This window comes from Pavona decussata, unplaced genomic scaffold, assembly GCF_977016875.1.
Source record: "Pavona decussata unplaced genomic scaffold, jaPavDecu1.1 SCAFFOLD_366, whole genome shotgun sequence".
Taxonomy (NCBI): domain Eukaryota; kingdom Metazoa; phylum Cnidaria; class Anthozoa; order Scleractinia; family Agariciidae; genus Pavona; species Pavona decussata.
The window spans coordinates 1,924,890-2,206,185 of NW_028145742.1; the positions used below are offsets into that span (position 1 = coordinate 1,924,890).

The 281,296-nt window shown below is 38.7% G+C and overlaps 24 protein-coding genes, 2 long non-coding RNA genes and 5 other non-coding genes across 42 annotated transcripts in view; 15 read left to right on the forward strand and 16 right to left on the reverse strand.

Annotated features, from left to right (window-relative positions):
* Positions 1-1,531: 1,531 nt before the first annotated feature.
* LOC146452708 (NIF3-like protein 1) lies at positions 1,532-4,437 on the reverse strand. Its single transcript, XM_085097410.1, has 3 exons — positions 3,773-4,437; positions 2,786-2,915; positions 1,532-2,326 (listed from the first exon to the last, which is right to left on the reverse strand). The coding sequence occupies exons 1-3, from the start codon at positions 4,381-4,383 to the stop codon at positions 1,901-1,903; spliced, it is 1,167 nt and encodes a 388-aa protein (XP_084953536.1). The 5' UTR covers positions 4,384-4,437; the 3' UTR covers positions 1,532-1,900.
* A 63-nt stretch (positions 4,438-4,500) lies between these two features.
* LOC146452709 (RUS family member 1-like) lies at positions 4,501-10,652 on the forward strand. Its single transcript, XM_085097509.1, has 14 exons — positions 4,501-4,668; positions 4,912-4,989; positions 5,104-5,218; positions 5,336-5,381; positions 5,658-5,690; positions 5,911-6,016; positions 6,676-6,777; positions 6,997-7,067; positions 7,365-7,549; positions 7,870-7,933; positions 8,364-8,449; positions 8,757-8,869; positions 9,299-9,362; positions 10,304-10,652. The coding sequence occupies exons 1-14, from the start codon at positions 4,501-4,503 to the stop codon at positions 10,492-10,494; spliced, it is 1,422 nt and encodes a 473-aa protein (XP_084953635.1). The 3' UTR covers positions 10,495-10,652.
* Positions 10,653-14,311: 3,659 nt separating this feature from the next.
* On the reverse strand, positions 14,312-29,096 carry LOC146452710 (uncharacterized). Its single transcript, XM_085097421.1, has 9 exons — positions 28,674-29,096; positions 28,463-28,547; positions 28,108-28,246; positions 26,168-26,360; positions 19,207-19,315; positions 18,731-18,768; positions 17,723-17,900; positions 17,038-17,130; positions 14,312-16,721 (listed from the first exon to the last, which is right to left on the reverse strand). Exons 1-9 carry the CDS (start codon positions 28,787-28,789, stop codon positions 16,599-16,601), a joined length of 1,074 nt encoding a protein of 357 aa, XP_084953547.1. The 5' UTR covers positions 28,790-29,096; the 3' UTR covers positions 14,312-16,598.
* Positions 19,423-24,067, forward strand: LOC146452711 (uncharacterized). The gene is made up of 2 exons (XM_085097731.1): positions 19,423-20,242; positions 21,140-24,067. The coding sequence occupies exons 1-2, from the start codon at positions 19,886-19,888 to the stop codon at positions 24,065-24,067; spliced, it is 3,285 nt and encodes a 1,094-aa protein (XP_084953857.1). The 5' UTR covers positions 19,423-19,885.
* A 1,482-nt stretch (positions 29,097-30,578) lies between the features above and the next one.
* Positions 30,579-34,017, reverse strand: LOC146452712 (neuromedin-K receptor-like). The gene is made up of 3 exons (XM_085097594.1): positions 33,796-34,017; positions 32,596-32,702; positions 30,579-32,211 (listed from the first exon to the last, which is right to left on the reverse strand). The coding sequence occupies exon 3, from the start codon at positions 32,200-32,202 to the stop codon at positions 31,201-31,203; it is 1,002 nt and encodes a 333-aa protein (XP_084953720.1). The 5' UTR covers positions 32,203-32,211; positions 32,596-32,702; positions 33,796-34,017; the 3' UTR covers positions 30,579-31,200.
* Positions 34,018-35,427: 1,410 nt separating this feature from the next.
* On the forward strand, positions 35,428-39,112 carry LOC146452713 (galanin receptor 2a-like). Its single transcript, XM_085097652.1, has 3 exons — positions 35,428-35,522; positions 36,404-36,624; positions 37,869-39,112. Exons 2-3 carry the CDS (start codon positions 36,405-36,407, stop codon positions 38,660-38,662), a joined length of 1,014 nt encoding a protein of 337 aa, XP_084953778.1. The 5' UTR covers positions 35,428-35,522; position 36,404; the 3' UTR covers positions 38,663-39,112.
* Positions 37,150-37,222, forward strand: Trnak-uuu (transfer RNA lysine (anticodon UUU)). Its single transcript has one exon. It is a non-coding gene; the product is annotated as a tRNA-Lys (tRNA).
* A 450-nt stretch (positions 39,113-39,562) lies between the features above and the next one.
* Positions 39,563-50,907, reverse strand: LOC146452715 (microprocessor complex subunit DGCR8-like). Its single transcript, XM_085097288.1, has 9 exons — positions 50,341-50,907; positions 49,385-49,527; positions 45,038-46,018; positions 44,412-44,512; positions 44,195-44,294; positions 43,437-43,493; positions 42,590-42,667; positions 42,354-42,470; positions 39,563-41,836 (listed from the first exon to the last, which is right to left on the reverse strand). The coding sequence occupies exons 1-9, from the start codon at positions 50,528-50,530 to the stop codon at positions 41,771-41,773; spliced, it is 1,833 nt and encodes a 610-aa protein (XP_084953414.1). The 5' UTR covers positions 50,531-50,907; the 3' UTR covers positions 39,563-41,770.
* A 4,894-nt stretch (positions 50,908-55,801) lies between these two features.
* LOC146452716 (uncharacterized) lies at positions 55,802-62,356 on the reverse strand. Its single transcript, XR_014859691.1, has 4 exons — positions 62,223-62,356; positions 62,048-62,123; positions 60,448-60,785; positions 55,802-57,503 (listed from the first exon to the last, which is right to left on the reverse strand). It is a non-coding gene; the product is annotated as an uncharacterized LOC146452716 (long non-coding RNA).
* Positions 62,357-62,437: 81 nt separating this feature from the next.
* LOC146452717 (guanine nucleotide-binding protein subunit beta-like protein 1) lies at positions 62,438-72,129 on the forward strand. Its single transcript, XM_085097305.1, has 9 exons — positions 62,438-62,634; positions 65,720-65,842; positions 66,342-66,457; positions 66,763-66,809; positions 67,323-67,392; positions 67,645-67,788; positions 68,032-68,120; positions 68,729-68,835; positions 71,931-72,129. The coding sequence occupies exons 1-9, from the start codon at positions 62,519-62,521 to the stop codon at positions 72,127-72,129; spliced, it is 1,011 nt and encodes a 336-aa protein (XP_084953431.1). The 5' UTR covers positions 62,438-62,518.
* Positions 72,130-77,166: 5,037 nt separating this feature from the next.
* On the forward strand, positions 77,167-80,365 carry LOC146452718 (carbohydrate sulfotransferase 6-like). Its single transcript, XM_085097302.1, has one exon. The coding sequence runs from the start codon at positions 77,167-77,169 to the stop codon at positions 78,421-78,423; it is 1,257 nt and encodes a 418-aa protein (XP_084953428.1). The 3' UTR covers positions 78,424-80,365.
* A 13-nt stretch (positions 80,366-80,378) lies between these two features.
* LOC146452719 (uncharacterized) lies at positions 80,379-81,819 on the reverse strand. Its single transcript, XM_085097311.1, has 2 exons — positions 81,658-81,819; positions 80,379-80,939 (listed from the first exon to the last, which is right to left on the reverse strand). The coding sequence occupies exon 2, from the start codon at positions 80,892-80,894 to the stop codon at positions 80,379-80,381; it is 516 nt and encodes a 171-aa protein (XP_084953437.1). The 5' UTR covers positions 80,895-80,939; positions 81,658-81,819.
* A 4,464-nt stretch (positions 81,820-86,283) lies between these two features.
* LOC146452720 (small G protein signaling modulator 1-like) lies at positions 86,284-115,423 on the forward strand. 2 transcript variants are annotated; one of them, XM_085097313.1, is made up of 21 exons: positions 86,284-86,771; positions 89,410-89,453; positions 89,692-89,767; positions 94,489-94,668; positions 95,887-96,067; positions 96,483-96,550; positions 100,400-100,683; positions 101,547-101,727; positions 102,290-102,583; positions 104,253-104,388; positions 105,366-105,430; positions 106,985-107,133; positions 108,115-108,183; positions 108,316-108,933; positions 109,463-109,587; positions 110,322-110,404; positions 110,484-110,593; positions 110,979-111,075; positions 111,787-111,898; positions 112,366-112,421; positions 113,123-115,423. In XM_085097313.1, exons 1-21 carry the CDS (start codon positions 86,669-86,671, stop codon positions 113,209-113,211), a joined length of 3,120 nt encoding a protein of 1,039 aa, XP_084953439.1. In that variant the 5' UTR covers positions 86,284-86,668; the 3' UTR covers positions 113,212-115,423. The 2 variants fall into 2 exon arrangements, with proteins under 2 accessions (XP_084953439.1, XP_084953440.1); XM_085097314.1 differs by lacking the exon at positions 86,284-86,771 and adding an exon at positions 89,262-89,309.
* Positions 115,424-116,022: 599 nt separating this feature from the next.
* On the forward strand, positions 116,023-120,967 carry LOC146452721 (uncharacterized). The gene is made up of 5 exons (XM_085097348.1): positions 116,023-116,193; positions 117,247-117,282; positions 117,946-117,980; positions 118,586-118,664; positions 119,718-120,967. The coding sequence occupies exons 4-5, from the start codon at positions 118,629-118,631 to the stop codon at positions 119,973-119,975; spliced, it is 294 nt and encodes a 97-aa protein (XP_084953474.1). The 5' UTR covers positions 116,023-116,193; positions 117,247-117,282; positions 117,946-117,980; positions 118,586-118,628; the 3' UTR covers positions 119,976-120,967.
* A 731-nt stretch (positions 120,968-121,698) lies between these two features.
* LOC146452722 (sn-1-specific diacylglycerol lipase ABHD11-like) lies at positions 121,699-126,625 on the reverse strand. The gene is made up of 5 exons (XM_085097347.1): positions 126,031-126,625; positions 125,690-125,837; positions 123,904-124,236; positions 123,198-123,385; positions 121,699-122,802 (listed from the first exon to the last, which is right to left on the reverse strand). Exons 1-5 carry the CDS (start codon positions 126,147-126,149, stop codon positions 122,631-122,633), a joined length of 960 nt encoding a protein of 319 aa, XP_084953473.1. The 5' UTR covers positions 126,150-126,625; the 3' UTR covers positions 121,699-122,630.
* Positions 126,626-127,568: 943 nt separating this feature from the next.
* Positions 127,569-136,228, reverse strand: LOC146452723 (sn-1-specific diacylglycerol lipase ABHD11-like). The gene is made up of 5 exons (XM_085097346.1): positions 136,079-136,228; positions 131,772-131,919; positions 130,500-130,841; positions 129,216-129,403; positions 127,569-128,217 (listed from the first exon to the last, which is right to left on the reverse strand). Exons 1-5 carry the CDS (start codon positions 136,192-136,194, stop codon positions 128,052-128,054), a joined length of 960 nt encoding a protein of 319 aa, XP_084953472.1. The 5' UTR covers positions 136,195-136,228; the 3' UTR covers positions 127,569-128,051.
* A 117-nt stretch (positions 136,229-136,345) lies between these two features.
* LOC146452724 (ras-related protein Rab-35-like) lies at positions 136,346-143,987 on the forward strand. Its single transcript, XM_085097308.1, has 6 exons — positions 136,346-136,502; positions 137,453-137,503; positions 139,119-139,242; positions 140,887-141,011; positions 141,642-141,766; positions 142,201-143,987. The coding sequence occupies exons 1-6, from the start codon at positions 136,448-136,450 to the stop codon at positions 142,324-142,326; spliced, it is 606 nt and encodes a 201-aa protein (XP_084953434.1). The 5' UTR covers positions 136,346-136,447; the 3' UTR covers positions 142,327-143,987.
* A 25-nt stretch (positions 143,988-144,012) lies between these two features.
* LOC146452725 (uncharacterized) lies at positions 144,013-163,097 on the reverse strand. 3 transcript variants are annotated; one of them, XM_085097281.1, is made up of 12 exons: positions 161,078-163,097; positions 157,358-160,350; positions 156,636-156,809; positions 155,778-156,032; positions 154,936-155,169; positions 153,245-153,400; positions 149,631-149,822; positions 148,932-149,015; positions 148,632-148,703; positions 147,350-147,523; positions 145,770-145,943; positions 144,013-145,008 (listed from the first exon to the last, which is right to left on the reverse strand). In XM_085097281.1, exons 2-12 carry the CDS (start codon positions 160,344-160,346, stop codon positions 144,821-144,823), a joined length of 4,692 nt encoding a protein of 1,563 aa, XP_084953407.1. In that variant the 5' UTR covers positions 160,347-160,350; positions 161,078-163,097; the 3' UTR covers positions 144,013-144,820. The 3 variants fall into 3 exon arrangements, with proteins under 3 accessions (XP_084953407.1, XP_084953408.1, XP_084953405.1); XM_085097282.1 differs by lacking the exon at positions 148,632-148,703; XM_085097279.1 differs by lacking the exons at positions 144,013-145,008; positions 145,770-145,943; positions 147,350-147,523; ... (1 more) ...; positions 148,932-149,015; positions 149,631-149,822 and having other exon boundaries at positions 152,112-153,400.
* LOC146452726 (uncharacterized) lies at positions 146,330-166,107 on the forward strand. 2 transcript variants are annotated; one of them, XM_085097303.1, is made up of 4 exons: positions 146,330-146,430; positions 148,079-148,158; positions 163,694-163,797; positions 164,680-166,107. In XM_085097303.1, the coding sequence occupies exons 2-4, from the start codon at positions 148,082-148,084 to the stop codon at positions 165,687-165,689; spliced, it is 1,191 nt and encodes a 396-aa protein (XP_084953429.1). In that variant the 5' UTR covers positions 146,330-146,430; positions 148,079-148,081; the 3' UTR covers positions 165,690-166,107. The 2 variants fall into 2 exon arrangements, with proteins under 2 accessions (XP_084953429.1, XP_084953430.1); XM_085097304.1 differs by lacking the exons at positions 146,330-146,430; positions 148,079-148,158 and adding an exon at positions 163,233-163,356.
* Trnastop-uca (transfer RNA opal suppressor (anticodon UCA)) lies at positions 153,764-153,850 on the forward strand. Its single transcript has one exon. It is a non-coding gene; the product is annotated as a tRNA-Sec (tRNA).
* A 4,909-nt stretch (positions 166,108-171,016) lies between the features above and the next one.
* Positions 171,017-176,746, reverse strand: LOC146452728 (LON peptidase N-terminal domain and RING finger protein 3-like). The gene is made up of 2 exons (XM_085097283.1): positions 174,015-176,746; positions 171,017-172,049 (listed from the first exon to the last, which is right to left on the reverse strand). Exons 1-2 carry the CDS (start codon positions 175,550-175,552, stop codon positions 171,410-171,412), a joined length of 2,178 nt encoding a protein of 725 aa, XP_084953409.1. The 5' UTR covers positions 175,553-176,746; the 3' UTR covers positions 171,017-171,409.
* Positions 176,747-177,673: 927 nt separating this feature from the next.
* Positions 177,674-243,015, forward strand: LOC146452729 (uncharacterized). 2 transcript variants are annotated; one of them, XR_014859638.1, is made up of 5 exons: positions 177,674-177,955; positions 178,640-178,810; positions 194,150-194,268; positions 198,688-198,769; positions 242,901-243,015. It is a non-coding gene; the product is annotated as an uncharacterized LOC146452729 (long non-coding RNA). The 2 variants fall into 2 exon arrangements; XR_014859637.1 differs by lacking the exon at positions 242,901-243,015 and having other exon boundaries at positions 198,688-199,054.
* LOC146452730 (uncharacterized) lies at positions 179,105-189,960 on the reverse strand. The gene is made up of 8 exons (XM_085097428.1): positions 189,775-189,960; positions 185,722-188,835; positions 184,041-184,229; positions 183,659-183,817; positions 182,780-182,941; positions 181,306-181,456; positions 180,109-180,170; positions 179,105-179,545 (listed from the first exon to the last, which is right to left on the reverse strand). The coding sequence occupies exons 1-8, from the start codon at positions 189,881-189,883 to the stop codon at positions 179,391-179,393; spliced, it is 4,101 nt and encodes a 1,366-aa protein (XP_084953554.1). The 5' UTR covers positions 189,884-189,960; the 3' UTR covers positions 179,105-179,390.
* On the reverse strand, positions 191,220-200,450 carry LOC146452731 (uncharacterized). Of its 4 annotated transcripts, none has more exons than XM_085097286.1 (10): positions 199,521-200,450; positions 199,062-199,217; positions 198,433-198,516; positions 197,501-197,728; positions 196,752-196,925; positions 195,622-195,792; positions 194,928-195,089; positions 194,124-194,282; positions 192,849-193,001; positions 191,220-192,686 (listed from the first exon to the last, which is right to left on the reverse strand). In XM_085097286.1, exons 2-10 carry the CDS (start codon positions 199,177-199,179, stop codon positions 192,022-192,024), a joined length of 1,914 nt encoding a protein of 637 aa, XP_084953412.1. In that variant the 5' UTR covers positions 199,180-199,217; positions 199,521-200,450; the 3' UTR covers positions 191,220-192,021. The 4 variants fall into 4 exon arrangements, with proteins under 4 accessions (XP_084953412.1, XP_084953410.1, XP_084953413.1 ...); XM_085097284.1 differs by having other exon boundaries at positions 199,062-199,220; XM_085097287.1 differs by lacking the exon at positions 198,433-198,516 and having other exon boundaries at positions 199,062-199,220.
* On the forward strand, positions 193,410-193,482 carry Trnak-cuu (transfer RNA lysine (anticodon CUU)). Its single transcript has one exon. It is a non-coding gene; the product is annotated as a tRNA-Lys (tRNA).
* Positions 194,692-194,764, forward strand: Trnak-cuu (transfer RNA lysine (anticodon CUU)). Its single transcript has one exon. It is a non-coding gene; the product is annotated as a tRNA-Lys (tRNA).
* On the reverse strand, positions 198,062-198,134 carry Trnak-cuu (transfer RNA lysine (anticodon CUU)). Its single transcript has one exon. It is a non-coding gene; the product is annotated as a tRNA-Lys (tRNA).
* On the reverse strand, positions 200,581-208,118 carry LOC146452735 (organic cation transporter protein-like). Of its 2 annotated transcripts, XR_014859634.1 has the most exons (10): positions 207,430-208,118; positions 206,741-206,887; positions 205,889-206,169; positions 204,820-205,059; positions 204,284-204,418; positions 203,499-203,584; positions 203,014-203,122; positions 202,463-202,535; positions 201,287-201,720; positions 200,581-201,190 (listed from the first exon to the last, which is right to left on the reverse strand). XR_014859634.1 is itself a non-coding variant. In XM_085097301.1 (9 exons), exons 1-9 carry the CDS (start codon positions 207,736-207,738, stop codon positions 201,478-201,480), a joined length of 1,623 nt encoding a protein of 540 aa, XP_084953427.1. In that variant the 5' UTR covers positions 207,739-208,118; the 3' UTR covers positions 200,581-201,477. The 2 variants fall into 2 exon arrangements, 1 of the variants encoding a protein (XP_084953427.1); XM_085097301.1 differs by having other exon boundaries at positions 200,581-201,720.
* On the reverse strand, positions 210,197-242,868 carry LOC146452736 (uncharacterized). The gene is made up of 28 exons (XM_085097732.1): positions 241,988-242,868; positions 240,617-240,761; positions 239,518-240,129; positions 238,255-238,497; positions 237,623-237,662; positions 236,608-236,891; positions 236,209-236,241; positions 235,494-235,919; positions 234,965-234,988; positions 234,439-234,641; positions 227,006-227,387; positions 226,716-226,742; positions 226,533-226,574; positions 225,761-226,125; positions 224,565-224,769; positions 223,959-224,264; positions 223,131-223,306; positions 222,413-222,794; positions 221,558-221,584; positions 221,179-221,217; positions 220,388-220,752; positions 218,449-218,641; positions 217,755-217,790; positions 216,365-216,540; positions 215,485-215,866; positions 215,116-215,151; positions 214,002-214,457; positions 210,197-211,765 (listed from the first exon to the last, which is right to left on the reverse strand). The coding sequence occupies exons 1-28, from the start codon at positions 241,988-241,990 to the stop codon at positions 211,122-211,124; spliced, it is 6,252 nt and encodes a 2,083-aa protein (XP_084953858.1). The 5' UTR covers positions 241,991-242,868; the 3' UTR covers positions 210,197-211,121.
* Positions 243,016-244,825: 1,810 nt separating the features above from the next.
* Positions 244,826-276,880, forward strand: LOC146452737 (organic cation transporter protein-like). The gene is made up of 11 exons (XM_085097293.1): positions 244,826-244,940; positions 246,890-247,163; positions 248,429-248,575; positions 252,365-252,645; positions 253,183-253,425; positions 254,222-254,356; positions 255,212-255,291; positions 255,940-256,048; positions 256,995-257,067; positions 274,562-274,764; positions 274,898-276,880. The coding sequence occupies exons 1-11, from the start codon at positions 244,837-244,839 to the stop codon at positions 274,977-274,979; spliced, it is 1,731 nt and encodes a 576-aa protein (XP_084953419.1). The 5' UTR covers positions 244,826-244,836; the 3' UTR covers positions 274,980-276,880.
* Positions 276,881-277,588: 708 nt separating this feature from the next.
* LOC146452738 (organic cation transporter protein-like) overlaps positions 277,589-281,296 on the reverse strand; it is a 10,411-nt gene continuing 6,703 nt past the window's right edge. For 2 of the 3 annotated variants that reach the window (XM_085097291.1, XM_085097289.1), the window contains 6 exons: positions 281,263-281,296; positions 280,781-280,860; positions 280,471-280,579; positions 279,571-279,643; positions 278,607-278,812; positions 277,589-277,827 (listed from right to left, as the gene is read on the reverse strand). The exon at positions 281,263-281,296 is cut by the window's right edge and continues 104 nt beyond it. In XM_085097291.1, coding sequence (XP_084953417.1) covers positions 277,716-277,827; positions 278,607-278,812; positions 279,571-279,643; positions 280,471-280,579; positions 280,781-280,860; positions 281,263-281,296 — 614 coding nt within the window. In that variant the 3' untranslated portion in view covers positions 277,589-277,715. The remainder of the gene's footprint in view (positions 277,828-278,606; positions 278,813-279,570; positions 279,644-280,470; positions 280,580-280,780; positions 280,861-281,262) is intronic. The other variant, XM_085097290.1, reaches the window with a different exon arrangement.

Below are 281,296 nucleotides of genomic sequence, written 5' to 3' on the forward strand. Positions count from 1 at the left end.
GGTTTCTCGTCCAACCAATCTTCTCAACCAACCTTCTCAGCCAATGCCCGATGTCTCAGGGAGGTGTGCATCTTTGAGGAAAATTCAGGTAGCTGCTCAAAGAGCTAGGGGGCGACTCTACATGTCCGCCTTAAAGTTGTCCGTTTTATGAACAAGACGAGTGTTCACTTGTTATCATAATAAAGTAGAAACTAACTTTGGAAATCCTAACAGAGAACTGACAACAGATAAATTTGAATCCCTGGCCAATGTCATGGCCAGCTTCAAAGTACCCCAGACGAACTGTTTTTCTTTTTACAATCGATTAGCCGGTTGACCGTAAACAACATCTACACATATGCACAAATAAATGATTGTGTGATTTGAAAAACAACCTGCCTTTCATCTAAGTACTACCACGTTGCCTCGTGCTCAGTATAACAATACATGGTGAAAGGTGAAATGGCACATTGCCAAGCAACTTCGTTCCCTCGAGTCCCTCATCCATAGAGGGAGAAAGAGAGAGGGCCCTGGCCACGAGATTATTACGAGAGGTTACTTGCCAAGCATGGTGAGGGCTGCGTGATTCATAAACCATATAAAACATGAGCTTTTTACAGTCTTTCCAGTTTTCTTTGCCCTTAAACGAAAGGAGAAGGGGGGGGGGGGGGGGGGCGGGGGAGATAGTTTCGAAATTAACTGTGCTGTTGTGTCTGTGGGGAAGTAAAAACGAATTTTTTGTCATCAAGTGGTTTGATTCGAACGCTAGCCCTTCTTCATACACTCTGACCGAGGGCTGACGCAAAAAACCTCAGCTTTTGCATCTTTTTACAATAGCGAATTTATTTTTTCAACTCAGCTAAAGAAACTAAACTATATTTGTTACTGAAACAAAAGGGTTGGTGTGTTGCTATTTAGCTCGAGTCCTGACAGTCTTACTTCTTGTACGAAACCGAAGAATTGAACTGAGAAGGAAAGCTAACAGAACCCGTGCCGCGCTTGAGGAGTAATGTTGAGTTGAGAAATTGACCGTTCACAACGCCACAAAATGCACCACCTCAAGTTAAATCGGATGTAAAGGTTATTGCGGCCCTTTACGCTATCCTCCTTGCTTTATTTTGTCTATTTTACTCCTAGACTCTTTGCACTAATTAATCCAACTGACCAAATTAAGCCACGAAGTCGAGTGAACTCACGTCAATCTCCCCGGCTCTTTCAACTGATCTGGAATCTAAGTAGCGTTTGAAGTAAGCATTTCCGAAGCAGGTTTTGAACATTTTTCGCTTTTTGACAACGTGGATATTGAGCCAAGGGCGAAAGAAACGGAGGAGGGGGGGGGAGGAAAGAGAGGAAACGCTTACTCGCAAACTGCGCGAATTTGAAAAACCCCGTTTCCCCCCCCCCCCCCCCCCCCGACCGAGCGCGCGTTCAAACAGCGCAAAACGCAGGCTAGCGTACAAGTTGATGTATGTATAATGAAGTTCTGGACATTTTAGCAAGTGTTTTTAAAAAAGGACCTGTTTCCCGCTTTTAAATACATCAGCACAAGCACTCTTGGTGAAATGGACAACCTTTGCTGGTTGCTTGTATTATTTAAAGTTTCAGCTCTTTTAACCCAAGGAAAACTATCTTAGTTTGTAGCAAATCTGACTGATGGGAATGTGTTTTCCCGGGTTTCAAAAACATCATTTGACATTGCATCTCCTTGTCTCCTTATTCAAATATGTTCTAGCATAAGAAGGAGAACACAAAATCCAGAAGAAAAAGATTAAATAAAAAAGAAAGTTGACGATTTCTAGAATTTCTATCTCACTGCCATATGTCTCGTTTGATGAAAAGAAAATTGCACTTGTCTGTAGTCCCCAAAATAATGGGCTCACATTAACATAAGTATGAATGGAACTTTGTTCCTCGACCACATCTATATAATCTGAAGAGGATCTGCATCATGCAAAGAAACCAAAATGTTGACCTTTTCTTCTAACAAAAATTCCAACTCTCTTTTAAAACCTGTAAGAAAACCACGTTCTGTGTTGCTGTGTTCGCATAAAATCACATGTACCCCATGTGACACCGCATCCAGTACTTCATGATGAGACATTTCACCTGTTAGGTACACATCAGCTTTTTTCCCACGCAGCACACTAGCTCCTGAACCAGCGCACAATGCAATAGTTTGGACTTGACTTTGAAGTGGGTTCTCTGGTTGAGAGACATCAGAGTGTGCAACAGCTAGACGGACATGCTTGAGATTAAGGTGGCTTTTGATGCGGCGAATCAACTCGGACAAAGTAACTGATAGATGCAGGGTGCAAAGACGACCCTGGCCAGTTCCAAGGAGTGGAATCTAAAACAGAAAAATTTGTAATAGTTCAGAGATAAGCTATTTTGAAACCAACAGCACCTGAAAAATGCATCAATAATTTTGTATCGTTTTTGCATGTTGCCCAGCTTACATTCTCAACCTAGATTGTTCTAAGGAAAACGTGGTAGAATTTTGAGGGTGGGGGTGTCCAAGGGTCATTTTTTATGAAGTAGAATCCCATGGAGGGGAGGGGAGGGGGGGGACTATAGCCAAGCTCTAGTTGCTCCTCTCTCACATTAAATCCCCCCCCCCCACCCCTTTACAAGGAGACCTAAGGTAATTTGGAAGGAGAATCTAGCAGTTTATCAGAAGTCACTTTGGGATATTTTCCAGGCACCACTTCAATTATTAAAATTATTTTGAGCCATTATACCTAAACAGTTGTCACCAAGGAAAAAACCCAAGCCTAATTTGTTCTACATATTATCTTGTAAGACTCACCTGTGCCAAAGGAATTACTTCTGTTTTACCAGCAGCTTCAGGAAGTAGAGATGTTAGCACCTGAAGGGTGATAACAAGTCCACTCTCAGAACAGTGCATTGATATCTGTTTTTCAGCAAAGCCATTTGGCCTAAAGAGCGAAAGACAAATCACAATCTTACTATTGGCAAGTAGGCAACAGGGAAGCTGTACTGTCATTTATCTTTAGGTTGGCCAGCTTGACAATGTAACTAGCCAATTATATCACTAGTTACATTGTATTCTGTATTTTCAGTGTATTTCCAAAGGGGTAGGGGGGTTAAAAAATACCTCAAAAATGGAAAATCCTGGGGGGTGGGGGGTCCTATGTGAAATTCCCTCCGTGGTGGGGGTATGGATATTTTCTGGAACCACACATTAGCCAGAATTTTTTTTTTCAGACTTTCTTTTCGCAACTGCTTAAGTTGAGTAGTAGCTGCAAGGATCTTTTTTCTTTTTGACAATTATAATTTAATAAACTAAAAGAAATTGTGCCATGCCTGAAGTGTTTTAGCCAGTTATCTTTACTATAGTTGCTGTTTGCCATAGCAGATGGTTACCACCAAGCAGGGGAAGAGGGGGGTAATTCTCATAAATTTTGGCAGGCGGCTTGGTTCAGACCAAAAAATTATGTGATTATCCGGTCCGGTTTTCAGACTTTTAGACAAAAATTTTTAAAATCTATACCCTATTTCAGACCAAAATCACTAAAAGAAACAAACCATTTGTGCTGCACATACCTATATAGCTTACATAGAGGAGTACCTACATTGGTGAGAACTTTGTAAAAGGTGGTGGCCCATGGGTGGGTAGGTGGAGAGTGGAAATATTTCAGAAGGTTAATGAAAAAGTGGGGCAGGCCCCTCCTCTTGATCTGTCACTCCTTCAAGATGCCTGTCACGGGTTTGGCCGCACGTTTAGTTTTAATGCCGATACATCCACATTTACCACTATTAAAATATTACTAACCTTGTCAAGGTTTCTACCACTATCCTTTCCACTCCATCAACCTCTCTTAGACTGTCTTGAAGTTTTGTTATCTGATCTGGCTCCTGATTGGACAATATACTTGTCACTAATTTATACTGACTGGAACTCTCCTCTTTTGAATACTCTAATGGCTCCACAAGCCCAATTCCCAGGCCTGAAGCAAGCCAGTCGTTGACACCGTTTTTCACGGCATCAAATGCTGTGTGTGGAGAATACACCGCTATTCTGTTTTCTATCATTTTCACAATGATTCTTTCCTTAAAAGTCTGGGAAGTGAGGCGTTTTAATGGAACAAATATTGGAGGGTGATATGATATCACCATGCTGACTTTTTTGTCGATGGCTTCTTGCGCAATACTCTCAGTAAGATCGTTCGTTAGGAGAATAGATTTGACAGCATGAGGAGGCGATGGTTCCACCAGCAAGCCCACATTGTCCCATTTCTCTGCAAGGTGCAAAGGCGCAAATTCCTTGAGCTTTTTTGTAACTTCTTTAAGATCCATTGCAGTATGATAAGCAGCTCTTGACAAGCAAAAATTCTTAAGCACTCTACCAGCGATTACAGATGACCTACAGACGTAAAAATACATGTGTTTGAGGGCCAATTTAATATCTAATGAATGACAAGAGCGAAATCCGCCATATTGAATAATGATGTAGTGGACTGGATCCAAGACTGGATCGAGCTCACTAATTGTCAGCGGTAGATGCCATTGCACCGTGGCAAGATGGCGGACGAGTTTGTTGTTGCTGCAGAGAAATACGGGTCAGGGAGTTTAGAGAGGAAATATAGGTTCTCTGCAGAAAGTGGAGATATAGAAAGAATAGGAAGGAAAAGGGAAACTATTGCTGCATCCTTAAAGCAATTTTTCAAGGTAATCCAATGGCAAGACGTGGATGCAAGGCTTGCTGTATTGTTGTTGACGTATTGGGTTTTTGAGGCTAGGCTGTCTAAGAATTACTTAACAAGCTTAGTCTAGAGCACTTCAATCAAGCCATTTCTGTCTTGTACTTTTTTGTTGTTTTTCTACCTTCATGCCCAACAGCCGTCTGCAAGTCTTTCTCTTTTAACACTCGTCTTTGCTCAGCTGACTTAGCTTTTGTTCTATCTTTTGCAGTCTGCCTTCCTTCCACAAGGTTACCCTGAAAGTGTTAGCAAAGACTACTTAGAATATCAAATATGGGATACCATGCAGGTAACAGTGACATGAACCTTTCCACTCCTCCCTTGAGTTCTCAAGACCCCCCCCCCCCTCCTCCACCCCTCCTCCAATCAGCATCCAGTAAAATTACTTGGCTTTATCTCTCAGGCATTTTGTTCATCTATAACTGGTACACTTGCAACCCAAGCTATGTTAAAGGGTTATGGTGTTGGAGATGAGAAAGCTACTGCTCTTGCTGCAACTATGACATGGATTTTAAAAAGTAAGATGTTTTATTCAGAGAATTACTGCTTGAGACCACAATGACAGGAAAAACAATAATTATAATGATGACTGTTTTTGCAGTTTCTTCTTACTCATTTGATTTTTTGTTTTCTAGGTGGTACTGGTATGGTAGGAAGTATTCTTTTTGCTTGGATACAAGGGTATGGAGAACTTTAAAAATTGTTTTCAGAAATAGCAGATTGAATTAGCAGTGAATTTTTAAGTTTCATTAAAAATAAAAACAGCCTTACCTACTGTGAAATTGCTATGCATAGAGTTTGTTTAAGATATTTTGAAAAGGTAGCATATAAAAAATTAATTGTATACACTGTACACTGTAGGTGAAACTTATATTAATCTCAGTGACTGTTTAACTGAGTGTTTTTTGCCTGATGTATGATAAATATTCATATTTTTTAATTTTGTTTTTCTACCAGGAGTAATTTGGATTGTAATGCAAAGAAATGGAGGTGAGTTAACTTTGTAAACAGTAATTAAACAAAGGAAGAGAAACTTGACGTCAAAATAATAAGTTCTCACAATATTTTGTTTGTTTCAACATAATTTTCTGTAAAAAATTTGAAGATACCATATGTGAAGGCTTTCCACTGCTTCAATGAAACTAATTTTGTATGTTGTCATAATTCTTGTTTTCTGATTTTTGTTTTTTTTGTTTTTTTGTTTTTTCAGGTTGTTTGCTGACATTTTAAATGATGCATCCATACTTGTTGAGATGTTGTCTCCACTTTTCAAAGCTTACTTTACCTTTCTGGCTTGTCTGTCTAGTATTTCAAAGGTTTGTATATTGTTACAAAATTGTTGCAAATTTAAGGATTTGATAGTTTCAGCTTTAATGTCTGTTCCCCGTCTTCCCCTGTACCTACTACATTGACTAAGGTGTCATTGAGGCCCAATCGTTGGGGAGGTAAGATTGTGTGACGAGAACGTCTGCGAGGGAGGCTAAAACACATGAGACAACATAACTTGTTACATAACACATAATGAAATACCAGTAGAAGCATCTGTGAAATACTTTAGTTTGAAATTCATGATTCTCCTTCATGTTCTTGATAATCCAAAATTATTTTGCTGTTTAGTTATGTGGGTGAACTCTTTATGCCTGTGAATACACCTTTCTCAGACTCATCACTGTTATCGTACCCCTTAAAGTGTTCACATGAGGGAAAAATGCCCCTGGAGGCTAGGAGCAATAAGAGACTACTGTATTTGGATACTGGGACATATTGAGCCTTCTACACAGACATTCTCTGGCTTGTCACATCATGTGGGGGGGGGGGGGGGGAGGGGGGGAATGTGTGAGGTGATTAGCCAAGGAATGTCTGCATAAGAGACCAGGACACATGAGGTAGTTTGAAATTTAGTTAGTCTTGTGCAGAAGTTTGCACCATGTGATCAGGCTTTGACTGACTTATGTGTGCTTTTGGGGGAACATAGTCCATAGTGGGTGTTGCTGGGGGAGCCACAAGAGCTGCCATGACACAGCACCAGGCCAGGAGGGACAATATGGCTGATGTAGCTGCTAAAGATGGAAGCCAGGTCAGATATTCAAATGCTATATTTTGTTCAAGGTTCTGTGCTAAAGGCAACCTTAAAAATCATGTTAGAGCCACATTTTGTCCATTGTTCCTATTTCTCAACCACAAACTCTATGTTTGATGCCTTCAGTTTGATTTTAAGTTGTAGTTTGATGAGTGAAAACACAGAACTTTGCAACCAGCTTCTCATGTTTTATCCCTTGAATTTGTCTTTTAAAAGGAAACTTTAGTAAACCTGATGGCTCTTGTTGCTGGTTTGGTGATAACACCACTTGTGTCAGGAAATCCTCAGTAAGTATGAATTGATGATTGGCTTAAATGCAAAGAATGGACTGGTATACCAGTAACAGACAATAATTATTAAGCAGCTCTCTATTACTAGTAGCCCCTATTCTACTATGCCCCCCCCCCCCCTCCCTTTGAAAAAGTGATTTTCTGAAAGGCCCCCCCCCTCCCCTTTTCTCTATTATTTTATCCCCACCCTCATCAGTACCCTGAATTTAGAATTCTGCTTTGATTATTTGATTATTCAATGTTGGTCTTTTGATTTATCACAGTTATTCTATGTTTTGGTTTCTTCCCTCTCAGCCTGACGTGGACCTTGTTTTTCATCTTCACATTCCTCCATCTTTACGCAAATTTCCGTGCCGTATCATCTGTTATCATGGAAACTGTCAACATACCTCGCCTTCATATACTTATCACTGAATTTCTGACGTCAGGACACATTATGACTCCACAAGAAGTCGGCACTAGAGAACCTGTCATATTTGGTAAGATTTCCCATTGATTATTGCTTGGAAATATTTCGCTGAAAGCATAAATGGCATAAATCTGCCTGAAAACTTAAACAGAACTTCCTTTAACACACGCCAGATTCAATAATATCATTAATGAAAGTAGGGAGTAGCTCTCTGAGTCCCCAGAAAATAGGCATCCAGGTCTTCTGTAAAGGGCCACTACTAGGTATTCTAAAGCAGGTTACACTTCATTTTACTGATATAATTATTGATATGTTATTTTTGGGCTTTGGTGGAGTTTATACAAAGCATTTTCACTGTTGTTATTGTTGTTGTTGTTTTTACAATTTTAGGCTTCAGTGTGGGGGAATGTCTTAAAATTCATTTAGGAGCAGAGTTTACTACTGTGGTGAAAAGGTATGAAAATCTAGGCTATCAAGTACAAGACTGTTGCCTGACAGAAGCCTGGTATCCTGTGGCACCCAAGAAAATGCTCTGGGCGCCTAACTGTTTTGTAGCAGCACCCAACACTTCACATGTTGGGCGCCTTACTTTTTAACGGCTTTTGGCCTTGTGGGCTCTTTGGAATTGTTCTTAGGCAGCAGCCTTGAAGTAAGTATGTGGAAATATCATTCAAAGTTTATTAGGTAAATGTTATAATGAAGTTATGATCGATTATGATAACACCATAAACAGACTTGCAAACACAACAAAAAAAAGCCTGAATTTTACTTGGAAATGAGAGGCCATTCTCTTTTGAAAACTTCAACATTCTTTAAAGCTGAGGTACTCTATAACTTTATAACTGGTTTCTGTTCATGAACAAAATGATGATCTCCGTTTTCAGTGTCAGCGACTTTGATGCAGCATTACCAAACTCAAAGGAAAGCCAATATATTATGAAATTAAAATTCCTTCGAGGAAGAAATTCAGGTAAATGTAAATGTGATTTCTGTATTCTCCCTTGTATGACACATGACATCACCCATTTTAGTCATTTTGTAACATCTCTGGACAGCTGATTTTCGCAGGCTGTTTGCAAGATGGCAACCATTGATGACTTTCTTTGAAATCCTTATTTTCTCTTTCTATAATATATGTGTTTATAGTAAATTCCATTGAACAGTAGTTTGTAAAAATCAATGACATTTGTGAAAGGAAATAGTTGACCGGCATGTTTTGTTTTAGTGTTAATGATGACGCAAAATGTTACCCTCTCTCTCCTCTCCCATCAACACAGGTTCTATTCATGTCATGTTACATGAAGATTCTACTGCACTAGACCATCTACAGAGTTGTTTTCAGGCTTGCGTTCTAGACTATGTGATACGCACCAGACCGAACGTAAGAAAGGTAACTAGCGACTAGCTGGGCTTTAATTTACTGAGTGCTAAATCATACTTCAAATCACTTTGGGATCAGAACTCAGGAGTTCCGTTCCGTTTCCATCCTGGTCCCCACTTTTTCTCTTTTTCTCACGCGAGTTTTAAGCGCGGGGCTCAGTGATCCTGAGAAAGTACTTAGCCTGCCTACTTGAGAACGATGGCGAGTCACTGACATTATGCGTTTGTGCCAAAACGTAGGTGAGCGAGAAGGAAGGGTTGCTGGTTAGATTCCCCGTCGATTTTTTTCTCTCTTTATTCAATAATCGTGACATATTGAATACTACATCTTTCTTATTACCATCTTTGTTTGTTTGTTTGTTTCTTTCTTTATCACCAAATGGTTATTAACATGCTGTCGAAGAGTAAGACGAGAGCTTGATCAAATTCTTCTTTTCAGGTTTTGTTTGATTCAGATGGCAGTCAAAGAGCATTGGAGGCTTTGCATAACTTTTGGTGGTACGGTAAGTTGGGTCTTCCGGGTCTCCCGCCGCTTTATCGGCTCCTTTTCCCGCGCTTACCAATGATCACGCGTTTTTACTTTGATTTATGATTGGTTGATGACGTGGTTTGGCGCTCACCGTTCAGTTTAACCTCATTCCCAGGACCCTTTCTCTTCGTCCCCTGGGAACGAGGTTGTGTTCGGCTCTGGTGTGCGTTTCTCAAAACTCCTAAAACACCCAAAAAGCTAAGTTCCGTGTGCAATTTTCATTACCAAAAATTTGATTTTAAATAAATTTTGAACGATAGAACGTTGAAAAGTTTGCAAGATCAAGAAACACATTGGGCTAGTTTCAAAGAAACACCACCAGTCGATAGAAGACAAGGTTAACAAAAACGGAGATTTGACTTCTCGGCCCGAAGGAAACGGACCCCTTAATTTTCTTGGTAGTTTTCAATGTTATTATGCATATGGTCATTAGTCAATATAAAACGCCTTATCCACCAGGATTTGATAAGGTAATAAACAGGTTACACATTTCCCTTTGTTTCTCGAAGTTTTTGAAGTATTTACGATCCCGTCCAAACGTTTGACTTTTCAGCCGAAGGTGCAAATTTGTCGTCTCCATTAAGAAATTCAAAGGATTTTAGCTATATTTCGATTTCAAACCCATGCAAATAACATTTTCCCAGTCCATATGTTGATGAAAATCCCCTTTTCCAAATATAAGCATTTTGGAATTTTATGGCGGAAAAAAGAAGCCTGCATGTCGCTGTTTTCCACAGTCTTCGTCTAAAAGAAGTGAGAAAATTAATTCATTCCCTGGGTTTTGAGGGACGAAGTTGCACATTCTCTCCTTTTACGAATGGAAACGTTCTCGGGCAAAAGCATTTGTTGTTTTCACAGGCTACTAATATCATACAACTGACATCGAAACGTGATGGAAAATTCTTTGTATTGCAGAAAAAAGCCAGCCATTGGACTGCTCATGGGATTTAGTGGCCTTGGCCCATAATTTCACTCTTCAGGCTTTCCCAGCATTCGTCAAGGGCCTTGAAGAAACTGGCTGGGTAACCTCGCGAACACATCTGGGCCCCGATGAGTGGCGCGCGGTTTGGAACGTAAAGGGACTAGAAATCAAGAAAAGCATTTAAATGGAGGCAAAGCGAAAGATAACTTATAACTTATACTGACCTTGTAAAGGCGGATTAGAAAGGAGTTTGAGAGAGAATATTTTATCTATAAAAACAAGAAAGAATTAAATAAAAGCATCTTTTAGTGGAAATAAACGGTATTCACTTGCAAAACAGAAGCTTGTGCATGTTAAAGTTATCAAGAAAATAACACGACGTTTTATGTACGTGCCAAAATACTCCTCCAGTTTGGGTCTTTAACTCGAAAATGGTTACCTACAAGCCAAAAATATCTATCATTCCCCAGTGAAGCTCTGAGGAAGATTAGTTGTACTTTTTGAAAGTATTGGCTATTGAAATTTCCATTTTGCTGCAGTGATCCTTATAACCAGTTTTGTTTATATTCAATTCAATTTTATTCACACTTATTACAACGAAATGCAATATATTTTATAGGAAGAAGAAAATTAAACGTGCAGTCAGAGCAATTTATTTAGTGATTTTACATTCTACGGAAGAAGTGCGTAGTGGCCAAAGGAGCAAGGCTTTCGTGTTGGCCACTACCTCAGCGCAGTTAAATAAAATAGGGGGAAATAGAATTTGTAATACTGGTTGAAGAGCTCTGCTAGTTAAATTAGGCTTAGGAGAGGAAAATACAACAGTCAGGAAAAAAGTGTTTACAGCGAATATATAAGTATATAGTATACGTTAATTTTTTTTACGTTTATATTGGACTTCAGTTTTCCCCCAACTGTATTTCTTGGTCCCGCCAACAGTATTTCTCAACCCAAGTAGTACCCTGTAGTACCAGACACAGTGTCTGCAAATATTACCAACTCCCGTGTAACGGTTACGCCTATTGCACCGATTTGCACGTCTTTTTTCCCAAGAAACATAAGGACATGGAACTTACTGCCTAGCAATGTGGTGATGGATCCCACTCTAAAGGCTTTCAAGACGGCCGCCCTTCCTGCAGTTACATCCTTGCAGGCTCCTGGCCACCTACGCAGACATGCTACAAAACCTGTTGCCGCCTGAATATGAATTAGCTCAAGCTATCCTGAGACTTTCCAAGTAAGACTTCGTACATAAAGCTGCATAACGTAGCTTGAATTTTAGTGTTCCCTCTATAGAAAGCAATAAAGGAGACGTCTAACTATCTTAAATTTTTTTGTATAGTTTTTTTTTTTTTTTAATTTTAGCTTTACCCCACAGGGAGTCCACAAAAGTTGTGAAAAATAAATAAATTAATAAATTATCGACCTACGTTGTTCGTTTCTTGTGGTTTTCTATAGTGCTCATTTGCATACAATTTACGCGACAGCACTAATGTCGTGTACTGAGTTGTGCGCGAGCGGATCAATCTCGTTCCCAGAGCCCACGTGTCTTTTGGTCAGCGCCAAGACACGGAGTCTTGGCGCTGACCAAAAGACACGTGGGCTCTGGGAACGAGATTGCTGGCTATACTATATATAAGTATTGACAAGGGAGGCAACTTTTTCGCGAAACAATTTGAACACACTCAGCAAATGCAAATTGTTTTGCGAAAAAGTTGCCTCCCTTGTCAATATTTATATGTAGTATAGTCAGCAGAGCTCAGATCCGCTCGCGCACAACTCAGTACACGACACTAGTGCTGTTGCGTAAATTGTATGCAAATGAGCATTTATTAATTTATTTATTTTTCACAACTTTTGTGGACTCCCTGTGTTTACCCTTTTAAATGCTTTTATTTTTTGTATACGGCTTTCACACGGGTTGGAGAGATTTTTTTACGCGCGGGCCTGGTGTAGAAGATGTGTTGCTAGTTCCAGTCCACTTCGAAACGCGTTTACATTCCTTTGTTTTGAAAACAAAATGGCGGTTAGAAAGTATCTTTTTGGCAACATTCAGTTAACAGTTAATCGTCCAATTACCCTTTTAGGAGTGTGATATACTTAAAGGATGAACTACTACTTTCAGGTGTAAAAAAGAGAAGGAAATTACAAGGTAGGGTGGAGATCTGATAAAAAAAAATGAGTACACGCTCAGGGGGTGTCAGGAAACGCAAAGGAACAAGTATGGCGAAATGCCGAATATTAACAAGGAACAGATCAAAGGTGGAAAGACTACGAGAGTCTTTAAATGATCTCAATCTGGAAGAGAAAACAGCTTCAGTTACAGGGAGCAAGACGTGGAAATATCCTTCAAGTTTCCACGTTTCGTTACATGATTTCCGGTATGGAAATCGAATAAGTGATCAAGGAAGTAGTGCTGGAATCTCAGTTCCGACTTACAAAGATATTCCTTTAGGAGGTACGATTTTAGAGAGACACAGTTGTGGAACGCATTCAAGAGCGAGATCAGATATGAAGAAAGTGACCTTTGACATTTCACACGAATTTGGAATGGAGAAATCCCCATGGGACACCTCTAGGGAATTGTTTCAAAGTGACAATGAAAAGTCAATGACTGCTGGTGTTAAAAGTCCTTCAGGCACGCCCCCTTGGAATACTGGAAGTGGAAATGACTTTTTCTCATCTATATCAACAGGCCGAAAATGTGACAAGGAGCTTTTTTATCATGCTTTTGAACCCTTAAAAAGTTTCAAGGGAACAGAAGACCACGGCAATGATGATGATGATGACAGGGATAAGGACAAAGTTAAGGACTCACCCTCCCTACCCAATAGCCCACTGTATGACATGCCCCCACCCTCTACCCTTGCACAGAAGCAGGAGAGAAGGGCAAAGAGAAATCTCCAACTTGAAAGATGGCAAAAATATGAAGCCTCGAAATCTCGTCAGGAGAGGTATGACAGAAGGCAACAAGGGACATCTAAAACAGCAGTTAGATCTGTGTTGGACTCAAGGCATGTTCAGTGGAGTAATATCCTGGTACAGACTGTTTACATTGATGATGTAAATGAATGAGGAAAAACTACAAGCTACTGAGCCACTGCTACTGAAGGCATTTGTCAACCATATCATTACTTCATATTCTTTGGCTAAAGTGTCAGCTGTCACCAAACGTTGAGTGACCTCTGGGCGTCAAGGACTGCAAGCATCATACCCTGTTTTTACTAGAAATTTTAGCAACATCAAATTTTTGATTTTTTGTAGAAATGTCCAAATTTGGTGTTGTGACAAAAGTTTATTATTTTGTTGCACTCCGTAAGAACATTTCAACAATGCAGTGCACAAAATAAAATGTCATCACTCCAAAAATTTCCTGTAATAAGGCAAATGCAATCCAGTTGTGTGTCTTGCACAGAGGAAAGCTAAATACTTGATCACATTTGACACTTCTTAATATTCATTAATACTGTTGTTGTTGTTTTTGTGTATATTTGTCTTGATGGCCAATATTTCCATTTACTCCCCAGTGGCAGACCTGCTAACCTTATTTTGTTTGCATGTGAAATACCGATAGATCTATTTTAATGTCAAAGGCTGTGTACCAACCCTTGCTTTTAATCATGAGTTGTATGACTGGTTTTGATTACTAATCCAAGCAAATACCGGAATGCAAGTCAATTGAAAATGGGTAAGAATCCTGTAATCCACTTGAGGAATTCTGTTTCTGTCAAGAATGAGGACAAGATTTGCTTCTTTTAGTCTTGAAATCCAGGCTTTAGTACAAAAGAGTTCAGATTCCTGTACAGTCATTTTTGAGTTTCCCAATAAAGAGTTGTTTATTAGTTTCCATCTTGTGTATAGAAATGGTTGAAGGTGTGGCACTTTTTACTTGTACCATGTCAGGCCACAAGTCTAGAAATAGCTGGCGTTCAAATTCTGTTTCATGTCACAAATTTACCTCAAGCTCTGAGTCTTCGTAAATAGTCTTTGTATAAGGTGTATGGCACAAGTAAAGGCTAGCTCTAGCCTCTTGTTTATTCCAAGAATGGGAACATCATTGAAGCTTAGGGTTAATACCCAGGGTTTGATGATTATTCAAAAAGTCATTAATAATATCAACCATTTGATAAGTCAATGGGCTTATGAATTATTATTCATAGGCCCATTGACCATCAAATGGTTGATAATGCATCACGTGCAGTGACTTTTTATCGATAAACCTCCTCTTAATTAGCATGTGGTGTTTTATCAGCTGATAAAACACTCCTCATTAGTATGCAGTGTTTTTCTCGTATGCTTATTTCCCTGAACGTTCACAAAAGCATAATTGTTATGAACTCTATAGATACCGGCTTTTCCAGGAATGTTTTTGAAGCCGTTCAAAAAACTTGCAGCACGTGTTGTATCGGATCTAAAACCACTCGGCTGCGCCTCATGGTTTTAAACCCAATGAAACACTCCTGCCCATTTTTTAAACATTACCTAACCTATTTGAGGCATTCAGAAAGTGGGGAGCAGCACCAAGAACATTGTGATGCAGATGGATAATAAAAACAAGGAGAGAGAGAAGGCGAGAGAAGCATCTCTCCAGTATCTAACATTTTTTCACTCTCCTCACCTATATTATTTGTGTACATCGCAATTTACTTTGCATTATTGCTCCCCACTTTCTGTATGCCTGGAACAGGCTAACAATTTACGGAACATCTAAACACGATGCAGTTATAATATTACAGTCAATCCAGGTCACGCGTAAACAGTATTTCCAAGAATGAAATGAACATTCGAATTTCTCTTTGTAATGTCCGACGTATGAATGGAATGTTGGACATTTCTCTGGAAATCGTTCCGAGAAAGACGTATTAACTGAAAAAAAGATTCAAAATACTTGGGAAACAATTGTTATTCTTGAAATATTCAATTTTGCAATGTAAAGAAAAATTCATAGCTTTATACCGTCAATAAGCTAGGGAAATTTATAAGGGAACTCTGAAATCTCGTTGGCGATTTTCAAAACTGACATGTAAATTTCAAAACTGCGTTGAAATTTCAAAAATATCGTTCACACGTGACCTGGGTTGACTGTAAAATATAAAAAAATTAGAAAATGCATACAAATCACAGTGGCAAGGGAAATGTTTTACTACTGACAACAATCAGCTCCCATTTAAATTAGCTTTTCAAGCTTCATTAGGTCAAAATCACTTCTCGTAAACAAGTCCTTCAAAGATGGAATATATTATTACAGTCAATCAATAAACTCTTCAATATCACTTTTAACTCAAATAACTGGGATTGTTTAAGCCCCTGCAAACAAAGAAACATTGTTACAGATGAAATATTTTCAAATTTCTGTGTTTAACTTAATATTTCCCCATTTATTGTGGAAGAAAAATTTAGTTTCAGAATGTTTCTAGAAACCAGCTTCCAAAGCAAATACCACATGTGCACAAACAGGGAAAGTTGGGGAAATAATGGTGCCACAACAATCTTTCCTCATTTGTGGGGCACCTTTAAAACTGGCTACTTTTATCTTCAATGGTTTCTTTAATTTACATAGCTGTCAATCCCAGTCAAAATCTTATCCCTTCAACAGTGTTGAAGTTCAGAGAGGTATGGCAGCAAAAATATTTTAAGATTTATTAGAATTCTTCCCTTCAACACTTAAAACAGGGAAAGCAAAGCTAGAATTTGCATATTTCAATAAGCTATGCAAACTGTCCTTACCTTTTGGCTAGAAGTGAGGTATGGGCCTGACACAACTGTTCAGTCATGATACATGGTACATGGTACAAATGTAGGATTTTACTTAATGTTTCGAATGATCAGGCCCTGTTGATAAATACTTTAATTCCTATTTACAGTAAAGCAGAAACATTTTTTTTCTACATGGTATAGTACAATATGTCCTTTTTCTGCTTTTTTCAGTAATGAGGTTCGGGGTTGTTATGTGCCCCTTAATTATGACAAAGATCAGCTTCTTCTTGCATGCAACAGAATCAGCTTAATTAAAAATAAAATGACTTAGGGGCAGCCAGCAGTTTTTTTTGGTGAATATCTGTTTGGGAGGTCCTAATCGCCTCAGAAAAACTCTTGTAACATTTTCAAAAGGACAAAATAACGTTTCGAGATGAAAATAAGGTCAGCTAGGATTTTCAGAAAGCTAGAGGCATCTTGTTAATTCAGGGGAAAGGGAGTTCGGTGCCCTAAAATGTTCTGCAACTTTTCTCACTGGTTGCCCCTGCTCAGTGAACACTACAAAAGACAACAGAACTACAACAAGCCATATCATGTCCTCTTAACAAGATAAACAAAGTTGGAAGTTCCTGCAGCAATAACTGGATGTTGGGAACGTCTGTCATAATCAACAGTGTACACAGCACGCGGCAGATCCACAAGCCTCCCAGTTGTCTGCAGAAGAAACAAAATTACACACAACAGTTCAGTACACCACCACTTTAGAACAGCAGAAAGCAATTCCATTAAATTGCAAGAATGCATATCCGTATTCATTCTGCGTTTGATTTTTTTAGTATCTGCTCAAGATCAGAGGCTAGCAAAGTAGTATAGCGTGAAAACAAGCAAGCACAGTGACTCAAATGAAAGCCAAATTATGCAGTTCTTTCCTGTGATGATGTCATCTCGCAGTTCATTTTAATTTTAGTTATTTATTATTTTGTATTTATTTGTTTTGTCAAATAACAGACAAGAAAGCTGAAGGACTTACATGATAAGTTCCTTGGTCGACACATCTCATCATATTGTTATCGCTGCCTCCTGCTATGATGCTATCAGGACCCTGCCACTGAACACAGTAAAGCTACAAACAAACAGACATCGCTGTTAGGCTGGACATCAATTTGAGAAACAATAAAGCATAATAAATTTATTATTGTCGGGCTGATCTAGCAGTGTCTTAGAATTGTACTTTTATAGCGAAGCGTCTCTTCAAAGTGACCACCTATGTTGCGAGGAATTTTTACACGCAAGGTAAAAACATTAGTACATCACATATTACTCCCGTACATCATTTTAAGTTTGATTGGCATGCAGTTACCAGGAGTTGCCCACTTGATTTGGGGACAGTTGTACTTAAGACACAGTACATTGTACATGTTATAGCAAGAAGTTTATCAAACAACAACCAATAGCTTTTATTGTTTATCTTTCTCCTACAGGAGCATTATTGACCTTAATGTGGGTTCATGTGAACATTGGTTACTAAAACCCTCAACCACTTCCCACTCATGATATGTGTGCCATGTGACCTTCAGAATTTTTTCTGGGATTAAAGGAGATGATTCATGAAATTCACACAAGGTTATTTTGCTACACATTCATATCTCAAAATAATCTATATCTAGGACATTTTCTTTCTGTACATATGACAAATTAAATAATTTTGTATATACCATGCTGCCATTATAATCAGAAGGTACATCCTTCAAGAGTTTGCCTGAGCCATAATCCCAGATCTGAAGAGTTTTATCTTTCCGCCATGAGCCTGTGAGTATTTGTCGGCTTGAACCAGACATACTCAGAGACTGGATGTCAAGAGCATCACCACAAATGTGAGGTCCAAAGATCTTTCTAGTTGAGAAAATATACAACAATTATCAAAATCTAATAGGTAGCCAAACTTAAGTTCAAATCAGTTTGGGGAAGGATATATAGTCGTAGAAATAACTACTTCAACAACTCTAGATCCACATACTGAGAAGCCCCAGGGGTCTCCTTGGAATTTTTGGAAAGGTGTACAGCTCAGTTCTCCAAAATAACTAATATGTAACTTTCCGGTACAGTCGAACCTTGATTATCCGGACCTCGATTATTCGGATTATTCGATTATCCGAACTTTTTTCTCTGGTCCCAATTTTTTCATGAATATTAATTAGTTGTGATCTTGAACACTCAAAGTCGCAAAAAGCCCAATAATCCTTTCAAAAGACTGTTGAAACAGTCTATTATCCTTTGCGCTTTTCAAAATTCGCAAGTGCGACGAGACAAAGAAATATTCTGATGCGTTCAGCTGATATCTGATTGGCTCATTTGTTACAGGCTGTGTAGATTTCACAATTAAAATAATGTTTTCTTTGCTGTAACCTTTTGTTTACATTTCCACTTATTAATATTCATATATTTGATTATCCGGACTCTCAATTATCCGGACTATTTACCGAGGTACCGTTGAGTTCAGATAATCGAGGTTCGACTGTACACATTTTCAGACCTGATCTCTATATATCCATACCCGTTTCCGTAAAATTCACAACCATTTTCAGACTTTTAGGTCAATGAAGTCAAAATCGTTACCCCATTTTAGGCCAAAACAGCTCAAAAACCATGCCCTTATAACTTGTATAGGGGAGCATCCCCCCTCCCTTCCAGGCTGACAAGATGCAATAGTAAATACTACATACCTGACAGAGTGCTTGGGATCAACTCTTGTGTCCCAAAACTGTGAAACAGTTAGACAAAGCACACAATTTAATTTAAAAAATGTACACTTTTTGACAACTACCATCTTAATCAACAAAAATAATATTAATCTTTATTACAAGACTTCGTCAAAATTGTGATTTATCACACAGGATTTCAATTCTCCATTATTCAAAGTGGCAAGCAAATTACCTTGAAAATCCAATTTTTTTATACATAATGTCTATACCATATCATTAGGCTAATTTCTCTTCCAACACCTTTAAATCTTTGACAACCAGGTTTAAAATCATGAAACAGGAGAATTACTATAGTTTTGTGAATAATTGAAATAAAAACTAAATCTAATTTCTATAAAATAAAATTTGAGAATTTAATGGGTTTTAAATGGATCCTCTTGGGTGTGACAAGGATGGACTGTTCTAATAACTTCTTGCAAACATAATTTTAGAAATACCTGCACTGTGTCATCCCATCCCCCTGAGAGAAATTCATGATCCTGTCCAGGGGTGAACTGTACACTGAAAACACGACTCATATGACCATCCATCACAAGGTGTGACGAGCTGCCAATTGATAACAAGCCATCCATGATGAAACTAGACAAACAACTTCTAATGGGAATAAACTCAAAATGTATTTCTTTGTAATAATTACAGGGCTTCTGATATTTCGCGCGGTCGCGGACCCGCGAAATTCAGGTATATCCGCGAAATCCCGCGTAATTCACAAAAACACGCGTAATACCGCGAAATTCGCTAGAAATCCTACCAAATACAAGTTGGTTCAACATATTTGAAACTTATCTTGGCTCCTGGGGCTGTTTACGTGCCATACACTTGCAAATTTATCTTGAAATTTCGTCACTGCCACGAGTAAACAACATACCAACTACCAGGCGTTCTTAGATTAATGTTGCGAAATACTGGGCAGCGGCCACAATGTAACAAGCTTTCCCATTGGCGCATTTCTCCAGCGTATTGTTGTTGAAATAGCAAATGATTATCTCTGTTTAAAAAGAACCTCGTGGTCAGACAAATAGCAAAGTAGTATTCCTTTCTTGGCAAGTAGGATAGTCCCGAAACAAGTTGCACAACTGTAGATCATTTTTTTAGAAGGACGTGAATCAAACTTACATGTACCATATTTCCTTTCTGTATTTGAGTTTTGGTGCCTCTCTACTGCTTGCCGCATGCTGCGGCTTGCACACTTTGCAAATTATGGAAAAGTTTTTAACTAAGCCGAAAGACGCCCACACTGCCGTGAAAACAACTGCACGAGATCGTTTGCAGAATTATCCAAAAGGAACCCTACATGAAGACGATGGTCGATTGTTCTGCTCTACATGCAACGTTGTATTGGACCACACAAGAAAGTCAACAATTGATAAACATCTGGAATCAGCAACGCACGTCCAGAAGTCCAGAAATTCTGAAACCACGGGCAAGCAGCAAACCCTGAAAACGTCTCTTAACTGCAAAACAGCGGCGAAGGTATTTCTTTGTGTGCATTATGTATGTCTACATAACCCTGTTTTATTTTTTGGATTTAAAGATTCCATTGTTTTATTTATAAAAGGTGTGGGGAAAAAGCCAGGTAGCCCACACCGTTACTTTTCTCTTTTCTCTTCTTGGTTTTTAATTTCCAAGCTTGAATCTCTTACAAACTTCCCTCAAAGAAATTGCTGTTTCATCTGCTTGTGCTTTGTATGATGCACCTATTGAAGACGCCAATCCCTATTTTCTGTTTTGCCCGAGCTAAAACTTATCTTTACAATCAATTCTACAAATATGTTTGCGTCACATCTTCAGACAAAAGAATAACAATCCTTCATAGTTTATCAGTTGAGGGGACGAAACGAGACATTTGATTTCCGGACCAAATTATTGTATCAATAGAGAGAGATCTGTGCTATTCATCCAATATCCGACAAAGGTATAATGTTTTTCGCATGATTATAAAGGCTAGACAATGAAGTGAAGTAAGTTATAAGACCTTACGCCTTTTCACGTCCAAAGAAATTTTTACGAAAAATAGACGGCAAAGGTCTAACATGAAATGGACAACAGTAGAGGATATGGGAGGAGAAAGCTGTCTGACAGAATTCACTTATCTACGCATTCCGTAAACCTCCAGGAAACGACTTTCGCAACAACTGACAAGTGATACAAAGTGATCACCAAAGGGATCTTTCTTTCGTGAGTGAAACGTTAGAAAAGAGGGGAAAAAACCCTGGCTTTCCTAGGATGGGCGCTTGGCATCTTATACATAACAATAATAGTAATAAATTGTGGGCTTTTTTTATTTGAAGGACTCCTTGTACCGCAGTGTATTTGAATTTTTAAATGATTTTACTACTTAATATTTAAGTGCATTTTATCACATTGTAGGCAGAAAAGATCAAGGTATGCCAGGAATGGATCAAGGCCTGCTGTGCGGCAAATATTCCACTGCACAAATCTGACAACACGGAAATGAGGAAATTCCTCCAATCTCGAGTTGAAAATGGAGGCACAATCCCCAAGTGTTCCCAATTGCGAGATTATTACCTTTTCGACGTCTATGAAGTCGAGAAAGCAGATTTAAAAGAGCGCATAAGAGGAAAAAATGTCGCCCTGATCGTTGACGAACTCAGTGATGACGAGGGAAGATATGTCCTCGATATAATGGCCGTTGTTCTTGACTTTGATCATTTATCCCCGAGTGGAAGATCTGTCGCATATCTGCTTGACACGCATTTTTTGAACGAAACAAACAATAAAACAGTTTCTCAAGCGGTAGTGCGAACCGTCCACGAGTTTAACATAGATTTTGACAGTGTTCGCGTCTTCAATAGCGACAATGTTTCTTATATGAAGAAAGCATTTAATGACACGTTAACTAACCTTTTTCCATTAGCTGTTTTCATCCCATGCAACAGTCATATTATTAATCTTGTTGCCTCGGACTTTAAGAAAACCTTTGTCGAGCTCAATGAGTTCATGAAATGTTTCCGGAACTTGTTTTATGTTCCAAGTGGCAGGAAAAGTAGGCTGTTGAACTTTCTGGAAAGCCGAATTGCCAAAAAAGCGAGGATGCCGCCAAACCCCACTACAAAAAGCTGGAGTGCGTGGTTCGACTCCGCGATTTACTACGCAGATTTTTTTCTTGTTCTAAGTGATTTCATTAAACAAGAAGTCGGGCGTGGGCGTAGCACTGCGAGTAACTCCCTCCTCAGCCTAGAAGAGATGTACGCCAATAAAGAGCTTGTCACGAAGATACACGCCCAACTGCAATTGGTGAAAGATAAGGCTCCTACCTTATTAAGCTGCCTCAACTACTTCCAGGAGAGGATACCACATGCGACAGCCGTTCACGAAGTGATGCAACGTCTTTTGCACTATCTTCAAGTTAATGCCAACGCTAAGGAGGATGATTTCTCATTCTGTTTTGAGGATAGTCCATACAGCGTTTCCAGTGATGTAAGAGCAGATGTAATCGACTCAGCAAAGTCCGCCTTCAAAGCTGCCTACGCGAAATTGTCGAAGTACGTTGTCGACGGGGCGCAACCAGCCATGCCATTTTTCGAGCAAATGAGAGTTTTTGATCCCGGTAATATTGTTGACTGCAATTGCAAATATAACAGTATCGACAGCATTCCGGGAATCGAATCCGTCTCAAAAGACGAGTGGGAACTTTATGTCAAGCATATAGCCCCTCAAGCTGTCAAGAATTTAAGTGATGGTGAGGAAATAGACTTAAAGCTCTTTTGGAAATCGAAGGCAGCCAGTTTACCCGCATTGTACCAGCTTGCGTCGTGCTACTGCACTACTACCATCGGCTCCTACGACGTGGAGAGGTCGTTTTCTGCGTATAATGCAATGCTTGACAACAAAAGAAGATCACTGGACACAAATTCCATCAAGGCATTCCACTTTCTAAATTGGAATTTGCGAATTAAATCTGCATTGGAGGAGGAGCTAAGTCTGGAGGAGGAAACTGTTAAAATGCAGGACAAGCCAAAGAAACGACCTGTCCCCGATGTTTTCAAGCTACCCAAACCAAATAAAGAAATGAATGTGGAAACTGAGCTAAATCAAAACCCAACGAGTGAAATCGACAACAAGCATGATTCTAGCCCAGCACCAAAGAGGTGTAAACTAACAAAGAACAATCCTACCGAAAGAGTGGGAAAGGGTACAGATGGAAAAAAATTCCGGTCTTCTATCAAGGCCTTCATGTCTAACACAGCATCCAAGACAGCAGACTCCTGCACTCCAGTAAATGCCCATGTCGCTAAAGAACCACAACCAACGGTGAATTTGGGACTTGATGACAAGTCAATTTCGAACATTCAGAGAACCGAGACCATCTTCAGCTTTCCCGAACACAAGGAGCCATTGCTAAACTGCCTATTAGACGGGTCAGTTAAATTATCGAGCAGTAGCAGTATAATTGATACGGAAGATCTTGAAGGCCTTCTAGGTGGCAAACCTCAGGACAAAGATAATTATCTGAACAACTTCGTAATAGATACTTATCTCCATCTCCTGAAAGAAAAATCAACTGCAACTGTGGAGGTTATTGAATGGGAGAAATTTGAAACTTGCATTGGGAACAAGCCAGCAAAGCAAGTGCTGAAAGACAAGGCTCCGATTCTGGAACAAGATGTCGTCTTGGTGCCCTGCAATCCAGGAAGAAGTGAACATTGGTTTCTCTTGGTGGTTCTTCCAAAAGAACAAAAAATTGTTGCTCTCGATAGTATGGCAAGGTCTTTCGTTAAGCCCACTATTGAGAGTGCTATTAGGAAGATGTGGGGTCTCCTAAAGGAACTAAGTCCCCAAGATCTACCCATGAATGAATGGCACTTTTCCTGCAACACATCTCGTGATATCGCACAACAAGATAATGGCTTTGATTGTGGGGTATTTGTTTGTCTCTACGCTCGATGCCTCCTTCTAGCATCTCCATCTGTAGCCAAACAAAGCATCACAGCATTCAGGAAAGTGATGATCGTGGAGCTGCACGAGCAACAAATATACGACCTTTGCAGTGCTACAATTGTCGAAGGGAGGTATTATGCAGTAGACTACAAGCGTCTCTTTTACTTCGGAAGGGCCATCAAGTGTGAGGGCTCTCAAGTTACTTTTAAGTTTTTGTACTCTGTCAGCGCCAGCTCATTCGACTGGCCAAAGCGTGATGACATTTACACCTGTCCTCAGTCGTCCGTCTTCTATGGGCCTGTCACCATTGTTGGCGTTGGCCCCTTTACTGTCCCTCAACATGCTGAAGTAGGGCTCGTGCACCGCTACTTCAAAAAAAGTAGGAAGACAACTTGAGGAAAGGCGAGAGAGATAACGAGACATGTTCCTGGCTCTAAATAACACTTTTACAGATACTGAACTATGTACATAAATTGGGCTGTTTGTTACGGCATTAAAAGTCTTCAGACGGAATCTTTGAAGAACTTTTATTGAAAACGTTTTGTTCTTTCCATTTGTGAACTGCTGATCTAAACTGAAAAAAAAAATCAAAATTAATAAACGTTTAATATGTAAAAGTTGTCTGAACTAGATTGTCGTTTTCCAAATGTATTGCAAAGCAAGCAGGGAACTTTTTATCCTCTTTTATTGTAAGAATTTACCAGACAATCTTCTCTTCTTTTCTCTTTCGTTTCATAGACAATACATACCGGGCAATATAGGGTAATAAAGCACAAGAAATGAGAGGACTTTTCGTTGACACTATACGGAGTGTGAAAGGAAACTGCTGTCTGTAGTAATGCAGGCACATGTCTAATCGTACGTGCAGCCGTGCAGGACACGATCAAATTGAATTCACCTTCGATCACGAACAATCTTGCCTTGTAAACTGCAAAGCAGCACAACAGAGCGAGGAGAGCAAAGAAATTTATTGCGTTGCTGTGTCCGGCTCTAAATTGCAGCTGAAAAAAGAGGTTAACCGGCCGGGCGTTTCGGTAAAGCTATGTTTTAGTTTTCGCTCGAAACAAGTACAATTGCCTTGAGAACTGTGTTGGATGAACTTTTGGGATTTCTTTCTTGCCCTAAATTTGACATCCTTCCAAGTTATTTATTTCTGGAATCTTTTTTCTTTGCTTTTCGGCGAAAATTTGCTCCGAAAATTCCCGCGAAATTCCCGCGAAATCGGCCGTTTTCTCCGCGAAATTGTCTCTGAAAATCCCGCGAAATTTGCCTTTTTTTTCCGCGAAATTTCAGAAGCCCTGTAATTAGGAGCAAGCACAACAGTTGTTCTTACAGCTAAATAAATTCTCAATGAAACTTTTTTGTCAAAGAAGGGGGAATTACATGGTCTTGAATCCAGGTTAAACAGTTATGCTTATAGCACAGTTGTAAGCTTTAATTAAAAGTACAACTTGCGTTAGGTGAGTGAAACAGACTCTGAAGTTGGTTCACATGCCGAACCGTTACAGTCATGCGCGCCGAATCGTAGCCACCCAAGTAAGTTTTTTACATCTTTTGACAAGTTTTTGAATAGTTTGATGGCTTCCGGTTTGAACGGACCAATCAGATTTGCAGAACAATTTCTCGGGCAATTGTCGTGAACAGTTGCACAGGTAGAAATTATGGCTGCCGATCAAAACATTAGTAAGTTCCTATTTTTGAGGTTGTTGTAAGTGCTGTGACTGCTTATTTCAGCTATTTCTTGCAATATCCGCAAAACTGAGACCACCTTCGTGTCAACTTGCAACTGGGCCTCTATTAGAAAGTGAGAATCTTGCATCAACTTTGCACTCAAGTAAGGTTTAATAACCCTTTTACCTTTAAGCCCAAATACTGACAAGCACGCAACTTCTCCTCACAATATCACAACCTGATGAGGCATTCAGCTTACAAGAAAAAAGGAAAATGATCACCAAAGACAAAAGGTCTAAATGTTTTAACAAATACTCCTAATTAGTTCCATAAGAAAAATAAAGAGAACAGTGACAGGAATATGTATGTTGACATTGGGGCTAAAAGGGTTAACTCAAATCATGACACAGACTTGTAAGTGAAGAGAAGTGTACCCAGCTTTGAATTTAAAGAGATCTTTAATAATTTGACTCTTTGCTGCTGGCAATAGGTGTTATTTGTGATTCCTAGAATGCTATTGTGCAGTTCCAGAGAATATCCATACCCAACCCATGGAAGGTCATCGGAAATTCCTAGGGGGAGGGGAGTCTTAAAGGTCTAAATTTTAGAAGCAAAGTATGAAGCTAACCTGGAATCTCCTATGGGGAGGGGGGTGCAAAGCAAAAAAACCTTCTGTAGGGGGGGTATGGATATTTTCTGGAACTGCACATTAAGGAATGAGACTTGCAGCATTTTGACTTCCATGAAACAACTTAAAATAATTGTTGGGTCAACATATTCTCCTGAATACACAATGAACATTATTTTGCAATATTTTTTATTTACCTAGGCTGAAGTGTGTACAAAACCTGTTTGGTTCTCTCATCGTATACAGTCAGCTTTGAGTCTGATCCTGTCGTGACAAACCTATCTCCTGAAGAATTGTATGCACATGCTAAAATCTGCTTGATTGGTTCTGCTAATGTTCCTATACAGGAGCTGGTTGAAACATGCCATATCTTTGTTTTACCATCAGCATCTGCAAAGGATAATAAGAACTCTAAGATGGATATGAAGCAGCCCTTGTACCCAGTCCCTTATTCCCAAATAAAAAGATGTATTGGTGTATGTTAAAATTTAACGATTCTTGCAGATTTAGTGAAATAATTATTAATGTAGGCATAATTGAAATCTCTGCCCTCTTAATTTATTATTTACAATGTGCACTGGTGTCAGATTAAAAACAGATACTGTACTCATAATCTTGTTCACAGATATTTGTCTTTGGAGAAAACACCTGGGAAAATTGATCATGTTCTCCAAGCTGATTGGTCAATGAAAATGGCCTGATGCAAGTTGCGTCGACCATTTTCCCAACTTTTGAAATCTTTGCTTTGCATGCGCACAGACGCAAGAGTTACAAAAAACTATCTTGACACTTCTGTTCATCTGTGAAAGTGGTTTCTCGTATCGATTAAAACTTAACATTTCATTTAACTGTGACAAGTTCTTATACAATTTTTATGGTCAAGTTGTCTGTGTGACAATTTTTGCTTTGAAATCTGGCACGTACAACTAACTTGTACACCTAATACAAAATGCGCACTTTGGATACCATTGTCAATAAATATTTAGCGGAGGCTTTCTTCTTTCCCAGAAACTTGAAATCATTGATGTAATATATCAAACACTCGAAAGTGTGTTTCATCAGATATCCAAACACTGAGAAGTAGGTTGAAAAAAAGAGGCACAGTCAAGTTTTTTTAAACGACTTTGAGGTGTTTGGATATCTGATGAAACACACTTTCGAGTGTTCGATATGGCTTCTGAATTAATCAATAATTCTTGGTGAAATTCAATGTTGAAGTTGGAAAAATTTTATGGTAATTAGGAGCACATATCCAAACCACGGTCACAGTAGTGATTTTCTTTGTTTTCTCTTGATGAGTTGTTAAAGAATTTGAGAATTTCTTTTCAACAAGATGCCTATACTGGCATTTAGGTGTGATGCTGTGACTGATTCATTTATTCCAACTGTATGCTTCGCAGATTGATAAAACTATCCTTGCTAATGGAATAGTTTGAGTCACGAAGATCGCGTTACGTTGTTTCCCTTGTGTTACGCTACTTAGGGTTTCACCCGAAATTTCGGAAATTCCATTACGATAACGTAAGCTTCTCAATGACCTTTTTTCATTCTGCCATCGTGGTCTAAGACTGCCAAACAAAGCACGATTCCTTCACCAGGAGTTCAATGAAGAAATTAATGTGCAGATTTGTAGCTACTACAAAGAAAAAAAAAAGAAATCATCCCGTTTTTAGACACGGTATGCCCCTCAGGGCATCCCACGTAATAATTGACTAGCCTGTGAACAGGCTCCCAAGTGGGGTATAGGGCGAGAAGAAAAATCAGCGAGCCGGGTGAGCGGAGCGCGGTATGGGGCCCCACCCCCGCTCCAAGCTTGAATTTTGTCTTTGCCCCATACCCCACCCCCCCCCCCCCCTGGGAGCCTGTTCACAGCAGCTGGACAAAACAAATAAGCTTAATTATTTCTATTGTTAATACCAAGTACCAGTTGCACGATATTCTTTTGTAGATTAACATAAGCATAGCTAGTCCTCTAATCATAACCTTAATTTTTTATTTAATAAATTTCACTTTTATACTATATGCTAGAAGGCAAATACACGAGCCAATTTAAGCAGAAATCCCAATAATTTATTGAAAGAAAACAAGGGACTTAAACTTAAGCTAAAATAAAAGAAAAAACCTTTGTTAAACTTACAGGTTGCTAACAATACATTCCCGTAACTGTCTGTTTCTAATACCGGCTTCCACCGAAGACATGTCACCGGCAAATGGCTTTTGAAGGTGTCCTGATCAGAAAGGCTGTAAACACAGTGCCCATTCTCGGTGGCATAAACCTGGAACAAGAAAAATAACATATTTTAAGTCTTAAGCATTTAAGCAAATTTGACTTTCCCGCGCCAAAATATCTTAACTTAAATCACCAACACTAGGTTACCCAGGCGATTATGCAGAGCTAATGTTAGCCGAGGTGAAAATTGCTTGAAAAACGTAATTAATACAATACTAAAAACCAAAATAAATTCAGAAATATCGAAGTTAACGTAGTTTACCTTAGTTACGCCGTTAGCAAGGCCTGCAGCCAGCAAACTGCCTTCAGGGTTGAACCGACAACACATCACCTCTGAATTTGTCTCTCTGTTTTAAATGAGAATCATTATATTTTTTGAATACAGAACAATACACTGATATAAAGATAAGGGCTTCGGCTGTTACCACCAGCTTTATAAAAAGAAGCAATAAAAATGACAAAACAACGCTTACAAAATGTTCAGGATCTTGAGATTGCCTTCTGCAGCGGGGACCATGGCGGGCGCAGGATCGATCACCGCTTCGCGAGGTGTTGAAGTCGTAGACGGCAGTGCTTGAACCAAGTGCATGGTGAGGAAATTATCTATTATGATATGTTAGTCCAGGTGTCCGAGTTATCTAGAATCCCATTGGAACAGGAATTAAAATAACTATAACTTACGTCCGAGCTGCCGTTCAACAAAATAAATAATCGGACCGCGCGTGCGCACAAGTGGGAAGCGCCGTGTTACTATGACAATGAAGTGAAAAGTGTCTAAAAAGAGGATCCTGAATTTTAAATTCAATTTTTAAATTCTCGGAAAATACTACAACAGTGACAATAGCTGGCTATGACATAAATGATTTTCTAATTACGCAAACACCTGTCCTTATTCGTAAAAGTTCCGCTTTCACAGAAACATCATCTATTTTCTCCGAACTATCGAGTCGATGTAGTCGGATATCCCCCGGTGCACCACCAAAAACGCCGAAATGGAAGTTAACCGGCTTTGTTACATAAAAATACCAAATTTTCTGGATTACTCTGGAACGCGTTATCAACCTTTATAAGTCAACAATTAAAATTAAATTTCTTATATTTATTCATCAGTCTTCGGGTATATTACGAACTCACAAATTTACCAGTTGGCTTGATAGAGGTTGATAGACCTTGGGCCCAGTTGCTCGAAGCATGGTTAGCGCTAACCCAGGTTAAACACCATGACAACCTATAGGTTTTAATACCTCTTAACCAATGGTTAGCGCTAACCATGCTACGAGTAACTCAGCCTTTCAGTAGATCGCCGCATCGGTATTGCGAAGGTAATGGATTCAATTTCCGTTCAGGTTTTTTTTTTTTTTTTTTTGCAGCTGATTACGTTGCGTGTATAACTTCGAAGCTCTTTCATCTATTAAATAGAAGTAACAGCTGATAGATTGTAAAAAGAGTTCATGGTGCTCATCAGTCTTTTCAAAATTCGCTGATACCACGAACCGAGAGAAAATAAGGGGACAGAGCGTGGGCTCCAGTCGTTTCTCCAATACACTCTTTTCATTTTTATTTTTTAAATAAGAACGTCTAATTTTGGGGCTGAAGCTGAACGTTCTCATCTTTTGGCAACTTTAGCCTGAAAAAGTTCTCAAGATGTTCTTTATTTCAATAAATCTGTGTGGACGTGACCAAGTCACCTATCAAGAGATTAAAAATATTGAAATTAAACTGAAAATGACAGTTGTCGGAACATGTCTTTGAAAATCAAAACTGTCGTCGTTTTTCTTAACTATTTGAACATGTTAAATATTCAATCAAGTTTTAGCACACACTCACCAGTTTTAATTTAAATATCATAGTGAAAATTTGATTACAATGATACATGTAAGGTATATAAAAATGATTTATACTGTATGAAAAATTCAATAAAACTCAGGGTGTGTCTGCCGTTAAAATTATATAGCGCAGAGTTGAGGTTAAAGTTCTCAAAAGGCGTTTGATATGGCTTGCTGTCGTGTCTCTAAATTTTTTCTTACTTTTTTCCCGTCGGCTGATCTAGCTCTATAATTTACAACAACAACAACAACAACAACAATTCATTTATTTACTTACAGATTCAGATTATATAAAGGGATTGTCCCGCAAATAGCCACAAAGCTAGTCGAGGCGGGACAAGACGAGCACGAGAAAATAATGGGAAAAAAATTACACTAAATTACAAACACGCTGGAAAACGGAAAACTTAACTTTACATAATAACGCAGATTTAGATAAGGCTATACATCAAAATCAAAGTAAATTATATGTAATTTTTTATTATCATTATATTACAATAGAAGAGATGAAAAGGGAAAAGGAAAATCAGATTATACTGGCAAAGAGAAGGACATGGATGATCAGTTTTTCATTTGGTCAATTATCGTTTCCACTTCAAAATAGGAGTCTGCAGTTTCAAGTATATCAAATAACTTTCCTTTTAGGGATTCTTAAAAAGATTTAAAACTTTTGGATGCAGGGGACCACACGACGCAAAACAAACTGTTCTGCATACGTTCCGTTGCCTTATCTCTCAGTGTAGCAGAAGTGCACGTGCCAGACGTGTTTTTACGTTTTCTACTTCTTTACATGTATCCTAAGGACCGTTATATAGGCCGTATTATTAGTTATATGTGCTCTAACCTTTCGTTTACCATTTCTGTCTACGTTCAAATTAAAACTTTTTGTAGCCGTTATTTTTTACCTATATGCATTTTATGTACTGTTACATACGCTACGTCGGTCATGTACACTAGTTAACCATTAACCGTTTATGTTTACGTTCTAATTTAACCTTTTAAGAGCCGTTAGTTTTTCTCATTGTAACTCTGGCCCTGAAGAAGACTAGTTGTACTAGTTGAAATATTGGCCCAAATAATTAAGCCCTTTGCCGTAGTGTCAGCCGTGTAATCAGTTTGGTCTATGGTATACCTGCAGAAAGGGATGAAATCCTTTTTTGTCTTCTTTATATTCTTATCTATCATCTAAAGACTTACTATTAGTTAATTCACAACTGTTTTCAGATGTTTTGACTAACTTTCTAAAGCAGAATAACTTCTTGTATTCACTGCGAAATGTTTGATTGAGGGCGCCATATATAATGGGGTTCAGAGAGGAACTTGTTAGTCCTATATTAGTGTAGAAGACGTAGGTCCCTCGCGATTGGGACCATCCTCCAAGCCCCATATCTACGAAGTCAATGATAAGAATAGGCGTCCAGCAAATGAAATATCCAAGAACAGTTGCAAATAAAGTACGCGTTAGTTTAATTTCTTCTGCGGAGAATCTTTTGACGGGCTCAGTGGCAAATTCCGCCCGTAAATTTTTAACACGTTTTGTGTTTAATCTCAAATGTCTGAAAACATTGAAATAGCAAAACGTGAGGACAATCAGCGAGAAGGAAATGTAGATGTAGACTACATCGGACGCAAGAGAAGACTTTTCTTCGTGAAAACAAAAAAACTTTCCGGGATGGAAAATGTACACTTTGCCACTACCAAGATAAGGGATTGGGGTGGTTAAAGCTATGACCCAGACTGCCGCTGTCATGAACTGCGTGCGCGGCATGGTGAAGAAGATTCGATGCTTTATCGGTCGAACAACGCGAAAAAATCGATCCACGGACATGAGAGCCATGGTAAGTAGAGAAGCGCTAACGGTTGTCATGACTACAAAGCCTTGAAACTGGCACCCAGCGAAGCCAGATATCCAACGTCCTCTGATAAGTGACGCCAGGGAGGGAGGGGTCCCCAGGCATGCCATACCGACATCTGACAGTGCGAGCGATGAGACGAGGAGGCCTGGGACGGTATGTAGTCTCGGTGTTTTGTACACAATGTAAAGAACGAGAAGATTTCCAAGAAGTGCAGTAGTGGCTATAGAACCATAGATCATGAATTCCAGAACAACTTGAAACGTGCTTCGCGAATGAAACATTTTTGCAAGTTGAAGAGGGTAATTCTCGGAGGCATTCATGTTCGATTTCTGTTAAAATAAAACGATTACTGGATACGTTCATTATCTTCCATTAATACTTAATTACTTAAGTAAGGGACGACAGGAAGTTACCATTAATATGACAACTTTACTTCTTACTTAACTCTTCAGTTTAGTACATTCGAGAACTATACAGTATTTTGCCTGTTCTGAATTGCCATAATGTTTTCTAAGTAATTGAATTCCTTTCTCGGCGAGGGGAAACTATCTGCTAAAAAAGCAGCTACTCAAATAATCGGTCACTGCTCTTAAAAATGTAACTAAGAAATTTTAAGGCCTTACACAAGAGAAGCCCATTTCTTAGCAATATAAAGTGGTGAAAATCATGGCATCATGTTCATTTGATAAGGTTCAAGAGTTGAAACTTTTTACCTTCAGTGAATTTCCAGTGCTTTTTTTTTTATTTGCGTTCCTTTCGCGTTGTTCTTCGGCTGATGATAATGTTTCTTTCCCACTGAATCTCTACAATAAATCACTGGCTGACACAAAACAAGATGAAGAAGCAATTACAGTGGTTGACAGTACAGGGCAACTGTGTAACTAAAAGTAAATGAACTGTCAAAACTTCAGATAGTCGCTTTTGTCCAAATTTAGTATTTTTGCTGAATTAGAACCAAATCTGCATAAAGTCTTCGCCTATTGATTTTATCGTCGTTTCCTTTGACAGTGTATTCTCTTTTTAACTTTTATGAAACTGGTGTTAAAATTTGTGTCTTTTGTGATGGTAAATACGGTTGAATATTCCACCTGTATCGGTAGAGAACAAGAAAATTTTAATAAACTTGATTAAACACGATGACATGAATTAAATTTCAAATTAAAAGTTGGAGCTATAGATGTAATAAACAAGCCGTTTTTGTTTAGAAATAGACTGTCTATACTCTCTGAATAGCTAGGGAAAGAATCTAGATGATTTTCTAACTTCAGGAAGCTTTTCTAACTTCAGGAAGCTTAATTCAAAGATCGGAGCAATTGGTGGACGTGACAGTAACGTCTAGTTATACAATTTGTTATCACACGCGATTGAAACTTATTTGTATAAACTTTGTGCATCATATTTTGCAGAATTTTCGACTTATTTTACGGCCAATGCCGGTCAAAGGGAATTACGTTTTTTTTAATTAAAACTATGTAAAAAGTGTGAACGTAACTATTCTAAAAACGGCTCAGTGAAGCATGGCTGCCACCCTCGCACTGTTTCTGGGCTTTCAGAGCTGTTTAGTTTAAATATTTTATGTATTTCTCTCTTCAGTGAAATTGGGATAAGAAAACAAATAAAAATGTTGTCTTTGGACGAGACTTTTAAAGCTAGCTTCTGCGTGATAAATCAGACAAGTTTTTTCCCCCTTAAAGAAAAAAGCAATTAAAATTGGACTCTGAGTTTTATGATTTGCTTAAAATAAGTTCTGTGATCAACAGCGAGTAATTAAGCGAGAAATATACCACAGGGAAATAATTTTCAATTTACCTTAAGAGCTGACAAATACTGTTTCGATTCTATTTTTGAAAAATCCCCGATCTTTACCTACGTAACTATCTTGATTTGAGCAACAAAATACTTTCCATACTTACGATTTATTGCAATCGGCGAAAATGAAAGGCCACTGAGATAATTGTTGGAAGTGGATTCAACTTCACAGTAACTTGGAGCCTATCTCGATACCGCGGTGGTTTTAGTTACGCCACTTGTTATACGTTAACATGCGTAAAATAACGAGAAAATAACAGTTATATAAATCAGAGTTGTTCCGGCACGGAACGGCTCAAAACTGCAGCGAGTGAAATAAAACTCTCCAGTTTGTTAAATTTGCAATAAAAAGACGTAAGCGTAAGTGATTAATCATGTGATTGTGGACAGCAAGCAGATAGACGATATGAAATGAAAAACAAAACTTGGTAATGTTCAAATAAGAATGGCATTGCAACTGGCACGGCCTTTAAATGAAACAAAATCATTTGAGGCCATCGAAATAAAACTGTTCGTGACTCAAATTCATGCAAAATAGCAGTTTGTAAATTGAAATGTCTCTTAATCCATCATCTGTTTTGATGGCCCACAGATTTGATGCCTAGCGCTCCAATTTGTGTCACAGAACCTTCGTTTCTTTTTGATTAGTTCAACAAGAATCGAAAGAAAGAAAGAAAGAAAGAAAGACAGAGAGAAAGAAAGAAAAAAAGGCATAAAAGCATAGGAAACATCATGGAGTTTCCATGAAAATTGGAGAGGCTCAATGACTGTCAGCTGGGCTCTAGTCACGTGTTCAGATGACGTCATATTCTTATTCTTCACCCACAATGACCAAAAGAGGACAGATCTGTTTTCAGTGTACATGTGTTATGCGCATGACTGTACATGTGAAAATTCCCAGAGGTCCCAGAGGCAATTCGTAAGGGCATGTTTTGAAAGGGCCCCGCGAGCCTCCCATGAAATCGTTTTTAGGAGAGTCATATTACCCTCTTCCTGTCCACACGTTTACGTTTTCGTTGATTTTCGTTTAAAAAACGCATTCACTTCAATGCGTTTTTGCCTTGCGTCCACACAAGTACTATAGCCTTGGGCAAAATACGTGCAGGTGGAAAATCCCAACCAATTAACAAGCGTATGTTTATTTTCATTCTGGCGTTTGCAAACATTCGTCACCATGCCATGACGTACACTGTCCATAAACATTTGAATAAATACATAAGTTCCAGTTTTTCGTGATATAGTAGCTTAAACGACGAAACATTTCATTAATGCTCTGTTACTCTTCAGGTCGATTTCCTCGTGGCATTGGATTTTCCGAAAGTTGCAGGTGCAACAAGGACTACTTACTTAAAGCTAACCCAAAAACCACGCTAAACGCTGGCGGAAAGATAGGTTATAAAATTGAGGTCTATGCCATCCGGTATTTTTTACTTCGAAGGGTATGACGAAAAAGAAAGTTCGTGATTTGAGTTACTAGTGCAAATAAGTATAGATGGGTTGGATTCAATTACAAGTTCACTTTCCTCCTTAATTGGATTTACGTCAAATGTGACATTGCTTGGATCAACTTTAACAGAGTCAGCGGAAATATCTTTCGCAATTACATTATGTTAGCCAATCAGATCACAGAGTTTCAAGGACCAGCTAGTTCACATATGATTACTGTTGGCGTTAACATATTTTGTTATAAACCTCAGCAATTAACGCAACATTGAAGAAAAAGCCTCAGTTGGATATCTACTTCACGAAGGACAAAACCAGAAATGATTGCTGAAAAAACACGAGACAATTTGAGAATTCATTTCCACTGAAATTCGTAAGGACTACCAGGGTATGCACGTATTGTGTAAAGTTTTAAAGGTGTGAATTATTTACAAATTTTGATTGCTTCAGCTCAAGGCTCAGTTTCAGCTTAAAGGCTGAAAACTGTGATTGTTGATGATAGCTTTCAGGGCTCGACAAAATCTAGAATATCTAGAACTGTGTCTTTTCAGTGGAAACCGAGATGAACATGAATTCAGCACAGTTTATTTAGATGCTAATGTGGACAGGGAAACCTAGTCCTAATTTCACCACACTTTAAACTTTTTATTCGCAGAATCTAACCTGTGACTCGTACCTCTTTTTGAGACTGAGTTATGCTCCATTTAAACAAAGTGTTTTCAACTGCAAAGCAATCACAGATCTATCTTTTAGATTCTGTCTAAGGATTTATATTTACCAAAGGGTATTTTCAGTGGCCTAGGTATCGTCAGCTTGAAATCTGTGTAAACACTAGTTAATGCTAATCGCTGCCTTTTTTGTGGTTTGCAAGTTTAGATATTTTACCTGGCCTGGAAACGACTTTATCCATATTTAATGAATTTGTTTTTAAGAGTACACAACTCGCACTGAGCGTCTTTGACTGCTTATATGTTCAAAAATATGCAAGCATCATTTCCGAAAAAAAAAAAAAATGGGATCTTGGCATTTACAATATCGCATAAGTTAAAATCTTCTTAGACAAAATGGCTGCCGTATTACGGGCGCAACGGGTAGCTCCACAAACTGTTTAAAAGTGATTCACTCTCAAAAGATCCTATCATTGACACCAAATGTAACGAACGGTTGATGCTAATGCACTATGTAGCGTTCTCATTTCATTTCACTCGAGTGTTTCACCTCCTTTGTCAACTTAATCACGTGACTGATCATTAAATTTGTTGTTATTAGAATGGCTTCCGTTCCCGACATCCTCCTGTCGGTCCTGTTCTTTGTGCTGATAGTGATTGACGTGTCCGGAAATGTGTTGGTTTGCCTGACTGTATATCGCAACAAACAGATGCGAAAACCAATGAACTATCTGCTGGTGAATCTTGCTGTAGCAGACATTGTGATTGGTGTATTTATGTTGCCGAGACATGTGTTTCACCTGTCATTTAAACACCCAACAGGTTGGTATACAGTATAGCAAACAACAGCTCTATCGCGTAGTTTTCTTAGATTTTGTCTGGATTTTGTATATAGAAAGTCAAGTTGATTAGAAGAAAACAGCAGAATTATAATAAGCTAGTGAGTAATGAGAAACAGATTATTAAAAATCAGTTTTCTCAAAGGCTCAAATCAAATCAAAACCAGAGTTAACTCGTTTCACTAAATAGCCAAATTTAGATATATTATATATCTCAACTTTAAAACAAATTCTAGGCAAAATTGTGAACCACGGTATTGAACCTGCCGCAAACTGAAATTATCACCGGTCCAAAGAGCGAAAACCCTCATAAACTAAGTCGGAATTTGTTTCGGTTTTAATCCCCTCTTTTAACAGAACTGTTTTAATCATAAAAATAAAAACATACACACTCACAAAAAACAAAACACTGGGATAGATAATAAACGGCCAGCGGATAGATGAGAAACGACGAAAAAGACAAATAACAATAGTAAGGTGTTTAATTTACAATGATAATTCTGCGTGAGCCCGGTTAGCTCAGTCGGTAGAGCATCAGACTTTTAATCTGAGGGTCATGGGTTCAAGTCCCCTATCGGGCGAGCATACTTTTTTTTTTATTTCATTTTATTTTTTTTCTTTATTTATTTGCAGTGTAATATCTTAGGTTTTTAACGACTGTAGTAGTAATGTTGATTTTTTTTTTTAGCTCAATGATTAAGTCTTAAAGAGGACCCTTATCGAACCCTTATGTAAATCGCTATTTTTCAGTTACACTGAAGTTGGCATCCTCATTAAAGATTATCATCATTCATTCATTTTTATATTTGCGTTATTCCAGCTCTTCAGTACTTAGTGTATAGTTCGTGAGCAGTCTGGTTTTCAGCTAAGTGCAATACATGCCTAACCCTACTTATCTGACATAGTAAGGATAGTAGAGATGACGTCAGACTGTTTACATGGTCATTAAAAAAAGTTATTACTCCGGCCAATCAAAACAGACGCAACGGACACAATCAATCAAGGCGCGTGGCCTGACCAATCAGAACTTAAGCAAATACATGACTTGAAATGCGTCGAACGTAGGAAAATGGGTTGGAGCATTGACAGCATTTTTGTTTGAGAAATTGGCACAAGTTCTCTTAGCCAATGACACAACTTAGTAAAGCAAAACCAAAAATCTCTATTTTTTTCGACACTCAAATGAAAAATGCTCTAGAACTAATCAAAGTGTGTTTGTCAATTTAGGTACATCCGGGAACTATCTGTGCAAGTTCATCACGGGTGGTGTGTTCATATGGCTGAGTGCTGCATCATCCGGGATATTACTAATTGCAATCGCCATTGCTCGCTATTTCGCAGTAGTGCATCCGCTGAGAAGAAATTTCCGCTTAACCAATAAGCACGTGCTGTGGATAATGGCTGTATCGTGGGGCTTTGCTTTGTTATTGACGGCACCAAGTATGTCCGCCATCGTCTACGACCCACAAAAAGATTTCTGCGTAGAGGACTGGGTTGAATGGTATCCAGAGAGAGGCCATGTTGCGTCTGTTTTCACCGTGAACTGCGCGCTCCCTATAGTATCCATGTCACTTTTGTATTCGAGAATCATTTACAAACTTTGGTGCAACCACGAACAGGTGACAAGTTCAGTTCAGTATGCCAGACTCAAAGCTCGAAAGCGCGTTACAGTCATGCTGATTATAGTAACACTTGTCCACACCCTGTGCTGGTCTCCAAACTATGTCCTGTACCTACTGATTTTCTATGCGCCTGGATTTTTTTACGGCTCAACCGCTTACACTACAACTGTGTTGTTGGTTCTTCTGAACGCAGCCGCTGACCCAATGTTGTACACGTGGTACATGGATGGTTTCAAGAGAGGCATGCGGAGCGTGCTCTGTTGTTGCCATAGGAACAGAGTGCAAGTTACGGTAGACACGCAGTCTGGTGGAAAAATTGCCCTAACACCTGTTCAACTTCATTTCTCTGTCACATTGCAACCGAACAACAACGACGGCATGGAAACAAGCAACTTTTGAGTCGGTTGACAAGAGAGTGAACTACATCGGCACCCTTACAAGAGGACTGGTGGGCCATTGCTGGGACGAGCCCCTTTAAACGCGAAAAGAATACCCAACATCGCTTTTTCGTACCAAGTTTAAGTGTCTTAACTTCAGAGGAATGATAGTCCTACACGAATCTGGAGGCTCCTAAAGTTAGGGCGGGCATCCATTCCACGTTGAACTCAAATTGCTTGGATGCTTTGTGACTACACGAGACGTCATAATATCCGCGGATTACTTTTCGAAATGACAAGTGAACTGTATTGTCCAAGGCAAGTTGGAGACTCAAAAGTGACATTCGAGAGAATTTATAGAAGAGGGATCCGTAGCTTTCTTATTATAATGTTCAGTCAGAAGCGCCGAGTGTTGCCCTCGGTACCTGAAGCATCTCTCGCACGAATGATGGATCACAAATGATTCGCTGCAGTGTATATCAAAGTGTTATATGAACCAGGAATGGTTCCCTGCTAGCAGAGGTCTCTCACGGCATAGCAAAAATGATACGAGGGAGAGAGGTCCCTCTCCCTCGTATCATTTTTGCCATGCCGTGAGAGATCTCTGCTAGCAGGGAACAGGAATAGGAGACTGCACGAGACAACGAAAGAAACTTTGACCACCTCTAAAAACTTCGTTATTGATTAAATCCGACTTCAACAGCAATTCTAACTCTTTCTCGCTAACCCCCAAAATTTGCTGAGAAAGTCGGCGACATAAGAGACTAGTTTTACATGCTGCCAATAGTTTGCGAACTGTTGTTGCTGCGTTCACACAGATTAACCTATATTTCCGAACTCGGCTTTGCAGACTTAAGTTTGCAGTGTGAATGCGCCTTAGCCGGACAAAAAGTTTGCCCGAGGAGTTGCAGAAGGTTGAAACTGTACTTATGGTATTTTTATTAGTTTTCAACAGAGAATTGTACGTTTACAAAATATGATTAACTTACAAGTTTTGCTAAAACGCATAAAAAAGAAAGAGCATAAAACGACAAGAACTGGGTTCTTGTCATAGACATAAATACGCATTCACTTTTGATTTACCTGAAATCATTACTTGCTGTATTTTCAGTGATTCGTGGAAAAGGCAATTTTCAAGATGGCGTCATTTACTACAACTACCAGAATCCTTCCGTTTGTTTTCTCTTGCAAATAAGGGATATTGTTATCTAAACCTCACTGGAATTACAAAATTTAAACAAGAAAGGAAAAAAACGGAGAATATTCTGGTAGTTGTAGTAAAATAAGGTCATAGTGAAAATCGCCTATTTAATAGCTCTATTGTTGAAAAATATTTGTTTTAAGTTTCCTAACTGCTGCGCATTTTAATGAATATTCATTTTCCTGGATAGCAAACAAATAAAAGGTTTATAGCTTACAAATTCACTGTTAAAAATACTTGATTCTACTCATGCCCCTTTTAAAAATTAGAAAACTTTTTTTTCATAAGATTAGCTACCAAATTGAATTGAAAGTCTGGGGCATGAACGTCCTTTGCTTAATGTTAGTTTTTTTCCCCCGTTCCTTCCGATTGCCCTCATTTTTGTCATACGGTTTATGAAAGTTCATTCGTGAAACCTAGCTCGATTTTTCCCGGGAATGGTCTCAGATTTGATAAAAACCAAAAATTAACAACAATTTCAATATAGGTCCTTAACTCCCCCCAGTCTTCCATATCCAGAAGTCTTGGAAAAGAATTAGAAAACCTTTTGATTGCATAAACGTTCTACTAGTCAGGAAACATTTAAAATAGGGTGAGTGTAGTCCTAAGAAGGACTGTCTGAGATGACATTGACTGACATTTAAACAACCCGAGCAGAAGTCATCAGCAGAGTCAAGCCACACACTTGACTCTGAAGATAACTTCCAGTCAAGTTGTCAAAGATTCAGTCAACTCAATCCTTCCGAGGACTACACTGACAAGAATGATCATAAGTTGCCTACTTTTTATGACACAAATCCTGGGTTTAAACCATTCACAGTTTTGTGTAAAGATCTTAGACACTGGTTTTAATTTTAATAAATCATTGATTGGTTTGAAAAAGTGGAAAAAACAAAAGAGAAAAGCTGTAGTCATACGCAGGTAAGAAAAAGAAATATAAGTGAAAAGATAATTTTTTACACAGAAAACCACCGTTTTCCATGACCCTTTTTTTAAGTTTGCCCTGGGAGTCCTAATTTTTATAGGGGATGATAAGTTTTCACAAAACATACCATGACCTAAGCCCCTTTAATTCATTGAAAACATTGATGTTACACAAACTGCAAGACTGTTAGCGTCCTTCGCAAGACATTATATCTAGAACGCAATATTCTAAAGGAATTCTATTTTGATATCTTTTCTAACTATGTAACAGATAGGCCTTTCTGAAAAATACTATTGATAATATTCTGTGATGTGCAGGGATAACCTTACATTCAGAAAGTGTGCATAAATTTCACAAGAATTTTACTTGTTCTCACTCATGATATGTGAAAGAAAATTATGCAAGAAAGAGTGTGCATGCATTAGCATTAATTAATTGCACAACTTGTTCTGTAAAGGATACAAGGAAATCAGGGTTTGTATCAAAATTCTTAAATGTAAGGAGATGTGATTGTTAACACAAGCACAGAAATGACATTCAGAGAATGTCACCGAGGTTTTCCATGGCTTTTTATCTGTTTTTATTCATGTTAGTTTAAAGACATACAAATAGCCCACTTTAATTATGTGTGCTTAGTGCCCTGGCCTTTGATTGGAAGCGAGGCTGGGGGTGGCTTTGTTTTGATACAAACCGCACTGCTTTTCATATGTAAATGCAAACTAGTTAGGGTAAGAACAGCATGACCTACATATGAAAAGCAGTGAGGTTTGCATCAAAACAGAGTCATCCCCAGCCTTGTTTCCAGTCAAAGACCATGTCACTAAGTACACAACTGCAAAATGGGTTATTAAGAGTAGAATGCAGATGCCAGTGCCAGCTGTATAAATTTCCTTTGTGCCAATAACAAAGCACAACTCTTGAATGCAAGGCTTTATCTGCTTGTTGAATATTATTAATGGTATTTTTCAAAAAGGCCTAATTATTGAGGCACATTGGAGTAATCTTTAGATAGCTACAGTAAAAACTGGCTCAGGGGAGCTATATCTATCTTCTCTTCTCTCCTTCTTTGCCTGGAAACAGAGAGCAAAAATAATCCATTGAGATATAACACAATAACAGCAACAAGTATTGAATGAAGCTGAAAGGAGAGTTGTTTATCCCTGTTTTTTTTGTACTCTTCATTTTCAAAAGGTTATGGCCACCAATCCATGAGAAGGTAGACTGCCCTTTCCATCACGATGTTTTTAAACCACCTTTTTATACACCTCTATTTATACATTTAACAATTAATTATTATAATTTTATTACAATTATTACTATTATTATTTTATTACCACTAACCGATTTGTAAGAATCATCAATTTTGATGGAGGCAAATTAATGGTAGATAGATAGATAAAGTATTTTCAATGTGAATATTCCTCAAAGAATGCAAAAACCAGGCTCAGAACACAAAGAACATCTATGTTGTTTTAGTGTAGGAAACTTGTGTGGGCTGCCTGTGTAGTTCCATGTTGGTGGCCTGTGGTCTGGGCTGGCCTGTGTGATGCCTGTGGTTCCGAGGGAAGAAATAACAAACTAACAAACCTCCAAATGAAGTTTTCTCATTTCTTCTTTGAGACGTTCCAGCAACCTGTTGCTCTTCTGTGTACCGCCACTATTCACTTCTTTCTCATTGATGAATTCATTGTCATCTTTCTTGTACTATAAAACAAAAGACAATTTTAACAGTTATCTCACTGGTGCATTAGGAAAACAAAAGTAAAGTAAACACAAAGAGAAACGTTCTTTTTACATCACCAGAAAACAGCACAACTGCTTACCTTTTTAATTGCACCTGAAGGTCTGTCACAGTAGATTCGAATCAGCGCACCCCATTTCTCTAGATGAGGGTGAAGTTTCTACATGATAATAATAATAATAGTTTATAATAATACTAGTTTATTGGGATCCCTCTCGCAGCCTAAAAGGCTGAATTACAAGGATGGTCAGTTACAATAGTACAAGACACTACGGTATAAAGACATTCAGATAAATAATTATATGAATATGATTAAAGCACAAACAACAGAGAAAACATAACAGAGAAAAGGATTACAACTGGTCTTGATACTTAATGGTGCAGAAATCTGCGAACCGCTTTGTCTTGGGGACAAAGCGCACCGGAACACGTTCGCCTGATCGGAGGCAGTACGGCCTGTCAATTGACACGCGAGGAATTAATGGCTTAAGGACAGGAGACGACAGGCAATCACGCTTGATAAAATTTATGCAAGCTTCTTCCCTTCTCTGGGAAAGGGCAGTGATGTCAGATTGAATTAGGGCTGATGAGTGAAAACAAAATGTCAATAGACACTATTCGTATTCTTGTTATTGAACTGAAACTAGTTTGTACATGAGGCTAAAGAGGGTGAACCTGGATCTTCATATGCAAATATTTTTAATATATATTCATCCGCGAAAGCATTCGTTGTAAGCTTGATCCACTTCAGCACCAGAATATAAATTATGGTCTATTTTTTTTGGGGGGGGGAGGAAACTGAACAGAAAAAAAATCATAACAAAGTTAAAAATAAATAAATAAATAAATAAATATATAAAAGATTGAGTGTCAATTGCAGGAAGAGTAGAGGGGGGGGGGGGGGAAGGCAGTAGCAATTAAGTTTGTACCTTCAGTATTTGTTGTGAGGCCAGCTGCTTTCCAATTCGTTTGTTTTTACAAGGACCCTGTAAAATTGATACATTGCTTGAGCATCATGATTCATCACGTGCACTTAAAATGTAGTTTAACAAGGTAAGTTATGCACTGAGCGTATTTCTGACTGGAGCATAGAATTGAATCAAAGTTTACTTTGAAAAAATGTGACAATTTGATCTGCAGTAATGAGGTAAAGAAAATTGTGGGTGTAACACACTCAGTTTTGATTGAGGGGAAAATACATTTTTACCACAATTGTTTCTAATCTTGCAATCTGATTGGCTAATTTTCTGTTATCGATAAGAGTCTAGACAACGCTGCTCGTGTCAATCAGCGCGCGGAAATTTTGACAGTTAGAGTAAAAATTTTCTTTGACGTTGATATTGTGGTAAAAAGCAAACGGAATGTGGTTTAGCGTTGTCTGCACTCTTATCGACAACGATATTCGTCATCACAGTGGTCAAAATTTGTTGTGGACTCACTCGGCGTCCACAACATTTTGACCACTGTGATGATGAATATTGTTGTCGATAAGAGTGCAGACAAGGCTAAACCACATTCGATTTGTTAAATCTTGGTAAATTTGGTACATGTTAAAATTTTAAATGCATTTTCAAATAATAACAATAATATATAAATAACAATAATCATGATAACAATGTTATGATAACTGCGCTGTCAAACAAAAGAAAGATAAAAAGTGTACTGTCTGCTCAATAAAGAAACGTACCGTTGCTACATGCTTGCCACAAGTTATTTTAAATGACAGATTTCTATCTTGTCCACACAGCGTTGTGAACTGAATTGGTGTTGAACAAATGCCTTGGTTTCTGAGAGAAAATAATAAAAAAATGTTTAGCTTGTGAGAGTTTAAAGGAGAGAATGTTTGCTTTAATTCACTCTGGATTTTGAGAATAATTCCCAATCAACACCTTATACGAGCTCACCTTTTTAAACATTCCTCGAGGATTTGTGAGGGGTTAGGAAGGGTTGTCTTGGAACAGAACTCTGGTAGACGAGGATCCACAATGTCTACTTTATCAAAAAACTACAAGCAAACAATACTATTAATCATTATTGAAAAATTAAACAATTATTTAATTAATTATTAGAAAATTAATAGGTGAAAGTGATTCACAGGTTCAACTTTAGATTAATAGGAAGTGATCATCAAAGGGCTTAGCTACGTCTATCAAAAACTATGATAAAATGTATGAAGTTTGTCAATACCAGGACATGGAATACCCTGACTTTATGTCATTATCTGATATTGCCTGCATGGAATTCAGTTAAATACATGAGGTTTAGTGACAGATGTCAGTCATGTAAGAAGGTCATGGAACAAGACTTACGTTAAGGCTCATAAACATGGTGCAGTGTAATGTGCAATATTTATGAATTCAGGTATAATTTCCATATTTTTCATGCATCCACTATAAAAGTAGTTGCACTTTTGAACACAGTTTGTGTGCAATGTTGGATGCAAGTTGCATTCAACCGCACATCATGTGCGAGCAAAAATGATGGACACACCCTGCAATTTTGTTTGTAGGTTGTTGCATTATGTGCCTACCTCTAATTCGGCTTCTGAAATCTGGTAATCACGTACTTTGCTGAACACTCCAGGAAGCAAAACCTCCAAGGCAGACTCGGCAGCAATCTGTTTAGCCACTTTCTTGTTGGCCCCTATTCCTGATCCATATTTAATACCATCTATCTGAACTTCTGCCATAAATGGTGTATCAGGATTCACACATTCACTGCTCAGATAAAGTGGTTTTGTCTTGAGAGCTCGCTGACAGTACTCATGTAAGATTGCCACAGGGGTTTTCCCACCAGCATTCAGAACAAGATCCTTGCCTGACTGCTTTCCATTTTTAGTTCCTTTTACTGCATATGGCTGACATTCTAGTGACGGTGGCAGTTGAAGGTCATCTAAAACCTGTGGCTGGAAAATCACAGCATTCTTCTCTTGGTCTGAAGTGAGAGGCTGAAATTCCCAAATATTTGACAAGTAAACACCTAGTTCTTTAGCACCAACGGATTCTAAGAGTGGCGGATTGCTTGAATGACTTCCTTCTACAAAAGACTTTTCAAATTCTGAAGAAGTCTGCTTTCCTGAACTATCTTGTTTTCCAGAAGAATTTGAATTCTCTGTATCCTCTGGTTGTTGTGTTACACCACCTGAATCTGTCACTCTATTATTTTCTGGCAAAACCTCTGTCTGGGTGTCAAGATTAATCACTTGTACACCACCTGTTACTGTCATGCCAATTCTGTGTGTCACACCAGACGTGTCAGCCAAACTCATGACTACATCTAGTCCATTTCTTTCATGCTCCTTATCAACAGAAATGTGCTCTGTATTACAACCATCATTTGGAGTTCCTTCATCAGTGTTCATATCACTCATATTCAGTGTATTTAAAATTGAAGCTCCATTGTTTGAAGGAGTGTTTTTTTCTGCATTCAAGCTTTCCGCTTGAGCATGTTCTCTTGCTAATCCATTTTTCTGGTGAAGGCATGGAATGGCTGCCAGTGGTACATCGTGTTTCTGAAATATTGACAAAAAATATTTTCATAGGCACTAGTAAAACTCTGGACTAATGTTTTTTATTTTAATTTTTTGTCCCCATTCTTTAATAAAAGCTGGGACTTCCTTTGTTCAAATTAGCCAACTTTTAAGTGCAATAACTTCAAAACAACGCCTTCTGGTGAAAAATAAGAAAGCAGAACAACTTTTTCTACACAAAAATGAGTGTGCATGTTAAAATATGCTAATTGGGTGCAACCTTTTTTCAGACAACTCCTTCTTAAGGGCGATTTAGATGGTACGATTTTGCCTACGATTTGTCGCATGCAACACGCTTACGCCATGCCCACAACACGAATCGCGTCATGTAAATCAATCTACAACATCCTTACGACAGACGCACACAACACGAAAAATGTCGTAGGATTTTAAAACATGTTTTAAAATCCTACGACAATCGTAGGTAAAGGCAATGTTGAGTGGCGAGAGTTGTGTACGATTTTTACATGACGCAAGCAGCGCGCGCTCTAGAAATCGCATGTGACAGTCGTAAGAGAAAATCGTACCGTCTAAATCGGCCTTTAAGGATGGTGCTTACTTTTGTCACTGCGCATACGTTCTGCGCATCTCGAGATATTGGGTTTCCTTTGGGTGGTGCCTACTAACAAAGGGATATTTTTGCACGGTTTAAAACTATGTGGAGAAAGCAGAACCTAGCTAGTGTTTTTGGTATGGGGGTAGCCATGCATTTTTTAGACATAATAAAGCTTCAATTTGGAAAAAAAACGCCATAAGTTGCTTTGTATTTTACTGCTTTTTAGAATAATTGTTGCTTATTTATCTCTGAAAATGCATGGTTACCCCAAATTTTCTTTTTGGATTTCAATAGCCCTTCCTAAGATCTGCTTTTTCCACATAGTCATAAACCAAACAAAAATACTTTGGTATTAGTGGGCACTGTCCTTAACATAATTTTTGACCAAGCCCTTCAACTAGTTTTTCTATTATAAACAGCCGTTATTGATCAAGTGCAAGGCCCAGATGCAGTTGATACAATGACTGAGTTCTTTTCTCTGTGCACTTGTGGACTGAGTTAGAGAAAAGACAGAAACCAAATAGCCTCCCCCTTGTTCTACCCATCCACCTCTGCCCAATGATTTCATGCCAAGAATCTTATATGCAATAATAGTTCTTTTGTTTTGCTGTTTGCTCATGTACATGTAGCTTAAGGGCAAAGGAAAAAGGTAAAATAACGGTTATTTTTTTGACTTGGAACTGCAAAGGAAACATCTACTCTCTCAATGCAGTTACAGCTAAACATATTAGAAAGATTAAGAATTACGATTACAGCAAACAGCAGAAATTACCATGTTAACCAACATTTGCCCCTCGCCATTTTCAGTTCTCAGTAAAATTCCGATCAGTAGTTTTGCTTTAGCAATCATGCAATCTGATTGGGAACTGGCAGAATTTTTCAATCTTGTCTGCAAACCTAGGCAGATTTGTTGTGTGACCTGTTGCAATACCTGAGCCTTATTTTCTTGTGTAAAAAATAAAAATGCTATTCACCGACTTAGGTCGGTCCATTTTGGGAAAAAACCGTCTCCTCTGTCTTGAGTATGGCACAATGCTGCACTCAAGACCTCGGGAACAGTTTTTCCAAATACGGACCTCCTGGCTGGTGAATAACATATATTATTTATAACCAATATTTTCTGATATGGACTTCAATTTTTATTCAGTAACACACATGTGGTACTACACTGGCCCGAGATGGGATGCTAGCTAGTTATACAGTCATGTAGGTGGCATGCCTACCTCCTATGCTTCAAAGTAAATAACTTATAAAGCAATGCGGTAATATATCATAATCTTACTCAAAATGTGATCATAGCAGTGATCATAAGCATAATGATTAATCTCCTTAATAACAAAAACAAAGAGGACAGAAAAGTGACATGTACAGTTACAGAAAATATAGCTAATGTTCATGGAATTTTCACTGAAATAACAGCTGAACTTGGAAATAATAGAAGGTAGTGTTTTTATGAGTTGTAGGTGTCATAGGTTAAAATGATTTCAACCTAGGATGATTTCTATTTTCTTTAGTTGAGGTTGAGTACCGGTAATTTACATCTGAAACAAAGGAAAATAGAAATCAACCTAGGTTGGAGTCATTTTAACCCGGGATTCATTTTAACCTACAACATGGACCACTTGGCAAGAATGATGTAATTATGAATCTCCCTATGCCCCCCTTTTATACCACTAGCCATCTATATTACTACAAGATATGATACTGTCTTGCCTTAGTGCCCTTATTGAACACACTCAAACATCTCCACTTCACTTCAAATTTGCTCCTTGCATGTGACTAAAAGTGCCTCCCGTAAGCATTAAAGACCTACCAGTGGCAGTTTTAAGGCAAGCGCAAGTTGCAGGGAAGTGAAAGGTGGGCCGCTATTATAGGACAATCTAATCATACATGTACATGTAACTCCCCAACAGATTTGTCAGGTTGCCCTGAAAATCATAAGCAGTGAACAACACATCCGTAGGTAAATAGAGTCACCGTAAGAGTACAGCATTTTGTCACAAATTACTAGGACAAACTTGTTGTTATGAAAGGACTTACAGGCAGCAGTGAAGTTGCAATTAAACAAATTAAAGAAAAGTTATCAACCTGCCTATCATACCGTACAGTGTTGCTATATAAAAGTGGATATAGCTTTTGAGTCTTTGAATGAAATTCTAAAGTGCGACCATTCAAATGAAAGCTACAAAGCAGTCCTTCCTGTGACCAGTGCTGTTTATTATTCTGTATAAAGTGGTTCTTTCTTTTGAGTGTGTGGATGAAATGAATCCTCACATGTGGCCATTCAAACAAAATCTGTTGAAGGAATACTTTGATGTGCCTTCGTTTGCTTCTTCATATCTTGTAAAATGAAGTTTAGAGTCTGTTTTTTTTCCCAAACTTATGAACTGGAGTGTCACTCTTGGGAATAAAAAGGTTTTAGAGCTAAAAATGACAGAGAGCTTTTGCTAAGGGAAATAAACGGATTGCAGATTTAGGGTTAGGCTGCAATGATACCCTCTCTTTTCCACATCAAAGTCACCAGAAGTGGAGATGGAAGAAAGGAATATCTTCCTCTTTCAGCTGTTGCTTGATAATACAGCAAGTTAAGTGTTTGTTTATGTAGTACTCCCGATATGTCACAGGGCTACACAAAGCTGATCTAACAGCTTTTGGTAACAAGAGCTTAAAAATCTCTCAGAGGGCAAGGATCAACAATGACTTCCAGAAAATGTGCATGGAAAAGTCATTTATATTTTTAACTTCTCAACTTCCAACTGTTTAAAATAACTAACAAGAAGATTAAAAGTTACCCTAACACTTCCACCTCCAATGTAATAAGGACGGGACCATGTGCACACTCTTGTTGCTTTATGAAGATAAATGATTCCACCACTGCGATGGTTTAGTGCTATCCAGCCGTGTGGTAAAGCCAACTTTGGGAGATTTCCTTTCACTGAAGGAAAAAGCTTTCTTATATTAGAAAAAAAGGTTTTTTCCACTGACTAACTTGTTACTTTTTTGACTAGTGTTGTAATTTAGTCACAATTTTACTCATTTGTAATTTCTTCTTCTTCTTCCCCTGCCTCAATTAGCTAGCTACATGCGGGTTAAAGAATTTTTGTATAAATTTAAGTGTCTTGCAATAAAGTTTTGTTGTTGTTGATAAATGCAATGCATCAAAACTAGAGTGGCCATTAACTATTTTGGTATTGATGTCACAGTTTCTAATTAAAATTAAATTGTAGACAACCCCAATTTTTGGCTTTCAATTAGCCTGTGAACAGACTATATAGTGTGGTATACTGTTTTGCTGTTTGTGCATAAAGATCACATAGTTTTATATCTTGTTCCACAAAAAGTTACGGCACATTCCAATGAGATGTTCAGGAGTTTGGAAATTTTCTGTCCGGGTAACAAATGGGTGACCTTTGGAGATACTTCACTCTTTCAAATCCAACCGGTTGGAAAAGAAATAATTATTACAGTTCATTTGCATAAATTTTGCATTTCTACTTTGTGATCTTCTTGTGCCATCATTGCACCATCATATATGTTTTTTGATCTACCAATTAATGAGTTTGCAAGTTTGGAACGACTGGAGAAAAGCCTTTCCACTTGGCATGGAAAGTTTCCGAAATTTCTGACTGAAAATTTTCGCTAAATGGAAAACGCCCCTGGCGTTGCTTAAAAATCCTCTGAATCATGAAACATTAATAGCTTAAAATATGACAAAAGAGAGCAGTTGATGAGAAAAGTTTATACATACTAATTATAACCCTGCGTTCTTCTTCCATAACCAAACTCTCCTCTGTTTCTCGTCGGCGCTTCTGGTCGATTATACTCAAGTCTTCATCTGACTTCCTTTTCACGGGTTGTCTTCCTTCGGGTAGTGTTAACGTCTCAATTGATTCAGCAGTTGTGGAATCGGGAGCGGACAAGGGTGGTGTCTTTGCCATTTCACGGGAAGTAGGACGGCGTCCGATTGCGGTTATCTAACGAAAACTTCTGTACTGGGCGAAAGAATCTCTCCCAGTAAACTTAACTGACTAGTTTGCCAACTCATGAACAAAAACAACAGCTGCTGATGCAGACGATTACAGACGCGGTAACGCGAATTATACATTCAAATTTGAATTTGTTTGCACGCGAAGTTAAAACGCACGAGTAATCGAACATGTACGTCATAACTGACAACAGAAATTAAAAAAAAATCATTGAGATTTCAGCACAGAGAAATCCATTTACATTTAAACTTACAGAAACGCACATTTTTCTAAAACAAAGGAAACTGGACCCACCGAAGACCGAAGACCCACCTGCAACCCTAAGCCGCCATTTTCACCCGATTCACTCGACCCCAATGGGTAACAGCCGCTGAAAGTGCACCATCGTACGCGGCTATCAGCCGTGTATCGTACGACCATAGTATATTACCCATAACGCACTGCACAACGCCACATACGATGACCGGGTAAATTTGTATTGGCTACGCTGGACTGAGAAGCCGTTTCACGAGGTTGCAAAATTTGATCAATTTTATGTCAAAAATAAACGTAGTGCTGCTTACGATCAAAACTAAATCATTTTAGCCCTTATTTTGCTCCGCAAACCATCTCTAAATATATTCCCGCAAGCCATCGTATACGATGACCGGGTAAATTTGTATTGGCTAGGCTGGACTGAGAAGCCGTTTCACGAAGTTGCGAAATTTGATCAATTTTACGTCGGAAATAAACGTAGTGCTGCTTACGATCAAAACTAAATCATTTTAGCCCTTATTTTGCTCCGCAAACCATCAATAAATATATTCCCGCGAGCCATCGTATACGATGACCGGGTAAATTTGTATTGGCTAGGCTGGACTGAGAAGCCGTTTCACGAAGTTGCGAAATTTGATCAATTTTACGTCGGAAATAAACGTAGTGCTGCTTACGATCAAAACTAAATCATTTTAGCCCTTATTTTGCTCCGCAAACCATCAATAAATATAATCCCGTAACCCATCGTATACGATGACCGGGTAAATTTGTATTGGCTACGCTGGACTGAGGAGCCGTTTCACGAAGTTGCGAAATTTGATCAATTTTTCGTCGGAGATAAACGTAGTGCTGCTTACGATCAAAACTAAATCATTTTAGCCCTTATTTTGTTCCGCAAACCATCTCTAAATATATTCCCGCGAGCCATCGTATACGATGACCGGGTAAATTTGTATTGGCTAGGCTGGACTGAGAAGCCGTTTCACGAAGTTGCGAAATTTGATCAATTTTACGTCGGAAATAAACGTAGTGCTGCTTACGATCAAAACTAAATCATTTTAGCCCTTATTTATCTCCGCAAACCATCAATAAATATATTCCCGCGAGCCATCGTATACGATGACCGGGTAAATTTGTATTGTCTACGCTGGACTGAGAAGCCGTTTCACGAGGTTGCGAAATTTGATCAATTTTTCGTCGGAGATAAACGTAGTGCTGCTTACGATCAAAACTAAATCATTTTAGCCCTTATTTTGCTCCGCAAACCATCTCTAAATATATTCCCGCGAGCCATCGTATACGATGACCGGGTAAATTTGTATTGGCTAGGCTGGACTGAGAAGCCGTTTCACGAAGTTGCGAAATTTGATCAATTTTACGTCGGAAATAAACGTAGTGCTGCTTACGATCAATAATGAATCATTTTAGCCCTTAATTTGTGTGGAACGCTTTACTAGACAACACCTACATAATCGCGGACCCGATACGCAAAACATCTCCAGTGCCTGGATGGCCCACAACATACCGTAACTTTCCGATACCCTCCGAAAATAACGACCCCCCGAAAGTAACGTCAAAACTTTGTGGCTTCTAATAAATTTTTTAAAGTTATATCCAATTTGTTTTACTTTTTTTAAATAAACAATTTTTTAATTTTTTGACTTGCATGTGCTCCTGTAATTGTGGGGAACCGCCTTCTCTGTAAGTTTGGTCGTGAACTGTAGGTTACTCACAGGCCGGAAGTTCTTGTTTATCAATTGCAGACCAGATGTTTTGAGCAGGGGATGCACTAATGCCTTTTTCCATTCGTCAGCGAAGTAACCATGCTCTAATGATATGTTCCGGCCATCCTACTAATCACATGAAGTAACTCCTCAATACAAAGCAACAAGACGGATGACGGGAAGGGTTCCAGGGCACACCCATCTCATTTGCGAGAACAGAGGCGTTGGTACTGATGAGTTGGAAGAGACTTGTCCGCTAGAAGATTTAATAGACTCTTACTAGCCCGGAACAGCTTTGATTGGTCCGAACTATTTTTATTAATAAATTGCCTGTAATAAGGACATCTAGCTTCGTTCATCAGATGTATAACATAATTCCTCTTAACTTTAAACTGACTACTAGATCCGATGGGAGTCCACTTGTCTTTCATCTTCTCTCGCCTTCCTCCTGGCCCTTCGAGCCTAAATTATATCATCATTAAACCACGGGTACAAAACTAATATCTTCATGCATTGACAAAATGATCACGATAAGGCACTTTAAAACAAGGGAAAGCCTTAAGCCATCATTCGTCGTTGACATCAGTTCACTTATCGATGGCGCAATGTGATAACTTAACTGGTAAAATTTCGCGTTAACAACAGGAATGTTTCTTCAAATTAAAAGTCAAAACTCTATATACTGCAGTATAAAACGCATTGATATGTCACGGACTAAAAGCACTGAGTTTAGCTTTCCTCCCCTAAGTCAGAGAAGAATTCGGTTTCCTCTACATCGGATGATTCATTCATGCGGTAGTCCGGTAGACCATCGATGTTAATTTCACTGTCCCTACTACCATGACCACATTTCACAAATGAACGGATAACGCTGTCTTTCAGCCGACACGAGATCCCATTTCGTGAAAAGCACACCGATCACCAGCGCTTATTTTTTCGCTCATAAATAGCTCTGGACCTTGCGAACAAATGTTCCGTAGTGAGTCTGTCAACATTCTTCTTAAATTCAGCATTGAATGCAACATCCAGTGGTTGAATCTTGCTCGTTGCACCTACAGTTGCAAGCCCAAATGTCGTCTGGCACGCTTGCGTCAGAATGGTCTTTATTCTGTCTGTTGTTTGCGCCCTGTAAGAATCATATTATTTTTAGTTTCGGAAAAAAAAAGCTAGCGCTAGCTTTGCTTTCTGGTTTTTGTTCCCCGAAAGTAACGACTCCCCGAAAAGTAACGAGCCCAAAGGCTGCTAATACCGAAAGTAACGGGGGTCGCTACTATCGGAACTTTACGGTACAAGTCTAAGGGCTTTGGACCACATCTAATTATTTTATTTTTATTTTTTATTTTTTTATTTTTTCATATATGTCACGTTTGCTATCGCCAAAGAGAAAACGATGAAGACGACGATTTATTGATTATTTTTCATTCATTTATTTATTTATTTTTTGTTAAAATGCAATAGTATAAGTTTTGAGTTATCCCGACCCATTCCGTCTATAGAAAAAGGACCCCAGAGGGAGTTGGTACACTATAGTGTTAAATCTGGGTCATTTTTGTTTAGTTACTGTTAACACATCCACGAGCATTTCTGTTATTTGAAATATTAACAAATCCCCGTGACGGTGCCTTTTTAAGCACAGATATGATACCATGGCCAATCCAAGAGATGTGGAGCAATTCTCCTGTAAAACAACTATTTTTTCAGATGCAAAGCGAGATAATTGTTTTCAATAAAAGAGAGACCCCTCATCCAAGATATATGGACAATTGTGCATAAAACGGACATTTTGAGGGTGATGTAAAGTGGGTTTAGCAATAAGTCAAACACACCCCGCGAATGCCGTGAATTCACCCCTCATCCAAGATATATGGACAATTGTGCATAAAACGGACATTTTGGGGGTGATGTAAAGTGGGTTTAGCAAAAAGTCAAACTCACCCCGCGAATGCCGTGAATTTACCCCTCATCCACGATATATGGACAATTGTGCATAAAACGGGCATTTAGAGTGATGTAAAGTGGGTTAAGTAATAAATGAAACACACCCCGCGAATGCCATGAATTCACCCCTCATCCAAGATATATGGTCAATTTTGCGTAAAACGGACATTTTGGGGGTGATGTGAAGTGGGTTAAGTAATAAGTGAAACTCACCCCGCGAATGCTGTGAATTCTCCCCTCATCCAAGAAATATGGACAATTGTGCACAAAACGGGCATTTTGGGGTGATGTAAAGTGGGTTAAGTAATAAGTGAAACTCACCCCGCGTATGCTGTGAATTCACCCCTCATCCAAGAAATATGGACAATTGTGCACAAAACGGGCATTTTGGGGTGATGTAAAGTGGGTTAAGTAATAAGTGAAACTCACCCCGCGTATGCTGTGAATCACACTTCTCATCCACGATATATGGACAATTGTGCGTAAAACGGGCATTTTGGGGTGATGTAAAGTGGGTTAAGTAATAAGTGAAACTCACCCCGCGTATGCTGTGAATCACACCTCTCATCCACGATATATGGTCAATTTTGCGAAAAACGGGCATTTTAGGGTGATGTAAAGTGGGTTAAGTAATAAGTCAAACTCACCGTGAATTCACCCCACGACAAAAATATATTGAGAATTTGAATAAAACGGATATTTTAGGTGATGTAAAGCGCGGAAAGTAATAAGTCAAACTCACATCGGAATGCCATAAATTCACCTCTCATCCAAGATTTATGGTCAATTTTGGATAAAAGGGGCATTTTGGGGCGATGTTAAGTGGGTTTAGTAATAAGTGAAACTCACCCCGCGAATGCCGTGAATTTACCCCTCATCCAAGACATATGGTCGATTTTGCATAAAACGGGCATTTTGGGGTGTTGTAAAGTGCGGAAAGTAATAAGTCCGCGAAGGCCGTGAATTCATCCCTCATTCAATTTACGTGGGATCAGCAGAAGGTTGGAAGTTCCCCCATTTAATTTGGAGCGTATGCATCGATCTTTTACCTTTTTGGTCAGTAATCTTTGGAATGCGCTACCTCCAATGGTTAGAGAAACTGAAAACATTGTATCTTTTAGGCGGGGTCTTAAAGTTCATATGACTTGAAGCGTGGAGAATTGAAAATTTTTGAAGTTTGTAAATTTTTTATATATATATTAATTACTAGTTAGTATTTCGGTAGTGTTTATTGATTAACTGATTAATCTTATTCTTTTACATTCGTACAATTTTATTACTTTATATTTGTACACACGTGCATGCCTTAACAAGCACTGAGGAGCTCCTTGGTGTCACGTGTGTAAATAAAGTATTATCATTAAGTATTATTTAAGTATAAGATATACATCTGTATGGACAATTGTGCTTAAAAGGGGAATTTAGGGTAGCCTGTGTCCAACATACAATCCATTATGAATGTGATATTGTACCTGGGGTTGTGATGTAAAACCTTGAACGTACCAGATTTTTTGGGGTACAATTTTCTGCTCGGAAGCTTGTATTGCGTGGTCTTTACCTGGGGTTAGGGTTCGAAGAATGTTGATGTGCCAACAATTTTTTTGAAAGTTGAATATTTTCGTAATTTTAAGAGGTTTCTTATGTGTTCTGTTCCATTTTTTTTCGTTATGGGAATCATATTTATATTGGTGTGCAAGCTCATAAGAAAAATTTTCACATTTTAAAATTTCTTCTTTCTTTTGGCGGCCATCTTGTATTTTTCTATTCATTTGTTTTTTTTTTATGTATTGCTTTATTGTTAATAAAGATTTTCATGGTATTTGCGTGTGCGATGTTCTACCCCTGACCTTCATAGGCATTGTCACATAATTAAGATTTCATGTATTTTTCCTGAGGTTTTGGCTTTTAACCACAATGCTTTTTGGGGGGTTAGGGTTGGGTTAGGTCAAATGCCTGTCAATCAAAGAGATTAAGATTTACGAAGGTCTTACTTGAAGATGGCATGGCAAGGACCTACATGTATATTGTGAGGGTGGCAGCAGGGTAAGGTATGGTGATAGGTGGCAAAACTGGCTGTTATTATATAACAGTCATTTTTGTTGATGGCCCGACTGTTTTCGTCCTTTTTGAAGAACTTCAAAGATATGCGTGGGTTAGATAAAAAAGAAGGTATTTATAGAAAGGAAATACTTATTGTTATATTGTTATTGTCTGGAATAAATAAAAAGTGCAAGAGACTAGGAAAAAATTAGTAAAGAAGTAAAGTGACTACATTTATTCATAGGTTAACCCCTTTAGAAATATTCCAAGATTGCCACCATAGGGAGAGTTGTGTGGTAGACTTGGGTTTGAGGATGTGTGGAGATGGGATTGGTTTCCTGGTCCCCCCTTTAACTTTCATTTAGTCAAAGGTATTAGCCTGTTAAACAGGGGGTATCATCGGGTAACCACCCCGACTCATTGTTGCCAGGATAAATGCTGAAGACTGCAAGGAACGGAGGAAAATTTCTTACTTCATAGTTCACTGGAGGGGCATTTGAGAGGCTAGAGTAGCAACGATGAAGACTGCCAGGAACAGTGGGAAATGTGTTGCTTGATAGTTCACTAGAGGAGTATTTGGGTTGCTTGAGTTTTGACTGTTTTAAACAGTCTTGAAATGTCTTGCTTGATAGTTCACTGAAGGAGCATTTCAGAGGCTGGACTGGCCAGGATGAAGACCGTAAGGAACAGTGGGAAATGTACTGCTTGATGGTTCACTGCCAAGTTTAACCATTTGCAGATTTCTGCGAGGATTCGTTATTGTTGTGGGACTTCAAGATTCCAAAAATTTCGCCTGTATAAGGATTCATCATACTTCCGGTACAGTTCTGCCACTTTTTGATGGATATTGTTCCACAAAGTTCAACAGTTTTCTCAACGCCAGAAAGGATAGCACCCAAAGGAGGACTTCTTATGCTCTTTCCAGCAGATATTTTACAGCCAAATAGCGCATCCATGGACTCAAGTTCCTATAGGAAGAATACAAACAATAATCAACTGAGATATGTAAAATGGTTTGACATTGGTTTAAAAAACGTTAAAAAGCAAACATTTTGTAAAAAAAAAAAAAAAAAAACCCTGAAAGACGTTTTCGCGTAAGAGCTTAGGTATTCATTGTCTATGATGGAGTGAAAAAGTGTAACAGTCCAAAATTATGAAAATGTGAAGACAGCAAATTAGTAAAGGGAAGCACAAATGTCTATGTGGTCATTCTCTGCATTGGGGTCTCTTTGGAAATACTACTTAACACTTCCATTAAACTAGAGTGCAGATGAAGATACTTGATGACAAAAAACATTTCATGATTTCCCACAGTTTTACAGTACAGTGCAGTCATGAAAATTTTTTTATTTCCCTCTTTGTGGCAATAATAATTATTGTGAGTTTGCTGGTACACATGCACTCCCATATGTCATGGGTAACTATACAAACAAACTTAATTTGGAACAAAAACTTTGAAGAACTTGAGTTGCAGAAAATTAACTACACCAATATTTCACAAAAAGGATGGGACACAAGAAATTCATACTGTAGTCCAGTAATTCAGATCCCAAACAATAGAAAAGAATTATAACAAAAAAATTGGAAAATTCATTTTAAGAGTGCATTAGTTCCCTGCACCTTTATTTCCATGCCAATGGGCATATCCTCATCTCTTTGTAAACACAATAAAAATGTATTTAGGAAAATACTGCCTGTAAATAAATATTTCAGGGTAACATGACAACTAATGCACATTGTTATATACCTAGACTTTTACTCAATAAAACAAGCACTGTGATTGGTTGATTCTTGGTCCCATGCCGCTGATCAAATACAAATGTATCCCAACAGGGATACAATTCCGCAGTTGTTGCCCTCTCAGTTGTTTGTTTTGCTATGATTGTCAAAGGGAAAGTCTAAATATATAACAAAGCACTTAATGTATGGTCCCTCGGGAAACTACTTAGTTTTGTTTTCCCTCGGGACCATACATTAAGTGTATAATATGTTACTGTCAAGTGACAATGCACTAGATTAAGAATTAAATCATATGCCTACGTAAAGTTCTCCAGGGTGAGGTGAAATGTAATTAAGACCAACCCTCACAAATATAAAGCAACTTGCAGTTGAAAAGTACATGTACAGCCTGAAAAAAGGACCTGACCAAAGACCTGACCTTTGAATGTCAAGACAAATAGTCTACTAATCAGCCATGGAGAAATAATGACTGTAGTTCCACCAGTTTTATGTAGTACTTATTACATGGAACTAAGAAGTTCATTACTAACCATTCATTGACAATCTAACTTTTCAGCAGTGGACTCCATTGGAACATTTATGATTTGGGGGGTTAAGTGAATTTTGTAATCAAAGGCTTCCTGGAGGTCAGAAATTTGACCTTCACAAGGCACGGGTGGGGAATCTGAAAGTTTACATGTAGCCTAATTCCAGCACTTGCATCTGGCAAAATCTGGCAAGAGTGCGCTGCTTAAATTACACAATTTCAAAGGACAAAACTGTGCATTTGTTTGTGAGTGGCTGTAAAACAAAATAAGAGCCAGAAACAAAGAAACAAGAGATAGCGGTCAAGAAACACACCTAAAAAAAGTATTCAAAAGAGAAATTTGAAGGCTTCTCTTGATATTTTGGCAATGAAAATGACTATACTGAAATTTATCCTGTAACAGTTGTAAGTCTGGCTCGCCTAGATTATTAGCACTGGCTACTTGCCGGCCAGTCTAATTCCTTGTTTTTCTTGGTTGGATTTTTGAATAATATTGAACTTGAACTTGAAACTAAAAGAAGAGATCTGGTGAAATGAGCAACACCAAATTTCATGTAAAAAGCACTGGTACACTGTACTAATTAATCACAAAATGAAGAGGTCAAATGCGATCTAAGGTTTTGTTATCAAAATTTGTTACATTTCTATGGTTACCAAATAAAAGCTATATTGCATACACCGAACTGCCTGCTGATCGAGGAACAAGTTATATTCATTGCTGCAAACAACAGTATGTCATCAGACAATGTTTGGTTCAAATTCGCTCATGACGTCTCTGGTGAAAACTTGCTAGTGGTTTGACATCATGTCTGGACAAATTGAATAAGAGATTATTTCAAAAAAATGTTTAATGCCATTGTTAGAACCATGTTCATGTTTGTGCAATTATTAAAGAAGGAGAAACTCAAATTAAACATGACAGAGTTGGATGACATCCCTGTTTTGTCCAACCAAAATGGTGACTTGGTTGTCAAGGAAGAAAGATTATTAATTTTGCAGTTCTGTATAGAAGGATGCTACAAACAATGGTTGAAAAAAATATGGTCGCACATAAAGCACCTAAAATGTACTTTTGATGGGGCATTTTTGGGGGTGGGGAGGATTGAAGTTGAATTTGAGTGCATGGCTCATAGTAAGAAAAGGACACAATGGGCCACCATCCCATTTAATATCTGCAGCCCCCCCCCATTGAAAGACTGAGAAATCTGAGGGGGGGGGGGGTCTTTAAAAACTTGTAATTTCTGAGCTGAGGGGGCATGTATGTTGGTATCTTTAAACTCTTTCTTTTTTCCTAAGGGGGAATGTGTCGGCACTTTGATCTTAATTTCTGAAGGGGTCTTCAAAAGCAATAGATATTTTTAATAGGGGTAGACACAGAAGCCTTCAATGGGGGGGGGGGGGTGCAAATAATAAATGAAATGGCCCAATACAAACAATAATATCGCACGTTTTACTAAGCATTCGAATGAGGGGAAAGATTTCTGCACAGATCATGCATAACATGCACTTATACATGCAACACTGTACTGACCAACCCTCTTGTAAATAACCAACATGAAGAAAATTTGAGTTTCAAAATCTGTACACATAAATAATAAATCTATGGGGCTGTGCGGAAGTCTTGCCAAAAACATGTAATTTCTCACCTTCAAAATTTCAACATGGTGGAAGATGATATGCCCTGTGTTTGTTTACTGCACAAGACTCACAAGAGCTCATTAAAGAGCTGCAGTTAATCAAGGCAACGAGAACAAGCGACTGAGGAACAGAAAAAACACCTTTCTCCAAACAGGGAACCTTTGATTTGAAGAGTGGTTAAAAGTGCGGTCTTCTGCACCTTTGAGCAAGCATCTCTTCAGCTCTTCGAAGTCTCTAACATCATCCGTTGGGCGAGATGAAGCTGCACTGTAGTCCTTGTTACAACGTCGTACCATACGGTGATACACTGACTTGCACTTTCAACCGTTTCCCCTTTCGTATGGGCCTAGCGCACGAGTGAAAAAGAAACGATCCACTTCAAAACTTCAAACAAATAATTACAAGCCTTTAAAGGGACACGGTCACCTTTGTGACCGCGCTGACCTGGACGCTAGTTTTTGTCAATTTTGAAAAGCGTCCACCTCAACCCGAAATCAAAAGTACGCGTCGGCATCTAGAAATCCGCTTCAATCTTCCCAGTGTTTTATTGGATTTTGAATCTTTTACTGGAAACCTGTTTCTGAGTATGCTTTTGCTCATCCTATGATATTATTTTATCATATTTGGTTAAAAACAGTGTGGATCGCGTCTCCAACGGAACATCAGTGAAAAGAAGAGGTGGGAAACGTGAAGGCGCCGGGCGGAGGAAATCGCCTGCGTTGACTAAAATAACGAGAGAAATCAATCAAAAAGATTGGAAAACAAATCACCATTATAATATTTGGAAAATTTCATTTTCTCAACCTGGCGAAAGGTTCGTGCAGTGGGAATCTTCGTAAACGATTCTAACTACGCGTCATGGCTGCTTAGTTTGGAGCTCAGACGAAGACAAGCTTCGGTACACAGTCGAGTATCTCCTCGACAAAGAAAACCTCCTGTAGAGGCTTTTTTTCTACGGGTCGAGCAAGCGTTCTTGCAACGACATGGGTTTGGTTGCTAAATTTAGATAACGGAGAAGTTGTAGAAACGAAATTGTAAAAGCAAAATATATGATTGAAAGCAGAAATAAAGCTTACCGGTAGTTTCGCTACACTGCAGCTCATGATCAGTCAATTCGCACGTTAAAATTGACACACTCCTTAATATTTGAACTCAATTTGCTTCTCATGCAAACACTGTGAAACGTAGAAACAGCTAAGATAATTTTTCACACGACCGGATACCGAAATAAACGATTAAATGATTCTTCGACAATTCGACTTCAGCGGTATTCGTTGACGTTTGACTTTCCCTGGACAAGTCCATCAGTAAATTCTCCATGGTATCAAGAAAATGAGTGTTCTAAAATGACATTAGGTCTAAAATCACTATAATAATTTTGACTGGCAAATACTTCAACTCGACAAGGTTTGTTTACATTTTTTCAAAGGATGCGCTTCTCAGCGCGAGACTTGTGATGAAGTGTGATATGCAAATCAGCTAAGAAATGGTATCTAATGCGCATGTGCACCAGGTGACTGTGTCCCTTTAAAAACGGCCAAGATTGCCAGTTTTGAATATTACGGTATATAAATCTCGAACAAGCAAACTTATAGCAAAAACACTTACCGACCCATAACCGAAGAAAACATTGTATTCGGAGGTTCAACGAGCTTATGACATAACCAGAAGACCTACCGAACTCCTGTAGGAATCATCGAAGCAAAAAACAGTCGTAAAAATAAAACCTATACTGTATCATAAGCAAACGCGATCTCAAAACAGTAAAACGAAATCATCTTACACTTCGCCAATATGGCGTCCCCTGAATGCTATACGAATCTCAAACAAGTCGTACTATAGTATACGATCACCGGCTGATAGCCGGTACGATGGGTATCATTTTTGCGGCTGTTAGCTAGTGCTGTCCGAGTGAATCGGGTGCCATTTTTTAATGTGCCTGCAATAGAAGAATAGACACAGCGGTTTTATCTTCTAGTTTCCAGTCTCCTTTGTTTTGGAAAGTGACGCCTGGTGAAAAAATAGCTTTTCGAACAGAAATCCATAGTTAAACTTTTGCGACAGCAATGTGCCAAGTTCATGGCAAACAGAACCCCTCCGGACCCAATTTATGTTTTCCGTGGTGTTGGGGCACCTATTAATGTACTCAAGTTTGCACCGAAGTCTGCGAGAGATGAGGGTGTTTTGCTCTCCGGGTAAGGTTGCGAACACTTTAGTTACGGAACCGTTTCCTTTGTTTTAGTAGATTTTGAGATTGTTTTGGTAGCCATTTTTTCATAAAGAAGGATGTGAAAAATTAGAATACAAGAAATTCCTGCTTCCCAGTTTATAAATTGGTTGTAATACAGAACTCAATAATATAATAAAGCTGTGGTAAGTTAGTACACCCCGGGGAGGGGTGGGGGGGGGGGTGGACTACCCTAGACACACTATACAGGTATGTGCAGCGCCAAAAGGTATGGTTTTAGAGCCGTGTTGGTCTGAAAGAGGGTACAGATTTTAACCATTTTGATCTGAAAGTCTGGAAATGTGTCTGGAAATGCTGAACTGGAATTTTCAGTATAAATAATGTATATAAATAAATGTGTACTGCTTTTAGAAACCACATGCTCAGTCATAAATTTCTTTTCCCCTCTCCCCTTCAATGTTGAATTTTTTTAAGCAAGCTTGTTGGAAACAGGGTTAATTTGTATTGTTATTCTTGTTAATGTGCAGTTCCAGAAAATATCCATACCCCCCCCCCCCACGGATGGTTTTTTTTATTTTAACCCCCCCACCCCTCTGAAATTTCTGGGTTTTTAAAACCCTTCTCCCTGAACCCCTTAGAAGTTCAAAATCCATTTAGACTAAGAAAATTGATGACGCACACTATTACGATCAATTTTTTTTATTATTGAAGCAACGTTGACTACACTAGTTCAGCTATTTACAACACTTCGCTATTTTACTTGTTTAATCCTTTTGCTAAAATTATATCCGGAAAAATTGGAAAAAACTCTAAATGGTCGATTTTTTACGTCAATAAACACGGCTTAATTCTTTGTTGTTGCGTAGTTAACGTTTATAACTTTATCGAGCGCTTAAGAAGTCATATCTCTATCACGTTACAACGTTTCTTTTTCACCTAAAAGCGACCGGCCTTTGCAAATTCCATTTTCGTTATGACCTCCACAGAGAAACATTTGCTATTTTAATACCGCGAGGAAACCACTACGAATATAAGTTGCACATTAAATATACGATGCTGGATTTTAATTTATCGAGTAGAATTTTGAAGAACTTTGAAAACCCAGCCAAAAACTGGCTGCATGCACAAGAATTGAAAGCCGCCTTTGTGAACAGTTTCAAAAGGTTCTCGGTTCTCCTTTCAAAACTTCAAAATTAATTAGTCCATGAATTCACATGCATCTCAGCACTGAGATCGTGAGTGAAATGAATACTAGAAAGAAAAGAAGTTTGTGTTTTCAATGTTTTATGTCAGGTTTTTATAACATAAACATCGCTGTCTCACGTCCAACAGAATAGGCCATTTTACAGTTCTGTGCTTAGTGACTTGGCCTTGGATTGGAAGCAAGGCTGGGGGTGACCTTGTATTGATACAAACCTCACTGCTTTTCATATGTAGATCATGCTGTTCCTATGCTAACTAGTGTGCATTTACATATGAAAAGCAGTGAGGTTTGTATCAATGCAAGGTCACCCCCAGCCTCGCTTCCAATCCAAGGCCAGGTCACTAAACACACAACTGTAAAATGGCCTATTCAATCTTGAGCAAAATTTGCATACATCGGGAAAGTTTCGCATTTGGTGCCATGGGATCAAATTTCAACCCCAATGTTCATCTCTGCAGAATCTTTTCCCTTTCTTCCAGAAATCTTTTTTGTGAAAGATTGCATTGGAGAAATTACACATTTTGTGGCTGCAGTAAAATAATTTTCCATGGGAAATAAATTTATTGAACACGACAGCGCTCACAGCACACCGTTGTACATTTCGTCGTGTCAGAAATGTCACTGGAAATAGATTTCAACCGCAAACTAGCCTGTGGAACTACGAGAAGGCCATGCTCATCAAAATAGTTGCTTTGTTCAGAAACCTTTTAATCTCCTCATTTGATGCTACAATACGAGTAAAGAGGGCTTTTATTTGATTCAAAACTCGAACTTCAAACGATTGTGAAGTCACAGCCATGCACGGCATGATATGAGGCTGATTGATTGCGCCGCGAAGTCGAACTTCACAGAAAAATACCTGTCACGCATTACTTTCGCTTATCAAAAGGATTAACCAGACAACACTTCTACCAAAATGTATTTTTGCAGAATGATTCATCGTTTGCGGCGCTTTTTTGCTGGATTATAATTATTTTTCCGTAGTGGCGACTGAAAATTCTTGTCAGCCAACTTTGTGCGTCGCTTACGATTTTTTCGTGAATTTCCTTACCCTCTGGAGAAATTCTTCATGGAACACCCCCCAACCCCTCGGAAATTTCCGTCCATTAACCTCCCATCCCCTTCCGAATTTCCATTGACATATCCATGGGGGGGGGGGGGGGTATGGATATTTTCTGGAACTGCACAATTCCATTGCAAGGAAACAGATTTCACACCTATGTAGCCTTTGTCTGTTAGGAACAAAACAAGTTAACCGCATGTTATCACGAAATGCTTAATTAGTTCCTGTAATTCGTCCATCAGCAAATATATATTTCTGCCAATCACATCATGTTAAACCTAAGGCATGCCGCAGTGATAAGAGTCCTTTATTTTTCTCCATTTTGTTGTTCTGCGGGTATAAAATTTGTATATTTAGTGAGTCAACAAATCTTCTCCATTAAACTGCATTAAGTGAAACTGTGAAGGTGTGGGCTATGAATGCTATTTTCCTCACAAGTTGAAGTGAAAGATACACTGTAAATGCAACACTGAATGAGGGAGGAGCGGGAGTATGTGCTGTGTAGGTGAGATGTGATTTATCTGTGGTCTCAGTGGAGTGTTCCAACAAAATATGTCTGCAGTTGTAGGTCTGAAAAAGGGAACTGAAAAATTACATATTTTGGTCTGAAATAGGTTCAGGGTTTGGGGAACCGAGCCATACACTGGCCCTACCAAAATTCTGTGGAGTAACCCTCCCCCCCTCCTCCCTAGGTAGTAGGCATGGAAGAGTTGAACTCTGACCATGGCGTGGATGCGCTATGTGATATGAACTAAGGAGTGAAAGAGATAAATGACAAATTGCTAAATGAAAACTTCTTTTTAATAATATTGTTCTTTTTGACAGGTCTGCTAAAGGAATTATTAATTTATGGAATCTTAAAACTAAAAGAACGGAGCTAACGTTGGATGGTCATGATGGACATGCGATTCTTGCAGCTGATTTTCTTCCTGCTGGAACAGTTATCAGGTTAGCAGATAAATGCTCTTTTAGCCTCCAGTCTGCAACCATCTAAGCTGCCATTTTTTTATAGTGCCTGCAATAGACTAGACACAGCTCTTTTATCCTTTAGTTTTCAGTCTCCCTTGTTTTGGAAAGTAGCGCCTGGTGGAAAATAGCTTTTCGAACTGTAATCCAGAGTTAAACTTTCGCTACAGCATATTATTATGTAACAAGAACATGGCAAACAGAACCCCTCCGAACCCATTTTTTTTTTCTCGTGATGTTGAGGCATCTATTAATGTACAAGTTTGCACAAAGTCTGCAAGAAATGAGAGGGTTTTTCTGTCTGGGTAAGGTTGCAAACACTTCTGTCTTGCACTTCATTTACGGAACTGTTTTGTTTATATTTATTTAATAGATTTTGAGATTGTTTTGGTAGCCTTTTTTATAAAGAAGGGAGTGAAAAATTGGAAATTCAGGAAATTCCTGCTGGTTTAAAGCATTGATTGTAACTGTTTAACAACAGTCATGGCCGAGATGGGCATTTAAACACATGGCAGTGCTGTGAAGGAAGATCTGAAGTAGTGAACAGTTTACCAGCACCCTTCCTTGGGTTTTGCCAGTTCTGTATTTTACCAAGAGGTAAGTGAAATAATTGCTTTACTGTAGTGAATGAGTGAGGCTTATAGTGAGGCTTTTCATGCAGATGGATCATTGTCTCCAAATATTTGAAATCACTTAAAGCAATTCCAGTAGGTTAAATTACCAGCCGATGTCTGGTGGCAGAAATCTCCTTCTTCAAGAAACAAAACGAAAAAATTATTACAATGTTTTGTTCCTTGGAAACAAATGATCATGAACAAATGAACAAAAATTAGTGAACACATTAGTGGTGATTAGTGTATAACTGCAGTGCATGTTTAATTGCTGCATTTTATACTTGCTAGGACACAAGTCAAACTGGATTGCTTTGCCATCATCTAAACAATCCCAGGTAACAAAAAGTTATGATTAGTTTCCCTAATGGTAATACATTTTCATAACATTTTTGGGTCCAGACAGACATTTTAGAGAAGTGGATGTCTGGCTTGCTCTGTAGAATTTTTTTTATCTAATTAATTTGCATATTTAGTGGTATTTTGGAGCAGGGATGGCCCAGTTTTGACAGCATTTGCCTCCCACCAATGTGGCCCAGGTTTGATTCCCAGACTTGGCATCATATGTGGGTTGATTTTGTCGTTGGTTCTTGTCCTTGCTCTGAGAGGTTTTTCTCTGGGTGCTCTGGTTTTCCCCTCTCAAAAACTAACATTTCCAAATTCCAATTCAATCTGGAGAGTGTCTCCATACTGTAATGCACATCTGATGAAAATGTACAAATTTACAAAATTTATGATTTAAATCTATTTTATTTATAAATTTATATACAATGAAAATATAAGCCAGATTTCGATATTTCACTGGGCAATATTAAGATTTAGTTACTAATTAATTATAATTAAATTTTCAGGTTAATGTTCTTGACCTGGAGTCCAACAAAATCCTTTTTTCTGTAAAACCTGAAAATGAAAAGTCAACTGGTAAGAATTAAAAAATGCTTAATGTTATGCATTTCATTTGAAGTTGTTAAAAGCTACCGGGTATTTTGGTTGGACAACTTTAAAATAATTATTGTCTTGATAATATAAATTATATTCAGATATCAGTATGGTTGAACTGTATGTTTGCTTACAAGTCCACGAGGGTTCAGAAAATATGCATCTGCAGGCTTGCCAGATCTTGTGACTAGCCACTGAAAAAGTTAAGTAAGTTCCTTTCTGTTTGTTTTGAAGGTATGTGTATGTGTTTGTCCCTGTTCAACCATCCCAAAACAGACAGGCCTCTGTTGGTCACAGGATTTGAAAATGGCCAAGTTATACTGTGGGATGTTATGGAGGAAAAAATGCTGAGCAGAAGTACTGTACACACAGAATCAAGTACGTAATCAGTAAATAATTTATTGTTACTGATTAAGCTTGGGGGCTAGATGAAGAAATACATCAAAGAAGAGAAAGAGCACAGTGTAACCAAATCTGGCCTGAACTGTGGTTAGGGGGAGGAGGGGGTGGAGCTTGGGTGTGTGTGTTGTGGGGGGAGGGGAGAGTAGTTTCCTGATAATAAAACGTGTCTGTCTGAAGAATGAATCTAATGTTGTTTTTGTATTGTTTATTTCTGATCAGTTCTATGTCTGGATGTAGACAAAGAAACTCTGCAAATAATATCAGGCTCGGCAGACAACAAATTATGCGTCTCATCCGTAACACCACAGGTGAGAAGGTTGGGGAATTCTAAAGTTCCCATGCTAAGCACAACTTCTGGTAATTTGTACTTTAGGCTAAGAGGCCTGGTACACTTAATCACACCCAAATTTTTGGCTTTCTGTTATTTTGCTATTTATGCCTTCTTTTGTCAGGCCTTTCAGATATGCTGATATACCACTAATGTGTGAGAACTGAGGGAAGTGGTGAAAACTACTACACTCAAACAGGACCCACCAAACCTCAAAATAGATGGTGGTCTCTGCACCCCCCCCCCCCCTTCCTCAATCTCAAAAGATGGTGTCTTTATTGCATAGCCACCCCTATATCCATCAGTAAAAAATGACAATGAGATTCAAACCTCACTTTCCTTGTTTATCTACCAATGCTGACTCTTGCTAGATAAATATACATGTATCTGTGTCAACTGAAATTGTAACGCCAATGAAATTTTGTTGGTAATGTTCATGAAACAGGTAGTGTCTTTGCTCCCCCCCCCCCCCCCCGCCACCCAAGACAAGGCGGGTCCTCTGTGAACAATCTTGTTATAACCAGTTCCCTAAGGCAATTAGATGAAAGAGAAACTAAACTTATAGTTTGTCTACCTTTTTTGTCTCAGTGCACCTTGTTAGCGGATAAACAAATTGACCTTAAGAATCCTGGGATTGCTTCAGTCAAAATCCGAAAAGACTGCAAAATACTGGCCACTGGTGGATGGGATGGCAGGTAGGCAGCCGTGTCCTCGCGTGAAGCGAAATTAACTCATTTAACAATAATAAACCGACTTGGATGTACACAAAATTACTAAATGGAATAAATGTAAACATTTCCCAGACAAGGTGTGTCATTGCTAAAGCAATGAACTAGTATGTGGTAAGAATCTGTGTGTTTTGAACTTTTCATGATTGTCATGGCTTAAATAGTTGGCTCAATACACGTACGACCCACGTACGGTGCCAAGAACTGAAGAAGGTGAGATTATCCAAACAAAGGAAGTAAACACTTCATCGCTAAATTGCTAAATAGGACATAATTCTGTTAAGAAATTTAAGATATAAAAATGGTGCATACAGTTTCAAGATTCTTGACGCATAAATAGCTACCTCTCTGACTTTACCTTCCCTTTTTTCTTCCCTTGAAAGCAACCAAAAAAATAGCCTGTGAACAGGCTCCTAAGTGGGGTATAGCTAGGGCGAAAAGAAAAATCGGCGAGCCGGGCGATTTTTGTCTTCGCCCTAGACCCCACTTGGGAGTCTGTTCACAGGCTACCAAAAAAAGTTCTCATTAACCGAAAGTAACGAGTCTCGATATTTTGGATTTTTTTTTATTATTATTCATTGTATTTGTAATAGGCTAAATAGAGTGAAGTGTGACGTTACAGAAACTTGAATTGGTGAAAATATGGCATTTGATCAAAGTGTTTGCAAAAGAGTATTGTCAGGGCCGTACCTAGCGCGGGGGCAGAGGGGGCAGCTGCCCCCGCCAGGAAAACTCAATTTGTTTCTAACATCACACTGATCACAAGAAAATCGACTAATTGACTGAAAAAATATTCCTTCAATGTGAATTCCAAATAATTATTTTGGAAAATCTTTTGAAGCAAAAGCCAGTACCGGTTTTCTTATGAAAATAATGATTTTGTCAGTTTGTGCTGCCTATGGTTTAGAATTTGGTGTGTAAATGAAGACTGACAAGCCTACGCCACTTTCTGGCGCGTGTTTTAGTCTTTTTAAATCTAGGTTATACAAGTATATTTTTTTCAGAGATAAATTGGTTTTAAAAGCCTGCCCTGCTCGCAAGTATTTGTAGCGGGTTTGGATTTAACCATCACATGTTCATCATCCGACAGCTCATTTGCGCCTAATGATTTTTGAGTTTCCTCTTTTGAATTCTGTAGCCGCTTAATTACACTCAGCTCTCTACTTTGTCACTTTATTCGAAAACTTCACCATTCCAAACACATCCCGACGGTAAACAAATCCGTACCAGAACGGTTCTTGAAATACAAAGATTAAATAAAAGATGTTAAAAAATACTACAAGTAACGACATGGAATAAGCAAGTGAGAAACAATTGATTACGAACGACCAACAAAAAAACGGCGAAACACAACTTTACAACACTGAAAATGGCGCGCACACTAAAAACTTATGCAAAGAAAACTGGCTTAAAAGGGTAAAAGGAGTGACAGAAAGGCTATTTACATACATAATGATCTATAAAGGTGTGGGGGCGAAAGGTATGAAAGACGTAGCACAAACAAATACAACAAAAGTAGGTGTAAATTAGGCGCGCAGAAAAAGCTATAACTCGCTGTAACAAATTCTCTTCCTTTTGAATATGATCTCTTATTCCGCGTGTTCAACGACGGTGTTTTTATGCCACATAGGGCATTTCAGCTCGGTTTGGCTTGGCTCTTTTAAGTGCTTGATAGTTTTAACTGCCTTTCTTGTTGAGATTTGTGTAATGTTAGGACAGAAATTAATCATTGCCTGTATCATGCAATGAGCTTCATTCTGTAATTGTTGCAATGCCGGGCCCGACTATTAGTGTTTGTCACAAAGAGTTGTGTTTCTTGGCACGGCTATTTGGTTTTTTGGTTCTCTAGTAATCGTTGTAGCGTGTTATAGAGCTATGCAACGTGTCACAGTAATACTGAAAAGGCTTGAATTGTATTTAAATAACGACTGTGTTTGTGCAAATGCTTCGCTCCACTGATATAGTGCGTTTGTATAGTGGAAGCTCAGTGATTTTCTCCCTTTGTTTACAGCAGTGTATCGACTGTGTTTTAAAATGAGAAACAATGTTTGCTTCAAGCTAAACAAGATGTTAACTCCATAAGAAGTCATGGCAATTTAAAACAAAAAGCTTCGGTGTGTTTTTTTTTTCTCTAAACGTCGTAGAGGCAACTTTCTGTGTAGGAGTGAAAACAAAATTAATGTTCAACTAGAAACCCTGTCTACATACGGTAGACCCCTATGAGGGGTGTGCCGAGTTTGCCCCCACAGACAAAAAATCCTAGGTACGGCCCTGATTGTTGGAAACGTCCACTCACCAAAAATTAGCTCCTTGGTGCAGCTCGCAGCGAAGATTACGGACGGTGCCTACTAATACCGAAGTATTTTTGGGCGGTTTATGACTACGCGGGAAAAGCAGATCTCAAAAAGGGCTATTGAAATCCAAAAGAAAATTGGGGGTTACCGCGCATATTTCAGAGATAATTAAGCAACAATATTTCTAAAAAGCGCCAAAATTTAAAGCAATGTATTGCAGTTTTTCCTAAATTGAAGCTTAAATATTTATCTCTGAAAAATGCATGGTTACCCCCAATTTTCTTTTGGGATCCAAAAGCACTTGTTAAGTTCTGCTTTCTCCGTATGGTTTTAAACCGCGCAAAAATATTAAAGAGATTCGTATGGGGAAAATGCAGCTTAAAAACTTTAAAAGTGTTGATATCCCAGCTGCAAACTGCAGTAGGTGGCGAAGTGCCAAATTCTATTTAAAATAAAAATAAATAAATAAATGACTTTATTCAGGTTAAGTGTCAAAGTATTCAGCACTGTGATGCTAATTGGGGACGCTATAAATCATTGAAATAAATTTGCAAACTGAACTAAAAATCTAAAAATCCCAAACCGGTGGGAGGCAAACTGGTTGACTATTTACAAAGCGTGGCCTTGGATTTGAAAACGGGGCTACCGTGAAACAAATCCAAGTGATCACAGCGGAACTTGAACCCGCGGCCTCCGGATTACAAATCCAGCGCACCTAACCACTAGGCCACCTCCCTGAAATATTATATTAACATATCACTTTTCCAGGTTACGAATCTACAACTGGAAAAAGCTTACACCCTTGGCCTATCTTAGTTACCATACGGATACAATCAACGCTGTGGAGTTTTCTGATGACATGCGTGATTGTGGTCAGCTATTGGCCGCCGGTGGAAAAGACGCCAGGATAAGTTTGTGGTCTTTGTACAACGACAAAGGACAAAGTGCTCAAGAACATGTACGATGATGGCTTGTTAGTGCTAAGCTGAAAAGGTAAAACACTGTTTATCGTCTTTGTGTCCTCGTACGATTCACGCCAAAGTACTTTTTCACAGGACAAATTTCCGAGTAAAAATCGCGACTGAAATTTGTTATAAAACGTTTTCCTGTGACACGTACTTTGGCACGCAAAAGGGGTTATATTTAATCTCCGCAAATTAGAAAATTTGTTCAACTGCCCTTCTAAACAGGAAATAATAAACGACTTTCTTTTATCATGCAACCAAGTTTTCGCGACTTTTAAAAATGTCGCAAAAAAGCCTGAAAATTTTACTGTAACAAGATACAACTTTGACTATCTCCTAAAAAGTTCCTCTCGAGAGAAATCCGCTTGATAAGACTTCTACATCTTCATCTACATTGGTAATTGGCAAAGGTTGCTAATCTCGCCAATAGTGCAGGTGTTTGTGCAAAGTATAAAAATTAATGAACAGGCAACGGCCTTAAAATACGGTGTGTTGCACGGTGACATTACATGTGAAAATCAATGAATCAATAATCAACAATCCAGTCGCCAAGTCAAGTCACCTCATGAGGAGCTTTTCTTAAGTTATTCTTAGGATTTGCACAGTGGAGGGACCAATAATGTTAGAACAACATGTGTTTTTTCCCACGCGGTTTGAAAATGATAAAAGAGGGCTGTTTATATGCGAGAAACAAATCAGTCTTAACTAAGCTGCATTGTGAAAAACTCGCATATTAAATGATTTACAGTCGAGTCACACGACGTAAATATTAAAAAAAGCGTTCGAGCTGTTCTTTGCGAAACTGTGAATTAAATGAGACATGGGCCATGGTGTGATTTTTTACTTATTTTAAATCGTACCGTTTAAGTTGGCATTTCGGTCGCGAATGGTGGCTAGCGCCGGGTGATCGTATCATCCGTTTGTTATCGGACCAGAATCTCTACAGAGTGTAAAATGGCTTTTTTAATTGCTTTTACTTTGGCTGCAGCTTTCCTGTAGATGGATCAAACCTTTATCTTAATTGCAATCAAGCCATCTTCTTCTCGGAGATCGGAAAAAAAATGGTTAATTTTTTTTCAACCATGCACGTGTCCCAATTTTTATTACAGTTTTATAGCCTTGTAATTATAGTAAATGACGATTACAACGCCAGAAATGCACGTTTGCCGCAAAGAAAAGTCAACGAGATGCGCAAGTTTCATAATATACTTAAATACAAGAAAAACCGCCAGTTGTCCGAACGGAATAAGCAAAATCATGAGAAGAAAGTGCGATATTGCCATTTCTTTTTCATAACGCGGGCTTTCCAAATAAGGCAGTAATTGTAGTACGTAATACCTTTTGTAAGGAACCAGTCAAATTGCTGTAAAATATGATACCCTGTGTTGAGTGTACATTACTATAAAAGGTAGTGTTTTTTTATGATTTTTCAACCTCGTCCGCAGGGTATTTGATCTCCTCACCCCTGAAGGAGTGAGAACGAGGCTGGGGTTATGATATTTTAAGTCGACTGTTCGAAGAATGCGTTTTCAAATGGTGATTTTTTACACGGAATGCCCGCAGGGCATGACGTGTCTAGATTTCGGTCGGGTATCTTTTTCTTCATCGGTGTCATAAATGTGCACATTAATTTATGCATTAAACTCTGTCCTCCCCTAGTAAGGATATATTGTTCTGATTGTCTTCAACAGAAGCGGCCCAATCAAAATCTATTTTTCAGGCACATATCACGAGAGAGGGGACCCACTCATCACTTCTGTGTGACGTCAAATCATCACTTGATTTATTCATTAAAACTAGATTAAATTCTTCCCTCTCCCAGAAGGGCTCTATTGTTTTGATTGTCTTGAACAAAAGCGGCCCAATCAAACTCCATTATCTGCGCGTATATCACGAGGGAGGGGACCCACTCATCTCTACTTGTGTGACGTCAAAGCAAATCATCATTTGGAAAAGTTGTTTTCGTTCAATGGCGGCCACATGTCTGAATTTAAGACTCCGGATCTGCCGTTTTCAGAGAGAAAACCAACCTTTTTCAAGCATTAAATCGAAATAATAACTTCTAGGTAGTACTCGACAGTTGAAACGGCGGAAATTGGGAGAGTTCACAGCAAAGAAAATCCGCTTTAAAAAACAGATCGAATGATCAACGCGAAGGATTAGAGCTAGAGGAGGCCAGACCAGTTCAGCGGGGTCATGACGTTATTGCATAGTTATTTCTGGTATGATTCCTAGTAACACAACGATAAGTATCACGCAATATATCTGAATAAAACCATTCAGACAATTATTTCAATGGCCAAGGGAGGATATTTTTTAAATATCTGCGAAACAAACAATGGGGAATAATTGGGGCTACATTAAGCATTCCGTGTAATGCCATTAGAGGGGCATCTTGTTTGTTCAAGATTTATGACGTCGTTTTGAGTGCGTTGTGAGTAGCTATGATTGACAAATGAAGTAAATTAATATTTCAGTGATCAATGGCGTAGTTAATAAAAGGCAATTGTTATGAACAGAAGCCTGACAAACGTTTTTGTTATATATTTTTGTTAGCATTTTTGGCCTTGACCCTGCACAAACCACATTAGATTTTGAAATGTGTTGGAACAACTGGCCAATAGAAACATTCCTGTTGAGATAATTCAACTGTGGTGTGAAGGTTAAAAAAAAAGTATTGTGCACGGTCGCGGCCCTTCCAACATAAATTACAGCACCAATGTTACATGGCAAGGTTTCATCACCAGTCTCTCAATTACTAAGTGATGGTTACAGTTGAATTTGTCAGTTTCATTTTCAGACGGCTTAACATCTCTCCCGCAATGCTTAGAGAAGAGTTAAATCTCCACTGCTTAAAAAAAAAGTTAATTCGAAGCTGTTCTTGATCGTATATACTCGGTTATAAACAAATGATCAAGAACTCAAGCCCAGATAAAGCTTTCGTGTCATTTCATTGCTCGTATAAATTCAGAAAATTAAAAATACATTTTATGTTAATGATCCAAAGATCCAATTTACTGCTCAGCCAGGGATGCTAAATTTCTCCAATAACTTTTTAGCTCAGTTCCTCAGCAAGAAGGCGCAATTTTTTCGCGGCGTGAATAAAGCCATTTGCCGGTAGGTGCAATGCTGTTATTGGTCAAAAGAAATGCGTGCATAAACGACTCACCGCATGCTTTTTATACTGAACTAGCCAATCAGATGTCCGCTGCTGTGATGATACTAATTCAGAGCATTTGGACATTATTTGTGCAAGATTTCATTTTACCAGGAAACCTTTTGCGATCGTTAATAACAAAATTTATTTATACACGATGATAATGACAGCAAAGCTGACGTAGTCGTGTGTTATTACGACAAGAAAATCCTTGCAACTACACCTGCCCTTTGCAAGCAGTGAGCTTCGTGATTTTTTTCTCACTGAGAGCAAGATGTGAGTGGCAGTTTTGTTTTGTTTTTGTAAATATTCAATCTACGTGTAGTCTGTTAAGGGAGCTTTTTCAACGACCTGTCGCCTTAAAGCTTTTTTTTTTTTTAGGTCAAAGATGATTCTCCATCCACTTTAAACAAGCTCAACTTTTCAAATGTTTCTGAGCCAAAAGGACACTAGCGCTTTGTCAAGTATAATATGTTTTTTTTCTTTGTGTTAAAGTGAGCTATTCAAACTTAACTTTGCAACCATGAGGAGATAACGGGGGATACAAAATGCTGGTTTGTTTTCTCGATGAAGTTTGCAAAGTTGTATTTCAACCGAAATGAGCTCGACCAATTTTTATTATTTTATTTCGGTATCATTTACATCACTAACTGAGAACTTGTTTAAAGCAGAATTTTTAATAATAAAAACATTCAGGGAAATACCACGGAAAAACAAATCCCAGTAAATAGATTCAGTCGATAATTGCGATCTTTTAACGTTGAGAATTTCTGTTGATATTTCTTTCATGAGATGACAATTGTTATCCCTCGCAAAGCAAACAAATCTAGTAAGGTATTGTTGGAAACAAGCGGTATGAATAACGCGTCTTTGAAGAATTACAAACAGCCATTAAATCACTTTTCCATGTTTTAAGTAGGCTGACAAATTAAACACTCTTAAATTTGCGTTGTCCTATGAAATATGTTATATGAAATAATCTTCTCTTCTTTGACCGTGTCGCTTAATTTCCGTATTTTCTTCTGACAGAATTCTAGTTACAGACGCATTTCAAAGTGATGTACATTTGTTTTTAATTTAGCCCGCAGTAGTAATGAGCGCAGCGCAGTAAATAGGATTTTGAAAGTTTTAAATCCATTTGGTAATAAGCCAAGTTCAGTGTTATTAATACGAGGTAGTTACTGTACTCTGTTTTACTTATTTAACCGTAAGTTTCTTTTCAAATGAAAACATAACATCTGAGACAATAGAGGCCCACAACTGCTTGAGTAAACGTAGGTCTGAAATTATAACAGGATGCAATTATCAGTATACTTTGTCGTTTGATACCAGTGTGGTTTTTTAAGAAAAAGGGAAAGTGTCGTCTTTTTTTTAAAACTCACGTAAATGAAACTGATGTTGATAGAACGACCAACTGCGTCAATATCATCGGCTAGAACTGAGTCACATTCTTACGAAACAGCGTAAATATAAGGTAAGTTAGGTTTTAAACCACCTGGTGGTGTATTTGAAGGCATATTCAGTTTATGAGGCCTTGGAAACTAAGATAAATAGAAAACTGTTGTCAAGTAACGGTTACTCCTTCGAACGAATTCATCTCCGCGCTTTATTTGCTAATTACGTAGGCGAACTATTGAAGCTGTGTAATGTAGCCGGTTGCAATTGGTTGAGAAGGGCTTTGTTAATTTAAGTTTGCACCGGTTGGAATTTTAAATTAGTCGTTATTACCTTTGCAAAGAAACAGTTTAACTAAAGGCGAGTCTAAATGCAAATTTCTTTTATTTGCTGTTTGAGTTAAATCCATCAAGTTACAAACTTGGGTATATTTTTTTTGTCTCCTTCAAGGATTTAAACAGAGGGACACCAGCCAAGTGAATCCAAGATGGTTAGAAATGGAACACTGAAGTATTTATTCAGCTTGCTGTTGACTATCGCTCTCGTATCAGTAGGTTTACTTTTTGCTTTCGTCGAAAGATCTCCTCAAGCCTTTGTCAAAATGCAAAACTCATTTCGCGCATCGGGGGAAGACCTCTTAACGGTCTCAACAACAACTTTGACGCCTCCAGTTGGGAATAGTGAAAATGATCACTTTTTAACAGAGAAAATCCTACAGACTTCGAATAAACGACAAGTTTTGTTTATTGTGGCTCACGGAAGATCTGGCTCGACTTTTCTTGCGGACATTTTTAACCAACATCCCCGAGTCTTCTACGTATTTGAACCTTTACACGGGTTGATTGCAAACCAAGGTAAAGGTTACGACCAGTATGCGTTGAATTTTTTACACCGCATTTTTCAGTGTGACTTTAGCGTGGGAAATGCAACACGAGATTTTGGGCGATTCTTTCGGTTTTACAGTCGAGCCTTGAGTTCACCTCCGTTTTGCAAATACGAACCAACAGACGCCAGGTGGCAACCTAAATATTGTATTCCTATCAAACAGGATGATCTTGAAAATTCATGCAGAAAACATCACGATACTGTTGTTTATAAGCTGATTTTGGATAGAATTCCGGGTCGGTCAATTGAGAGTCTTTTTGGAGTGTGCGAAAGGGCTGGACTAACTTGTAAAGTGATCCACCTAATTCGTGATATAAGACCAGTTGTAATGTCCTCGAAGAAAGTGGCGTTTTTTAGGGAGATAAATCTCAAATCAAAACCATCTCTGCGACAGTACGTTTATTCTCATTGTGAAGTTACCGAAAGTAATCTTCGGTTCGCCAAAACGCTTTATCCTTCTCTTCGCGATCGATACATGGTTGTTCGGTATGAAGATCTCGCTGTACAGCCTTTGAAGCTTCTAGAGTACCTGTACAACTTTGCGGGACTTCAGGTCTCGGAGCGTATTAGGCAGTGGCTTGTGAACACAACCCAACCTAGCGATAACAAACTAAAGGAACAAGCACTGAACCCTGTTTCGGTTGTAAGGAACTCTTTGGAAATATTGAACAAATGGCGGCTTGTAGCAGATACATGCGACGTAAATATAATTGAACGCTACTGCCGAGATATGATGAAATCAATGGGGTACATACAAATTCAAGGGTCGGACGAGCTGCTTCGAAATCTCAGTACTCCTCTATTTAATGAGGCCTACCCAGCGCAAGAACTGAACAGTGGATATAAAAACCTAACTTAAAGCCCATTTACGAGGTGCCGCTTTTGTTTCATACTGTTTCGCGTGCAAATTATTCTCGTCAAGCTTACAAGATTCATCACTAACTGCCGCGTGCTAAATTGCTTACGAATTTGTTGTTGGATTTTAAACTGAACACGTTTAAAAACTGGCGTCGCGTTAATCCTGGCCGTTTTATGCAGCAGTTGGAAGCGATTGGACTGGGCCAACTGAAGTACGCATGCGTTATGAAATTCATTCGTTTTTAGAAAGCAGAGACGATGTCTTGACCTCAGACTCTTTGGATGTGCGCAACAGCGTAAGGATCTGGTTGGAGAATAGCGTCAACTACTGAATAATACTCTGCGCGTGTTCGTTGCGTTACAGGAGACACAAGGGAGCTATAGCAACGACGGCGGCGACGAGAACGTGAAAAAAGCAATAGGCTTAATAAGCAAAACAACAACTCTGCACGTGCATTGGACCTTTGGTACATTTCTTTGCCGTCACTGCACGACTTGGACGTGAAATTTCCTGGGGGACGTTTTATGGAGGACGTAAACACACGACGACGAATTTTTCTTTCTCTCTCTACAATTGGGTGCAGTCTTCAACAAATCAACTCCAGGAAATTTCATCTTCATTTGGCATTTAAGCGAGTTAGAAGGACGTTTGAAAAAAGGCAAAGTCATTTTAATAGTGACGTTTTCGCTGCCGTCGCCGTCGTCGTTGCTAAAGCCTCGTACTGTTTACTAGCAACCTTTTTCGCAGGGTCCTCTCTCTTCCTCCCTCCTGAACGAGGTTGCTTTACAAAAGTTTTGAGAATTATTTTTCTAATAGGTACAGGCAGAGCGAAAGTTTGTTTTGTGTTACTTTCCTCTTTATTCACCCTTGCAACGCAATTATCAAATAAAGAAACTCTTTTTGTTTGGAGCGGTTTTCAATTGAATGTCGAAAGTAATTACGCGTTTGCTTTGGTTTTAATTTACTACGTTTGCAAAACTCGCGCCACTTTCTCAACCAATCAGAAGCAAAACCAAAACCAGTCGCACGCGTCAGTTTCCCGCGCTTGGCGCCGGATGCATGCATTTGCCGTGAGTTCTGATTGGTTCGCTGCGCTCTTTACGTTTGTTGTGAATGTCCAAATGAATTGTAAAATTTGTTTTTGGTTTTACGACGCTCAAATGAAAACCGCTCTATTAATGGTAACTTAAGCCCGGACATACAGTGCAGTATTGCACGAAGCTTCTAGATTTCATCCATGTGTCCAACCGATACACTGAGCTTCCATGTTGAAGGCAGCAGCATATTACAGTGAAACCGCTCCTTACGGACACCTCTTTAATACGGACACCTCTCTATTACGGACAGTTCACTTGCTCCCTGAGAGACCGAAATCCATATAAAGCGTACCTCTCTAAAACGGACACCTCTATAATGCGGACACTTATCCCTGTCCCCTTGGTGTCCGTAATAAAGGGGTTCGACTGTATCAGAGTTACACACACGATGCATCTTTATTTGGTGCAATTCTTCACCGTATGTTGAGCCTTAAGCCGTGGCGGAGAACTGGAAATACCGTAAAATGCCGGTTATAACCCCTCCCCGCTCCCGCCCCGCTTGTAAGCTTTCTCGTATACACTCCCATTTGCTTGTAAACGAAAATTTTGTTCCGGATATAGGTCCCTCCTTTCCGCTTATAGAGCAATCTTTATGTAAACACCGCCCCCTCCGCCCCTAAAAAAGGGAACGGTTATTCCTTTATAAGCATTCCCCTCATAAGCTCCGGCCCCCCCCCCCCCCCCCCCCACACACACACACACACCTTCTTTGTAAACCCGACCTGTTTTAAAGACTCAAAATCCTTTCCAGCAATATGCAATTGTTAAATACTCCTTTTGAAAAAAATGTAGGGATTATTTTGGGGAATTTTATGTTTCTTAATAAACCGAAACTATTATTACGATATTGAAGGCTTGTTATATGTCTGATTTTTCCAAAAATCGGTGCCTCAGCTTACAAATTGCGAACAAAATAAGCTGCATTATGAACTGCGTGCAAGCAAACAGAAAGGCAAAGAGAACGACAAACTTTGCAGGAGTGGTGCCATACTGTACTCCATCATAAATCTCTTTGTTTCCTTTGTGGTTAACCCCCTCAAGAAGCCAGAAGATTATGGTGAACGTCATGTAACATCCCGTGAAGATGAACGGGTAAATCACATGGGACACGAACACAGGGATCCCACTAATGACGGTTTCGAGGAGGAGAAAGATGGTCGTGAAAAGGTGCTTGGTCATGTCGTTCAACCCGCCATCTTCTGTGTTTTCTGTGAAGTGAAAGTATGTCCAGTAGAACAGAGTGATCGCAAAGGAGACATTAGCCGCTATGTAGTAAATGGCCCAGAATGCCTTGTGATGCCAAGCCAAGGCGTCAAGGTCGTGCAAGTCCTCGGTGTCTTGGTTACGGTGTTCATCGCCTTGTCGCTTGTACATTGATATTGGCAGCGAGCGCTGCTCTTGTGTTGGGTTTCTGTATTGCTGTGGAGTATAAACAAATGCCTGTTGGCTAGCCGCTTCACTAACATCCGGGTAAGTGGTGAGAGCACTCGCCTCCCACCAATGTGGCCTGGGTTCGATTTCCGAACTCGGCATCATATGTGGGTTAAGTTTGTCGTTGGTTCTCGTCCTTGCTCCGAGAAGTTTTTCACCGGGTTCGGCAGTTTCTCCCTCTATTTAAAAACCAACTCTTCCGAATTCCAATTCGTTCTGGATTATTGTCAGGCACTTTATCATAAGCCTCTGGCTTGGGAGATTGCGAAAGCACTCCCCAAGTTGTTGACATTAAATAAATTACTTTACTTGATTTTTTACGTTTTTAGCCCTTTGACAAAGGAATAGCGTGGGAAACGTCAGCTCTCGAATCTCGTTACTGTTTTTAATTCAGTTAATTAAACCAGATATTCGTTCCCACTCCCTCACCGGTACAGCACCACAGATTCTTTAGACGTTAACCCCCTTACTTCAGGTGGAATTTCACGGATGAAATTAAAACTAAGAACAGCATCTTTTCTCGTGCTCGGACTGCTCCTAGAGCGACATTTGGAAGATATCGAGTGATTTTGTATTTGCGAGAACAGACCATAATTAGTTTTTAACAATTTTCCCAGACATGCCAATTTTTGGCACAATTGTTTGGGAATATTTCCAAGACCCTCGAGAATGGAGCCTTGACCGTATCCGTTATTATAGCTCGTACCTGTACCCATTGAACGACTGACAGGGCAGCTCCAATGAGGAAGAAGATTGTAGACGCTGTGAAGGTCCAGTGCGTGAGAAAAATGAAAAACGATCCATTCGGAAACCAAACCAAGTTAAGTATCAACCACACGAAGCAGTAAACACCCACACCAAGTCGCCAGGCTGCAAGAATTGGGACTGGGATAACCTAACCGTAAACAAATGTTGGTTATTCAAAGGTATTTATTGGCGCCTTTGTGTCCTAACTTTGAACAAAGGTTTGGTTCACGTTCTCACCAACCATTTTGCGTTTCCACGGAGTCCCTGCAGCACACAACTTGCAAACACTACCGCGTTCTTTGAGGGAGCCTCTGGGTTGACTTGGCTATCAGAACATCCTGATGAGCCCTACCCAGGACGAAACAGCTGTGTATGGCTCAGCTGTAGAGGATTAGGCTTGGATAAATTGTGCTCATAAATTGGCGTATTCTACCTGCTGGCAATGCTCATAAAGATTGAGTATTATACTCAAAATTCTTCTCGGGCAGAGAAATTCAGCTCGAATTCTGATCGGGACAAGGCTGGTTAATGATACTTGCCAAATTATGGCATTCTAATCTTCAAAAACTTAAAAATTCCCTTGACTGGTTGACGAATTGAGGGTCGGGGCGGGGGGTGGTGGGGTTAATATCCCACCTTCCCCTACTATATGATCTAGTTTCCACCCCCCCCCCCCCCCTCTTGCTGATTCCCTGCTCTGTGCTTTTATCTTTTTTTATTAAAAAAAATATTGTTCAAAACAATTGCTTTCTTTTTTCTCCGAATCTCATACTTAAAAATACAGAAAATGGATAAATACCCAATGAATATATGAATTCAAGAAATATTTACTTACTGAGTCTATTTCTCGTCCGTTCAATCGTCAGTGAATAGTGGCCTTCGGATCTGACTACCAGTACGAGATTGAGTACGATTACGACCGTTTACAAATCTAATTTGCTTGGTTTATTTAACCACTTGCCACGCCAATCTTGTTTCTAGGGTCTCCTTATCTGCTGGTAAATAACGGAAAGGAGCGAGAGTTCTGGGGATGTGACAGATTTGAAATTTGAAAGTCGTACTCGTGCTCAATTTTGTTCTCGTACTCCGATCTGGAGGTTCCTATTTTCTTTATTCTTACCGCGAAGAATCCGCGCGCGACTTTTTAGCGCTCAAAACAAAACCAAAAGCAACAAAAGAACTGAATTCAGCTACAAAATATAGGCTTCAACATTTCATTCATATTCTCAAATCTTTAGTCACTGAAGAGCAACGTTATAGGACGCCAGGGTTTTTTTTACTCCACAGAGAAAGGATTAAGGGTAAATTGACTTCTCAATCAAGTTCCTACCTTTGAACCAGTGAAGGCCTCGCTGGAGTTGTGCTTGAGAGCAAACTTAAGATCGCAAACATTTGGATTATTCCCGCACATTTGTTGTCTTCTGTCAAGGAACAAAGCAGTGGACGCTTTATTTCAGGGAGGGCTAAAAGAAGATTTAAAGATGTCTGTATTTTCGCCAAGAGATCGTTGAGGTAAAGCTGTTCAAATGTCTTCCTGACTACGCTAAGATGGTCTAAGATGCTGTTCGGAATTCCAATCAGTGCCACGTTGTTGATAGAATGTTTTCACACTTTAGATGTTTTTAAAAAACACACTTATGTAGCTGACTAATAAATGGAGTTGTCAGAAAAGTAATTATAACTGACTGAGCTTTTGTGTAGGCCAGGAAGTTGTCACAGGCGACGAGATACTGCCGTAAAATATGCAAAAGACAACAATTGGATAGAAACATAGAATATATTTGTAATTGCTTGAAAGTTCGACCTTTCCTTTTGATTTTTAGTCGGCGAGGAATGAGAGCGAAGTTTTAATATCCTGCTGTACCGTAATTATTTCATGTTTCCCTGTCATTTTTACGAAAAATCTCTCCAGATTTGCGGGGGAATTTCCTGTAAAACAGGCCCTTGATCTTGGGGACCTGAGGATTGCAAGCCGCGGGCCCTTTGCGTAAATGTATTTATCGATTTTATATTTTTCATGGGAACGTATTTAATGTGCAGAATTGGCTTAAAGACTATGAATGGTACACAATACCGGTCGACAACTTGACAAGGACATGACCAGGGATATGAATGAAACGCTTCATTCCCTACGATGTCTTCGGGCGACTTGCTAGCCTTAATATCAAAATGGCTGAAAAAGAAAGAAAAATACAGCCGACAACGGTACCTCTGGACACTTTGCCGGAGCGTTGTACCATGACGATGCACCACGAGATTTCGGCCCGCGGTTCGCTTATGCCAGCTGGAGATGGTTCCGGGATGCTTTCCGATACCTTGTCCCCGACAAGACAGTGAGGGAGAGAAAAGTCGGCCCCTAGACCATATGAGACAGATCCCTTTCGTTGGCACCTCAGTTCCATCTTACTGACTTAAACTGAGATTCAGCCATGTATATATATGACAATGTAGTCGTTTTGTCTTCCATGTGGTACGTTTTGGGGTGTGAGCATGCGCACGGGCTAAAATGATATAGTGACAGAAGGATGACTCGTGGTCAAACGACCTGTAGTCTTGGAGGTACCGCTACCGATTGCTACCGATCGCTACCGATTGCTCCTTTGATGGATTGTTGACTTTGTTAAGGGAATCAGGTCGTCACTCGAAGAGCTCTGTGAAAGCCGTTGCTATTTTTCTTTTTTGCCGGGCTATTAAGTCAACACTTATTACTGTGCCATTTAATGAAAATGTGCCACGTTTGTTACTACAACAACTCAGATGCTACCTTTCCCCTCTTGATGTCCGGTGACATCAATCCTAAACCTACCGGTTTCTGCTTCGACTGCTGGTAAGATCAATTGCCTCGTGATGAACGCCAGAAGCTTAAAAAGTTATCACAAAGACAGCACAACAAACTGGCAATTCGCTTCCAGGACCTGGTGTACGCTAAAAACTCTGGCATTCTGGCTTTACAATATTTAGGAGAGATCGGTCTGATCGAGGTGGTGGTGGAGTTCTTATCGCTATCAAAACAGCCTCCTTCAAAGCTGTCAAAGAATTTAAACCTGAATAGGAAGCCGAGCTGCAACAGCTTAAGATCATTTTTGCCGAAATTACAACGCTTACTGGTCAAAGAATTTTATTCTGTTTTTTTCTATAAGCCACCCAATGAAGACCCAAGTTGGATGGATATATTCGATAATTTTCTGCATAAAGTTTGCTGCCCAGTTCGACAATTTGGTAATTTCGGGTGACTTTAATTTGCCAGACATCCTCTGGGACCATTGAAAGCGCATCGGGTGTTAACGAACTAGCCTTTATTGAAGCCCTTCACGACCACCTCTTGACACAACTCAAGAAAAAACCCACTCGTGGCAACTACATACTTGACCTTGTAATCACGAGCGTGCCGAACCTTGTCAATGTAACCTGACAAATTGTCTCCAAAAGATACGAGTTTTTTTACAGACCATAGCGTCATTATTTTCCAGTTTAACGCTTTTATAAAAACCCCGCCAAAAACCCTGAGATTTGTTTACGAAAGTTAAATAGTAAGCAAGATTGACGTAGGGACACTCAGCTTGTGTTTAGTGCAACTGATACGATTAATTTTCTCTAAAAGGGTCGTTGGGTACTCCTGTAGTCACCATGCTTTATATTTTATAGAATAGTGTCAAACTTACAAACGCTCTGCTATACAATATCGCTGGCTATTTTGGTAGCAGCAACGTGATATTTTCCGGGATGAAAATTACAACGACCTTTTTGCACTTTTATTTTGAAGCAATCTAAGTCACGTGACAACTGTTGACTGATGAAGGTTACCTTGCCTCCGCCTATTGCGTCTACTGCCATGTTTACAAGGCATATATTACCTGTGTGTTAGGGTTACGCGACACCTAAACACCTAAAGTAGGCGTAACTCGCCTAACCGGGACAAGGTTTCGCTGGTTCCCAAAATCAAAATGTGACTTTTTGACTAAAGCGGCTGAAAAGTAAATCTCGACGTTAAATAATTGAGATCGAAATTTTCTTTTGATAGCAGTGTATTTGGGTCAAATTCTGTTGCAAAAGGCCTTGGTATAAACAGTTATTTTCTAAGTTGACCGCCGCAAGCCTTTGAAATTGTTTTAAAAAAGCTACTCTACTGAAATGCGTTATTTATTTAGCGGGTGAACTAAAGAGTGGCTCTCGATTTGTCTCGGTTACTAGGGTTACCCTACCTTAAAAATTTGCCTTTAAAGTTGGGGCAACTTTACCTCGGCTGCTAGGCGGAAACTATAGTACTCTTATAGATGGAAAACAAACTTTCCAGTAACTTGAGTCCTTAGGATATCGGACAAAAGTCACAAAACTACCATAATATACTGCAAGCGCGTTTCAGGGACATAAGGGAGGGAATTGGGCATTCCAAGCTTGTTAGCAAGCGGGAAATATCCAGACGGTTGTCCGAGATATGAAAAGCAAAGCATGTATACAAAACAAAGCTTTACTGGTACCAGAAACCATGATTTTTCTCGCCCCAGTGTTTGCTGAAAACTCAATAAATTATTGAAAACACTATAGTAAAAACGCCGGAAACTGATAACTTTGAAGAAATCTCACCAAAGATTTTCCGCGCATAGCCGCGCATGGAAGGGTTACCAGAACCGAAATACAATTACAAAGGTGAACTGGTATACTGCTAAAAACGATGGACAAAAGGATGCAACTAGATAAGGAGAAGATTTGTTTGGTGGGAAGCTATCTTGACAAGCTGTATATTGTGAAATATCGCGTCACACAAACGCTGTCACCGAGTTTATAACAATGGTGTTTCATCGAGGAATTACTTCATTTGAAGCAGAAAAATTAAAGATCCCAGTGCGTTCATTCATCCAGGAAGCATTGGGTAACATTTTATTTGCCGGCGGAGTGGCCACACAAATTGTACTGATCGTTGTTGATAATTGGACAGGAGTTCATCGTCCCAGGTCTTTTGGCTTTGCACGATGAACGCTGTTTTATTCCAGTTTATCGAACAAAGGAAAATACCATGGAACGCCGCAAGAAGAAATAACACACAAATGGAAAAGGAGAAAACTGGAGATGCAGGTATTAAACACGCTTGTTTTGATAGAAAACAAGCGTTACTTTTCTCGACGTTTCTTTGACTACCCTCCGAGTGGATTGTTATGTCTTCCCGTCAGGGGTGGGGAGGTTCACAGTTAAGGTAAGAATACACTCCAGAAAACGTCTTCCACCCCCAGTCAGCCGAGCTCTTTGTCTGTTTACATCATGTTTACACACTTAATGTACCGTTCTGCCTTAAATCTGTTGCCTTTACTGTGGGAGGCAATAGTCACTGTCTTTTCATCTCACAGGGAGTGGGGAGGGGGAGATGACAGGCCCTGGGATTCAGCATGAGCGTACATATGGTGATTTGCTTCCAGCTTGTGTACGCGGAGAGGGGGGAAGAGGGGAGGGGGGCCAAATTTTGCTTCTTGTGTGATGTTTGACTTTGAGTGGGACTACATGAATGATCGTCTCGTACACGCTTTGCGCTAAGCCCGTCAAGATTTTCCTTCCGGTCCGTGTAAAAATACTCTCCTCGGCTGCTGATCAATTCAGTTTTGTTTTCAGTAAAACAATAGTCTTTCATTTTAACTTTTGAAAAGTGTTTAATTTTTAGAATTCATAACTGGGCTCCTGACCTTGGTACCGATCTTTTGTTGCCGGCAGCAAAGATTGCAACATTGCAGGCGTCGCGTCACTGTATCTAACGTCACTGCCGCTGATGTTAGTGGCAAGTAAAATCCGTAGTTAAGACGAAGCAGAGAGAAGCTATGGGCACTTTGCATAAAAGGATTGCTTTAACAGAATGGCACTTCTGATATTTGCAGTTTAAAATATCGCTTTCATCTACCCAGTATAGCTCGAAATTTTGGCTGATCGCCGACCATTTGAATTGACCATTTGACGAACAGACTGATGCTATTGGCTAACGAGTCCGCGTCCGGTTGTCTTTGGTTATGTCACGAGTTTTCACTCAGCACACATTAATAGAATCACTCAGGGATCACTCAAACTATCACAACAGTTGACAGCAAGGCATTGCTTTGTTTTATCCCGTTGCCAAACCACAAAAGTGTTTTTAAGCCATCCACTTATGCATTTGTATCTGGGGTTAGTCAATATTGGCCCTGTGGTGTCATCAGTTTCCGAATTAAACTGAGACGAAGGATCTCGAATTCAGGCAAGCAATTAAACCATTGCTTGAATGTTTGATATTGATTAGTTGAATAGTCAAAACTGTTTAGAATTTACAAAATCAGATCAAGAAAATATAAAGCTGTCGACCGTCTGGCGCAAATTAATCTACGCTCTATAATGTGCAAAAATCGGCAGCTGCCTGTCAAAATTGGCTGTAGTTATTTTAAAACTCGGTGAAGCCCTCAGGGGGCAATGATATATAAATTTGTTATTTCTGAATCAGCCATAGTCACATTCATTCGCTTGTATCTTGATATGCTAATTATATCCACTGGATTTCATGTTCGCTAAGCAAAAGGTACAACTTTTAAAGATCAATAAAATGGCTCATTAACTGAATATTCTAAGGAGTCATTTAAAATGTAACTCATCACCGATATATAAACAAATTTACCGGATTTTGCGAATCTTAAATTAGTCTCAACTAAAATATGTTAATGTTATGTGAAATCTTTTTCCTTGGAACTGTTTCACCGGTCATTTTATGGGTTTAAATTGAACAAAATGTCATCCTTTTAATTTTCAGAACACACAATTTTTCACTGCTGTTTAGGTGTTTAATAGTTTATTTAGTGAGGTTTTGTTTTTAACTACCGAAGCGAAAAGTTATGTTAAATCGTATTGAAATTAAAATTACTCAATTGAGAACAAAAGAAATATTTTGTACGTCGATAACCCATTGTCGGTCTTGCCTTTTATACATGTTAATTATATCCTTGCACAGTGAATAAGCCGGATAAAGCATTCCTTTGAGTTTACTTACTAACGATACCATTCGCAGTTTTACAAAGAAAGCTTCTCTTACGGTAACTCAGTAGAGTTTATGAGGAATAAGCTACTTCACGATAAACAATGACCCGACTGCTTTGTACACGTAAATTGAAATGTAAGGATGGTGTCTGTTCCGAAATTGTGACTTAATTAGTTATTCAAAACAACATGAATTTGCCGTGTATGTTACCGATTGATTCGCAAAAAAATAATAAATAAAAAAATAATAATAATGAATTGAAAAAAGCCATAACTTTCCTGAAGCGATATTTATAAGATTGTTTAAAATTATTATTTTGTAATTTTTGTGCTTGATGCAAGCGTAACTTTTGTTGTCGGTGTCGAAAGTCGGTGTCGGTTCCTGACAGATGTTCAAGGACGACAGTGTACGCGCAGGAAAAACAAACAACGCAAAAACCAAATAAATGTAATAAGATCGAGATAGTGAACATTACTCACTTTCTGCGCCAATAGGAATTCCACAAAAATCAAAAATTTTACGGCCCCTCTAATATATTCAGTTAGTCTCGAGCTCTGATTGGTTGAGCTTGATTGAATATTCATGTTTGACTGAGGTTGTCCGGAAGACCAAGATGGCTCCTACGAGAGGTAAAAATAGGCGAAGAACGAATGATTTTGTGCACGTTGAAGGCTTTGTATTTGACGAAGGATGCAAGCTAATATCTGCGCTACTTTTTTTGGCTTTCAGATGAGGAGGTGCGAAAGAAATTGCTGGAAAATCTCAAGAAAGAGGTGAATGAAATATATTTCTCGTCGCTTCGCGGGATTAACGCTGATCGAGAATTGATCGATAGTTGATTTTTTTTGTCTTGGTTTCTTGGGCTATTGCTAGCTGATGTGTAGTTTTTTGTATTCTTTCTGTAAACCAACCTGCTCGAAAAACGATGTAGTTGTGTTTCGTAGACGATTGTCATTTGAATTTTTGGGAGTGCGGTGCCTTTTAAATCATCATTTGCTGTTCGGTTTCCAGGTCAAGCAGCTCATGGAAGAAGCTGTCACGAAGAAGTTTATCCATGCAGACAGCTCGAGTATAACCTCCCTCTGCGGTAAGAATTATTTAACTTGTATCTTAGGTTGTTTTTTGTTTACATCGTGATTTTTCGAGAGCAATTCTGTTCGTATTGAGAGATTTTTTAGGCTGCGTCTTTGATTGGGCATATTTATCAAACATTGACGTCGCTCGGCGAAGCATTGCAAATTGCAGACATATATTCGTGAAAAAACAGGGCAGAAAAGCGGAAACGAATTTGGCCTCCCGTAGAATTTATCATCATTCATTTGGAGGTTGTTGTGTTAGCTCAATAGAGTTTTTCTCGCTCATATTTGTGAAGCATCTAGACATACGGAAGTGAGCGTTCTTCCATTATTTTGTATGATCGCGGCGACCTCTGAGGTCTTTTGCAGCTAAAATTGTGTGCATAAATCGCGTAATACAAACAAACTAGCCTTGTGTTTTGATGGGGATTTTCCTGAAAGCCAGCTTTACATTTAAATTAAGATATTTTTAATAACACAAAAATTACAAAAAGTACTAAGACTCGATTCGCTTGCCCAAGCCATTCTCACATCAAGCTTATATTATATCGCAAGATTTTTTCCGATTTAATATTTTATAGATTGCTAAATTGAATCCGTAGGATGATAGCTGCGTATTCATTCTTTCAAGCTAATTTATAATATTATGTTATTTCTTCTTCACGAAATTGCATAGGTAAAAGTTTTTAAGCGCCTATTTGGTGATAAAATTACTTGTGTCGTGCGGTCAAGTATGCATATCGTTTAATTCAATGCAAAGATGTCATCTACTAGCACGGAAGTCTACGGCAAGCTTTCAGGCATGTTATTAAAATCATTGCAGCTGTAGTTTGCGCTGTGTTGAACGGAGTTAGTTTGATGTGAAAGTAACTATTAGTGTTCCATTAGTATTTTTGTGAAAGCTCTCTGTGGCTGCTAATTAATACAATGTAAATGAATAATTTCTCTGATCCTTTTTTTTTATACAATCATGTATTTACACAAGTGATCCCCCTTTTCCAGGGTGTGTGCACGCAATTTTTTGCAGATCTTTTTTGTATTTTGTTGTTGATGTAATGACTATCAGCTGAGAGCTAATTTTTGAGGAGGGGTACTATGCATGCATACATTCAACATGTATAATTATTTATATTTGGGGTAAAAAGTGGTTCATGATTAAGGTCGGCAAATGATTTTCTTTCTTTAAAGGACATGTTTCCGACTAAGGCCCAGTTCAAATGCCGCACATCTGCTCTGTCAAATTTAATTCAGCTGAGTTTGTCAGAAGTTATGCAGAAGATCTACTACTGATTTAGATGTCAAATTTAGTTGTATTTTGCATACATTTGTCCTTTATATTGCGTACTGTTGCATGCATACTAATAAAAATTATAGTGGTTGCCAAAAATGCAACCTATCGCCTTCAAAGGAGTTGATAAAGTTGCATTTTGGTTGACATCAATCAAAGAAAAGCCATTGAAATTATTTTGAATTCTGACGAGATTCCAATGCAACCCAGCAAGAAACTGAGCCTTGCTAAGAGAAGGTAAAACTTGATATAAATTGATTTCTGAGCCAGATCAAGCAAAAAGAAAAGGTATTGTTGAATTAAAAATTTTAAATTTCATTGCATGTGATAATATGCTAACTCGCACGCATTGCTGATTTTGCAAATTATCACGTTAAGAGGTTTAAAATTGTTCCTCCAAACAATGCCCTTTCTTTTAGATTAACTGGCTTAGAATCAACATTGATAAAGTTTAGCATATGTCAGCAGATAAAACTGTCAATTTCTTGGCTCTGTTGCCTTGAAATATTGTCAGAATTCAAATAATTTCAATAGCTTTTCTTTGATTGACGTCCACCAAAATGCAACTTTATCTGACCCTTTTGCTCTTGGTAACTGTTGTAATGCATATAAAAAAGAGAAAATTATGTTTATGTTAGATTTGTTAAGGGAAGCAGAAATTTGATGTTTTTATCCATGCCGTATTTCAGTCGGGTTATGAAACACAACCAGCTGAACTTCTAGCATAAGCTTAACAGGTGATTGAGACAGACATCAAACTTTTTCTGTGTTGAACTTAATTCAATTCAATTTGACTTAGCAGAAGCATGACGTTTAAACACTAGCTGAGTCGATCATCATTTTGCTTGGACAAAATGTTATTATGCTTAAGGCATATTTTTATTCATTTACAAAATGGCAGTCAGGCACCAGTATTGATCAGGCACGTGTCCAGACATATGTCTGATGAAAAGTGGAATTTTGATTGGATATTGTATGGTGTCTGGTGGCAGACCAATATTTGAACATAGATTTCCATAGCTATCTGTCTAAAAGTTTGCTTTGTGGTTTAATGGTTTAATGGTTGAATAGAGGACCGGGAACTACCGTAATGAGTTTGAGTTTGCTTTAGTTGGGATTTGAGTCTCAAACTATTAGAAATATTTTTGTACCGGGAAAAAACCTCTCTGTTAGCTTTTGTGCAGGGGTGGGGTTGCTCCTTATCATCATTCTGTAACTTGACTTGGACTTTACTTTACCTCAAACTCATGGTTTTCTTAGATGGTTAAAGGGACTATGTCAGCAGGGGGATATGCGCAGTAGAGTCTGTGTGTTGATAGAACCACTTTGAAATCATTGGCCCAACTTTTTCAAATACTGTCAGAGAGTTCAGAAAGCTGAAGCTCTTTACATTTATTTTAGATTCTGCCTGAATTGCGTTTATCTTCGGAAAGGTAGTTAAATTTTTTATTTACAAACATTCCTCAGTAATTACAGAAGCTGTTTGTTGCAATATTTCTGAAATCGTTTGCTCTTGGAGGTCTATTAATGTGGATTTGCAATTTCCACTCGCTGCGGCCGAAAAGCAAGATACGACAACAACGGCACAAAACACAAAGTTTGGAATCAAGGACATCGAAGGATTTGCCTGCTGGATAGTTATTAGTGTCATTAGACCTCGCTTGACATCGATATTGCTTTGAATGCATTGACATATGATGAGTGTAAATCAGACATGAATACAAATACCACTTTAATTGTTTTGACAAGCCTACTCTTTCTTCGTGCCACAATTAAATAATTAAATCAGTTACCTGCAGTGTACTTTCGCAGTTTTGTGGTGACAACCGTGGGTTTTGGCTGAGTTTTTCGAGCACAAATAGTTTTGCAATTGCGAGGATAATTTGGCATATAAACAAAAGGAACTCAAAGTTATCAATGTATTGGCAAAGGAAAGCTGACCGATAATTTACATCAGACAGTACATATTAAATGCGAATCAAGCGGTTAAACTTAACTCATGTGATACACTTTCAATGACAGCACAGTCTGTTTCCATAAGCTTGGCAAAGCAGGCATGTTAAAATGTATCTTTGTGGGTGAGAAGGTGCGATCGACACGTCACGGAGACAGAATGGCGGACAAATAATAATACCTAGACAAGTTATATGCAAATTAGTCTCAACCTGACGCTACTGCGCATGTCCCCCAGCTGACATATTCCCTTTAAAATTTATACCTACTGTACATGTCAGACCAAATATATGCCCATTGAGTGGATTGGAAATTCTAAATTCTTACAGACTCTGTTTACTCAGGGAACACAGGTTTTAGAACACTTATAACACTTTCCTGTTATGAGGTTGTTTTTATTCTTTTGACAACAATGTACAGATAATCATTTGCACCCCCACCCCCCTCCCCCATTCTGCCTGCTTACTACCCTGATACTGCCTGGGACAATTACGGGGTGGTTTTTTGCAGCAGGGCATTATTCTATCAGCAGTGTTTTTACTTGCCCAGCATTAGTGAAGTGGCTGATGTTGGCAATTTTAAGTTCTCTTGGAAATCAAGTTGTGATCAATTAAATCTAGTCCAGATTTTGTTTCAATCACATTGTTCGCAAGAGAAACTAGTATCAGTTTGGCCTCAAGGTAAAACTTTTCCATTGGAATCGCAATGATATTGTGTGGTGGTGTTAACTTTTTGATGTCAGCTGAAATTTCATGGCAACTGGTTGCATAAGTTTTTTCAAGTGGTTTGGCTGGGATGAATATTCCAGGCTGGTTACCTCAAAGTGGGCTGGAATTTTCAGCCTGGTTTCAATCTTTGTCCACATAAATGCAGATTCATTTTTTTAGCAGAATTTCTTCATGAAGTCGTCTGAGATCACAGCCTTCTTAAACAGGCAGGGTCTGAGATGTTTCCTGTTTAACATTAATGGTGATTGTAGATAGATCTGAGATACAGCGATAGAGATTTTTATTTCTTATTTTGCAGTCTAAATAGATTAGGGCATATCATTGGAAATCTTTGTACACACATCTAGGAGACATGTATACACCTGCAAGATACCCATTTAATTTTGCAGACAAACCCACGGGATACCTACATGTACTTTAATGCCACACCCACAGGAACACCATTTTCAGAGTCTAGAAGGATGCCCACATCTAGTATACTAGTATTAATCAAAGATTAAGAAGTGCGTTTGATGATCTCAATCCCAGCCTTTCTCTCCTTTGGCAAGTTGGTGATGATGTCATCTGCCCCTGCAAATTCTGCGGGGGATGCCAGATACGCGTCCCAAGATCCATTCATTTGTTGATTGGCCCATACAATCTCAGCTCCAAACACAAAATTTTTAGGAGTTTGTTCTTTCTACATTGAACGCAATTAACGCATACGGGACACCTACTGGCTAAAACTCTTCACAGTGAGTTATTTGTGTTTTTTTTTTTTCAGGGGCCGTAGAGGCAGGCATTGCCCATGGTCTAAGGAAGAGAGCAGCCGGTCTTCTTCCAGCTCAGGACACGCAGTCAGTTCTTGTGAAACTCGCCAAGCTATCAGAGCCTGCTGCTGAACTGGTTAAAAAACTCTCAGGTGATGACGGCACCAACAAGAATGGCAAGAGTACATCGCCAGGTAAACTCAAGTCAAGTCTGACGTCGTTATGCAAGCAGGTTGGCCTTTCAGCACTAGGCTGGCATCACTAAGGTCCCTGCGTAATGTTTGACTATTACAAAATAAAAAAGCTTAATTATCACAAATAAGTGCAATAAAAAGCAAAAAGGAACTAAAAATATTTAAACAACACACATGATTAAAAACATTCTCATAAATACTGAAATATTATTTAAAAACTAAGAAATAAGTTACATACAAGTGTATGGAATATGTACATGATTTGAATTTGGTTTATACCAGGAATCTCTTTGCATAGGTCTGGTAAAAGCACCTTAAGGATGGTGCCTACTAATACCGAAGTATTTTTGGCCAGCTTATGACTATGCGGGAAAAGCAGATCTTAGCAAGGGTTATTGAAATCGGGTTCTTGAGTATCTCAAGATGTGCAGAACGTATGTGCAGTAACAAAAGTAGGAACCGTCCTTAAGGCTAACTTACCTGTGCCGTGGGCCAGTTTATATTTTCTTTTAATCATTGGTGTAGTGTGTGATAAAAATTGGCCCCATTAAAAAATTCTATACATAGTACTGCTACAGATTGTCATAAATCAGGCTGATTTTCATCAGGAATCCAGCTTCTCTGGGATTTTGATCTGAGATTCCTTTGTCACCATGTTTTGAGTTGGGAGGATTTGTTGAAAGATTAAGACATATTAATGCATTATTTATAATTTCCTATATTTTCATGACCTGTGTGCTCGATCAAGTAGTGATATACATGTATTGCAAGGAGAAATTAGATGGGTGGCACAAAAGGGGCCAGAAGACTTATTTGATCTCTTTTTAATGAAACATCTGTAAGATGTTGGCCAAATTTGCTTCCAAAGAAGCATTAATTATACTTGTAAATGACCAATTTTTTCAGTATAATTTTTCCTGTCGTGTGGTTTCTATTTTTGTTTTCTCTCTTTTGTAGTTTTAAGAGGGCCAATTACTGAGCTACCAGTAAATTTAATGCCCACCCTAATTAATCAAAGACTGTCTCTTTTGTCATGAAACCAATTTGGAACATGTCACTCATACTACATGCAGATTTTGTTATGTAAAAAACCATTTCATGCAAGCTGGATGTATTTTGTACTTTGCACTGTGTTTTCAAGTAAACTTCTAGACACTTTTGTTGTATAAAATGGTATGCTGTTCATAATCTTCTTTGATAATATATTTTGTTAAACAGGTCCTGCTGAGAGTCCCATATTGAAAATGAATTTTAACTTCTCTGCACTAAACAGCAGCGTAAATAAGAAACTCAATGGCTATAACATCAGTGGACACTGTGGAAAGTTTCTTTGGATAAGAATAGCTCTGCTAGAAAAACTACTACGTAAGATTGTGGAGGATCTTCAGACCAATGCAAGGTGAATATATTTAATATATAACTAGATTTTAGCCTGCTAGAATTCAGTATGAGAACCTTTGGTGTTTTGGGGTCTTCTTAGATGTACTGAGATCAAAGCATGGATTCTCATGATATAATGACATGTAGTCAATGGAAAGTAATTTGATCCTGATGTTCTGCTGGATTAGCTCCACGTGGCAATTTATATAGGGGGGCGCTACCCTCTATTGATTAAATCTCACCGTAAAATTTTTATACTCAGTGAAAGGCAAAAACAAATTATTTGAAATCGATTTGTAAAAAGATATTACTTTATGGCAGGATTGCATGAGGTCTTAGTAAAGAAATTTGTACCTCAAGACAGAAAGTTTTCAGATTATCAATTACCTTCCAGACAGAAATATTTACTTTCTTGCATTTATTTGTGTTTGCAGCCAATTCTATGAGCCTGAAGCACTTCTACGTGATCCAGCGGATGGGAGAATATTTATTGAACTTTTAGGTGAGTAGTTACTGAGAACTTAACTGCTCAATATTTAACTGTGGGTCATTTAACAGTTGTGAACCATTTTTTTCCATGATTGCTTAAAATTTTAAACAGGAGATCTGCATACATGTATAAGGATAACTTTTTCAATGATTATTTCTACTTTAGAATAAAATTCTAATATTGATTACAGCAGCTACAGGAAGTTTTACTCAACCTGGTTTCGTGTGTTTGTATTTGGTGATATTATTGCTTGTATGTAATGCTTTGCCTCTCTCTCTCTCTCTTTGTGTGATCTTTGCTGGTTTTGGATGCGATAGACTAATACAAACTTAGTTGTGGTATCAAGTGTTTCTTTCACTAATATTACTGGGTGTAGCGAAGTGTAAGGTACTGGCAAATTTTACAATACTGCCATCAGACCCTTCCAGTATACAGCTGCAGTTGAACAAGTGAGCTTCAAAGGGGAGCAAGCAAGTAAAATACTAGAAGAAGAACCTTTATTGATTTATAACGCTCAGGGTAGCCGTTCAAATGCAAAAAGCTGTCTGTTACTAATTATATATGCTTCAGCTTCACAGTCTGTAGGGGGTCTGCTGGCAGTTTAGGATTTTCACCTGCAAAGGAAACCATTTGACAATCTATAAGGAGACATTGTGTCTATAGCTTCATTATGAATAACTGCTTTTTTAAAAATTTTTTCGGGCTTATTCCTCTCTTTTTTTTTAACACAAGTGATAGCTATTTTGGTATATGCTGAAAATATAATAATAATATTAAAATATAGTAATTATTACTATATTATTGTTGCTAGACAGTGTGACTTTATTTACATCATCTTAGGAATGCATTGTTTAATGTTTGTAAATTTAGATCAAATTAAGGTTACCGTATACCTTTAGAGGTGTCTTGTGTCCAAGCAATGTAGGGCATCTGGTTTAAACTGTAGATATCTAAACTCCTATATCAAATTGCAGCTTATCGAGCTGGCTATCAAACTATACCGAGAATTTTGAAATAAAATGAATTGTTGAATTTTTCACGACCTCTAAATGCGAGTGTCCAAATCACCTTTTGAAAGCTACAAGTCAAAGTGAATTTGTTTTTAATTATTTTAATTTGCTCCTCAGTTTCTGGACCCAAAGTGCTAAACAAACATGTCGGCGTTTTTAAATATTTAATTGCAGTGAAAAGTTACAGAACATTTTCGAAATAGGATTGAAAAAATGTGGAGTGATCGTACAAAAATTGTCTCCAAGAAAAAATATTTCGAAAGAAAAAATTTGCAGACAAGTTTTTGCTGTTTATATGTTAAACTAGCTGCTGTCCAAATTTGAAGGCAAACAAAGAAATTGAGTTTTAGCTCTTTAAAGTATCCCCTTCGAGTGAAAAAACTGATTTGAGAAAAGAGCACTAAAAATTTGACAATTCATTTTATTTTAAAGTTCTTGGTATAGATTGCTAGCCAGCTTTGTAAGCTTTAATTTGATATGGGGTTTAGGTATCTACAGTTTAAAGCGTAGGCGCTACGTCGCTTGGACGTGAGACACCTCTAAAGGTATATTGTAACCTTAAACCAATGTTGACGTTGAAGAAAAAATGAATAAATAAATAAATAAATAAATAAATAAATAAATAAATAAATAAAATTATTTACAATATCTGGATGTTAATCCCTATTACTTTACTTTTTGGTACTAATAATGGGAGCATATTCAACTTTTTAACGGTTGAGTTCCTCTTGGTGGATACCAACACTTACAAACAGTCGTTCTCACCTTCTCCTAAGATTAACATTGGCTAGGTTTGTTTTGAGTGACACATTGTATCCAAGTTGTATTAACTTAAAAACAACCTTCTTCTCCATTAGCAGTCCTTTCAGATTCTAGGTCTAACATTATTGCTTTTATTATTGTCCAGAATGTTTTATAAAATGTTATTACACACCCCCATCATGCTGATCTTAACCTTCTCTTAGAAATTAGGTCTTTCTATTTGGTTTCATAGCTCCAATGTTGATATGTTTATCAATGATAAATTGCACATGACTGTAATTTTTCCTGAAGAAGAAAAAAAGCAAAAACAGAAAAGAAATTTGGTGTTTTTCACGTACAATTTGTTCACATTTATCAAACGAACATTTTGTTTTTTCAGGTTTGAAAATGCATTTCATTTAAGACATTGACAGTGAACAAATGCATGTCTAAGAGTTTTCTTGTTAGTTAATGGCTTCCAGTGTAGAATATTAACTAGACATGCAAATTTCAGGCCTGAAATTTTAACTAATTTTACTTGTCAGTAGAAGAGAATCAAACCAGAAGTATTAAGAAGTTTTGATTTGAGTCTATGTAAAATTATTGTTTTTTTAAGATATCAAGTGATATCAGGGATTAAAGTTGGATCTCATTAACAGCTACAATTTTGTATTTTTATGAAAATTTGTATGTGGATGATTTATTTGTCCTGCATATTCAAGATTTTAATTTGAATTTACTATCATTCATTATTCCTTAGACAGAACCATCAGCCAGATAAATTGATGCTTGTAACTTTTGTGATTTAAATTATTTTTTTTTCCAAGACAACTGATTTCATTTCTCTGAAATCCTGAGTTGTTGATTATTGAAAATGATTTTTTCTAAATACATCTGTTTTTTTCAAGAAGGGCATACTGGCTACAGAGAAATTGTTTTAATTACCAGTATCAATATTTTGTCTTTTTCTGAGAAATTTTATGTTGTAGTTATAGTTGAGTTTATGCCTATTTTCAAGAGTTGTACATTTCCTGACATCAAAAATTACCCGAGTTCAGTTGTATCTTCTGTATATTGCAATCAGCTCAAAAATAACAATTTTCAACAATTAATAATATTCATTATAATGACTATTCTTAACATTCAGTGTTGACAACTGTGGTGTTTCAGTAAGAAATTCACAGCACTAAATGTAGTTTCATGTACCACACAAGCAAACCAATGTAAAAACATTGAAAATAAGTGAAACTGGTTAACAACTGTATGTCATGGATTTTTTGGTAATTTGAGGTTTATTTTTGTGATGAAAGTAATTAGATATCCATTTATTATTGCTAAGCATTCAGAGTGTTAGTCAGTACAGGCAAAACATCAAACATAATATGCAGAAGCACTTGGTGTTCGTGCTGCTCCTGAAGCTTTCTGTAAGTGCGCATGATAGCATGCATTTTGATCCGCAGAAGCAGTCCTGTATATATCTGGACTGAGGTGTTTAGTTTGTCAAACAAAGCCTGTTGTGTTTTTCAAATTCAAGATTCCCTTTTTGAATGAATTTATAAAGCAACAAAGAGGCATTAACACAGATGTTGAACATTTCATGTCCTTTTCATTCCCAAAGCTAAACCTTCTCTCATCTGAGACTGTATTTAGTCAAGGCTGTGGCTGCAAGATTGTTGTTTGTCCACTGAAGTGAAAGCTACTGAGCAGAACTTCCATATGGTGCTGTTTATTATGCTGTGTGAGGTGGTTCTACCTTTTCAGTCCCTGGATGAAATACTAATTAATATTTTGGGATTGTTTAAGTGAAAGCCATTGAGGAGTAGGTTCTTTCGTAGGTATCATTAATTTTGTTACGCTGTACAACATAGTTCTTACTTTTTGCATTTCTGGATGAAATTTCAGTGTGTGACTGTTAAGATGAAAAAAACAACTCTAAACTCTCCTCTGATTAATAGTTGTTTACTGTGCAAGTCATTATTCAAATGAATGCTGCTGAGTAGTACTTTCCTTTGGTGCTGTTTTCATTATCCAGACCATTTTTTTGCAAAATGTTGTAAATTTAGGAATTTTTAGGAGTTAAAGCCTAACATTACTTGATACATTTACACAGATGGACCCTGTGCTCTGGATTTCTCAAAGATGAAGACTCCCGACAGCTATTGGACTGATCCTTCAGCAGATGAGCTGGTTCAAAGACACAGAATACACAGTGGTTTTCAGCAGACGCCTGTTATGACGACATCAACATCACGGCCGCAGCTTGGAGCCAAGATGCCATCTTACGATGAAAACTTAGCCGTGGCACCATTGTTGGCCAGAGAGCATATAGAGTCACTCCATCAAAACTCACATGCTGCTCTGTTGTACGGCAAAAATAATGTCTACCTTGAACCAGTGAGTTTTATTCTTTATACTGTTGGTACAGTAGGGTCTTACTAGGTTTTTGTACAGAGTTGCTGCTTTATTTTAATACATAGCTAGATCTATTTACTGTACAGTATTCAAAATTACGCCACATAGACCCTTGACCCTTGACGGCCGGCCATCACCACTAGTTTGAAGTATGGCAAACATGTTGCAAAATACAATGTTTTATGGAACTTGATGGCAAATGATTTCCTTGAAAATAATTACTTCTTATATGTTTTGAATTGTACGCTGAAGTCTGTGGTTGGCTGTTCAATAGGCCATTTTCATGATGGCATCATTTGACTACAACTACCAGAATTCGTTGTGTTTTCCTTTTCAAATTCAAATTTTGTAATCCCAGTGGAGAGCAAAGAATAATATCTCTAATTAGCATGAGAAAACAAAAAACTGAAGGATTCTGGTAGTTGTTGTCAAATGACGGCATAGTGAAAATGTCCTATTTTCTTTATCTGTGTGAGAGGTTATTATTATTATGCGCAGTAAAACTATATGTATGCACAGTATAAGAAGCACCACAGGGCGCGTAGCGTAACTTGTGAGCCAAGCGAAACTTAAAATAGCACATGAATAAATCAATAAAATATATATACATATATAAAAAAATATAAAATATATAAAAATATATAAAAGCCATAGTCTAAAAATATAAAAATATCTAAAAGTCATAGTTTATATAAAAATGTATAAAAGTCATAGCTGTCAATCTTGGTATAAAAAAAACATCATGTTACTTCTTTGAAAGGTCTTGCAATTATTATTATTACTATTATTATTATTATTATTATTATTATTGTTATTATTATTAATGCTCAAATCCTTGTCTGTAGCATGAGGAACACCCCATTGCAGGATACTTGTCACTGCATAAGAGCAATGAGAGTCTGCTGCTGAAGTGGACGCCAAATAAATTGATGAGTGGATCATGTGAGCGCGAAAAGAGCCAGTTTTGGGATTATGCCCTTACAGTCAACTTACATGATGTTGTGTACATCCACTGTCACCAGCATGGTAAGATCACTTAACAAAGAAACATCCTGAGGGTAACCCCCCTCCAGGAAAGTGTATTATTTTGTAAATGCATTAATTTTCAAGTTATGAAGAGACCCCAATATTGCACTCCACCTCCACCCTATTTCCACCCCTGCCCCACCTGCCTATCCTGTGTTTACCTCCCCAAGGTATGTCACTTTAGAATCCAGTAAGATTTTTTGTGCATTTGACTTTTGCATAAACATTTACATCTGCTGTGAATGAGAAATTAGTTTATAGACATGTTTTCGATGAGTTTAATTTGTAATTTGTCAGCTACAGTTGAGTATGAAAGCTTATGAAAAGGCTTTTCATGTTTGATGCTGTTTTCTTTCTGTGTGTTTATGCTTATTACAACCTAATGGTACTTCATAAACAAATTGTATGTAGTTGTAATTTGTCTGTTCTTGTCTGAGGACCTCCCTGAAAACCACTGAATGTGACTGGAGGTTCATCCCTAAAGATTTTTCTTATTTTTTTGGTTATTTATTTTATTTTATTGTTAATAGAATAAGAGATTAATGCTCTGGTTATTTTTCAGGTGCTTATGGTGTGGTTATTCTGATTGGACAAGACGGTGTGCAGCGTCCACCAATTCGTTTCCCGACCACTGGGTCCCTGTTGTCGTTTTTAAACTGCCTTGAGAATGGTCTCCACCCCCATGGGGAGCTTGATCCTCCCCTGTTTAACCCGCGTTCCAAAGGTATCGGCCTACCACGACTCAAGAGACCTACTTTAGGAGACAATATGCCGTTGAACACACTCTCAAAGGGGGAAAATACAAACCAAGATTATGTGTTTAGACTGGTATCTGGAACAAAGCCTGAGGACGTGGGTATGCATTTTATTAATCTTTTAAGTTCTGTTTTTAAAATATGCATCCCCTTCCCTATCCCATGGCAGGTCTCTGGAAATTCTCAGTGTTGGAGGGGGGGGGGGGGGGGCACTCAAAAGCCAAAAAATATTTATGGGGAAGTATGAAGCTGATCTGGAATTTCCAGAGGGGTGGAAAAAGCAAACCAAACATGGTGGCTATAGATATTTTTTCTGGAAGAACACAGCTGAAATGCTTCAGTGTACCCGGACTTTTTCAAGACTACATGTGCTTGAACTATAGTTGTTCTTAGTGCATGTCTTTAGCTTTTTTAACTCGTGAATGCGCGCATGCGCAATGAACGAGTTATAGCGATAGCTGACTCTCGACTTGGTCGATCAGTCGATCAGTCGATCAGTCGGTTTTGTCGTTAACTTTCGGGCGTGCGCAGTGTATGAGTTTTAAATTCAATTAGTGGAAAAAAACACGCGAACATTTGTTGTTCATGGCGCATCAGGAAATTCTTATTCAATATGTAGAGAATAATTTGACGATCATTTAGTGCAAGAATGGCGATTTTTCGTTCAATCTGAGCAAAGTTTCAAGTTTTTTCAGTTTTTCAGAAAGTCCGGGGTCGTAAACTCAATTAGTGAAAAAAAAAAAACGGGAAAATTTGTTTCACGACGCGTCAGAATTCTCTCATTCATTCTGTAGAGAATAATTTGACAATCATTTTAGTGTAAGAATGGGGATTTTTCGTTGAATCTGAGCAAAGTTATAGGATTTTTTCGTTTTTTTCTACGAAGTGCGGTTTCTTTCAAGAATTAAAAATAATTTAATTTAAAAATAATTTAATTAAAAAATAATTTAATTTGTCAGTTTTCACGCGAAAGCGGAACATGCCATGTCACGCATCATTGACGTCGTAAACAAAATTATGCAAATTTCTGGTGAAATGAACACTTTTAAGATCTTGTCAGCTTTCATAGAGGTTTCAAAGGGAAAAAATGTTTCATTTTCGAAATTTACAACTGGTAATTTATGGGAAAGCAAAAGGACGCGGTCGATAAATAATTCTTATTTAGCAAGAGCTTGTCATAGTTCATTATTTTTACTTGAGGATTGCGTGGACTGAACTCCAAAGGAAAATTTCACGCATTTATGTCGGGCATGAATCGTAATGCGATACTTTGTTGAACATATTTCCCTTTGTGAGATCGGCTTGCCCTACAGTAATTTTGTAATTTTAATTCCCAAAAAAACTTCACTTGCCCATCGGGCAAGTGATGGTTAGAATCCACTAGCCCGATCGCGAAATCCAGTAGCCGCGGACTATCACACGAATTTGCATGACGTAGCTGCACATGGCGTGCTCCTATAAACTTTGAATAAAAAAAACACGTGATATTTTTTAATCGGCGCATCAGAATAATCGGCTTATTCAATCTGTACAGAATAATTTGACAATCATTTTAATAGTACAAGAATGGTCATTTTTCGTTACATAATCGGGCAAAGATATAATTTCTTTTAGCTTTTGAGGAAGCTTCCGTAGCCGTCTAAATTGCAATTACTATGTGTCATCTGCATTCACGAGTTGGCTCACAGGAGCCTTTGATTCTTTTAGTAAGTATCGATTTTGTTTTATGTCACACTTGTGGTATTGAAAATTCTTTTTGCTTCATTTTAGTGAATCGAGAAATGGATCGATTTTCTCAAAAATCTTTCAAGAAGTATTCTGGATTGCCATGGAAACGACACGACCTGAGCTCGCGACTGCAATCCAGTTTCAAAAGGAATCAAAAGCAGTCTTCTCCACACACCATGTGAGTTTGACCCTTCCATTGCTGCAAGGACATACTGAGTACGTCCTGTATCAGATTACTTATATGCTATGAGGACGTACTCTAAGTTACAGTGCTTGTATAAGTACTACCTCACATATATGGTAAAAACAATCAAACCGCATATAAATAAACTTATGAGGGCCTGGTAAAGACTCGTACATTTGGTGACAGATACATGACCAAAAAACCTACAAGATTTGTTTTTCTTGTCAAGTGCAATTTATCTGCCATCTTGGATTTTTCATGTTTGTGTTTTTGGGTGAATTGTGTGATTACCTCATCCTTTTTTTACTTGAAACTTACAAGCAATGAGTGGATACACAGCTGACGATGTTCTAGAGAGAGTTTGGAACGATTCTGCCGATTAGGAAGACATTTTTGGCAATGAATTCGATGGCAAAAGTGATGAAGGTTATCGCAACGAGTCTGGTCCGCACAGGGTTAAAAAAAATGTCCCACAGTGAATGGGTTAATAGTTATTCACCTTTACTGTGCAGATCACTAAAGGCTGGCCTTGCAGTTATTTTATTGAATGTGATTGTTTTTTCTTAGCAACACCAACATTCCAGAAATAGACCTACAATATTATTAGTTGCAAAATTGATGAGAAACTTTCACCAAAAACTCGCACATCAGTATTAAAAATTGGCTCGACTCACAATGCAAGGCTATATTTCCTGAAAAATCCCCCTCCCTCATTCAATGTTGTTGCAGTGGCTAGGCAACATTGTATGGTGTGGAAGGGGGTGGAGTGACTAAGTGCAGGATGCAAAATATTGTATGTGTGCAAAAGAATGTCCCAAACATTTTTGCAACTCTTTTTTTTCATTGAGGCTTTTTAATGCATTGTTTGGAGCATATTTGATTATGGTTTTTTTTCTGGTTCTGATTTCTTAATGTTACTTCCTCTTCCATTCCATATCCCTTCATTCACCTGTCTCACTTGGCTTTCTCAGGGAATGTCTCACCACTGTCTGTGAAACCATGAGAAGACAAATCACTCTACGAGCCTTTAATGGATGTAAGTACACAATTTTGTCTTCATATACAGTTCTAGTAATTAGTAATTTGCATCTATCAAATTAACAAGGTTTGGTTGTAAATTTCATAATTTTTCATAACTTAGCCAAAATATTTAGTGGGGGAAAGTTGTTTCTATGTATAGAGATAATCTCTTGATTTCCACTTCTCAAACTCATTAATAATTCAAAAGCCAAAAACAAAGGAAATCATGCACCGTGACGTGTTTGGATATCTGATGAAAAACTCCTCGTTTTTACATCCTTAATTTCCCCTTCAAAATCAGTTTGTTTGAGAAGTTATATTCAAACACTTGTCACAGTGTTTCATCACAATATCAGAAACCTCGAAGTTTGTCAAAAATACTCCGCTACACGATGTATTTTCAACTCTGTTCTCTGTGTTTGATATGTGATGAAACACTGTCGCATGTTTGATATATTACTTCCATTGCTTCCTGAATAAACTGTTATGCCCGAGTCATGTCACGTCATGTCATGTCATCAAGCATAGCAGTCGATTTGAACAGTACCCTGTCTTAAGGATAAGCTGAAAATAATTACTGTTTATTGCCAAGACCTGCATCCTTCCATCACTTCATTTTTATTGGATATTTTCCAAATTTGGTCATTTGACTGCAATCTTGGCTTTTTCCTGTGATGCAAACCATTAGCAGAAATGATTCACATAGACATAGACATATAGACAAAGACAGAGACTGACATAAACAGACAGACAGACATAGACAGAGACTGACATAAACAGACAGACAGACATAGACATATACAGACATAGACAGACACCGACATGAACAGACAGACAGACATAGACATATACAGACGTAGACAGAGACCGATAGAACAGACAGACAGACATAGACATATACAGACATAGACAGAGACCGACATGAACAGACAGACAGACATAGACATATACAAACATAGACAGAGAACGACATGAACAGACAGACAGACATAGACATATACAGACATAGACAGAGACTGACATGAACAGACAGACAGACAGACAGACAGACATACATATACAGACATAGACAGAGACTGACATAAACAGACAGACAGACAGACATAGACAGACATAGACAGAGACTGACATAAACAGACAGACAGACATACACAGACATAGACAGAGACCGACATGAACAGACAGACAGACATATACAGACATAGACAGAGACTGACATAAACAGACAGACAGACATATACAGACATAGACAGAGACCGACATGAACAGACAGACAGACATATACAGACATAGACAGAGACTGACATAAACAGACAGACAGACATAGACATATACAGACATGAACAGAGACTGACATAAACAGACAGACAGACATAGACAGAGAGAGACAGACAGACACATAGACAGAGACTGACATAAACAGACAGACAGAGACACAGACAGACATAGACGTTGACATAGACATGTTAATCAGTTAATCACATACATGTAGGAGATTTGGTCCAACCAACTGATTTCCAACTTTGTAAGGTTTCATGTATTACTAACAGTATTGTCATGTTGTCAACAGGGCTATCATATGTGCGGCATCTGAAGACTGTAAGAACACACCTGCTCTGGCTTGTCCATCACAGCAAAGTCAGTTCAGAGGAGACTGGAGTTGATTATAGTCAGGGCTTGACAGAGCAAGTATGGAGAAACATGTACCACAAAGGACAGGTCAGTATAACCACAAACTGCATCTTGTTGATGATCATCAATGCTTTGTGATAAACATTTTTAAGGTTTCTGACCCAATTTCGTTTGGGGTGGGGGCGGGGGAGGAACACCTTTGAAATTATAGGAAAAATATGGGATTTTGGCGGAATTCCAGCAGCTGTATATGTTGTGGTTCAAAATTTTATTAATTTTATGGTTTAAAAATGTTCAAACCAGTTTGATTTTCCCTGTCTCAGATTATGGTAATGAATACTGCACAATGGAAAATAAATACTGATTAAACTGGTTTTGAAAAAATTTAAACAACAACAAAAAAAATCTACTCCATCCTGGAGTAGAATTCCTGACCTGCAGCCATGCACACTACACGTATTTTAGGGAACTGGTGATAACAAGTTTGTTCAAAGAGGAACCACCTTGTCTGGGGTAGGGGGGTTATTGAAGACACCACCTATCTCATGAACATTACTGGCAATTTTATTGGCTTAAAAATTTGAGTTGACAGAAGTATTCTCCTAGAAAGAGTCAGCATCGCTTGATAAACGAGGAAAGTGAGGTTCTTGAATCTCATTGTCATATTTTACTGCTGGATAGACGGTAGCGTGGCTATGCAATAAAGACACAATCTTTTGAGGTTGAGAAAGGAAGGGGGGGGGGGGGGGTGCAGGCAGAGACCGCCATCTATTTTGTGGTTTGGTTGGTCCTGTTCGAGTGTAGCATACTTCCCTAACACCCTTTCAACTGAACTTAGCATCCTGGAGGCTTATAACCCTTGACATATCAAGTCTTCACCCCTTTGGCAGGCATTGGTAAACAGAATTCAAACCAAAAGCACCATTTACCGAGGCCATCAGGAACTGTGCACTAAACGGGCTGTAAAATATCGAAAACGAGGCTTTCCACTGCGCGCTTTCTTTCGCGCGCATTTCTGCCGTTTAGGGTAAGGGTTCGATCTTACGAGTCTAACTCTTTGTTTACCAGGTCAGAGACGAAGAAGCTGTCAAGAAGTACGTGTATTTTGGTGGAATAGAACACTCCATCAGAAAAGAGGTAACAGCTATTAACATTTGAATATTTTAAAGTAAATGTCAACATGGTTTTACATGAAGTGGAAGCACGTTTGGCTCTTTGCTGTGTAAAGATGACAGTTAATGTGCTTTAATGTGCGCGTCTTTTTTTAAGGTGTGGCCATATTTGCTTGGACACTACAAGTTTGGAAGTACTCCAAGAGATCGGCAAGAGACCGACAGAGCAGCTCAAGACGAGTTTCGTGCCATTATGGAGCAGTGGAAAGATGTGGAGAATGTCATCCAACAACAGGAGAAAGAACATGAGATGGACGGCATCTCCATGGACAGTACTGGAAGCAGAGATGAAGTTTATGAACAGTTAGAAATGATCCACAACGGGCTGGATAAATCCGAGGCCTTCACTCACCAGAGAGTGAGTATTGAAGAGCCCGAGATAGAAGGGCTTGATGAAGATGCAAAGGCAAGGCTAATGAGTGGTCAGCTTGGTATTCCTCATCAAAATGGCGATGATGCCGAGAGTGGCTGTTGTAGCGATTATGGCGAAGAAAATAGTAAGGAGATTTCGACGTCGAGAACTTGCCAGAGATTGGTGGAAGTGAACGGCAGTGGAACAAGCCATATTCCAAATGGGCATGTACCAAGGGACAGGGAAGCAAAAGGTGAGAAGGAATCAAAAGCGAAGAGTGATGATGGAGACAACGAGGGGTCGTTGTATTGTAAACAGTGCAGCCAGGAGAGCACTGGATCGAGAACGTCATGTCCGTACTCGGTGAGTGTCTAAGGAAACTGCTCTTTTGAAAGAAATTTTGATTGAGTAATAAACTTAAAGAAAACGAGTAAGGATATAAAGGAAGCGCTTTCAGAAATAACGTCTGACGAAAGTGTACCGGTATTTAATTGATAAACTGTTTTCTGAATGGGTAAGGGGATTTGTTTCTAAAGAAACTGCGGCGCAGCGTCGGTGGGGAGTAGAAAGAAAGCGGAGGTTTGGTTTATCAATAGAGCTGATAACTAAAGATAAATTGCAACCGTAAAGAGATTCGAGTGCTGACGTTTCGAGCGTTAGCCCTTCGTCAGAGGTAATCGTTCGAAACGTCAGCATTCGAATCTCTTTACAGTGGCCAATTTACCTTTAGTTATCAACTCTGTTGATAAACCAAACATTCGTGTTTACTGAATGGTCTGAGATTATATTAAAAACTGAATGTGAAGCTATTTGCAAAATCAGTTAAGTCCTAGATACACGTAACGATTCTTTCAAAAGCTTGTGTTAACTGTCTTGTATCACTTTTTTCTAGGCTGAACTTCTCGATGACTTTGGTTTAAATCTCCATCGAATTGAGAAAGACGTGTTAAGATGTGACCGAAACTATCCATACTTCACGCACGAAAATCTCAATAAACTACGGAACGTCATCAGCAGGTAATAAGCGCTGTAAACGTTGAGTGTGATTTTTCAGTAAGTTTTACTATTTGGGAAATCGTAGCAAAACGCTCGGAATAACTTTGCCATCAGACTTGCATCCCAACCTGATGGGGGGTGGGGGAAAGAGGTACTAATGCTCTCGATTGGAAGAATGGGATCCTCAAATTAGCACTGGTGAGCCCTTTGGTTCATTCACTCTGTTGAATTGAACACAGGCCTACCACCTAGCGTTCATTGTTATGCCACTTAAAGGGGAAGTGTCCAACATGGGGTTTTGACCACTTTTGTTAAAAATGGTGAAACAAGACCGTCACCTTACAAAATAATTCTAGAACAACGAGAGGAAAGAAATCAACTCAATTTTTGAAAGGAACAACTCGTGATCTGTTCTAGCGCATTTTGGAAACAAAAATGTGAGAACTTAGACAACGTTAGCCTAACATTTTTCAAGTCGTTCCTATCCATTCCGACCTACTGTCTCTGGCCAGAGGCACTAATCAACAGTTTTATTGCACTTGGGTGATAATTTATAACAAAACAAGACAATTTCTTTTTTTTGTTTTTGTTTTGTTTCTGTTGACAGAAAAACATTTTTGGGTTTTGAAATGACATCAAATTTGTGTGATACTTCCCCCTTAAATTTATCCGCTGACCTCACCTGGGAGGGATTTTCTATATCGGTAAACTGAACTGTTGAAGTGTAACTCCTGCAAATTTGTTTTATGTTGTAGTTACGTGTGGAAGACCCTGCATGTTGGTTATGTTCAGGGCATGTGCGATCTTGTGGCGCCTCTTCTTGTCATTTTTGATAACGGTAAGTCTCCTGTACAATTCTCATCACAGTCACGGTTCATATTCACCTCACTCTAATGTTGTTATTGTTTTGTTTACAGAGGCCATTACCTACAGCTGTTTTGTGGATCTCATGCAAAGAATGAACAACAATTTCCCACACGGGGGAGCCATGGATACCCATTTTGCAAACATGAGATCGCTGATCCAGGTACGTCACCTTCTTTATTCACTAAAAGTGGTGTAACATAAGCAACGTTCTTTCAACTTGTCTCGGAACAAAACTGTAGCATGCAATGTAACGGGAAAATCTCGCATTTGTAGTGCCCGCAATAGTTTCTCGCCATGATTGTGACAACGTACCCTGCCGGTTGTACCAGAAGCGCACCAGTTTGAAATTACGCCTTTTAAATGTAATATTTAACTCTAATTTGTGTGCGTGATCCCCAGATTATTTATTACCCCTGTAAAATGGACAGAATAAGGGAGTTAAGTTGTTGTATTCCACTGCGCTTATCACTACAGTACAGTATCTGTAAATATATGAAACATATGCAGTGTTTGCAAGGTTCCTTTTTGTTTTTATCATCGATCAGATCCTGGACCCGGAAATGTTTGAACATCTTCAACAAAATGGAGACTTGACGCATTTCTACTTCTGCTACAGATGGTTTCTTCTCGACTTCAAAAGAGGTACCTACAAACAGACACCATGCAAGGAACAAAAATACAATGAAAAACAATACGATACGATACGATACGATTAGCCTGCATAACAGGTGCTTATTGTGCCTAGCGGGAAGAGAGAGACATTAAGCACGAAGTGCGACTCGCGAGCGCGGAGCGCGAGACGAGGGGGAGGGAGGGGGTTATTTTTCTCTCCCCCTCGTCTCGCGCTCCGCTCTCGCGAGTCACGCTTCGCGCTTAATGTCTCTCTCTTCCCGCTAGGCTCAATAAGTGCTTGTTATGCAGGCTACGATACGATATGATACAATAGCTACTACTATCCTGCGTTTGCAGTGTTGTTGTTTAGAATACAGACACCGTGGTTTCATTTTTTCTTGCGTTGTTTTACCATCGTAAAAACTGACGAATTTTAATATTTCCTTTTTCTTAATTCATCTCTTATTGAAAATAAAATAATTTCTGAACTAGAAGCTTAGTCCTTTTTTCAGGTTTTGTAAGCAACTCATTGAATATCGCGAATATTTTGCTGGATAATTTTTTTTCCAGCCAGAGTCAAAATAGGCTGGCAGGGTGGCACGACTTCTGCAAAGTCCATACTCTGCGTAGGTAAATGGAATTAGAGTATATTGCACCAAAGAGGATTATGTTCATTTGTCAGTGTTGCCCTCCGTGGCAATTTCTTGTGACAATTTTTACTTTGCGTGTTTTTCATTTCAGAGCTTGTTTATGATGACGTGTTTGTAGTATGGGAATCCATCTGGGTTGCTAGGCACTGCACCTCAGAACACTTCGTTCTCTTCATCGCCCTCGCGCTGCTTCAGTTTTACAGGTAATTATTAATGATAGCTATGAGAACGATTTCCAGTGGAGGGTCAAAGTAATTCTCGTTTTCTTTGGTTTTGCTTAAATACGCTTCTGTGATTGGTTAGCAAAACTCGCGCCATTTTCTCAACCAATCAGAAGCATAACTTAACACTAATTGTGCCTTGCTCGCACGCGTTTTCCCGCGCTTGGCGCCGGTTACATTTTTTTGCTTCAAATGCTGATTGGCTCGTTGCCCTGTTTGCGTCTGTTGTGATTGGCTAGAGTACACCACACTCGATTGAAAACCAGTCTAATAAATAGAAATGAGAAATGTGTAATATGATTACATTGTTATAATACTAATAATTGAGAGATTTTCACTTCTTGAATGGTACAAAATGTTTTTCTAAGTGCGTACAGTCATGACTGCAGATTTTATTCCCTTTCTTACCAAGTTATGTTAATCGATTTTTTTTCTTTCTTATTCTTCAGAGATATAATTTTGGACAACAAGATGGACTTCACTGACATCATCAAATTTTTCAACGGTAAGTCACCAGAAAAGTGTTTTAAACAGATCAGCAACCTGATCACTGAAGCAAGGTTAATAGATGTTTTGCTCTAAAATTATCTTTCTTTTGTGCACTTGCTACTTGTTGTGCGACAAATGTTGCGTTGCAACCAACGCGCGTAACAGATTTTCATGTTGCAGAAAGTATACGTTGTTTCTACTTTTTGCAACATGAAAGTTTGTTGCCAGTTGAACAATACGCGCAACAACACTTTGCATGGAAATGTTGCCCTATAAAGCCGCCGTTACACGTTGAAACTTTTAGCTGAAACTTGTGTGCAACGGCGCTGCGAAACAAGTTTCAGCAGGCGTTGCACCGTGTAACATGGTCGGTTTCGTGAAACTTTTTCGAACTTCCGTTGCGAGACAAGTTTCACGAAAAGTAGAACCGCTTTCTTCGTCTGCAACGGCTCGCAACGGTCGCAGTGGTGAAAAAACGAGTTTCACCGTGTAACACCACTTCGTGAAACTGGTCTCGTTCGCCGTTGCACACAAGTTTCAGCTAATAGTTTCAACGTGTAACGGCGGCTTAAGTTGGGCTTAAACGTCTTCTTTCCTCAGTAAGATCAAAAATAATATCAAGAAAATCCTTTGAAGAAATAATGGTGTAGGTTCAGGGATTGTTTTTTAAAAAAGGCGCATAACTTTACCAAATGTTTGCATTGTTGTTACTTGCAGAAATGGCTGAGCGCCATGATGCTAAAGCCGCATTAAATGTGGCGCGGGGACTTGTAGCTAAAGTCCAAGAGCTTATCAAGAACCAGTAAAACAGGATTGATCCGTAGCTGGTAAAACAGGAAAAATAGTCGCCAGTGAAAATCAGTTGAATTAGCAAGGCAAACTGCCTTTGTTAGGAAATGTTTTCTTAGTTATTTAATCAGCCTTGTGCTATACTGAATTGCGGTCATGTCGCCCTTTGAATGTTTCGCCACTACTTGAATGACGTTGGCAACCAAGTTTGTCAAAATCTACGGGGCAGGGGGAGGGGGGTACTAGGTTGGTGCGAGGATGTTGAAGGCGAATTTTTCAGAGGGCGACTTGACCTTTGTTTTAACTTATTGCGAAATTCTTGAGAGAAGTAGATTTTATGTCCAAAGAAGGTATGTCGTTATACAGGAGCGGCCTACGCGATATAATTGATCAAATGACTATTTGTCTTCTCTTAAAATGTATGTAAATAGAACAAAAACGTAAAAAACGTGATAATATTATTTGTAACAGTCGAGGATTATGTTAAGTTATAGGTAAAATTTTGTCTGTGTGGCTGTATATTAATGTCATGCTTCAACGTACGTAACGTTTTAAAACGTATAAAGTGACAGTATTAAATGTATTAATGAATAGCGGGTGGAAAAATCTATGAACTCCTTAGATGCTCTCTCCCACTGCATCAATGGAGAGACGTTTCAACTATTGAAGTTACTTAATTAAATTTAAAACAATTATTTAAGCCATGCAAATGGTAGACACTCCATTCGTTATTTTTTGTGACTTTTGGTGACCAGTTGATAAGTGAAAGCTTTGGAGTTTATAAGTGAAATCACAAATCAATCAGTAACCTTCTGCGTCATACTTGCTGGAAAATAGACTTCCGCTCTTAGGGCTGTCACGAGTAGCTTTGCGTGACGCTGGTCACGAAAGTCACGAAAACCATAACACGAACAATCAGTCGTAAAATGAATGAATTAAATTTGCTATTAAAAAATTATGTATTCCGCTATAATCGGGGACCAAGGGACTCGTGAATGAGGCTCGTGACGCAAAACTTGCAGCGTGATTAAGATTGAGGCCCGTAAGCGAGAAGTTACTGAACAAGATATAAAAATAACAATAATGAATTATTTAACCATTCTGTTGTTGAGTTTTGACAGTTAAGTTTCATCATCTCTTTAAGTTTAATCAGTAGTATTGCGGGACAATTTACTTCTTACAGCAACGAAGCCATCAACAGAAAACACCTATACAAACGTATTAGCCTATTCAGTAGATTCTGTTCTATTCAGCTGGATTCTCATTAAGGCGCCAATTCTCAAATTGGTCTAGCTTGTTCCACAGGCTTAAGTCTCCCTTGCAGCCGTTCTTTTTCTCGTCACGCAACGACGCTCTTCCCGACAGGAGCGTCGTTGCGTGACGTGACAAAGAACAGCTGCGAGTGAGACTAAACAGTCAAGCAAGCGATCACCTAACCACGGTTTTCGCTTTCTGTGGGTAGTTTGTTTTGTTTTTTGATGATCTAAACTTTTCTAAGATATCAAAAGGATGAGCTTAGACCTCAGTAATGACCGTTCTGGTACTAGGGATGCGTCCAGGCAAACCTGGTTTATGTTCACTTTGCATGAACGCGCAATATTGCATAGTGGGCTTGGTCCGTAAGGCAAAAATTGATGCAATAGTTTGTCTGTAGAAAGACGAGCGTAAGAAAAATTATGCTTCCCGAAGAACTATTGGCTTTGACTGCGTTTTGCCTATCGCACTTAACACTTTCACGTTAGTCAGTTGTAGACGCACAATTTGTCATGTGCCCTTCTAATGTATACTTCGTCCCTGTTATCAGAACGTTGTTGTAAACAGGTAATTTGATGAAAAACTCTTTCTTTTCCACGGCGGGCGTGTTTTTCTTTACGGAACGCAGTTGCGTCTTCTCGTGTCGGAAATCCAGTTTCTTTTTACTTTGGAGTCGTTTATTTTTATAGCACTTTCGTCGGACACACTCCTTTGTTTTTTTCTACTTACTGAGAAGGTTCTCCTTCTCTGTTATTTTTACTTTTTAACGCGCAAGAGGAATGACAGAATACCAAATATGGTGTTCAGTGGTACCAGTGTTTATGGTCACGTGACTGCGTTCTGTTTTGGGCTAAATAACTCTGTTTCCTAGCAACTGAACCAGTAAATGCAGATACACATACTTGGACCTTACGTCTGAAATAAGAGAATAAAATGTAAAATTAAATAACAATAAATGTGATAACAGTTAACAAACACCTTTGGTTTCACTGTTGAACTCTACTAAAAGTGACAAGTTGCATGCCAACTGATGGTGTAAAATTGCGAATTTAAACCCTGGCTTATTCCAATAGGCCATTTCCGAGTTGCTTTGAACCTCATTATGAAAGCTAAGCGCAAAGTTTTTATTATGAAAAGATTTGCACTTAGCCGCGCTTTCATAATGAGGTTCACATGCAGCAACACAGAAATGGGTTATTAGCAACAACAGCAGCTCTTGAAAGCTTTAACTTGACCCCACTACCCTACAGCCTTGAGCTTGTGTAGGCCCCTTTAAACGGTTTCAAAATTTGATTCAACACTTGTTCAACATATCTTATCCACATCCAACACGAACCCGAGTATTACACTGGGCTCGAAATAAGATGTAAGTTGAGTGTCTTGTTGGTTCTCCTTTCTCTGGGCGTCTTCTCCATCAGTTCTCCAGTTTTTCTCCGCGATTTCAAATAATTATATGATTGAAAGGAGATAAATTTATTTCCTGTCGTCGTCGGCATGTGCCGGACAAACTCGGAATATCTCGACAAGTTCCGGAAGAACTGGGCAAGTCCCCTTCGCGCGGATACCCTGGGAACGAGGCTAAAGCTTGTTTGTCCGAAGTGCGAGAAGAAGGAAGGAATTACGGCTGCAGCATGTGGCGTTTGCTGCCGCTATCTGCTTTACTTCTCTTTTCCTCTTTTGCTGTCACAGTTTGTGAAGATCAAAAAGAGGCGAACGACGGGTCTATTGTGAGGGCTCGCTTGGAGGTTAGCGTTAATATTACATTTTGTGAGCTTGTTTTGAAAGCCTGCTTGCATGGCAAAGGCAAGGTTTTGATTATCGAAAGCAGGTCGAAGCTGTGTTTATAGTTAACTGAAGCACTTCAACACGCAGATGTGTTCAGACGTTTGCAAGTCCTAACAGTCCAGTGTAGTTGTTTTCTATTCTTCGCAAACCTTGTAAACACTGTAAAAGCTTGCGTAGTTTTATTTTGTTTATATTGGTTCATGACTCTCGACTTACAATAGGCCACGAGTCGGTTGAGCTGGCTCGAGGCGACGTGGCCTAAGATAAGATATTCTGTTTGGTTAGCTTTTAATATGTTGTCTTTATAAAATGTTTGTACTAAGGTGAATAGTAAAATATGGGAAATTGCGGGTTACGTGACAAAGATTAGCGCACCGAGTTTTACCTGTTTACATTCAAGACGATTTTACCTGTCGAAGCCATTATCACTGACGCGTCAGCTGGTTGTCTGTACTAAGTTTACAGGATGGGTTGGGCTGGGTAGTGGCACAGAAAAAAAAATCTTTATCTATTACACAGATGGTTCCTACAGACTTTATGGTTTCCAGAGTTAACTTTCCCAGGTGCTTCTTGTTCCAGCATTGAAATGTGCTCTGGTGTCTAATAAACAGTGTATACATGTATGTGTGGTCCCAACCCAAAAAGTCAGGATACAAGCAGTGTAGAGCTCGAGTTTTAAATATGCTGGGTCCTGTTGGTTGGACTGGAAACTAAATTTTGAGAGCACTCGCCAGCAGGGGGATTGACCCTCAAAAAGCACTCACTCAGACCTGTGATCACTTGCCTGAGAGAACCTAGTCAGCCACCCCCACTCTTAGGAATTTCAAGTTAGCAACAGGATTGTTGGAGATTTGAGGATAAAAAATGGAACCAGAAAGTTGATGATAGATTTTATTTTGGCCAGTGGTAATTTCTCACCCTGAGACTGTACCCATTTAATGCCTTTCATACAGTCACAGCTTGTAACTAAAGAACGATTATTTACGATCATGTTTTTTTTTTTGTTTCCTCAGACTTGTGGTGGATGACGTTTGAATTCTCTTCCAGAGGTAGAGTCTTTGAACCTTGCCATTGCTTTTAATTTATTTAGATTTAAAACAAAATTTATGTGATATGCTCATCCTAATAATAGTTCCTTGGGGGCTCTTGGTTATCATGGTAACAATTTAATATTCCATTATGGTTTCTAGGCTCTTATTAGAATATTGATCAATCATTGCATTTCTGTATTGCTCTCATTGGCTGGTACATGAGCAATATAGACATTTTTCTGTATTGTAGTACTTATTTTAACACCAGTGTCATATTTGCTTGTACAATGTACATGTAGGTGAAATTGGTTATAATTTTGCTCCACTGGTAACAATGGATCTATTTAATATATGTTCTAATTTACAATGCAAATACACTGTATGTTTGTATGGTGAATAGAAGATCACATCTATCCTTTTGTTTTTAGCTGGATGTCAGATATTATAACTTGTTGTCTGGGAGGTTTGCTAAGCTTTTTTTTTAACATCACACCTTGAATGTCAGCTACAATGTACAGATGTTATACAGCGCCCCTTCATCCAAAAAAAAAAAAATTAGTGTGTAACAAATCTCAAAATGTGAGTTACTTTTTGCATTGTATTGTAGACTGCATAAAATGCAGCAACTATTCTATGTGTATTAAGTCATAACTTACAGTTGTTTTTGGTTGATTTTCACAGGTAAAGGCTTTCATTCGAGAGCTATTGCCTTACTAGTATCCTTTGCTTCAGACAACAACTCTGCCTCCGTTGGGTAAAACAACTCATAACTAACACTGAACATGTTTTACTCTGGCTCTTGAAATCGGCACGAGTTTGGTTCAACAGTGTTTCGCTTCAATAGTTCATCAGTTCATTACATCAAAAAATAAAAATACCAGTGCTAGGCTAGCAAACAAGCTGACAAATTGACAAGTAAATTGGTTAACAGGTTTATAAGCTTATTCTCAACATTGAGATTGCAAATAGACAAAGGAAACTTACATCACACGGACACTATCAGAAAGGCAAAAGTAAATGATCAAACATGAGAGTATACTCTATCTCCTTGTGAGAAATGATGTGAAGACTTACCAAACTATCCCAGAGCCTTATAGGCCCAAAAACTTGAATTACTTTTTTGTGGAGGGGTTGGGGGCGGGGGCGGGTGGGGATTGGTAAAAAGAGGTTTATGGTATTCAAATTGAGAATGTTAATAATAATATTAGTTATTGATATTACTATTTTGGTATTATTAATATTATTATTTATACTAATAAGTAATTATATAATGATAAAAATTGTTATTTGTAAAAATGTTGTAACCCTTAATAACACTTAGCCATGATGTAAAGATCAGGTATATCCCTGGTAAGGACCCATCGATGGTGTTTATAGGTGCTGACGAGAAAGTGGTGAAGGTATGTATGCACTGAAGTGTAGATCAAGCTGTTACTTTGAATTTTCATGGTTTTGACGATCTTCTACAGATGTTCTAGCTTAGTCTCCAGCCACTGTTCTGGAAATGAGCCCGTGCTCCTCCCAGGACCCAAGGGAGCAGGGGAAATCTTCCTTACCTATGCGGATCATCATGCTAAACAACATTCAACAAGTGCCTTCTAGGAAATGGGCACATGGGAATTCAGTCAACTCTCTCGTAAGCGACCACCCTTGGTGCACGACAAAGTAGTCGCTTACGGGAGGTGGTTGCTTACGGGAAAGATCAACATCTATTCATTCATTCATCTATTCATTCTTCTGACGAAACTTTGTTTAACATTTTGGCACAGATTACCGTATTAAACAATTCCCATTTACCTACAGATCTAATTATAGTAATCTTCTCTGTCTGTAAACTGTCGGTTGTCCGTGGTAGCGTCATTAAAAATTGAAGTTTTGTTACTTCTGAGTAATTATTTACTCAGATCATACGCGGATGTTGGGTGGTTGCTTACTGGAAACAGAAAACAAATGAATCTGTCAAATTTCTGTCATAAAAACTGGTCGCGGTCCCTTAGAAATTTGAGTGGTGGTCGCTTACGAGAGAGCTCTTGAAACAATATTTAACTGAGAAACAAAATAGTTGTTTACGAAGTGGTCGCTTACGGGAGGTAATCGCTTACGAGAAGTGGTCACTTTGAGAGAGTTGACTGTACTCTTTTGAAGTGTGTCTGGAGAGGAGAAAACCTTGTTTTGAGTTTTCTTCACAGTTATGACCAGTAATCCAATCCAAAAAAGGCCAATAATCCAACTTGTGCACTGCTACAGCAAGTTATTTTTGAAGATCTTTAAGCAGAGAATGAAAGCAACAGAAACAATAAAGTTATTTAATGTTCAATTTTTCAGTACCTTGTATGCAGTCTGATGCAGTGCATTTGATTTCTGTGTGATTTGACAGAAAAAACAAAGGCGTCTTGAAATATTCATTTACTGTATAAAAACAAATATCCATTTTGTTTCCCACTGTTTACCAGGAGGAGGATGTTTCAGAGAAAACCAAGGAGGAAATTTGTGAGCTTCTAGAAAAACATGGCATGGAAAAATCAGAAGAGGCAAGGAGTGAAGTCCCTGAGGAACCCTGGGAAGAGCCAGAGGAGCCTGATGAACCATGGGAAGGGGAGGAAGACATGGATGAAGAGGGGGAGCCTGGGGATGAGGAGGGAACTGAAGGGCCTGAGACAGAAGAATTTGATGAAGAGGAAGATGATGCCACTGAGCACACGGAGCTTTAGTTTAAACTTAATAAAGTTAATCAATTTTACTACACTGAAACCTGTCATGAGCAAACACCCAGTAAGCTAAGAAGAGAGTGGTCACTTACAAGAGATCCAGGATACAGTGATTTGAATGAAAAAAAAAAAAAAGAGAGAAAAATGTGAAGTCAAATCTCAAGTGGTCACTCAAGTTAAGTGGTGTTTGCTCATGGAGGTTTTTCTGTAGCTTCGCAGATTATTAGGGACCTTACTAAAACATGACAGTGATGGCAATGAGAGCGTAAAAGGTTTTATTAGTAAGTTACACAATGGCTTTGCACATGCATTAAAATATTAGTACATTTATTTGGTGTCCTCTGTAAGACAACAACGTGAAATGACGAAATTGAAAGTTTTAAAAAGAATGTGGGTACATGATGGTGACTTTTTCTTTCTTTTTGTGAACTTGAACGCTGTTGCTATTAATCATGTTAGTGGATAATAAATTATTCCTTCACACTGCGCAAGTTGAACAGGTTGGAATAATAATCACAAAGTAAACCAGTTAAAGTGAATATTCTTTTGCAAGTGACGCTTTTGTTGGCTTTGCCATCATGCTTTCGTGAGGCCCCTTTTAAAGGGATTAGTGACTTTCTTACTTGGTAGTTAGGATTTTTCTTGATTATTTCTGGCACAGTAGAATGTTTCTGTTGGGGAATTAGGGAAACAATGCTCTTCTGTCAAAAACCTTGGAGGAGTTCAAGAGTTCTAGCAATATTTTACTGATTTAAATGCTCACACAAGGTTCATAAAATAGTATTAAAATAGAGTTGCAGGTATGTCATAGCATTCCAATCAACCCTGAGCTTAGGAAGTGTTCAAGAGTGAATGACGTTGCTGTGAATAAATTAAGAATTTAATGTCACAGTTGCTGATGATGTACTCTTGTTACTTAATGAGAATGGGATTTGTAGTGAGAGCTGTAAGAGTGCTTTGTAACTTTTAAAATAAATTACGAAAGATGGACAAAATGTTGTGTTTATTTAGCACCCAGCGGTCTGCTTCACCTGCTAGATAGCCATGCAGGTGTTTTGTTTTTGTTCCAGAAAACTGAATATTGTTTGTGGTATAAGAAAGACAGACAAATGGGAGTCAAGCTGAAAAGTGGTTTGGGGTTGGGGGGAAGGGATGGGGAAGAATGATTTGTTTTCTCTCCTCTGCTTTCGCCCCTCATGTTCAACCTTATGTTGAAATGCCAAACCACGCAAAAAAGCCTGCTAGCCCTTGCAAGCAATTTTTAAGTGCAAGGTTTCTTCTCAGCGTACATACTGAGCACGAAACAAGTGATAAAGAAAATGTTGAATCTATGCAGTGTCATTGACCCAAAATGGCATGGTACAATAAGAAAAAAATTATTAGGTATATAAGGGACAAAAACGGCAACTGATAAGATCCTGATTAAACTTGTGTGCATCCCGAAGTAAATATTAGAAGTCCTTCTTATAGAAGGTCATTATCCCAGCATCTATCAAAGAAACTGTTAATTCCACATTAAATCAGGTTATGGGATCAGTTTTTTTCTCTGGATACTCTGGCTTCCCCCTCCTGAAAAACCAACATTTTAAAATTTCCAATTTGATCTGGAGAATGCCCCAATTAAACGCGCCATGCTTAAATATATTGACACTTAAACTGCAGATCTATTATTATGAGTAAAACAAGTTGACAGCTTTTTGCAAACAATAGTGTGAGGATGCAGGCATGTAAACAAAAGTGGTATATTTATTACTTTCAATTTGTTTCTTATAAAAAAAGCTGGTTCATAATTTACAGTAATGTGGATCCAGCTTAAATATTATTTCAGGAGTGTATGTCCTCCCACCAAATATCCTATTTACACATAAAATTAATTGTATTAAATAGCAAAGATTTTTAGGGGTCTATTTGCATATCTGAGACAAGGCTTAATCAAAATATTGTTTGGATACAAAAGCCGATTATTAGAAACAACAGTTTGGATCCATTTGGCTGTAGAAGAGCTTTGTGACTCCAGCTCTTAGACCTCCAAGTTGCCCTTAATTAGCTCACATGGTCTCAAAGAAACCAAAAAATACTGTGGGTACCCTCACATTTTGCTGATGCTTGGGTCTGTACTATTAAATATGTCCTCATGTTGATTTTTACTGTTAACAAATCTAGTTCAAATGTGCCCACCGCTGAAACAAAATAACTGTTTATACACCTCTGGTTAGCATATTTAGGTGATGAGACATGAAATGTCACTATCACAGAGGCAAGCTTTTCCTCTCATCTGATTTGGAGCTACAGGTTGTTGTTTGGAAGCCCATTACTGGTGATGCCCAATGGCACATTTACATGTAAAAAATTCTAATATAAATCCAAACCAACATAAAACCCACAATTGAAGGGGTGCCTGGAAAAAAGCCCTAAGTGACTTCTGATAAATTGCTAGATTCTCCTTCCAAATTTCCTTGTATTCACTTTGGGAAACAAAAGGAGAATTTGACCTTACATCAAAAGTCACTTAGGGCCTTATTTGGTGCACCCGTTCAAATGCTAATTTGGTACAAGATATTTCTTTGTTCAGATAAATACACTCTGGTACTCTGTACAATCATTCTCTAATTTAAGTGATATTTAAATCATGGTATGTTAGTGGCATTTCAAGATTTCTCAGTTTTCATCTTGGAATTCATCATGATCCTGCAGACAATTGTCAAGGAACTCAGTCACAGTTTGTACAAACTCCAGCGGCTTTTCCGCATGTAGCCAGTGCCCACTGTCTGGTATAAATTTAACCTCAGCTCTGGGAAAAAGTTTGTGGATGGCTGGAAACTCTTCAACCCTGAAAAAAAAAGTGATTGTTCCCAGCACAACAGAGTGCAAAAGAGAGAGAAATCTCCCATGTAACTGTTATTGTTGGTAGTAAGAGAAGTGTTGTGTGAGAATCCAAGTAACAGCTGTATTCATTTGGAGACTACAAAAAGACAACCTGACATGTTAGATAACACAGTTTTATACACAGTGTCCAAAGCAGGAGAAGTCCCGCTATTTTCTCAGCGCCAGTTGGACAGTGAGAAAAGGAATTTATGAGCAAACATGGATATTTCCTGTGACATGGATTAACTTCACTACACCTCAGCAGCAGTAAGGCATGAGTCGTTACAACCATCCTTTTTCTAGCTAGTTCAGCAACAACACAAAACATGACAACTGCTATTTTAAAATCATCCTACCTACCGAATATAGTCTGATTTAGCACCACCAACAAAAAGAGCTCTACCATCAAACTGCTGGTGTGGGAAATCTGTTGGAAAACTTGATACTTCTAAGATGTTATTTTCTAGGGCTTCCAAATTTATTCTCCATTCATATCCAGTTTCAGTTTTTACAAGGTTTGTCAAGAAGAATGACCTTAAAAATGAGTTCTGAAAAAAAGAAAAGAAAAAAAAAGAAAACGAAAAAAAAAAAAAAAAGACAAATTTGTCAACACAATTTGCGTGATCTGTTAAACATAGAAGTGAAAAGTTTAATCTCCAGAATTGTCACCACCTGGGAGAGGAGAGGGTAATATGGCTACCCTGAAAATGACATCACTGCATGAAAGGCTCCCTCAGGGAAAGATCCAGAATTTCAAGGAGGACTTTGAGGGGGCGGGGGCTAATGCCCTAAATTCTCTCCTCAGATCTTGAGCCCTGAATCATTTTAGGGGAAAATGGGAGAAACTGGTCACATTACATGTCAACTGGTGTTACAATTAACTTTCTGTTCAGCTTTAAATATTTTATTTAAGTTTTTCCTTCTAAATTGCATATACCTCAGTGGAGATGCTCATTTAAGTGTTCCCAGGGTTCCTTACAGTAAACCTCAAATTCACTCCTTCTGACTGTTTTTAAGAGAAAGCGGTTGGTATGTATTTAAAAGTTGAAGTAAATTTAAAACTTACAGGTACAACATCCATTAACATGTTTTCAGCATCTTGCTTGTCCTTGATGAGATTTAAATTCATTGCTCGTTTAGTTGCTAAATATCTTGGAATATCCTCGTCTAAAGTCAGTTTTGTTGGAGACATGTCAACAACTACAAGACTGTCGACAAACTCTGGTTGTGACAAGGCAAATGTCATAGCTGTTTTTCCTCCCATGCTGTGTCCCATGACAACTGCTTTGGAAAGCTCTAATTCTTGGAAGAGATGACATACATCTAAAGCCTGAAGGAAGTAATTCATTTCTGGACTGTGTTCACTTTCTCCATGATTTCTTGCATCTACTGTTACAATCTGTGATAAAAAAAAATGAAAGCAGCCCACAGTTTTAGGTCTTAATAATCCAATCACAACTTAACAAAATCTAGTAATCTAGTGAATGCTTTTATTTGGCTGCAATCATGCCGTGGCCATCAGCTTGTTGTTTTGTCTTTTCCACAGTAAAGAGGGTGTATTTCAGAATTTAATTGGAGGGTTATAACATAAATGAACCCCTTTCCGGCTTGCTGGTATATCGGAGGATAATACTCTGGGCTTTAAGTCATTGTCCTCAAAATTTCACAGTTGCCCTCAAAGCTCATACATAGTTTATTTGGTAAAGCAGGTTGGGGAATTGGCAAGACATTATGTCCTGATGTGGACCTGCGCTATCTAAAATGATCAATTAATACACACCTAGATATTAAATAACAAAGTATAAATAAATAAATAATGATACATGTAACTAGAATAGATAAATATTCAAAAGTCAGCATTCAAAATATTAAAAATATTAAAAATATTCGAAGTCTAAAGATTTGTTGGAGATGCTGCAGGAGGCTTTAGCAAAACTGATGGATTTTAGAATATTCTTATTTTCCTTGAGTTTTCTCTTGAAGGAAGTCAGGTTTGAACATTTCTTGATGTCATCAGGAAGGAGGTTCCACGATAGAGCAGCTCTATGTTTAAAGGAAGATCTTCCCACTTCTGTTCTTGGTCTATGAACCTCAACATTTCAGGACTTTCTAAGATTACAAGTAGTCTCAGGTTTCGTTATTAAGTCATTTAGGGGTTCCATACTATTTCCATGATAAATGTTGTACGTAATAACTAAAAGTCTCTTAATGTAAAATAAAACAATAGAGTTCCAGTGTGGGGCGCTCATGATGTCATCACTGCAGATGTTATGGGGTAGATATATTTGTAGATAATTCTTGTTGCTCTTAAAAGGATTCGATCGATGTCGTCCATCAAGGCTGAAAAGCAAGACCCCCAGACTACAATACCATACAAAACACTGGGAACAATTGTTTTATAGTAAATAGTTTCCAAGATCGGTTTCGGTAAAAACTTTATCCTTTTCAAGATTGCGACTTTGTTGTTGAATGACTTACAAACGTTCTTGGTGTGTTCTCGCCATGACAGCTTGTTGTCTATTGTTAACCCAAGACATTTAGATGATAGCTTGTACTCAATAGTGCTGTATACCCCAAAGGGGTATATTAACTAAGTAGTCACACGACTCGAGGTCTGTGATAATTGGAGAATGAAACAATAGGTCATTGGTTGGGAACAATGGATTCCCTGCAGAAAACCATGGGAGCTACAGTACTAGGGACCAATGAAAATAGAGGTCTGGAAGAGGTACTGTACTATCCTAAAGGAGTGCATTCAAAGCCGATTCATTGCGCACATTCAATTATAATGTATGGGGTACCCCCCCTCCTGTGAGGGATCAGGTTCAACTCACAAGAAGAAAGAAAATTACCTGTCTACCAGTTTCTCTATGAAAGCGCTTAGCAAGCGTTCTCCAGTTTCTTTTGGATCCAAACAGTCCATGAAGGATCACCAGAGGAGGCAAGTCTTCTTTACCAGAGTTTGCATCAATACTGTCATAAGCTAATCTCACTGGTGAACTAAATACATTTAAGAAATCAGATTTTCAACTATATAGATTAATGTTTGGCTGCATTCACAGTAGATGATATGTTATGCCATGTACGTCTACGTCAAACAATATTTAGCTGACCCTGAGTTGCATCATGATCATGATCAGATCAACTCCAAACGATTGCTCTCAAAATATTTAATGCTGAAAAAGCGCCTTACCTTCCATTAAAAGAGCTGTAATGTAAAACGCTTTGATACTGTGCTACACAACGGCTTTCAAAACTAACTCTGTGCCTACAAACGAAAGAAAGTAACCTATTTAGTCGCAAAATACTCATTTTCCACAAACTGAAACTGATTCATGAAGTTCCGGCAAAGATGGCCAGGTTACGTAATCAAAGCAAATGCTAAGCAGCCAGGCCTCCCTTCTAAGGTGCACCAGGCCGAGCTTTTCAGAAGTACCCATGTACCAACGACCCTTTTGGAGAAACTTAATCGTATGTTGCACTAAACACTAGCTGGGTGTCCCTACGTCAATCTCGGTTACTATTTAACGTTCCTGGAAAAAAAACCCGCTCTTCACTGCCAGTGAGCAAGACTTTTAAGAAATGAAAATCCCAACCAGCTGCAGCTGTAAGTGTGATGTCTGTCAACTAGCCAGCAAGCACTGAGTCAGCTTGTAAGTGCGCAGCATCCTCCTGAGACTTAATTTATTTATATATCTTTGTGTCATCGGCAAACATGGCAACATGGCTCGTCAGGACCGAATCGGGCAAGTTATTTACATAGATGAGAAATAACATCGGGCCTAAAATGGAGCACTGAGGTATTACAGTCAACCCAGGTCACGCGTGAACGATATTTTTGAAATTTGAACGAAGTTTTGAAATTTACATGTCAGTTTTGAAAATCGCCAACGAGATTTCAGAGATCCCGTATAAATTTCCCTAGCTTATTGACGGTATAAAGCTATGAATTTTTCTTTACATTGCAAAATTGAATATTTCAAGAATAACAATTGTTTCCCAAGTATTTTGAATCTTTTTTCAGTTAATGCGTCTTTTTCGGAACGATTTCCAGAGAAATGTCCAGCTTTCCATTCACACGTCGGACATTACAAAGAGAAATTCGAATGTTCATTTCATTCTTGGAAATACTGTGCACGCGTGACCTGGATTGACTGTAACTGATTCCAACGTCAACAATCCATCGAAGGAGCAATCGTTTCCGGGAAAACGGTAATAAAAATTGCAAGAATGAAAGGAGTCCAAGACTAGTGGTACCTCCAAGACTACAGGTCGTTTGACCACAAGTCACCACCTCCTTTTGTCATTAGATCGTTTTAGCCAGTGCGCATGTTAAAACCTCAAAACGTACCACATGGAAGAAAAAATGATTACATTGTCATATATATACATGGCTGAATCTCAGTTTAAGTCAGTAAGGTGGAACTGAGGTGCCAACGAAACGGATCTGTCTCATATGGTTTAGGGGTCAACTTTTCTCTCCCTCACTGTCTTGTCGGGGACAAGGTATCGGAAAGCATCGCGGAACCATCTCCAGCTGGCATAAGCGAGCTGCGGGCCGAAATCTCGTGGTGCATCGTCATGGTACAACGCTCCGACAAAGTGTCTAGAGTTACCGCTGTCAGTTGTATCTTTCTCTCTCTTTCAGCCATTTTGATATTAAGGCTGGCAAGTCTTAGTGTTTTACATGCGCGCGCAAAAACAAGTACAAAAATTCAGGACAAGAGAAAATGAGGTTAGGACTTGTAGCAATATTTTATTGAAGTCTTTTTTTGCATGCACTTGAAAAAAGGCAAGGCCCCGGATGAACTGGCCCCTGTCATACTGAAGATCGCTTATAATTACGCATTTATTAAATAACCTAGTAAGATATTAGTTTATTATGTTGTAATTGCTTAGAATCTTTTTTAACGTGTTTAAGATAAGTTATTCCACTTCCTTCAATTCCATTCTATACACATTTACTACACAATTCCATGATATTTTATTTAATTTTGTTCAGTAAACATTATAAACTGACGACATGTCCATTGAGTGACTCACTGTAAATTCACTTTAAACTCAAGACCAATGCTGACTGTTCTACAGGTTCGATTTCTATCGCTCTCTGAGAGAACGACAGTGAAAAGAAATGGCTGAACTAAAAGCGACCTTTTGTCAAGGGACAAACGTGTTCATTGGCCAACTGAGGTATCTCACATCTCGCCTTTCTCTTCATTTAGGAGGATTCTTCTGATCTTGAAGGTTTTCCTCAAGGAATTCTGTCACCATTTGGGCAAATTCCACTGGTTTTTCAAGTACAAGCCAGTGCCTGCTGTCTGGTATAAACTTTATTTTAGCTCTGGGAAATAGCCTGTAGATGTCAGGAAAATCCTCTTCACTGCAGAAAAAAAGTAATAAAATTATTAAATGAATATGAGCTGGGAACAGGTAAAACTTTAGCTATGTTGTCAGACCTCAAAGCCCTTATCTAGCGAACCGAGCTTTACATAAGACATCTTGACCGTCCAAGTACGTACAAAGCTTGCATTCAATGATCGATACTACAAGGTACTGCACCCGATTAACTTATGTCTGGATTACTTGAGTTAGTTACATGATACATCTGTCTGCGAAAACCAACTTCTTTTGTCTTCGAAAGGAAAAAAATGCAATTTAAAGTGCCAAATAAGGCTGGCTTGCACTTCCAGACATCCAACAGCAGCTCAGAAAGGGAGACAATAAGATTCCGTTTCCTTAAACCTTCTGTGCCTTGACTTTTCAGCAATAGCATCCGAATAGATCAAATTGTGTTAGCTTACACAAATATTATTTTGAAAAGGCGATAAAACGATCTGGGAGGATAGGAAATTTGGCAAAAATGGTTATCAGGTATTATTGCATCAAATGGTGTCGGGCTTTTACGAAATTCAAAATATTTTTCCCGTGACATGTTAACGTCTGACGCGACTACAAAAATTTTCCATTGTCCATCTTTAGGATGGGTTTTCTCACAAACCAATAGGAATAAAGAAAAAGCCTGACACACTTTGTTAGCCTATTATCTCCTGATTGATATTGTGCAGTTTGTTTGGTTGTGCGTCTTTAAGTGACAGAGGGTAATTCAGTTAAGTGCACGTCGCTATTGAGTTTGCAGGTCTCTGAGCGCTTATTTATCCAACAAAAACATTGATATTTTCGCAAAATTCAATTTATCAGCTTTACAGTGATAAACAGTTTTCCGTGGTTTTATCGAAAGCAGCGAGCGTACGCAAGATTTCCCTGAAGGCACTCGCGAAACCTATCAGTAACCTTAAGTATCTTTGGATGCCCCTGACCAGTCTTCAAAGGTATCCCGTGTCTTCATTTTCAGTTACAATTACCATTCAGTTTACTTACCGCAAGTAGTCTGATTCAGTTCCGCCAATAAACAGAGCTCTTCCATCGAATTGCTTGAATTGAAATTCTGTAGGAAAACTTAGAAGTTCTGAGATGTTGTTCTCCACCGCTTCAATATTCACCTTCCACTTAAATCCGGACTCGGTCTTTACAAGGTTCGCTACATAGTAAGACCTTAAAATATCAATCTGTGTACAAAAAGATGAAAATACACCATTACAATCAATCATTACATATCCACAGTTTCGAGTCTTAGGTCCATCCTGGGAAAGCGAGTTCTTGATACAATGTATGAATATTTTTTTTGTGATCAGAATATCTAAAATTGAGCAGAAACAACTTGCTTAAAGCAAGTCAGGCGTTTGAGTCACGAATGACAGAGAACGAAAAAAGAGATGGCACAAGAGGATTCGCCCATGCATGTGGTTTTTCAGTCTTTTTTCCTTGAAATCCATATAATGTCCGGTAAAGTTATTTTTGACTCAGACACAGTAATTTTCACTGTAACTGGGAAAAAGTCTTTCGAAAAGCTTACTGAAAAAATGACTCGATTTATAGGTGATTTTATTATTCCACTATTATGTCATTTCACCAAATAAGGTCAAGAGAACGCGAAAAATATGAGACCGTAGTACACTGTAGTGTCCCGGTTTGACCGGTTTACAACAGAGCGAATACGGACGGAAAAGGCAGAAAAAAGGAGCAACAATGTCCGGACTGGACGAAGAATAGTTTTTGAAACGATGCAGACTCGAAAACAAGTTTCACTTGTCATTTATCTTTTCATTTTATCTAATCAAATTAAAGACATTTAACTGGCTTTCTGTGTTGTTTACATCATTCGTACGCGCCATATACCGATGGACAGTTGATGCCGGGTGCATTTGAAAACTGTTACCAAAACAGAGAAGCCAAAATAACAAAATCTTTTTGTAGTGGAATAATAAATCTCTTATTCGATGGTTTTACATATAATACTCGCGGACATTTTGCTCATTGCTCGTATTTTTCCTCGCCCCTTCGGGGCTCGGAAAAATACTACGCAACTCGCAAAATATCCGCGCGTATTATATGTAAAACCATCGAATAAGATATATTTATTAGCTCGTATTTAGCTCAAATGGGCTTGTTTTAAAACGCCATGGATTCGAACACTTCCTTTCAAACACTTGACTGGTGTAGCCTTCAGGTGCCAATATTTACAAGAAGGCTCCACTGATTTGTCAAAGTGTAAAAGGATACTTGGCCGTGAGGAAAACGGCTAAATTGACAAAACTTGCTTACAGGTACAACATCCATCAACATCTTGTCAGCATCTCGCCTGTCCTTAACGAGACTTAAATCCATCGCTCGTAGTCCTGCCACAATTCCAGGAAGAAACTTTTCTCCTGAAGTTTGTCTTTTCGGCCATGGAGATATGTCAACAGCTACGAGACTCTCTAGCGAGCCTGGATACGTCAAGGCAAATGTCATGGCTGTTTTAGCTCCCATACTGTTGGCTATGATCACCACCTTGGACAGGTCCAGTTCTTGGATGAGATTGTGTATGTCTAAAGCCTGAAGGAAGAAGTTCATTTCTGGACTGTGGTCACTATCCCCGTGATTTCTAGCGTCTGGTGTTATAACCTGTGATTACGGATCACAAGAGAACATTGTAAAACTGAAAGAACAAGGCACAGGAGATTGCACTACGGACTTAGATTACTTCAAGTCATCCATCTTGTTTGCTACAATTTAACTGCCGAATGCAATTGTGTTTCGGCTATATACAGTCTGTGACCTGGAACTCTAAGTGCTTTATCAAACTTATGCAAAGCAAACACCCGGAGTGGTTTTTTGTCAAATAATTTTGCAAGAGATAACCAAACTAGTAAGGGTGCGTTCGATTGACCCTATTCCGGAATAGAAATACATACAACGACGACAATAAATCCGTCATAAAAGGTTATAGGAGTTACCGGAGTACGAGACGGTTCTTAAATTCTCATGTGTCAGCGATAGTTGCAGAATTGGCGTCCCAAGTTTCTTAAAAAGAAAAAATTTAACAGTTATTCCGCTTATTCTTATTCCGGAATGCCGTCAATCACACGCAACCTTAGCCATGCCTAGCCTTTGTGCGTCCGTTTTCTTGGGGCATTTTCCATCTGTCAGAACTGGCGGACCAGAAAGGTTGGACCGCAAATGGAGTGTACCAATTTGAAGGAGTGATTCTTCGAATTCTTCATTCTGAGTCAGGAGTATAGTGAAGGGCATTTTGAAAGAATTAAAAAAAAACGAACGATAAACTGTCGTTCAAATCGGTGAATTCCGTTTGCGAAATGATTGAAGTGTTCGGCCAGTTCTGACAAACGAAAAAAGCCTTTGGGCTTGTTTTTGGTTGTATCCTTGTTGCTTGGGATCTAACTGCTTCATTTTATAATTTTCGTTCGTTATACTTGGACAGACATGACAACAACAATCATCAGAAAACCTTTGAAACCTGTTGGTGCATTGATAGACCTCACTGGGAACAAAATGGGTGTACACCAACTAAATATAAAAAAGAGTAATAATTACCCGTCTGCCAGTTTTCTCGTTGAACGTCTTGGCTTGCGTTCTCCAATTTCGTTTGGATCCAAACAGGCCATGCAAGATTACCAGAGGTGGTAGATTTTTCCCATGAGCGGTCGCATCAATGTTGTCATAAGCTAATCTCACTGCCGATCTATTAAAAAAAAAAAAAACAGTTTAATTTTAAGTGACGATTATCAGATGCTAATTTACAGCATGAACTGCAGCAGGGCTAAGAGAGTGTCAGAAGATGTAGGTTTAATGGCCATAAGATTGAAATCTCAGGCCTTTCGAGAGGAAGACTGAACTTTTCTGTTGCGGTAAATTTTCAAGCCAGTAATTTATTTTTGCTCTGTCAAACAAGGAAACATTTTCCCCTCTTTCTCTCTTTAATTTTCAGGGAAGCTGAAAATCTTAGGTAAGACAAGTAGAAGAGGGCTTGTCTCTACACCAACATTCTTATTTGCACCCTTTTCCAGTTGGTTAAGCTGGTAAAGTTGGTAAGTGTGAGCTTAAATAGGGGACAGTAATTATATTTGGAGGCAACTACGGCTTGGATCCGCCATGTGACACTAAAATGACCTCGTCACCAGTATCGATCGATCAATCAATAAATGAATTAATAAATTGATTAATCAAAGCAATATTTATTTTTAGCTAAGTGGTAAAGTGGTAATAATGAATATCTTTCATGGATCGAAGCCACGCCTCATCCGTTTTCTGCTTGGTTCTGTCTTTTCCTGTTTTGATCTACCATGATTTTGACCTGCAACCAAGGCTCCTGCAGCGCTTTTCTCTGTTAATTGTTCTTTAAGAAGAAGATTACAAGAGAAAGAGGAAGTCTTTCCCTATGGGATTGCAGCCATGAGTATTAAAACATGAACAAGCTTTCTCGCATGTTGTTCCCAAACGCCGCTTTTGCTTCGTTTTTGAATTAACAAAATTACTAATAACAGGTTGTTTAGAATGAAATTAGTACTGTCTCCAGTTTGTTCTTTCTGCGGCAAGAAGATCGAGCACTTTTTCTGTACCTGCACCTATATAAGAGAATTTTGGACAACATGAATTCTTTGGGTGAAGATTGAGTCCTGGATAAAGTTCTTTGTGGAAATAATAAATTTTCTTAGTTTTTTTTATTTTTATAAATAGATGAAGACTATAAATAAACTGATTAACACTTAAGGGTTATTGCAAAACAAGCGGGAAGATGCTATTCGAAATTGAAAGGTATGAAGCACAGTTTTTCCTTGTTTCGCTTGCGTGATTTTAATGTATGCAAACTGGAAAAAATATAGTATTAAGAAATGAAAGATATAGGTTATTAGATGGGTTACAGGTGCACTTCAAAAAGTGGAACAATTAAATCGTTTATTAAAAGATATGCTCTCCTTAGCTTAAATAAAACTACATAGTTTTTCTTCACGTGGCGTATTAATATACATTGCGTGTTACAGTCACCTTATATCTTAGTTTTAGTTAGTTTTACTTTACATTGTATTAATCTTTTTTCTCGTTGCTGCAATTGTTTCAGAAACTGATTTAATTATTTTGTGTACCTTTTCCTATGCATAAATAAATAAAATACAAAACTCGTGTTTATGAAGAAACCAGACAAACGGAAGAACAACTGAACAAATCAGAAACACGAACGAACGCAGAAGTGGAAGAACTAGCGAACGAAGAACACGCTAATCATGAACAGACGGATAGCCAAGTGGCCGAGTTACGATCAAACGGTCCATCGAACACGCCTCAGCAAAACGAACGAACAAAACACCGAGTGAATGAACGAGCGCAAGACTGGTTGAACAGCTGAATGACTGAGTGGACGGCGAGATCGGTCTACCTGATGTTTTATATGATACTCACAAACTTAAAAGTATTTATCCTGACTTCCAGAACAAGTTGCTGAGATGAGTGCATTGCTCTTACATTAAATCTATAGTAATTTTGAGCACGCATTTTAGTGAACTCACCACTGAACAAAAATATTTCACTCCTGCTTTGCTCATTTTTAGTGGGAATAAAAATCGGGGTTTATTTGCCTGCGTTTGGGGAAGTCTTTGCATACAGTTTCGGTTCAAGAAGAAACCTTTCTTGTTCTCTAATCTTCCTTTTCACCGAATACACTGGCTCGTGAATATCTCAGAGTGTCAGTTTTCACCCCTTTTTTGCAATTCTTTTTTTCTTATCGGTGTATCAGTCTTTGCGCTTCGGAGAATATGAAGACGACATCTCTCTACAAGCTGACAAATATGTTAAATGTAAAGTTTTGGCCGGATGGAATATTCTCTGGCGAGTATTCAAAGGTTCATTCGAGAAAGAACTGATACGTCCAGTGGCGTGACCTATGAAAAGGAGACGAGCGTGACTTGAATTAAGGACGTTCGCGCTAATTGTTTATGCGCATCTTTAGTGCGCAAGTAAGGCACACGCCACGCAATGTCACGCGCAATTCATGGTTGACGATACACGGAGGCAAACACACATGTCGGCCGATGTGACAGCATTAAAAAGGGGAAAAGGGGGAAATTCATATCCGTTGCACAGTTTTAAAATCGAAAACTTAATGTGAAACGATTAGACGGGTTAAGGTTGCAACAAAACGGCCCAAGTAAAGGCGTTGATACTGTCCTGCGGGTATTTCGCGCGAAGAGATTTATATATTTACTTGACTCTCGATATAACAAAATAATTGAAATGCAATACTTTATGTAGTCTATTCGTCAAACGAAGTCACCTTTAAGCTTTTTTAAGTTTTCATAGTAAACGAGAAAGTCTTACCTTACAAGAGCAATTTTATTGATCACCAATTCCGTGTACAATCAATCTCCACATACCCTTTCTAGGTAAATAAATAAGCTTACTTCTCACATTTTCGCCTCGCTTACGGCTATAGATGCATTTTCTTGGCATTGGCTAAACAGCTGTATGAGTTTTGAAGGTAGTATAACAATAAACAACTTAAGGACGGTGCCTACTAATACCGAAGTACTTTTGTGCGGTTTATTACTATGCGGAAAAAGCAGTTCTTAGCAAGGCCTCTTGGAATCCAAAAAGAAAATTGGGGGTAACCACGCATTTTTCAGAGATAATTAAGCCACAATTTCTCTAAAAAGCGCCAAAATATAAAGGAATGTATGGGATTTTTTTCCTAAATTGAAGCTTAGTTATCTCTGAAAAATGCATGGTTACCCCCAATTTTCTTATGAGATACCAAAAGCAGTTGCTGAGCTCTGCTTTCTCCGTATAGTTTTAAACCGCGCAAAATTATCCCTGTATTAGTAGGCACCACCCATAGGAAACCCGAGTATCTCGAGATGCGCAGAACGTATGCGCAGTAACAATAGTAGGCACCGTCCTTAACCGATCAGAGTTTTGACAGCACACAATCATTGTGAGCTGTGCATGATGGGATAGATATCCCTGTTTAGGCTCCAGTGCTTCTCTGACCTGTCACGCAAAAACGTGACTTTGGAATCTGTCACCACAGCGGCTAGCTTGTCTTCATTATAACTTTATTAGATGTCTGGTGACCCCCACTTTTTTTTCAATTGATCACTTTCTTTATCGATTGTCTACGTTTTAGAGAAAAATGAAAAAAATCTATGGGGCAGAAGTTTGATTATTTTCTATTTTTCTGTCCACGCGCCATCGAATTACACTCATTTTTGTCTGTGTGACGGTTGCAAATGTCCTCTTTAAGGGCTACATTTAATTACAAGGATGACACCAGTTGGACTTATTTACGAAACATATACGCTTAGATAAAATTTGACTAAAACAGTTTGTCTCCAGTTACTCATCTTGAATATTTTAAACTTAAAACTGTGGAGATCATTTTGAGTTACGAAGGCCCAACTTTTCAAAATCAGGGTATTTTCCCAGCGCTGTATCTCTGAAACGAAGTCGGTGACCCCCAATTTTTTTTGCATTTCTGACATCAATAACTTATTAGCTGACCATACCTAAAGTATGAAAAAAATCTTTGGGGGAGAACTTTTTCGCTTAAACAAATATTCTGCTAACTTTTGTTACAATGATCAATTGTGCTGTTGTTAACAATCACATTCAAATAAAGTCAATGTGTGTACACAAGTAGCTCTAGCCTGTGTACAGCCTTCCTCTGCCTTCCTTTCTCCTAAAAAAAAAATGCTAAAATTGCTCCTCTTTCTTGCGAAAATAAACTTCATTATCCAGACAATTCAAAATCGTGAAACCTTCTTGTACGCGACCGGCGAAGTCGAAGGAGATAAGGTGCATTGACGCCCATCGGTGTCAAAAAATTGTGGTTTGGAAGTAGGTACCCTTACCTTGCGTTTATATTGCTGTAATGGAAATAATTTTGATATCTTGCTACGTAGCGGCCCTCAATGCTAGCTTTATATTTAGAAACATAATGGGACAATCTTCGCAGTCGCAAAGCCATTGCATTTGAATATATTTAATACTCCGGTATGCAAGCCCGGTATGCAAGCTATGGAGGTAAGACCTAAGAATCCACGCCTCCTTCTTTAGCTGATAGAAACTTGGGCCGAGCTTTAGCCCCACCTCGAAATACCACGTGACCAACACTTCGGTTGACTCTCACATAAGCTTACTTCCTGTGTAAGAAGGCGAACGATAATATATTGCTTGATTCTATTTAGGTCATTATAGATGTTTTAAATACGAATTGAAATATGGCTGCGAAGGACTATGATCATTTATTCAAGCTCTTGATCATTGGGGATAGCGGTAAGGCTTGATTTTTCCGTGACCTGCGAACGAACCGGATTAAGGATGAATCGTCCACAGTTGAGGGTGTTGTAAAAATACTTGCTTGGGCACCCAAACAAACTGCTGTGTTATCAAAATACAGTTTCTTTTAGCTTTCTAGGACACGCAGAAACCACTTCTGTATTGCACTGTGTCGTTTTCGTTCTTCACTCGGGAACCGGGTAGCAATCGATTGACAAGATCATTGTAAACAAACCATGTTTTTGTGGTCACAATGTAACGTGAAATTCACAATTATCATGTAGATTTCTGACCCTGTTGGAACACGTTTTACGTTAATAAAAACTCGGTGAATTTGTTTTTAAGTCCAATTTAAAATTAAACCGTTGTCGAAACGATATTTTCTTTGTTTTACACTTCCAATTATACCATTAAATACTGGTCAGAACGTATTTTGGTAGTAAACAGTGATCTTGAAGGTTCTCCTAGTGACATTTAGTCGGGTTTGCGTATATGCGTACACTTTTAGATAGAGTAGTTGGTAAAGGTGTTCTTGTAACCAAACTAGTTGTTCAGAAACTCAGATACAGTTTCTGTATGGCTAGCACCCAAGACTTCTTTTGTAGCTGTGGGTTTGCCAGGAGTACCTGTCAAATGTCACCTTTCAAATGCTACAATATATAAAAGTGGAGTCCATTTCAGTCTTATGATCTTACAAGTGATCATTGAAATAGTGTTGTAGTATTGTGTAATTAAGCAGGCTGAATTGGATGATAGACAGTCCTGTTGTTATCTGTCTATGATAACATTTTCAGAGTAAAATAAGAATAGGTCAACTTTCAGTGTATTTAAAAGAGTACAGTTTTTGAGACTGTCAGCTGTCCTATAAAGCACACATAATGATGAGTATTATTAAATTACTCATTGATGAATTTAATGCTGACAGGAATTGACTTTTTTCTCTTTAGGTGTTGGAAAGAGCAGTTTGCTTCTCAGGTTCGCGGATAATATGTTCTCAGGTAAAAAATGAAATGTCAGTTGTCTTCACTTAGTCTCCCTGACACATCTCTGCAGCAAAAAATTCAATGAGCTGATGTGCGTAAGCCTGTCTGAAAGATAGGATTTAACAGGTTGCACATTAGCTGCCTATGTGAAACGTTCTTTCATTATTAACGAAGTACTTTGTATTATTTCCAACCAAACTCAGTTTCAAACCACCCAGGAAACTTACTGAAATGCTAGGGATAACCTTGAGATGCTGACATTATTCACTGAGATGAATACAGCCTAACAGTCATCAGGCTTTTCCAGCCTTATCTTATGTTTTTTTTTTTTACAATAAACAATTAGATTATGAGCTAGAAATTTCTATTGCGTGATAGTTGGTGAGGGTGTAGCCCGAATTGACTTTTACGCATAGAAATTGAGAGCGAATAATCTAATTGTTTTAGTATAAAACTACTAGTCGTTAAAAATCCTCTTCACAGGCTCTTTGAAAATGGGAAAAAATGGCCGCCATTTTGTCAACAATCACACACTGTTTGGCTACTCACTCTACTCGCTATCTAAAACAGAATAGATAGTGAGTAGCGTAGCCAATAAGAGAGCAGTACTCGTGATGGAACGCTAGCAGATTTATGCTAATACGTAGTAGACCCTCTCTTTCAAGACCTTTTGTTATCTTGAGAAGAAAGCTGTTTCCTTTGGGTACTTCTGTACAGCAATCATTTTATTACTGATTCCCTTGTATCCCATGTGCGTTTGACATAACAGGAGTCCAATGCGCTTGCATGCATATACACCTGGCATATGTCACAATGAGATTGTTCAAAATTGCTTATGGTTGGATATTTATTCCGAGCATAATTTTACTTTTTGATCGGTTTGATGAGAGACAAAAAAATGGTTGGGAGTTGTGATATTTCTCTTCCCCCAAATGGAGACTTCACTTGAGTCCTAAAGTGTGACATCACAAATATTTGAATTTTTGAAATTATGGGATTAAGTAGATGTTTGGAAAGACCATGATGAAAAATGCATACTTGCCAAAAATCAGCATCTTATTGCAGTTTGGAGGTGAGATATTGGCACTTTAATGTTTGCCTCAGTCTAGCCGTTGAAAACTGAAACAAAATTAGAAGGATTTGTATGGAGTCATCAGAGCATAACAGTACTAATATATCAGACCCAAATTGCAACAACATTCTGATTTTTGGAGAGTAGGCATTTTTTGTCATGCTCTTTCATAATATCTCAGCAGATCCCATCATTTCAAAAATGCTAGTTTTTGTGATGTCATTGTTTTAGGATTATTGTGGTTTCCATTGCATTTGGTCAGGGCACTAAGACCTGTAAAGACGTTTGCTCTTGTTTTTGTGTCTATGTCATGATTAAAATTTGTATTTTGGTTTAAATTTATCAAACCAGCTTGATTTTTATTATCCTTTGGTTTAAGACTATGTTTTGAACTTTTTTAAAAATTTTAGTATCAAAACAAATTTAAACCACAACATCAGTTTGCTCTCCAATGTTAGATGTCACGGGACAGATTTTTTCTTTAAAATGTTATGGGTTAACATAATTTGTAGCAGATTGCAGTTGTAACCTGGTAATGTCATCAAAATTTTTCTGCAGGAAACTACATAACAACAATTGGAGTAGATTTTAAAATACGAAAGATAAATGTGGATGGTGAAATGGTTAAATTACAAATCTGGGATACAGCAGGGCAGGAAAGATTTCGTACTATAACATCAACGTGAGTACCATACCATCAATATAATGATATTATTACAGTAACGTCTATGTGTGTCTGGACATCTTTAATTTACTGTAACTTTAGACAATGCTTTTACGCAAACTTTGTCTTAAAAAATAAAGACTAGAATTAGAGTCTAATAGTGACTAATAATAATTATTAGTCACTATTAGACTCTAATTCCATTCTTTATTTTAATTATTAGTCACAATTACACATCTGTAAATAACAACTTGATGAAATGTGCACAAATGCAGGTGTTGGATACAGTTTCTAATTTTCAACTTCAGTAAATTAGTCAGTATTAGTCAGTTCATTGTACCTGACAATTATACCCATGTATTGTACCCAGATGTCTAAATGGACTTATAAACCATGAATTGACTTTAGAAACACAAACCAGGTTTAACAAAATGAAAATCGGCAACAGAAAGCTGGAACATTGCATCTGACATATGATTTTAAGTAAACTTTACTTATTCTTTCATTTGTGCTAAATCTGAAGGGGACAAAAATCCGAAAGCAGTTGTTATGAAGGAAACAATTTTTAACTGTGTTTAACTAAACAGATTTTAAAGGTGTTTAAACCTTGGTGTGAATGGGGCATTACAGTGGAACCTTGATTTAACGAACCTCTATTTAACGAAGTCCTTGATATAACGAACAATATTCTATGTCCCGGCCAAAGTTACAGTAAAATGTATGGAATAGAACCTCGATATAATAAATTCTTCGATATAACGAACATAATCCGGAAGCCCAAACGTAAAATCTACCTCGATATAACGAATTACAATGTCAACACGCGACAGAAGATAAACGCTGAACAGATCAACACTCTGAAAGGGTCTTTTTTGTAAACAAAAGCTGCGCGTCTGCTCAAAAGTGAAAATAATTGCTACTGAAAGCCACCAAATAAAGCATTTCTGGGTGACAAAAATTGCATTGAATTGCGTGACAGAGGTCACCTGTGTTGAAAATCAATCATTAGCTATTACCTCGATATAACGAACATTTTGGTCGTTTCCCCCCAAGTTCGTTATATCGAGGTTTTCGATATAACGAACCCTCGATTTAACGAACAAATTTGGCCGGTCCCTATCTACTTCGTTAAATCGAGGTTCCACTGTAGACTCCCCAGCATTAAGAGAAATTGGGAGAAACAAATAACTGCATATCATGCTGTAAATGACTTTAATTCACTTAGCCTGGTAATACGAGAATCTGCTAATATTAATACATTCAAGCGACATGTTTTTAATTTATGTATTTATTTATATATCTTTCTTTGTTTTCTCTTAATTTTATGTTTACATTCTAGTCTTAATCTTTGAGGTCCTTTTCGAAAACCACATTTTGTGAAAAACTTTCCTCAATGAAGATTATTATAATGATTATCATTATACCCAGGGGGGAGGGGGTATTTTATTCAGGAAATACAAATGTAGAGTATGACAGTAGATGTCTGTTGTGATGCATCTTGTTTCAAACCTGCCTCTCTATCTTGAACAAAAACTGCTTACCTTTGAAACTGCTGTACAGTAGATGTTATTTGCATTTCTTAAATTCTGAAATTATATTATGAGTCGCTTGAATGATAGTTCAAAATATCACTTTGCTAAAACATGAGATTTTTTTTGGCAGGTATTACCGAGGAACGCATGGGGTTATTGTAGTATATGATGTGACAAGTGCTGACACATTTGTTAATGTGAAAAGATGGTTACATGAAATTGATCAAAATTGTGATGAGGTAGTGAGAATTTTGGGTGAGTAAATGTTTATATTTTTTAGATTAAAAGTTGTGGTCCCTTTTATTTTCAGACTTATGGTAAAAGAAAGCCAGTACTGCACATGAAAGTTTTGAGCTTAGAGAAGTCTAGCATGTTACGCATTATTGCCTGTGTTCTGATATAAACTGAGAAAAGGGAAATTTGATTTGAAGTGCAAAAGAGTGTAAAGCACAATTGCCGGAGTCAGGCATGAGGGCAGGAGTTGTCCCAGCCAGTCCTTTGTTCTGTTGGTATTTTCCACCTAATTAGAAATGTTATTTCAAGGTTTCACTAAATATGCTATCTGCCTGTCAAATGGTTAAATCAAAATTGTACCAAACTTGCATTTGTTACATACATGTAGCAATATTCCTCAGCTACATGCCAGAAGCAGTTGGTGGGCTTACTCATTTCTTCAGTTATTTTTTTTGTTTTGTTAAGTTATGTTACAGTATATTCTGTTATTTTTGTTCTGTTCTGTTATCATATGTTCATGAATAAGTATTTTGTAATTTTTATGCGTATAGAGTAGATTACAGTAATTTAGTCACGAAAATGTTAGAATTTTCTGGTCAACTGTGTATGTCAGAGTACTGAATCAATGTGTAATCCTTGAACTCCCAACAGTTGGTAACAAAGATGATGATCCAGAAAGAAAAGTTGTTGAAAGAGATGATGCAATGAAATTCGCAGAACAAATGGGAATCCAAGTGTTTGAAACAAGTGCAAAAGACAATAAAAATGTAGAAGAGGTGGGTGTATTCTTTGTGTGGAAGAAGTGTCAAAACAAGAGTGCAATATGGTATTTGAAGAAGGTAGTGTGAGAATGCATCATTTCACGAAATTGCTGGATAGGTTTTGTTGCTGAAATTCACATGGTGAACAGGCTGATTTTACGTATATCAAATTAAGTTGCTATGGGAGAGAATTCACAACAGAGAATTCTGTGCAGAGCATGTGGTAATCTTCCTCAGCTAATGCCCTCTGAAGTGAGACACTTGTTATTTGTGAAGAATCACACTTGGTTTTGGAGACCATGGAATGTGGTGTCTTAATCATCAAATTCCCTTGCTTGAAAAAGTCTGACACATTGACTGTTAAATAATCTGAACTTAGAAGGATAATAATGATAGTAATAACAATATATCTACTTAGTTCAATTTTATTGGTTGTCTGTCTTTTCCAGGTTTTCAATGCAATAACACACATGGTTCTTCGGCAAAAGAAAGATCAAATAGCAAAGGCCAACGAACAATCTGGAGTTATAAAAGTTAAAAAGGACAAAAAGAAAAAGAAAGGGAGATTCTGCTGATATAAAGACGCCGGCTTTTAGAAGTTTATCAATCATGCAGTCCATTAACTACGATATTATAAATGTGGGTGGTTATTAACTACTCATTCAAGGAACATTTGACCTAGAAGCTTATTTTGCTTCAAGAAGAGGTCCATGCTGTTGCACAAACAGAAGCAACTAGGCCACACCTGTTGGCTGCTTCCTTGGTGCACCAAATGCATTTTTTGTGACTTTCTGTTACATGTACATGAAATTACCCCTGTCCATTATTTTAAAAAATGTCTTGAACAGTGGCATTCTTGAACCTCTAACTTTCTCAAACAGAAACCTCTATTTGTTGGATACTGTTTATGGTAAGTTCGGAGTTCCAGATAAGAGTGGGGTCTCAGGTCAAAAATCTGAAAAAGTTGTCTTCTAAACCTGAAAAATTGAATGGTAAATTGTATAAGATTTGAAGAGAATCAGACTAATTGAACCCATGAAAATTATTCTTCATTGAATTGACTTTGAAAGTTATCTGGAACACTGCAAGTTGTTACCATTTAAGATCTCAAACTCCAGCTTCTTAAGTAAATTTTCATTTCCCTTGACAGTTCCAAGACAACAGCATTTCACTGTATCTTCCATCTCTATTTCCTTTTCATAATGAATGAGAAATGTGTAAATGCATGTGAATGGATAATTTTTCTCTGATTACCCCTGTGAAACCCTCAAGATTTCCTTACTGAGAATGGTTGTCCATTGACTGTCAAAGAGGCACACACAAATCAATAAATTATATCCGGTCATTCACAGCAGATGCAGTCAATGTAATCAACTAAACATATCTGAGAGACCTTAGAGGTGAGACACCTGTATCAGATTCCATGTGTGAGTAGGTGTGCATAAGCGAAACTATTCGTTTGGGATTGGATTGAATACTTTAATTCTTTGGTATTCTGGCGAGGGCCCAACATAGGTTTTATGGGGTAAACGTGTGTCAACGCACATTTATTTAGAATAGGCATTTGTGAAAAATTAATGACATCTTGCCCTGGTACAATACTTTGCTCTCTATTTGTCAGAGCACACCCACAAAACACACAAACACTTTGACAGTCGATGGAAAACCATCACTTGATCTGTACTGGTATAAATATTCCTACATTTTAGTGAATGTTGTTCTTTTTGGTTGAATAATTATACAGTATTTTATTGCTACTGAATCAAACAAAGGCATACATGTACCGCAAGTAGGTTTTATCATTTCTGTCCTGTATTTTTAACAACTTTAGGATAGCTACCTTCCAAATTGTAGGAAATATTCTATGACACCTGATTCTTATGAGGTTGTTTATGTCTTTGGTTACTAGTATTGCTTTTTTTTTTTTGTCGCAAAATGTTTTTTTAATGTAGAGAACATGAAGTACTGGTGGTCGCCAATATTTCTTACAAATATGAGGTAGCTATTTAGTATCCTTTCATCAATCTTGTCCCCAGACCTCTCTCAGCTATCGTCATTTAAAAAAAAAACAGACACCATTTTCCTGTCCAGGGAGAGTCAATTGACTACAATGAGAGAACAATATCTAATAAGAATTAGGGTATATCTGTTTAATATAAGTTGAAGCAATAAAATAATCACCCTAGTGGGTGTTGGTGTATCCTTAAATGATTAAATTATTTGTCTTTGACAACTATGAAGAATAATTTTATTTTCTCTCCTTCTTTGTTTTTTTTTACATTGTTTGTGCTTGTTTAGCTGTTCATCACATTGTGTCAACATTGTTTATTTTGGCATTTAAAATGGTTGTTGTCCAACACTGTAGCTTTGTCGAAACCTTACAATTAGGTTTCGTTTAAACACCTCTTTAGTCTTTGCAGTCCAAAAATGGTGTTCTCTCACGTTCATTTAAAACCTGTGCAGTGCAGTATATGCATCACTGGAGACATAAATACCATCAGTGGATGATACACCATCCACTTTACTCTAAAGATGATGTCCACTCAGGTTTTTGAAACAATAGTCTCTTCTTATCAGATAGGTCACACTAGCAATGATATGTTCTGGCTTTCAACCATTTTGCTGTAGTGTATTGTGGAAGAGAAAAATTCCTGGTCCTGGACTGGTGGCAAAGGTGTTATCTTGTATTATATTATAGTGTTGTAAGACGGTTAATGACATCTATAGAAAGTGTGTGAATGAAGTTCTTTTAATTGTAACTGATTGGTGTTGCAGTCAATGCACACAATCGCAGAATTTCCTCCTGGTTGTATATTCTTTTTTTTTGTTGTTGTTTCAACATTACGCCTGTAGATCAGTTCAGTTTAAAGTAGTTTAACAGAAGACATCATAGGAACGAGGCGAATTAATTGTTCTCCACACATTGGTTTCGTTTTCAAGTCCTTGACTACTAAAATCTTGAAACCTTCTGACTGCAAAGAACTTGCAAATAATTCGGGTTTTTTTAGGCGAATTGAAAGTGCCCCCAAAAATTTTGACGCAAAATCATCACTTAGGAGGCTCCCCAGACTAAAAATTAACATTACAAGGGAACAAGTTGCATAATCGTGTCTCCTTGTCAGGGCCTAGAGCAGTGCAATCTTTTGCCCCCGGCTGGAGAGCAGGATTGTTGCAGAAGCGGCTTCTCTCTTGAACACCCCCACCACAATCCGCGTCACACGGTAACCATGGTGACCACATACTGTATCCCCCATCAACTGTAAAATACAAAACGAGGAACAAGTAAATGATGTTGGTTATCTCTCGCCTTGCAGACACTGTTATTGCTGGGTATTTTTACAATCGGGTGTGTACGTCAAAATGAAATGAGTGCACTGGGTGGTAAATCAAATCTTTACAAATTGACAATGGAGACTTGCCCCTCTTATTACTGACATAAGTTGAAGTACTGGCGAAATTTAAATGCAGAAGAACTACTAAAAATATTGCGAACTATCCCAATTATGGACACGGTAACAGCGAACTTATACTTTAGAAAGGAAGTCGACAGGCTGGAAGAATAAAGGTACCGATATCTCAAGAGAAAACATCGTAAATCAGTCTCTCCAACTAAATGGTCGGGGAAAGTACATCTAGATTTCACAATGTTTACAGATTATCACTGAGTGCTACTTGGAGCAAATTGCAGCTATTTCTATTATGTAACCATTTACTTGTCCTGAGTATTTGGTAACTATGTACGCATGTGAGATGTCTTGCATGTGCGAGGTGTTTCAGTCATAAAGATGTCTCCATATTTTTTGTTTAGGTCAGCTCGTCCCTAATCGCCTCTAAACTAAGAAATTAAACCCCCGCCGTTTTTAAAAATAGCTTGTGTCATTAGTCTGCTTGTATTAAGATGGAGCGAGAGCCCAATGAACACGCTGCTTCTTTGAACACCTCAGTCCACAATTATAGATGACAGGAAATGGCTTAAAATGAGTAGTTTTATCTTGTTTTCACCACTCGCCATACATACCTGGACAAGTCCTTGAACTGCAAGCTCTACTTTGATAAGGGTGTCCGAAGCAAGGCTTCCCTCCATTCATAGGTGGAGGATTTGAACATGTTCTAAAGCGCCTCTGAATGCCACCTGTACCGCATGTTTGAGAACATGAGCCAAATTCGCTCCACGAACTGTATCCTCCATCAACTGTGGAAGCCAAAACATTTTGTTAATTTTTGTAGGACCGTTTCATCGACCGATAAGGTTGGAACATCGTTAAAAACAAGAAGATTACTAACTGGCTACAAAATTGCTAAAATTTATATTTTGGGAAATGATTCATTTTATAAGAACATTCGACAATGTTTCATCCTCGACCCTCGCTATTTGCCCTGGTTGCCAAAACCGTAAAAATTACGGCCTCTCTTTAAAAATAGATAAATTCAGGAGCCATAATTAATCAGGGATCTCCGATTAACTATGGCTCCTGATAAATCTCTTGAAGAAAAGTCATTTTAAATCCGGGATCTATTGGGAACGGAATTTCGCGCCAAAACCAACTGGCGCGGCTGCGCTGGCTCACCCGACTCGCCTGAAGTCGCTTTCAAACGAAGTGAGTCTTCGCGGACAAAGCGACATTTTGGTTTTATTTCCTATAAATTCACTCTGGAAGAAGCGAAAGAGGGCACCAAAGGTAAGTTGATAAAAGATTTATCTATGTACAGCTTCTTTTAGCTTAAACAACTTTTGATAGTGTTAATAAATTCTTGCAAGTACATCTGCTTTAGACATCGATCGACATCCACGGATGAACACTTTGCGGGTTTTTGAATCGTAAGCTTAATTGAAAATGTTTCCTCACTAAGTCAGAATTTATCTAGTTAGCAAAAGGTGAATGAATAATCTGTGAATTTTGGATGCTTCGCCTACATTTAAAGTCTTGTTTAGTTTTCGTCCACCGGTTGCCAGAATCAGATTGACATACACGGGGCATGGAATGGCGAGACCAAAATTACAAAGCTTCTCGACGTAAATGACATTACTCAAAACACTGTTGTTATAAAATAGGCTCAATATACGTTTGTCTCATTCGTTTGTCTCAGAGTTGTCCCTTTATAGATCACAATACATTTTGCTGTTTGTTGCGATTGGTAAATTCTCTCGTCTGACAGGCATATCGTTTAAGGACGGTGCCTACTAATATCGAAGTATTTTTGTGCGGTTTATGACTATGCGGGAAAAGTAGATCTTAGCAAGGCCTATTGGAATCCGAAAAGAAAATTGGGGGTAACCACGCATTTTTCAGAGATAACTGAGTAATAATATCTCTAAAAAGCGCCAAAATATAAAGCAATGTATGGGATTTTCTCCTAAATTGAAGCTTAATTATCTCTGAAAAATGCATGGTTACCCCAATTTTCTTTTTAGATAACAAAAGCATTTGCTAAGTTCTGCCTTCTCCGTAAAGTTTTAAACCGCGCAAAAATATTCCTGCATTAGTATGCACCACCCATAGGAAACCCGAGTATCTTGCGATGCGCAGAACGTATGCGCAGTAACAATAGTAGGCACCGTCCTTAATACTTTTATTGACCTTTTGTACAACACAGTACCTGGACATCCTTTGCGATTGCAGCGTTTCACTTGAATAGCTGGCCCTAATACGTGACACCTCTTTCCGCCCCCACTGGGAACGGGCCTGTTACAAATTCGAGTTCGCACCTGAGCACCTCCGCCGCATGATCTGTCACATGTTCCCCAATCAGACCATTCACTATATCCCCCGTCTAGGGTAGAGTGAAAACAGTTGTCGATTAAAGTTAAGTACAACCTGAGATACAAAGTAGCCTTTCAAGTGACCAAAATAAGAACAAACTTTGTTATATAGTACCTAGACTTTCACTCAACAAAACGAGCACTGTGATTGGTTGATTCTTGGTCACGTGCCCCTGATCAAATACAAATTAATGTATCCCGACCGGGATACTGAATTCCGCAGTTGTTGCCCTCTCAGTTGTTTGTTTTGCTATGATTGTTGGAGGGAAAGTCGAAATATATAACAAAGCACTTAATGTATGGTCCCTCGGGAAACTAGTTAGTTTTGTTTTCCGTCGAGTCCTGTTGTTTCCCTCGACGAAGCATTAGGACTCTCGAGAAAACAAAACTAACTGTTTCCCTCGGGACCATACATTAAGTGCATAATATTCAGCTACACTTTAGCTACAAGTAAAATTCTCTGGCAACATTCAACGAGGGGTCTTGGGTTCGAGCCACACGTTGGGCGCATCCTTTTTTTTTTCAGACAAAAAATCCTGATTGTTTTATTTTGTTGCGAATCACAGGTTATGAACTTCTCAGAAGGTAATCAATCTGCTCTACCTACTGAAGAAAGTCAGCCAGCGCCGAAATGTTTCGATGCAATGTAAGTATGTATAAGAAAGTAACTTTATGTAATCGCATATCGTATATGAACAAAGGCTCGTTTTAATGCAAAGAGCCCAAACTGACATGAAACGAATTCAAAGTAGTCATGCTTCCATCCATGATATAAAAATTACAAGCTTCCCAATGTTATTTATACCCCCCCCCCCCTCCCCTCTTCCCCCCTTCCCTCTTGCCCGCAAATCTCAGAGGCTGGAATGGGAACGGTGAAAAGCCCTCCCGAATATATGCGCAAGCCAGGGTGGTTAGGGATCACGGACTGTCAACTGTTTTAAGCTGTTAACTAGTGTTTTCAAGCTGTTTCTATAATGTCAAACCCGATCAATCTTGAAGCGAAAGTTTTTCCACCGAAAAAAAAAAGGCTCCCACAAGCCCAGGTCTTACGGTATGTGCGAGGTTACTTCTTATCTTTAGAAACACACTGGTGTCTATTCAGTGTGCTATTTCTCATACCTATAGTTAGTGTCCGAGACAGGGCAGCTTCCGTGCCACTGTTCACGCTTGGGATACTAGGATAGTGAAAACCTAAAGTGACAAATATAGTAGATGATCAAATTAATGTTCCTCGGTTGACTACAGATCTATTGGCCTACATTTCCACATGCATCTCCTCCCTGTTATCATAACTTTCAGTAAGCGAACATAAAGTAAAGCTAACCGGTAGGTTAGGGCAAACTTTCGACCTTTTTGCACATATTTGGTATGTGGTAGTTTTGTTGTTGAAGGTCTTGAACTAATTTTTTCCAAATATACCTGAAAAGAGTGATGCTTGATTATAAGCGAATGGTCTGCTTTGTTGTCCGGCAAGGACTGAACCTGGTAGCATCAGAGGATATGCTGAAATGTAACAACGAAAATGTTAAATCACGAACAAGTCTGCATTTACCAGAAATAGGAAGCTTTACTTTAACCAATAAGGTCATAAGTACGGCCGTAAGATTTATTAATTCATCACTTCAATTTTTTTATTCGTTAATTATACGTCTATTCGTTCACTCGTTAAGTTGTATTCATCCATTCTTCGTTGGTTTCTCGTCAATCCTTGTGCATGGGCTTGCATTCATTTGCTTTTTTGTCCATTTTTATATCCTTTCATTAATTAATTAATTCTTTGTTTTATGCTTACTCTTTTATTGTTTTGTTTTTCTTTTCATTCATTTGTGCGTCCTTTTATTGTTTTTCTTTCACTCATTCAGTCCTTGGTTTATTCGATCGTTTATCCCTCTTGGATTCATCTTTTCGACCGGCCGTTGCTCTGTTCATTCGCTTGTTGTTCCATTCAACCAACTCGTTGTCCGTGCGTCCGTCAATCCAGCCATCCGTTTTCTCTTTCGTTCTTTCGTTTACGTATTCATTCTCAGTGTTGGTTCATAAAGCTCTGATCTGATCTCGGCCCAATTCCCCCAAACCCTCACGTACATAATCAACCGCTCAGACGGACTGCTGTCTTACCTGGGCATACTCGATCAAAGCATGAATGATGTTGGATGGAAATCCCGCTACATAGTCTTGGGAAAAGCGTTGGATTAATGCAGGAGCGCCTGCGAGCACGAAATCCAACACCACACGTCTTGGAGCATGCGCTCCAGGCACTCCATGGTGTGAACAGTTGATGGCTCATATCGTTTGTTCTGGGAGTAAGTCCTGTGAAAGAGATAGAGATATTACAGTGAACGCCAGTTACTACGTGGAATTTGTTTATTCAGTTAGTTGGCCCACATCATTGAGAATACATTAGCTCTGAGAGGGGACTGTTTGAGATGACATTGACTGACGTTTGGACAACCTGAGCGGAAGTGATCTTCAGAGTCAGGTAAATTGTGTAACGGCAGTAAATGGTATATATGTCTCTGGTTGTTGACTTGATTGTCAGTGAAGTCGAAATGCTATTGAGCAATTAGATGTAGCTCAATAACATTTTTACGAACGCGCCGACTAGTCAGGAATCGATCCCACAGGGGTGCTCATAAAGGCTTTTGGGAGCACGATGTTTTCCTTGTACAATCGATCTTTTGCTGACGGACATTTCCCAGTGGACACCTACTCTCTGGTGCCAGCGCCAAAAAACAAGGACACTTTTTCAACCTCCCCTAAGCAAACACCTTTCAGAAATGAATGCATGGTTATAAACGTGGCGCCAAGGGTGACCGTCCATTGCACGAGTTTGGCTTTTCTTCTAGAAAAATGCCTGATGGCATTCAGGAACCACGATGTTGCAAATGTTTAGTTACCGCAATAGGACTAAAAACTTATCGAGTAGGTAACACAATGTAACTCTTTGGGTCAGCCAATTTGGGAGGGCTGAAAACGGACAGATTTGTGCGTGTCTGTTACAGCAAGGAATCCAAAAATACAGTTTACTACAGCTTTGGTCAGGCGTGCTAAAAGCTTGTTACTTCAAGGTTGCATTATTACTGCTAGAACACTTGCTGCACATCACGTCCGATCTTAGGTAAGAGTTTTACACTTCCTAGGCTACGGCCAAACCGTTTGTTTTCCCTCAAAATGTACAGAGCATCAAAGATCTGGGTAAGCCTATATTGCAACCATTATCGGGATACAGCAATGTGTCTCATGCCATGAGCACCAAAACGAGGAACTAGTTACAATAAGACCAAGCGATGATCTCTTGTTAAGGGGCTGCGTACGTCATCAGAATGGAATTAGGCGGTCCTCTTGCTCAGAGGTCGCTTTTGCGTAAAAGTCGGGAACTGAGAAGGAACGAACTCAGTGGCTTGCTGGTTTCGTTTATACACCCGCACGCACGCATTATCGGATGGATCAAGGTGCTATCAGCTGAGGAAAGGGAATTACCTGAGTGAGGCTAATATCAGCTTCATAAGTGGGGAATGGTTATTAATCGCGATATTCGCTGGTTACCGATATATTTTTGTTCTTATTCAATTTTTCCTGGGAACCGAGACAGCCGTCTCTCATCGCTCCCCGCCTCTAAAAGGGCCTCGTGTTAAGGAGGGGGATCTCAGGGATGGTCTTTCCCTCCCTCAGTGCTTTATATCTAGTATTTCGGCTAGCTATAGGGTTGCGGTTAGAAGCATAGAGAAGTGCGTTTGAGAAATATAGCACAGAGAGGTTCAAAGACAATAAAGGGTTATTGTTACCACTCCATTGATGTGAGTTTGAAAATAGACGGCTTGTAATAAAACATGCTTTATTGAAAATTTTCTAAGATGAAAATATATTACAAGGATGTAGTACATTTAACAAAGCAAATAACACGGACTAGCCCTCCAAGGATCCACCAAACATTACTGCAGTCTGAATCATCACGTCCTCAGGAGTGGTAACTTTCCGAGCAAGCTGAAAAGCGTTTCACTTCAGAAACATCACGTTTTAAAACATTAGCATGTTATAGCGAGAAAAGCGAAAGAGTTAGCTGAGAAAAATTTGTTATAGCACAGGAAACACCTAGGCCATTTAATAAAATCATGCAGTAAATGTTACTTGGTTGGCGGATTCTTGCATGGTTATCCAACAAGGGAACAAGACAAAGCCTGCGATTCTCAACGAGGAGGTTGCGTGGAAATACGACAAGTTCTTGATTGCAAAATCAAAAATAAATCTGTTATTTTGGTTAGAGGGTAACAGTAGCATTAAAAAACTCTTAGATTTCTTAATCAAGGATTTCCAACAATTATACTTGCTCCTTTAGTGTGCTTATGTTTACTTTATGTGAGCTTTTCGAATTATTCAAAAACATCTACTTTATATAGATAGCCACTGAGCTGTGTTCCCAAAAAGCGAATGGCCCATGCAGGTTACATACCAAAAAGGGCCTTTGTTTCTCCTCATAAAAAATAAAGTTTAAGAATGTTGAAAAAAAAATTGCTCACTCAAACCTCTTTTAAGCGACCACCTCCTAATGATGCCTGGGAAAAGCGTTCGTCTACTAGAGGTCGTTGCTTACAGTTGATGTCAATGTTGTTAGAGCTGTCATGGTCAAGTTCTTTCTTACAGCTTAATCCATGAATTAATTTTGCGAACTAGCAAGAGTGTGGTGAATAATGTACTCAAATAATTGCAGTCTTAAGCTTAATGAACCGTCTTTTTTTCTCTCACTAAGTTAATAAATATATAAATTGATAGTTTAATAAAATGTTAATTATCTACATTCCAAATGGTTACCATATTTCCTTATTGTAATACTTTGCCACCCTTCTTGTTGTTTATGTGATTCCGTGACAAAATATCACTAAGTAGACCTTTTTCTCTTAGTTCCCCTTCAGTTACAACTTTCCCCGCATTTGAAGCGGGTTTAAGCCTCTTCCTCCAGGGAAAGCTGTGACGGAGGTGAAATCCTTTGTTCAACTGTGCTTGAAAACCGGGGTTGTTAGCTAAGTAACCGGCGGACATAACAGACCTAGAGTTTGATCCTCGGATAGTTTGAAAGCTGTTAGCTAATGCCAATGGTTCAACGAGAGGTTTAAGATACGAAGCTTTACCCATTACAATATGATTATAACTTTGTTTGACACTATTGGCGGGAGCATCACCAGTGTTAAGATAGCCATTTGGGAAGAGAGTACCTCTGATATTTTGGTTCTGGTATAGTCCACCTGCGTTTGCTAAGGCATTAGCTTGTACCCTGGGTTTTAATCTGTCTGTAGGAAAGTTTGTTTTATTTGTGAAGTAGAAGGCATCGTTAGGGTATCTAAATTGTGTAGGTTTGCTTAACTGCCACTTATAAGTATTTGGGCGCGCGGCATGCGGTTTTGCGAAAGGGAAAAGCTTATTCAACAAATACAAGTTGGAACGGGAAATAACAAAGTGACCACCATTATACGACTTCAAAATCGGGATATTTTTAATTAGCGAAAAAGGTATCACCCCTGAAACTGATGGGATAATTTTCTGATTACTCAGTTGCCTCGGGTGAGGACGATTTTCCATTTGGCCGTTCGAGGTCAAACCGAACCTATTGCGAGCTCTGTGGCCCCAGACATTAGAAGATGTAATATATTGATGAATGGTATTCCCCTGCCGTGACACAAAACTAGGAACAAAAGCAGAAGCTCTCCATTGGTTAGAAAGCACCTTCATATCCTTACCTGTAAATCGATTAAAGTAAGGTTGATTTTCTATATAACTTTGCAGTGGATTGGCTGGAAAAGCTACTTGGTTGATAGGTTGTAGAGGGAATTTTACTTGATTGATTTCCGGCCCGATAACGGTGGGGGGCGGTGCGATAGTTTTCTCAGTTTCACCTAAAAACAAAACAAGCATGTGTTAAATAATATTTAGAGGTCATGGAAATATTGCATTGCCGCATAGAATTCCCCGGTTATCAAAGAAAAAAACACAAAAGAGCATACAATTGTAGACCAACGTATCATTGCGCATGCGCATATCGGTATTTAGAGTTAAAAAACAAATTTTTCTTTCCGGAGGAAATCACTCAGTTCAGTTGCATTTCGTCTTTTAGCGAAATCAGAAAAAAACTGCATAATTGTGTTCTGGATAAAAAGAAGTAGGTTTGAAAAATGGGAGGTATGTTTATAACGCACCACAAGCATGCGAAGGTAAATTGCTGAAATAATAAATACTCGATTGTGTACTTTATAATAGATGCGCGGATGAGCCTCACTGGTGTGGGGTGCAGGCTTCAAACCTGTAGCCGATTAGCGTCGGAGCGGTTCAATTCCGCCTTCTGCGCGGCTTTTCTTTTCTCTTCAGGAAATAAAATTTGTAACCATTTTATAAGGCATGAAGATGGATGCCAACTTTATTCAATTACCTTATCATTTCCAATTGAAAAATTTCCTCCGGAAATCTCGCACGATTTGAACAATATTCAAGTTAAAATGAGCTGTCGGGGATATAATTCTACTTTTTTCCAATAAAATCCTTGAGCTAATCATTATTTATATTGAGTTCCTAAGATGATTTTCATGTATGCAATTTATGCGGAGAAAAGGTTTTCCTCTCGGACTCAAAAATTCAGGAAATTGCCTATTATGCATGCATTTGTATTTTTATGTGATGAATAAAAAGGAAGGCTTTCACCCTCATGACATTTTTCAGTGGGGGAACATTTATGAACGACCGCAGGAAAATTCGGTTGGTTTTAATTTTAAAACCATAACGTCTTAAGTTTACAACAGTAATTAAATATTGATGTGAGGTCAAGTGTGACATGTGGCGTTACAAAAATACAGAATTTATTAACCGGTGGTTAATTCTTTGTGTGTGTCTCCTTGGATTGAAATATAACGATAAAACATTAAGAAAGCGAGCTCTGTCAACCACCGAACCATATTTGGAGAGGATAGCCGATACCCCGCCAGAAAATAATAACAATTCTTTATTTTATTATAAAGCTATGAACATTTAATTGAATTTGATGTTTTAAACATTGCGTTAGCCGGACTGCTGTCTGTTGGAGCTATGTTCAGGTGGACAATTTGAAATAGCCGTCCACTGATTTAGCATTACCACTGATAAGCACGTAGGCCATTGTGCTGAAATAAATATATTTCGTGGCCCTTGATCATGACATTCCTGTCCGAAGCGACTAAAATGAAAAGTGTAATTAAAGATATGTCTAGAAATGTACGCTAATAAGATTCATGAACTGTATGATAGACATGACAAGGTGTCCCCTAACCTTAATTCTCAATAAAACACACATAATTCTGAAGTCATATGAAAACGACAAAAAGGCCTGTATTATATGAAGTACCCAAATTCAGGAATTGGTGCATGTCTGGACATAAGTGAATTAAAGTAGGCGTTTAGTTACCTGTTGGGGCTCCACACAGTGTTTCCACATCTTTAGCTGAAAGGTACTTCTCCCAGAACGAAATGTCGCCACTGTCAAACTTGGTGCAGTGAAAGTGAGGACTGTAATTTGGCCGGCCAATCATTAGAAGAGTATTTGTGTCTGTCACGTGACAGCCTTTAGAATGACAGCCAATACAATGCTCACTTCCCTTTGTATGCGCTTTTAACTCGCAGTTCACATACATCTTCATTCCTAAAGACAAAAAAAATCGAAAATGAATAAACTATTTGTCTTCTTGAAGAACTGATAGAGAGAACTGATAGAAGAACTGATGATTTAATAATAATAATAATAATAATAATAACTGGACATTTTTACAGGACAAGTGACAACAATTCTCGATGAGATCATGCCTATGAAAAAAATACAAATGCATCCAAGCGATAAGCCCTGGCTAACTCCCCACATAAAGAACGTTACCAAAGATCGACAACGAGCTTACATCAAGGGTGATGGGGAGAAATATCAACAACTTCGAATCAAAGTATCCAAATCGATCTCAAAGGCCAAACTGGACTACTACCAGAACAAAGTAGCTACAACACGTTCTAAAAACCCTTCAAAGTAGTTCAAATCCATCTATCGCATCAGTGGAAGAATTTGCAATTTGCATGCATGAACAGCTGCAAATGTTTAAAGGTTAAGTTGTAGTTAAGTAGTACTGAAAACACGCACACGGCGTTAGACTGCTACTGAAAGACAATAAAAAAACATTCAGTCAAAAAAAAAAGTGCAGGAAAATTAGGATAATTCTTGGAGTTTTTTTCTTAGATGATTTGATTTATTTATCGCTCGTTTACCTTCACTTTTCTTCCAAGTAACAAGGATATCCTGCCATTTTCGGACAGTGACAGGAATTTGCAAACAAAACTCTTGATCAGCAATGGCTAAGTCAACTCTCAGATTTCCTTGCACTGTGTATAGACTAAACCCTTTGGAATTGAATGTTGAGGCTCCAGAATCAACGATATAGTTCATGTCGTTGTACTTCAAAGCTTCCTTGTCTAGTCGAAAGGTCATCTCAAAAGACAAGCCATCTTCACAAGTGTCAGGGTCTGAAATAAAATGCGGTACCTTTTGAAAGGCATTTGGAGTAAATGTCACCGATTACTAGATAGACCTATGGTCGGCTAGAAGATTTTTGACTTACATAAAGTTGTTGATTGATTTATTGATAGACGGGGGAGAGGGGTATGGACTTTCCGTTGGTCATAACTGAACTTTCCACGCTTTTTATAAAGCTGGTCATGAAGGTAGTCGTTTGGAACGTTTAGACTATGAAGCCGAGTTTTAAGCGAGTGAGTACTCTGACGAGGCAAAGCCGAGTTGACCGAGCTGATTATCACCTGGTGAGCGTCTTATCATCATCATCATCATCATCATCATCATCAGCCAACTGCACTGCAGTCGGTCACGAGCTTTCTCCACGCCTTCCGGTCTTGTACCATGCTTTGAATCTCTTCTTGCGTTGGTGGGTATGCCTGGCTGATTACGCTGGCAGTGTTCTGATGAAACATCAGCTTTGGGCGACCGGGCTTACGTTTGCCATGTTTGGGGTGGAAAAGGGCGTACCTGTTGACCAATTCATTCTCTGGTTTCCTGATGATATGTCCTAAGAAGTCTCTACAAACTAACTACTAACAACGCAATCATCATACCACTTATGCATCCTCCCGAGAAGTCACCAGCTCCCAGCCATGCATTATGGCCGTTAAGGTGTAGTCCCCCTCGGATAGCCCTCATTTCCCCGTGAGTCCGTATAGCAGGCCCAGGGCTGCCGGGGATCCGATCAATGATGAGTTTGTTGAGAGACCAGTGATAAGTTGGTCTTACTGAAAAATAAATGTAAACGAAAACAACCTTTAGCAGAGGTCAGGTATTCAACTTAATAGTTCAGTTTTTGTAGCAATCTCTTGACAATAACCTATTCTTGGACTAGCCAATACTTAGGATACATCTTAACATGAGAGGGCTTCATGACTTTAGCCTTTGAATATTTAAGGTGTTAAAGCGTTGAAAGGCACGTCAGTTTAGTAAAACTGTGGGTTACTTTAAGGGCGATTTACACGGTACGACTTTGTCGCATGCGACAAGCTTACGACAGGCCTACGTCACGAATTGTTTCTTGTAAATCAAACCTACAAATCGCTTACGACTGTCGTGTACGCCAAAAAAAAATGTCGTACGACAATCCCAGGTATAAGCAAAGTTGAAGGACGAGAGTTGTGCGCGAGTTTTTGCATTACGCGAGCAGCGCGCGCTCTAGAAATCGCATGCGACAGTCGTAAGCAAAAGTTGTACCGTCTAAATTGGCCTTTAGGCAACTTGTTGCCTGTCACCCATTGAGATGACCCGCTTCTAACGACCATAATAAACTTACATCTTTCAACATCCTTTGGATTTAATTTCACTGTCTGCATGGCATCATGATGACTTTTGCCCTTATCCGACCGTGTTACACTGGATCTAGGCCTTGTTGGGAAGCTAAGTTTCCTCTCCAAATCCTCGGGTTTTATATGCGCATTTTTTATTTCCAAAGAAGCTTGAGACTTCGTTGGTTTCTGTTTATCGTTGATTTTTACGTGTCCCTTCGTTTCTGGTTGTTTATAGTAATTAATCAGGTCTTCATTCTTCATTTTGTCGATGAGGTCTACAAAATCCTCGTTAGGAAGATCAAAACCGACACCATCGAAGACCACGTGATGTTTACCACCTTTCTTTTGAACAACACGACTTGGTTTATCCTGCTCGTCAAAAAACCTCTGTGAGGAAAGTTCGGGGGTATCTTCATGTGCAGACTTTCCTTCAAGTAACAATTTTTCAAGACTCTCGTCATCTGACGAATCCCTCTCTTGTGGTAACATTTTGAGTGTTCCTTCCCGTAAAGGAATCTTGAGGTTAACATTTGGATGCATTTCGTTCAATCCAGGATTGATGTGTGTACTTGGTAGCGAGTCTGACATGACTTTTGGCTCATGCACAGCCTTGTGGCCTCCATCGTGATATTTTTGCTGAGCAACTTTAAGTTCTAACTGCTGTGAATTTTCTCCTTGTTTAAACAACCCACCAAGCATTTGATTCTTATCCATAGAACTCCCTGTTCCTATGATAGTGGCATTCACTTTACCTCCTGTGATTAACACCCCATCTCCAATTTCACCTCCCTCTATTACTCCTCCCTCAATGATCCCACCCTTGATTTTACCAGCTAAAACAAGTCCTCCTTTGAGATGACCCCCTTCCATGACTCCACCTTTTAACACACCTCCTTCTATTGTTCCTCCTTTAAGCGTTCCTCCTTCTATACTACCATTCTTTAGCACGCCACCCAACATGGCACCCGCTTTAAGGGTGCCTCCCGAGATATCACCAAACTTGAATTCACCTCCTTCTATGTTACCCCCGTGTATAATACCACCCTCAACTTTGCCTCCCTTTATTGTCCCACCTTCTACCTCGCCTCCTTTCAGCAGACCACCTTGCATGCTTCCCCCTCGAAAGCGACCACCTGTGACCACTCCACCTTTCATTTCTCCTCCTTCTACGCTCCCTCCTAGAAGTCTTCCGCCGAAGATTTTTCCACCCAGTAACTTCCCTCCTTCAATTCTGCCATTTACTAAGTGTCCCCCTGACATTTGCCCGTTGGTAACCACACCACCGTCCATGGTTCCGTTCGTTATATGCCCACCAACAACTTGCCCTCCTTTTATAACACCGCCCTCTATCAATCCTGCCTTGATTTGCCCTCCTTGAATAACACCACCTGAGATTTGACCTCCAGATATTTTTCCTCCCATGATTCGAGTTCCTTTGAAAGGAATTGGAGACAATGTAGCATCTTGCTGTTTTGCAGCATCAGAATTGGCTTGTTTCATAGGCAAAGGAATGCGGAAAGTAAAATGTGGATTTCCAAAATTGCTCGGCCGGGCCTGTTGTAATGATTGTTCAGTTGGTAGGTTATTGTTATTGCCAAGTGGTCTTCGCATCCAATAAATAGGAGTTGCTGGTGGGAGGAATGATGCCATGTTTTCTTGTTCCGGTTCTCTTCCAGCCTTTTCATTATTGAAAAACGTTGGATTCGCGTCTCCATTTGAAGCAAAATCGTGTTCCTGCATTACGTCCACTCTTTCAGGGCTTCCCAGTGAAACCAGTTTTGTCACGTTTCCATGACGACGTCCATCGTGTTCGTCCGAAAAAGCCGTGACATTGTTTTGGCTGTTTGGTGTTTCTTGGTTATTTACCTTATAACTTTTGTCCTGCTCTGCAACTTGGTTAGGCCTTCTTCCCTTGCCAAAATGATCAAGCATTCCTTGAAAAAAGTTTTCAAAATCCTCTTGAGAGGGTGGGCGGAAGTTACTAGGATGTGATACTGAACCAATATTCTGAGTCGTGGAATCAACGTCTTTGTTTGATTTGCTCTTGTACGTATTGAAATGAGATTTTGTTGGACGAACTTTTTTCATTTTTATGGGAGGGGGCTCATCTCCATTATCGATGGCATCGTAGAAGTCATCGTCGTTACCACTGCTGTTCTCCTCTTTATCCGAAGAACTAGTATCATCCCATGTCATCTTGGAAGTGGGTGAAGATGTAGTAGGTGTGTATACTGTAGCATCATTGTAGTTGTTGTTATTGTTGTTTCTATTACTTCCGTTGTCGTTCAATGCATGGAAATAGTCTGAGAGTGTACTATTGTCGATCATGGATACTTCGTCGATATCCATACCATCCATATCTATTCCTCTAGAGTATGACCCTGGAAGGTCTTCCAAAGAGTCAATTGTCTTGGCAATATTTTGTCTTTCTTTGCTCAAGGCTTCTTCGACTTTTGTTCTTTTCTTCGCCCTTGTTTGTTGGTGACGATTGCTTTTGCTTGGAATCTTATGCCTCTTCATGGATGGAGGTTCTACATCACCACGACTTTTAACGGAGAGGGTTTTACTTTTTGGCGACTTTTCAAAATTTTGAAGGCGTACCTTAGCAGTAGGGGCCGTTTTGTGTGACTCCTGATTTTGCAATCCACTCCTATGATTGTTCATTTCTTTCTTGTTTATTTCGCGATCAGAAACGCTTCTGTCGTGTGCGACATGCCCATTACCAAATCGTATTCGACGGTTAGCATGCTGGTTTATACTTTTTGACGTTTTGATACTTGGAATAACCGTATGGTAATCATAATTTTCGGTTGGCTGCCTGGAGTCTTCATATTCCTTTGTAGCACCATAAAGCAATGATACATCTCGATGTTCCTGGTATTTTACTGTTTCCAAGTTCTTGTTTTTCCTCTTTCGCCCGTGATGTCCTTTGTAAACCACGGCAGAACATTGTAAGCTGAACAGAACGATGGCGATGGAGACTATGGTCCTCATTTTTCTATATGAAACACAACAGAATCTCAAACAGTGAGATCACACCAGAAAGCATATTAAAAAAAAAGGAAAAAGATATCATATGCTGTGGGACAGATAAAGGTCTGACTGGCGAGGTTTTGAATGCAAAATCATGATTAGGAAAAAAGTAAACAGTTAACGGGTCCACATTCATCTCGAAAAAATGCAAATTTTAATGACAACTGAGAAAGGTCTTGCTCCAGACAGGTAATACTCATACCAATTCACCCAGACCTTCATAGATCACCGGAGGCTTGAGAAACTCATGAGCTGAAAACTGTCACCTGCGTTTGTAGTCATGTGAGTTGCTCGGGAACAAAGGAATCTAAATTCTCCAGTCATCTTTCAGGCGATTGTTTTCCTGGGTCAATTAGCAACACTTCTTTTCAAACGTTTGGACTAAATAGTTAAATTTGACAAAGCGGCTGAATATGACTAACAAGGTAAATCAAAACCATCGCACCAGCGTTTCCGAGATACAATCCCCATAGGTGGGAATCTTTTCTTTTTATCCGTGGTAGCCGAATCCTTAATGAAATTTAGAGTGTATACACTGAATAAAATGAAGAATATGTACAATACATTCTTATTTTTCTTTTTAAATCGATAGGAAATAGTATATTTCTAACTTAAATTAACCAATGATTACTTATAAAATGAACCCCCCCAAACAAACGACAATGTGGTCATGTAATTTTCATTTGTCGTACCTTATTTCTCCTCAGTGTTTCACGGGACGGTCTCCCGTTTTCGATGCAACTTTCTTCTTAAGAGATGTCGGTGTCTGCCTTTGCATTTTTAATGTATAGTTTGTTGAACAAAAAGACCTTTCTTTCTTGTGTAGATGAAATTATTTCGTATTTAACCCATAAATATCAAGTTGCTGAAGATTGTTCTCCATAGTACAGTACATGGAGACGCTAACAACATCAGTGAAACCACGCAAGCGTATCCGAATTCAGAGATCATGAGATCACCTTGGAATGTGTATCAATCCATTAACGTTTGGCTGTTTTGTTACGAACCACAACATAACAAACGGTATATAAATCCTGCCGCAACCGTGTTTGGTATTCATAAGTGGAACAGGGGGTCGAGTTATTCACCATCCAATGCTAAGAGTTAATCCTAAAACAACTTATATAAGTTTCAGTATTACCAGTGTAATTGATCCAATGCACTTAAGCATGAGTCAAATCTGCAGAGGATAAACGTTTGTTACAAACCGAGATTAGATGAACGTTGCCATTGCAGTCTGGTTTCTTTGAAGGAATGTTGAGTGACCGTTTTTGTTAAAAACTCAGGATCATCCACGGGTTTTATTGATTTAGCGGGAACCCTTGTGGCCATGGTATATGAGCCATTACACGATGCACGAGAAATAGCGACCATTATAGCCAACTCGGCGCTACGTGCCTCGTTGGCTGTCTATCATCTCATATCCATCGCGCGCGCGCGTGGTATAACTGTTAATTACTAGTTAAGAATGATGTATTAATCGGTAAATGGCACAGGCATACTCGGAAAAATCCGAGTGCTCCTATCAGGAGTCGAAGCTAAGACCTTCCGATTACTAGCTCGGATGCTCTACCACTGAGCTACAGGAGACTCGTGGGGGAATAGGCCATTAAACTAGGTTCACGGGACAAACATCCTGCATACTGCTAGGATTGAAATGTCAATGTGTGGCATATGCGCAACGGAAATAATGTGATGGAATATGTTAAGCCTGGTGAATAAACAAGAACGATGTATTATTCAATAAATGACAGGCACACTCGGAAAAAAGTCCGAGTGCTAGTTGTTCTCACGTGATGGGATGCTTGCCCATCACAGTTTAGCTCTCAGTATATTTGTCAGGTTACCACAATAATCTACATAATCTACTGGTACCTGGAGCAAAAGGCACCAAGAAAATAAAGCGCCATGCCTATAAAGAGCACATTAAAAGGCACAATATCTACGCTGGAACTGTCGAACACCAGTCATATCCACCCAGGCCAGTGCACTAGCCATTGGGCCACAGTACCTAGTTGGAGAAGAAACTTTATAGGGTATAGTTGTATCCTAGTACTGTAAATTATGTTAAAGGTTCTTGGAATCGTTCGAATGCAGAAAGAACTCGCATAGATTGAACATGTTAGGAACTAATGGGATATTTGTACCAAAATTTGGTCAACGACGACACCATTACAATTAGAAGGTAAGAAGGGTTCCAAATCTGCATTGCACTTTCATTATTTAGCTAAAAGGCTTGCAATCTGTCCTCTTTTATTTGCATGATATTCATATAATCAGGAATAATACATTATCTCTCTGCCGTAAGGTTTTCGTGAGATTGAGAGTGTTTAAATCAAATATGGAGCGCAAATGAATATAAAGAAAGGAATACAGGAAAGCTTACGTTGCTAATGGTAACACGTTAACACAGAGGCGTGCTCAACCTCAGTTTAATGACTTTACAGTACGTGAACTTTCTTTTCTGCTTTGCAAAAAACAGTTGCAAAAGAAACTCCTTAATAAGTGTTAAAAACGAACGTTTCTTACTATTTTGGAGATTTTACAGGCAATTCCCGGTGCCGCCTTGAGTCCTCGAGTCAGGTGCATTCAAACCTCCGTGTCATTCATTAAGTGTACATGTACTGAATACAAGGCAAGCTTTTGCCCTGAGTAACAATAGTTATTCTTGCAACATCAAGTTAACTGTAATGGTTTAATAGTAGAGCAAATTATTTTTCCTTTTAAATTTTGCGTATTAAATTTAGCAATTAATCTGTAGCCAGATTTTAATCAACAACACTCTCACTTGGCTGGTACCCGCCGCACGAGAGCAAAGTACCAGAAACGTGATATTTAATTCATGAGCTCTTCCTGCTTGGAACAACCGTAATCGCTTAGATCTTAGCAGAAGAACCGGAAAAAGCCAAGGACGCTTTTACAAAACAAATGATCAAGTGATAATCCAGCAAAAGGATTTTACAGTAGTAAGGTATGATCCTTTTTATCTCTGCTTTAAAAGTCATTTATTAGAAGGTGGAATTTATTTGTTATGAAAATTAATCTGATCTATGCCCTCTTGGTCTTAACTCCATAGACCAGTAGCAGAGTAAATTAAAACAGTGGTCTCCATTTTCCTTTCTAGTTTTCAAACGTTTAACTCGGCTCTACAGATAATCAGCTTTTGACCCTGCTAGAGGGAATTGGCTGAAATTGCTCTGATTAGGTCGGAAACAAAAATAAAAACAAGTCACTGAATATTTATCCACACTATATTCTACAAAGCAAACAAAAGTTTAATGGGTTTTTGTTTGTATTTTTACTTTAAGGGCCACAATGAACTGGAAACTTGCATGGATTGTCTCAAATGCCTTCTTCTTTGCTTTGGCAACAGTTGCCAGCGCAAAGTGGCGTTCGGAATCGTCCAAAAGAGGTTTGTTAACATTACTATTTTTAATGGCACCTGACGTAAGTCCATAGAGTATTCTTGCCTAACGAGACACCAAGGGAAGTATTGCAGCTTAGATAACCCTTTTCCTTAATCCAACTTTAGAAGAGAAATGACTGGAAACTTGATTACTGCTTACGATTTTGTCAGAGATTGCTGTGTCCCGGTGTCTTGATAACAACATGGAACAGCCAATGAACGCAATTCGATTTCTTCGTTCGTCCGACACAATTACGCGCTCCAATTACGAGAAACCCCAGCCGGTTAAAAACATGGATATCTCGCAGACTAAACGAGGGCACGACGTCTACTAAAACAAATCAGGAATTATAAACTGGAACACCGTATTGTATCTTAAAGCTTGCTTATCAAACTCGGTACCAGTAAGATTACAGCAGATTTTGCAATAACTTCTCTGTCCTGTAGAGACGAGGCTTGCGTACTACATTTCGAACACATTAGTGACGCAGGTTTCTATTCGTGAGTCTAGTCAGTGTTACTCCAGTGTTCCTGAGACACCTTAAGCTTCTCAAGCTCTGTCCCTTCACACCTCCCAGATGTATAAAACAATACCAGCGAACTGGTAGAGGAACATAAGCAAAATGTCGATGGGTAGGCTGAGATTGACTAATATTCACCCAATCTGAGAATGTAAGGTAGCCTTTGCACCCTCATCATTCAAATTACTTTTCACCAGTCTCATAATTATATTTTGCGTCATTTTTGCTCCTCCTATTAGATGTGATGGGAGCATGGCTATTACGCATGGATGTGTGACGTTGGCTGGGATTATGTCATCTTCACTGAAATAAAACTGTGAGCGCAGATTAATTTCATGAATGAATTGTATTTTTTTCTTCTTTTCAGATGATATAATGGGTGTTCATCTAGGGCTTGGAGACGACCTATTCAGCTCAAATTTTGAGAGCAACCTGTTGAGGGATCAAGACAAACACGAGGATGCGAACCAAAGAGCAGCATTTCCTATAATGGACGCATTCAAGGAACACACCTTACTAACAGCTGATGATCTGAAAGAAAAGGTCGAGAACAGTTACTCCGACCAAAGTGGGATACGCCAAGCTGTTGATAACGCTCTCTTGAAACTTCACAAGAAGAAGGAACAGGCCGCAGCTGCAGCACACCCAGATGCACCTCATGCTTCTCATGTTGTCACCGCTAAGGAATTGGTCGATGAAGTGGTCAAACAGGAAATTGCAAGCCACCTGGGCAAGAATAACGCCGCCGACGGCTCGGAGCCAGAAGGAATCGAAAGTGCTATAGATAGCAATGATTTAAAAAATAAACTGCACCAAAAACTCGAAGAAATTACTAAGATTGAAACTAAACTGTTTACCCTCATTCGCGACGTGAAAGGTTTCTTATTGAAAAAGAAAAGCGACCAAGACGACAGCAAAGACGATTCATCGGATGGCGAAGACAATGACCTCGAAAATGTCACTCTGGACAGTCTAGTGTCCAAACGGAGCGAGATTCCTTTCAACATCGATCAGTTTCGCAGGAATGATACTTTGGTGGAGAACTTCATTCGTGACGCTCTTAAAGACGACTTCACTATCAATCCTAGTGAGTACGATGTGAGCGGCATTGAGAGTGGTGAGGACAACAAGGCTGCAAAGCAGGGGGAAACCCGGGATCTGCTCGGAAAAGAAGAAACACAGAAAGCAATGCTTAAAGAAGCAGTCCCTGGGGAAATCGAAGACATCCCAGTGTCAAGTTTAGAGCGGGAAATTGACGAGAATGACACCGTCGCTAGTGATCGTGGGATTACCCGTGATGCACTTGTGGACTCGCCTTTCTCGTCGTTAGATTACAAGAAAGTTACTGGAAAGCGATCCAGGCATTTTCTGTCATAGAGACAGGTCATTTAGCAACACAAGTACAACACAGCATAACTGTTTTTCTAGTTTCAATAAGAATGACTGTAAACTTTTCGTCTAAACCATGACGGAGGGCCGGTATTTTCGTGGCATTCAGCTTACTCTTAATTTTTGCTTTTTTGCGAAAGATATATTTTCATTTTAAAATTCTTATGCATAAGAGGAAATAATCAAGCCCGGCTGAGCATGGTATTAATAACATATTTTGCTAGTCAGGATGTTCAAAGAGATCAAAGCACAAATGGGAACACATTTTAAACATGTTTGAAGGGAAGCCATATTATTCATTGTTTAAGACATGCTCCGACCTTTGGACCGCGGTAAAAGATGAGCCAAACGTAATTATGTCGTTGACACTTAGATTAAAAAACTGAAATAAATTCAGGTTAACACACTGAAGTAATCAATTCATAGCAAATCTGGAAACTGCAACTTCTTTGGGGGTTTACTGAGGAAACGTTTGTCAAAGCAGTCAATTTAATTGTTATCCTTTGTATATTAGACGTTCAAACTACTGCGTTTCTTGATATCCTTGCTTAGTTTCAGAAGCAAGCAAACAAATTTTTTGAATGCTTTGCAGTCTGTCAATGATACTCGCCATATTTAGAATTTTTTTTTTTGTGCGGTTCAAGTGGCAAGACTGCTATATCCCACCCAGTACGGACCGTTTGGCGTTAGAGCAAGTTGCTTTCAAAAGGTGGCATAGACCACTTCTTAATAACACGGCTAAGGGCGTTGCGCCATTTTAATTAAGCTGTCATCGCCATCATCAATTTAAATTGCGTCTTCCCGCTATTTCACCTTGGCCTCAAAATAGCCATCCATGAAATCACGAAACAGAACGACAAATTTCTGGCAAGGAATTCCCCGCACCAAAAAAGTTCCATTTGGAAAACTTTCATCAGTTGCTTGAATCTAGAGCGATATCCCGTGGTCAGCGAATCCTTCTCACTGTCTTCACGGGAGGCGCAGATTGCGAACACCCAGGAACCACACTCAATACAGCGCCTTATTATGTTACGGACACGGAGTTCCTAGAGTGTCAATTGGACTTGCTTGCAAGTCGAAATGGATATCGTACCAACCAATACTGGGATTTCAATTCTCTGATCAATACCCATTCTGAAAGAAAAAGAAACATTAAAACGTGATCTAGCCCAATGAGGGTCTAGCATTGGTTATTGAAAACCACCAGCCTCTGTGTACACCCGGGGGGGAGGAGATACTTGACCTGTGTTTGGGTTTTAGAACGAAAATAACCTTAACCTTTCTCAACCTTGTATTAGTCAAAATAAAAATTGTGGCGATAAAGAACGACAACTGAATTATGTAACAAACAAACAAACAAACAAACGCGAAAGTTGTAGATGTTTTGAGCTTAAATTTAACCTTGCCAAAATGCCGTTTAATGTCTGCTCCTAAATCAGGCAGTCTAAAGCAAATTTATTCTTTGGGTTTCGATAAGCACTGGCAAAAGGGTTTGTTTTCCACATTTACCATATGTTAATTACCCGAAATTTAGACCCCCTGTGGTCTGACCTCTGGTAAGCGACCACATATCCTTGACATTAAGGGGCCGCTTACGGGGAGGTTCGACTTATTTAAGATCAATCTTTGTTTTTCGCGATAATTTGAATTCTTATCATTTAAGGAATACTGAAAACACGCTAACTCTTCCAAAACTGCGCACTGATTATTTGAAAAAAAGTTTCTCATACAGTGGAGCTCAGTTGTGGAGCAGTTTACCAATCGAATTACCGCCCGGCAAGCAACTTCCTTGAATGATTTTGAGACTAAATTGAGACACCACAGTTATAAGTAAGATTTTTAAACAGGCCTGCAAGAAAAGCAGCATTGGTTGTTTAGCTTTGTTTTATTTTTAACTTTTTATAATCTTAGTTAGGTAGATAGATAGTTAGTTGATAATGATAATGGTAATTAGGTAGCTGATGGAAAAACCGTGTATAAATAAAGTTATCCCATCCTATCCTATCCTATCCTATCCTATCCTATCCTATCCTATCCTATCCTATCCTATCCTATCCTATCCTAACCTATCCTAACCTATCCTATCCTATCCTATCCTATCCTATCCTATCCTATCCTATCCTATCCTATCCTATCCTAACCTATCCTATCCTATCCTATCCTATCCTATCCTATCCTATCCTATCCTATCCTATCCTATGCTATCCTATCTTATGCTATCCTATCCTATCCTATCCTATCCTATCCTATCCTATCCTATCCTATCCTATCCTATCCTATCCTATCCTAACCTATCCTATCCTATCCTATCCTATCCTATCCTATAGTTTACATAATTTTGGTGTGAAGTAGGCCCCGGGGGAGAGGAGGTAATCCCTGTAATGGCCTATACGGGGAGGCTCCGCCCGAAAGGGATACCTGTTCCACGCTTCAGGTATATGAAAGGGTAGGGATTTCACGAGTCAAAGCACGGAAAGGGTAGAGAAATCTGTCATTTAGGTATTTAAAAGGGCCTTTCATTATTTTCCAATGGAAGGAATACGAAAGGGGTACCTTTTCTGCCAAAAATGATATATAAAAGGGTAAGGGGTCGGACCTCGGGGCGGAGCCTCCCCGTATTAATTTTTTTTTATTTCCCCCTTCCCCCCCGGGGGAGGTAGGCCTCTTTTCCAAGTATTGCATACTTTACGCAACAGAAAAGCTCAGTCATACATTTCTTTAAGGTGCGCACAGACAGGAAATAGGAGACGTCTACACGCTGGCTAACTGCATCCCACACGGTAAGTTTAAGATACTTCTAGTATTGATCTATGTGTTTACATGGCCTTTAGTTATATGATTGTACATTCATTTCAGTAAAAATCAAATCTAGTTACTGTCTTAGTTACGGCTCAAAGCTCCACCTTATGAGGGCCATCCAGTGCAAAATCGTTTCCGACGCTTGGTATCGTGCATTTCATTCAGAAGCACTAGACGGCTACTCATCTTTTTGGTCAGGCTTTTTAATCGATGTGATTTATAGTTTTAATAGTAGTTAATGCAATACGCCTGTGAATATACACCGTATATAGCTATTTCAATTAACGTTGTCGGATTAAAGTATAAAACTACAAGATAAGACTGCAAGATTATGTGAGATTTGTTATGAATAAATTCATCAAACTCAGTTATGCCTCACCCGTTCAGTGAAGATCTACGATGGCGAGCCATTTGGATGAAAAAAATGTTAGAATATTAAAAGGATGAGTTGGCAGCTGCTTTGAGGAAGTCTTTAAGCTTGAAGCTTTGATCCGACAACGTTTATTGTAATTGCTGTATGGAACATGTGCACTACAAATTGATTGATTATTATCATTATTATATATTGACCACGAAATACTGCTAATGCAGCTAGTAATACTTGTATTAACAATAGGCCTTATCACGGTTTTCGACGCCATTTTGACGAGTTGGTAAACAGGTTTGAAATAACAGTGTTTGTATGGAAATCCGATGTCAAATAATTTTCATGAAACATCGCTTCTGAAAAATTCATAAATTGGAAACTTTTGGCAATAGGAAAAGGATTTTAAGAAAAAAAAATTGTAGGAATGTAGCTGTGCCAGAAAGCGTCCAGTCGTGTTTTGAACTTTCCATACATTTGTCTGTTAGCGAACCAGCCGTGAACTGCTCTAAAAATAGCTCGCGGGAAAAAAATACAGGGAAATGTATGGAAAGTTCAAAACACGACTGGACGCTTTCTGGCACAGAGAGACATCAACAGCGCGTAGGTTCGGATAAAATTCATTTGTCTGTTTTTTGGGAAACATAACACAAAGAAAAGAAACATTTAAGGAAAAATATGACATTTTCCAAAGGGGAGAGCACGAACAGGACGCAAGGCGCAAACCGACAAATATTTCAATTAACGTTGTCGGATCAAAGCTAAAAGCTTAAAGACAAGACCGAAAGTTTACGTGGGATTTTTATGAATAAATTTTTAAAAAACGTCATGTCTGGAGAAAAAAATAGGTGTAATTAGCAGTACAATGACCTGCACGTGCAGGGATGATTTTGATGAAATTATTCATAAAAAATAATCCCACAAAACATTGCGGTCTTGTCTTTTAGCTTTATTTTTATCCGCCAACGTTAATTGAAATAGCTGTATATAAACTATATAAAAGTGGTAAAAGAAAACTCAGTCGGACCTCTATTAAGCGGCCACCTATTAAGCGGCCACTTTCCAAAGTCCCGAATTATTATTTTGTCAGTAAAGTGCTGTATTCGATACCTCTATTCAACGGGCAACCTCTATTAAGCGGCCAGTTTTCAAAGTCCCCAGGGTGGCCGCTTAATAGAGGTCCGACTGTATTTACAAAGATGTAGAAACCACTAACAAGGTTATAAAAATAACTGCGCCTAATTTAAAAAAGTAAAGGAAAGAAGGATTAATTTCTGTGAAAGGAACAGTCCCTTACTGAGCGACCAGGTACAAGAATAATCTAAGTCAAAGATTGCAGGAGCATAATAATGACAAATAATATTTGGTAACAAAACTCTTGAATAATGAAATACTAGAAAAACAGGATGAAGGAGCAACTGTGCAGATTAAATTTCACTATCCTATTCCCTCAGTTTCTGAAAGTTTCCCTATTCTGTAAATATTAAGGCTTACCAAGGTCTTTCTGTTCCTTTATGAAGTGATGTTATTGATGTTTAATCACAGGAAATGCAAACTGGCCTTAACTAAAATGTAAGCACGTGCACGAAAAGTTTCATAACAACAAAATAAACAGTTTCCGGTAAACGTGAAAGGAAGTCACACGACTTTTAAAATCACTTTATGCGTGTTAATACCGTTATTATGAAACAAATACTTTTAACCTTTTTTTATTTTTATCGAGCTATTAGTCGGTGTTTGTTCCTTGACGATTAATCGATTAAGACTTAAGTGATTACACGAGTCCATTTATCTTTCTAATTGACAGGGGTGTAGGGTAATTGTGTCAGTGGGAGGGGGTGGGCCATCAATTTATCACTGTCAGGTGCTTCCCTCTTAAAATAAAATCTATTGTATTGTATTATACGAACCACTGGTTTTCAGGGCAGCGGGAAACAGTGACGTCTGTGTTGTCTCAAATACTCTGCAAATTGCAATACTTCTTAGCAACGAAAAATGAATTTGGAAGGTCTCTTATGGCTCATGCTTTTCAACCTTTTCATGGCGTAAAAGAACATATGAACCAGTCAGTATTCGAAGTAAATAAAAGAAAATGGCAGTGATTTCAAAGAATGCCCGAATCGGTAAAATAAACACCCCAGACGCGCAAGAATACACCGGAGGTTAGTCAATTTTATTCATTTTATTGAATGAAAGTTAAATTTAGCGTTATTTAAGCTTCAAACCGACAGTAGTTTATTTCCCATACAAAGTCTTATAAAGCGTTAAAAAAAAATGAAAAATACCGCTTGCAATCAAAGGTCATTGTCCCACTAGTGATTAGTTGTGCACGCTCTCTAGTGACGTGAACTTGGGCTGCCTGTGATTATACCCAAGGTTTTCGGGTGTTCAATTCGGTGGTCACCAGGGTGGGGGGGCACTGTGGGGTGTGGGAAATTGAGTGATGCATAAAAAGAGAGGCTGACAGAAATTTTAACTAACGAAGCTAGGGAAAATTTTGTTGCTATAAGGTACACTAATTTTCTGCTGCGTTCTTTCAGTTGCGCTATCTCGCCGTAATTAAAATCTCTAAAAACCGGCGAATACTTCGGAGTCTCTCGTCCAACGACGTCATGGACAGGATTATCAGTTTCGCTCTATCCTGAAGTGGGATAGCAGCCAATGACCACCACAGCCACGATGGGCCATTAGGACTGGAGAATAGCTTCTCCTCAAGGCTTGGCATAGGACCAATTGCGTTTGTAACACATGTCTGTTGTAACTGGGTTAATCTGCTGAACCAAACCTCTAAATGTTTTCCACAATCAACATTTAGCGTCTCCAGTTCTTTCAACTCTGCGTCAAGCTTTGGTGTTTCATCTTCGAGCCACTCCACCTTTGCGGTGTTGTATCCGTCTTTCATAGAGCGTGAGATGACCCGAAATCTTCTCCTGGCTGTTGTCTGGATGATGGAGCGGCCATCTGGTAGGATGTCCATGTTCTCGATGTGAAGCATCGTGCCATAATCCGAAAAATCCTTGTCTGGATCCTTGGTGCAAATTCCAAACATACGGGTTCCTAGCTCAACGCACTTCCGTACCATCAGGCGGTAATGGGGTTCAAAGATGTGAAGCGGGTACTTTAAGGATGGGAAGGCTAACATACAAACAAATATGGGAACTTCGACGTTTTCATCGACACCAGCCCTGAAACGGATGAAAAGCTGATTAACCATTATGTAATATTGTAAATATGAAATCTTGGAATGTTACTGCGGAAGGAAGGGTGTCGGGCGGGGAGGATGAATTCGAGTCGCCGAAAGAGTGGATTCTGGCGCGCAAGCCTCAAGGCGTGTGCACGTGTGAGGTAAACTCGCTCTCTCCTCGTTTCTGGCCCGGACCTTTCGTTCGAAGACTGAGTGCGTTGTCTACTTACGTAAAACAAATAATCAATAAATAAACGGTACAATTAAGACTAAGTGTGTTCATGGTGGAAAGGGCTGCTCAAAAATCTCACGATACTTAGGACCAATTACGAGCAGGTGCGACGCGTGATCGTGTAACTTACTTTTTTCTCCATATCAGTTTGGGAAACTTTCAAATTATTACTTTTCACAAAGCAATGTGCTTAGCAACAGCCAGTAACCTTGACCCGGCAGAAAGGCGATTTCGTAATAAACGAGCATTCATAAGATCAATGAACAATGATGAACTTGGGCTGGATCAATGAACAATGATGAGCATCCATTATCGTAATAATAACAGTTACAGATAGACTCAAGAGAATCTCTTTTTGATAGACTATAATTCAGGAAAAATAGCGGTTTTGGGCCGCAAATAATTCGTATTGACTTGAATGGCTGCAGTTTTTTTTATCACTGAAGTAAAATCTGATCAAGTGCTGGCTATTTTTGAATCCGGGACAAACTGCAAACGAAGCTCAAATGGAAATGTCAACTCTCCTCAGCCAATCATCGCGCGCCGTTTACACTGACTTCCTTGACAGGAGCATTTGGTCCTGACACTGATTATTCAAAAGCCACACATGTTTTTATTATTTTTTCTGTACTTTTTTGTTGTCTGATTCGCTGATCTGTAAAAGAATCTCGGCTACGCGAGATTTGATGCCATGTGGTTAATGGATCTTTCACTAAGACTGAACTACTGTGTAGCACGAAAATTTTGCGGGAGTTGTATTTTGAGGATTGTCGATTTTTTATGGTTTGCGGGATTCGAGATGATTGAAATTTCTGCTGAGAACTAATTTTTGCTCTGTTCAAGCAGCAGAACATCTAAATGGAAGAAACCTTAATATTGTCAACTTTTATTGTACGGTATGCTGAGTCACAGTTCACTTTACTTACATATTAGAGAAATATCACTATAATACCTTACTGCGCAAAGTGACTGAACAACAACAAAACAAATCAAAAAGCTTACTACCATGCACAACAAAACATTTCATTAATACGGTTTGCCACAACCGGTATTACCGTATATTATTTTACAAGAAAGCAGTACGAATGTTTGAATTACCGTTAGCTGAAACCTTTCCAGGAATACAGTCAGGGGCTTTCGGGTGAAAGATGTAGTATTCAACTTTGAGACCTAACCGGGACCGGCCTGCTTAAATGGAAAACTATGCCCTACTGTAATGCAATGAGACAGACTCAGTCGATAATAATAACACTCTCTTGTTCAGTTGAAGTTTCAAGAATGGAAATAACTTCTGTGCAGGCCGCCGCAGAAGCGCCACTAGGACATGGTAGGTCTGCTGCACGATTCGAGTTTGGCCGAGTTTGTACGTTCCTTCAGATGACCCGTTCGTGCCAATCTAATGTACTGAATTGCTTTACTCTTGACAGCTCTAGTTGCTTTTCCCAATGGAAAATCATGTTAATGATCTTGTTTAAGTCCAATGTATATCGCTCCATTGGCGCAAGTCCGCAAAAATTACAACCCGTAAAATTTCATGCTACACAGTAATATTGTTTCCGTTCAACCTTTCCTTTTGCGCCGACACGCATAAAAAGGAAAAAAAGAAGAAAAGCCGAACTGCGTGTTTTTTCGAATCGCAAACATAACAAACGACAAACGAAACGATATGCTAATCTGCGATGTCAATCTCAGGACAATTGTTTTACTACTGTTATGGAAATTGTATTGACTTACCCTTTCCAACACTCTTTCTCGTGTGCGAAACACAGTTCTCTCTCAGCACAGTCATCAGGGAAAAAAATTGCGGCGATTTCTTTGACTGCGCTGGTAACTTCGGTTTGACTCGCAACTTGACAGTCTAGATACTGTCGACAGTAAGGGCATTCATGTCTGAAGTCCAGGCTTCTTTGCAAGCAGGCTCGACAAAAAGTGTGACCACAGGCTGTAGTGACCGGTTGAAAAAAGACACTGTAGCAGATTTCGCACATCAAGTCTTCTTTGTTCCTCTCTTGCATCTGATAGCTGGTCACTTTGAGACGTTTAGGTCGTGAATTTTCTGGACTGAATGAGGAATCATCTCCGTCGCAATTGTCCTTGCGTGCAGCTATTTCTTGTAAAGGGCGCTTAAGGGCTAATCTTTTCCCAAGAAATGATTTATCAACAGCGCCGTTGCTAGTTTTATCTAGATTGATTCTGTTGTGGAATTCTCTTCCGGTCTCGTCCTGATAATCAGCCGCATCCTCATGGTTGATGTCTTTGATGTCCACTTGGCTTGAAGGCAGCTTGGACGAGTTGCTTGTGAGTTCAATGGCGTTCAACTGTACAAAGTATTTTCGAAATATCTTTTTGTCGTGACCACTATCCAAGTTCAAAAGCATAGTCAGACAAGTTAGCATTTCTGAGTGATATCCCACGTTGGTCGAATCAAGTGCCACACAGCGCGCGAAACTTAAGGCTGCTTTCTCGTAGCTGTTCATGGCAAACAAAATGATCCCTCTTTGATAAAAAACGCAAGGAAGAAAAGGCCTTAACTGGCAAGCTAAATCAGCGTCTTTTAGTGCCCGTTCGCACATTCCCATCTGAAACAGCGCATGACTTCGCCACTTTAATGCTGTGATATTGAAAGGGGAAAATTTAAGGACATCCGACAGGGTTTCAACCACTTCCCTTTGATCTCCTTGTGAACGTTCCCGTTGGACATTTTCCAGTTTTTTAACTTCACTTTCATACTCTAGTGGATACCAGTTTCGTATCAGTTGCATTACAAGTACATTAACAGATAGTCTGTTTGTGAAATTTTGAGATCCACATTGTCTACAGTTGATCTGAGCAGAATCCTGGTCACCAATTGGCGGTAAAATGCAGGTCTTACATAATGTATGTCCACAGCTAAGCGTGACAGGAAAAACATAGAAACAGCTGCAATAAGGACAATGCAATAATTTCTTGCCGTTCACGGCGGCAGTTGTTTCCTTCTCCTTCGATATCGCGCGCCTTTGAAAGTCCACCAATGCACTTGCAATGTCAAGTTTAACTGATTCTTTTTCGCTGGACCTGTTCATTTTAAAGTTGTCCGGTACCGCTTCAAGAGATTCTAACAGGTACGTGTCACAATCCGTTTGGAATTGCCTTGACTGAAGACTGCATCTCCCATCAACAGAATCTTGTCCCAAAACCAACAATGAACTTTTCTTAGCGGAGGACTGTTCGGGCCACGGTGTCACATCTCTTCGAATTTCCCTACTCCTTGCAGCCAGTGCCGGTTCAGTCATTGGGCAGAAGATTCTGATGAAACACAATACGGTGGCGGGTAGAAAAATATTCAATTCTTCAAACCTTGATTGGTCGACCGAGTGCAGTGATTCACGATGCTTGTAAAGACAGGCCACTGGTTTTTTTGGTCTAATGGACTCCTAATCGATCGGATGGACAGCGAGAGATTCGACGAGGAATGAGCCGAGTTTAACGTACGTCGTGATTTGGTTTGAATGTTGTCAAATTATGTAATCAATCTTATGTAATCAGGTACACGTGATGGTAACACACGAATTTCACACGGATATCAGATGCTATATTGAAAAAAAAGATCTCCCATTGAGACAAACGAAATCTCTGTCTGAGTTCTATTCTCTCTCTGATTGATGATGTTGAGAATTTTACATTTAGCCCGAATAGTAAATCTCTTAATAAACTGTGAAAAGGAAGATATCTCGGCCGGCTGCATGTCCAAACGATGGCAAAACAATGGTTCATAGGTTATATAACCACCACTGATCACGTTTACACGTTTTAAAATTACCATAGTAATTGCCATCACACAGTGAGGAAATGGCAGGGGCAATCAAAAATCTTTATTCATAACGTGCCGATAGAAGAAAGAGACCTGTGGTAGGGTTGCTTGTGGGTCAGTTACCGATTGATACCAGAAAGTAATAACGTGACAGAAGCTAATAATTTAGCAAACTGACATATTATAGATGATATATATTATACAACTGAATGAGTGAATATTATACAATATTTATATTACAATACTGAAATGTCAACCCTTATTATAAACAGTAGAGACGAACTGTCATCAAGCTGTAGACACTCTAAGAAATTTCTCTTGAATACCGTCATCTTTTGATCTAACCAATCACATATTGTCACGCTTGTTAGAATGCATTGTTCTCCATTTTCACATTTTCATATCTGTATATCTTAGAACGGATCCGCTATTATTTTTTTGGGCTTGGTATCTTTTTTATTGTATCCGTTGTTTTTGGTTGTCTAGGTGCATTGTTCTCCATTTTCAAATTTTCAAATCTGTATGTCTTAGATTGTATCCGTTAATTTTTTTGTAGATTGTATTCGTTATTTTTGGCAGTTGCCCGAGAAGCATTAAACTTAGAGTAGCAAGTAAATGTGTTTGAACTGGTCCGACTCCACAAAAATACTTGTACTAGCTCTGGTTTATGCATTCAGCACTTTAAATAGCAGATCAAGACCTCAGTTTAACTTGTAATAGATCCTAATAGTTTTATTACAATACTGATATACAGCTATTTCAATTAACGTTGTCGGTTCAAAGCATGAAGCTAAAAGACAAGACCGAAAGTTTACGTGGGATTTTTATGAATAAATTCATCAAAATCAGTCATGCCTGAAGAAAACAATAGGTTGTAATTAGTAGTGCAATGACCTGCACGTGCAGGGATGTTTTTGATGAAATTATTCATAAAAAATAATCCCACAAAACATTGCGGTCTTGTCTTTTGGCTTGATATTAATCCGACAACGTTAATTGAAATAGCTGTATATATTACAAGCGGGATGCCCTGAGGGCAGACCGTTTCTAAAATTGGGCTTGGTATCTTTTCTTAACGAGGGCATGACCGTGTCTAAACTTGGGCTTGGTATCTTTTTTTAACGAGGGCATGACCGTGTCTAAAATTGGGCTTGGTTTCCTTTCAGTTACGCAGGATGCCAGCAGGGCAGCCCGTGTCAAGGTTTCGGTCGCGTATCTTTTATTATTATTATTATTATTATTATTATTATTATTATTATTATTATTATTATTATTATTATTATTATTATTATTTCGTGATGGCTTTAAATCTGCAGCTCTTAAAAGGGATCTATTTTTTCTGATTGTCTTCAACGGCCCCGTCAAAATCCATTTTCGACGTGTGTATCACGAGGGCGGGGACCCCCTCATCCTTACCTGTGTGACCTGCAAATCATCATTCGATTTATTCATTAAACCTGGAAATTCTGCTCTCTCTCTCTCTCTCTCTCTCTCTCTCTCTCTCTCTCTCTCTCTCTCTCTCTCTCTCTCTCTCTCTCTCTCTCTCTCTCTCTCTCTCTCTCCTAGAAGGGATGTTTTTGTCCACGCAAGTTGTGGTGGCCATATGTTTTGCATGTTTGAGACTCAACTATGCCGTTTTCAAAAAGAAAATTAACCCTTTTGAAACGGTAAATCGAAAGAATAACTTCTAAAAAGCACTCGACAGTTAAAACGGTGGAAATTGGATCGAGAGTTCCTGGCGAAGGAATCATGCTTTGTTTGACAGTTGTAGAACCACAATGCGAGGAGGATTTAAGGTCACTGATGAGCTAAAACACACATCACATCACTTTGTCGAATTGGTGCTTAAACGCTACTGGAAATCCACTTCACAAAAAGATTAAAGGTTTGATTGTCAATTTTTGCTAAAAGTTTTCATTAAGGAAAGCTTTTTGCCTGTCTTTCTTTCTGTTTTTCTTGGTGAAACGAAAACAATTTGTAATCTTACACTTTTATTTCAAGAATTTACATAACCAGAATCAAGAGAGGATGAAGGATGAGAGGATACCTTCATCCTCTCTTGCCAGAATAGAAAACGTGAGTCAGGCCATGTGTGTGGTCATCGCTATCGTAATGCAATTTCCGATGTAACGATAAGTAGCGTAACACAAGGGAATACGGAAACAACATCAACCTATCTTTGTGACTCAAACTATTGCATTAGCTAGGATTTTTAAAACTATTCTAGCTAATGGAATAGATTTTTTAAAAAATCTGCGAAACATACAATGGGAAATAAAGATGATTTGGGGCCTCTGGAAACGGGCAACGTTTGCCCGTTTCCACCCAAACGTCTGCAAATATTCCTGAATTAACTGATCTACTAAATCTTCGCTATTTTAACAAACAAGGTACTCTTTCCAGCAGTGTCCATTGTTTTGCATTACCGGGCCTACGTCAAAATTTTAAATTACTTTGATTAAGGTCTATGGCATTTATTGCTGACTGTAACAACCTAGACTTTCTTAAAGGCCGTTTTCGTGGAGTGCAGTCTCGCCTCTGAACTCCCTCGCTTTTTGCTCTATTTCAGGGGTGATCTGCACCGTTTACAACGTCTTACATGGTTGGTCGAGAGGACAAAAAACGAACAACAGAACAAAAAAAAAAATGCAGCCATAGGCAGCAGTCCAGTGAAAATAGAGTTTTTGAAGGGTGCAGGTCTACTGGCTCTTTCAACGCCATATGAAGTCGACTTGTCAGGGTAAGTCTAGTAACAACCTTATTATCAAATAAAAAAGGTCCTTCTTGGGAATTTCTGGGGACCATATAAGTGTGCGTCCTGTACGACAAAAAGTTAAAACGGCAAGGGTCAGGGTTAGGGCACATCTTTCTGTTTTCGCGCCATCTTTCTTTTGCCCGCTAGGGGCTCATTACTCCTGGGCCCTCAATCTGAACACTTTAAGACTAAAAACTACGAAATTGTAGGAAGAACAAAACTTTAAAAAAGTTTTTATTCGTTTTGACGTTCACGAAATTTACATCGATTGTTCTTTGATGCGATTTTAGCGGCATATTTTGCGAAAATTTGATTGTAATTCGGTTTTGAAATGATGTGCATCTGCGCGAGGAAAATACGCGCAGTGTGAGCAAAAACACGTCAAATCTCCCTTGTCGGTGAGATACTCAAGATGGGCGTAGTTCCTCGAAAAGGGTTTTACGCTGATATCCCATGCACTCTTCTCTCGGAAAATAGGCTGTATTTTACACGATTAGGCGATTATAAACTTTCCTGTACATGTTTACACGTTTATGATAACATAAATTCGAAATAGTTCTTCGGTTCAGTAGTAAACATCATCCTCGTCAATATCATCATGCACGTTTGCAACATCGTCATCATCGTCGTCATCATCGTTTTCATCCTCGTCATCGTCATCCTCATTATCGTCATCACTCCTTAGTTTCTCAATCTGCACTTCAGTTACCTGTCTATGATCTGATCATGAAAAAAGGGTCGTAAATACCTTTACTACTGCAGTTCATGATAACTAGCTACAGCTCAAACAAAGAAGCATAGTGACCCAACCTACTCCCGCTACTGTTGCTACTGGATAGGACCGGCTATTCCACTGCAACTCATCTGCCAGTTTATAAGGTCATTACAAGAGTTAATAGACTCTTATTAGCGCCGAAGAAAGCTTTTATATTAGGGCTTCAGCCGTCTACTCAAATATTAATCCGAGGCGGTGACCATAAGGGTTCAGGCAGAATTCGTATATATCGTGCACTCATGCGTGCACCTCATCAATGTATGATCATATTATATTTAAATACAAGTGTTTTAAGCAGACTATAACGAATGAAGAGTGGATGGTCACAATTTCCTCTGAGAAGAGACGATGCAGCTTAACTATCTTATGCACAAGTCGCATTTCAGTAAACTACAAGTTCAGCTTGCAAGTGCATTTACATTCGCTAACAAAAAAAGAACTAGGCAGTGCGGTAGGTGAGACGCTTGATACTTCCCAGCTCAGTTGTGTAAAAAGTGAATGTACTTACCTATGTTTGGGTAGCTCTTCAAAATCCGTGGAAAAGCCATAGAGTTACCAAACGTAGGCAACCTTAATGAAAAAATAAAAACTTGTTAACGTAACGTATGTTTTGTACCTTGCACCGAATTATGAAAAGTGGCCCAATAGCGTAGGGCAGTCACTCACAATGGTGCCGTCATTCTTGTCGCCCCATATTGCAAAGGCGTGATTCTCGTGCTCGTGCCGGTAGGTAAGTAGGTAGGTAGGTAGGTAGGTAGGTAGGTAGGTAGGTAGGTAGGTAGGTAGGTAGGTAGGTAGGTAGGTAGGTAGGTAGGTAGGTAGGTAGGTAGGTAGGTAGGTAGGTAGTAGTAGTAGTAGTAGTAGTAGTAGTAGTAGTAGTAGTAGTAGTAGTAGTTCAATACAATACAATGGACTTTATTTTAAGAGGGTAGCACATGACAGTAAGGAAACTGATAACCCAGTGACCCTGTATAAGATGAAAACTTACGACATAAAACAACTAAACGATTACTTACAATTAGAAATGTTATAAAACACTAGAATAACATAGAAATGACTATTAATTACATAATGTATCACTCTCTCTCATATTCAGTACTCCAGAGTCTTATTTAGGCAAAAAGTCAACGAACATTTTTATTTGTAATTTTTTATAGTATCGCTTTTTACCGCTGTATTTTCTGCTTGCACACTTTACATTTTTAGTTTTTACAGGACCCCTTTGATCATGTTGATAACAGCACTGTTTGTACTGATGGGTTTATCCTGTTTATTATTATTATTATTATTATTATTATTATTATTATTATTATTATTATTATGGTAGTAGTAGTGGTAGTTGTAGTAGTGGTAGTGGTAGTGGTAGTAGTAAAAGATAACAAATTTCGACACATTTCAGTAATCATAAAGCTAAAACTAAATCAAAATTCTAAATTATTCACAGAAGAATACTTTTTAGATCGTTTTTTTAAACAAATCACACAGCGAGAACCAATTGGCATGAGCTAGCACCTTCTCACTGGGTGTGTACCCGTATAACGGCCGTAAATTCCTTTCAAGCTCGTCAAAGAGGGTTTTTCCACAGGAACCCACAGTAAATTTTAATAGGTTTCATGAGATCGTTGTTTTTACTCACAAATCAGAAAGAAAAAAAAATCATTATTTTCTTCCCGGACTGATTCGTATGAAGATTGGTTTCTGGTACCTTACATCTGGCTGTACTACTTGACGAATAGTAGGCACTGGGAACCATAGCTGTGTAAATGACGGCATGGAGTCGCTTGCGATGCTTACGGGAGCTGGTTTCTTCCAGCTTGGGTCCACCTTTATTCGGTCCACTCTGAAAGTGCCATGAACTGAATGAATGAATGAATGAATAAATAAATAAATAAATAAATAAATAAATAAATAAGATGAGTGAGTGATTAATTGCAAGAGGCATTTCTTGCAATTAATGTGACTGCGTGATGCAGTTAAGCCTTAATGTGTTGCTTGTGATGGACTGCGTGACGTGCGTGATGCGCTTCGCAAATAAATAAATAAATAAATAAGTTTCTCTCCTCAGATAAACACCCCCCTCGAATGAGTGTCCACCAATAGCCAAAATCTTAAATAATCCCTTCGAGTAAGCATCCGTTTCCCCCCGTCCCCTTTCTCAGTCTATATTGTTTGGGCTGAGTATCGATACAGCAAAGGTTGAGTCGTGGAGAGGGGGTACTCCCTTATATAGGCTAGATAGGACGTATGTGCGGCGTATATGGGTACGCTTTGGTCTGGAATAAGGTATAGAATTTAACCAATTTGGTCTTAAAGTCTGAAAATGGGTATGAATTTTAGAGGCGAGGGCCCGGTTGTTTGAAAGCTGATTAACGCTAATCGTGATTAAAAGTTTACCGAGGTTTTCATCTCGCTCGTTAAAAATGTTTTTAAAAGCTAATTTTAAGCTAACGATAAAGGAAATTATACGTCAAAACTGGGGAACAAAAATGTTTTTGCAAAAATTTTATTTAATTAGTTGTTAAACTCGAATCAAAGTTCACATTAACTCAGGATTAGCTTAATCGGGCTTTGAACAACTGGGCCCTGGTCTGGAAAAGGGTACCAGATAATTAAATTTTTTGCTGGATTGAAACCCGTTGCTTTTCTTCCAAGTCGCATCTTACAATTTGTAGGCCAGGCCATGTATTGGCGTGTGCCGTAATGTTAATGAACAGCTTCAAGTTTTATGTTAATCGGCGCAAGTTACTTTAAGTTATTGTTTACACGCAAAAGATATTTTAAAGTAATGCAAAATAAATGTCCATCTTTCTAAAACAGCGCGGCGATATTGCCAGTGTAGTTCTCTGAGAAAAGGTATAGAGTTTCTGTACACCTAAACTTGATTTCGAGCTGTACTACTGACTTTTCGAACCTTAACCGCACTTCATTGGATCAAGTTATTTGAGAGAAGAGGAAATAGATAGTTTATTAAGAAAATACTTGAATTACGGTTTTCTTTGCAAGACTATGAAACTACAATAAACTCGTTAAATTAGTTATAAAGAAGAATTTAAAAAGGCTGATAAACGTTGGGTTTTCTGGTAGCCTGTGTACGCTGATCTGAGGAGAGGGGGGAACTGTGCACAGGCAATCCTCTGGTGTCTGCACTGGTTTTGTTCAATGTAATCAGTTGTCGTTACCTTGACAATCCGGTGGTATTACTCCTCTATCGATACCGATAAATAATGGTCTGCACTGGAGATCAACGACACATTGATCCCTGATATCCCAACAGAGTTCAGAAAGGCATGGATTGTTGCTGCAAATCACACCAGGGATGCGAGAATACATGCTTTTCATTCCTTTTTTTTAAAAAAAAAAATTAGTGGTGGATTTATGAAAGACGATGGTATAGGTTTTTTTCGTGATCCGTAATTTGTCACTATTTTCCGGCACAGGGTCCAGCGGAATTCTATTCGATCCTACAAGACACACCTTGTTAATTCTAAAATATGTTGACTTGTAAAGAAAAGGTTGCTAAAATAAAGCCCTCTCTGAATTGCAACCGCTTTCTGCTTCTATATCCTTCTATATTCGATCTTGGTTCGGTTTCCACTTTGTTTAAATTACAGTCAACAAACGCTGACCGCGAGCGCAGTAATCATTGCCCGGAAGGCAAGTGAAGCCTTCCGAACGAGGGACGAGGTGCTGAATCAAATAAGAGGAAAGTTACGTTTTATTCACTACAAGGCAACCTTTCGTAACCTTGTAAGCCCACAATTCTTTGGGGAGCAGGGATGGCGCCGTAGTGAGAACACTCGCCTCCTACCAATGTGGCCCGGGTTCGATTCTTAGAAAGGACGTCATATATGTGGGTTGAGTTTGTCAGTTATTGGTTGAATGCCGTCTCTCGGGCTTGCATGATTACCTGTCAGTCGAAAGAAGGTAACCTGTAGCCTGCGGCAATCCTTGTGAGTATACCAGTCGATCCCAAAGGAACCAAATGCCTTAATCTTAATAGAATGTCAATACAACCAATCCAGACATTAGTGCACTCTAGCCGGTTTCGTACATCTTACCTTTGCACTGTGATAGCATCTTGCCATTGGCGTCGAAGAAAACCGGGTTACATTCAAAGTCAGTGATACATCGTGCAGCCGGGTCATACAGACACCCTGCTTCCTCGCACGGATTGAAGTCACATAGCGACTTAGGGTTCACATTAGCAACTTGGGGACCTGTGTTAAGAAGAAGAAAAGGATGAAGCAGAAGGCACCAAATGTTGGTCCTTGACTCGCGCAAAATTTTGGGAGCGCTGTAAGAATTGGACGACGGCGAGGGGGCTTCCATTCTACTTCTCTTTCCTGAGAGTGCAATTGTTTTCTCCCACCCACAGTCCAGGTCTTGAACCCTGTGTTGATTGACTAGACAAAAAGTACACAACATTACTTACGTACTTACCCTTGAGAATCCTCACATTGCACTTCCTGATGCTGCATGATTGTGTCTGAAACATGTCACTTGGGTCGCATTCTTTTCCACCAAATCGAGGAACTGGATTGCTGCAATAGCGACGTCGTATCCTCACCCCTCCTCCACAGGACTTAGAACAAACACCAAACTCAGACCATTGACTTAGTCCACCATTCACTAGAAAATAATCCAGTATATAGCACTTGAAATCTAGTACGGAGTCGAAATTCATAAAAGGTTTACGAAAATACAGGCTCCCAAAACATAATGATTATAGGCTAAAGTAAACGCTGGGCATTTAACCACATTCTAAGTTTTTGTGAGAATCATAACTCCCGGCCTGGGTGTTGTATTACTGATTAAAGGTCTTAGATTGAAGTACGAGTATGATTTAGTCAATTTTCTGAGAGCCTTTGCTACCGCCGCTGCGCCTGGTTAGCACAGTTGGTGATTTGCCAGTCTGGATAACTGGGGTTACGGTTTGATCCGAGCCGGAGTGTGAACACTAAGAGTATTCAAGTAACTGAGGAAGAAGGCGCTTCCTTCCACTTTGACGGCAAACGTAGAAACGTCCAGTGTCAGCATGTGGTCAGCTTGCCGTCAGTTTCTCTGAAAGGCTTCTGAGTGAATGAGACCCCAACACCGTATTGTAATAATAATAATAATAATAATAATAATAATAATAATAATAATAATAATAATAATAATAATAATAATAATAAAAATAATAATAATAATAATAACTAATAAATCTTTATTGACATATACCAAGCAGCTGAAATTGTTATTTACAAGTTAAAAGTTAAGAAAAGAACTATTAAAACCTATTTACAATTCATTCCGATTTCGAGACTAATTTTCAAGCACAAAACTTTTTTAAAGAAAATACAAATGTCACAATAATAATAAAAATAATCAAAAAACACATATTCCAAACTATTTACAAGTTAAAAGTTCCAATTCTAAAAAAACAATTCACAGAAAATCAAAGGACACACGCTTGGCCAGCGTTTAGGCGACAGTCATCGATGAAATCCCCTTGTGTAATTCTGTGGAAAGGTGTCATGGAGCCTCTTATGCATTTGTGTACCGACCTTAAAATCTCAAAAGAAAGCAATGTTCTAATAATAATAATAATAATAATAATAATAATAATAATAATAATAATAATAATAATAATAATAATAATAATAATAACTTTATTTGAGTCTCAAATCTTGATAGCCGAGCACAAGTGCCCTACTAATTGGGGAGACTAAAAAAAATATAAAGTAAAATCTATTCAACTAAGATTAAGTACAGTTGAGAAAACCTAATAATTAATTATCATTAATTAACATCTAAAAAATCATTCATTTGACAATTAACTAGATAGATGAGCAGCAAGAACAACGCATGCATCCGTCGTCCAACAGAGAGCTGACGTCGAACTTTCTTATAGCGATTGTAATAGCCAAACGTCAATGGAAGTGAGCCGAATGCTGGAAAAAAACAATTAACCTCCTTATTGCTGTTCAGTAGAGAGGCAAACGATCAGAAAGAGACATGATAACATATGAAAGTCAGTAAAGAATACGCACTAAAGTCGAACTTCTACCGCGATCTAATAAAGCTTCATGCTATAAAGCACATGGACCTTATAATACTCTTGGTCTTAGTTTTTGCTTACCTTGGTCGAAGTACTCCGTCACCTCCATTACCTTTGGGCCTAGTTTTTGAATCACTAAACTTGGTTTCATTACATCCTTTTCCTGAAACACGTCTTCATAATGCTGGACAGATTTATTTTTGATGTCATCTCCATGCTCAGCTCCATCAAGACTTGTATTTTGAACAACTGAACTACTCGGAGCTTGATGAAGGGCTGTGGTATTTCTTCCTTTTTTCTTTGGCGACAAACCATGAGGAGCCAGGTCAGATGGCATATGGATAGCAGAAATGTTAGGTGAAAAGTTCAAATAATGATTAGTTTTAGCCTTCGTCGTAATCCCCTTTAATGTACTAGTATTTCCGTGGGAAGTGCTGAGATGATTGTGGAAGAAATTTGTGATCCGAGTTGAAATTGATGAGTGGGAAAGACTTGTTTTAGCCTTCGTCGTAATCCCCTTTAGTGTACTAGTATTTCCGTGTGAAGTACTGACATGATTGTGGAAGAAATTTGTGATCCGATTTGAAACTGGTGAGTGAGAAAGACTTGTTTTAGCCTTCGTATTAATTCGAATTCCCTTTAATGTGCTAGTGTTTACGCGTGAAGTACTGAGGTAATTATGGAAAAAATTTGTGATCCGATTTGTAAGTGGTGCGTGGGAAAGAAGTGGTTTTGTCTTATGACTATCATAATTAATAGTTGTCCCCGTTTCTAAACTGTCTGAAGTACAGTTTTGACCTGTTGTTGAATTCCTAGAATGGGATATATTTAGGAATTGATCTTGTAGCGCCTCGCTAACTTGAGGCTGTTTATTTTGACATATTAATGTTGTCCCATTTTCCACTTGCCCGTGATGCGTATGGTTCTTTCTTGTTTTAGAATGGTTTTGAATTTTAATACCAAGATCGGGATGCTGCTTAGGTTTTCGTCCACCAAGAAGAAACCCCTCCCTCTTAACATCTTGATTCTTGCGTTGGTGTTGCCTCAGTTTCTCCCTCTCATGGTGCTTTGTACCGTTGGTGCTTCGATTCAAGCTTTGTTCATGGGTCTTGTGCTTTTTATTGAGACGGGCTTGATTTAGTTGTTGTTGTTGTTGTTGTTGACTAAAGTGTATTTGATGATGTTGTTGTGCGAAATTCCCTAGTCGGCTGGACCCCAAAACTTTTAAAATGTGATTCTCAAAATTTTCAAGCTCTTTCCGACTTGCCTTTCTCATCAACTCGAGGAGGTGGTTCTCAAACTCATCTTCTCTACTTTTATTGAAGCTACTCCCAGTCGAATTAAATTTCATTGAATCAGTTGAAAGTGAACTGGCATTCTTTAAAGACGAATTGTTTGAGTTAGCAGTTTTTAGACGGAGGCCAGCTTTCCATTTACTAGCCTTATTCCATCCCCTATATATCATCTGTAGTATTTTTCCGCTACGGTCAGAAATGGAGTCATTGGAGAGGGTATGCATGTTTGCCATCACGAGTGCTTTCCTCGTGTAATTGTCATCTGGTGTCTTAACGCGAATAAAAGCCAAAAGGTTCTTTAAATTCTCTAAAATACTGTTCTCGCTTTTATTTCTTGTACTGTTTTTGACTTTGTTAATGTTTGTTCTATTGTCGTGCAGTTCGGGTTTGAGACCATTATATGAATTGTTAGAGCCATAAAAGCTGTTAAAAAACCTGATTAAATCTAACAAATGTTTTTCAACCGTAAAATTTAATGTGATATTGAATCCACTTTCTGAATTGGCAGATAAATCCATATTACTCGAGTCATTAGAATTTTTCGCGATGGGGACCCCACCGTTCGTATGACCGGAAGAATCACTTCTATTCCTATATTTTTCTTTGTTTTGAGTAACTTGGCCTTGATCTATAGTACTGTTACTAAACTGACGCTGTGGAATTTTCGCGGGACTCTTGTGTTCATTGTGGGATGCCATTTTGACATTGCTATGGCCGAATTGTCCAGATTGTTCAGTCTCGTTTTTCACTTTAAATGTGCTGACTAAAACTTCAGGTTCTCTTTGAATAGTGTGCACCTTCTTTTGCGATGGCACACTATTTGCGCCTTTAGAAACAGTGAGGGACGTTGATGAAACAGGCGTGGGAGAAATTAAAAGGCTCCCACTGCTTTTGTGTGAGTCTTTCGATATCAAGTGTTCTTTCTCGTTGGATTTTATATCTGTCATGCTGTCAAACACTTCAGGTTCTAGTTGAATAGTAGTTTGTTCCTTGTTAAATGGCATGCCAGCCCTTTGTATGTCTTTAGGGACGCTGGGTGACTTTGGTGAGGCAGGGACGCTTTTAGGGTTCCCCTTGATGACTTTTATGGACGTAGCTCCGTTTAGTACATTCTGTATAAAAACTTTTTTCGGTGATAAATGTGTGTTTTCTTTGTGCCAAGACGAAGTTTTAGGAGGCAGGTGGTGAGTTCGGCTGCCCACTACAGTTTTTCGAGGTGTCATGTGATCAGCCTTAGAAGCAGCGTCTTGACCCATGCGAGCAATGAACGTATCTAAAACACCAGGAAAGCTGGTGACATTGCGGTCCTTTTGATTGCCTCCATCTTTTGCATTTATATTACTAGTTAGTCTTGTCATATTCTCTAAATAGTCGTGTTTCAACGAGGCAAACTGACGAGGGGAGAGTGAAGCCATCCAACTGAACGTAGCTTGGGAAGTATTCAATGCGCTATGTTTACCAGGGATGGACACCCTCGGTACCATCTGTGAACTGGAAAATGTCTTTATCCTGGATTCATGGGATTTTACAAGTTTCTGTTTTGTTTTTAAGTTGCTCTTGTAAGGGGGTGTCTGCACCGTATGCACGTTGTTTTCACTTAACTTCGAAATCGCCGTAGAAAGGGCAGAAGGTTTGTTTTCCAGAAGATTCTTAAATCTACTTTCATCCCTCTGTGCGTGAATATCGTTATGAGGCCTTGGTCCAGTTTCTTTAACAATCTCAACAAGTGAGTCAGGTACGGACTCGGCAGGGATTGTATCAAGGCGTTGAAACTTGTCTTCGTCCACCACTTCGATTACTTCATTCGTTTCAAATGGCGACAATTGAACTTTATGGTTTTCATTCTTGCGAACAACCAATCCTTTTAAATCCACACCTTCCTTAACTGTAGAAGAGGATTCTTGTACAGATAAAAAGGAAACACAGTGTCACATAAGAGACAGTTATATTTACATGGAGTTATGAATTGATCGGGTTAACAAGCAATTATTTTGCTAAAATGATGTTTAACCACTAATGAAACGTCTGCCACAGTACAAGACTGGTGTCTTTAAAACCATGGGATATTCACAGGCAGGCTTATAGATAAGATTAGGTACGGTAACCCTCGCCCCAACCAAATCAGCTGTTGTTATTATTTTCAGATGTGCCTGTTTTTGTCGTTATCTAAAACGGTTATGCAACTTTCAATCGTACAATTTTACTTGACAACAAGAAATTTGAAGAAAACTATCTCCAGCGGGCGTTAGACACCAGCCTGATCAGGGTCATTACAGACACCAGCCTTATGGCTGAATGGGCCACCATTTAAAATGTAGCTGTCAGGTTTTCACAGCAGGAAAAAATGGAACGTGGAAAATCGATCTTTCATTTGCAAACCGATTTCCCTTCTTCGCTTAGAAAGACTTGGATTTCCGTTAATTGGGAAAACATCAAAATAGTATTAACTCTGTTCCAATATTCTGGATATATTTCAAGAATTCTTGGTTTAAAAGGATAAACCGAGAGAACAGTTTTTAAAAAAGTATACTGACGACTTGGATTTCAGTCAGCGAGATATTTTTGTGTCCATTATATTTTATTAACAAGAATAAAAGTACATATTTTAGAAAAATTAAATTGGCAGGAGATCTTAGCAAAGTCTACTAATTGTCTTTTCTAAGAGATACCTCTCTTTCAGTCAAAGTTACCAGTTAAACCTTAGGAGATGGAGGGGTAAATTTCCAAATTTAGCCTTAGCACGTTAAGGGTCTTTTACGGCGGTATCATGTCATTAAACATGGCAACAAGAAAAAGCAAAACATGCGTGAGTGAAATCGACACTGCGTACAGAACGTACCTTTCCCTTTGGGCCCTTGCCCATGTTCCTTTACAGAGCTTGCCCTATCACATAATGATAGAAAAAAACAAAGCAGACAGATACTTGTCGCCTTTAGATTCCGTTTCATCTTTGCGCTTCAACCCATTCTTACTGTTTTTTTCAAATTCCACACGGAACAACTGTGATTTATTTCACGCTTGAGCAACAAGTTTTGTCGTTACGGTGTGAATATCAATTTGTGTTTCACCTGCTGGGCCCATAATAAAGCTTCACTTTGTAATCCAATCAAAGTAGATGAAACAACATGAAAAGGTACTTAGGCGATCAGGGTAAGAAACGGTTGACTGAACAGGATGCGGCTACCCTGGGGAGAAGCCAAAGGCTTATCTCGACCAAGAATTAGTTACCCACTAGATACACCTGTACGATTCCTTTGACCAGTACCGGCCAAAATTATAACCGATTTTTGTCTTAAGGGAAGTTCTGGTGAAAAAACTTTTAAGTGAAACAACTAAAAGAAGTATTTAACAAAAACTCATTCTCATAATATTTAAAAAATAGTTTGCACTTGTATTCTTAAAAAGGGTAAACCTACCTAATTCAGAAATGGATGTAGCTAGAATATAATGGTACCCCTAAAGCTGATTCAGATGTCCTCTGGGACTGACCATTAATTAATTATTGTTAGTTTAAAGGCAATATACAATAGTTGCGCGAAACTGAATGGGTTCCAGTTCCCCCGGCGGACAACTGATTTTGGACTAGCCATTCTACTCGTAAATGGCTTGGGATTGTTGTTAGTTTGCCAGATTTTTTGCCGAATGGCTTCTCCACTTCATTGGAGTCGATCTCCTGACCAGAAGACCAAGTGCAGCTTACCCCACTTCTACCTCCCTTTCCTGTTTCAATGATTTACATTGATAACCCTAATTTTACCGAGGGATTTTTACCGAGTGTTTTGTGCTTTCTTTGTTAGTTATAAGATACAACACAGATTGCCCATGTTCACGAAGCGTTGTGGATCGGACTCTCCTTGGTTGTTGGAACCAATCCCTGCTAGTTCAGTCGCTAGAGCACGACACCGTTAATCTTATATTCTGGGAGGAGGGAGGCTGTAACCCCCACAATGGATATACATCTGACCTCGGTTGTTCTAAGCGTGGATAACTTTATCCAGTGGACAAATCGCGAACCAGTGGATAAAGTGTACTTGAAGAAAATTACATTTTATCCCGCTGCTTGATAAAATTATCCACTCTTTCAACAACTGGGGCCTGTTCTAGAAAGAATCTACTGATCAAACCGTTTAACAAGGAAATAGGTAAATTAATTGGAATTTTATTACGAACATGGCTCACAATAATTAATCAAGATTGTTCGATCTTCAAAATCCATATTTCAATGCATTTGGACTTTTGTTATTGTAAATATTAATAATTTTGAGAAAATGCTAACTAGTTCCAGTCTATGGAAAATGTTTTATTTTCGTAGAATTCACAAACATGCATAGCTGACTTTTCTTTTTTTATTATTCTATGTTAAGCTGCTTGACTTAATTCAGAACAAACTCTACAAAACGCGCGTTGCATGCCTTGCCTTCTATAACTAGTTAACTGTCATTTTATATAGAAACTATTTTTCATTGGAATTGCAAAGGATATTTAGATTAGCTACCCTGACTAACAATATTGCTCTCTCTTCCTCAACAAATATCCCAAATATTTTTTAACCCAAGCAACTTCCAGGAAGGCGACGTTAATTTCTGGTTTTCATATCATCCTCAGAAAAGATCGCAAAGTAAACTGCTAAAATTTCTGCGATCGTATGAAACTGAAGAAACTTCTGCGATCGTTCGCGATCATACAATCGAGATCACAGACGATCGCAGAGGATGGAAATATGGTGAAAGTATGCAGGATGCTCCTCTGCGATCGTGTCGAGTCATAGCTCTTTACAATTTGCTATCGAGTAAGCAAAGAATTCCTGCCACCGTTTGCGATCACATGTGAAAACGGCTTGAGAAACGAAGGGCTCGTATGTTCCAGAAATGCTTCCTGACTTTGACTTGTTGCTTCTCGGTGTTTCGTATGAGATGTCTCAAAGGAAATTATGGCAAATTACTTTGAAATACACAAGATGACCTAAAACATTGGACCGTTCTATGAATCAAACTGTAAGATAAGATCTTTCAATACACAGCATGCAAAATGCAAAAAGACTCTCTTGAAAGCGAGTAACATTTCTAATTATCAACCATGATCTGATTTAGGCTGGATTCTTTAACCATCGCTTATGCTTTGCTTTCACGTGCTTTGTGTTTTTTCTGTGGTGTGTAAATCTTATCTTCTTTTTCTTTTGCGCATGCTCCGGTTTTGCAGGTTTAAATCTCGATGGGAGTTTACTCTTCTTGTCACTGTTCTCGTCCTCGCTTACTTCCTCAACACTGTCATCAGCTTTGTCATCTTCCTCTCCTTCTTTGTCGCTGACTCCAATTACTTTTGAGCTCACCAATTTCCTTAGACGATAACTATCATCGTCGTCCGCATTCTCTTTGTCATGGACTCTCATCTTTGAACTCAACAATTTACGTAAACGTGCATCATCGCCGTCATCATCAACATTATCATCGCCATCTTTTTCATCGATTTTAAGTTTTGAATGCGTCAATTTTTCTAAACGCTCATCATCATCACTATCATCATCAGCGCCTTTGTCGCGGACTCTAAGCTTTGAATTCATCAATTTGCTCAATCGCGCGCCATCATCATCATCATCATTATCGGCGTCATCGCCATTATCGCTATCGTTGTCATCATCGCTTAGCTTTGAATTCATCAACTTTCTCAAACGATCATCGTCATCTTCGTTAGCATCATCTTCGTTGGTTGGCTCTTCATCGTTCTCTTCTTCCTTGTTTATGTGGGTGCGCGCTAAAAAACAGAACGAACTGAAAGATTAATACAAACTTTTAGGGGAAATCCAAAGCTGAATAGTCGTAGTAGTAGTTGACGTTATCGTACTTTCCGGCCATCTAGCTCATTTATTATCTGTATCAACACAAATAACAGAAATAAACCCATTTTTTCACTGACCTTTGCAGCCACCCATCCTTTGATTAAAGGAGTTTACGAACATTGCTTTACAAGTGTGCTCCACTAGACAGCGTGCTGCTGGATCAGCCTTACAAACGGCGCCACTACATGGGTCATAGCCACATATATACCTGGCAGGGACCTTGAACACACCTGTGTACGGAAATACCAGTTGGTAACATAAAGTTAACTTTTTGTTGTAGGCATATCTGATATAAACATCTGTCAAAAGTCAGCACTTGGATCTTTTTAGATGGCCAAATTATCTTATAAAACCAAATATTCGTATCAGGAAACCACTTTTAATTTCTCCAAAAATTGACAACGCAAAGGTTAAGACCATACAAATAATCACAAGGCGCGTTTGCGCGTTCTTAGTGGCTAAAAATCTAAGCTTTCGCGTACAAGCTGATCAGTATTCCTGAAAGCCTGCAATTCTAATTTGCATGAGGCAATGATGTAAGGGTTGAAGACGTGTCGCAATTATTGGCCTTAGTGCATAACTTATGTTCCTTGCTGTTTCGTTCAACAACCATGATAAACCCCCCACCGGTCATGGGCGCCCGGCTAGCTCAGTCGGTAGAGCATGAGACTCTTAATCTCAGGGTCGTGGGTTCGAGCCCCACGTTGGGCGCTTCCTTTTTAAACGTCTCATCCAGATATTTTTTCTTTCGACCAGTTTCACATAATTCTCTCCCCAGACCTTACATATACTTCGCAAAGGCAAAGAACAAATGTTTTAGACATCATCAAATGTAAAATAAAATTTGTTGGCAAAATGCAATCAATCTCGTTGTAACTCAGTATATCTTTCCTCTTTTAAATCTAGCCTTAAACGATATATCAACAGCAACTACAAAATCTGTATCTCTAGTTTTGACCTTGCATGCTATTTTTTTCTCAAATGTTTATTGATCGCCGGTTTCCCGCCTATTCGTTTCAACTGTAATTGTATCAACCATCTCACAGTCATTATACATTATATATAACAACTCTGTAATGAGGAAGCCTTATTCTATGGTTTCTGCTAAGACTTCCTCACCACTTTCTCGGCAATATGTTTTTTGTACTCTTATTTTGCTTTTTTGTAACGTGTGTGATGAAATAAACAAACAAACAAACAATCTTTTTTTTTTTCAGGCTTTCTTTTTGCAGCTGTTGCGTGCATAACTGCGATGATCACTCATTTATCTATTCTTTCATATGCATTTCAAAATATATGAATTTCATATAGTAGTTTACTTCCAAAACATTGTTTGTTGTATTTTTTCTTACCTTTGCATTTGATCGTCTTCCCAAAGGCATCAAGGAAGATAGGATGGCACCTCGTATTAACAACACACTTAGCTGCAGTACCTTGCAAACACGTGGTGTACTTACACGGGTCAAAACGACAGACTGCCTGTGGATCCACATTCAGGTACAAGTTATCACCTGATTAAAATAACGGTGGAGTTGTCAGTGATATCCATGGGGCAATGTTGGACCAAATGCAAAATTTATTTACATTTTATAACCTTTAACGAAGCGTGTTTTTAATTTTCCCTTATGGTTACTAAAAGTATCTTGGATTTTTCGTTTTAAATTCTCAAACTTTACGCGCCTCTTCATCTATTCAAGCTTCCTTGTAAAGAACAACATGAATTGTCCCAAAATGATTTTCATCGACCATCCAACTAGGACAACAAGAACTAGCCTAATGTTTAGTCAAATGTTATTTAACACAATGTAATTTAATCACTCTTTGCGCATAGAATAAATTTTCTCTAAGATATTTTATTAATACCAACATTAATCTTACGATAAACAATTTACTATTAATTAAATAACATCCTTCACTGGTGCCCGGCTAGCTCAGTCGGTAGAGCATGAGACTCTTAATCTCAGGGTCGTGGGTTCGAGTCCCACGTTGGGCGCATTCTACTTTTCATTTTTTCCTGCCTTTTTGTTCATCTTTTTCACACGTTGTCTTGGTAAATTCTAGTTGAATAGATTTTACCCAAGGGATCTTAACTTTTCAAAAAGGGGGAATAAAAATTAAACAGTTTTTAAGCTTGCACATGTTTTAAGCCTGCTTACCGGTGCACTGTGGAACCTTCCTTTCTTCGGAATCAAAGAACACAGGCCTGCATTTAAAGTCACTGACACACGTCGCGTAAGGTAACAAAATACACTTTGCTACCATACAGGGGTTATAACCACACACTGTCTTGGGATCTATATCCACGATGGAGTCTTGATCTAATCAAAAGTAAATTGAGTTTGTTAAAGATACCATTATGCTCAGAAGACCTCTCAATTTACTTTTAGTCCGTAACATTTGTTATAGTTCATATATAAGGTTGACCTCAGAGGCTAATCAAAACAATGTTACAATCTTACAATCGTAGCACAAGGTAAAACAAATTCAAGGGCCTGGAAAAATAGATTAAAAGAATGCGCAGTAGTTTCGCTGTTTTTCCTACGTGAGGGTCAATGATGCAGTGAAGAAAGCATTTTGGCTTCCCACCATTATGTTTAACATTTTTGCTCCAATGTCAAATCATGCGCCAAGCTGTGCCGTACCTAAATCACCGGTAAATTGGTTTTAAAAGACGCTACCGAGGATCACTGCGCACAGCTGCGTTATACTTGGTACAGTGGATAAGGGGGAAGGCATCTGAACCGGGCTGTAATCCATTCGAAATGGGATTCACATGTTAATCCTCCAAAGACTGTTTAGAGTTACTCAGTTACTCTCAGTAGTGCATATGGAATTGAACTCTTTCTTTACCCTGGCAGTGCCTGCCGTAGCATGGTTTTGCCTGTTTGTGTGCTCCCCTGCATTTCCTTCCCCCATTCGACGGTTTTGGGTTGTCACAGTGACGGCGTCGATGCTTCAGTCCTTGTCCGCATTTGTGGGAACAGGTGCTCCAGTCCGTCCACGGTGAGTAAGCACCGTCGACTGGGTAAAAGAGAAAATGAAAAGAAATCAGGATCCTTCTAAGCATTCATACAATAAAACATTTCAGACATGCCCTAAGACGGTTCTCTACGAACGGAAAATCTATTTCTGGAAGAGCGAAGGGGACTCGTTCTGTCAAGTTAGTGTGAACGGCTAAACCAATGGATATGTAGGACTAGGGATCAATTAGTATAGCATCAGTGAAAAAGAGATGAACTTAGGATCGCAATAGGCAAAGTTTTTTGGTAAAAAGAACGACCAAAACTTTCCATCAAGGATCTTGGCATACGGGTTGAAAGGTATTCTTGTTACCACCCTGTTATTTTCTTGATAACCGAGTGAGTTTTTCATGCTTATGAAGTTTTCGTAGAGTACAGACAGGTGGAGTCCACTTGGCACGACTTCGTTCGTCATGTATCAAGCTGGAAGAAGTCGACTTGTGGCAAGTTTATCAACATCACAGCAAATTAAAATACTTTCGGTTCATATGGCAGTATCAGTAGGGACCTTAAGCAGCGACGACGACGACGTCAACGAGAACGTCAGAAAAAATAGTTTTAATTAGCAAAACACTGGCTCTTCACGTGCGTTATACACTTTGGTACATTTCTTTGTCGTCCTCAGCAAAACAACAACGTGAAATGACCAAATTTAAGGTTTTAATGAGAACGTGAACGCGTGATGATTGATTTTCCTTTCTCTTTCTGAATTTTAAAGGCGCCCCTACGACGTTAGCTCCTCGATAGTTGGGCCACATTACACAACTTTAGAGAGTATAAATCATCGCGAGTTTATTCAGAAGACGTGAAGGTAATTTTTTAAGTTTCGTCTTCGTCGTCGTCGTCGTTTCTGCTTAAGGTCCCTAGTATGTAACATTACGACGACGAAAATGAACGAACGAATGAATAACTGAATGAATGAGACGTGCTACGTTACAGCACTTAAACCTGAGTTCTTACCTGCACACTGCTTGATTTTGCACAATTTAAGCTGAAATCGTGGTCCTTCACAGTTTTTCCCGCCATTCGCCGGTGCTGGGTTGGTACAGTATCGCTCACGTGATCGTAGGGCAGTCCGTCCACAAGCCTTAGGACATAAAGACCATGGCGTCCACAAAGTGAAATCACCGTCCACTGCGAATTAAGAAACACGACTGAGAAATTTGTCATTTTCATCGGATCTCGAAGAACCGAACAACTTGATATCAGTGAAAGAAACGCTCGCACAACTCAGTTTTCGCGCCGCGTTTCGACTTACTGCACTTTTCAACAACATACGAACTGTGAATGAAGTTAAGAATTAAACTAAAATGCCGATTGCTTTTTGCCGTCAATCTTAGTTCCAACAACAGCAGTCGGACCGGTGGAAAAAAAAAAAACAGGAACAAACAAAAAGGATAAAAATGTTACAAAAACAAAGATGACTCTTTCATTCCCTTGAAATAAATTTCCTTGTTTCCTGAAACGTCCGTAAGGATGATTGAGAGCAGCATAACTGTTGGTTGAGTCTTGAATGGTAAACCGAGGGGGCAGTGGGGTAGCCTAATCTCTTCTTCGGAGGTGATCCTTCCTAATTCGAGGAAAGGATATGTTTCCCAGGCCAAAACAGTTCGGATGGGAAAAAGTTATGAAAAAGATCACAGCTGCACACCCACCCCCTTCCCCCCAGATGAGACTTATAACAACTAATATAAACTCTCAGTGTCTACCTGGATCAGTGGTGGTGCCCTCTTTGCTTTTCAAAAAATCTGTAAAATTGGCTAAAGCATCTGAACCAGACTCTTTTTGATCGCTGGGAACCTGGGCGTTGCCACCAGGGGAATTCAAGTTGTTGTTGTCTGCATCCGCGACATTTATGGATCCACCAACCTGGGCATTTTGATTGGCTGGGTCCTGCAGCTGACTCAGTTCATTGATTTCCTCGTTGTCACTTTCATCTACAGAATCAAGTTTGAAAAAAAAATTCAGTTGTACTTGTGCTACCCTGGTACACAATTTTCCACTATTTTACATTCACTCTCAGGGTTTTGCTACTCGAACGCAAGTTCATTCCTTCCCGAAACGCCATGCTACTCCGATAAAAGTTATAATTGAAAGTTCAGTTGCTATACGGGATGCACGTGCAACGGTGCGTCGCGTTGCCCGAAAAAGTAGTATTGTAGGCCAGAGAACTATGATGATGTATTTATTTACAACTTGAAAGTAAAAGACCACTTAACTTGGCTTGAAGAGCAAAAAAATTAAAAGGAAGGCAAATTAAACAAAAAAGGCGCCCAACGTGGGGCTCGAACCCACGACCCTGAGATTAAGAGTCTCATGCTCTACCGACTGAGCTAGCCGGGCACTTGACAGAATGCTCTCGCTGGTTTATGGGTGCATCTAATTGGGGTGGGAAGCGTCCAGTTGGAAGACTTGTACAACTTGATTTCCAGCCGTGTTGGTAATCAAAGAAGTATAAGCAACATCACGAATCAATATAAAACGTGGTTTGCTAACGAACTAAAGAATGTTCGAAATTAATAAACGTTTCACAAAACGATCGAGTATAAAAGAAAATACATAAGAATAAATGAAAACATGACGAGATAAATTCCGGGCTACCGGTTCAAAGTGCCTTGATATCACGTTTGAAAACACGCACCTTTCGGCCCTTGCTGCCTCTTAACCAGTTCTTTCTGGTCAAGAACGAGGGACTTAAAAATGGATTTTAAATCTTGGCTGTGTTCTGTGATAACAAGGAAAATAAATAACATGCATGCATTTACCTTTGTACCGTAGAAAACATCTTAAGAAGACCCAGATTTTAGGAGTAGATCTGGTAAAGACACTAAATGTGGCTGAGTGTGAAAAGCTAACTATTGTATATGTCTAAGAGAATGACTTTGTATTTGCTTAGGTTAAGTGTCCGCACTGCTAAAGGAGGTTGCAATTCGACTGTCGATGTAGTTACACTGGAATAACTGTGAACCATGACAAGGGTAAAGTATAACAAGCCGAAAACATTATGTATTTTCTGACAGCAAATACGTAATGTTTTAAAACAGTAGATTAATTTGCCGAAAGGAAATTTATTTTAATGTGCGTTTTATTTATATCTCGGTTTATAATGCAAGGTCTAAACAAACTTGAGCCGTAGTACGTTTAGTGTGCGTGCATTTTCCTACATTTTGTTCGAGTTTTGAGGTAAACTGTTAATTAATAGGGATCATGTTTCAAATATTGCATGACAAGCTATGATATTTAATATCAGCATACATGTGACAAGCTTACCTGTACTTGAAGGACCATTCAACTCTGCCGCGGTAGTGTTTGTAAAGGTCACAACGGAAATTACAACCACCAACACGCTAAGAGTAAACATAAACGTCCCCGCTTTTTTTCTGTGCATTTTCAATGCCTGTACAACCAAAAAACGGCATTCCCCATCTACTAAGATAACAACAACACTGGGGTTAATTGCTGGGAAGGGTTTGGTACATTTACAAAATGGAAGTTATCTAAATTCGAGATAAAATAATTCACTATATTTAACAACATGAGCAGGTTCATGTCAGCTGGGCGTCATTATCAGCTACACAAGAATGGCTGGCGTAGTTAACAATGAACTTTACAAAATAATTGTGTTGGAAAATCTTCGCTTCTATTGCGATAAAATTCTCGCAATTCTCCATAGCTTAGTATCATATAATCTAGTGTATGTACAGACGCCTATTATAGTACACAAATTACCTTTTTATGGTGGCGCAACAGGTGTCAACCAAAGCATCGTTTTTTATCCAATAAGCTTCGGATTAAAAGAAAACAGGGCGAGTTAAATACACTGGACTGAAATTTTTAAACCAGCGAGTCCCTAACAAGAATCGAAAAAGAAGCCTGTTCTCCGTAACAGTTTTAAATTTCTTCGAAGTGACATCACAATTCTCTGACCCGAATGGATCTGGTGAATTATGCAAGTCAAACATACGATTGGAGTTTGTTTCGTTAAGCCAATTTGCCGTGAAACCAGTTGTCCAAGGTCGTCTTCAAACCGACACACCCTGTTGAGCTTACATAAACTTTAACCTAAGACATAGCCCCAAAACGCCTTCAAACAGAAACATCTTTGACATGAATTGGAACTGAATCAAATCCCCTTTATATCGCGTTTAGTATATCGGCTGATAAGAAATTGTCAACTACACTCTTCTTCTTTCTTCTTGCTGTACTCCATGCTGTTCACCAGTGCATGTGAAAAGAGGCCTACTGGACCGTTGATAATTACAGGTACTTGTGTTACCGTTGCTTTTACGCTTTGATGCCTTTACAAATAACAAATAAAATCAGCTGTGGTTGCTTTCTGTTCAAGCTAATTAATCAGTTTGTGTGGAAAACTTGTAGTCATATAATTTGCTCACTGATTCTGCATGCTGTGACGCGATTCGTTGTCTAAACGTTAATGCGTCCGAATTTAATTACTGGGTGCGCTCCCCCTGCCAAGGTTTCTATCGACTGATAGGAAACAAAGCTTCGGAAATGGTTTAGCACTACTGGCAATGATTTTTGTTTTCTGGGTTTGTGAGTAGTTTGCTTTGTGTTTCAGCAAACTGAAATTTGTAGGCGTCCTCCTCCTCTAAAGTTAGCCAACCAGAGTGCGAGTTTTCCCAGACGTCGACCACTGAGTCACTGATAATAATGTGAGGTGCTGTAAAAACCCGGCAGTTTGACGCCGTTAACATTGAGACGCACTGTGTCTCTACAGCGAATCTACTGTCTTGTCATGTGGCCAGTACAAGTGAAGCACGTGAAAACATTGATTTTATTTGGTGCTTTATTTGCAATTTCTTTAGTAATATTATAAATCTTAGAATTTTATTGTATTGAATCACATTGGTTAATTCAGTGTCATTCGAATCTTACACGATGAATACATTATTACATAGTATAAAATTAAGGTTTCATGCAAGGTGAAAAATATTAGTCCTACAAACATACTAAAAACGTATTAACACTACAACATATAGCTAGAAGAACTAAGCCTGAAAACCTACGGGAATAATATAGCCCTTAAAGTATTCAGAGAGAACTGGGCGGTTTTTGCCATCCACGAAATTTTTACAAAGAAGTAATGGCCCTCCTACAAGGAAACTACATTCACCCTTTTAACAATAACAACATGGACAACAATCAACGACAACAGCAAAAAGTAAAGAGGCTTTGGAGTGAAGTGATTACATGATTGGCCCGGTATGCAAACGTTTGTGTCGGTTCGGAGCGTTTCCTCCAACCCCTAACTAATAAATTGCAATTGACTTGGGCTTGTATAATGTTGCAATTCACATTCTGACTCTAAAATATGTTGTGAGAATTAAGTTACTCATCATTAGTAGCTAGCGCGCATGTGCGAAAGTAATTTTACGGGCCTCGCAACCTCTTACCCAGAGTCTTCGTTCCCCTTGACCAGCGGTCGGGAAGCCTGCGCAGTAAGGAACGAAGACTCGAGGAAGGAGATTGCGGACCTCGTGTTCTGGATTGAAATCATGTTGTTGTTGTTGTAGTTTCGTAAAAAGCAGAAACCAAGATTAAAGATTATTTGTTGACAAAACAGTTATGCTTTTAAAGTGAAGGATATAACCACACTATAACTACACTACACCTTGGACAAAGTAAATGAAATATACGTTTCTGACCTATAAAATGATGTAATAATCTAAACTAAAGTTGTGCCTTCTTCGTCCACTGCCTCGTCTTGGTGCCCAGAAGGGGCTTGCATCCGAGGCTTTTTGCAACAGTAGATGGTATAATCCTCGTCCCATGCCTCGGCTTGTTCCACGGTCTGTGGCATCTGACTTGTTAAGGTTTCTGGTAACCAAAAAGCCATGACACCAGCAGCCACTCCCAGAACACCAAATATCAGCAACGGGAATGTCTTCCTCAAATTTGGAAGATCAGCCTTATGAAACAAAAGACCCAATAAGTACAATGGTTTGAAACAACGATTTGTTTGATTTTTCTTTGTTATTATTGCAAGAAATTAAGTAGATGCCCTACTGGCTTGCCAGACAAAAGAACGATAAAAATGAGCCAAACAACCATATTGCTTTCGGAGGACAACAAACGGAAGCCGTGCTGCGTTTCATAGACAATTATACTATACAACGAATAAACCCCCGGGCGGTACTTGGGTTCAGTTTTGCTGGGTATGTGCCGCTGGCCTCTCAGAGCCCCTGCCCCCTTATAGTCTATTTTGTGGCCAGTTATAGAGCCCATCTTAGTCACTTTTGGGAAAATGTAATTTTCGCGATCCCAACTAAGGCACTTTCTTTTATTTATGCATCTACTTCGTTCTGGACCGGTGGTTTTGTGCTATTGTGTAACTGGTTAATATTGAAGTTGTGGTTTCAAGAACGGAATGTAATGCGAGGTGATTGTTACATTTAATAAACAACAACTTTCTGAACTTCTTAACCGAGACCATTATTACTACTTAATACTTAATAGAATTTTCTTACCCCAAAAATCCGAAATCGGCGACTCCATTCTAGTAACTTTATTGAAAATTCAACCCCATTATAGTCAATCCAGCCGTGAAAATGCGACTCCATGCAGCGGCACATCCCCATTAGGAAGTACCCCCCCCCCACCCCGGACTAAACATTTCTAAAAACATTGTTAAAAGGAAGAGAGAACATTACCAGCAAGACGACATATGGTGCAACTATTCCGCCAATACGGGCAATCATTGAAGACAAACCAACACCATTGTTCCTATTAGGGCAAATAAGTTAACTATAATTAAAATGTAATGTCCTTCCAACTTAACGAAATTTAATCAATATCGATCGATAGTATGGCCAGTCTTAATCAGCTGATTGGAGCTCATTGGAGGGTCTTGATTCAGGAGGGTGTACCTTGTTTATACACTAAGCATTTACAGCAAAAATGCCAAATACTAAACCGTATCTTTTATACTTAAGAGTCAGTTAAATAAGTGTTTTATCCATTCCTGTAACTCGCAAAGTAATTTTAAACATATTGTCTCCTCATCACACGAGAAAATGCGTACAAGTTACATACGCATGGATGCTCAATTCTCTACTTAATGATTCTCCCAAATATACGATAAGAAATTAATGGAATCTAATAAGGACAAACTGTATATTGACATACATATGTTACACTGATGATTGGAAGTTTAAATCCATAACTAAATTCCTAGCAACTGATAAGAAACAACGCTGCATACCTTATCACCGTTGGATATAACTCAGCCGTGTACAAGTACACTGAGTTAAATGTTGAAATGATGAAAAATTTTGCAATCATCACAAAAATGACAACAGCGACTTGGTATTCTGAAAATGGGGCAGAAGCATAGTATTGTTGCATTTAGAAAGCGCAAAGTAACGTGTAGTTATTGGATGATACTGAGCTGATACCATTAATGGCAAACTTGTGGTTGGGTTTCACTCAGTTAGCCCTCCCCCCCCCTCCCTTTCACGAAGAGAAGCTAGTTCCCATGATTCGCCAATACCTTATTTATCCACCATAGTAAAGAAATATGTTATTGCGGAGAGAGTCCTTTGTATAAGAACGCAAGACGAGAAGGAAGAAGCCACCAATCTTTGGATTGAGCAGAATGACCAACCGTGTACTTTTCAGTACTGTTGAAGGCCGAGAACTTTATTAGTGATTACTAGTATAACCCTAAATATGACTGCGACAGCTTACCTTCACTGGTTGGCATTGCCAGAGCCAAAAGACAGGCCACGCCGCAAAATGTCATATATGACGAATACGTCAAACGACGACCAAACCTGATTAACAAAAAAAGAATTGGTTAATACTAAATCATCGTCGTCGTCGTCATCGTCATCATCACCATCTCATGGCACCTCTGGGGGGTTTGTAGGGTCACGTGTCAGTTCGTTCCACTTTGCACGGTCCTTCGCTACGCCTTCCACCTCCTTCCTAGAGGAAAAGCCAAGCTAAAACTAAATTAAATGGTTATTTTTATGTACTTGTGATTGGGAACGTGATGACGCAAGCGCCGGTTTTACAATCTTGAAACGTTTTCTGCACTTTTCAACAGCGATAAAGTTAAAAATAGGTACAGCAATGCACACATGTGCCTCCTCTAAAGAAATAGCTTGCAATAGTATTTCCTAAAAATATCTCACTGTAAAGTGGCGAACTTGCTACATGTTGTACTGAACAAAAACACTGTTTCACTTGAAAGGTCTTGAGAATTAACAAGTGTCGAGGAAGAACCTGGTTGATACTTAGTCACACGGTAATGCCAAAAAAAAAAATGAAAAGTTGAAATTTTCGATAACCGCGTGTATCAGTGGTGTTGTCGGTTCCAACGCCACTCGATGGATGGCACTCGCGGCGCTTGACAGTGTTTACTACTGGAATTCAGTCATATAATCTAACGACGCAGCCATTGGCCGGATGCATTTAACTAGAAGTTGGCATTATTATATATTTTATATATAGTTGTTGTCATTTCTCACCTTTGTAAACAGTAGCAGCAAAACGCAGTCGAAGGAAAGTCAACCACCAACAGAATAAAGAAGTTAAGGTACATATTCCCTGCAAGATTTCTAACATTGTAGTTGAGCCCGTAAAAAATCAGGGCGTTCGCACACCTAAAGTGAATGAGAACAAAGCTAATTATTTTATTGGGTTATTAGTCAACAAACAGCCAGAAAAAGGTAAAATTTTTAACATTTTCAAGGACATTTATACGGTGTAACTCTTCCGCAGACTATAAAGACCCAGTGGCGGTGGGCCACTAATAAGCAATAAGTATATATATCAGGTCAAACATGATGTCGAGCTTATTTTTTCAAACGCTGTCCGCTCGTAGATTCGTCGACGCAACTTTGAATGTATAAAAACCATTTCTCCATACAACTGGCATCATCAAGTAAATATATAATAAGTTAGACATCTCTAGTGTGTGTGTGTGTGTGTGTAGGACCTGCACAAGTAGGCTAGGAATCTCAACTATAAAGATGAGGGACTTTCGACAAGCGTAAGTTCTTACCAGTTGAAGAACATGATTAAGCTTCGTTTTCGAAGCTTGGATGTCCTCACGGTGTCTAGAATTCCATATTTCTCATCTGAAGTTTTCCTAGCGTCGTTCTTCCTTACTTCCTGTATTACGTGTTTCAGATGTTTTGGGTCTACAGTCACGTGATTATATGTGGCGTATTTCATCAACACCTCGTGTGCTTCCTCGAGGTGGTTATTGGCGATTAGCCACCGAGGGGAGCGTGGAATCCACCTGAGTATTTAAAACAAAGGGAAATATTTTATCTTGCGTTTACATGTAATTGACGTAAGATAGTAAAGTGTAAGGACCTCGCTGTGGTTAGTAGCTTGTGTATGGTGTACCAGTCACAGTGTGCCTTGACAGGAGTTCAGTTCGGTCTGATCGGTCTCATAGCGGCAACGCTGGACGAGACTATCTTACAACTTTACCAATGAAAAAATCCAGGCTTCAACATGAAACTGAAACCTATGGGTGCTTGCCATTATGCCAAAAATTCCGGAAATTTCAGTGGGAAATCAAATGGAACGGTTCAGTTTGACCGGAAAATTTCCGGAAAAAAGGACCCCCTTTGAAGAAGGGCCACTTTGACCGATCGGACCAATTGGTCCGAATTTGCCGCTCCATTTTGACAAACCGGGTCGTTGCCCTACTTCTCTTTTGAGTAGATTTTCTCTTACGTGAGGGATTGTGCAAAGGAACAGAAAATGGTAAGAGCCATTTTTCTTGGTTGGCCCGGTTTGATCGGAAAATGTCGTTCCATTTTACAACCGTTGGCCAGACTGGTCAATCTGATAAAATGGGAAGTATCCCGTGACGCTTGATAATGGGGCAAATGCACTACCGAACCAGAATGCAAAAAGCACAGTTCATGATTAATCATATCAATCACACTCCAGTACTTATATCAAGCTCGCATGATCTCAGTGCTCGCAATGGCCGTAGACTGGAGTCCCGTTAAAGGAAGCTCCAGATTTTTGCTGGGGTTTGTCATTCTTAATTTCTTCTCTTATTTCGGCAAAGATGATGGCATTGAATAGGAGAATAAATGTTATCAACTTACCACCAAGCGAAAAGTGGCAGAAAGCCTGGTACGGATATGGCCAGCATCAGATGTCGCCAATTTGGGATCAAGTAGGCAAGTAAGGCGAGAGCACATCCTCCAATGCTGAGGAATAACATGTTTATCATTCCAATGTAAGATCGATAAGCAGTGACCACCATTTCCACACAGTAGACGAACCTGACCAGTAAACAGCCTATGGTTCCAGCGCCAGCGAAGAAACGAAGCAAAGAGAAAAGTGAAAGGCAGTCGGCCACAGCAGATGTGACTCCAAAGGTAGCCTGTTCGTAAATAAGCAGAATGTAGGTACAACGGCAACGAACGATAACAAAAGGTAGTAAAATTTCAGAGGAGCCCCAGGGCCTGGGGAGGAAGAGGTTACATTCCTATATAAGTGATGTTGGTTTCTATTTGATACTAAGGAAGGTACTGTGGTTTTTTGAGCCGCTTTAGTTTAAAGTAGGATACACGTGTTTAATTTAAAGGGTTTACTCCAAATGGAGGCGCATTATTGTAGTGGCTAGCGCGCGAACACCCCGCGCGTAGCGGCGGGAGTGACGAGAGGCTAAGTCTCTCTTCACCTAAACAAATGGCTACCGTTTAAATTTTGCAGGGGCTAACCATGTACCCACATAGCTACTCTCATGCTATGGAAAACGGTTATATGGGTCACCGTCACCCGTGGCTCGTGTGTGACATTCTGGTCCGAAATGGCGCATGAAACTGAGTCATCAGTTTGGACTCAACCTTGGTCGACCCTCCGTCGCTATGTCGACCAGGTGGTGACCGATACTCGATGGTCATATTGGTTCTGACAGTTACTACAGAACAGACTGAAGAAATTACACTTACAAGAAATCCAATGCTCATGAAGAATGAAATCTTCCTCCCAAAATGATCCGAGATGCTGCTGAAGGTAATGGCACCAACCAACAGACCGGCCATATACACGGCTTGGGTCATGGCTTTCAGATGCCTCCGATCACAGAGTAGACCCCACTGAAAAATAAACAGGTTTTCAATGCAACACAATCGGTGGCAACGTCTCTTGTAACGAAATAGCAGTTGAGGGGTGGTCGACCACAGTGGATAAATATAAGTAAGGATTTGTTTGAAAGTGACAATCACTTGGTAATACCTACGAGTTCAAGTTTATTAAGTTTTCCAAAAAGTTACTTACCTACGGTATAGGAAGAAGTAAGAACAGAATTAAACATCACGTTTCAAAACCAACCGGCGTTTTCATAAATGCAAATTTTGCATTTATGTCGCTCTATAGAGACAACGGAAATTTAGCTGAAAACGTGACTGTATATATTTATACAGATACAAACGACTTCGCAGTTTGTTTACTGCGAAATATTCCTCTGTATATTCCAGAAACTAACATATACATGTAGGTATGTTATTACACTTGTAACATGGCACGAGGAGGGATGATCCTCGACTGTAATTCTCAGTCAATATTCTACGATAAGAAAGTGAAACTGAAATATGCTGAGGAGCTGAAGCCCCCACATCTTATCAACATCTAGCACTACCTCTGAAACAGCACTCGTAAATGGACCTTGAAATTCGTACTTTTGACAACTTGAGCAGCATTTCCGTGGCTCACAGGTCTCGTTCCCAGGCATAGAAACACAGGAGAAGCGTGGCGAGGCACCATAGAAGACTTGAACAAGAAGCTGCGCGCCGGTGGGAATGGAGACCAAGCAGATGAAAGCGTAAAGAGCCAGCTGATAGCGACCGAATCCGCCAGTTAGCCTCAGAAGATCATCAAATTCGTAAACCTGGTTTTTCTTTTCCTTTCCTTTGTTGACTAATTCCTGAGAATTTTCTTTTTCGTTCATCTTTAGCTCTCTTTAGCCGACTTAAATAATGAATGTTCGGAGTGACCCTCTGGAGTCGACTCGTGTGACTGATCAGATGCATTACTGAACAAAAGGCATTATGTTGGATGAAAGTCAATACACGTTTGTTCTGAAAGCCGAAGTTACGTCACGCAACACGGTAGTCATATAAGCTAACTAAACTACAGAATGTAGTAGCCATTTTTCTCTTTGATTTAGATAAGCATATAATATTGAGCACAACTAAGCATTTTGTACACAAGAGGAAAGGTATATGCCCTTAAGTCAAAGTGCATTTCTGATTTAATATAGGTTAGTTTGGTGACTACGTGCTTTTTAACAAGCGTATAGTATTAGTGGTTTTGCCTCAGGACATCAAATTATTTTATGAATTGACATGACTTTTCAAACATAAGATTGTCTAAACAAAAGCTGAGCACTGAAGGTTGAAAACAAAAAGAGATCGAAAAAAGAAAGGAAGTTGAAAGATGTCAAAAGAGTTAACTGTACTAAATATATTAAAATCTTGTTTCTAGGGTTGCGCTCGACAAATGACAGAAATTGTTTGTGCAAAATAAACAATGCTAACCTTTTTGCGCACCCAAAGGCTCTGAAGATTTACAAAATGTGTGTCGAATAGTAGCTTTTAAAAAATTCCGTTTTCGTTTCTTCTCGTTTTGCATGCCACTTTCGAGACCCATCGACTTTCTAAGGGTTACTTTTAAGCTTATACGCCATTACCACCACTTTTACTCTAATGGCGGAACTAGGGGAGGGGAGGCCCGGACCGCCAACTTCCCTTTTAAAACTGAACATGTGCACTTCAGCCTTAAAAACTAGCAGTACTTATCAGTTGAAGTGCCAGCGACGAAACAGGAGAGGGGGGGGGGGGGGGGGGCTTGTGTCTTTGCAAAGTGTGTTATAAACAGTCTACCATTTGAAAAAGGGTGTGTGGTAATTTTATTGCAGAGCTAAATACTGTAAATATGGCTATCCTTTTTGTAATTATGTCTATAACAGAAGAGATGTTAATACAAACTTGTGTAAGGAGCGAGACCAAGCTGAAGACTTCTGACATGATGTAACTTGGTTTTAGGCTATGGGCAAGATAGTAACCTATACGAAGGAAGCATTCTTCGGATTTTTGGCTCATCTTTGGCGTACCGCTGTATGGAAGGGGTACAATTAATTGTTTTAGGTACGTGTAAGTAGTACTGTACAAAATTGGTATGTGATAGTGCAAGGATTTGAGCCTGCAGACGACCCACCCCCCCCCCCCCCGTCCCCCGGGAGTGCGAATCCTGAGCGCTGTTACGAGTATCATAAAGATTTTGTGTTGTATTGCATACTGGATTCCGTCTTCCAGAAGAAATCAACCTCTTGATTTCTCTTTTTTTTCTTGATTTCACCACACATGTTACAAAAAAGCAAAATAAAAGTACAAAAAAATATATATTACAGAGAAAGTGGTGAGGAAGCCTTAGGAGAAACCATAGGGCTTATTTTTTTATTTTTACTGTTATTATTATTATTATTATTATTATTATTATTATTATTATTATTTATTTATTTATTAGCCTTAGACACACAATACAACATTTACAGTACTACGAACTGCTTACAATGCTTACAAAGTTACAATACTTACTATACTAACCGTAAACAATCATGCTATACTTACAATACTAATAATACCTACAGTGTTCACAATACTTACAATATCTTACAATATCTCGCTTTACTATTAATATTTACAGTGTTTACAACATTGCACATACATTTAATAGAGGAAAAGAGGCCAAAAGATAGATAATTAAATAAGAAATAAATAGATAAATAAATAGCTAAATATACTAAATGAAAGAAAAAAATATTGAGCGAAGTTAAACAAAGTAAGGAGGAGATCTTTGTAGCATATATCTGATATATAGAGAGAGGAAAGTTATATTAAATTCTCACTTTTCCATTGAAATTTTAGGTTAGTTAAAAACTGCACAAAGCTAGGGTGTGACTCAGTCATTTTGCATGCATATAAATATTTCTTCGTGAAAAGAAGCAACGAATCTAGTTGGCGGCGTAGGGTTCGGTGCACAGCGGGAGGGATTGTATAATTTTAAAAGAGGAATTGCTCGTTCGGCAAATTTATTTGTGTATTTTCTCATACATTGAACCAGGATAGAAGTATTGAGAAGAAGACGAAGAAGTATCATCCTGGTTCAACCATAGGGCTTATAGAATAAGGCTTCCTCGTGGCAGAGTTGGGATTTTTAACCATGTTATTTCAATTTATATTATTTCTTTATGAAGCTTACTGCTCGGTCCCACTAGCACTTGTGCTATAAACACTGCCGAGGGTAAATAAAGGTTATTTATTTATTTATTTTATTTATTTATTTATTTATTATTTATTTATTTATTACATATAATGTTTGAAGACTGTGAGACGGTCGATACAATTACAGTTAAAACGAATAGACGGGAAACGATCAATAAATATTTGAGAAAAAATAGCATGCAAGGTCAAAAATAGAAATTTAGTAGTTGCTGTAGACTGATATATTGTTTAAGGGTAGATTTAAAGGGGGAAAGAGATACTGAGTTATAAATGTCTTTATCTAAAGAATTAAAGTACTTAGATCTTTGATAGGGTACAGAAAATTGTCTGGCGTTGGTTCTGCAAAAGGGCAAGTTAAAAGCATGAGCAATTCTTGTGTTGTAGGAATGAGTTTGGTTATTAAGGGGGAATGCATTCTTAAACTTACAGTGTAGAAGAGATTTTTTTATAAGAGTAGATAAATTTACCTAGTTCTAAAGAATGGATGTTATCGAACTTAAGTATATGAAGTTCCTTGAAGATAGGGTCTGAAGGGGCATCAAAAGTAGACTTACTTATAATTCTAACGACTCGTTTTTGTAAAATCACAAGACGACGGAGGTTAGTTTTGTAAGTTGAACCCCAAACAATGTTATAGTAATACAGGTAAAGATTCTTTCTAACGGTTTTACGCATTGGCAATCCGTATGGAAGACAGCAATACTGAAAGAAACATTAGAAGGTAACTCACTGACCTTGCAGAAAATGGTGCTTAAAAAATAATCGGTCTAGAACCTCTTGTAAAGCTAAGAAGAATCGAACTCCAACTTGTAGTGAGTTGAGAGAGACAAGATCCTTAGTTGTCACAGCAACGTGCACGTCATCAGTGTTAAGCTTGATTGGAACTAAAATTTATTCTATCCCAATTTACATGCACTATTGTCTACAGGTACAATATATAATACATAGGTGGTATAATGGGATTTCGATAAGTAAAATTCCTTATAAAACTGAACTGATAAGGTAACAGGTATCTTGAATAGAGGAACGTCACATTCTAATTTGATCATTATCGCTCGTAAGGTTTACACTTGTCTTTTACATTATTAATCTGTCCCGATGTCAGTGCTTCGTTATAAACTTGCAAACATGAAATACGACCTCGGAAATTTCTCCTATCTCCTTCTCGAGCTCCCATCCTTATGGTGTAGTTAGTTGCCAGTTCAATGTGGCCTAAATTTTTTGAGTCTTCACATTTACCCTTTACCCACAAACAGGCCTCTCCGGTTGTGTGATCATAAGTCGCGCCTACATAATTCCACCGATTTGGGACAACCTTAGTGCTTTGCAAAGGATCAGGCTGGCTTAATTTGTCATGAGTTCGTTCCACAAAGTGAGCAAGTAATTTTCTCGGTTGTGCAAGCCAAAGATTTGCTCCCCACCCATCCCTTTTAAAATTGAAGATAGGTCCTTCCTTCTCTGGGAATATCCATGCCAAAATAGTCAAGGAGTCCTTTGTATCCAATCTGCCATCATTTGGAAATTCGATGTAACTTTCTGGCGTTCCAAGAAATGAGAGTGAGCCACCGTCGTTGCCATCCGGCCCAAGCGCTGGTGTCACGTGGTTAATTTCTCCAGGAGGATTTCCTCCAATCACGTCTCTTGCTTCGTACCTGGCGTTCAAAGGAAACAGAGCCACCGGACGAACATTGGCTGAAGAAGATAAAAATTTTAAAGATGGTTTTGACGATTGTCCACATATGAGCATGCAATTCATTAGTCATTAGAGACATTTAGAAATACGCTAGCGGCACACGGCAGAAATGACCACGTGACCATGTTTATCCTGCATTTCCGCTCGCTGTTTTCAGTTTCCCAGTATAATTTAGTTGTTTTAAAGTGGTATCAAAGGCCATAATTATTTTGCACTATTGTCATCTATGTACTAATTTTTTTCAATTAAGCATAAACGCGAATCTCAAATTTGCGATTTTCGGTAAACGCGATTCTAAATCTCTCTATTAAATAGAAAACGCCATTACTGAGAGTACCAACAGTACTGAACAATGCGCGTTCAACAGTACAGTCGCAGATAATTTTACAGAAACTCTCGTACAGGGTAAATCAACAAGTGAGAAAGTTGTGCAGCTTTAAGGAGAGCTAAGGAAGAGTTATTTTCTGGTTGATTTGTATTTCATGCCATTTGATTTTACCGCCTGGTTAGAAGATTGGAAGAGTCTTACCGGCGGTAGGTCATTTTCCTTACATTTTAACTGTGCGCTGTACAAAAGCTCTCAAAGTTTTCTTCAATATTCCCTAATGGTATTGATAAACAAAAGAAACCAAAACGAGCATGATTTATCTGCTCCATTACTCAACACTTGATCGAGTATTAATAAGAATAAGGTGTGTTATTTCGCCCACTCCTTCTGTACGTTCGCCTGTGGTGTAGTTGCTATCGCGTCTGCCTTGAATGCAGGAGACTGTGGTTCGAGTCCTCGCCAGCGAACCATATTTTCACATAATCTGCTATATCTTGCTTTTACATGTTAACTTACTTTGTTCCTTTATTTATTTATTTATTTATTTAGCTTCTGTAACACATTACAGATCATAAAAGTTATCCTATGGAAAGTATGGCTGATTCACTTAGTACGAACAGTCTTTGATTTGCTGTTTGTTTCATGTGTCATATGAAGCTTGCAAGACGTGGCTAATTAAGTGTACTCATACTCGGTAACTTGCATCTTTTGAGGTCATTTTGAGACAATTGCGGATACTTTACGTCTAGCTCGCACTCTTATCTTATCTTATCTGTTATCTTTTCAGGTATGCCTTGGTGGTTCTGGTGGGGGGTGGGGGTGGGGCGAGGGGGCTGGTGTCTTGTATTAGTCTTCTATCTTACAAAATTCAAACTGATAAACAGAACCGTTCAGTATTGAACACTTTCTGTACCTTTCTTGGCAGTGCTCATGACTTGGAACAGAAACTAACGAGAATTTTAATAATAAATCAGAGCAGGTTTTTGACCACGCTTAAGCTATTTTATTACTCATTTAACTCAGTCAGTCTGTGTATCTATTAAATTTTCAAACGTTTCATGGTTTGTAAGACAAAACTCCAACATGTAAATGTGACCACATGCATGCATCACTATCCCTGCAGCCTCTGAGCTGGTTTATTGTCAAGCACCTGTCGAAAAAGCAAGCGCAAGCATAAGCAGCAGGACTACCCATCTTAGCAAAGCACAACGCACCGCGCTGACTACTGGATTCTTGCGCTTCAGCCTGTGCTTATCTCCTGAGGCCGTGGGTAGTTTGAAAGACCCCTGCGAAATATGCACGAACACCCCTAGCTGGTATAATAACCTGGGGGGAATCTAAAAAATTTTCGGGTGGGGGTGTGCCGTTTAATGGGACTCAAAAACTCCTACCTTAAACCAGACCAAGTTCGGCTACATTTTGCAACCCTATTCTAAAATAAGGACCAAAAAATTCCTACCCTATCCCAAACTCGCTATTTTCCAGAAACTCGGTCACTATCACTGTCCATCCGAAACAAATCTACGTCAGTACAACAACAACAACAACAACAACAACAACTAAAACAGACATTTTAAGTGTTAATTCCAGGGAAACCTAGTGTATACTAAATTCTTCAAGCTATTGATCAGTTTCCTGGAAAATGATACCCTATTCTAGACAGAACCTCGCTGATTTCTATACCCTATCCCAGACTAAACTGGTTCAAAACCATACCCTTCAAAGCGGCACATTTCTATATAGCTTATATTTGGGAGCCCCCTTGTGCTTGTGCTAACGTCATGCCAATTTCACATGATTTTCGTATACTTGCCTATGTTTTTGCTCACCTCTCAATTAAATTATTGGCTAGATTCAGCATTAAATACAAATATCAAATAACAGTCTAATAATTGTCAAAGCTGTACCTAATAGTCCGTCGGAGAAGAAATTTTCCTTTGCACGCTCTTCTTCATCTCGTCCGACAGCTATGGTTTCCACGTCTCCTTGCTTGCTGAATTTCTTCGATTTACCGCTATAGATGATCTTCTTCCCTATACTTTTCAAATTTTCGTCTTTTGAGTAAATCTGACTACCTGAACTTGACCGTCCAGAACTTCCTTTGATGGAAGTTATTTTTGAAGAAGTTGAACTTCCGCCAATTGAAGAGGAACTCTCCCTTGAACTTGAATTACTGCTCCCTCCACGCTTGCTTGTCATAATTGAGGAGGAACTCCCCCCTGAACTGGAGCTGCTACCGCCACCTCCCGTGATTGCAATTTGTGACAAACTGCTTCTTCCACCTCCTCCGATAACCGCACGACCTCCCACAGCTCCTACATCACCGCCTGTATCTCCACCCCCGTCGAGAGCAATCTGCCCTCCTAAAGGATTTAAAAAAATCATGTATTGTGTAATGATTATAACGAAGACTTTTATTAAACTTTCAGAGAACTGTAGAGAATTAGAGAAGCACGTAGACTACTTCTATATGCAACACTACACTCTATTTGTTATAAAAAGGTGTTAGTCATCGTGGTTTGAAATTATAGATCAAAATGTTGTCTCATGATTGTGTAGTACGGGTGTTGATCGAGGTGATCGCGATCAACACCTGTGCTAAACAATCGTGAGACAGACGATTACTTTTGAGGTACAATCTGTTTTTCACATTTTCTGTGATTTGAACTCTTATTCGGTAGTTAGGAACAGACATCGACTTTTCAATGTTACAACAAATTATAATAAGTGTTTACTGTTTTTGGATTCGCGCTGTTACGACTATGAAACAAAATAAGTTGACTAATCCCGTCAGTGTCTGTTTGTGTTAGAATCCTTTCCGAAACGTTTTTCCTTCAAACTGAGTCACTTAAAAATTTTGAAAAAGATGAGATGAGGAACTCAGCATCATTTATGTTATACTGAATCGATACAAGTCTGTACTTTCTGACAAACGCCCATTTCAAGACGAGGTCAGTTGCTTAAGCTGAAATAAAAATTTTACAAGTTTTATATTATTTAACCAGTTCAGTAATGTATTACCTGATGATCTCACTGTTGCTTGAGATCCACCGGACGCTGTTGAAAACGAGTTTGACAAGTTAGACAAAACCTGTTAGTGCGATAATGTGACAAAGATTTCTTATTACACTAAAGATTATTTCGCTGTCGGCTTTCAATAGTTAAATGAAGAAATATGAAACCAGGAGGGTTTTCATGACGATATCTTACATAATAGTTGCGGCGTTTTGATTGGCCAGATGACTGCGGTGCTGTTGAGCAAGCGCAATTAGTTGTGTTTTTGTTTTTTCTTTTTTGTTTCTTCACCCTTCGGTGGCGTTTTTTGGGTACGTAACGTAACACAACAGTCTCTTAAATGATTCACCGCTCCTGGACAGTCTATTAACGTACCAGTACAGGTGACTCCCACGATTTCCTTGACAATCGAGTCAAGATCTTCAAATTTTGCTTCTAAAACGTGCTGTGCGTCTGGATCTGTGGCCATTTCTCTCAGCTGTCCCATATTATAGCCGTTGCCGACTCCTACACTAAACACGGTACACCCTGAGTCTCTCAGCTGCTGCGCAGGCGCGCCAACATCATCATTTGATACACCATCAGTAATAATTATAGCAATGTTAGGGATTCCAGGACGGGCGCTTTTGTCAAAAAGATCCGACTTGGCTTTCAGCAGCGCATTTCCAGTTCTAGTTCCTCCTCCTGGGTAGCTCATCCCATCAATTACAGAAAGAATTTCTGACTGTGTGTAATGCTCGTCAAAGCCCGATATAATCTGCAATAATAAAATGATACTCTGATTAATTTGAAAGGCAATTCTTATTCAGAAAACTCTTTATAGCAGCGTTAATGGAACTAATTAGAAGATGCCTAGGCAACATACAATTTTGACTTGCACTTGTTACTTGACATATTAAAGCCGCTTTCAATTGAGCGTCGTAAAAGTGAAAACCAAAACCTGGCCAATCACAACAGACGCAAACACCACAATGAACCAATCAGAAAACTCTTGCTAGCAATTTATGATTGGTGTTTGCTTTGCCTCCCATTGGCTAAGAATGTATCTAATGAATGTATTACGGGCCCGACTAGATCGGCAACTGCTACCTGTTGGCCAGTCCATGATACTAAGGTTTACCCTAGATCATTCAATAAAGTTGTTGTTGTCAACTTGTTTTCCATTGGATAATCTTCTCCAGGAATTCGCTTTGATAAAAGAGGTATTTCCACCGTCATGGGCATAATCTTTATTATTTTATTGTTGTTATTATACCTTTGCTTCATTGTCATAGCTAATGATTCCAACATGAGTTTCCTCTTTAGACACTTCAAATGCCTTGGTAAGCGCTTTGACAAACTTCTTAACCTTATCATAGTTCCCAATTCCAGCATTTTCAATGCTTCCTGAACCATCGACGATAAACGCCAGATCAACCTTTGCCTTGCATTCTATGGTCAGATAAAAATAAAAACTTATGATCCTATCATCTGATCATCATCATCACTGGCGAAGCAACTGCATGCTCAACACGCACAAAAGTACACTAACATTCAAATCTTATGACCAGAAATTATGATCTAAAAATGCAGAGATTAGCAAATGCCTAGTTTGTAGAAAATGGGCATCGATACGTGTAATGCGAGGCAAGAATGCTGCCTTGGCTTGCAGACGCTACAGAACCGTTTATCCCAATGCATACACCTAAAGCATTAAACATATGTGTATCGATTATAACGTAGATGTTACAGTCTGGTGAACCGCCCATAATACTTGCACAGGAAATACAGAGGCACCCAACAAGAACACTAATGAAAGCAAAAATAGTGGAAATATTGTTTCCTCCATTTCCGCGTCATTCAACGACCCTTTAAAAGAACGTTTGTGAAAGCTGACGCCATTTTGATCTGTTGGGATGCTTTAGCTGAACGTTTTAATTGCCAAAAATTTTTGGGAAAGGAATTCTATTCAACGAACAGTTAAGAACTGCGGTTGATTTTCCAAAAAATGCTAGCTGCCTTTTTCCGCACCTCTAACGACGTGTTTTCCCCTTCGATAAGAAAAGGCTTCGGGTAATATTTTTCCAAAGAAAACTCTAGTTTATCTTCACAATTTAAACCCAAGTTTTGAGGCGGTTAATATCTTTTCACCAAAACGAACCGTCGGGTGACTCTGAAAATAAGAGTCAGAATTTTTTTTTTCAAACCTTCTCAACACTTTTTTTCGTTCAAACTGAGTCGGCTAAAATTTTCGAACAAGATAGTCTAAGATAAGTACCGCGGTACCATTTGTGTTGCACTGCATCGAAATAAACGCCTATTTCAAGAAAAGGTTGCTTAAAGGGACTATGTTACCCCAAGTGCATGCGCGAGTTGATGTGAAGCACTTTGAAATCGTTGGCCCAACTTTGTCAAATACCTTCGGAGAGTTCAAGAAGCTGTTTTCATCTGTTTGAATCGCGTTCATCTTCGGAAAGTTAGCTGAATGTTTTATTTACAAAAGTTCGGTTTGTTGTGATATTTTTGAAAGCTTTTGCAATGGTGATAAAGCAAAAATCTCGCGACGGGCTGTAAGCAAATTATTCTCAACCGGACTCTACTGTGCATGTGCTCCAGCTGACATAGTCCACTTGTTGTATTATTTAATCAGTCGAGTAATATATTACCTGGTGATGGCACTGTAGATAGTGTTCCACCGCATGCTGTTGAAGAAGAGTTTTGACAAGTTAGACAAAATGCATGATCTGTTTGTGCGAGCAAGTGACAAAGATTTCTTATTCATTCACAAGACGTTTACTTCAGTATAGGTTGCCAACAAATCAAATGCAGAAATGTGAAAATGGGAGGGATTTTTTAAAATATATCAACCACAAGGAAGAGTGTTTCATTCGATATTCAAACTCCGAGAAGTGGGTTGAAAAAACGAGGAGCAGACGAGTCTTTTTAATCAACGTCAAGATGTTTAGAATTCGGATAAAATACTCTTTCGAGTGTTTGCTATAGCTTCTCGACCATTAATAATCCTGAGAAAATTCAAAGCAAAATTCACCGGATTTTATGATAATTAAGGTAAAATTTCCAAACCTCCTCCACTGCAGTGATTTCCATTGTTTTCTCTTCATGAATTATTAATAAGTTTGATAAGACCATATCTTTCATGATACTTGGAGTGTTTTGATTGGCTAGATGATACGGACGCTATCAGAAAGTTGATTAGGATACTGAGGTAGTCCCTCAAACTGCATGATATTGTAATTGAGTAACAATGCGCTAAGTTCGGTACACCTATTTTGACTGGAGTACATCATTAACATTCCAACACGTTGGAAATTTTCCCGGTTCGGCTATCAACATACTCGCCTTGACAGCATACCCTCTTGAGGTTTGGAAGCACCTGATCGAACTCATCATATCCTGCAGTAATAACATGTTTGGTGTCAGGGTCGGTTGCCATCTGTGCTAACTGGTATCTTTGAATTCCAATTCCTAACCCTAAACAGAAGATTGTCACTCCCATGTCTCGCAACTTCTTTGAAGGCTCTTGTACATCGTCCTATGAGAATAGATTATTACCATTTTAAATTTTTTTAAATTATTTCGCCACAAAAAGATATTACAAACAAGACACAATCAAATAATTTAAATCAAGTTACAAAGAAAAAGTGGCGAGGAGGCCGAAAACAACTGACTAGAAAGCTTATGCGTGCTTCGGTCTCCCCAGTTAAACTAAGTTGATAACAAATAATTAAGTTAGTTACATAGCGTAAGGACGTTAAATTGATAAAAGTAATAAGCTAGAAAACAAGGTGTTATTTATATTTCTTTAAAGGGCTTTATTAAAAGAGCAAATTGAATTAGAGTTGATGATTTCGCTGTTAAGGGAGTTCACTGAATCAAAGCATAAAGGCTTATTCTTCGAGTATAACGAATACAACTAAGGCCTGAGGCGGCGTCAAGAAACGACGAGGATAGATCTTTGGGCCAATATCCCTCAATTTTAAACCTGCTAATTCCCTATTCCTTAATTCCTCAGCTGTGTAAGCTTTAGCGGCCTTATAATTTTTTCAATAGTTTCTGTGCGGCGAGTGTTCTGCTTCGTTTTCCATCATGTTTTTCGTTTCTCCGTGGGTTCCCACAGGGTGCATGCATTTAGTGTTTGGCTTGAGCAAGGTGTCATAATGTGTTAGATTGTTTCGCGTGTATGCTTCAATGTAATTTATGCAGTTTCAATGTGGTTTATTATTCTAGGAAGGTGTTATAGCGTCAGTTGTAAGATGTAGGATCGTAGTTAAGATCTCTGGTTTTAAAGGCTCTTCTTTCGAGTTTTCACAACGTTTGCCTGTGCTGTTATAACATGGTGGCAGCGTGCGTTTAACTCTGTGTTCGTTGTCGACAACGTAAACCGTCTACGATGCCAGGAGATGAAGAAAATTTCGGTTCAAGCCTCGGCGTAACGGCTCAGCCTCAAACTTCGCAATCGACAATGTTTGACTAGATCTTTCCGCCCCAGCATTTAGAGTTGACGACTACAGGAGAAATCGCTGAGAATTGGAAGTTGTGGAAAGAGAAGTACAACGTTTATTTCGTCATTTCTCGGTTAGAAAGGGATTTGATTTGCCGTTACTTTGCAATAGAAATCAGTATAACTGTCGTGCTTAGAATGTATTGGAGAAACGTTGTTGTATTTTCTGAAACTATCTGTTGTAGTCAATTTTTTATCTCAGTTAATGTTTAGTTTTCCTTTCAGTGTTGTTATGGATGTTTTCCTTTTTTCACACTCTTTACAATCCATAACAACAAAGGAAAGCTAAAAATTAACTGAGATAAAAAACAACGAAAACATATCCAAGCACAGTACCAGCCATTTGTTATAAAACAGAATTACGACTGGCTAAAACAAGAGATGAAATCACATATATGCATGCTATTGAATTTTTTTGACGCCTCTACTACTATCATTTGTACACAAAAGAAGAAATTGAGTCACTCTTAATAACCTTTTTGTAGTGCTACTCCTCTATAAGTTAGTACCAGAGATGTTTTTTATGAGAATGATGTGGTATTCATTGAATGACACAGGCATACTTAGAAAAAGAAAATCCGAGTTCTCCCAACAGGGGTCGACACTATGAACTTCTGATCACTAGTTCGGATGCTCTACAACAGAGCTATATCAGACTCGTGGGAGCCACATTCTTGTGACAAACATCCTGCACACTGCTAGGATTTGAATGTTGCTGTGTGGCATTTGCGCAATGGAATTTTACTGTGATGTGATATATTTTTATAATAATCTCACCTGAGAAGGTCCGCCAGTGATAACAAGTAGAACGTTCCTTATTCCTTGCCTCGCACTCACGTCAAACAGACCAGTTCGCACCAGATTAAGGCCCACTCCAATGTTAGAGCCTTTATTCGGATATGGTATTTTGTCGATAGCAACTGTTATCGATTGAACATCAAAATATTTCTCAAAACCGAAATACACCTGTGACGTCATGAAAAACAACACAAGTCCTACGTGTGTGCCATCCTTCTTGATATTAAATGAGCTGAGAAATGTTTTCAAGAATGTCTGGCATTGTTGGAAGTTTCCTTGCTGTTGGTAATCTATTCTCTCAGAGACATCTAGCAGAACAGCCAGGTCTACTTTGGCAGTACACCCTGGTGAGGAAAAAGAATGCTTGAAATTATTCATGGAGAAGTATTTCGATATTGTGTAGAAGTATGACAGAGCTTGAAGAGAGTTCCTGGTAGTAGTGTTGTCATTATCTTTAGCGTTGTTCCGTTTCAAATCTTTCTAAGACAGTATGCTCCTAGACTGCCAATGAACCGAACAGAAAAAACTGAGCTGACGTTGGTATGAATAGGCCATCATTCCGTATAAAGAAAGTAGAATCAATGTGTATTAAACATTCATAACACGTAATTATTTTCAGACGCCATCTACTGTATTTTTATATCAAATGAATTTTCTAATAAACGATTAATGGCAGGATGACATGCGATTGGCCAGTCTATTATAAACTCTCTCTGTTCAAGAAGAGGCGACTCTCTTGGACAGGCTTTTCTAATACATCTACTTCTTACTAGTTTGCTGAGCTGTGGTCGGTGGCTTGGGCAATGGCTCTGCAAATTCAGAAGCTAAATATCAGCAATAAAGTAACACTGACATCAGAGGGGGGAGGCAGGAGGCAGCGTGGTCGAGTGGTTAGGGCCCCGGACTTGAAATCTGGAGGTCCTGGTCCAAGTCCCGCCCTGACCGGAGTCAGAGGTTCTAATCAGGAGTCCAACTCTTCGGACGCGCTTGTAAATAGCCAGCTGGTCTGCCAGCCAGCTGGTAAGTAAAGGTTATTTATTTATTTATTTATTTATTTATGTTGTATTCAATTACTAAACGGACTGTGTCATCAATTTTTAGTATCAACCAGTTGAAACGTATAAGGGTAAAGATGTAGAATACACTCACTTGGTGGCTGAATTGATCCTCCTGCACCTGTGAAACAGATTAGAGAAGATATCCTCAAATTACTACTGACAATCGCAACTTTATCACTAAAATACATGATTTATCGGATAATCAGAAAACAATAACAGTCAATTCTATTGTTGACTAGCATCTTTGCTTAAGGTGGCTCACAACAGTTCAGCAGTTTCTAGAACTTACACTTTGATGGATCAATAGTACAAAATCACTCTAAATTGGTTTATGCGACAGTAATAGTATTAAACAAATGCCTTTTCCAGCATTATCGAAGAAGTCATGGTCATTTTCTTAACATAATATGTTACCACAGCAACGGTATAACCTGTTGAAAACACTCATAATGTTAGCTTTAAGAACTTGTAACTCAAAAACGAGCTTGGTGACCAAAAGCTTTTATTATGGAACTATGACCAGCATGTTAAGATACAACGTTTTGCAAAGTTTAAAAAACCTTATATGGAGGGGTTCAGAACCACCTTAAATTTTCGAAACCCGAAACGAGGTCACCAATCTTCGCTTATTTCCTTCTTCCTGTGGCTTTTAGATGTGAGTCATTAAAAACAGTCCTTATAATTATTCGCCCGTTTCTCGAAAGTCCCGGTAACTTACCGGGCCCGATAAGTATATTTTGAAATGTTTTTTTGCCGATTACACAGTGATTACAGACATGGTACTCGGCCAATGTTGTCATAGAATTATATGATTTTAAAATTTAGTATTCAAAGCTAACAAAAATTTACTTCTGTTAAGAAACATTTATCACCAAAGACACTTATTGGGCCCGGTAAGTTACCAGGACTTTCGAGAAACGGGCTCCTGGGCGATCTATCAGCGTACCATTACAGGCCACTCCCACGATTTCGTCGATGATCGACTCAAGTGATTCGAATTTAGCTTTGAAAACGTGCTTCGAGTCTGGATCTGTGGCCATTTCTCTCAGCTGTTCCATATCATAGCCGTTGCCGACTCCTACACTAAACACGGTACACCCTGAGTCTCTCAGCTGCTGCGCAGGCGCGCCAACATTATCATTTGATACACCATCAGTAATAATTATAGCAATGTTAGGGATCCCAGGACGGGCGCTTTTGTCAAAAAGATCCGACTTGGCTTTCAGCAGCGCATTTCCAGTTCTAGTTCCTCCTCCTGGGTAGCTCATCCCATCAATTACAGAAAGAATTTCTGACTGTGTGTAATGTTGATCAAACCTCGATATAACCTGCAATGTAAATGATACTTTGATGTTTAGAAAACATCAAAGCATCTTGTGAATATCTACTTGCTTTCTTATCCTGTAAATAATTTTTTTTTTCAATATAGTTTTACCATCTTTATTGTCTTTTGCTGTCTGATTAATGATTTTTTCTTTTTTTTTTTATCGTGGCATACCTGTAAACTAGCTGGTGCAGTTTGTACTGAACCAGTAAGGGTATGCTTCCTACGTCATCTTATCTTATCTTATCTTATCTTATCTTAAAACCTGGTCCAAAGTCAATTTATTAAAACATGGGAAAAACCACTTATTGTAAACCCAGAAGTGACTGAGTGATTCTACCTTTGCTTCACGGTTATAGCTGATGATTCCAACATGAGTTCCATCTTTGGACACTTCAAAGGCTCTGGTCAGCGCTTTGACAAACTTCTTAACCTTATCATAGTTCCCAATTCCAGCATTTTCTATGCTTCCTGAACCATCGACGATAACTGCCAGATCAACCTTTGCCTTGCATTCTATGATCAGAGAAAAATAGCAACTTGTGATCCTATCGTCATTCGAGAAACAACTGCTCAACTAGGACGCAGAAATGTACACCATACGTTCAAATCTTATGACCTGGAATTATGATCTAAAAATGCAGGGATTACCAAATGTCTAGTTGGTAGGAAAAGGGGATTGTATAACGTGTAAAAAGAGGCAAGAGTGTTACCTTGTCTCATAGAAGCTTCAGAACTCTTTAATTCCTCAGTTGTTTTATTCTGAGTATTCAACAATCCCATTTATTTCTTTCACATAGTTTTGTTTCCTCCGAATACGAAAAGCAACTGAGGAATAGAGAAATCGCGAGACTAGCGTTCCTGTACTGACGTCACAGCCCGGCTGTCCCAAGTCTCCCTTCTCGCACGGCATTGTACTTAAGCGGAAGTAAAATTTGACACTTTTATATGCCTCAAAAGCGTTGAAGAAGGAATGTTTTCTCGATTTTCATCCGAGAACAACATGGAGATTTGATCAAGCCAACAAAAAAGTTATGTCATTTCCTGTGATAAAAGGGAAACTTAGCATCATTTATGTTTACACTACATCAAATAGACGTTCAGTTTCCGATAACAGAAAAATATCTTAAACTTGTTATATTATTTAATCAGTTCAGTAATTTATTACCTGATGCAGGCACTGTTGATAGTGATCCGCCGCACGCTGTTGAAAACAAGTTTGACAAGTTAGACAAACCTGTTAGAGAAAGCAAGTCGACCTCTTTCCCAGGGTCTTCGCAATATTCAAAATGGCGGATAATTGAAGACCCTGGAACACGCTGCCAAATACTCCACGAATCGTGAAGTATTTTATCACGTAACACACTTGATTTTCGTATTTGGTACACATTTCCGGGGTCAATATCAAGCATGTCCCAGAGTCTTGTCCATTCTGCCATTTTTAATATCGAGAAGACCCTGGAACATGCTGTAACATACAGAATCAAAGATAGAGATTATTTCAGTATCAGCTGTCAACAGATCAACTTTAGAAATATAAAGCAGGAGGGTTTTCATGGTAATTACGACATTCTGATTGGCTAGATTATACGGATAATACCAGAACGTTGCGAACTGAATTTAATCTCTGAAATTATAGTCGTTGATAAAGGTACCGAGGCGGTCCCTCAAACTGATATTGTAATTGAGCAACAATGAGCTAAGTTCGGACACCTATTTCGATTTGTACATCATTAACATTCGAGCACGTTGGACATTTTCCGGGTTGGGCTACCAGCATACTCGCCTTTACAGCATACCCTCTTGAGTTTTGGAAGCACCTGATCGAACTCATCATATCCTGCAGTAATAACATGATTGGTGTCAGGGTCGGTTGCCATCAGTGCTAACTGGTTTCTTTGAATTCCAATTCCTAACCCTAAACAGAAGATTGTCACTCCCATGTCTCGCAACTTCTTTGAAGGCTCCTTTACATCGTCCTATGACGAAAACGGTAAAAATTAGACAAAGAACACCAGGATTAGGACTTGAAGAAATGAAAAAACTAGAGCCGTAGATTATAGCAAGAATAGGTCTGGTGGATCTTTCACTGGCTAATTCCTCTTCTCCTTGGCTGTGTAAGCTTTAGCCTTGATAGATAATGATAATGACATGTAATGTGCTTTACAACACAGTGTGGGGGACTTTACCAGACTGCTTGTTGGTGCAAATTGCAAGCCTACTGTTCACAGTCAACTGAGTCAAGTAACAAGTGACAGATGCCTCCATTCCAGAAACAAGGCCAAAGCACAAACACCAGAGAATTCGTCTCCTCTTTGCGAAGAGTGTTTTAGGCCCCTACAGGTAGGACAAACCAAAACAGGTGTAGGATACAATGCCAAAGGTTTAACGTCCTGGTGGGTGTTGCGTTTCCTTTTCAATTTTTTGTGTTCCCCTGCGGATTCCATCAGGATGTGTACTTTCTTTTCCTAGCTTACGGCGAATTCAGTGCATTTTCGGTTGAATTTTGACTTAAGATGCAATAGTAGTTCTTGCTCCGTTTTCACGTCAGGACACTTGATGATACCCCCTGTCCAGTTAAAACGCAGTCATCATACTCATTTAGTAGTGTTCGGCTTGTGTAAGGTTTGCTTTGCCGTTACTTTGCAATGGAAATCAGCACAACTGTCGTGCTTAGAATGTATAGGGGACACTTGATCGTAGTTTGTGAATATATCTTTACAGTACCAGGGATATGTTCAAAACACATGTGGCTGCACATACATTACTGATTGTGTTCTATAGGACCGTACGGAATTACGGCCAACTAGAACAATTGATCAAATCGCAAATGCCAATAAATGGTTTGGGACGCCTCTATTAAACTGTACGCAGAAAATAAAACTGCGTGACTGTTTTTAGTTAGAATTTTTTTGTAGAATCTTTTTAATATCTGTATAATTCTTTTTAATATCTGTATAATAATCTCACCTGAGAAGGTCCTCCAGTGATAACAAGTAGAACGTTCCTTATTCCCTGCCTCGCACTCACGTCAAACAGACCAGTTCGCACCAGATTGAGGCCCACTCCAATGTTAGAGCCTTTATTCGGATATGGTATTTTGTCGATAGCAACTGTTATTGATTGAACATCAAGATATTTCTCAAAACCGAAATACACCTGTGACGTCATGAAAAACAACACAAGTCCTACGTGTGTGCCATCCTTCTTGATATTAAATGAGCTGAGAAACGTTTTCAAGAATGTCTGGCATTTTTGGAAGTTTCCTTGCTGTTGGTTATCTATTCTGTCTGAGACATCCAGCAGAACAGCCAGGTCTACTTTGGCAGTACACCCTGGTGAGGAAAAAGAATGCTTGGAATTATTTATGGAGAAGTATTTCGATATTGTGTAGACGTATAACAGATCTTGAAGAGAGTTTCTGGTAGTAGTCTTGTCATTATATTGTTCCGTTTCAAATCTTTATCAAGACAGTATGCTTCAAGACTGCCAAAAAAACTAAGCTGGCGTTGGTATGAATAGGTCATCATTCCATATGAAGAAAGTAGAATCAATGTGTATTAAGCATTCATAACACGTAATTATTTTCAGACGCCATCTACTGTATTTTTATATCAAATGAATTTGGTAATAAACGATTAATGGCAGGATGACATGCGATTGGCCAGTCTATAATAAACTCTCTCTGTTCAAGAGGAGGCGACTCTCTTGGACAGGCTTTTCTAATACATCTACTTCTTACTAGTTTGCTGAACTGTGGTCGGTGGAAGCTCGGGCAATGGCTCTGCAAATTCAGAAGCTAAATATCAGCAACTGATAAAGTAACACTGACATCAGAGGGCGTGTTCTATTCAATTGCTAAACGGACTGTGTCATCAATTTTTAGTATCAACCAGTTGAAATTTAAAATGCACAACACACTTACTTTGTGGATGAATTGATCCTCCTGCACCTGTGAAGCAGATTAGAGAAGATAGCTTTAATATGACTACCGACAATCACAACTTTATTACTAGAATACTGTACAGTTTTTATTGGATAATCAGAAAACAATAGCAATCACAGTTCTATTCATTTGTTGACTGGCATCTTTGCTTAAGCCGAAACGAGGTCACCAATCGTTGCTTAATTCCTTCTTCCTGTGGCTTTTAGATGTGAGTCATCAAAAACAGTCCTTTTGATTATTCACCTCTCCTGGGCAATCTATCAACGTACCATTACAGGCGACTCCCACGATTGCGTCGACAATCGAGTCAAGTGATTCGAATTTCGCTTTGAAAACGTGCTGTGCGTCTGGATCTGTAGCCATTTCTCTCAGCTGTTCCATATCATAGCCGTTGCCGACTCCTACACTAAACACGGTACACCCTGAGTCTCTCAGCTGCTGCGCAGGCGCGCCAACATTATCATTTGATACACCATCAGTAATAATTATGGCAATGTTAGGGATTCCAGGACGGGCGCTTTTATCAAAAAGATCCGACTTGGCTTTCAGCAGTGCATTTCCAGTTCCAGTTGAACCTCCTGGGTAGCTCATCCCATCAATAACTGAAAGAATTTCTGACTGTGTGTAATGTTGATCAAACCCCGATATAACCTGTAATGCAAATGTAAAGATGTATCTTAAGTATTGTTTCGAAACAAAAGCTTATTGTTGCAACAACAACAACAACAACAACAACAACAGACAACTAATTACTCGGGCCGTAAGGCGGACCGAGTTAAGGTTTCGGTAGCATTATCAAATTCTTTTTTCTTTTTGGGGTCGTGATGGGCCGAGAGATAAGACTTCGGGCCACGAGTTATTGTTCTCGGTCTCGTTTTTTGTACTCGGCTGGTACGTGTTACGTTTTCTGTCGTGTTATCAAATTCTTTAAATTCTCGGTCGCGTTCTTTGTTTTCGGGCCATGAGGAGTGTTTACAATATGCGAGCCAGATGTGCGACGCATGAACACTGACATGCGAGGCATGCGAGGCATGAACAACCCCAACATAAACTGCCAACCGTTAAGCTAACCGGGGAGCTATTTAAGCTAACCTATTGTGCTATTTAGGCCAACTGGGGTGCTCTTTAGGCTAACCGGAGTGTTTTTTAGGCTAACCTGAGTGCCTCAAAGTTAGTTTTGTTTAACCGAAAATTTGGCAACTAAATCAGTCCATGACCTCGCGGCCCAAGATAGATAAAGATGTCTCACATTTACTATAGAAAAACAATCAATGTAGAAACGATTGCTGTCTTCAAATGAAAGGTGAATAACAAATGCTTTCCCCTGAATTTCCTTTAAAAATATAAACAGCGAAACATTCAAAAACGTACAAGAATATAAACGTACGCGTGATGGGTAACGTTACTCTAGATCCCGGGGGGGGGGGGGGGGGTACTCAACAGATGCTTGGGTAGGGAGGTGCGGCCCGGGCGTTCAAACCCTGACCCTGTTTAAGACACAATTTTCCGATTTCCCTATCCCGTTTAAGGAAGAATTCAAAATTTTCAGGTTAGCTATGACAGCGGATACTGGGCTACCCATGGCTGCTCCCTCTTGTTGCTCATAAATTAATCCATTATACTGGAAGTCTGTGGATCTTAGAACGAAATCCAAGAGGTCCGCAATCTGTGCAGGTGTTAAAGTAGTGCGGTTAGCAAGACACGGGTCAGCCTCTAGTTTCCGTAGCGCGGCTTGTACGGCGTCTTCGATAGGTACGTTTGTGAACAGTGATTCTACGTCAAAAGACACCATGATCTCGCTCTCTAGTACCCTCTCACCGTTGATAGTGGACACGAAATGAGCTGAGTTGTTAACTGTATACTCTGATTTCCCTGTTAAGGGAGATAACACATCGGCTAGGTAGGAAGACAGATCATAAGCAAAGGTGTTCACACAAGAAACTATAGGTCCCAGTGGTGTATTTACCTTGTGTATCTTAGGAAGGCCATAGATTCTAGGTGGTTGCTTATGTTTGGGCCTGATCTTATTATATACGGACTCTGTCAGGTGCCCACCTCGCTTCAGGTTCAGAAGCTTTTCAGTCAACTTTCGGCTCAAACGGTCCGTTGGGTCTTTATTAAGAAGTCGGTATATCGAAACACCTCATAACTAAACCATCAGTTATCTCGCAAGAAAAGAAACACCTCTCATAAGTTCTTGTTTCTAACGGTTATCCGTCTTCGTTTGTTAAAAACATTACGAAAACAAAGAAACAAACAGCCACAAAAGAACCTGCGCCTGAAATTAAATCTACTGCGGTGCTACCATACGTCAAAGGGTTATCAGAGGCTCTTCGCCGTTGCCTGCAACAGCAAGGCATACGGACAGTTTTCAGATCTGACACAACACTTAGATCACACCTAGTGCGACCTAAGGACACTGTCGACCCTGCAAAACAAAACGGAGTAGTCTACAAGATTCCCTGTGAGTGTGGCAAGGTCTCTATTGGAGAGACGGGAAGATCTATGCATGAAAGGATTAAGGAACACGATAGAGACATACGGCTTGCTCGAACCCAATCCTCCCACTCATGTCCAATATACACAAACGGATACGAATCGTCAAAACGCCCTCACCAATCGTACCATTGGTAAAAGATTACGATTTGTCAAAGACGCCTTACGATTCGTACCATTGGAACGAATGGTAAGCTCCTCATTCGATCGGAATGCCATTGGTGAAATGCATCTCATCAACACTTGTAAGCCGTGCAAAAACGAATGGTCGATTGGTACCATTGGTACCATTGGTACAAATGGAAAAGTAGTCGGTCGATTGGTTCACCATTGGAATCTGGATCTCAAGACAAACGTCATGACTTGAATCTTCCTTGATATATAAGCGAAATACCTTGCTCTTTAATGCATGAGCCGAAACAACATGAAACAAGCGCACTACACATGAATCTATCTCGTTCCTAAATCCACGAGCCGAAACAAGCATGCTACACATCAATATATCTCCTTCTTTAATGCACGATGGGCCAAAACAAGCGCGCTACACAAGTTAATCGGTGAGCCAAAACAAGCGCGCTGCACATGAATATACCTCGTTCTTTAATCCATAAGCCAAAACAAGCGCGCTACACATGAATATACCTTGTTCTTTAATCCATTAACCGAAACAAGCGCACTACACATGAATCTATCTCGTTCCTAAATCCACGAGCCGAAACAAGCATGCTACACATCAATATATCTCCTTCTTTAATGCACGATGGGCCAAAACAAGCGCGCTACACAAGAAGATTCCTCGTTCTTTAATCGATGAGCCAAAACAAGCGCGCTGCACATGAATATACCTCGTTCTTTAATCCATAAGCCAAAACAAGCGCGCTACACATGAATATACCTCGTTCTTTAATCCATTAACCGAAACAAGCGCGCTACGCATGAATATAACTCGCTCTTTAATCCATGAATTGAAACAAGCGCTCTACACAGAATGTAACTCGTTCCTTAATCCATTAACCGAAAAGCGAGCGCGCTACGCATGAATATAACTCGTTCTTTAATCCAGGAACCGAAAGAAGCGCGCTACGCATGAATAAAACTCGTTTTTTAATCCATAAACCGAAACAAGCGCGACACACATGAATACAACTCGTTCTTTAATCAATGAACCGAAACAAGCGTGCTACGCATGAATATTACTGGTACTCGTCCTTTAATCCATAAACCAAAACAAGCGCGCTATACGTGAATATACCTCGATCGTTCTTTATCCATGAACCGAAACAAGAACGCTACACATGAATATACGAGTCATATTCATGTGCAGCGCGCTTGTTTCGGTTCATAGATTAAAGAACGAGTTAAATTTATACGTAGCGCGCTTGTTTGGGTTCATGGATTAAAGGGTGAATTATATCCATGTGTTCCTCGTTTGAACAAGGTATATTGATGTGTAGCGCGCTTGTTTCGGTTCATGGATTGAAGAACGATTTTGATTTATGTGTAGCGTGCTTGTTTCGGATCATGGATTAAAGAACGAGTTATATTTATGTGTAACGCACTTGTTTCGGTTCATGGACTAAAGAACAAGGTATATTCACGTGTAGCGCGCTCGTTTCGGTTCATGGATTAAAGAACGATTTTGATTTCTGTGTAGCGCGCTTTTTTTGATTCATGGATTTAAGAACGAGTTATATTTATGGGTAACGCACTTGTTTCGGTTCATGGACTAAAGAACGAGGTATATTCACGTGTAGCGCGCTTGTTTCGATTCATGGATTAAAGAACGACTACCGGTAATATTAATGCGTAGCACGCTTGTTTCGGAATAAATAACGAGTTGTATTCATGCCTATCGCGCTTGTTTCGGTTTATGGATTAAAAAACGAGTTATATTCATGCGTAGCACGCTTGTTTCGGTTCATGGATTAAAGAACGAGTTATATTCATGCGTACGCGCTTGTTTCGGTTCATGGATTAAAGAACGAATTATATTTATGTGGAGCGCGATTTTAACGAGTTATATTCATGCGTAACGCGCTTGTTTCGGTTTATGGATTAAAGAACGAGTTATATTCATGCGTAGCACGCTTGTTTCGGTTCATGGATTAAAGAACGAATTATATTTATGTGGAGCGCGATTTTAACGAGTTATATTCATGCGTAACGCGCTTGTTTCGGTTCATGGATTAAAAAACGAGTTATATTCATGCGTACGCGCTTGGTTCGGCTCATGGCATTAAAGAATCAGGGTATTTTGCTTATAGATCGACCTATATTCAAGTCATGACGTTGGTTTTGAGATGCAGATTCCAATGGTTAACCAATCGACTGACTACTTTTCCATCTGTACCATTGGTACCAATGGTACCAATCGACCATTCGTTCAAGTTTCAAACGGCTTACTTGTGTTAATGAGATGCAATTCACCAATGGTGTTCCAATGGAATGCCAAGTCACTCTACTGGTACCAATCGTACCATTGGTACCAATGGACGAACGGAATCCGGCTGTACTCAAACCGAACCGTAGCAAAAATAGTCTAAGTCCCCTTAATGAGATGCAATTCACTAATGGTGTACCAATAGAATGCCAAGTCACTCTATTGGTACCAATCGCACCATTGGTACCAATGGACGAACGGAATCCAGCTGTACTCAAACCGAACCGTAGCAAAAATAGTCTAAGTCCCCTTAATGAGATGCAATTCACCAATAGTGTACCAATGGAAAGCCAAGTCATTCTATTGGTACCAATCGTACCATTGGTACCAATGGACGAACGGAATCCAGCTGTACTCAAACCGAACCGTAGTGAAAATAGTCTAAGTCCCCTTAATGAGATGCAATTCACCAATGGTGTTCCAATGGAAAGCCAAGTCATTCTATTGGTACCAATCGTACCATTGGTACCAATGGACGAACTGAATCCAGCTGTACTCAAACCGAACCGTAGTGAATATCGTCTAAGTCCCGTTAATGAGATGCAATTCACCAATGGTGTTCCAATGGAATCCAAGTCATTCCATTGGTACCAATCGTACCATTGGTACCAATGGACGAACGGAAACCAGCTGTACTCAAACCGAACCGTAGTGAAAATAGTCTAAGTCCCCTTAATGAGATGCAATCCACCAATGGTGTTCCAATGGAATGCCAAGTCATTCTATTGGTACCAATCGTACCATTGGTACCAATGGACGAACGGAATCCAGCTGTACTCAAACCGAACCGTAGCAAAAATAGTCTAAGTCCCCTTAATGAGATGCAATTCACTAATGGTGTACCAATGGAAAGCCAAGTCATTCTATTGGTACCAATCGTACCATTGGTACCAATGGACGAACGGAATCCAGCTGTACTCAAACCGAACCGTAGTGAAAATAGTCTAAGTCCCCTTAATGAGATGCAATTCACCAATGGTGTTCCAATGGAAAGCCAAGTCATTCTATTGGTACCAATCGTACCATTGGTACCAATGGACGAACTGAATCCAGCTGTACTCAAACCGAACCGTAGTGAAAATAGTCTAAGTCCCGTTAATGAGATGCAATTCACCAATGGTGTTCCAATGGAATGCCAAGTCATTCTATTGGTACCAATCGTACCATTGGTACCAATGGACGAACGGAAACCAGCTGTACTCAAACCGAACCGTAGTGAAAATAGTCTAAGTCCCCTTAATGAGATGCAATTCACCAATGGTGTACCAATGGAATGCCAATCCCTTCCATTGGATTCCGTTTGTGTGTATTGGACGACACTCAATCCTCCGCCGTTTCAGAACACAGCAATGCGACGGGCCACTATCCGCTCTGGGATGAGGTTAAGTTTATTGACCGAGACCCACATTGGTACACCCGTAGGGTTAAAGAGGCTATTCACATTAGACTTCACCCTGACAACATCAATAGGGATAATGGAATTGAAATTCCGGAAGCGTGGATGCCCACGACCAAACAACACAGCAGCCGATCGGTACCAAGGCGGACGGCCGAGGGAACAATTTCTAGTCTGAACGACGAGGATCGAAATCCTCCAATCAACAACAGCCTAAGAGAGGATCGAAACGCACCAATCAACACAAACCAAGGTGCTACTTATACTGTCACGCAATCAGTCGACACCATCGCCTGATGAAGACCAGCAGTATAGCGGTCGAAACGTCGCGATCCACATCTTTGTGACTCAATCATGAGACAAACGATTAACTCATCTATCAAGAATACACTAGTTTCTTACTGTATTTTAATGCATTGGCAATCACAATCTGTTGAAGCCATTAGGTCGTGTAGGGATACCCTGTTTAAGGCAGAAAGTAATAAAATAGATACCCCCTTCAAGACAAAACATCCTGAAAACCATACCCTATCGGGCCGCACGTCCCCGTTAAGGTCACATAAGGGAGTACCCCCCCGGGTCTAGATTATACCGAAAATTACGATCCGTCATTGACCCGGCGTCACATACATATTAAGACCGTACAAATGGTTTCTGTCTCTAAACGACAGGTGAAAACGTAAGGATTAAATCCCGGGGATTATAAAAAGCATTCGTATGACAAATGTCGTTTTCCCCTGTATTTCATTCTGACTCCAAGAAATGCAATTCTATCTGGTGGTTACTTATTGCCTCACAATATCTCTGTATGTATCTATTTGGTAGCCTGTGAGCAAGCTCTCTTGGGGGTGGGGGGCAGGAAGGGGAAAGAGGATCCACCGCCAAGAGAGCTTGCTCGCAGGCTATCTATTTGGGGGAATTGGCGATGCTGGAGGTTATCACTGTTAAAAGATTGTAGGCTTTACGCACCACACAGTCAAATATGGCCCGAGTATAAGCTGAAAACAGCTTCTTTTTAGAAACAATACTTAGAATCAGTCTTTTGTACGTTAGCGACTGTCTTAAGTGTTCCACTTACCATTGGGCTTATCTTGACTGATTTCACCAGTTCTACAATACATCAGTTTCCGAGTAAATTTGTTTTTTGAGCAGGTCTCAGAGGACCTTTAGAACGCCCGCAGTTCAAATACTCAATTAAAACAGAGCAATGGCAATTTGAAATATGAAAACCTGGTCCATAATCAATTTATTAAAAGAAGAACGTTCAAACATGAATCTGTAATAACCGAAGGGAAAACCTACTTGCAGAGATAAAAAAGCAAAGCATGATTACTTATTGTGTACCCTAAAATGACTGAGTGTCTTTATACCTTTGCTTCATGGTCATAACTAATGATTCCAACATGAGTCCCTTCTTTGGATACTTGAAATTCTCTGGTAAGCGCTTTGACAAAGTCCAGAACCTTTTTGTAGTTCCCTTTTCCGGCATTTTCTATGCTTCCTGAACCATCAATGATAAATGCTATATCAACCTTTGCCTTGCATATGGCCGTTGGAAGCTTTGACAATGTCGCTGTAAATTCAGAAGCTAAATCTCAGCAAACAGGCATGATATGGGAGGTGGTGCTCTATTTAACTGCTAAATGGACTGTCATCAATTTTTTTGTTGCACCCAGTTGAAAAGTTTAAAAATGCATTTTCACTAACAACAAATGAAGCCAGTTTTAATTTACTGTGCCTTTGAATAAAATGTGAAAACCAACTGCCCAACTAACAATCTTCCTTGGGAGAAGATTTACCGAAGGATGAAAAGCTAAGACTAAACAACGGAAAATCAAGGTTGTACATATACGTCTAGGACAAATTATGGAAGAGAAGTTAAAAATATGTACTTACGTGGTTGAGTTGGTCCTCCTGTACCTATAAATCAGATTAAACAAATTATCTGTAAAATTACCGGTTAAATTTATCACTGAATTACTTTATAGTGCGTATCAGAGAGAGAAAATGATCCCTTGAGTTGAAATATTATAACCAGGTATTATTAATTATGTGATAACTCGCACTCTTTCTTTACCGGCCAAGGAAAACATCATCTGCGCATGCGAAACCAAGCTACGGCTTTAGTATTAACGCCAAATGTGGTAACGTCGTGTGAGACGAAAGGCGAAAAAAGGAAAAGGTTTAAAATGACCGATTAATAAAAGCGAAAACAAGAACTCGAGCAGGTAGATTGTTTTTTTTTTTATCCTTCGGCGTGGTCCAGTTCAATGTGTTGGAACGTGTAATTTTCCAAAAACGTTAATTGGAAACAAAATAGTCGAAAGCAAACCAAACAAATTTTAAAACCCCTCGTGTTCACGAAGTAAACAAGTCAAAGATGTTCAAGGCTAAATAAATGGAAATAATTTTTATATTTTCTTACCTGGAGGAGGAGTAGGAGCAGTTGTGGTTCCGTTCACACCAGGTTGAGGACCTGGACCAGTCGTAACGTTGGGACTTCCCTCGACGAGCGTCCCTTGAATCACACAAGGCGTTCCTGGCATTGCTATGCTAGGACAACCCCCAACAGCCATGCCTTGGTCTGGGGGTGCACACGGTACCCCTCCCATTGGTTGAGATCCAATTTGCATACAATCTGTAGCAATAGGTAAACTTTGACAAGGTGCTCCACCTCCAACTGATCCACCAGTACAATTTGGGATGCCGGTTGGCATTCCCTGGGGCATACAAGGAGTTCCTCCAACCATGCCGCTGCAACCTCCAGAAGTTGTTCGGGGTGGGCAGGGGGGTCCAGTCCCGGAATTTCCACATCCTGATGGTTTGCTTTGGTTACCTTTGAAGGGTGCTCCTGTTCCGTGAATAGAAATAAATAATAAAAAAACCCCACAAACTGAACATAACATTCGTCAAAAATCCCAATTAGTGGGAGGCCATTTAGAGTTGGCTATTTACAAGGCGTGTATTTGCGTTTGATACGGAGCTACCGTGAAACAAATCCGAGTGGCCAGGGTGGGACGTAAACCTGGGACCTGACAACTTCGCCTCCTCCGCCTTCCTAGTCCATGAACACGTAAACTAGTTAGTAAGGTATTACCTCTATTTCACTTATAATCACATGATAAAAGTTAACAAAATACCTTGTGCTGTCCCGTTAGCTGCACTGTTATTAGCTACAACAGAAACATATTTATGTTCATGTTAATTGGCTTTTTTATTATTGTTCAATTGGTATGCAGAAGGCGGTATAAAGTCTGATGTAGTGTGGAAACGAAATAAGAGAACCATAAAATAACTGTGTCTATTTTTAGTAGAATGTTTCAGTTATAGATAATTTATCCTGAGTTGACAAAAATGGCATCTGGCTTCCACTTCCTTCTTTACTGGGTATTTTTATGAGTTAGAACGTTTGCAAGGCTTATATTGTTAGTCACATTTTGTATCAAAATAATTATGGATATAAATGAAACCGAAACATGAGAAAAATGATAAGAACGTAAACTAAACAACAACCAACAAAGGCTCAGTACAAAACTCACCAATGCAACCAGAAACTGGAGCTGGACATCCTCCAACACCACTTTGTGTCGCAGCAGTGTTGTTTGGCTGAGTAGTGCTAAATGATGCATTCCTAGCAGTTTGTGAAGCTGATGGACTGACAGCACACGGATTGGGACAAATTGGAGGAGATGTTTGCGACGGAGGATTATTTGCGCAGAGATTTGAGCATCCTGGTTGAGAACTGTTGCTGGATCCGTTATTGTTGTCCATTGCAATTGGTTTGGGAGATTTTACGAGCAGTTGACCATCATCATCCAAAAAGCTGTCACAGACATTATATTATTTATTTAATTTCTTATCAGTTTTGTATTATTCGTAGGCACATGTGCCGGGACGTGCGAAATGCTCAGAAAATGATAAATCCTCAGAAATCCTCTTTCATTTATTTGACGTTTCGTGCAGGATGGTATGGTAAATGTAACAACGATTTCGGTTGTTGGGGTACTCTTAGAGGAATGTTTGAAAACGTCAGATTTTATGAAATAAAAAAAGGACATGGATACAGTGCTCAGTCAGTGAAACAAAATCATTGACTTCATTCGAAGTTCCCACTGATACTGGCTGGAATAATCAGCCTGAATTAATTACTGGCGCTAATGAAAAAGAGTATATTGTACTGGAACGGGGACTCTGAAGTGAACTCTCTAGTGGGCAGGGATCGTCTAGTCATAATATTTCAGTCACAATATTGACCTCTCTATTCAACTACATTTTCAGTTCACAACTATCACATATCCATGTCTATATCTAGATATACAATCTCGCAATGTTACTCTTTATCTGAAGCGTATTGACAGGAAGTTGTCTTATCAAATTATATCTCGATTATGTAGAACATGCTGTTCTTATGCTAACTAGTTTGCATTTAATTTACAGATGAAAAGCAGCGAGGTTTGTATCAAAACAAGGTCACCCCCAATCTCGTTTCCAATAAAGGCCAGGCCACAAATGCCAGTTATCCTTAAAATTGTTACTTTATATTTCTCTACCTACCTATACACTTCGTTACTCCAGGGCCCTCCTTCACCATCACCTGAAAATGAAAACGAAGAAACATGTTTCAAGGGCCAATGTCACCTATTTGTATTGCCACCTTGAGTGGCCAAAACACGAGTTTCGTTCGATGGAAACTTCACAATAATGGTCCAGTTTTATTAACAATCACCCTACAAGTGCATAGAAGCTAGCATAAAAACATTTTGGCTGCAGATGGCTAAGATGAAAATGGATCGAAAGTTGGTTAATTTTTTTAACTTTTCCTGTGTTTCTTGGATAAGTCGCTAAAAGTTTTATTGCGATTAAAGTTCTTCCTTTAATATTTTCTTCCCGGTGCTTTAAGGACAATTTTATGTTAGAGAGGATCTTTGCCAAACATTTGATCAGTTTTGGCAAAAGTGACATCTAAAAGTATTCTGCATTATGCCTCTTGCAACTGTGTGCAACATCTAAACCAATGTTTACACCTTTGTTAACCTCATACTTTTTTTTATTGAGGTGAAATCAACAGTACCTAATCATATCTATGAGAATTACTCTCCGACATTCGGTTGAAATCAGTCTGTGGTTTTAACAGTTAGATGGGGCATGGGTATTACTGTATGGAAATCACAAACTGTTTTTGGTACCTTCGCATTCTGTACTTGCGCCATACTTTCGATACGTGTTCACGTCATTTTCTCCGCCAAAACACTGGCCACTGTTCTGCAGTGCAAACAGCTTCAAGTCTTGTGTATCTGCGGCCTCAGCACATTTCATCAGGGCGTTCACTCTGGTCTTGTAATCATGCTGAAGTTGAAAATGTTTGCCTTCTAGGGTTTTCATGGCGCGACCTTTAGGAGAATCCGCCCAACAACCAATGCTTTTGAAAACTGCATCGAAAAAAGCATTGGGGAAAGTTGAATCATTACAGTGGCCGGTGAAAAGAAATCAATGCCTCTTAATAAGGTTATTCCTAGGTCGAGGTGTGTACATAAATATTAGTACTATGTTCTTTGAGTATTGTTTCGTGGGGGAAAAGGGAAACTGATTTGTTCATATTTTAATGGTAACAAAGCCTTGTAGAAGTTTAGTTCTTAATAACTCAAAAACAAAGGCAACTGATGCAAATATGCACATGCGCCCACAGTATTTGTGGCCCTCCCAAACTACTTCATCCTGTTTTTAAACTGGAATTCAAGATCTGTCGATAGTGTAGAAACTGTATTTTTTCAATAATTTGCAAAATGAAAGAAGCAATTTCATAGTCTGAGTGTGAGGCAGTTAATTTCTTTCCTTACTTGGCGTGTTATTCTTTTAAGGCATTTCAAGTATCATTGTATAAAACCTAATTCAAGCGTAATGACAGCTGATGAAACAATCCACAGAACGGAAAAAGTTAAAAGATGGCCACCGGTAACATTTACCCATAACTCTTAGCGTACGAAACCCAAACCTTAATAAACGCTCATGTATTTAGATCTCTCGTTTTCTATTTCGCATTTTATTAATTTTTCACTTTTTGTTGTTTTTGTACTTGTAGTATGTTGTTAGTACAAGCAGGAATTTCGCAAACAAATGTCTTTCTATGTGCTTATTGGCTGTGTTAAAATGTACAGCCGCCATGTTTTTCGCGACGATGGCTCAAAATACTTATAAAACTGGGTCCGGTTGTTCGAAAGCCGATTAACGTTAATCCACGATTAAAAGTTAACCGAAGTTTTTTGCTCGCTCGTTAAAATTGTTTTTAAACTCTAATGTTGAGATAATGGTAAGGAAAAGTCAACGTTAAAACTGAGAGACAAAAATCTTTTTGAAAATCTTTATTGTTGTGTAATAAAACTCGAACCAAAGTTGTTGTTAATCCAGGATTAGCTTAATCGGGCTTTGAACAACTGGGCCCTGATACTTACATCTTCCTCTGATCTCAAATTTCTCCGTTCTGTCCGGAGGAGACGGTTTAGAATGGGGTTTTTCGGCGGCATCTTTGCTTATCTGAGAAGGTGCGGACACCATATTTGCAGCGGGTTTACCAGGAGATGCAGCTTTATTTGAGGTGTGCGGGGTAGGAGATGATATCTGATGACTCTGGCCAGAACTGTAAGCGCTTGACAACGAGGGAGAGTAAGACAACTGTTGGGTTTGTGGTGAGTAGGAGGTAGGTGCTATGGACGGAATGTATGAAGAATCGGTTGCTTGGGGTGTATAGGAAGACGTTGGGTAGTAAGATGGCGGTGGAGCGGGATACGAGTAAGGGAGCTGGGATTGATATGATGAAACAGGAGCATCCGAATACTGTGCTGGGTATGAAGGTGGAGCTGGATACGAGAATGGGTAAAATGATGATGATGCTCGGGGAAGGGAGGGAGAGTAGGCCGGGTAATGGTTAGCATACGGGTAGGGCACCCCAAGGGAGCGTGATGATGAAGGATAATTGTTAGGGTTTTGAAGAGGATATCTAGACTTGCCGCCAAATGGTGCCTTTTTGCTACTGGGAATGTGATGTCTTGTCCTCCGTGGATAATCTGAAATTGAAATTAGTGGGTGTTATCTCTAGCTTTAATGTTACCGTGGATAAATAAATTTACTTTACTTTTAGCCAGACGGTGAAAAACAAAAAAAAAATATTGATTTAATATTGCAATCTCCTAGTTTTATACTCTTTTGATTTTATACTTCGTAAAATAATTTTGTTGCTTGTTTCAATAACTAAGTCTGATCAGTTAAGGAAAAATTAAAGATACATCCCTCCGGGAAAAATTTTGTTGCTTGTTTTAATAACTAAGTCTGATCAGTCAAGCAAAACTGCCAAAGATACATCCCTTCGGGAAAAATCACCTGATATCTCAAAGCGCGAAAATGTACGTGATGCCACACAACACAATAGAATCACTCGGCAATTCGTAAAGTTTAACTCTCGCAACTGAGGAAGAATTTCATTCAGTTAGTTCAGCAACTGTAATCAGTTATTTTTACAGGCGATTACGCAGCAAATTAAATTCAGATATATACCTGAAATTTTGACTCCGAGAATATTTTTTACAAGCAGGTGACGGTTTTGTTTGCGTGTTTCCCCAGCAGCAATAACTGCCATGAATGCTACGAGCAGCAAAATCAGGAGAATAGGCTCATCCAATCGGAACGTCTTCATCTTGAACTGTGCCAAGAAACAATAAATAAGATACCTCAGTTATACGCTAACACTTAGAGGCCAATTATATAAAGAAGAACAAGAACAAGACCAAGAAAAAGAGTAAAAAAAAAAAAAAAAAAATGAAGAACAACAAGAAGAAAAACAAGAACGTGGAGCATTAATTCGAAAAAGATAAAATAAACCCGTGAGTACTAGTACAGTTGTGTATGCAATACAATACTCACAAACCTGCAGCGCTGTCCAGGAAAGAAGAGAAATCTAAGAGAAATTAACGTCAGGATGGTTTCAAGCGCATTCCACGTGGCAATCTCCCTGAAAATTGTTCGCGTGTCTCTCGTTTTTGTGGCCAATCATAGCACAAGAGAACTTTGTCACGCATTGCAGAAACATGTTTCATTTGCATGGTTGTCGCTTTAGCTCTACTTAATCGATATTTCTCATCGTAATCATTCAATTTCGTAATATCAGTCAATAGTTTTCATTTTGAGTCGTTTGCCATAGGAATTAAGTCTTGGACAAAACAACTTTCAAGAGCACGGATCAGTGCGGACAAACCAATTCAATTTGACCTTTGCCCGTAATGCAAACGTCTCGAATAGAAGCAAGGTCAATTTGCTGTCAGTAAATAATAACTTTTGCATGCAAGAAAGGTTAAAAAAGAAGTTTTAGAATAATCAAGTCACACAACAGGTTGCTTCAGACTATAAATTCTTCTCTTCGATAAATAGTTCTCTTCAGTGTCTCAGTCCGGACTACTTCGCTTCCAAAGGCTTTTTGGATAAGCGAGACATTTTTTTAATGTAACATGAAGAGCTCTCGTAAGCGACCACCTCGGAAATTGGAAAAAGTGTCGTACAGTAGACTGGTCGCTTTCGAGAATGCACTCTCGTAAGCGACCAAAAGCTGGGACAATAGAAGCTGGTCACTTACCAGAGTGGTCGCTTACGAGAGCTTAAAAACAAAGGAAAAGACCAGTTGGTAATTCCTAAAAGTGGTCGCGGTCGCTTACGAGAGCTTTTGATTACAGAGTTTAAGTGACAATTCAAACGGGGTTTCACAGTGGTGGTCGTAACTAGAGCTGGTCGCTTACGAGAGTGGTCGCAAGGAGAGCTTCGACTGTAGTTAATTACATTAAAGTCTTCAAGAAAGATCTACGAAGTTGGTAAGTTACCACCTTGAACAACTATGTCCTGCTTATATGTGAAGTTGACTTTGGAAACTAATCTTACCATTCACACCTCCTCCCCTCTGGAATTTCCTGATATCTTTGACCACCCTACCGCTCTGGAATTTCCAATTCCCTCCCGGGGGATGAATATTTTCTAGAACAAAGCATTACAGATCCTGCTAGAAAACTAAGGCAGTTTACATGTTGAGTGGTTTTTTCCCTGTTTCGTCGTTGGCACTTCTACTGATGAGTACTGCTAGTTACTAATTAACTTAGAAAGGCTACGGTCGTTGCAGCCCTGTGCAAAAAATAACATATCAAGTTCTTATGATTGAATTTTAGCGAATGCATTACGTTTTGTTAACGTGTAAACTGAATACTGTTTCACAGTGCTACCAGTATACAAAACGAAATTCATTTGTCAAGACAGTATTAAACTGGTGACGAAATTTTCAACTTACCTCGTTGTCAAATAGCCTTAAAAAATCGACAAACGCATAATAAACTCAACAAAACTCGCCATCAGAAGTGCGAGTCTTGATCTTAACCGCTTTACCATCCATGACATTCACCTGTTTAAGCAACCAATCTGGTTGAAAAAAGGTTAAGTGGCACTTATCCTCCGAGGCAAAGTGGAACTGAACTTGGCAAACTTCAACAACCCACCTGAAGGTAGCTCTTGAGATGTTTAAAGATACTTAAAACGCAGACGGCACAGAAGTTAATCGTCGGGGCAACGGATCTACCAACATAGGAGACAAAAAATTCAAAGTTACAGCTATTAAAACTTGAACGATCTCATCGGCATGTTTGAATCTTACTGATAAGTTGTTCTCTTTTCTTATAAGCAACTTGTTTTTATACAGGATTACCCAAAGAACCGCTCTTCAAAGAAAACCGCTCTTCAATACTTTAATCCTTGACTAGCATCGTATAACGACATCCCTTCATTTACTTGCTGGTTCTGTTTTCAGGTAATTGCTGGTTGGCTGATTAACATTTGGAACGCTTGCTAGGAAAATTATGTCATTCCTGTTGAGCCTGAGGGTGGTCCTGGAAAAAAAGGCGGTCTTCTGCGGATTCCTGCAGGTAGCGCTCAGTTTGTAATTGTGTAAATGCCAGCAAATTTTTAACTTAGAACTGATTGCATTTCCTTATTTGGTAGTTGGACACTGTTCGAACAGCATCGTTGTAGCAGTAATAGACCAATCGCATCACCGTATTCTCTCACAAGCGTTTTCAGGGAGGACTTTCACACGAAGAATTGTTTCGCTTATTTACAGTTTCAAGTTTGCCAATTGTAAGGAACAAAATTTCAAGAACGAGTCACGATATAACGTAAAGATTAATTATGACGTTTTTCCTTTGCTTGTTTTGTTTCTAAGTTTACAGCTAAAGATTAAGTGGTAACTACAGCCAGCTGTTCTAAATGGCCTACTATTTCACCTCAAGGGAAAAATGTTGACGATTCAGGGCTATGGACTGTCGTTCTCAGTATCACCAAAACTATATTATAACAGGCACTGATAGCCAGAAAAAAAAAATAAGAACTAAAAATGGGTAACTGAATAAACCTCTTGTCGGTTAGTTCCATAGATTGAGAGTCTTTGCACGGAAATTAAATTCTATCTATATGCTTTCAGTTAAAGTATATCTTGTTTTCTTATACAACAATACGGGTCAGTTATTAAAAGAAAGTTTGGATGGTGTTTAACAAAACAACGTTCTAATCCGTTTTCAATTTTTCCACCAATCATATCTAAACATTGGCTGCTGCTGACGGTAGCAAGAGGGCTAATGCATTCCAGACTAGAACTGAAACTATTTATCAAGTTAAAATAAAACACTTATAAACAGATTTGGAGGCCCACTGATTTTGTTAAGCCGCGGCCTAAGTTGTCTTAACTATGATACCCATGAACTATATATGTGAATATATTTCCAAATATTCCCATGCGAAAACTTAGTTAGTCACTTCAGGTACAGCGTATTTTACATCGAAAGTCAAGCAGTAAAATATCTCTTTGTGGTTTTGAATTATTATCTCTGTGAATTCATACCTGTATACCGGATATCCTGGTCTATACTAACACAGAGTGCTCTTCTTACAGTCGGCTGCATCACTGTATATCAGGGCTCCTGTGTATACTAAATCTTTATTCAGGTCACGTCTACAATGATTTACTGAAGAACGTTCTGAAGCTCAAATGGCCAAAAAATGAAAAATAAATAAAACATTAAATTCCAATAGAGTCTCGGCCAAAAATTAAACCGTCACGTTATTATCAGCCGCGATGACGACAACCCGTCATGAATACATTTTGCCGCTTCTTAAGACCACCCGGTTTGTATACGAATTGAGTTGTAGTCATAATTTGCTAATCGAAACGACTCTTGTTCATCCGACCACCTCATCACAATACGACAAACTTGTATAGCACGCACGTGGCTGGCCGAGGCAGTCCAATTCACTTACTAGTGATCTTGAAATCTCGGACAGTTATGAATTTGTTGCCGAAGTTTTAGCGTTTTTCCGGCTTTTGTTTCACCCTCTCGCGAGAAGAGCTCTTTTCGCTGCGGGAGCCGCCGGAAAAGGAGTCTCTCGCAGGCAACTGAAGTTTCGGTTACACTACTGACAGTAGTTATGAATTTGTTTTGTCCGGCAGTTTGACTCAAAAATGTGTAAAAGAGCGTAAGATTATCTCCGGAAGTTACTGTAACTGGTAATACTTGAACTTAGTTTTAGGAATAATTCTAACCAAAATTTTAGGCATAAACATCCTTTGCAATGTTAGGGTCTATCGCGTTCGCAACCCGGCAGGTACTTCATGTAGAACCATAGTAGCTCCGCTGACCGTGTTATAATGTTATTGCCGCCGGATACAAATAAACTTGAAAGAGCCGGCTTCGATGGCTGCCGATCCAACAAGACAAAGTCCAAGCTTTGGGGCTAAGTCGAACAAAGGGAACCGCAAAACTCTGGTAAATAGGAGAGAATATGGAAGCATCAACAGGTCAGTTTGACTCGACGATAAAATAATTTTAAAACACTGAGTTAGTTGTTCGTGTTTCGGTTTCCGGTGATATCGCGTGCGTGACGCATGTAAAGTATCATGTTATTTAGCGATCAAATCTCGTATACAATCGACCATAAATGAAGGACTTCAGTAAATAATGCAACATTGAGTTAAACTAGCCTATCGACGAAGCAATCGAAGCAGCGATAATAATTATAATGCATATTCAGTATTCACTTGTAAGCTCGAGGGTTTGACGGTTTATTGATAACGCAGTATTTTAATTCATAAGACATGGTATTTTTAATACATACACGGATACAAAGAAGAAACTGCCAGATATCTTCAATACGTTCTTTATGCGATACGTGTGTTGTTGGTGTAGCACCGAGGCTGGACATGAACAGTTTGATTTCTGTACCACTTTAAAATGAGTCGAGCCAGTGAACCGGCATTGAACATATTACATCACCAGTCTCGAACCAAATTTTTATCATTCCATATTTATTAAGTTTTCTTCGGTTTGATTTTCATTCATTCCTTGACGCGCTTTTAGTTTCAAATTGACTGTTCTCTTTTTTCCTTAGTTATCGACGGAGGTTAGTTAATTATTGTTCCGATGACCATTGTTTGGCTTTTGTGGAACGCTGTTCGCTAATTTGCATATCAACAATTGCCCACATGTAGCCGTACCCAACCCCCGAGGAAAAACGAGGGGGGAAGGGTGGTGGGTACAGCTACACATAGGTTATCGGATTTCCGGGGGTCTTAATTTACGTGACACGCAGAATTTTCGCCTCTTCCGGGCAAGTTTTACCCGTATTTATCTGAATTTGCGGAACTATATCTTCGCTAATTAAAAGACAAGACTCTCGAACTCGGTCGTTTCACTAACTTTAAGAAGACCTTTCCAGCAGTTGAAAAAATACAAACTTCCTTTACTTGATTGCCAAACATAAATAATATAAAAAAATTAACATATACCATATACTTATATACTTGCTGTAAACACTTTTTTCCTTACTGTTGTAGTTTCCACTCCTAAGTCTAATTCAACTAGCAGAGCTCTTTAACCAGTATTATAAATTCTACTTCCCCTTGTTTTATTTAACTGCACAGAGGTAGTGGCCAACATGAAAGCCTTGCTCCTTTGGCCACTACGCACTTCTTCCGTAGAATGTATAATCACTAAATAAATTGCTTTGCATGTTTAATTTTTTTCTTACTATGAATTATATTGTATTTTGTTGTAATAAGTGTGAATAAAATTGAATTGAATTGAATTGAATCAATGTTAACTGGCCAACATCAAAATTTTAGATTACAGTGATAACAGTATATTCGCCATCTTTGAGCAGTGAGCGGTTCTCACATCTCACATCCCCCATCCACATGACAAGATCTTTGAAAAAAATATACCAGTAACCATTTATACCAGTAAGGCTTAAAGAACTATCCACAACACAAGAGAACTGAGTGAGAACTGAGACGTCTTTTTATTTTAATGGATCAAAATGTTTTAATGATATTCCAGATGAAATGAAGGATCTTAACTCAGTCATGATTACTCGTTTCTAAAACCCTTATTTTAGAATTTTAGAAATCACAAGTTTTTTAATTACTTTCAAAGTAAGTTGCTGTCTTTAGACTTTTTAGGCTCTTTTCTTTTTTGTAGGGCCCTTATTGATATCAGCATTTCTTGCTAAAGAGGTCACCCTGGTTAAGAAAAATTTATTATTTATTTATTAACCACAGCTCGCGGTCTAGCCTCCTATAAAGCAAACGTTCTTTGGCTCGTCACGTCACGCTCGTGGGGAGGAGTGCGTGACGTGACAAGTCAAAGAACGAGTTGGAGGCTACTCGCGGTCCCACTATTTTTCCTTTTAATGTGATCTTGTAGGGGATTTGAGGTTTATGTTACTAAAACTCTGCATTGCGGTTTGTAGTGTGGTGATTCCAGGCAGTGAAGGCAACTTTCTCCAGTTTGATGACATTTTGAAGTCCATTGGAGAGTTTGGTTCCTGCCAAAAACTCCTTTTCATCCTCACATGTGTCTTCGTGGACATTCCCGGCGGTTTTCAACTCGCCGGCATGTTCTTCATCACTGGGACACCCAAGTTTCAATGCGCAACGCCCAATGTCACGTGCGATGTGGATAAATGTTGCAAAAACTGTACAAAATACGAGTTTATCGAAGATTTTACCAGCACATCCACAGAGGTTAGTGTGTCTTCATTCGTAGACTGAGGCAAGATTCACGAAGCTCTCCTAAGTTAAGATATATCCTATGTATTGTTTCTTAACAATAGGCCATTGTTGAACTAACAATAGGCCATTGTTGAACTAACAATATGCTACTGTTGAACTAACAATAGGCTATTGTTGGACTTACAATAGACCATTGTTGAACTAACAATAGGCCATTATTGAACTAACAATAGGCCATTGCCAACACACAGGGGGGCTTCGTCAATCCGGCTCCAAGCCTGTTGGAAACGAGTAGGAATTGGAACTAGTTTTAAAATTCGCACGTGATCATGTGTAATCGGATTTCTCGGATTTTCTTGTTTTGAATGTGACTCTCGAAGGAACTCAACTCTGGAACATTACTTCTAAATGTAGCAGATTTTTATCTTGTACGTCGTGAGTAGCGGACTTCTTTCTCAGGGAATGTTATCATGTAATCTTCGAGTTTATCAAGTATTAAAGAGTTTGGTCAAATACAGCAAGGCCCTTTGCAGCTCTCCTAAGTTAAGATGAAAACCTGTATTGTTCCTGAACAAAACACTTTCGTATTTCAGCAACAGAGAGAGGTAATTAATCGATGTGGTAACCGGATCTTTGTCCTGCATATGTGAGTCCCGTATATACAGAACAGAGCATGCTTTCACTTACCTCACCATCTAGCTAGTCAGCTGATCCAATGAGGAGAAAGGCTTCTGTAGAACATTGTAATGCACCTATCAACGTTAAATTGTAGTGAGGAAGGCCGGGCAAAGGCAGGGAATTTGAACCTAGCGAACCTAGTCAAGATTTTTTTTTTCAAATTACTTACGGCAGGGGTTCTTTTGGATGGTCAAAAAAGTCCCTAAGCGTCTTCAAAATTTTGGTTAGAAAGTCCATTAAGACCGTCAAAAGTCCCCATTACTGTACGGGACTACAATTGCTGTCAAATCTCCCGCTTCTGTAGGGATTCCCGCTCGCGGCTTAACATTGCCGTAGGTGTACAAATGGTAATGCATTTTGTAGCGCAACGTAGCAGTAGACTAGTTAAGGACGAAATTGCTTGTGTAGTACCCCCTCTTCTCGTACAGTATAGATTACATGGAGGGATCTTTAAGAAGAGACCTTGCTGTAATTATACGATACACAGCGAACTTAAGACAACTTTCTACATCATTAATTGGCTTTTCTATCATGATTCAGGATTTGCATTTAATAATCAATTCAAGCTTAAACTGATGAGTTCTCCGTTCTTTCTCCAGTACAATCTTATTTGTGACAGAGCTTTTATCGCAGCCAATGTAGAAGCAGGCTTTATGGCTGGCATGTTGGTCGGTTCGTTTGCCTTCGGAGCTGTGTCGGATATCTTCGGGAGGCGGCCTTGTATGTTGCTATGCTCCTTTCTCACGGTAGGGCTATATTTTGAATTCATAAATTTAAGTTGAAACAATTTAGGACATAGGCCGGGCGTTCACTACCGACGCAACCTGCGCAAAAGGCATAATCATAACATAATGACCCTCCAAGTCGAAAAACGACAGTATTAACCTTACGTAAGCATACACATAAACATGACAATACTGAATAAAGAGGAATTAAGTCGTCTGGTCACCAATCTAGCATTGTCTAGTCTCCACGCTGCAACTTACGTAAAGCGCAATCACAATGAAAAGAAGTTATAACAAAGTGTAACACTTGTGGGAAACGAAAAATGATGATGCCTTTAGTACTGCACATGCGTACTCTGGTTGCTTTTAGCCATTGAAATGGACACTGAGTTCTTGTTTGAATTACTTGTGTGGGAATCAGAAGCCTTGCGTGTCAGCTATGCTGTGCTGACGAGGCCTAAATTGCCGAAACAGCTGTCCATGGCCTCTCAGGCTCACTATTATATGTTAACAGTTCAAGGGGTGGTGTATGCTACCAATGTGGCCTTAAGCACTGTCTAAATGATCAGACATTTTCTTGCAATCTAATGTCGGGAGAACATGTATCCCCGTTTAGCCGCCTCTCAACTTTGCATTTAAGGTTACCCGGGACCTTCAGAGGTGTCTCGCGTTTAAGCGATGTAGCGCATCCAGTTTAAACTGTAGATACCTAAATCCCTATATCAAATTAAAGCTTATAGAGCTGACTATCAAACCATACCAAGAATTGTGAAATAAAATAAATTGTCGAAGTTTTCACGACCTCTAATTGCGAGCGTCCGAATCACCTGTTTAAAGCTACAAGTCAAAGTGAATTTTGTTTTTTGCTAATTTAATTTGCTCCTCAGTTTCCGGACCCAAAGCGCTAAAAAAACGTGTCTGCGTTTTGGCATATTCAATCGCAGTGAAAAGTTATAGAGCATTTTCGAAATAGGATGAAAAAAATGTGGAGTAATTGTACAAAAATCGCTCTCGGAGAAATATTTCGAAAGAAAAAATTCGCAGACACGTTTTTGTTGTTCAAGTTATATGTTAAACTAGCTACTGTCCAAATTTGAATGCAAACGAACAAATTCCTTTTGAGTTTTAGCTCTTTGAAGTGGCCCTCCAAGTGAAAAAAATTTATTCGAAAAAACAGCGCTAAAGATTCGGCAATTCATTTTGTTTCAAAATTCTTGGTTTAGTTGGGTAGTCAGCTCTATAAGCTTTAATTTGATATAAGGGTTCAGCTATCTACAGTTTAAACCGGACGCGCTACATCGCTTGGACGCGAGACACCTCTGAACACACCTCTGAAGGTACCGGGTAACCTTAATATAAATGGTTTCCGATCTTTGATCTGGATCGAACATTTTTATCCAACATTTTGCGTGACGAACAAATGTCCGATGGTTCAGCCACTGCCAACATAGCTTGTGCGATCGGGAAAAAGGAACTAATCAAAAACAGAAATTGTGTGACATCACAACCAATACGTCATATACTAAAGAAAATGTGAAGAAACTAGAAATGGTGCAGAGACGCGCTGCTCGATGTGTCTTAAACCGGATATAACAACACATCCGGTGTTAGTGAAATGCTTCACGAACTGCAGTGGGATACCCTCGAAGAAAGAAGAAAAAGAAAAAGATTGTCCGTCTTCTACAAAATCCACAATGGGCAAACTGATAGTATTTGAAACTTCTGGATACAGTGGGACGACATGTTAATGATATAGCTTACGAGGTCCCATTCGCCCATACTGCCTACTATAAATTTTCATATTTTCCCACAACAATAAGAGAATGGAACTTCTTGTCTAACAAGGCAGTTTTTAAACCACCTTTAATTTATACCTTTATCTAGTTATACGTTTAATTTATTTTATTTATTTATTTATTTAATTATTTTATTTTGATGGAGACAAGTTAATGGTTGATAGATAGATCATAATTTCAGCGTTAATACATAAAACGCATTACATGGACTCATTTTGTCTGATGTTTGATCAAACATTGTTTAGGCCCAGGGCAAACGTCGAATCTTAGTCGAACTTAATTCGTCGAACCTATTAATTTTGAAATAGGCGCATGAATGGTGCGACGTTTGCCGCAATTAAGTTCGACTCAAATTAATTGGTTCGACTCCAGCATAAGTTCGACTTGCCTAGTCGGATAATGCGACAGTGGTTCGGCGTTACAGCAAACGCCGTTCTAAACACGCGCTGAACTCAATTCATAAATCATGCAAATTACAAAATAATTGATTCAAATGTGATGGACTGCGCAAAAGTCACAAAAATACTGACTCCCCCATCTGCCAAACGCTATTTCCCCCCCTGACGAGCATGCGCTGTACAAAGACAATTTCGCGACCAGAAATGGCGAGCTATCGAGAGTCATTGCTGACATCGCACAGCGTGATGGAAATGTGTTTTCCGTGTTTCATGAACACTAAATATAAATGATTGAAATGCAAATTGCCTATTTGCAATAAATGCTCAGTGTTTGAGTGTTTTCTTTCTATTTTTCGCAATTAATTGCCAAAGAAGAGCCCGACGAGCACTGTATTTCGGCATTTTGCTAGCAACTCCTAGCAATAACTAGCCGCACATCGAGTGAATAGGGACCTTACGAATGCAAGACGGTGACACCAACGCAAACGTCATTTGAAAGTATAACTTTATTTCATTTGTGCTACTTCGCGATTATTTTAACTCATTCAACTTGTATACACAAACGACAAACTAGCCAGGAACCAAATTGGTAGGAGTACCGTTCAAGTTAAGAAGAGAATGAAAAATTCACTCCCGTGGGTTCACGTTCTCTACAAAACCTTGAATTTGGTCATTTCACGTTGTTGTTTTGCAGAGGACGACAAAGAAATGTACCAAAATTTAAAACGCACGTGCAGAGCGATTGTTTTTGCTCATTAATCTTTTTGTGTTGTGGCGTGTTTTCGTAAGGTCCCTAATAGCACGGGGACACGTGCTTATTCCCGTGTTTCACGAAGTGCAACTTGAGAATTAGGGTCGACGCATGTTCGACGTTTGCTACCACACTGGAATTAAGTCGACTCTTTGTCGAACCTATTTTTAATAAATTCGACGCGACTTAGATTCGACGTTTGCCCTAGGCCTTAGCCACCGAACGTTTTCGTGTGTCAACACTATGTTGGACTAAAATGTTGATCGTTTAACGAAGGCTTTAGTGCTCATTTCAGTGGTTACAAGTTACGAGAGCATGCGTGCGTGGTACTTGAGACAATAGGGCCCTTAAGCAGCGACGACGACGACGTCAACGGGAACGCAGAAGACAACAGTCTTAATTAGAAAAACAGTGGCTCTGCACGTACATTATACACTTTGGTACATTTCTTTGCCGTCCTCTGCAAAATAACAACGTGAAATTACCAAATTTAAGGTTTTAAGGTGAACGTGAACGCATGATGATTAATTTTCCTTTCTCTTTCTGATTAAAGGCGCCCCTACGACGTTAACTCCTCGATAGTTCGTCCACATTACGCAAACTGAGAGAATATAAATCATCGCGGAGGTGTTTTAAGTTCCGTTTCCGTCGTCGTCTCTGCTTAAGGTCCCTAATAAGAAAAAGTTATTTTATTTGTCCGTACTGTGCTGTGCTGGTGTCAATGCTTCTACTTACATCGAGTTCTTCTTCACGTTGACTTGAGTACAGTTACACTTCCGCGTTTCTGTCGTCTCTAGAGAAAACAACCCGATACGGTACATTAGTGTATCTTATGCTCAATTTCTGTGGGTTTTTTTTGTTTCAGTCAGCTTTTAGCCTTGGTGCAGTGTACACGCATTCCTTGATCCTGTTCACAATTCTCCGTTTTGGTACCGGGGCGTCTCTGACGGGTTTATTTGTTGCTCAATACGTGTACGCCCTGGAAATCGTAGGACCCAGTTATCGCACATTAGTTTCGCAGAGTCAAATATTCGTTTGGGTTATTGGAGATTGTGGTGTGGCTTTACTAGCTTACTACATCAAGGAATGGCGGACACTGCTACTCGTTATCAGCTGTCCTCATGTGCTGTTTATTTTTCTTTGGCGGTAAGTTGACAAGCATTACAATGTGGTCCTGATGAGTGGTTGTTTGAAACCAGACTCAGCTTCCGCGTAAAATAGAATCCTTCAACTCGGTACACACAATCCGAAATTGCTGTTCTTATATCTCTCTCCAAATTACGTATTCATGTGCACATTAACGTGAGTTTTCTTATTTAATGAGTGAAATAACGAGTAAATAGGTTTGCCCAATGTTTCATCTGTTTAGAAGGCCTTTTCAAAAAAGCCTCAGAAATTCGCATTTAGTTGTAAAGAAAAATGTAAAGTTTTCTTTGGCATAATGTCATCTCAAAATTTTGTAACACTCTAAAACTAATTCCTTTTGTTTCGTAGGGTCAAATATGTCGTTAAAAATGCGAAATAAGATCAGAGAGCATTTTCAATCGTTAGGCCAACAACAGCTGGTAAATTCGGAGAATAAGATTGCATCTTACTTAGATGTTTTCGTTGGGTGCGGGTTAAACGGGTCTTCTGGCGAAAAGTAATTAACAAATAACACAGTAAACCGTTTGTTTTTTTTAGCATCGTGCCGGAGTCGCCGAGATGGCTTGTTGTACAAGGTCGTACAGATGAAGCAAGTCGTGTTTTAGTGAAGTTCTCCAATAAAAGTTCAAGACTTGTCGACTATGATTTGTTGAGAAGTGCACTAGACAATTGTCAACGAGGAGAGGCCGAGACACGTGCAACGAAAACAACTCATTCACCTTTAGACCTTTTACGAACGCCGCGCATGCGTAAAAGAACTCTCATCTTCTGGTTCTCTTGGTAAGGTATTTCTATAACTCATGACGAATGAATGAATGCTCCGATCTCCGAAATATAACGTGAAATGGCTATATTGTAATCATTTTGTTTTTTACAAACGGGAATGAATGTGAAACGTGAAATGAATGATTTTGAGATCACTCTTAACTTTCTTCGAGCAGTAGGCATCTGTCCGTCTTGTCAGATGATGGACCGTGCCTAGGTATCAGAGATGATTTGAACAGCGTCCTCTGTGACTATGAAGGGCGAGGGCTAGAGCACGGCATTACATGAGTAAAGGAGGTATATCCTTCCAAATCTCGAAGCTTGAGGTTGAGGGCTTGAGCACCTTACTCAGCAAAATTTGTCATTTCACGGAAGTACCCTTTATTACCCTAAAATTGCCGGAAGTATTAAACAGTCAGTTGTGGGACATTGTCCTACCATAGTCTAGAAAGTCCCACAAATTCAAATTCTTAGACGTCGCACGGTGTCCTTGGAGAAAGATGACTGAGAATTAGTCTTCAAAGTCTTGTTATTAAACTGGTCGTAGTTGCCATCTTTAATCCATTTTACTTCAAAACTCTTTCTCAACTTGGTTTACCTTTAAAATGGCTGTGAGTTATGAGAACGGCCCCTCGTGCATGCAATACAATTTAATACGTCGTGTATACGTTATGTATAAGGTGGCGGAAGTAATATATAGAAATATAGCCGATCAAAATAGAGATTTGAAAGGACACATGCCTTGCTAAGCAAGAAAACTATTCTCCAGCTCTGTGACATTGAGTTCCAGCTGTTTGTTTTCTCTTCGTAGGATGGTGGTATCCATGGTCGTGTATGGGTTCTTATTCTATATAACAGACATGGCAGGAAGCCCATTTCTGAACGTGGCTTTGATGTTTTGTAGTGATGTACTAGGCGCTGTTGTAGGCTGGATAACAATACAGAGGTGAGTTTGACAAATGGAATGGAATGAATTCTTTATTAACAAATGCCAAAAGAAACATGCCCAGAGTCACACGTCTGGACTTCATATAACTAACTACTATAAAAAAAGAACTAATCACAAACTATTGACAAATGTGCAGAGACAGTTAGATAAAATTGAAAAGGCATCTATTCACAAAAAGCGTTTATGACGTTCAGTTCTGACACGTGGCAGGATGTAAGGGTGTCCCTTTTTCCTAAGGCTTCTTGATCTCTGGGGTGGAAGCAGTTCATGAAGGGGATGAGTATTATCAGTAGTTATCTTATCCCATAGTAGCCGGTTTCCTTAATACAGTCAGACCTCTGCTGAACAGTCACCCTCAGGTTGTTAGAGATATTTAGATTCTAGTACGAATACGACTAAAAGTACGAGATTTCACTTCAAGTTTTTAACGAAGTACTATATATCCCGGGCAACTCAGTTCATTTTACTCTCTGTGAGCGACGAACTTAATGCAGATGATAGCTAAGCCCTTTCGTGATTCCAAAAGGACGAGATCACTTGTTTTCGCCACTGCATCGTTTTCACAACAACTCGTGGTAAAATGTCGAAAACTATCTTGTTTTCCCGGCAAAATGACACTGTTTCACAGGCGCACTTTTTTATATTAGAGAAAAACTCGTGGTCGTAGTGGTACTAGAATCTAACCTATTTCGATCTTCGTTATTCTTAGAAGAAACTCCTCTCTCGTTAGTTTGCTTTTGTACCAGTCTGTGATTGTTTTACTTGTCTTTACACTTTAGGTATCAGTATTAATAGTTCTTGTGGTCAATACACGTCAGTCTTGTAACTAACCAAAGTCTCCTTTTTACTCAGATTTGGCCGTCGTATCTCTTCCTGTGTATTTATGATTGTAGGTGGTGTATCTTGTCTGGTTGTTCTCGCTGTACCAAAGAGTAAGTGATGCCAAATTCAGAAATATTGTAAATTAAACTAAAACAAAATTGGAATTGCGTGCAGTCGAAGGATAAAAAATTCATAGATGTAGTGGTCGCAGTGTTTGTCCAGCTGACGTCTGATGTTGTTGTCATAATTTACTGCACGTACGTATTTGTAACGGGCTTTTTACTCAGTAGACGTAACTTGGATCAATAAATTGATTGATTGGTTGATTGATTGATTGATTGATTGATTGATTGATGGATTGATTGATTGATTGATTGATGGATTGGTGGATGGTGAAGTGTACGTGGTATGCGCACCACAGAGCAGCTGTTTTCAATTGAGTGTCCTAAATCAAAACCAAAGTGATTAACCCAGCCAGTCACAACAAACAGCGCAATGAACCAATCAGAATAAGCAACAAATATATGTAACTTGTAACGAACAAGGGAAAACGCGTGCAAGCAAGCCACGTTTGATTTTGATTTTGATTTTGTTTTTCATTGGTTGAGAAAGTGGCGCGAATTTTTCTAACCAATAACAGAGCGCGGTGAAGCAAAAATAATTACTTTCGACACTCACTTGAAAACCACTCGATAAACAACCCCATCATTTTCATTTAAGTTGTCTTGTTTTTGAAAATATATTTTTTTAATTTGCAGGCCTAACGCGAGTTACTACAGTGTTAGCATTTATTGGACGATTTAATGTCAGTTTGACATTTAACATTTTTTGGCTCTATGCCAGTGAGCTGTATCCTACATCGATCAGGTACTTGGAATTGTTTATTTGCATGCTTGATTTATTGATTTGCTTGTCTGCTTGTTGGTTCAGTAATCTAAATGAATCTTTGATTTCAAAGAACACACACAAAGCAAACAAAAAATGTTAGAAATATCGGGGGCTGTTTTCGTAAATTCGTCACCGAAGAAGCCTCAAGCAGTTAAGGAGGACAAGCATTATTTTAACCCAGAAAGTTGCGTTAACGTCTACTTAACGCTTTAACCCCTAACATCGAAGAACAAATTCTCCTATCGTGTCCCCATACTTTTCTTATAAAAGTACTAGGGAAAAGTTATTAAAATATCAAGAAAATTTACCTTTGGTGATCATATCCTTAATTCTCATGACTTTAAGGATTGAATAAGCATTGACATCACATTACAATGCAATGCAATTTGCATCTGTAATATGCTCGTCTCCTACCACGAGAAATCTTGTTGCGAGCACATAATATCTAAGAACAAATTCTCCTATCGTGTCTTCATACTTTTCTTATAAAAGTACTAGAGAGTAGTTTTTAAAATATCAAGAATATTCACTTTGGGTGATCGTATCCTTAATTCTCATGACCTCAGGGATTGAATAAGCATTGATATCACATTACAATGCAATGCAATTTACATGTGTAATATGCTCTTCTCCTAGTACGAGAAATCTTGTTGCAGTAGTTAGACTAAAAAAAAAAGTCGGCTTTTGTGTTGGCTGGTCAACGAATGCGCGAGGTTTTCAAACGAAAGGAGGTCTCGAGCGACTGTATAAACGAAGAGTGGGACTGGGGAGGGACAGTTTTCTCCTCGCCCACATGCTTGTGAGTATGCGTGCTTCGCGCATGAGTATCCACGCTCTCAGTGCTTCGCTCCTTTCAATCTATTTAAGAGAATAAAATAACTGTTTTGCAGTCTACGAAGAGGCTAACTTTAAAAACTGTTATTAGGAACCTCGCCGTGGGTAGCTGTTCAATGCTTGCTCGACTTGGTTCAATTGCAGCTCCTTATGTTGTTATGCTGGTAAGAGAATCTTCCTAGTTAACGTTCCTTGTTCAATCTGTAATGTGCGCACTGTGTTTACAACCTCCACTTAAGAAGCGCTAAAATGAACTGTGACAATTTCAACAATTTGGACCGTGACTTCTATTATGGTTAACTCAATATTAACATTAAAAAAAAACTAGGAAAACTAACTAGAGTGTATAGTATTAGGATGAAAATTAGACCAACAATCAGAGTGTATAGTATCACAATCAAAATTATGCAAAAATTCATAGTGTATAAACCATAGTGCATAGTATTGGGATGAACATTAGACCAAAATTTATACTGCATAGTATTAGAATAAAAATTAAACCAAAATCTATAGTATTGGGATTAAAATTAGAACAAAAATCATAGTCTATACTACTAGAATGAAAATTAGACCAAAATCCATACTCCATTGTGCGTAGTATTAGCATGAAAATTAGACCAAAATCCGTACTGTAATGTATTACGATGCAACTATAAAGGGTCTCAGAGGACATTTTCGGACACACTGATTCGATTGGAAGTTTTTTTTTTTGAAAGAATGTTTGTCGGGAGTCAAAAAATCGACTTTTTTTCCAAACGGGTAAGTCCAGGGTTTTCGGTCCAATATGACCAAAGTTTGAAGTCGCCATTTTTCACTCGTTTATGTGCCTAGAGATCTCGGCGTGTCGTAAAACTCCCTTGGGAATATTTTCAGTGCAAATAACGCCCTGACAAAGAATTTCCTGTTTAACTCTCACCCAGACTTCATCTTTTGTGCGCTATTTCTTTGTCCATGGTCCCTTGAGAGGTCTAAAAAGTGTCTCATGGGACGTTTTCGGACACACTGATTCGATTGGAAACTTTCAAAAGAATATTTGTCTTGCGTCCAAAAATCGACTTTTTCCAAGGGGTATGTCCAGGGTCTTAAGTCAAATATGACCAAATTTTTAACTCGGCATTTTTCACTTGCTTATGTCTCTAGGGCTCTCGGCATGTCGTAAAACTCCCTTGGGAATCATTTTTAATTGGAAAAAAACGCCCTGATAAAGAATTTTCTGTTATCTCTCACCCTCACTTGATCTTTTGTGGGCTATTTCTTTTCCCCTGATCCCTTGCGAGGCCTAAAAAGTGTCTCAAGGGACGTTTTCAGACACACCGATTCGATTGGAAGCTTTTAAAAGAATATTTGTATTTTGACCAAAAATCGACTTTTTTCCAAGGAGTTAGTCCAGGGTTTTTGGTCAAAAATGACCAAAGTTTAAAGTTGGCATTTTTACTTGTTTACATCCCTAGGAATTTCGCTGTGTCGAAAACCTCCCTTGGGAATCATTTTTAAGTGCAAATAACTCGCTGACAAAGAATTTTCCGTTCAAGTCTCACCCTGATTTTGCCTATTTCTTGGTCCCTGGTCCCTTGGGAGGCCTAAGAAATGTCTCAGGGGACGTTTGCAGACACACTGATTCAATTAGAAGCTTTTAAAAGAATATTTGTATTTTGGTCAAAAATCGACTTTTTTCCAACCGGTTAGTCCAAAGTTTTTGGTCAAAAATGGCCAAATTTTGAAGTTGGCAGTTTTCACTTGTTTATGTCCCTAGGAATCTCGGCGTGTCGAAAAACTCTCTTGGGAATCATTTTTAAGCACAAAAAACTCCCTAGGCTCGATTTCCGCCGCTCCCTCGGGTCCGGCTTTCCTCCCCGTCTTTTCGGGGGGGTGAGCGCGGGCTCATTTTCCCGAACAGCGGCTGGTAATCGAGCCTAAAAACTCCCTGACGAAGAACTTTCTGCCTTACTCTCATCCTGATTTCATGTTTCGAGGGCTTTTTTTTTTTTTTTTTTTGTCCCTGGTCGCTTGGGAGGCCGAAGAAATGTTTCAGAGGACGTTTAGGAACACACTGATTCAATAGGAACCTTTTAAAAGAATATTTTTTATTTTGACAAAAAATCGACTTTTTTTAAAGGGGTTAGTCCAGGGATTTTGGTCAAAAATGACCAAATTTTCAAGTTGGGATTTTTTCACTTGTTTCTTGTTTATGTCCCAAGGAATCTCGGCGTGTCGAAAACCTCCCTTGGGAATTATTTTTAAGTGTAAATAGCGCCCTGACAAAGAATTTTCTTTTTAACTCTCACCCTGATTTCATATTTCGTGGGCTATTTCTCTGTCCCTGGTCCCTTGGGAGGCCTAAGAAATGTCTCAGGGGACGTTTTCGGACACACTGATTCGATTAGAATCTTTTAAAAGAATATCTGTATTTTAACCAAAAATCGACTTTCTTCCAAGAAGTTAGTCCAGGGTTTTTAGTCAAAAATTACCAAATTTCGAATTTTGCATTTTTCTCTTCTTTATGTCCCTTGTAATCTCGGCGTGTGGAAGAACTCCCTTGGGAATCATTTTTGAGCGCAAAACACTCCCTGACAAAGAACTTTCTGTTTAACTCTTATCCTGATTTCATATTTCGTGGGCTATTTCTTTGTCCCTGGTCCCTTGGGAGGCCTGAGAAATTTCTCAGAGGACGTTTAGGGACACACTGATTCAATAAGAACCTTTTAAAATAATATTTTTATTTTGACTAAAAATCGACTTTTCTTTAAAGTGCCTATGAAGCGAAAATTGTCTTTAGGTAGTTATAAAATTTACCCTTTCAAACACGTGATTTCAAAGTTTGAGATTGCTGGGGTAAAAATTGCCGAATTTGTGAGCGCTCAAAGTTGGGCTATTTTGCCTTCAGAAATCGTATGCGAATCGGGCGGCCAAAATGCCAGGTGACAATAACCGCTGACATCACATTGGCGCCAAGAATTGCAATTCATCATGGCGGGATAGAAGAAAGGTAAGCGACAGCGAGGGCGATATTGCGTTGCTGGCGTCCGTAACAAAGAGAGTTGCCAGAATCGATCGTTTACAGAATCGCTAGACATGTTTTTCTCTTTCTACAATCCTTTTTGGCGGCAAGAACGGAATGAAAATAAACAACTTTTCTGCACCAACGTGACGTCACAACTTGGAATTTAGCATAAAACTCGATCCAGTCCTCTGACCATTTTTGAAAGCAAAATAGCCCAACTTTCAGCGTTTGTAAAATATACAAGTTTTACCCCAGTACTCTAAAACTTCGGAACCGTATATGCTAAAGTGCAAATTTTATAACTATACAAAAACAATTTTCGCTTCATAAGCACTTTAAGGGGTTAGTACAGGGTTTTTGGTCAAAAATAACCAACTTTTGAATTTGGCATTTTTCTTTTGTTTTCTGTCCCTTGAAATCTCAGCGTGTCGAAAAACTCCCTTGGGAATCATTTTTAAGCCCAAATAACTTTCTGACAAACAATTTTCTTTTTAACTCTCACCCTGATTTCATATTTCGGGGGCTATTTCTTTGTCCCTGGTCCCTTGGGAGGCCTAAGAAATGTCTCAGAGGACGTTTAGGGACACACTGATTCAAGTGGAACCTTTTAAAATAATATTTTTATTTTCACCAGAAACCGACTTTTTTCCAAGGGGTTAGTCCAGGGGTTTGTGGTCAAAAATAACCAAATTTTCAAGTTGGCATTTTTCACTTGTTTATGTCCCTAGCAATCTCGGCGTTTCTAAAAAAATCTCTTGGGAATCATTTTTAAGTGCAAATAACTCCCTGACAAAGAATTTTCTGTTTAAATTTCACCTTGATTTCATATTCTGTGGGCTACTTCTTTGTCCCTGGTCCCATGGGAGGCCTAAGAAATATCTCAGGGAATGTTTTCGGACACAATGATTCGAGTAGAAGCTTTTAAAAGAATATTTGTATTTTGACAAAAAATCGACTTTTTCCAAGGGGTTAGTCCAGGGGTTTTTTGTCAAAAATGACCAAGTTTTGAATTTGGCATTTTTCACTTTTTTATATCCCTAGGAATCTCGGGGTGTCGAAAAACTCCCTTGAAAATCATTTCTAAGTGCAAATAACTCCCTGACAAAGACTTTTCTGTTTAACTCTCACCCTGAGTTCATATTTTGTGTGCTATTTCTTTGTCCCTGGTCCCTTGGGAGGACTAAGAAATGTCTCAGGGGACCTTTTCGGACACACTGATTCGATTAGTAGCTTTTAATAGCATATTTTTATTTTGACTAAAAATCGACTTTTTTCTAAGGGGTTAGTCTAGGGTTTTTGGTCAAAAATGACCAAACTTTGAAGTTGCCAATTTTCACTTGTTTATGTCCCTAGGCATCTCGACGTGTCAAAAAACTCCCTTAGGAATCATTTTTAAGTGCAAATAATTCCCTGACAAAGAATGTTCATTTTAACTCTCACCCTGATTTCATATTTCGTGGGCTATTTCATTATCCCTGGTACCTTGGGAAACCTAAGAAATTTCTCACGGGACCTTTTCGGACACACTGATTCGATTGGAAGCTTTTAAAAGGATATTTGTATTTTGACCAAAAATCGACTGTTTTCTAAGGAGCAAGTCCAGGGTTTTTGGTGAAAAATCACTAGATTTTGAAGTTTTCATTTTTAACTTGTTTATGTCCTTAAGAATCTCGGCGTTTCGAAAACTTCCCTTGGCAATCATTTTTAAGTGCAAATAACTCTCTGACAAAGAATTTTCTGTTTAACTTCCACCCTGATTTCATATTTCGTGGGCTATTTCTTGGTCCCTGGTTCCTTGGGAAGCTTAAGAAATGTCTTAGGGGACGTTTTCGGACACACTGATTCGATTGAAAGCTTTTAAAAGGATAGGATATTTGTATTTTGACCAAAAATCGACTGTTTTCTAAGGGGTAAGTCCAGGGTTTTTGCTCAAAAATCACTAAATTTTGAAGTTTTCATTTTTTACTTGTTTATGTCCTTAAGAATCTCGGCGTGTTGAAAACCTCCCTTCGGAATCATTTTTAATTGCAAATAACTCCCTGACAAAGAATTTTCTGTTTAACTCTCACCCTGATTTCATATTTTGTGGGCTATTTCTTGGTCCCTGGTTCCTTGGGAAGCTTAAGAAATGTCTTAGGGGATGTTTTCGGACACACTGATTCGATTGAAAGGTTTTAAAAGGATAGGATATTTGTATTTTGACCAAAAATCGACTGTTTTCTAAGGGGTAAGTCCAGGGTTTTTGCTCAAATATCACTAAATTTTGAAGTTTTCATTTTTTACTTGTTTATGTCCTTAAGAATCTCGGCGTGTTGAAAACCTCCCTTCGGAATCATTTTTAATTGCAAATAACTCCCTGACAAAGAATTTTCTGTTTAACTCTCACCCTGATTTCATATTTTGTGGGCTATTTCTTGGTCCCTGGTTCCTTGGGAAGCTTAAGAAATGTCTTAGGTGATGTTTTCGGACACACTGATTCGATTGAAAGCTTTTAAAAGGATAGGATATTTGTTTTTTGACCAAAAATCGACTGTTTTCAAAGGGGTAAGTCCAGGGTTTTTGCTCAAATATCACTAAATTTTGAAGTTTTCATTTTTTACTTGTTTATGTCCTTAGGAATCTCGGCGTGTCGAAAACCTCCCTTCGGAATCATTTTTAATTGCAAATAACTCCCTGACAAAGAATTGTCTGTTCAACTCTCACCCTGATTTCATATTTCGTGGGCTATTTCTTGGTCCCTGGTCCCTTGGAAAGCCTAAGAAATGTCTTAGGGGACGTTTTCGGACACACTGATTCGATTGAAAGCTTTTAAAAGGATATTTGTATTTTGACCAAAAATCGACTGTTTTCTAAGGGGATAGTCCAGGGTTTTTGATCAAAAATAACAAAATTTTGAAGTTGGCATTTTTCACTTGTTTATGTCCCAAGGAATCTCGGCGTGTGGAAAAACTTCCTCGGGAATCATTTTTAATTTCAAATAACTCCCTGACAAAGAATTTTCTGTTTAACTCTCACCCTGATTTCATATTTTCTGGGCTATTTCTTTGTCGCTGGTCCCTTGAGAGGCCTAAGAAATGTCTCAGGGGACGTTTTCGGACACACTGATTCGATTGGAAGCTTTCAAAAGAATATTTGTATTTTGAACAAAAATCGACTTTTTTCCAAGAGGTTAGTCCAGGGCTTTTTTGTCAAAAATGACCAAGATTTGAATTTGGCATTTTTCACTTTTTTATATCCTTAGTAATCTAGGCGGGTCGAAAAACTCCCTTGAAAATCATTTCTAAGTGCAAATAACTCCCTGACAAAGACTTTTCTGTTTAACTCTCACCCTGAGTTCATATTTTGCGTGCTATTTCTTTGTCCCTGGTCCCTTGGGAGGCCTAAGAAATGTCTCAGGGGACCTTTTCGGACACACTGATTCGATTAGAAGCTTTTAATAGAATATTTTTGTTTTGACCAAAAATCGACTTTTTTCCAAGGGGTTTTCTAGGGTTTTTGGTCAAAAATGACCAAATTTTGAAGTTGCCATTTTTCACTTGTTTATGTCCCTGGGAATCTCGACGTGTCAAAAAACTCCCTTAGGAATCATTTTTAAGTGCAAATAATTCCCTGACAAAGAATGTTCTGTTTAACTCTCACCCTGATTTCATATTTCGTGGGCTATTTCTTTATCCCTGGTACGTTGGGAAACCTAAGAAATGTCTCACGGGACCTTTTCGGACACACTGATTCGATTGGAAGCTCTTAAAAGAGTATTTGTATTTTGACCAAAAATCGACTTTTTTCCAAGGAGTTAGTCTAAGGTTTTTTGTCAAAAATAACAAAAATTTTGAAGTTGGCATTTTTCACTTGTTTATGTCCCTAGGAATCTCGGCGTGTCGAAAAACTCCCTTGAAAATCATTTCTGAGTGCAAATAACTTCTTGACAAGGACTTTTCTGTTTAACTCTCACCCTGAGTTCATATTTTGTGTGCTATTTCTTTGACCCTGGTCCCTTGGGAGGCCTATGAAATGTCTCAGGGGACCTTTTCGGACACACTGATTCGATTAGACGCTTTTAATAGAATATTTTTATTTTGACCAAAAATCGACTTTTTTCCAAGGGGTTAGTCTAGGGTTTTTGGTTAAAAAATGACCAAATTTTGAAGGTGGCATTTTTCACTTGTTTATGTCCCTAGGAATCTCGGCGTGTCGAAAACCTCCCTTGGGAATCATTTTTAAGTGCAAATAACTCCCTAACAAAGAATTTTCTGTTTAACTCTCACCCTGATTTCATATTTTGTGGGCTATTTCTTGGTCCCTGGTTCCTTGGGAAGCCTAAGAAATGTCTTAGGGGACGTTTTCGGACACACTGATTCGATTGAAAGCTTTTAAAAGGATATTTGCATTTTGACCAAAAATCGACTGTTTTCTAAGGGGTTTTTGCTCAAAAATCACTAAATTTTGAAGTTTTTATTTTTTACTTCTTTATCTCCCTAGGAATCTTGGCGTGTCGGGGGAATGCCTTGGGAATCATTTTTAACTGCAAATAACTTCCTGACAAACAATTTTTTTTAACTTCCACCCTGATTTAATATTTTGTGGGCTATTTCTTTCTCCCTGGTCCCTTGGGAGGCCTAATGTCTCAGGGGACGTTTTCGGACACACTGATTCGATTGGAAGCTCTTAAAAGAATATTTGAATACTGACCAAAAATCCACTTTTTTCTAGCGTTTTTGGTCAAAAATGACCAAATTTTGAAGTTGGCATTTTTCACCTGTTTATCTCCTTAGGAATGTCGGCGTGTCGAAAACCTCCCTTGGGAATCATTTTTAATTCCAAATAACTTCCTGACAAAGAATTTTCTTTTAAACTCTCACCCTGATTTCATATGTTGTGGGCTATTTCTTAATCCCTGGTCCCTTGGGAAGCCTAAAAAATGTCTTAGGGGACGTTTTCGGACACACTGATTCGATTGAAAGCTTTTAAAAGGATATTTGTACTTTGACCAAAAATTGACTTTTCTCTAAGGGGTAAGTCAAGGGTTTTTGGTCAAAAATCACAAAATTTTGAAGTTTTCATTTTTCACTTTTTTATGTCCCTAGGAATCTTGGCGTGTCGAAAAATACTTTTGAGGTTTATTTTTAAATGCAAATAACTTCCTGACAAAGAATTTTCTGTTTAACTCTCACCCTGATTTCATATTTTGTGGGCTTTTTCTTTATTCCTGGTACTTTGGGAGGCCTAAGAAATGTCTCACGGGACCTTTTCGGGGGTCAGTCTAAGGTTTTTGGTCAAAAATGACTAAATTTTGAAGTTGGCAATTTTTACTTGTTTATGTCCCTAGGAATCTCGGCGTGTCGAATAACTCCCTTGAAAATCATTTCTAAGTGCAAATAACTCCCTGACAAAGACTTTTCTGTTTAACTCTCACCCTGAGTTCATATTTTGCGTGCTATTTCTTTGTCCCTGGTCCCTTGGGAGGCCTAAGAAATGTCTCAGGGGACCTTTTCGGACACACTGATTCGATTAGAAGCTTTTAATAGAATATTTTTGTTTTGACCAAAAATCGACTTTTTTCCAAGGGGTTTTCTAGGGTTTTTGGTCAAAAATGACCAAATTTTGAAGTTGCCAATTTTCACTTGTTTATGTCCCTAGGAATCTCGACGTGTCAAAAAACTCCCTTAGGAATCATTTTTAAGTGCAAATAAATCTCTGACAAAGAATGTTCTGTTTAACTCTCACCCTGATTTCATATTTCGGGGGCTATTTCTTTATCCCTGGTACTTTGGGAGGCCTAAGAAATGCCTCACGGGACCTTTTCGGACACACTGATTCGATTGGAAGCTCTTAAAAGAGTATTTGTATTTTGACCAAAAATCGACTTTTTTCCAAGGAGTTAGTCTAAGGTTTTTTGTCAAAAATAACAAAAATTTTGAAGTTGGCATTTTTCACTTGTTTATGTCCCTAGGAATCTCGGCGTGTCGAAAAACTCCCTTGAAAATCATTTCTGAGTGCAAATAACTTCTTGACAAGGACTTTTCTGTTTAACTCTCACCCTGAGTTCATATTTTGTGTGCTATTTCTTTGACCCTGGTCCCTTGGGAGGCCTATGAAATGTCTCAGGGGACCTTTTCGGACACACTGATTCGATTAGACGCTTTTAATAGAATATTTTTATTTTGACCAAAAATCGACTTTTTTCCAAGGGGTTAGTCTAGGGTTTTTGGTTAAAAAATGACCAAATTTTGAAGGTGGCATTTTTCACTTTTTTATGTCCCTTGGAATCTCGGCGTGTCGAAAACCTCCCTTGGGAATCATTTTTAAGTGCAAATAACTCCCTAACAAAGAATTTTCCGTTTAACTCTCACCCTGATTTCATATTTCGTGGGCTATTTCTTGGTCCCTGGTTCCTTGGGAAGCCTAAGAAATGTCTTAGGGGACGTTTTCGGACACACTGATTCGATTGAAAGCTTTTAAAAGGATATTTGCATTTTGACCAAAAATCGACTTTTCTAAGGGGTTTTTGCTCAAAAATCACTAAATTTTGAAGTTTTTATTTTTTACTTCTTTATCTCCCTAGGAATCTTGGCGTGTCGGGGGAATGCCTTGGGAATCATGTTTAACTGCAAATAACTTCCTGACAAACAATTTTTTTTAACTTCCACCCTGATTTAATATTTTGTGGGCTATTTCTTTCTCCCTGGTCCCTTGGGAGGCCTAAGAAATGTCTCAGGGGACGTTTTCGGACACACTGATTCGATTGGAAGCTCTTAAAAGAATATTTGAATTCTGACCAAAAATCCACTTTTTTCCAAGGGGTTAGTCTAGCGTTTTTGGTCAAAAATGACCAAATTTTTAAATTGGCATTTTTCACCTGTTTATGTCCTTAGGAATGTCGGCGTGTCGAAAACCTCCCTTGGGAATCATTTTTAACTGCAAATAACTTCCTGACAAAGAATTTTCTTTTAAACTCTCACCCTGATTTCATATGTTGTGGGCTATTTCTTAATCTCTGGTCCCTTGGGAAGCCTAAAAAATGTCTTAGGGGACGTTTTCGGACACACTGATTCGATTGAAAGCTTTTAAAAGGATATTTGTATTTTGACCAAAAATTGACTTTTCTCTAAGGGGTAAGTCAAGGGTTTTTGGTCAAAAATCACAAAATTTTGAAGTTTTCATTTTTCACTTTTTTATGTCCCTAGGAATCTTGGCGTGTCGAAAAACACTTTTGAGGTTTATTTTTAAATGCAAATAACTTCCTGACAAAGAATTTTCTGTTAAACTCTCACCCTGATTTCATATTTTGTGGGCTTTTTCTTTATTCCTGGTACTTTGGGAGGCCTAAGAAATGTCTCACGGGACCTTTTCGGGGGTTAGTCTAAGGTTTTTGGTCAAAAATGACTAAATTTTGAAGTTGGCAATTTTTAACTTGTTTATGTCCCTAGGAATCTCGGCGTGTCGAACAACTCCCTTGAAAATCATTTCTAAGTGCAAATAACTCCCTGACAAAGACTTTTCTGTTCAACTCTCACCCTGAGTTCATATTTTGTGTGCTATTTCTTTGACCCTGGTCCCTTGGGAGGCCTATGAAATGTCTCAGGGGACCTTTTCGGACACACTGATTCGATTAGAAGCTTTTAATAGAATATTTTTATTTTGACTTAAAATCGACTTTTTTCTAAGGGGTAAGTGTAGCGTTTTTGGTCAAAAATGACCAAATTTTGAAGTTGCCATTTTTCACTTGTTTATGTCCCTGGGAATCTCGACGTGTCAAAAAACTCCCTTAGGGATCATTTTTAAGTGCAAATAATTCCCTGACAAAGAATGTTCTGTTTAACTCTCACCCTGATTTCATATTTCGTGGGCTATTTCTTTATCCCTGGTACTTTGGGAGGCCTAAGAAATGTCTCACGGGACCTTTTCGGACACACTGATTCGATTGGAAGCTCTTAAAAGAGTATTCGTATTTTTACCAAAAATCGACTTTTTTCCAAGGAGTTGGTCTAAGGTTTTTTGTCAAAAATAACAAAAATTTTGAAGTTGGCATTTTTCACTTGTTTATGTCCCTAGGAATCTCGGCGTGTCGAAAAACTCCCTTGAAAATCATTTCTGAGTGCAAATAACTTCTTGACAAGGACTTTTCTGTTTAACTCTCACCCTGAGTTCATATTTTGTGTGCTATTTCTTTGACCCTGGTCCCTTGGGAGGCCTATGAAATGTCTCAGGGGACCTTTTCGGACACACTGATTCGATTAGACGCTTTTAATAGAATATTTTTATTTTGACCAAAAATCGACTTTTTTCCAAGGGGTTAGTCTAGGGTTTTTGGTTAAAAAATGACCAAATTTTGAAGGTGGCATTTTTCACTTTTTTATGTCCCTTGGAATCTCGGCGTGTCGAAAACCTCCCTTGGGAATCATTTTTAAGTGCAAATAACTCCCTAACAAAGAATTTTCCGTTTAACTCTCACCCTGATTTCATATTTCGTGGGCTATTTCTTAATCTCTGGTCCCTTGGGAAGCCTAAAAAATGTCTTAGGGGACGTTTTCGGACACACTGATTCGATTGAAAGCTTTTAAAAGGATATTTGTATTTTGACCAAAAATTGACTTTTCTCTAAGGGGTAAGTCAAGGGTTTTTGGTCAAAAATCACAAAATTTTGAAGTTTTCATTTTTCACTTTTTTATGTCCCTAGGAATCTTGGCGTGTCGAAAAACACTTTTGAGGTTTATTTTTAAATGCAAATAACTTCCTGACAAAGAATTTTCTGTTAAACTCTCACCCTGATTTCATATTTTGTGGGCTTTTTCTTTATTCCTGGTACTTTGGGAGGCCTAAGAAATGTCTCACGGGACCTTTTCGGGGGTTAGTCTAAGGTTTTTGGTCAAAAATGACTAAATTTTGAAGTTGGCAATTTTTAACTTGTTTATGTCCCTAGGAATCTCGGCGTGTCGAACAACTCCCTTGAAAATCATTTCTAAGTGCAAATAACTCCCTGACAAAGACTTTTCTGTTCAACTCTCACCCTGAGTTCATATTTTGTGTGCTATTTCTTTGACCCTGGTCCCTTGGGAGGCCTATGAAATGTCTCAGGGGACCTTTTCGGACACACTGATTCGATTAGAAGCTTTTAATAGAATATTTTTATTTTGACTTAAAATCGACTTTTTTCTAAGGGGTAAGTGTAGCGTTTTTGGTCAAAAATGACCAAATTTTGAAGTTGCCATTTTTCACTTGTTTATGTCCCTGGGAATCTCGACGTGTCAAAAAACTCCCTTAGGAATCATTTTTAAGTGCAAATAATTCCCTGACAAAGAATGTTCTGTTTAACTCTCACCCTGATTTCATATTTCGTGGGCTATTTCTTTATCCCTGGTACGTTGGGAAACCTAAGAAATGTCTCACGGGACCTTTTCGGACACACTGATTCGATTGGAAGCTCTTAAAAGAGTATTTGTATTTTGACCAAAAATCGACTTTTTTCCAAGGAGTTAGTCTAAGGTTTTTTGTCAAAAATAACAAAAATTTTGAAGTTGGCATTTTTCACTTGTTTATGTCCCTAGGAATCTCGGCGTGTCGAAAAACTCCCTTGAAAATCATTTCTGAGTGCAAATAACTTCTTGACAAGGACTTTTCTGTTTAACTCTCACCCTGAGTTCATATTTTGTGTGCTATTTCTTTGACCCTGGTCCCTTGGGAGGCCTATGAAATGTCTCAGGGGACCTTTTCGGACACACTGATTCGATTAGACGCTTTTAATAGAATATTTTTATTTTGACCAAAAATCGACTTTTTTCCAAGGGGTTAGTCTAGGGTTTTTGGTTAAAAAATGACCAAATTTTGAAGGTGGCATTTTTCACTTTTTTATGTCCCTTGGAATCTCGGCGTGTCGAAAACCTCCCTTGGGAATCATTTTTAAGTGCAAATAACTCCCTAACAAAGAATTTTCCGTTTAACTCTCACCCTGATTTCATATTTCGTGGGCTATTTCTTGGTCCCTGGTTCCTTGGGAAGCCTAAGAAATGTCTTAGGGGACGTTTTCGGACACACTGATTCGATTGAAAGCTTTTAAAAGGATATTTGCATTTTGACCAAAAATCGACTTTTCTAAGGGGTTTTTGCTCAAAAATCACTAAATTTTGAAGTTTTTATTTTTTTACTTCTTTATCTCCCTAGGAATCTTGGCGTGTCGGGGGAATGCCTTGGGAATCATGTTTAACTGCAAATAACTTCCTGACAAACAATTTTTTTTAACTTCCACCCTGATTTAATATTTTGTGGGCTATTTCTTTCTCCCTGGTCCCTTGGGAGGCCTAAGAAATGTCTCAGGGGACGTTTTCGGACACACTGATTCGATTGGAAGCTCTTAAAAGAATATTTGAATTCTGACCAAAAATCCACTTTTTTCCAAGGGGTTAGTCTAGCGTTTTTGGTCAAAAATGACCAAATTTTTAAATTGGCATTTTTCACCTGTTTATGTCCTTAGGAATGTCGGCGTGTCGAAAACCTCCCTTGGGAATCATTTTTAACTGCAAATAACTTCCTGACAAAGAATTTTCTTTTAAACTCTCACCCTGATTTCATATGTTGTGGGCTATTTCTTAATCTCTGGTCCCTTGGGAAGCCTAAAAAATGTCTTAGGGGACGTTTTCGGACACACTGATTCGATTGAAAGCTTTTAAAAGGATATTTGTATTTTGACCAAAAATTGACTTTTCTCTAAGGGGTAAGTCAAGGGTTTTTGGTCAAAAATCACAAAATTTTGAAGTTTTCATTTTTCACTTTTTTATGTCCCTAGGAATCTTGGCGTGTCGAAAAACACTTTTGAGGTTTATTTTTAAATGCAAATAACTTCCTGACAAAGAATTTTCTGTTAAACTCTCACCCTGATTTCATATTTTGTGGGCTTTTTCTTTATTCCTGGTACTTTGGGAGGCCTAAGAAATGTCTCACGGGACCTTTTCGGGGGTTAGTCTAAGGTTTTTGGTCAAAAATGACTAAATTTTGAAGTTGGCAATTTTTAACTTGTTTATGTCCCTAGGAATCTCGGCGTGTCGAACAACTCCCTTGAAAATCATTTCTAAGTGCAAATAACTCCCTGACAAAGACTTTTCTGTTCAACTCTCACCCTGAGTTCATATTTTGTGTGCTATTTCTTTGACCCTGGTCCCTTGGGAGGCCTATGAAATGTCTCAGGGGACCTTTTCGGACACACTGATTCGATTAGAAGCTTTTAATAGAATATTTTTATTTTGACTTAAAATCGACTTTTTTCTAAGGGGTAAGTGTAGCGTTTTTGGTCAAAAATGACCAAATTTTGAAGTTGCCATTTTTCACTTGTTTATGTCCCTGGGAATCTCGACGTGTCAAAAAACTCCCTTAGGAATCATTTTTAAGTGCAAATAATTCCCTGACAAAGAATGTTCTGTTTAACTCTCACCCTGATTTCATATTTCGTGGGCTATTTCTTTATCCCTGGTACGTTGGGAAACCTAAGAAATGTCTCACGGGACCTTTTCGGACACACTGATTCGATTGGAAGCTCTTAAAAGAGTATTCGTATTTTTACCAAAAATCGACTTTTTTCCAAGGGGTTAGTCTAAGGTTTTTGTCAAAAATGGCCAAATTTTGAAGTTGGCATTTTTCACTTGTTTATGTCCTTAGGAATCTCGGCGTGTCGAAAACCTCCCTTGGGAATCATTTTTAATTGCAAATAACTCCCTGACAAAGAATTTTCTGTTTAACTCTCACCCTGATTTCATATTTTGTGGGCTATTTCTTGTTCCCTGGTTCCTTAGGAAGCCTAAGAAATGTCTTAGGGGACGTTTTCGGACACACTGATTCGATTGAAAGCTTTTAAAAGAATATTTGTATTTTGACCAAAAATCGACTGTTTTCTAAGGAGTAAGTCCAGGGTTCTCGCTCAAAAATCACTAAATTTTGAACTTTTCATTTTTTACTTGTTTATGTCCCTAGGAATCTCGGCGTGTCGAAAACCTCCCTTGGGAATCATTTTTAATTGCAAATAACTCCCTGACAAAGAATTTTCTGTTTAACTCTTACCCTGATTTCATATTTCGTGGGCTATTTCTTTGTCCCTGGTTTCTTGGTAGGCCTAAGAAATGTCTCAGAGGACGTTTAGGGGCACACTGATAATTGGAACATTTTAAAAGAATATTGGTATTTTGACCAACAATCGACTTTTTTCCAAGGGGTTAGTCCAGGGTTTTTGGTCAAAAATAACAAAATTTTGAAGTTGGCATTTTTTACTTGTTTATGTCCCAAGGAATCTCGGCGTGTGGAAAAACTTCCTCGGGAATCATTTTTAATTCCAAATAACTCCCTGACAAAGAATTTTCTGTTTAACTCTCACCCTGATTTCATATTTTCTGGGATATTTCTTTGTCGCTGGTCCCTTGGAAGGCCTAAGAAATGTCTCAGGGGACGTTTTCAGACACACTGATTCGATTGGAAGCTTTTAAAAGAATATTTGTATTTTGACCAAAAATCGGCTTTTTTCCAAGGGGTTAGTCCAGGGGTTTTTTGTCAAAAATGACCAAGTTTTGAATTTGGCATTTTTCATTTTTTATATCCTTAGGAATCTCGGCGTGTCAAAAAACTCCCTTGAAAATCATTTCTAAGTGCAAATAACTCCCTGACAAAGACTTTTCTGTTTAACTCTCACCCTGAGTTCATATTTTGTGTGCTATTTCTTTGACCCTGGTCCCTTGGGAGGCCTATGAAATGTCTCAGGGGACCTTTTCGGACACACTGATTCGATTAGACGCTTTTAATAGAATATTTTTATTTTGACTAAAAATCGACTTTTTTCCAAGGGGTTAGTCTAGGGTTTTTGGTTAAAAAATGACCAAATTTTGAAGGTGGCATTTTTCACTTGTTTATGTCCCTTGGAATCTCGGCGTGTCGAAAACCTCCCTTGGGAATCATTTTTAAGTGCAAATAACTCCCTAACAAAGAATTTTCTGTTTAACTCTCACCCTGATTTCATATTTTGTGGGCTATTTCTTTGTCCCTGGTCCCTTGGGAGGGCTAAGAAATATCCCAGAGCACGTTTAGGGACACACTGATTCAATTGGAACCTTTTAAAAGAATATTGGTTTTTTGACCAAAAACCCTAGACTAACCCCTTGAAAAAAAGTCCCTGGTCCCTTGGGAGGCCTAAGAAACGTCTTAGGGGACGTTTTCGGACACACAGATTCGATTGGAAGCTTTTAAAAGAGTATTTGTATTTTGACCAAAAATCGACTTTTTCGCAAGGGGTTAGTCCAGGGTTTTTGGTCAAAAATGACCAAATTTTGAAGTTGGCATTTTTTACTTGTTTATGTCCCTAGGAATCTTGGCGTGTCGAAAAACTCCGTTGGGAATTATTTTGAAGTGCAAATAACCCCTGACACTTTATAGTATTAGGATGAAAATTAGACCAAAATCCATAGTTGTATCGTGATTTGATGAAAATTACTCGACAATCCATTGTCTATAGTATTAGGACGAAATTTAGACCAAACTCCGTAGTCTGTAGAATAAGGATGAAAATTAGGCCAAAATGCATATTCTATACTATTTGGATGAAAATTAGGCGGAAATCCATGGTCTATAGTATATAGTAATGAAAATTAATGCTATAGTATTATGATGACAATGAGGCCACAATCCATGGTCTAGAGTATTGTGATGAAAATTAAGTCAAAATCCATAGTCTATAGTGTTAGGATGAAAATTTTGCCAAAATCCGTTGTCTTTAGTATTAGAATGAAAATTAGCTCAAAATCCATAGTGGATAGTATTATGATGAAAATTAGCCAAAAATCCGTAGTCTATAGTAATAGGATCGAAATTAGGTCAAAATCCATAGTCTATAGTATTATAATTATGATGAAAATTAGGCGAAAATCCATAGTCTATAGTATTACGATTAAAATTAGGCGAAAATCCATATTCTATAGTATTATGATGAAAATTAGGTCAAAATCCATAGTGTATAGTATTATGATGAAAATTAAGCCGAAAGCTATAGTCTCTGGTGTTAGGATGCAAATTACATCAGAATCGATAGTCTATATTAATAGGATTACAATTAGGTCAAAATCGATAGTCTATAGTATTACGATGAAAATTAGGTCAAAACTAAAGTGTATAGTATTTATATGAAAATTAAGCGCAAATCCATAGTCTATAGTGTTAGGATGAAAATTAGGTCAAAATCCATAGTCTATAGTATAAGCATGAAAAATACGCGGAAATCCATAGTCTATAATATTAGGATGAAGATTAGATTAAGATCCATAACCTATAGTATTATGATTAAAATTAGGTCAAAATCCATAGTCTAGTATTAGGATGACAGTTAGGCCACAATCCAAAGTCTAGAGCATTATGATGAAAATTAACTCAAATCCATTGTCTATAGTATTTTGATGATAATTAGGCAAAAATGCATTGTCTATATCAAAATCTATAATCTATAGTATTAGGATGAAAATTACACCAAATTCATAGTCTATAGTTATGTTATGTTATAGTATAAGGATGGGAAATAGGCAAAAATGCATAGTCTAACGTATTAGGATAAAAAGATGACTCCATTAATACCAACACCACCATCACTTCTAAAAAGCAACTAAAAGCCGAACGTATTTTTTGTTTTTGTTGTTTAGTCTCAGTTACCCGGACTCAGCCTGACCCTTCCTATGGTCATCTTTGGAGTTTTGGCTTTAACTGCTGGCCTTCTGTTACTGTGGCTTCCAGAGAGCCTCAATTCAAAAATGTGTCAGACGATTGAGGAAGTAGCTGCTGCAGAAGAGTTTTACGGCTTTGTGTGGATGGGAAAACGGGTTCCGAACCCATTCCCTTGTTTAAGGTGGGATGCCTAGAAATCAGTTTACATAAAACGTGCATTTTGAGATGTTCCTGGTCAGCTTGAATACATTTTGAATACGCATTATTTTTTGCAACTAATAACTTTGAATTTATGTTTTGTTTTTGCCTTAAAGGTCGCCCAACGTAGACGTAAATTCATCACAGAATGTTCCTAACAGCAGAGCATTTGTCACAGAAAATTCACCATTAACATAAACAACTATTAAAATTGTATATTTGTTTTATAGAATTTCATATTTAACCCTGTTTATAAATTACCAATTTTTGAAAACAGAAACAATTAATTAAACAAAGGAAAAGGTCTTCGTTTGTTGTAGTTTCCACGTTTGAGGTTATGAGAGGATATAAAGGAACTCATCACACACATGTCGTTTTATGCATCGATTTGGATCTTTGAGGAGACTCCATTCTCCTTTAGCGCGGTGATTTTAATTTTGATGCATGCCAGATGATGTAATTCTGTTGATACTACTGTAAAGAGCACCTTCAAATTAATAAAATGGCGAAGTTTTAATGTTTTGTCTTTTAAAATAGCGAAGATGTAGTTCCCTTAAGTTTTAGAATTTTATAGCCTTTAGTATGCTTGCCCGTTTCCATACAAACGTCTATAAATTTTCGTGAATTAAGGATCTATATCTTTGCAATTTTACAGACAACACTCTCAAACTCGGTGTTTTTTCCAGCATTGTCAATGGTTTTTCGTTACCCTGCCCTACATTAAAATTTTAAACTGCCACGATAAAGGTCAATTCTAAACATTACAACAAAAAACACCGCCCTCTAAGCTTTAACAAGATTCTGAGAAACTGTGAGAGCAGTGGTACGAGTAAGGGATTGTGGGATCGATTGGGTAGACGGATGGACATCACGTCTACAAAAACGATCCCATAGTCCCTCACTCGTGTCAGTCTCCCCATCGTTTCTGGAGTGGAGAATACCAGGAGCCATTCAAAGTGAAATAGTTTATTTAGGATAAGACATTCAGTACCGTGATTACAGTGAATCCAGATGCGTCTTAGTGTACAAAACTGGATTATGTTACGAGGGAAACATCTTGACACCATGTTAGGAAAGCTTAGCACTGATAACAAGTTTCTAGTGTTTTGTGTGATTGAGGAGGTTAAAGTGGTAAATTTAGGTTCAAGAATTTCTGTTGTTTGTATCAAGTTTTGCATAAGGATTTAGCTTTTTATTGTTACTTGGCGTAGCATTCTTAGTCAGTTTAAGAGAATACGCCGCTTCGCTATGTTTACATTCAGCTGCAGTCACCCGTAAAGGGAACTTCTCAATTAATTGCTTTGTTTTCATGCTTTGCGTTATTTGCTAAACAATAATCCTATAAAAGCCAACAGTACTTGTTGTCGTTAAGCGCTTTCTGGAACATTGAGTTACTACACAACTGTTCCTTGTGTTCGTTTCTAAAAATACTATTTCACCAAACAATTACTTTAGTTAAGTTAATCTATCTGCCTTAATTAGTTTCCATTAAAAGTGCGCGGTGTCTATTCAATTTGACACTTTTTGCTTTAATTCAATACATTCCGAGTTATTTTAAGTCGAACCTTCGCACAGTAATAGCTGTTAATTTGCTTTTCGGCATTGCTCTCTTCACCGCAAAAGCCAGATCTAGATTAAAAGTATGAATGGTTTTGCTGACTCGTAGAATTCCAAATATGCACTTTTTGTTAAAGGTGGTAAACTCTGTAATTAAACAGCGAGGGTAGGTGCTTCGGCAGCCGTTCGCTGACCTTGCAACTCTATTCATACTTCGCTGGTACGTGCTCCAAGAGCTTTTGTTGACTCTGCTGCTCTTGTAATTTATTGTTTTAAGGAATTTTCAATTTAGGTTACTTTTAAAAATAGCCTTTGTAACAATAGCTTCCAGAGTTAAAAATATATTTTGTGGTTTACTTTCGCTAAGATCAAACAAGTTGTGTATGCACTTCTTTGTATTTCTTTTAGTTAAATAGCTGTTCGAATCATATATAACGTAGTCAGTTTGTACTGTTTTTCGATTACATCCATGATTACATCTGCAACAACCTGTACGATTACAACTTTGTACGAGTGCTAGAAATAAACGCTGTTGGATCCAAGTCAAGTTTCTCTCATCGCTGTGTGCCAGTTCGTGGTTTGATCCCGTACCCCAAGAGAGTGACGGCTCTTTCCCGCAAGCGAGTTGCCCATTTGAGTCCAATTTCCCCCGTTGTCAGTTGTTTCCAAACGCCAGAGAACCGTAAAGTCCATAGTTGTCCCGAAGTGGAAAAACCTTCCGTCACAACCAGAACTAAGCAGTTAAGGGGCACTTTAGCGTCATTATGAATAGCTAAGATATATATTTGACTCGGTGGAAATGTAAAACTAATGGTCCAGTTTAGTTAACAATAACACTACTAGTGCACAGAAACTAATGTTAATTATCTTTTGCTGTGGATGATCAAGATGGAAATGGCCAATGGAGTGGGGAATAATGGCCAATTGTTTTCAAATTGTTCCTGTGTTTTGAAGAAACTACTGGAAACTGATTATAGTTCGTTCTTCCTTGGAGAAGTCACTTAATATTCTCCTCCCAGTGCACTGAGAACAATTTTGTTTGAGAGTAAAGTTTACCGTGACAGTAGCCACTGAAACACTCCCAAGGTGTGGCCAAAAAATATGTGGACCACCCCGCCCCTCGATTGGGTGTATGGGAAACGTATTCCTTATTTTTACCAAACCATACCATAACGTATATTTATACACTATGGGTTTCAAAGTAATAGTTTTTGGGGTCGTATTACTACTTAAACAAAATACGATTCTAATACTAAAGTAATGATAACAGTAGAGTATTTAATGTAGCGGCATGGACGTCGGGAATGAGGTACCAAAAAAACGCTATAACCCTTCTAGAAAAGTAATAGTTTCTGCGGGTTTTCAGTTTTTGGATATCTAAAGCCCTGACTCCACGTCGTTTAGTCCATTAGAAGTAAAAGGCTCGTTTTCAGCGCTCTGAGCTCCACGTTTGTTGCCATTTGAAATTCCATATACATCTGAAGGGTCACTGCAGTGAAACAGACAACGACAAAAAATAACTTTGTTTTCTTAACAACAGTTTTGAGTGTCACGCGAAAGTGATTTCGTATCTGGGGGCTAATAACGGGAAGGAGTTCTTTTTGGGAGAGCTTAATATTGGAGGATATTTTGCATTTCAAAAATGGTTTGGCTTGCGATAAAGTGGTTGAACATACTGGCTTGAAACACTAAACGAACGACTTAACAAGTAGCCTATACTGTCCATTGCCTTTGTTCGGGATGGAGTATTGTCGGAGAGACTTTTGCGTCTGAGATTTAGGGGGGCCAAATTTTGGTTTGGTTGGGCTTGTTTTCAGAGAGGATATACTATCAGAAAAGCCGCTCTAACAACAACAGCAGCAATAGGCCATTTCCAAGTTGTTGTAAACCTCATTATAAAAGCGAGGCTAAGTGCAAAGCGTTTGATATAAAAAATTAAATTTGTTTGCATATGAATGAAAGTTAATTTTCATAACTTTGCACTTTGCCTCGTTTTCATAATGAGGTTCAAAGCAACTCGAAAATGGCCTATTAACCGCAGCTATTTCTCAATATGATGGGGCTTTTTGTGAGTCAATATAGGTGTTAAATATAAATCATTAAAATTAAAACATACAATATAAATAACTTTTTAACAAGGGTTTTTAGCGAAAATTAGCTCTGCCACTTGAAAGGAAGGATTCCGACTGGAAAATTTCTCTCGTGAAAGATTTGCTGTTGAAAAACCTCAGTGCTGAAACTTCGTACTCATAACGCTTGTTGGCTTACCTCTTGAAGCACGGTATGGAGGTTGGATAAGGTTTCTCCATCCAAATCAACCCATAATACTCTTTCTCCTGCTCCATTTCCTCCACTGTCTGATGCATGTTTGTTAGCAGAGTCTCAGGTAGCCACAGTGTCATGAGGCCAGCGGCAACAGTTAAAACACCAAAGATGACCATGGGAAGAGTGACACTCACACCGGGCAACTGAGACTAAAAATCACACATGAACTGTCAGGCTTAAAGGGGCACTGTCACGGCGATTTCTCTGTGTTTTGGTCACAACTGCTCAAGTATTTGACAAGACAGGTTTTCTCTAACAGTAAGGGATTTGAGAATGATGTATTATTCAGGCATACTCGAAAAAAGAAATTCCGAGTGCTCCTATCAGGAGTCGAACCTAAGACCTTCCGATTACTAGTTCGGATGCTCTGTTACTGAGCTACAGGAGACACGTGGGAGCTAAGGCCATTAAACTAGGTTCATGGGACAAACATCCTGCATACTGCTAGGATTGGAAAGAAGAAACTCCTGGGAAGAACAAACTATCATTAATTTTTGGCGATTTCTCCAATACACAGGAATAACTTGAAAAAATTGGCCAATTTTTTTAAATTTGCAATCCATTTCAATCTTGGCCATCCGCTGCCAAAGATAATAAATACTAGTTTCTGTGCATTAGTAGCGCAATTGTTAACAAAACTGAACTATTATTTTATAGTTTCCATCGATACAGATATGATTTGGGGTTATTCAAAGTGACATTAAAATAAGTGACACTACCTCTTTAATATTATTTGCTTTTAATTCTAAAGGTACCAAAATGCATGAAGTTTTCTTTCTTTTCTTTTCTTTTTTAATTGATATTCAAGCAATAAATAACCGATGGCTTAGAAAACATGCATGGGATGACAAATGGGCGATCACGACAACTAGTTGTTTCCGAAAGTAAGATAAGGCGCACTTCTTACCAGCATAACAATATAAGGTGCCGCGATTGTCCCCAAACGAGCGTTAGTGGAACACGCACCAACAGCAAGATTCCTAAAAATGACGTCGAAATCGTAAATGTTTCACCTTAAACTCTGGATGTTTTGTTGTAAATATCTCCTGTATGACGTATGTGAAAGGAAAGATGATGATTTAATCAAGGTCTAAAACTCTTCTCGATCGGTGAATTACGCATTCCCCGTTTATTAGACTCCCAGTGCATAAAATTAAAGGCAATATGTGAAGAAAGGTTGGGTGACAGGGGTGCTATGGGGGACGGGATTGTTAATGTGATAAACTAGATCATCAATTGCAAGAGCAGCAAGATCAAGTGTGTTTTGACTGCTCACATAAAACCCTAACCCTATAACAGTATAAGCACGAATTCAAACCCCGTTGAAGTTTTCCTTATTTCCAGATCTTCAGTTATATTTTTTAAATGATAGCGTTAAAACGGGGATAGTCATCAAAGAGTTAAACGACCTTAAATGAAATGGGGCAAAGAAAGTCTTTGCGACATTTCATTTAAGGTCATTTAACTCTTCGATTTTACTCATAGATTCATAACAACAGCGTGGCTACATACAGCCTCACTTAAATAACCTCGATAATGGAATAAAAGTGATGGTATTTTAAGCCTGGTAAATAATATAAATGAGGAAGATGTATTATTCAGTGAGTGACATAGGCATACTCGGAAAAAGGAAATCCGAGTAGTCCAGTGGTAGCGCATCCAAACTAATAATCCAAAGGTCTCAGCTTCAACTCCTGAAAGGAGCACTCGGATTTCCTTCTCCGTGTATGCCTGTGTCACTCACTGAATAATACATCATTCTAACCTCAATAATGATGATGGCAGTTTACTAAATTCATACGGTTACCTTATGGATGTTGGGTATAGTTCATTGGTGTAAAGATAGATGTTTGAAAATGAAGCCGTGTCGAGGGTCCTTCCAATGAAAGCCAGCACTGTTCTACCAACCTTTTGGTCTTAAAAAATTAAATTGGTCATTGTTCAAAAAATGGTACAAATTACGTGCATGTGTCTACTAATTGAGCTTATTATTTTAATGCGAGTCACTGTGACAAGCAATAATGTTATTGGCTATTTAACAGGCTGTTTTAATCTGGCTTTTCTAATATAGAAAAAATGAATCGTTTGTCACATTATCAAGGGGTAAAACTACGTACCTTCAGGAATAGCAAGAACAAGCAAGCAGGTTAAACCACAAGAAACCATGAAACAACAGTGAGGAACACGACGGCCAAATCTACATATTAGGTAAAAAGGCAAAAATGGAATTAATACTGACATTTAGCAAAGTAAATGTCCAAATGCTATGGACGTTGTTTTCACAATTCCAGCATGTAGCGTTTATTGACATGTAAATAAAATAAAAAAACGTCTGGTTTGTTAATTGGACAAAATTTTGGCCCAACAGCTTAACAGGAAGATACTCTAAAACACAAATTTTCCTTTGCGTTACCGCGCTGTCTGCACAGGAAAAAAACCACGAGCTTGTTACCCTACCAGGAATTACGTGAGGGTTAAACCTTTTATCATGTGACTTTTGTACAACATGTGTTGCAGAGAATGAATGTGGACATTAACATTTTGCACTGAGCACTACATATATATCATTTGCTAATTATTTGATGGATAAACAACCTACTTTTTCATGACAAACCAAGAGAGGAAGATCTGAC

What these genes read in the sequence shown, in the direction of transcription:
- LOC146452708 (XM_085097410.1), bottom strand. Translation starts at nt 4,383, where the DNA reads ATGTATTTTTACGTCTGTAGGTCATCTGTAATCGCTGGTAGAGTGCTT. An exon ending in GTGGTAGAAACCTTGACAAG is followed by an intron (nt 2,916 to 3,772) that starts GTTAGTAATATT and finishes TTCGCTCTTTAG; the next exon opens with GCCAAATGGCTTTGCTGAAA. An exon ending in AAGTAATTCCTTTGGCACAG is followed by an intron (nt 2,327 to 2,785) that starts GTGAGTCTTACA and finishes TTTCTGTTTTAG; the next exon opens with ATTCCACTCCTTGGAACTGG.
- LOC146452709 (XM_085097509.1), top strand. Translation starts at nt 4,501, where the DNA reads ATGCCATTGCACCGTGGCAAGATGGCGGACGAGTTTGTTGTTGCTGCA. An exon ending in AAATATGGGATACCATGCAG is followed by an intron (nt 4,990 to 5,103) that starts GTAACAGTGACA and finishes TTTATCTCTCAG; the next exon opens with GCATTTTGTTCATCTATAAC. An exon ending in TAGAGAACCTGTCATATTTG is followed by an intron (nt 7,550 to 7,869) that starts GTAAGATTTCCC and finishes TTACAATTTTAG; the next exon opens with GCTTCAGTGTGGGGGAATGT.
- LOC146452711 (XM_085097731.1), top strand. Translation starts at nt 19,886, where the DNA reads ATGTACCATATTTCCTTTCTGTATTTGAGTTTTGGTGCCTCTCTACTG. An exon ending in ACTGCAAAACAGCGGCGAAG is followed by an intron (nt 20,243 to 21,139) that starts GTATTTCTTTGT and finishes ATCACATTGTAG; the next exon opens with GCAGAAAAGATCAAGGTATG.
- LOC146452710 (XM_085097421.1), bottom strand. Translation starts at nt 28,789, where the DNA reads ATGCACTTGGTTCAAGCACTGCCGTCTACGACTTCAACACCTCGCGAA. An exon ending in TTGCTAACGGCGTAACTAAG is followed by an intron (nt 28,247 to 28,462) that starts GTAAACTACGTT and finishes TTCTTGTTCCAG; the next exon opens with GTTTATGCCACCGAGAATGG. An exon ending in TTGTACACACTTCAGCCTAG is followed by an intron (nt 19,316 to 26,167) that starts GTAAATAAAAAA and finishes ATCAATTGGCAG; the next exon opens with CTCGTCACACCTTGTGATGG.
- LOC146452712 (XM_085097594.1), bottom strand. Translation starts at nt 32,202, where the DNA reads ATGAATGCCTCCGAGAATTACCCTCTTCAACTTGCAAAAATGTTTCAT.
- LOC146452713 (XM_085097652.1), top strand. Translation starts at nt 36,405, where the DNA reads ATGGCTTCCGTTCCCGACATCCTCCTGTCGGTCCTGTTCTTTGTGCTG. An exon ending in GTCATTTAAACACCCAACAG is followed by an intron (nt 36,625 to 37,868) that starts GTTGGTATACAG and finishes TTGTCAATTTAG; the next exon opens with GTACATCCGGGAACTATCTG.
- LOC146452715 (XM_085097288.1), bottom strand. Translation starts at nt 50,530, where the DNA reads ATGGCAAAGACACCACCCTTGTCCGCTCCCGATTCCACAACTGCTGAA. An exon ending in GTGGCAAGCATGTAGCAACG is followed by an intron (nt 43,494 to 44,194) that starts GTACGTTTCTTT and finishes TCAATTTTACAG; the next exon opens with GGTCCTTGTAAAAACAAACG. An exon ending in CCTCACAACAAATACTGAAG is followed by an intron (nt 42,668 to 43,436) that starts GTACAAACTTAA and finishes ATTATCATGTAG; the next exon opens with AAACTTCACCCTCATCTAGA.
- LOC146452717 (XM_085097305.1), top strand. Translation starts at nt 62,519, where the DNA reads ATGGCAAACAGAACCCCTCCGGACCCAATTTATGTTTTCCGTGGTGTT. An exon ending in GAGGGTGTTTTGCTCTCCGG is followed by an intron (nt 62,635 to 65,719) that starts GTAAGGTTGCGA and finishes TCTTTTTGACAG; the next exon opens with GTCTGCTAAAGGAATTATTA. An exon ending in GTTCTGTATTTTACCAAGAG is followed by an intron (nt 66,458 to 66,762) that starts GTAAGTGAAATA and finishes TATACTTGCTAG; the next exon opens with GACACAAGTCAAACTGGATT.
- LOC146452718 (XM_085097302.1), top strand. Translation starts at nt 77,167, where the DNA reads ATGGTTAGAAATGGAACACTGAAGTATTTATTCAGCTTGCTGTTGACT.
- LOC146452719 (XM_085097311.1), bottom strand. Translation starts at nt 80,894, where the DNA reads ATGTACAAGCGACAAGGCGATGAACACCGTAACCAAGACACCGAGGAC.
- LOC146452720 (XM_085097313.1), top strand. Translation starts at nt 86,669, where the DNA reads ATGAACGCTGTTTTATTCCAGTTTATCGAACAAAGGAAAATACCATGG. An exon ending in TGGAAAATCTCAAGAAAGAG is followed by an intron (nt 89,454 to 89,691) that starts GTGAATGAAATA and finishes TTCGGTTTCCAG; the next exon opens with GTCAAGCAGCTCATGGAAGA. An exon ending in GATCTTCAGACCAATGCAAG is followed by an intron (nt 96,068 to 96,482) that starts GTGAATATATTT and finishes TTGTGTTTGCAG; the next exon opens with CCAATTCTATGAGCCTGAAG.
- LOC146452721 (XM_085097348.1), top strand. Translation starts at nt 118,629, where the DNA reads ATGGTGTTTATAGGTGCTGACGAGAAAGTGGTGAAG. An exon ending in CTGACGAGAAAGTGGTGAAG is followed by an intron (nt 118,665 to 119,717) that starts GTATGTATGCAC and finishes ACTGTTTACCAG; the next exon opens with GAGGAGGATGTTTCAGAGAA.
- LOC146452722 (XM_085097347.1), bottom strand. Translation starts at nt 126,149, where the DNA reads ATGAGTATTTTGCGACTAAATAGGTTACTTTCTTTCGTTTGTAGGCAC. An exon ending in TGTTAATGGATGTTGTACCT is followed by an intron (nt 123,386 to 123,903) that starts GTAAGTTTTAAA and finishes TCTTTTTTTCAG; the next exon opens with AACTCATTTTTAAGGTCATT. An exon ending in GCTAAATCAGACTATATTCG is followed by an intron (nt 122,803 to 123,197) that starts GTAGGTAGGATG and finishes TTTTTTTTTCAG; the next exon opens with GGTTGAAGAGTTTCCAGCCA.
- LOC146452723 (XM_085097346.1), bottom strand. Translation starts at nt 136,194, where the DNA reads ATGGCTTTGCGACTGCGAAGATTGTCCCATTATGTTTCTAAATATAAA. An exon ending in TGTTGATGGATGTTGTACCT is followed by an intron (nt 129,404 to 130,499) that starts GTAAGCAAGTTT and finishes TTTTGTACACAG; the next exon opens with ATTGATATTTTAAGGTCTTA. An exon ending in ACTGAATCAGACTACTTGCG is followed by an intron (nt 128,218 to 129,215) that starts GTAAGTAAACTG and finishes TTTTTTCTGCAG; the next exon opens with TGAAGAGGATTTTCCTGACA.
- LOC146452724 (XM_085097308.1), top strand. Translation starts at nt 136,448, where the DNA reads ATGGCTGCGAAGGACTATGATCATTTATTCAAGCTCTTGATCATTGGG. An exon ending in TTTCGTACTATAACATCAAC is followed by an intron (nt 139,243 to 140,886) that starts GTGAGTACCATA and finishes TTTTTTTGGCAG; the next exon opens with GTATTACCGAGGAACGCATG. An exon ending in TGAGGTAGTGAGAATTTTGG is followed by an intron (nt 141,012 to 141,641) that starts GTGAGTAAATGT and finishes AACTCCCAACAG; the next exon opens with TTGGTAACAAAGATGATGAT.
- LOC146452726 (XM_085097303.1), top strand. Translation starts at nt 148,082, where the DNA reads ATGAACTTCTCAGAAGGTAATCAATCTGCTCTACCTACTGAAGAAAGT. An exon ending in CCGAAATGTTTCGATGCAAT is followed by an intron (nt 148,159 to 163,693) that starts GTAAGTATGTAT and finishes TTTTACTTTAAG; the next exon opens with GGCCACAATGAACTGGAAAC. An exon ending in TTCGGAATCGTCCAAAAGAG is followed by an intron (nt 163,798 to 164,679) that starts GTTTGTTAACAT and finishes TCTTCTTTTCAG; the next exon opens with ATGATATAATGGGTGTTCAT.
- LOC146452725 (XM_085097279.1), bottom strand. Translation starts at nt 160,346, where the DNA reads ATGAGGACCATAGTCTCCATCGCCATCGTTCTGTTCAGCTTACAATGT. An exon ending in TACTTGGAAGAAAAGTGAAG is followed by an intron (nt 155,170 to 155,777) that starts GTAAACGAGCGA and finishes TTTTGTCTTTAG; the next exon opens with GAATGAAGATGTATGTGAAC. An exon ending in ACTGTGTGGAGCCCCAACAG is followed by an intron (nt 153,401 to 154,935) that starts GTAACTAAACGC and finishes TTTTGTTTTTAG; the next exon opens with GTGAAACTGAGAAAACTATC.
- LOC146452728 (XM_085097283.1), bottom strand. Translation starts at nt 175,552, where the DNA reads ATGACTGAACCGGCACTGGCTGCAAGGAGTAGGGAAATTCGAAGAGAT. An exon ending in GAGAAAGAGTGTTGGAAAGG is followed by an intron (nt 172,050 to 174,014) that starts GTAAGTCAATAC and finishes CATCCGTTTCAG; the next exon opens with GGCTGGTGTCGATGAAAACG.
- LOC146452730 (XM_085097428.1), bottom strand. Translation starts at nt 189,883, where the DNA reads ATGAAACGGAATCTAAAGGCGACAAGTATCTGTCTGCTTTGTTTTTTT. An exon ending in CAATGTGAGGATTCTCAAGG is followed by an intron (nt 183,818 to 184,040) that starts GTAAGTACGTAA and finishes TTCTTAACACAG; the next exon opens with GTCCCCAAGTTGCTAATGTG. An exon ending in AATACCACCGGATTGTCAAG is followed by an intron (nt 181,457 to 182,779) that starts GTAACGACAACT and finishes TCATTCATTCAG; the next exon opens with TTCATGGCACTTTCAGAGTG.
- LOC146452731 (XM_085097286.1), bottom strand. Translation starts at nt 199,179, where the DNA reads ATGCACAGAAAAAAAGCGGGGACGTTTATGTTTACTCTTAGCGTGTTG. An exon ending in GAGGCAGCAAGGGCCGAAAG is followed by an intron (nt 197,729 to 198,432) that starts GTGCGTGTTTTC and finishes TTGATTCTGTAG; the next exon opens with ATGAAAGTGACAACGAGGAA. An exon ending in GGGCACCACCACTGATCCAG is followed by an intron (nt 196,926 to 197,500) that starts GTAGACACTGAG and finishes CTTAATTCGCAG; the next exon opens with TGGACGGTGATTTCACTTTG.
- LOC146452735 (XM_085097301.1), bottom strand. Translation starts at nt 207,738, where the DNA reads ATGAACGAAAAAGAAAATTCTCAGGAATTAGTCAACAAAGGAAAGGAA. An exon ending in CTGCCACTTTTCGCTTGGTG is followed by an intron (nt 205,060 to 205,888) that starts GTAAGTTGATAA and finishes TTAAATACTCAG; the next exon opens with GTGGATTCCACGCTCCCCTC. An exon ending in CACCATATGTCGTCTTGCTG is followed by an intron (nt 201,721 to 202,462) that starts GTAATGTTCTCT and finishes TTGTTTCATAAG; the next exon opens with GCTGATCTTCCAAATTTGAG.
- LOC146452736 (XM_085097732.1), bottom strand. An exon ending in CGTGGGAGTGGCCTGTAATG is followed by an intron (nt 221,585 to 222,412) that starts GTACGCTGATAG and finishes TCTGTTTCACAG; the next exon opens with GTGCAGGAGGATCAATTCAG. An exon ending in AGCAACAGTGAGATCATCAG is followed by an intron (nt 214,458 to 215,115) that starts GTAATACATTAC and finishes TAAATCCTTTAG; the next exon opens with GAGGGCAGATTGCTCTCGAC.
- LOC146452737 (XM_085097293.1), top strand. Translation starts at nt 244,837, where the DNA reads ATGGCTGCCGATCCAACAAGACAAAGTCCAAGCTTTGGGGCTAAGTCG. An exon ending in TTACCAGCACATCCACAGAG is followed by an intron (nt 247,164 to 248,428) that starts GTTAGTGTGTCT and finishes TTCTTTCTCCAG; the next exon opens with TACAATCTTATTTGTGACAG. An exon ending in TGTTCTCGCTGTACCAAAGA is followed by an intron (nt 255,292 to 255,939) that starts GTAAGTGATGCC and finishes TTTAATTTGCAG; the next exon opens with GCCTAACGCGAGTTACTACA.